This window comes from Dreissena polymorpha, chromosome 4, assembly GCF_020536995.1.
Source record: "Dreissena polymorpha isolate Duluth1 chromosome 4, UMN_Dpol_1.0, whole genome shotgun sequence".
In the NCBI taxonomy this organism is placed as follows: Eukaryota; Metazoa; Mollusca; class Bivalvia; order Myida; family Dreissenidae; genus Dreissena; species Dreissena polymorpha.
Window position 1 is genome coordinate 134,881,318 of NC_068358.1, and position 281,444 is coordinate 135,162,761.

Below are 281,444 nucleotides of genomic sequence, written 5' to 3' on the forward strand. Positions count from 1 at the left end.
AACTATTCTATATTTCTTATATTGATTTGTTTTTTCATCGTCTAGTTCCGTCTTTTGGGCAGGTAGTTTCCCGCCGGTCTGAATTGTTGCTACTGTTTTGTATATTGGCATCTCCTTGCTCTCCTGGGGTTTTATACCCTCAATGGCCGCATGTGTCCTTTCCGTTTTCGCCATTGGCGTTACATCTACTGAAACTAACGAGTATTGACCGGGCGCCGTCGTGCTTTGAGCCGACGCTGATAACATGTGCGGCTGCGGGAGTGGTACCGGTAGTGGGAGCGGTATCATCGGATAGTCCGTTGTCTCAGTCTCCAACGTGTACCTCTCTATGACTCGGGTACCGGTGGCATCGGCGTTTTTCACAGAGGCAGTGGAGATACTCGCGGCGTCGTCGCCGCCGACCGGATATTGCGTCATTTGGCTGTAATTCTGTGCCATCCCGCCGTCAAAGATCCACGCGCCACCCCTAGCGGCTGACTGATACGCAGACTGCGCATGTTCCAGTTGGATGGAATGATCTTGATGTATCGCATTACTAGGCTCTTCCACCATATATTGGGGCCGAAACGAACTTTTACTGTATTCTGTGCCTTTCTTCGGAATGTCAAATTCATACGTCCGTTCGCTCCATTCTTCCTCGTTTTCGGTCAACTCTTGAACATCATCGCCATACATCGCCGATAATATCTCGTGGGCCGTCTTATGGTCGATTCCACTTATTCCCGTAGACTGCAATTTTGAACCCCGTTCCATCACTGGACTATAGGCACCATCGCTAAGACTATCCGAGTTATTCCGACTTGAACTGAAATACGCACTTTCCTGAGTTTCACTCGTTACATCCTCGACGTAAAAAAGTCCACCCTTGGAGTCTCGAACCAAATACACTGTCCCGTTTTCCACGTCATCTGCGTCCAACAAAGGGTAATCTGGCGCAGGGGAAGCCTGGCCGGAAGAAGATTCATCCTCGTCTAGCCTCCGTGTCATGGTCGTTATCACTAAATTACCTCCATTCTGCAACTGCGTTATGTTCTGCGTAATCCCGGGTAATATTTCTTCAGCGTTCTTAGTGTCCATTTTACTTATCGATTCCGCTATCTTGGGGAGTATTTTGGCCAGCTCTTCGTCGGAAATCGCGTTTCCATTTTTATCTTGCAGCAGAATTGACTGAACCGCGTCCCCATGTGCCGTCATTACCTCCCTAGCGTTCTCATCACCGGGAGCCACGGTGCTGGTATGAAACTTTCGCACCGCCCTCGTTTCCGGCCTCTCGGCGCTGCGTTCCCCGGTCTGTAACACAGTCATGTTGCGCCTATTCCCACTCATCCCCTTACCAACTGACAAGTGCAATCCTTTCTTCGCTCTATGCAGTTTCACAGGTAACTTATCACTATTTACGAAATCCGAATACGGCCAAAACCGTAATTTTCCGTTCTCATCTTCAAGCACATGTTGGTAGCCCGGAGTCTGAATAACAACTGATGTGCGAGCATGCGCATCGCTACTAGAATGAGTATTCTTGTTTTCTTCATGTAAATTTTCACATGTTAATTTATCCCCTTTAGGCGTCGGCGTGGAGTGTTGTGCATGCGATATATCTTCAGAATTAACCGCTGAATTCTCAGGTTTGTCCGATAATTTATCTCTTTTTGACGCATCACCATTTACAACACTAGAGATCCGACTAGTTAACGTTTTTGTCGTCATGTCCGTTGGCTGCTTAACGCCTAACGACGTTGGACGGGAACCATTTGTCATCTTCATTCCGCGAACGTCAGTTCCCCACGAAATATTGCGGTCATCATCGCAGTTGACGGACGGATTCAAATGCTTCGATTTCACATCCGAATTACAGTGAAATAACGCTAATTCAGCGTCATTAACTTTTATATCATATACATGTACTTGTCTACTACTTTCATCTAAATGATCACGGTGTTTACGTCTTCGCGCATCGCTACATTTCTTTTCGTAGTTAACCTCTGCACAACGATATGCACTAGTAGATGTATTATTTTCATCGCCGCATGCAGGTTCCGCGTCAGTGGTTTTCAATCCTGTAATCGCACTCAATCCGCATTTAATACGGTTACGTTCCACCTTTGGGAAAAAAGGCGTTTTGACATCGTAGCGAGTATATTCAAATTCGCCCATGCTTTTATTTTGGGCATCATAGGGTGGAGGTAAACTTCTTAAGTATACATTATTGCCGTTTTCATTGTCGTGACTAGATAAATGGCTATGCGAAAATAAAGCTCGATCATTAAATTTAACATCTGATTGGAATGTGCCGTGTGATTTAAATACTGACTCTGTTCCTTGTGTAGCTTTATCTACCTGTAATTTCGTGCAATATACACTTTCACCAGACAATCCCTGCTGGCTACTTCGCCTTGATGTCGTTGATAAGGTTTCCGTAGTCGTTTCCCTTTCATCGCATTCGCTTTCGCCATCTGAAAGTATGTGATTTAGTCGGCAGTATGAGCCGTAAAGATCTCGACTTAAAGACGCTGGATAACGTATATCGAAATCATTGTTGTTTTGTTTGGCAAAACTCAGTTTATCTCGCACTGACCGTTTATAGTTTTGACTATGTTCATTGACTTTAAATGAATGCGGTGTTGAATGCGTCATAATCTCAGATTCAAACTGATTATCGCATACTACATTATCATCTTCTAACGTCCCTGTATCAAATTGTTTGCAAGGCACTCTTTCACACATACTACTGTTATCTGAACAACTACATTCATCGTTTGCGTGTAAACTTTTGTTAGAAGCCATTTCGTCTTTTGGTGGTCCTTGTTCGATTTGACTGTCAATGAAACGTTTATTAATGCGATCTATGATGTTGTACAAAACCCCATTAGTTTTATATGTAATGAAGCGGCTACTGTCCTGTATTTTATCACGCCTTGTCTTATTGTTCATGGTTATCATAGAAGGTGCATTATTTCCATCCCCTGCTTCATTTATTGCTATTATCGATAGTTCTTTCTTTTCGTTGAGTTGATCGTGTTCTGGTCGAGAAACCTCACTGGTTTTAGAATCTGAATCTAATTTAGTAATATCGCATACGGATTGTGTTTCTGCAGTTACCATTTTAGTGTCGTTCTGTTTGAGCGCCTTTTCATCGGTTGCATTAATACGAGCAATTATATCGTACAGTACGCCTTTTCCTCTTATGAGATTTCCTTTCTCATCCTTTTTAGTGTCATGTTCAACAGTTGCCAACTTCCTCTCTGGGAAGTGCCACGATGCTGCCTTTCTGCTTTTATGTGATTCCTTAAGTAATTTCGACTCATTCATTTTGTCAGTTTCATAAGTTATATTTGACACTACTGGATTAGGATGAAGTATGTCACCTGTCAAATGAAACTCGTTGTGTAGTTCTTGGTCTGAGCTAAGATCAGAAGAATTTCCATCAATGCTTTCTGGTATTTCTTCTTCGTCGGTGTGTGTTTGGTTTTCGCAAGCATTTCTATTATTAACCGTTACAGTATCATTTAAAGTTGGTGCCATATGTATCTCATCGAGCAGATATTGACTGGTCTCTTTTACATAGCACTCGGGGCTTTCTTCCATTTCTGTTTGATGCAGGTGCTCCTTGTACAGGTTTAATGCTTGTTCCATAGAATGTTCAGAGTCAGTGTCAGAACCAGATGTTTGTTCAAAATCTACATCATAAGACCCATTATCTTCATCAGCGCTTAAGTCAGAAGACTGTATGCATTTCTCTTGATCTTCATTAAATGAATTCACCCGTTTTAATTGAGACGTATAAATACAACCTGCACCAATGGTGGGATTTTCTTTTGCAAACTTATCTACTTTAGTAAACGGAGTCACTTCGATTTCACCTGTATCTAACCTACCTAGTTTCTTATCCTGTGTAACTTCGAATTTGCCTGTATCTAATGGGTCAATCAGCTGTTTTACCTCAAATTCACCTGTTCCCGAATTATCTACAAGAGGCATTGAGTGTGCAACTCTATCATTCGCATTTGTTATAATTAACCTTTCATTTGGGGTTAGTTTTCCAGTTGCAGGTATATGCGTCCTCATGTCTTCCGATCGTGAAATAACTGGCCTTCGTTGATCTTCTTGAGCTTCAGATTTGTGATCGAATAATGCTGATAATTCATGGACATATCCTCGTTTAACTTTTAACCTTGCAGAGCCGGTCCTGGCAAGGTGTCCAACGTGTATCTTTACTGGTTTAGACCGGTTTTCAGCGTGTTTAATATTTATATCTCTAAATGATATTTCAAGTTGTTCACGTTCATTATATACGTGGGCATTTTTCATAGCACTGCTGTCATCATGATTCGGTTTATTTTCCTGAGTCGGTTCTTCATAAACAGTGTTATTAGGAACCGGAGAGCGTACTTTTTCTATAACATCTTCATCCTTTTCTGCTAAATATCTCCCAAAGATTCTTGGCGATTTCCGAATATCATTTCTTAGTGTAGGTTCTATCTTTGTATCCAGGACGCCGTAATCAAGCGGACTATAAATAACTAATGGTGATTTGACAGTCTTATTTTCCGGGTCACAGCTATTTGGCTTCACCGAACTGTTTCGAAAGGATATAATACCTTGCGTTTGGTGTTTTGATGTAAATTGTTCGCCCTCAGACTTTCTTTTGTCTGGTGCATTACTATCGGAATCTCCAGATGTATACTGTTTAACTGTCAACTCCGTCTTATGACTATCGTAAATGTCCCTACAACTATATGCATCATCGTCGGAGGACAATGATGACGAATCATACGACGACTCAGATTCATCGAGATACATCCCACCAAATATTAAATGTGCTGTCCTCGGAGTCAGCACGTCACAATCTTTGAGTTTCTCACTTTCCTCAACGGTTGACTCTCGTTGGTTCAATTTTAATAAACCAAACGCAGTGTTAGCAGTTGTATTGTTCTCGCAATCCGAGTCCGAATAAGAGTCGCTATATTCATCACTTGCATCCATGTCATCGTCGGAGCGTTCGTTTTCATCTTCTGTCGTTCCTGCTTGGCAAGAATTCATTCTTATTATCGGCGTTAAGTCGTCTGCTGATTTACAATTTTCATTTTTCTGCTTTTCATCAACACCAATTGCGTTTATTTTAAAAAGCTCTTGACTAAAGCCTTTGTAACTATCGTTCAGGCTGCTCTCTAAAGATAAAATGCTAACATCCTTGTCAATATCTCCACTTTCTATGTCTTGATTTATTTTCTTAAGATCCATATCTAATTCACTTACTTGATCACGAAATTGTTCGTTCTTTTGTTTTAAATGCTGAATCTCATCATCGACCTTGCTTATCTCCTCCTCTAAAAATGATAATTTATCAAGAGTCCGTGTATCTGTGTCGGGAATGATGCCCATCTGTGTGCTTTCTTGATTTTCCTTTACGTTCTCCCACGTAGGTGAATCACTATCGATAGTATCACTGGAATCACTCTGTTCATCCCCATCAATTGTCGTATCACTATCTTCTTCTCCAACATCTTCATAAATTGGTTTGTCTGGAAGTCTCCAACCTCCACCGATTCTTGTACCAAACTGAGAAAGGTGAATATTGCCTGTAGATACTGGCGGCGTGCTTAGTCCACCATTCTCATCTGGATCCCATTCTGTACTTCCGGTGGGACTCAACAAGTCATCACCGCTCTCCCATCCATATCCACAGTTATCCTCTGGTATCAATATCACTTTTTTCGCTTGGCACAATTGATAAATTGGCACAGTATGGTCTTTTTCGAGATCAAAGCCTAGGGGCGAAATTAATCGCGTACTTTCCTGTGGAGACTTAACTCTTAAGCTAGATAGATCTATATCCGATCGTGAATAACCCGGCCCCGGGGACATTCTGAACGTACCCAACGGGTCTGGTGATACACATGAAAGGTTGCTACAGTTAGACATCGTGGATGGAGATGGTGATGGCGCTTCTACAACAGGAGAGAGAATGAAACCGTACCTATCTCTCCTATCTGCTAATCGATGAAGATATGTCTCTTGTTTGTCCGTCTCAGTATTAAGCGCTCTAAGAATGGCGTCAAATTCGGATTCAAGATCATCGGAATGTTCAAGTTGCTGTAATACTTTTGCAAACTCTTCGTCTGATTCTGAGCTCGCGCAATCATTTGCGCCTTGCAAAATTGTGTGTGTCTTAGTATTGTATATTCCGTCATAGTCTTCATGTTCACCAAGTGTATTCGTGTCACTGTTATCTTCATCATCTATGTAGGAGTCATTATCATCGTCATCCGAATGACAATCATCAGAATCATCAATGATACATGGTTTGTCGTCAGGACTTGTTGATCTATGTGCGTTTTCAGCACTGTCGGTTACATACTCTGTCCCATTTACTTCATCCTGAACATAGAATTCGCTTTGATCGGTTAGAATGTATTCATCTGTCGGTGGCCAACTGAAAGATCGGAGTGGTGGACCTTGGCTCGGAAGTGGAGGTGGAGTCGTCGCTGGGAAGACGGCCAGTTCCGGTGGAGACGAATCGGGCAATGGCGGTGTTGGGTCGTCGGGCAGTGCTTTAGATTCCTGAGTTGAGCCTAGAGAAGTTACACGTGGCGATGCCGACGCAATCAGATCCGGCAATTCTGATTGAAAGTTAAAGTTATGAGTAGTCTGATGTGAATAACTCTCATGACCATTTGTTTCAAGTGCCATTTCTTGAAGTTTCTTGTAAAGATCAGCATTTATTTTATCATCGTCAGTTCGATTAAATCTTCGCCACTCTGCCTCGCGCTCTTCTGGTGACTTGCGGTTGGTCGCGCTTTCAGAAACATCAAACCCGTGGTCCCACAAAAGATTTGCGCGCGGTGAGGTAAGTGTAGACGAGTCTCCGCTACTTGACCGAGGAATTCCGAATGAGCGAAAGGAGTCTCCGCTACTTGAGCGAGGAGTTCCGAAGGAGCGCGGGGAGTCTCCGCTACTTGACCGAGGAGTTCCGAAGGAGCGCGCGGAGTTCGTTTCCGGTTCAGAGTCGGTATCTGATTCGTATCTGATGGGTTCCACTTTGAGATCTTTGGTGGCTCTTTTGTAGACTTCAATAGTGTCCGACATGCTGAACGCGCGGTAAGAAGTTCATCCCAAAACTATAACAGAAATTACATACAGCATTACTGTAAATAGCAGACACACAGTTAGTAAAGTTGGATAAGCTAAAGTAGTAGTTGTGTAGAACGTATGTAAAATATATAGCCGCAGTAGTACATGATCAAAAAATATGGGCACAAAATTAGTTGTATTCTGCACTTTCCGCTAAACTCTGATTATATTATAAATGGAGTAAAAGTATTAGTATGTTTATATTTATTGCGCCCGCTTGCTGGAATGTTTAAAGGAAAGATCCGTCAAATTACTGATCAATGTGTTTTCGCCTTATATCTGATAGAATGGAGAACGCTAATACGTATCAACGACTTTATACAGTCTCGAAAGTGAAACAATACAATCGGACTTAAAAGATTATTGGTTCATTGCCGTTCAAAGGCATACCGTTTCGGTTGTTTTCATTTCGTTAGTAGGCCATCAAATGTAAACATAACCAAGCGGGCGCATGTCTAGTTGGTAAAGGGCATGTCCAGTAGGAATATGATGTCATTGAAATTTACACCACAACTAAACACAATGTATATACTGTTATCTTTTGAAAACGTTGAATTTTACATAAATTATTTACCGATTCAACATAAAATCGTTCAAATTGCAATAAAGATATAGCACACAAAACAAAAAATAAGTGCTTCTTGCATGTTATATTATTAATCACGCAATAATTATTTACGAGTTCAATAAGTAAAATAAAATGTATATTTTATATTATCTTTAAAAACACACTGAATAACTGTGTAATACTGTGTAATATTATTAATCGTGCATAAAGAAACTAGCATGTATGTCCTTAAGCATTTAGATTAAGCATTTGGTTAATAATTTTATAAACAGGATGTCACTATTTTTCTGATTACTATTTGTATAAAAACTGGACTAGCTAGCATATTTGACGTTAAGAAAATCTCAATATACACGTACTCATTGATGAATATTCGTGATCATGAATAATTAAACATAAAAGAGATTGAATACATTAGCATGTACATGTAAACTGACGGTAACTATTTTATTCTGAACGTCCTGGGTGATTTGCGACTTCAAAATAAAAGGAACGACTAATATATAAAATACCTTATGAATTCCACACGCAACTAGCAAAGACTGAAAATAAAATATCGGTATGAACTATAATATTTTATGTATTTATTTAAGAATTAATGTTTGAGTTACAGATGTCTGTTAGTCAATAGACAACAAAGAAAAGGTGAAAAATAAGAAACGATTCTCCGGAAATGTATCGATTTTTTATGGATTTTTATAAAAATTATTGTAAAATTAACAAGATAGGTATGTATAACAATTCTAAACTTCGGTTCGCACCAATATTTTGCTACTTTATGAGGTGTATTGCAAAGCTATTGTTGGTCGTTGTCTATAGAAGTATCTGCGAGTACCATGGTTGAATAATAAACACCCAAGAGTTGGAAATGACACAAATTGGTTTGTCAATGACTCATGTAAAACAAAGCATATCATGCGGTGAAGAAGGTTTTTGGTCTAAGAGGAATAAAGTTTTAATATTGAACGATATCACGATGCTGTTATCTAAACCGTTCACGTATATAATACACGTATATATTATATTTATGTAACTTTTAAATGTATTACTATTAAAGGTTTAAATAAATGATGACCCTTTAAATGTTAACGCATTTGGACAGTGACGGAACCTTTAGACTTATATTTGTAAGGAATTAATCAAATATTCATTAAAATTTGACAAGTTTTTTGTAAAAATGTTTTATCGTTTAATTTACATGTATCACTCGCGTTCCAACGGGGCAAGAACATCAAGTGTAAATAATATCAAATGAAATTATCTAAACATGTAAGTTTCTTAAAAAGCTCGTAAACTATCAAATGATACAATAAGGCGTGGTATATTTAGTTTATATATTGGTAGATTACTATCCCGCTGTGTATAGTCTATTACAATTATATCATGCCCATTACGTCATATTTGGATCAAACAATGAACTTTCCTTAGCAGCATTACATAAATAAGTATAACATATTTACTTACTTTCACGCAAATCCATGTTAGTCTTCACTAAGAAAAATAACTGTTTTATTAATACGCTGAAGTGAGTAGTTAAATTAGGAACGAAGCGCAATTTCCTGATAAGCGCTTTCAACAAGAACAAAGGCGTGGCGTAACTTGATCCTTAAATTTTGGTGGAGTAGATTTTGTTTACTTTTGTTTTCTGTAATTGGCTTTTGTCCTTAAAAGGTGTCTAGCGTAAAGCGCCCGGTTCATTGATTTGAACTTTTTTGTCATTTTGACGTTAACTGATATGTCTAAACTTGATTAATATTCTTGGAACGCATCGACCATACGGACTCATTTTGAAAATACCATTTCAGAAGTGAATATAATACATATTTCAAATAATGTTTACTGGTCATTTTGTTCTATAATTTTGTCACGATTTACGAAACTTTCAACGTTGTGATTTGTATAAACATTAAGTATCAGGGCTCATTTATAGATATATATAAAGAACGAAGTCATGATAATATAACATACCGGTAATATAACATTACACAGGATCTCTTTCTGTATTCGGTATTACATAATAACAGTCGCTCTAATTAATTAGACGCTGACTATAAACTTCATAAAGTTATTTTAATTCGTTTTACGTCGTGAGTTTTAAACCCGATACAGCTATAACTATGATTGAGTTCGCGTTCGTGCGTTTATCCGAGATCGTCTGGGCTACAACTTCAACATGCATCATGCAATTTGAAATAACTTAAATACACTATTGACCATGTGGACACAACATGTCGCCTGTAGTGTCTGCCTCCTTAGCTTGAAGTTCAATGTAACATGTAAAGATCAATGGTTACATTTTGGCATAGTACAGCTTGTCGGTACTGTAATTTTAATATTCAGCATGACATTTTCAAAGTTACTCACCACAAATGTTTAGCCGATAGTGATGGCTTGTCGGGTACAACACCCGTATTCCGCTCAAAGTTCATGATCACACTTTAAGGTAGGCGGTCAATTGAGGGCACAATGCATCCTGTTATTAGAATTTCTTTATTCAGATGAAAGTTTACAAAGGTTAGTAAAAAATGACCACAAAGCAGAGTCAGCGTGTAACGCGCAAGAAGGTCTAAGTCACACTTAAAGGTCAAAGCCCAACGTATTTATTAATATAATTTGTGTATACTGTAACTTAATCATTCATTAAAGAATTATATCATTACTTGATCCATTTGGTAACGACGTTATGCAAACAAAGCTCGTCCCCCTAACTCAAAAGTCAATGGCCTAATTGATGATTAACTATTACAATCAGAGAATGATGCAACTTTTTAGACTTTAATTGTATCTTTCAACGATGTTTTAAAGCGAGATTATACGATTTTGTCAATTTTTTATTAATTTATATAAAATGTTTAAAAAAACTTATTAAACATATATTTCAATATAAATTAAAATAAAAGTTAAGAAGAACATGTGTCGAAAAATGCGAAATAAGCCAGATATTTAATTCTGAAATCGAAAAAGGCTGTACAGTCGAATTCACCAGCATGTAAATCATGCATGTCCGAGGTGAATTTAAATTTAGTTTAACGGTTCATTTTAAATCTTGCAACGACATCTATTCATACGACACACGAACACTAACTAAAAAGACGAATGCTTCGGTTATTGTAGGAAAATATGTACGAAATATCTTCGTCACAATCGGCTCGGGGCGCTAATTTGTCCTTGCTGCATTTAATAAAATTCGTCTTCAATGTATAATTTTTCTTGCTTATTTTGTGTTATTGTAACATATTTTATCAATATATTACAATTAAGCAAATATAAAAAATCGTGTAATATCGCTGATAAATTGTAATAAAATATATAATTGCAACGGAATGGCGTTTTCGACAACGCGGTTATTACCATAGATATTTTGTATTGTTTTATTTAGGTTTACGGAGCCTTCAAATAATAGTTATATTCAGAAAAAAGGGGGACTTGTTTTGTAAGTTTACTATAGCTCATAACTCAACCGCAACTGTTATAATAGAGTCATGAATGGTACAACATGTAGGTCTCTCATTCGTCGGACCATTGCATTGGTGTGACTAATCATATTCTATAAGTATATGCGTATAGAACGACTTTCATTGCGAAAACTTTTTAGTAAATGATTTTGATCCATTGGTTTTGTACACTTCATCGTGTATACTTTATATCTGAAGTTTTATTTGCGAACTTTTCCTTATAAGGGACTAAAAAGATATCTATTGTATATGTAACATGAGCACGCGACAGTCAATGACTGCCATTACGTGATGAGCATGCAATACGCACACGATATCTATCACGTGCGCACGCATTTTCCAGTAAGTGGCCAAGCGATAACTACACATACGTACGTAAATATTAACTATATATGGATTCTCATTTGAAAGTTATTGATAAATAAATAATAAATATGATTATTATTTATCCATGCTTTGTCTATGTTTTAAGCGTATATGATTTTTTGGGCCGCTTACACTGGACTGCAACTGATTGAGATGAAGCCGCAAAATACACGTATTATTTTTACATCTAAGATGGCGGCGTCCACAAACGATCATTTTTGCGCGAATTTTTAAAACTAAAACATGGGCGATTCAGCGCCGTATTTCAATAATGGGTTTATTATTAAGGTCAATCAAAATGATATGAAAACTTTGTCTGCAAATAAAATTTTATGCGATGAGTCTGGAAGCCTAAAACACATCTCAGTGTTTAGCTGGACTCAGATTCAGAAAGTGAAAGTGAAAGTAGACATTTTGGCTGTGTCAAATGTTATAGAAAAGTTGACTGGTAAACGTATTGTGGTATCATTAGTTTGCGTTGACAGAGAGCAGGCACGTACAACGGGCATAGTGGATTGTTTTATAGTTAATATTAACCCAGCCACTGAGAAGTTTGTCCCATTAAGAAAACTTACCATAAACTGTAGTTTTTTACATGACATTTTTAGTAGTCAAAGTTTGTTACAGCTTGCAGATGGACCATCTGTAGTGTGGTGCAGAAAAAGAAATATACATATTTATAGAAGCATTACACTAGAATCCCTTACTTTGGAACCAACTATTTATTCTCTGGAACCTGACTGCACAGTGTCAAGAATACTCATGACCAAATACTGCCAAAATATGCAGTGTCATTTTATGCTGTTTCAAGTGCAAAAAAGTGAAGACTCAACCATTACTGCATTGAGAACTGTAAGGTTTCTAAGTTTGTGCATACACAAAGAGAATATATGTGAAATGAATTCTTGTTTATTTATACCAGAGGAATATGCAGCCTGTACCTCGTGTGTCTCTGTAAAGTCTTTAGAATTTGACAAAACAGAGTCTGGTGTGAAGAGTGAGATGTTTATTGGGACATCAGAGGGTTTTCTAGTACATTTTAAAGATGGTCAGATTCAGAGATGTGTTCAAGTGTTTGAAAGTGCCATCAGTCTTATACATGTACACAATACTCCATATGGAAACAGTGGACCGTCCAACACCAAACTCCTTGTCTGTACACAGAAGACATACACATTTCTAGATGGCTTATTCAAAGTAAGAAAAAAGTCAAATTCTTATTTAATTTTCTAATCTATGCTTCCTGAAATTTATATAACTTATCCAAATGATGATCGTAGTGGATAAAAATATTTAAATACTGAGCAAAATTTAAAAAAAATCAACTATCAAAAATTGTGAATGTTTCTGTAAAAGAAAATCACATGGCTTGCCATATGTGGCATGTTTCTGTTTTTTTTTACTTTTTGTACTTTTACAGACACACGGTGGAGTGATTGAAGCAAGGCATTCCATTTGGGGAGATTTCCTTCAACAAGGGGAGGATCAGTACCTGTTTCTGAAGGGAGACATTGACGATAAAAACTCCACACTTATCTATGATGTCAATAGGCCACCTAGTGAAAGTATGACTGCACCATGTTGTATATACTTTCTCTATGAAATGCACAAAAACAGTTTTAATTAATTTGTTTTTACAGATTTTCAATGGTTTCTGTATGCTTGTTTCGTAATTTGACAAACACATTTGATGTATATAACAATAATGTCATTGCAAAGGATCAAGGATAAATAATATTGATTATTTCATTGTAATCGAATATTAATGCACTGCTTTGAAATTGAGTTGTATCTACTTACATAGTTTGGAGAATTTGTTCATTTAATGTTTAGTACTTAAAAGTATGAACTGTTTAGTACTTATTATGAAATACCAACAAAATAACATCTAATAATCACAAAAACCTTTCAGACAGTGGCATTTTAAACAAAAAAGAGTGTGACACCAGCCAGATTGTATGTCGAGCATTAAAGAATCGTGTTCAGGTAGGGTCTTTACTCTTTTGCCCCAATTTGATGAATGAATAAATTATTTTTTTGTCTAAAAGTTGAAAACTCTTTATTTTATTATGATATCAGATATTTCTGGTTTTCCATTAATACTTTGTCAAGGGAAAGAAGTGTATATAGACCAGTAAAAACACGTATGTAATGCTAGTGAACAGATGACAGTTATGGTTATAGTTGCTCATAGAAACACTTAATGAGGATTGATTTTCAAAAAGCAAATACAATGCTCTAAATTGCATTTCAAAATCATATGGTCATGTTTGTATGCCTTTTTGGTGTGGAATCAAATAAATTCATGCAACCTTGTTTATATGAATTTGTAAATATATTCCAATTCAGTTGGAACAAAAAGGCTTGTTACTGCTATTTCAGAAGGAGCGCATTTTCAACACAGAAAAATCCCATGAGCTGAAACATCTTCAGAGGTTCATCAGTGACACTTTGGAGAGGCAGTTAGCAATAGCCGAGGGCTTAAACCCCAGAGACAAAGAATCGCAGGTAAAGGTTCATAATACCTACAATCTTATCATTGGTTCATCAGTGACACTTTAGAGAGGCAGTTAGCAATAGCTGAGGGCTTAAACCCTAGAGACAAAGAATCACAGGTAAAGGTTTATAATATATACAATATATTTATTGGTTCATTGGTGACACCCTGTACAGACAGTTAGCAAAAGATGAGGGCTTAAACCCAAGAGACAAAGAATCCTAGGGAAAGGTTCATAATATATATACCATATATTCATTGGTTCATGGTTTACACCCTGTATAGGCAATTAGTAATATCTGAGGGCATTTAGCAGAAGGACAAAGTACCAAAGGTGAATTCTCATGATATACATGATATATACTCATTGGTTCATCAGGGGCAGTTGACAATAGCTCAGGACTGCCTTTACCATAAAGACAAAGTATCATAGAGAAAGGTTCATGGTTTATATGATGTACTTGTTCACCCGTCACTAAACAAAACCAGTAAGCAATAGCTGAGAGAACAAAGTACTGCAGGTAAATGTTCATGATAGATGTCATGTACTTTGTTACTCATGGTAACACCCATCCAGGAAGTAATATAAAGCTTACATACGTCAACCGAACAATGCATAAAAGCAGATTTTAAGCAAATTAAGTATGTTATTAAATTTACAAGTGCATGTGTAAGCTAGTCTGTCCCCGCTTGTCTGGAGTAAAACTTTGTCATTCATTGTGCAATTTTAAAATGATCTGCCACAAGTTGTTAACACCATAAGATGACATGTCATGTGAAACATCTGTATCAAGGGCTTTCCCTGGCTAAAAAAATTATTTAGCCAAATTTGCAGTGCTATGCGGAATTCTTCTAGTTTTTGGCTATTTTAAAGTTTTAATGAAGAAAAAGTTGAAGATAGAATTTTCTTAAGCCAAATAGGTCAATTTGTAGCCATTGGCTAATTTGGCGAATGGCAGAGTAAGCCCCGTGTATCCTTACCTCTAGGTCAAGGTCAAAGTAGAGGTAGACGGTCAAATCAGATATAAAACAGCTTTAACTTTGTCCAAACTTTTACTTTGTCTTACAGCAAACAATCAATTAATCACTTGCAACAATTCACCATGAGGAGACGGTTGGTATTTTTTATGTTAGTCTCCCAACCTCAAATGTCTAGGTCAAAATTTAAGGTCAAGGACCAATTTAAACATATGGTTTGGACTGCATCTTTTTCATTTATTATTCTATTTAAAATTACTTATTACAACTGACCACAATCAGAAGACAGCTTGTAATGTGAAACACCCTTCTCCCTACCTCAAAAGTCCTTGTCACACAAAGGGGTCTTGGATAAAAATTGCCAAAAAGCAGCTTGCCCAGACTGTTACTTCATCATTGAACATGCAATTTTAAATAATTTACCACAAATGTCCACCATTTTAAGAATACATGTTGAATGTTACATCAGTCTCCATGCCTCAAAGGTCAATGTCACACTGAAAGGTCATTGAGTAAATTTGTCCATAAAACTGCTTTTTTTACTTTTACTGTAACATTCATCATGCAATTTTCATATAATTTACCACAAATGTTCAGCATGTAGGAGTGTAATGTGTAATAATTGTCTCAAAGGTCACTTTTAATTTAAAAAACCTGTAAAGTACTGATCAGTGACCGGATGTTGAATGTGTACAAATGTTATGTTTTCCTTGTTTAGAAGAAACAACTATACCAGTTTTCATGATCTTAGGTCAAAGCATTCTCAAGATATCTTGCGGGAACATATTGACTGTAACAAGCCCCTTGATCTTGATCTTTGACTGTTTTTGCCACAAAATCCATGTGTGTCTTCCTTTCCTTCCATGTAAGAATTATACCAACTTGAATGGTTTTAGGCCAGTGTTCTATTAATTTTGAGCAGAAATGAAAGGTTAAATAGATGGACAGATCTACCTATGATAGACTGACAATGAAAAGGAATATATACCTTTTCTTCAAATTGGAGGGTATAATTACACGCACTAATGACAATAAGCTTGTCATGTTGACAGGGATCTAGCTAGTATTATTTTATTGATGTTTTAACCACAACAACTGTTTTTGTGGATTTTTTTTACTTTTCTACAGTTGGAGTTATTGCCCCTTGTTGACAGTGAGGCTACACATAACTGTGATGTGCATGCAAGAGCCATCTCAACTCCAGTGATTCTTCCCCTGAGACATTGGCAGAGGACCTACCAGGGACAGTGGTGTATAGGTCTGGACTTCACGTGCAACACTCAGCAGTTCGTACAAAATTTACTTGTTTAACGAATACCTTATTTTCAAGTTACATTGTCCAAAATACTGATTTCTGATTGGTTTAGCCAAATCATTTGCAAACGGTGTATTTTTTAGCATAAACCCTGCCCATAACCTGTTGTGCTGGACATAGTTTTGTTGTGGTGGACATGGTTTTGTAATGAAAGACATGGTTTTGTAATGAAGGACATGATTGTGTTGTGCAGGGCAGGGTTTAGTTATGTAGGACATGGTTAAGTTTTGCAGGACATGGTTTTCTTGTATAGGGCTTGGTTGTTTAAGCAGGACACAGTTTTGTTGTGCAGGACATGGTTATGTAGTGCAGGACATGGTTTGTTGTGTAAGACATGGTTATGTAGTGCAGGGCATGGTTTGTAGTGCAGACATGGCTTTGTTGTGTAGGACATGGTTTTGTTGTGCAGGACATGGTTATGTAGTGCAGGACATGGTTTGTAGTGCAGACATGGTTTTGTTGTACAGGACATGGTTTTGCTGCGTATGACATGGTTTGTTGTGTAGGACATGATGTTGTAGTGCAGGACATTGTTATGTTGTGCAGGAAATGGTTTTGCTGTGTAGGACATGGTTTGTTGCGTATAGGACATGGTTTGTTATGTAGGACATGATGTTGTAGTACAGGACATGGTTTGTAGTGCAGACATGGTTTTGTTGTGCAGGAAATGGTTTTGTAATAAAGAACATGTTTTTGTTGTGCTGGATATGGATTTGTAGTGCAGGACATGGGTTTGCTACACCTGATATTGTTTTGTCGTATAGGAAATTTGTGTTGCTCTTCATATCTTGGCCATTTGATAGTCATTACTCATACAACATGGCTTGAAATTAAATTGATTTGTTTTGTTTTGAAACAGGTTCATCCTGTCATTATAATAAACTGAACTGAAAATGTATACTTATTTAAAATATTATGTTTTCATTAAATAAGGACACTCAAGATTTGGCTGAATGTCATTCCACTGAAACCAACAAGCCCAGTTGTGATGTCTTCTAGATCTGTGTCAGTCTTGATTGAAGGACAGATAAGGAAGAGACAGCTGTCTGCTTCAGAGAGAGACCTACTTGAAATCGTAGGATTAATTCACAACATACCATTATAATGCCCCCCTTCGAAGAAGAGGGTTTATATTGTTTTGCTGGATGTCGGTCGGTCTGTCTATGGGTCTGTCTGTTGGTAGACAAGTTTGTTTCCGATCAATAACTCGTCAACGAATTGACTGATTGGCTTAATACTTCACATGTGCATTGGCCTTGGACAGTAGATAACCCCCATTCAAATTAGGGTCACTAGGTCAAGGGTCAAGGTCACTGTCACAATAAGTGTGAAAATAATTTCCGATCAATAACTCGTCAACGAATTGACTAATTGGCTTAAAACTTCACCTCATTAACTCATACAAACACCTTAAGTTTAGGATAAATCGTTATATGAATGAATTAAAATAAATATTTACACTAAATAACTTAATATATATTTAATGAATGTCCCAAATAAGATGTTACTGAGTAGAATGCTCATACGCTTTTCATATCCTAAAGAAGGAGCTAAATGTGAATAATATTTTGATCTGTTCATTTTATGGTATAATACATGTAAAGAATTTTTTTATGTCCTGAAAATAGACATCTGGGTTATGGTTAAAAACATAGAGAATATTATGTGAGTTTTGGATAATGATAAAGTTTATCATGCGAGGCTTAGAACCATGGTAGCGCGAGGCTTGCCAAAACTCACATAATATTCTATTTATCCTTTTATTTCTTCTCCTTTTTTTCATTAATAATTATCAAATATTGATTTTTTTTATGATTTTGTTCTTCTGTAGTTGGCAAAAACAGATTGTCCATTTTTTTGATAAAACCGAGTGTGATGTAAAAATAGGGATAGTATAAAGCTAAAGTTAATACGATCGTTGTAATACTATCTATTTTCATCTGGTTATAGGATAAAATGCCTTATCGGACTGAAAATCGATCGGTCTTATTAGTTATAAACAGTTATAATCAGCTTCACAACTAATTCACAAAACTAAATGTTAACTCAGAAACACAAAAACACTAATTGGTGTCTTTCTTACCTTAAGGAGGAAGGCGGTTCAATGGTCTATCAGATATCGTCTCAATTGCTCTCCAGACTCCATATTCTGGTTCTTCACAGGGAATGAACATTACGATACTAATGCTTTTTTTTAAATTAAAATAATTATATAAATTATTGTACGTTTAATTACATGACTGTATTTGACCCTATCCTGTATGTCTAATAGAATACTGCCGTTGCAGTCCTGTTCATGTCACTTTCTTTGCCATTCAAAATATTCCATAGTCCTTTAGCTCGACTTCATACAAAGATTCTTCATTCCAGACAGAGAAAAGTGCAAACCCATCAGGGAGAGTATTCTCAGACAACCCTTCAACTAAGTGTACCATTACATGTGTTCTTGCCATACCTGCCATGGAATTGGACAGAGTGGAATGTAGCCTCGTATTGAACTGGCACGCGATACCCGATTGGACAGAAAGTGAAGGCGCTGAAATAGAGGTGGCCCATCAACCTGCTGACTTTCCAACGAGGATGAAGATTTATACTAAGCCTTGCGGTACTGTTGTCTTGCATGCAACAGATGTCCTTGAAGGAAAATATGAGATAATGGTCATGAAAGGTACAAGCATGGCTGACAATGTCTTGATGGATAATGCGGAAGGTAAATAAATTACATACTTTTGTAATTGTAAAATGTTGTAAACTACACATTTAACCATATTATGAGAATAAATCCTGAATATATTTTAGCAACTATTTGACACATTTTCAATTGCTTTTTTATTAGATTTTAACTGTAATTTTGTTTAAATATCTAGGTCATACAGATACGTATATTCTGGTATTTACTACATTTTGTATGGGACATTCCACATGTTTTAATTCCAATAACGTTCATAATTCTCTTTAGAAACTATTTCACTACATTTAATTAAGTAATCATTGTTTGGGTGATTTTCTGAAACCCTGTTTAACATCATGTTGGTTTATTTTCTTAATCAGCAAATATTCAAGATAGCATAGCGCTTGAAACTGTGCAAATCAGAACAGCTCTGGTGATAAAGGCCTCTATCGGTGTATTCTGTGCCATTGAGTCTATTCTTACTACACGCTGTGGTTTCCTGCACAACCGCCAGCTAGCCTGCTTTGTGTGCACACAGGGGCCTTTGACGGGGAACCAGATTAGGCTAGGGGACAGGAAACAGGCCGAGATCAGGGACCTTGTGCTTTATACACGGTGAGTTCCTGAAAAATGGTGTGTCAGGTTTGCATTAAAGGATTTCATTTTGTCAATACTGTAGTCACATCCTCAACGAATGTGCCAATTTTATGCCCCCCTTCGAAGAAGAGCGGGTATATTGTTTTGCACATGTCGGTCGGTCCGTCCGTCTATCGGTCCGTCCATCAAATGGTTTCCAGATGATAACTCAAGAACGCTTAGGCCTAGGATCATGAAACTTCATGGGAACATTGATCTTGAGTTTTCAGGTCACTAGGTCAAGGTCACAGTGACTCGAAACAGTAAAATGGTTTTTCGGATGATAACTCAAGAATGCTTAGGCCTAGGGTCATGAAACTTCAAAGGAACATTGATCATTACTGGCAGATGATCCCTATTGATTTTCAGGTCACTAGGTCAAAGGTCAAGGTCACAGTGACTCAAAACAGTAAAATGGTTTCCGGATGATAACTCAAGAACGTTTAGGCCTAGGATCTTGAAATTTCATAGGAACATTCATCATGACTGGCAGATGACCCCTATTGATTTTCAGGTCACTTGGTCAAAGGTCAAGGTCACAGTGACTCGAAACAGTAAAATGGTTTTTGGATGATAACTCAAGAACACTTTGGCCTAGGATCATTAAACTTTATAGGCAAATTGATCATGACTGGCAGATAATCCTTATTGATTTTCAGGTCAAAGATCAAGGTCACAGTGACTCGAAACAGTAAAATGGTTTCCGGATGATAACTCAAGAATGCTTAGGCCTAGGATCATAAAACTTCATAGGTACATTGATCATGACTGGCAGATGACCCCTATTGATTTTCCGGTCACTAGGTCAAAGGTCAAGGTCACAGTGACTCGAAACAGTTAATTGGTCTCCGGATGATAAGAACGCTAAGGCCTAGGATCATGAAACTTTATAGGTACATTGATCATGACTGGCAGATGACCTCTATTGATTTTCGGGTTAATAGGTCAAAGGTCAAGGTCACAGTGACTCGAAACAGTAAAATGGTTTCCGGATGATAACTCAATTACGCTCAGGCCTAGAATCATGAAACTTCATAGGAACATTGATCATGACTGACAGATGACCCCTATTGATTTTCAGGTCACTAGGTCAAGGTCACAGTGAATCAAAACAATTGAATGGTCTCCTGATGATAACTCAAGAACGCTTAGGCCTAGGATCATGAAAACTTCATAGGTACGTTGATCATGACTGGCAGATGACCCCTATTGATTTTCAGGTCACAAGGTCAAAAGTCAAGGTCACAGTGACTTGAAACAGATAAATGGTTTTCAGATGATAACTCAAGAATGCTTATGCCTAGGATCATGAAACTTCATTCACACAAAGGCTGCCACTACAACTGACAGCCCATTTGGGGGGCATGCGTGTTTAAAAAACAGCCCATGTTATATTGTCATTATAGTCCTGGTATAAAACTATTCTCTAGCACCCTTATACCTAGAATGCAAGTGTGTTTTATTATTAACAGCAACACATATTTATATAAAATGGAATGATTTACCAGCTGTTTTCTCTGATTACCTTTTTAGTTCTTCTTACATGTCAATCGATATAATTACATGGCAAGAGACATGGAATATTGTTGCCCGTTGAATATTGAATGCATCACACTGTTATTTACAAATGAATAAGTGAGGTAAACATGTAATGATTGAAAATTTGTCTTATGACGATCATTCAAATAGATGGTGTTCTTCGCGGACATAGCAAATAGTCAGATGGTCTATATACATGTATTGTTTTGAAAAAATTGTAAATGAATCATTATATCAGGCACTACACCTGGGAGTTTTGATAAGTAGGAATAAAAGGATCACACCCCCAAATGACCTAGTTCCATTGTAGTTCACTGGGAGATTATGGAAACGCGCTGATTATTTGGTAGTTTGTCAATAGGAATTTTCACAAAAGTAAAATCAGCAAATGTTTTGTTTGACAAAGTCTTAACCTATTTATTTAAGCTGCAGAGCATCTGAAGCCTAAGGCTTATTGTAACCAACTCACTTTGTACCTTAAAGCAATACATGTTGTTTTAGTTTAAGGTGACGAGAACACTTCTAGCGTGGCCTTTGAACCTTTGATCTCTGTGTCACTTGGCGGATCCAGAATAAAATAATCCAACAATTTTAACATTGAGTGTTAATACAATTTGTGCATTGCAGATGCAAGAAAGAAGTTCTTCTGATGATCCATTTTCTATACTCAAAGCTTCCTGATGAAGTGGTCATAGAGTGCGCCCCTGAAAACACTCATGCTAAAAACTCCAAATGCTTGGTGGCTCTTCAAAAAGAGGTGGAGTTTTTGCAAAAAGAGTTGAAAGCAATGATCCCAGAAAATAAACATATGGAATTATCGGATGAAGATGGAGATGATGTAAGAATAGTAGGTGAAAAGTTCAAAAGACAACAAGACAAATGGAAGAGTTTGGACTCCAAAACAATAGATTATTCATCAAATCCTAATTTCCTGACAAAGCTTAATTATTTACGAACTCAGACTGATGCTGCATTTATTGACCTAAAGTAGTGTACTGGTGTATTTTATGTTTATTGTGTTTCCTGCACAGAGTGGGAGGCACAAACTCTTTCAGTGCTGGAACCGAATTTTTAAGGCCTTTGAAAACAGTTTGGATCCAGATGAGACGCCACAGAACATGGCATCTCATCAGGATCCAATCTGTTTGCTATTCTGATAGCATTCCTTGAAAAAAAAAATCGAAGAAAATGCTAATTTTAGAAATTCAGCAGAAGACATTTTAGCAGATGACAAATATCCCAGTATGCAAAGGGCTAAAGGTTGCATTTGTTCGTCCGTACATTCCGAAGCTGGCCTTTTGAACTTCTCTTTATCTTTTTGGTGCATCTTGTTCAAACATTTTATAGTTGAATGACCTGAATGTGCAATGATCATAAAGCAAGGAATTATGGCTTTGAAGAATTTGGGCAAAATTATGGCCCCTTGTCTTTTCTTGCTCTGTGAAACCTGTGGTTTTAACCCCTCTTCAATTAATGAGTAAATCTTACTCAAACTTTCACAGATGAAGAACCTTAATGAGTTGATGATTGCAAATGAAATTTGGCTGCAACAGGTTTTGGCAGAATTATTATTCTGTTTTCTACTGTTATAGAATATGCAATCCAAATTTTGTTTTGTATTTACTCCTCTTTAACTATGTGGTGAATGTCGCTCAAACATTCAGTGTTGAATGACCTTAATGTGTAGATGATCAAAGAGAAAGGAATTTAAATTGCTACATCAGGTTTTTAAATGAAAACTTTTACCAATTCACTTCAAAGAAATAGAACTGACAGTAACATGAACATCTAATTTCACTAATACGATATAAGGACTGCAAAAACTTTACTGTGACCTTGATCTCAAAACAACCAACATGGTTTTTCTAGCGACAAATCCTCCGATATAGTGATTATTTGTGTTAATTTATTTGCTAAATCCCATAATGCATGTATTGGCAATTTATACGGAATATGCACAAAAACCAGGTTCCACTGTCACCTTGACCTTTAAGCAAATGTTGGGTTGCTGCTTGTATGATATTATAATCATTTGTGCATATGTTATTTTAATATTATGCTCAACAATGTCATGGGCTGGGCACAAGCATGTACTTTAAATATATATGCATGTGAAGAATATGCCAAAACTTTAATTATCCACTATGACCTTAACCTATCAATGTGTTTTTACAAGCTACCATGATGCTCATCAAAGTTATTGGATGAACACAAAATGCACTTTTGCTACACATGTATATATAAAAGAATGTGAAAATACTCCCAACTGTCCATTGTGACTTTGACCTTAAAGAAAACAACATTGTTACATTTGACATATTGTCTTAATATGATTATCATTTCAGCCAATTTGTTTTTTCGAAATCTCATCATGCATATCAAAGTGATTGGCATGACATGTCCATATACCTTTACTATTTACATACAAGAAACAAGAAAACAAAGTCTCCACCTTGACCTAGAAGCAAGCTACGTGGTTATTGCAACTGAAACGTTGCCTTGATATGCTGATAATTTTTGCCAATTTGTTGAATTACAAAGCCGGAAACAAAACATCCCAAACAAACTCACACTTGCACAAACATGTCCATCCTTACAAGGGTTACACTAAATGCCCTGCGGCAATTGTGATAGCTGGGCATTAAATTCCATGGGGCCTGAAAAGGGGCGAGAACATCATGTGAAAAATAGTTGTATGGTAAATTGCATTACTTAGAAATGACTCACTAATGCTGTTAATACCAAATTACGCTAGTGCTTATCTTCAAACATTAATTGAGCATATACATGTTTTCCATGAGGTATGTTCCTTATTAAAATAATTTGATATCAATACCAAGTAATACTGTTTTTTGCTCTATAAAATTGTGAAAATCCAATAAAAACACCCCAGGTTTATCTTTATTTCAGAGAACGTTGATAAATGAAAGGAAATAGAAAATAACAGGTTACTACCCTATTATTGTATGATGTATTGTTTGCATAAAGTTCAAACACATGTTGTTACTTTATATGAGCTTTAATTATGATGAGCTTTATATGCTGAAGTCAAAATGAGTCGTGTTCTGAGAAAACTGGGCTTAATACATGTGCGTAAAGTGTCATCCAAGATTAGCCTGTGCAGTCTGCAGGACTTTCGTGTAGAAGAGACTTCCTTTAAACAAAAAATACCATAAACGCAGAAAGTGTCATCCCTAATTAGCCTGTGCGGACTGCACAGGCTAATCTGGGACGACACTTTACGCACATGCATTATGCCCAGTTTTCTCATAACAAGGTTCATATGAGCGTTAATGACGATGAGCTTTATATGCTTAAGTCAAAATAAACTTATTCTGTTCTGTATAATTATAGGTGAGGCTTAGAATATAATAACAGGGAGACTTATAACCGTTACAACCCCTCAGAAATGAATACATGTATGATGTTTGATATGTTAATAATGACGTTAGGAGCATTTGCGCTAAATATTTGTAAAAATGTTTTTATTGCTTTTTGTGTCGAAAATATATTACATCTTAGTATTGAATTGTTTTGTAGAATTTGATTATATTTTACAAAAGATGACTGATATAACAACTTCCTGGTGACATGATAAAAAAAAATGTAGGGCAGCTTCATATCAGGCAGTTTTCAATAAAGTGGGATAAATAATAAAGTAAGGAACATATTTTAAAAAGGGCTGGGCATAAAATAGTAAGTGGGAGTTAGGGCTCCCATTACCATGTCCATTTTTCGCCAAATGCCTAAGTTTTACAAAAATGGGGGACAATACTTTCAAAACAAGTAACGGAAACAGATTATTTAAACAGATTCATTATTTTTTCTCAACAAATGGGATAAATGACTGGACTGCAGACAAGGGCTTTGTGCCTGCATCTCAAACATTTAAACTGGGCAAAAAAGTCAGAAGATCTAGCAAGTTAACCCGTAGCTCCTCCCCTTGGTGGGGTCTATCAGGCACAAATAAATGTATTATCCAATCAGAACGCAGTATTTGCTACACAAGCCCGTGCGCTGCAACTGAAAGTGTGTGGACACATTTAACAAAGCTTACAGAGTATTTTGCTTTAAAGGGACCTTTTCATGTTCTGGTAAATTTACAAAATTAAAAAACAATTGTTTCAGAATCGCAAATTTTTGTCGTAGTTATATATATTTGTGAGAAACAGTAATACTGAACAATAACCATGCTCTAAAATATCCATTATATGCATTTTTTGACGATTTAAAAACCTGAAAATTATAAAAGTGTTGCAATGCAAAACGATTAAATAATTTGAAGAGTTCTGTTGTTTTCAATACTGCAAACATTGTTGCTGATAAAAGTGATATTATGAAGCATTACTTAAATAATTGGCCTTGTCAACAATGAAACTAATTAAATATTATTAGTTAATATGTATGCTAAGGGCTAACTCTAGATTGTAAACTACAATCTTGACAAATCTATTTACTGTATTGATACCAATTTATGTATGTTTTACATTTTTATGGAAAGTCTAAATAAGCATGAATTATATAGTATTCCTTTTGTTTGAATAGTATTTGTTGGTATAGAGCTGAAAAGTACGTAAATGTATTGTATACGTATTAAAGACTATGATTTAAGAATAACTAGAAAATAGCTCTTATGTTTTTTAAGAAGCAACACCAATTTTGTAATGGGTGGCAAAAGAAAATGTTGACCTAGCAAGAGCCCTGGAAGTTGTATGTAGCTGCCATTCTTCTCTTACTAAAGCTCTAATTACGATATTTAGTTCAGTTCCTAATAACTTACAATATTACTTGTATGTATTCCTAGAATATATAATGATTTCTTAAAAGAAAGAACAAAGTGATTAAAAAATATATGCAGCTTTTATTCCAACATATTTTATTATACAATTACATGTATAAGCTCTCTTTTTCCTTATTTTTTGGATGGGGATTTATCAAAATGATAACACAATAATAATAAATTGAATTTGAGCAAATATAAACAACGGTCAACAAATGTTGCACCTACAGCAAAATGTGCCATAGACATTCATACAATCAATTGCTACAAGTTATATTAAACTTACAGCCACTTACGCCATGCACTTCGTAATAAAAAGCATCTAAACAAATCTGCTTCAACGTTATTACACATGGCAACTATCACCAGAAGTATAATTATGTTGAAAAACGGCAACATGCTGGAAACATTGTTGTCCAGGCAAAAATGTGTCTGTATGCCGATTTTAAGATACTGAGTGATGAATGCTAATTATTATAATGAATAAAGTCATGCTTATCCCAGCCACGGGCTCATATTGGCGCCTCCCGTGGCTCTATCAATATTTCATTAAGCCCCACATGACTGGGCTGGGAGGCGGCGTACACAACAGCATTGGCAATGTCCTGGGGGTCCAGCACCCTGCACCTACCACTGCCGTCAAACTGGGCCTTGGCCTGCAGAACAGCGGAAGTTAACACCAGCAGAGTCACAACATCTAAATACAAACAGCCAATAAGTATATTTCACAATTCCTCACCACAATCACATATCTGCCTCGGTTTTTAGATAAAAGTTAGATGTAATAGATTTATGCCCAAAACTAACAGCTTGTGGTTTTAAGAATTCTAAAGGACGTTGCACGCATAACATAATTGCACATTGACTACAATATTTTTGACAACCAGAGGCGGGATCTCAAACTTCATTGTATTGTAAACCCAAAGATTTGACCACAGGTTGTATGAAATCCCTGCAGACAACCCCCTTACCCAAAAAAAACACAGATTGTGATGCATGTCAATTCATAATAATAGTCCTCTGACCTCCAAGTCCGTGGAGTGTGTGATAAGGTCCGTCTTCACGTCTCCTGGCTGAATGCAGGTTACCCTGATTCCCGTCCCAGCCAGTTCCAGTCTCATGGCCTGTGACAATCCCTCCACATAGAACTTGGTACCCGAGTAGACCCCTAGGCCTGCAAATCCCTGCAACGGTGAAATGGGTTCGGTTTGTCATCATGAAAGTAATAACAAATATTCCATAAGTCTGTCATGAGCCAAGCTAGAATGGCGTAGTCAAACTTAAATTGATCCCCTATTTTTAAGAATAGCACAAACACATTTTGTTTATCTGCTTTTTAATAGGCTATGTAATGGCTTGGAAGCTGTTCCTTCAATAAACACACTACAACAATATAAGCTGGTAAATTGTTTGGAAGCAGAATCTTTTAACCATTACCCACTAAAGCAAAGTGAAAATGTCTATGTGTAAACAGCATTAAACCAGAACAGCCTGCTAGTAACTCACAGTCTGTTCAGGATTTATGCTGTTTGCTGCTCATCAGTATCTAAGGTTAAGAAATAAAGACTTTGAAACTTGAATCTAGATCTCTAGTTAGAAAGGTCTTAAATTACATCTAAATTTCTTAGGGACTACAAATAGGTGAAAATACGTATCTAAGTGGAACAGGGTTAAATCTCATCTTAAGTGAAAAATTTCATGAAACATTCCAAATATTATCAGGTTTTAAACACAACAAGCAGAAATTTCCCTCACCCGTCTGCCAGCATCCGATGACATGTTGATGATGTGACCTTTACCCCTTGATACCATCCCACCCAGCACAGCGCCTATACAGTTGGTAAAACCCTACAAACAAACAAACTGTAGGCTTACACGGACAACAACTCTACATAAAAGGGAGAGAAGGGCTATGAAAAATTTTGATCTAAAGGTATGAATATTTGATGATTAATATCGGATTGGAATTCTTTTAGCTGTTTACATTAAACGCAGAATTAAAGTCACAGAAACTTGTCACCTATGCCATTGTGCGTCATACACAAACAACAGAGCTATATTACAAATAAAGATGCAATATTACAGTTAGTTTTACAAGCAAACCTTTGCTCCAAAATCAAATGATCAACTTACAGTACTACCTCATTTACATGATGTTCACAAACAGACTTACAGTGCACTAATACCCACCTTGATGTTGACATCTATCTGTGCGTCCCACTCGTGCTCGTGCAGGTTCTTCATCAGCGTGTAGTACATGACACCGGCATTGTTCACCAGAATGTCCGCGGGTCCCAGGGTGAGCTCTGTGTGACGTACCAGCTCCTTTACCTGGAGAAATATGAGCCTCTTTCTGACAAAACTAGGCTAAATGCATGCGCATAAAGTGTCATACCAGATCAGCTTGTGCAGACTGAAGGCCCTTCAGTGAAGGGACAACACTTTCCGCCTAAATTGGATTTTCTATTAAAAGAGAATTCCTTGAACCAAAAAATGTGATAAAATTGTATTGTAACTAAAACTTGTTCTTAGATGTTTAATAAGACTGGCTCTCCTACCTCCTCCCGGTTTGTGACATCAGTTTTCACGGAGATAGCCACACCATTGTTGCGCACGATCTCCCTCTCAACATCCTGTAGCCTCTCAACATGCCGCGCTGCCAAGGCAACCTTAGCACCAGCCCCAGCAAGCGCCACCGCTATCGCCCTGCCAATACCGCTTGAGGCACCTGTAACTATGGCAACCTTTTCCGCCAGAGCATTACCTGGCATGGAAATAAATACGCTTGTTTTGCATTATTGATAAACGATTGCATTAAGGACACTATATTGATTCAATGTTCATGGAAGATTTAAAAAAAATGTTTATCAAGCTTACCTCTATTGATGTAGTCAGATTAAAAGGTACTAGAGCTATTGCAAAAACACCAGCATACTACTTAATTTGATAATAAGGATTCTCTAGATGCTGTTTGCAAACAAATTTTAGGTTCCATCACATTTGACCTAAAAAAAATTACCTGTTTAACCCCAAATCAATAGGCATCTTTCTTTCCAGCAAAATAAACAGCAAAGTATTTTAATGTTCATGGATAAAAGCATTCCCTTTATATTGTTTGGTAACCAATGTCATGATTCAAACCCCTTTGACCTTGACCTTTGACATGAACACAAACATAAAAGGCCTCTTCCTTGCAATCCAGATAACTACTGGTATACAAATTTGCATGATGGTTGGTCAAAGTGTTATCAAGATTGATACAAATAACAAAAGCCTGTGACCATGACCTTTGACCTTATTACCTCAAAATCAAAATGCATTTTGATGGGTTGGCTTAGTGCCCCTATCTATGATTCAAGTTGTCATTTACAGACATATGTGCACTTAACCCTTTCAGCGCTGGAACCGAATTTTAAAGGCCTTTGCAAACAGTTTGGATCCAGATGAGACGCCACAGAACGTGGCGTCTCATCAGGATCCAAACTGTTTGCTATTCTGATAGTATTCTTTGAAGAAAATGCTAATTTTAGAAATTCAGCAGACGATATTTTAGCAGACGACAAATTTCCCAGCATGCAAAGGGTTAATACTGGTAAACCAGCTTATCCAGGCAAAGTGTGAGTCTGTTCACTGAGGGCCGTGATATGACTGGAGTATTGTGGAACATGCATAAAATAACAAATAAACAAACTTTTCCTTCAATGTAATTTAGACATACCATTTTGCATGATGGTACGTTGAAGGGATCACAAAATATAGAGCAGAAATGAATTTCCAAATAAACAAATGAAAAGAATTTCAAAGTCAGGTTTTGTAATGACTGCCATGACCAGTTACACAACTTCATATCCCCTGACCTACCCATAGTTTAACATTGAAGAGGCACAGACTCACTGGATGAGGGGTCATATATCCCTGTGGAGGTTGAAGCTACACCACTCTGTGTTTTACAGGTACGATCTGATAACGTAAGCACTCTTGTTGAGTTTTGGGAGGCCTTTACATAACCCCTATTTTGATCTTTGGTTAACTTTGTGGATGTTTTACTTTTCCTTGGCCTGTATGAGTTTTAAGCCTCCTTGCTTCAGTACGTGGTTCAGTTATTGTCTATCCTGACATGCCAGCACTCATTGAATGCTGACTTTGAAATAAAGATTGCAATTTACATTTCTAAATAAATTTGAATACAAAAATTTAACTATTAACTTTTTTTTCACTTGTAAGTCACATCTCCACCGCATGAAATGTGTGTTATCATTTTCGAACCACACATTAGTGTAAGTAGATAAAAATTATACTACGACAGTGCACATCATGTGTCCTCGACACATGCCTTATTATAAGTATATTTCTTCACTATGGAAATTTATCGTATGTTAATATTTGATTTCAACACAGTTTTTTTTCCACACATTTAAATCACACTTTCATAGCTGCATCATGTGATAATGGGTCTTATGCGTTTCAGCCAGCGTATCTAAAACCCAACATTTGCGCAGTCTGGTCAGAGACAATGCTGTTCGCTATAAAATCACTCAAAGTGTTATGGTCTCATTATGTATCTCCTGACCAGACTGAGAGATGCACTTGCTGAGTGGGCTATATATATATGATGGGTGCATATGGAATAAGACCCATTTTCGCATGACGGAGGTCATTAAAAATCTTATTGCGAATTGTAAATTGCACATTTTAGCACAATGCTTTTCGATACAAAATTGAATTAAAAAATAGCAAACTTAAAAATAAGGGCAGCCTATCCAGGCGTTCAGGAATGATTTCCAGACGTGCTGACCGAGTACAGCAAACATTTGTGGTTGGATAATTATAGATTTCCTCTTATCGTGACACTATACTATTTCGGCAATGTTTGTTTTCTCATCTTGAAAGCAAAACTGTGATTATTGATAATCAATTATATATTCGCCGGACGAGTGAATAAGTACTGACCCTGAAATTCTGCAAGATGGATGTCGTTTGAACATACAGAGTGTAGTCCTGAATTTCTTATACTGAACAGTGCTACATCCTTTGCACTGAGAACAGACACATTGATGTAGCCAAAGTTCAGAGGTTTTATTTTGAATCAGCCTATATGAAATATTCGAAAATATCGAAAATATTCATGCGTGTCTGTTGGCGTTATGTAAAAGTCATTTAAGGTGAAAAGCTGGGTAAAACAGCTACACCACAAAAAGCGCATTAGTGCCCTTTACCTATGTTAAGGTTAGAGTTGTTGACACCGTGTGAACTGCTAAGGTAACAAGTAATGCATAAACCACAAAGTACGGGTCAACAAGGCTGTCTTTATGACTATCTAATTCGTGAGCAAAAAGTATTGCTCGCAGATTTATTTTTTATTTATTTTCATCAATTATCTTATTGTATATTTTGAATTTGAATATGTTGTCAAAAATCTAAAGTTTTGTACAGGGAATTTTTCATCATGAAATAATATTCTTAGTGAGATATAGGTAGTTGTTATTCCAACAATATTCATTTAATATGATGGGGATTGCAAATTGTCTTTATATTCAGTTCTAATTACAATTTTCATCCTACTTTCTATGCTTTCAGAACGTCCAAAAAGGGCCATGTTGCTGTTATTTTTTCTAAGATATCTCTATAAAATAAATAGGATGATAAAAAATGCACACAAAGCTCGACCCGTGCGTTATAACACACTCTTTATCAATTTGAATGGCGTGTGTTCATTTCAAACTTGCGATTAATTTCGAAAAGTTAGTTGCTTCTTAAATTATGGAATAGCGAGCAACTTTAGTGCTTTCGGCGCTTTGATTAGTGTAGAGTCGAAGGAATTTATTGTGCCTGTGGATTAATATTATTTCAAACTAAGAACAAAGTCCACAGTCAATCTATCACACATTTTTATTTAATTCAAAACCAAACCACATAAGAAAGCGGCGTTTTGCTGCAAACTATATTAAAGATACCTGTTTTTGACATATTCAACGTTTCTCATGACTTTTAATAATCAAAGGGAGACAACCATGTTCACAAATACATTGCACGCAGCTGGCGACTAGTTTATTTTATCGTTTTGTTCGACATGCCAGTCGCCAACAACGGACATTAATCAATTGATATACAGAATAATACATACGCTAGTGATACGTATGATACATATTCTCTGATAGATTTCTTACTTTAAATAAGATAGAATTATGTCATTTTATTCAACCAAAGATGATGGTGCCATAACTTAGTAGATCTATACGAACTTAAAAAAGAAGTCACGCGCCATATAATTATTCAACATCTGTTTCCTTCATACTCAAATGACAGATTCTATATGACCATTTGATAGTTATACAAAATTATTAACGTTTAGTTGAAAACATCATGTAATTATAAACACTATTGATCCCATAAACTTAATTGTTTGCAATGTTTTGAATTGCAAGAAATCGCGTTAAAATCAGACACAGGGTCAGTCTCTTATAGCGGTCCAACAAAGCGTGCATTTTTAGTGGTTTTCTCAACTTTGTTTTGAACCGTCAAAGTAGATGTTGCGTTTTGTTTTGTTATTCCGCATTTTACTACCTCAGGCTCTTGAGAAAAGGAGGAACAATTTTAAGCACATTACTGTATTTATGTAATTGAAGTAAAATATTTTTACCTTTCGAGTCATTGTTCTTACATTTAATCAGACGACGTTTCTGTATGGAAGAATATTGCTGCAAAATTTTAAGCTATCAAAATATAGCCGCGCTTAATTTATACGATTTACGGTCAGCGTTAATTTTCAGTAGCCTAAAGGCGGTAAGTTCATCTCATTTCACTTTCTCAGGTTCACTAACAAGGTATAAGACTAAAAATTAACGATATTCTTAAAGTTATAGGTCTAAATGTTGTGAAATAACTATTAGTGTAACCTGATTTCTAACACTTACTCGATTCGCACCATTTTGCATTAACGCGACTGATTTTAATTTAGCCTTACTTTATGTTAAAAGTAGGAATTATACTTTCTATTATCAATATTTTATATAAATTTATTACTTGAACTGAGGTTTATATATTGGTCCAGGGCAAGCTTTACCGACCTAAGCGGCCAACCAGTACAATGTGCACAGACTTGTCACAAGAAATGACTACAATTCAACTCAGACGAAAATTCAACTCATACGACGATTCAACTCTGACGTTAAGGGGACAAACGACGAAGACAATAATTCACAACCAATCAACGAACACATAATGCGGCCGGTTCTCCGCGAATCTTACGTACCGATTCCAAACTTCGCAGGTCGCCTCTGCAGGACGCCTCTCTCCGCGAGGTATCGGAAGTAGATGCCGAGCAGCGGACCGTCTGTGTACGGGTACTCCAGTCCAAGCTTATCCAGCGAGCTGTGGAAGTTGTCTGCCCGATATGTGCTCAGATTGCCAAAGAACGCCGCATCCCTTGCAATTACATCGCCAGTAGATGCGTTAACAATGTTTTTATTTTCATGACCGAATTTATTTACTTGAAAAAATAATGTATAGGATATTGGTTTTGTTGTTTCAAAGGACCATGAAGAATACCGACGTGTAGTGCATTCCTTTAATACATTCTAATATATATGCCTACTATCAATTTAATTATGTATAACGATGATCTATATGTTAAACTGATTTCACATTGCTTTTTAAGAGGAAGATCTTTGAGCAATAATAACTAGAGCTTTGTCACAGACGTGACGTATACCCCCACGTGCCGCATTGGCACAGACTAGTTTGCATGCTGTCTTCACAAAACAAGAGAATCTTATTTAAGGCGATTTTTACGAATTATTATGCCATTATCATTCATGGCCATTTTTTACCTTTGAACTCTCAGTGTGACCTTGAACTTGGAGAAATCGACATAATTCTTTCGCGCGACACACCGTCCAATGATGGTGAACAATGATTTTAAAATCTCACGATGAACGACATAGTTATGGCCCGGACAAGCTCATTTATGGTCATTTTTTACCTTTGAACTCAAAGTGTGACCTTGACCTTGGATATATCAACATAATTCTTTCGCGCGACACACCGTCATATGATGGTGAACAAATATGCCAAATGATTTTAAAATCTCACAATGAACGACATAGTTATGGCCCAAACAAGCTTATTTATGGCCATTTTTGACCTTTGAACTCAAAGTGTGACCTTGACCTTGGGGATCTCGACCTAATTCTTTCGCGCGACACACTATCGAATGATGGTGATTAAATGTGCTAAATGAGTTTAAAATCTCACAATGAACGACATAGTTATTGCCCGGACAATCTCATGTATGATCATTTTTACCTTTGAACTCAAAGTGTGACCTTGACCTTGAAGATATCGACGTAATTCTTTCGCGCGACACACAGTCCAATGATGGTGAACAAATGTGCCAAATGATTTTAAAATCTCACAACAAATTACAAAGTTATGGCCCGGACAAGCTTATTTATGGCCATTTTTGACCTTTGAACTCAAAATGTCACCTTGACCTTGAATATATCGACGTAATTCTTTCGCGCGACACACCATCCAATTATGGTGAACAAATGTGCCAAATGATTTTAAATCTCACAACAAATGACAAAGTTATGTCCCGGACAAGCTCATTTATGACCATTTTTGACCTTTGAACTCAAAAGTGTGACCTTGACCTTTGAGATATCAACGTTATTTTTTCGCGCGACACACCGTCCAATGATGGTGAACAAATGGGCCAAATGATTTCAAAATCCCACAATGAACAACATAGTTATTTCCCGGACAAGATTTCGGGACAGACCGACCGACCGACAGACAGACAGACCGACAAAGTGACTCCTATATAGCCCCCATTAGCAATGGGAATGGGGGTATAATTATATTAACATTATCTTATTTATCAATGCTTACGCTTCGTGTTATACTAGCTGCGTACTTATTAGTAGCCCTTGACGTGTGTTAAGCACAGACCATAACTTAAAAGTGCCTAGCAAATTAGTTAATTTTTAAATGAAATTATTCACGTGAACCGTTTATTGATCAGTTACGTGGTAATTTTCTCACTTGGCATAAGATTCTACCATCCGTCGCACACTGCTGTCCACTGTATCCGGCCCAAGCGCCTGAAGGACCCTGAATTAAAACACCGAGAGCTCAAACTCTTTTGAGTACAATCATTCTTAAACCGTATTTGAGTTTCATATACATATAAAAAGTTAAGGTGATTGACAAACCATCGACAAATCAATCTTGCTAAAACGCATATGTCTCATTCTGTTGAGTCGTAAAGCAAACGTAATAGAAAATTAGCATAGAAAATGCCTGGCTCCAAAAATGGAAGCTTTAGTAATTAACATTTGAAAAAAATGGATAAAACTATGTTGAAGAAACGTAATTTATCTGTTGGGTAATTCAATATTATAAAATATAACCCATACATCTCCTTCCATGCGTCGAACTTGACAAACTGCAAGGCAAAGCCATGGGCTCGCATCCACTCAAAAACCAGTCTAAAAAATGAGTATGTCATAATAAAACCGCGTATTGTGTGTGTATTATATACGATCGTTTATTTTACCAAAATCGAGCTATCTGCAAAACTCGGCTCGAAACTGGTATTAATATTCTAATTCTATTCTATTCTAATTCTGGTATCTAATAAGTCGAACGAAACGTACATATTTAAGGCAAAACCCTCCGCTGCATACTAATAGGTAGTGATCGTGTTTACGGTAAACCGTGAATTAACAAGACTACTGCCAAGCAATATATGTCCCCTACCGGCTCCATTGTCATTTTTTTTTATTTGTTGCCATGGCAACCAGAATTCTTGACGTAGGAACAAAATTAAAAAACGTGCATAATCTCCATATTGCCATATTTCAAGTTTATGAAAAAATATGAAGAACTTTTAAAGTTATCGCAGGATCCAGAAAAGTGTGACAGACAAACTCACTGACGCACAGAGCGCAAACCATAAGTCCCCTTCGGTGAAACCGGTAGGGGACAATAATCGGTACTTAGGTGAAGTTATGTCTGATTACCAAAATGTCTAAAAATAATCTCTTTTTATTCCGTGTCTAAACAAACATCTATAAAAATATGTATACATATGTGTGTGTATTTATTGATCTTTAGTCTAGAATGAAGATGCTAATAGTCCACCATATTTTGGACGTACTTTGACTGGATGGGTTTATCGTTGACGATATGGAAGGTTTTCCCTATACACAGGGAGGCGTTCTTCGTCATGCTGACTATGAACTGAGCGGCAAAGTCCACGGGGGTCATTTCCATGCCCCACACCACATCCGGTGAGGCGCTGACCTTGACACAAGCCTGCAGCATGAGCAGTGTGAAATCCTGGGGGTTCCAGAAGGCAGCCTCGCGGTCACCGGACATGTTACCTGACATACATCAACAAACGGATAAAGATATATATATATATATATATATATATATATATATATATATATATATATATATATATATATATATATATATATATATATATATATATATATATATATATATATTAAGCCCGTATGTGTACATCAAATGCATTAGTTTGTATTCAATTTAAAATACTAAAACCGTATTCGCTACCAGCTTTTTCGGCAGCCGCGTCTTACAAGTAGCTAGAGTACTTCGTATGACCCGCGTCATGCGACCATTGTTCATAATCATATACGATATGCGGCCAGCATGGCTCAAGACATTCGTGAACATCCGGACATTCTGGCCACGAGCTACCCTGTCCGCTATTGAGTCACGTAAGGTGTCGTTAGCGGACATGGGAGCTTCTGACCTTACTTCGCGATTGCACAGGCTGGTCTGAAGCTACACTGGCCTATATGGCTTATGACCCATTTTCGCATGACGCGATTCGTATGTCTAAATAAAAAGAAACCTGTGCGCCTCTGTTTAGTAAGGGATAGTTACCGAGTCTGTATATCGTGGCGGGTATGCCCCGTTGTGCCGCCCGTCGGATGAGCTGCTCTGCCACCCACTTGCTCTGCGAGTAACCGTCCGTCAGTTCGTCCGCATGCCCTAGAGCGTCGTCTCCCTCGCTACATCCGGTCAGGCCGCCCGGGAATACGGCGTCAGTGCTGCCAGCGAGACAGTTTTGATACTTGATTACATACGGATACTTACCCAAACGTTCGTAATTCAAAAAGTCATTACAAGATGCAAGTTATAACAAGCTTTTAAAAACGAATTTAGTGGTGTTACACCCGACATAATAGATATGAATGAAGAAAACAACAACAACAATGAGTCTGCCTTTGTTAGAACAACACAATCTTTTCCCGCGATCTGACATTAAAACGAAATTAGTTAAAATCCACTTACGGTTATATTCAACAAGAATATGTTTCTGAAAGATAACACATAACACTTTTCTTTACTACTTTTTTTATCAAACAGCAAACATAAGACGCGAAAGAAGTGACTCCCGCGCACACACTGCATACCTAATGTAGTGTATCGGCTTCACTTTGCCTGAGCACGCGAACTTAATTACGTTGGCCGTGCCGTTTACATTTGGACCTTCCAGTGCCTGTAAAATAAATGTGTACCTTGGCGTGCGTTCTATATAATATTGAAAATTTAGCTTAAACATCTGACTTCCGCTGTAAAAAAAATGTAGATTTATGTGCGTTTAGTGTAGTCCCAGATTAGCCTGTGAAGTCGGCACAGATTCATCAGGAACGACACTTTCCGATAGAACTTGATTTTCGCTCAGAAGAAACTCAAAAACGAAAAATGCTTTAAAACGGAAATTGTCGTCCCTGATAAGCCTGTGCAGACTGTACATTCTACTGAGAAGGCACTTTACGCACATGCATAAAGTCCCGTCTCAAAGAGCGAGGCTCATATATACATGTCCGTATTCTGACATCGTTGGGTCAAATGGCGTTCATCAATACATACAGTTAATCATAGAAACAAACTCCCTCACATTCAATTTTGAACAACCGGTAGGGAAGCTTTCTGCTTTATGATACACAATGAAAACGATTCCCAGTGCACTGTAGAGAAACAGAAATAAGGCGACATTCAACAAAAACGATTAATCTTTCTCGGATAAGCAATTACCGTATAAGGGGAGGATTAGTCTTGTCCGTGGTCGGGGCGATGCTTTCCGGACATCGGCTACATAGTTAACCATGTGAACATTGCATTATTTTCTATGCACATTACACGTTCATGTAATTTTTTTAAAGTATATCAAGAGACAACTGCGAGAAAATCCGCGTTCTACGATAGACAATGTTCACTCACATTATAGGGGTAGACCAAGTTGACGCTTGCGGCTGCGTGGATGACGAGGTCGATATCCGAGCACAGGTAGGCGTAATCCTCGTCCGGAAGACCGAGGTTTATCAGGGCTACATCACCTGGATAATCAATTATGTAACTTATACACGTATAAGCCTCGCTCGAAGAAATCTGGGCTTAATGCATTGACGTAAATTTTGGTCCCAGATGAGCATGTGCAGTCCGCACAGGCTTTTCAGGGACGACATATTCCGCCTAAACTGGTTTTTCGATAAAAAGGGGCTTCCTTTTAAAAAAAAAAAAATCCAATAAAACGGAAGCTGTTGTCACATACCTGTTCGAACTAGAAACAGTTTATGATACAAGGTATCATTGAGATAAAATGGTCTACCTTTTTGCATACTAGTATGTTTACATTTCGAAGCTTTATTCCTTTGTTCAGCTATTAAATAGTACATCCATATGCATGGTTAATTTGACACAGTGTAAGTATAGTTGAGATTTATTAAATAGTTTTATCCATGTTCTAACATTTATTTGAGGCAAAGGTAGTAACCGACCCTGACCTTTCATTGCCTTCACTCGCTTCTTGTACAGCTGTTCCATGTTTAGTTGATCCGGCGTTCCAGTCTGTCCCTCGGTTGCTAGGATACCGACGTTCTCCAGGGACCGACGGAGGCGCGTGGCGGGGTCGGCGTCGGGCAGCTCCCGACACAAGCAGAACACGAACATCTGAACGGAGGAATATGGCGGGGAAGATACATTTTACTACATGTTCATGATGCTGGTAGTTCATTTGCAACACCTACATGTACATGTGTTTGTGCCGGCACAAAACAGTGTATGGTAGGCCTATTTTCAGTGAATGTGGAGCGATGCGAAATATGCATTAGCGGTATACATTAATATATAGAAACAACACGTCTAAAATGCAAGTGATTATATGGTTGAGAGTACATGGTGATTGTACATAACATGTAGCTGCTTTACATCACATGTATGCTCAGTCCTCGATGTATGAACTGAAACTAACCTTATAGGTACAATCAAGGAGTTTCCACGTATGTTCACAATAACTTTTACTTGTACATACCATCTTGATTTTTATAGTTACTGATTGGATGGCCTATATCCATAATTTTACTCTTCAACTCTCTACCGAACCTTGGTTTTCCGCAGCAGCTCCTTGAGCAGGAAGGCTCCCAGGAATCCCGTACTTCCTGTCAGAAGCACACGCCCCTTCTCAAACCGCCGTTCGTTGTAGAAGGCGAATATCCGCCAAAAGGCCCGCAACTGCATGTCGATGCTGAAAACAGGTTTAGATAATAAAGCGGGTACGTCTGTAACATGTTCTTCTAAAATACAGTAGTTCTGTTTCAATAAAATGAGCAGCGCTTTGGCAAAACCTGGCTTAATGCATGTGAGGAAAGTATCGTCCCAGAGAAACATGTGCAGATCGTACAGGCTAATAAGGGACAACACTTTCCGCTTATATGGATTTGTTCGTTAAAATCAGTCACTCATACACAAAAGTCAAGTCCAGGCGGAATATGTCGACCCAGATTAGCATGTGCGTCTTAGAACGCGCTGTTGCAGAGTCAAAATATATATTAGAAGTCTTACTTCACCACCATATAGTCGTGTTTGTTAACTTCCGCCAGCAGGTCGACCTTGAACACCGGAAGTTCCGAAACTTCATTAGAGTCTCTGCCGCTCATCCTGGCGTCCACAAGCTTACCGAGTAGAGCTAAGGTGGGATAGGCAAACAGGTCATGAACGCTGAGCTTGAGCTCGAACTGCGAACTCAGCTTGTTTGTGAGCTCTGCAGCGAGGAGTGAGTGCCTGTAATGGACACGTGATCACTATGGCGTGTAGCAAATGAAACAGTTTAAACAATGACAGCACTCAGAGCTCTTAATGTACTGTCCTTATTCGCAAGACTCATGGTCCGGTAACACCCTTATGCAGTGTTATATTTGAAAGTCATGTTGTTCTGAAACTATATTGACTTAATATTTGCTTTAAGTCAATACTACTACAACTACTACTGCCACTGCTACTGCTACTTTTGCTGCTGCTCCTTCTGCTGCTGCTACTGCTACTGCTACTGCTACTGCTACTACTACTACTACTACTACTACTACTACTACTACTACTTAAAATAATAATAATAATTATAACAATAAAAATTATATTAATAATAATTAGAAGAAGAAGAAGAAGAAGAAGAAGAAGAAGAAGAAGAAGACGAAGAAGAAGAACAACGGAGAAGACGACGAATAAGACGAAGAAGATTTATACTCAGTTTACAGCCACGACTTAATAAAACATATAATAGAAAGAGATATAACTTACCCTCCGAGATCAAAAAAACTTTCGTGAATGTCGACATCCTTAATTTTCAGAACGTCGCCCCACACAGTAGCCATAGTTATCTCCGTCGGCGTTGTGGCTCGACCCTCATTGATGACGTCATTCTCATTCCTGACGTCGAAAGGTGGCAGTGCAGCTTTGTCGAGTTTGCCGCTTGCGGGCACCACAGGTATTCTAATAATTGAAATATAACATATTGAGATTCTATTGCGCGTTTGTATTGGTTCTGTGGTTGTTTATTCATCTGTTCAAAATCAAAGATTCAAAACTACCGGTGTTTAACATAAAAGATTCAATATTACCAGTTTCATTTATTTAAACATTTTTCAGTTATTTAATATTTCATTTGTCTACACAATCAATCATTAATAACCGGTACTATGCATTTATTACTATGCAACACAACTTACTTCGAAAGAAAGACTATGTAAGCTGGAATCATGTAGAATGGAAGGCGCTTTTTAAGAGCGTCCCGGACCGACTTCCGGTTAGTTTCATGAGACGGTACGATGTAGGACACAAGGAACTTGTCTTCTCCTTCCGCTCCTTTTACCAGCACTACGCATGCGTGAACCATCGACAATTCCATGAGCGCCGCCTCCACCGCCTGATTAAGTATACCATTATAGTTATGGCTGTGTTTGTGCGTGCGTTTATGTTTACGTGAATGCGCGCGTATTTATATGTACCGGTAGCTCTAAATGTTGTATGGCCTTCAGCGCATGAGGCTGTATTATGCGCTAGGAGCGAGAATCGAACCCGGATTTCCGCGCTTACCTTACAGCCATTACAGTGTTAAACCGTCTCAGGTGTAGATTGTGTAGACATGTTTAAGCAGATTAATGTTTTATCTTCTAATATCTGTTTAACTATCAAACGTTCGCAATATGTTAACGTTGATTCATTGAACATTTTGAGGAGAAAAAAAAAAGCAAATTATTTATAACCTTCGAAATTCTAAGTTCTATGTTTATTTAAACAATATATTACTGACAATTTTTATGATTAAAATGAAAAGCTCAACATAAACAAACAATAATCTCCATCAGGACAACAAATCAAGGATTAAAATTCTTTAAAAAAATCCACCTGAATCTCAATAGAATATCCCCGTATCTTGACCATGGTGTCGCAGCGGCCGCATATCTCCAGACTTCCGTCGGACAGCATGTAACCCCAGTCGCCGCTGCGGTACAGCGTGGGGCCGCACACTTCCGGTACGCTGTCCGGGCGCCGGATAAAGCGCGTTGATTGTATTTCCGGTCTATTTATGTAACCATGTGCTAGCGTTGGGCCGCCAACATAAATCTTAAATGTTGAAATATATGCGCGAAATGTAAGTTTGATTGATTCATTCCGCAAGCTGTTTGGTTATTATATGTTTAATGTAACTAAAAGGTAACACAAACTAGAGTTTAGTTGCATTAATATTATATTTGTTTATTGTTGTCATTATTTCTCAAGTTAATATCCTGCTTGCCACGGTAGAATCAAGTGTTTGTTCACATATATGAAGTTTTTCTTTAGTAAAATACTGTGTTTGTCTTAAAAATGCAGTGATTTTAAGTGTAATAAAGATGTCATTTTTCCTTGGTTTAACTGGGGGTAAAAATCAAGTGTTTGATTAGTAAAACGAAGTGTGTTATAGGTAAACTTTAAGTATTTGAATACTAAAATAAACATGCACCACTCGGTAAGTAAAGCTCTACACAAAAACTGCACTGTATCCATAGCAATCTCCTCTTACCTCCCCAGAGCTACCGACCCCCTGGGGCCGAAAATCGTTGTCCAGGATGACCACCTGCACCCCGGGGATAATCCGCCCAACTGGACAGAACTTCCGGGTCGCAAGAGCGTCCTGTTGAACATTATATAAACATGTCTTGTAATCGTATGAAGCATTGTATTTGTTATCAGTTACATAATTATCATGTACATAAAATAACGTTAGAAGTTTTTTCTCTTAATCAATTATAGACGTACATCTTCATGGCTGTATAAGTTTGATCCAATAGGAATAAATGTCCAATATGACCAACTTATCAAACATATGCGTTGTCGTAGAGTCGACGGAACACAATATCAAACACACGTTTATTTCAGTTTTCATTGCGATTTATTTTGTTAATTTAATTTTAACACAAACGCTTTCCGAAGTCCGTAAACTATTCTTAACAACAAGATATATGCGGCGGCCTAACGGCCCCGCGACAACAAGTAATTGTGACCTATTATGACGTATGCAACGGACAAATATGGACGTGAGTCTGTCATTTACAAGAGATTATACAAGAATTATTGGGCTGCACGTGCTTACTTATGACATGCCTCATTAGTGAAACAAGCAATGGATAATAACCTTATGCAGATGTGTATATCCATTTAGGTAGACACGATATTGAACTTGATTAAAAAGAAACATTAATTAATACTATCTTAAGTTATCTATCTTATGCACTATGTTGTAGTGTATTTGTCCATAAATTTCACGGTATGGAATGTTTTTATGCTTCCAGATCGAAAGATCGGGTGTATATTGTTTTTGGCCTGTCTATCTGTCTGTCATTCATTCATTAATTGTGTGTGTCCCAAAACTTTAACCTTGATTAAAGTTTTATAACTTTTGCAATATTGAAGATAGCAACTTCATATTTTGCATGCGTGTATATCTCACGTAGCTGCACATTTTGAGTGGTGAAAAGTCAAGGTCAAGGTCATCCTTCAAGGTCAAAGGTCAAATATCATTGTATTTTTTCTGTCCTAAAACTTAACCTTCATTAAAGGTTGGTCATAACTTTTTAAATATTGAAGATAGCAACTTGATATTTGGCATGCATGTGTATCTTATGGAGCTGCACATTTTGAGTGGTGAAAGGTCAAGGTCATTCTTCAAGTTCAAAGGTCAAATTTATGGCTTCAAAGCGGCGCAATAGGGGGCATTGTGTTTCTGACAAACTCATCTCTTGTTTTTTTTCAGTTGTTGCCCTTGTTGTCGTAGTTGATGTAACACAATAAGGTTTTATGCAATGAAACTGTAAATCTTCAAGAAATATTGTTTAGATATATCTGATAAAATGGCAGCATTACTTAGTTTTCAGCTTTACGTTATTGTCATATATACCATAATGTCAGCTATACTACACAGTGTAGTCTGCTATACCTTGTTGTAAGCGAAGTACGCGTTTAGATCCTCGCAGCAGACGTCATGACACTCGGAGACGCTGTACAGGTTGAGGAATCGTATCCATGGTAACGTCTCGAGACATCTGCCCATCAGGGAAGTAGTGACCACCTCACCACAAAACACTATAGTCCTGAACACGAAAGTATTAGAAAGATAATAAATTTAGTATTAAATTCATTTTAAGTATTATTCAAATGCATGTTTACCGAGTAAGGATATACATGTACAATTACACGTCCATAGATGCACACTCGTGCGGTCATGCAGACTAATCTAATAACCGGTAACTTCTCAATCGGGCCAACACACCGGAACAACATGGCGAAGTTATCAGACATGATTCATTTTCCGAATACAAAGCGCATGCATACTAAATGAGCGCATGCATACTAAATGAGCGCATGCATACTAAATGAGCGCATACATACTAAATGAGCGCATGCATACTAAATGAGCCACGTCTGGCGAAAATGTGTCTTGAGACATAATTATGCGAACAGCGTAGCTCCAGACCAACCGAGTCCGCTTACGAGCCATTGACTAATAGAGGACAAGGCAGGTTCTGACCAGACTGTACGACTGCCCAGGCTGGTCTGGAGCCACGTTGGGCACATATGGCGTAATGTTAACTTTTGCTTTACGCGACTCGCTTATCTTTTTTTTTTAAAGAATCTTTACTAGAGTACGACCCATCACAGCCTCGTTACAATCTACCTCATTGAGTTCAGTCCTGTTTGGAGGTCAATATCCGGCGTGTTGAGCACCGCCTCAAGGAGAGATGGCGTGAACAGCATCCGGGTGATTTCGTTAGACCGGATGTAGTCACACAGGCGCGTGGGGTCGTAAATCACGTCGCTCGGGATAATGTACATGGGTACACCTGTAGTATGAAAAACGGTTAAGCGCGGATGTAAAACATTATACCCTGGTAATCATGGTTTCTGTGTCTTTTTTTTACAATGCAAACTGCTACTGATTCTTTTTTCGTAAACAGAAAAATGTGTAGTAATGTCTTTATTAAAATATTAACAACACCTAACTTATATGAACATTTTGATTTTTTATTAACACACTGAGAAGTAAACTAATGAAATTTAATTTAAAAAAAAACATGACACTAATTGCAATGTGTCTAGCTTCTAATGATATCCACGGCTAATTCGTTGCAAAAGTTTTTGTTTTGTTTTTAATGTCTTATTTGGTCTTGAATCTTAGGACAAGAAAACAATGATCCTGGAATAAAATCTAGACCGACACTGTGGTGGTACTCAACATCTCGGATCAATGTCTCGCGTATAATAGAAGAGTAATTAAGTTAAGTAGATTTGTGTTTTTCGAGCCCTCAAACCTGCGACATACGGCTCGCGAAGCTACTTCATTACCACTATATCATTAAAAAATGAACAGTTCCACCTTTAGCGAGTGGCCTCAGAAGCTCCCAAACGAAGAAGACGTTACACGCCTCCCTCTCGTTGTCGCCATAGGGATAGTCCTCGTGACGTGCCGTGTAGGAGAACACCGCCCCTCGGTGTGGGCACTTGATCCCTAAATGATGCACGAATTGAATGGGTTAAATATCCAGGAACATGAGCGTTTGTCATTATTTAAAGCAAGGACCGGATGAGCATTCTTTGTGTTACAAATGAACAAAGCTGACTATGAAATTTGAATGTTCAATACTCGAGTTGAACTCAAGGCAGTAATTATTATAGAATTTAAATCTTCCACAAGAATAGCAGTTTATTTATAAAGGCTGGTCTTTCTGTACTAAGCATGTACGTTTCAATTACCCTGGTGTTTGTTTTTCTAAACGTAATAATCAGCAGCAGAAAAAACGCCAATTTATTTACAAGAACATTTGCATTCAAGAAATCATACAGATATTTTTTCCGTTTGTTCATATGTTAAGTGTATTTCATGTTTAAGTATTGTACAGCTTACATACAAAATGAGTAAAGCACAGGACCATACCACGTGGTTGGAAAAAACTTAACTTACCCTTGGGTTTTCCTGTCGTTCCTGATGAGTAGACGACATAGGCCAGACTGTCCATGGTTGGGAAAGGGATGTCGCCCGGGGGTGGGGACACGTCAATGTGCTTCTCCCAGCTCGGAGACATCATCAGCACGTTCTTATACCCTTCAAATAACAGAAAGCCATAATATTAAGGGTTGTTGCAAATTTGACGTAACTGTATTGCTATTTTTTAGGACGTGATAATTGTACTTCTTTAGACGAAATTAAAGAAAATCTTTTTAGCCTAAACATTTTGGAAATCATTAAGTGGGGCACATATATAGTACCTATTTAATTTATGTAGGTGCAAATTAAGCATAATTTTTCAAACATAATGTATTTTTTATAAACGTTATAATTAATAATTAAAAGTTTAAATCTTAAAGGAGCCTTTTCACGTTTTGGTAAATTGACAAAATGAACACACAAAAAATGTTTCAGATTCGCAAATTTTCGTTGAAGTTATGATATTTGTGAGGAAATAGTAATGCTGAACATTTACCATACTCTGAAATATCCATTATATGCTTCTTTTGACGATTTAAAAAACTGAAAATTATAAATCGTTGCAATGCAAAACGATTGAATAATTGGAGAGTTCTGTGTTTGATGTTATATTTTGTGATACTACGACGATTGCTTATATACATTATAAAATTCATCACTAACTGTATGAGCACGGATGGCCGAGTCTAAGCGATATACTTTTATTCCAGGAATCAATGGTTCGAGCCCAGTTGAGGTTTACTTTGTTCTTTCTTTAATTTTATTCTTGTTTTATTTACTGGAGCTTTTTAGATCCAATATTTACATTTATCAATATAACGGATTTAATGACAAATTTCAATACATGCCAAAATCTGTGAAAAGGCCCTTTTAAATATGCATTCCTGTGCTGAACATTACTTTTATTATGTATAAAAACCCGTATATGTATATCAAATGTCCTGACTACTAGTATGTTTTTTTGTTCTTTTTATGTGTCTGAAAAAATTATGAAACAAATTGTTATCGTCAATACCTTATATCTAGAGTATTTATTTAAACATGGTCCGGCATTATATTATTGTTAATATTCAAGGTAGAGAAAGTATGATAAGTTTATCTCACATTTGTTTTGGTCAAATTTAGTTTTATCGTGGTATCCGAAGAATATGAGGACCGAAACGTTCAGTTATCGATAAAAAACGATTAAAAAATATTTAAGGTTGTGAGTGATTTCTACGCCGAATTTTAAAGACATTTCCTTTTAATGATAACGCCGATTCCTACTTAAGCCGTTATATTAATTAGTTTAAAGGATCAACTGGGAACAATTGCGATGGTTAAATGTATTCGCTCATTCAAACAGCGTCGGCGCTAACAGTTTGATATCAACTCTACCGGGAAACAAAACTTCAAGGAAAGTACCTCACTTTCGCAACAATAGTCAAGAGAGACCATCAATAAATCGGTAAGACATTAATAACCAATTCGATAATTGGCATTCAAGCTGATGTCATTATAATTACAAACCTGCGACATTTTTCTGAAGGGTTTCCTCCGTGAGTATAGCGACGGGCTCCGCGTCTTGAAGGATGTCCTGCAGAAGCGCCTCGGGGTAAGAAATATCCAGTGGCATGTACGCTCCGCCGGCCCGCAGGATGCCAAGGTACGCCACGACGTACTCGATGCATTTGTCCATATATATCCCAACGCATGTGTCAGGGCGAACGCCGACGTTTTTCAAATGCGTCGCCAGGGCTTCGCTCTGGCGGTCCAGCTCCCGGAAGTTGAGGGTCCTCCCCGATGCTTCCACGACCGCTATCGCATCTGGAGTGAGGCGCGCCTGGCGACCGAACATCTCGTGCAGGAGGCCATTGGCTTCATAGGTCTCCATCGTGAATGCTTATGTAATAATGGTTCCTTAAAAAAAAAACAGCCCCTCTTTCCCGACTCCTATATACACTCCCGCCGAACTACGTTACAATTAGAGGTGCGTGTGTACGGCGTCATAACTACAACGGTTACAGCGTCTTGGCAGTTATAGACATGCACACGCGTTTACACAGGTATATTCTTTGTTTAAACTTAAACATAAAACAGAATATGGCATTTATTTTTATTTATTAATGTTTCTTTACTCGCTACCTAAGCTATCGAGACACTTTCTAGCGTGAAATCATGATAAAAGAAAGAAGTTCAAGCTCAAAACATAAAAAATCAAATAAATTCGTTGTTTCTGGCTTGCTGTTTGTGTCACGATGATTTCTATCCGATTTTGCAAAAAAGATGTAGCATGTCAACTCCGTGTTCATGTTACGGTATCTTCTCTTACGACTAAGGCATGTTACAGCGTCTTCTTTACAGCGTTACAGCGCCTGCAGGAAGTCAAATTTACAACCATGGAAATTTCGTTCCACAATAGTACCATTTTTGACGTGAGTATGGAGGTCGTCATTGATTGCAACAACAACGGTTACTAATTACCTCAATTACTGTAAAGAATTTAACAGGCATGTAGAAAATATTTCACACATCGAAAGTGGTGAATTCAATAACATATTAAGGTCTTTTAAAAGCAAGACTTCATTTTGGTAATATTTATTTGTATTTCTTTTTGGCGTTTTTTAATCAATCAGTAATACAATTTTTTAAGATTTGGAACATTTATTTTTAGATAAAATAATAGTAAAAATATACAATTAAAAACTGAATTAATCTTAAAATCGCAAATCTATTTATAATTGATTTTTTAAATAAATCAGTACTACACTATTTTACAAGACTTTGAACAGTTGTTAAAGGCATTTATCTAAATAAAATTGAAGATCTTCTATTAATTTAGTCTTTAAATCAACATTTATTATTACTATTATGTTTTTTTTAAATGCATCAAATCGTTAAAAAAATAAGTATTTATTTATTTAAATCGTAAATTTACTTTCAATAAAGTTACATTTTTAATTCAATATACATTTTTGGTTTGGTGCCTATTTTTTTTTAAGTTCAGTGGTAGCTCATTCATGCCCCTAAATTCTTTAATGTAGGCATTGCATTAATTAATCGATTAGAAATTAATCACCAGTTTGCAAATATATGACTGATGTAAGACAATATTAGGTGGAATTTACACCTCAATGTAGGTATACCTATATAAAGATCCATTTTACCGAACCCTCCACAACATTTACTATATAAATACAATTTACCGAACTTGTTATTTACCGAAACCTTTAGTAAACGTCGATACTATACCGTAACCTTAAACATGTTGTAGTAAATACACTGTAACACTCTCTATAAGACGCCGTAACATTTTAACTCATCAAAATTTAGCTCGTTACACTTACATGCAGTTAATTTTGAGACAGATCTTGATAAGAATGATTCCATATCAATTGTTGCTTACGTTTGTTTGCATTTTCATCTGTTTAATGTCAGACTTTGAATTATATTCCAATGATTTTATTAGTTGTCTATACAGGTCTGTAAAACTTCCATTCTATCGATAACATAGGAATAAATTACCTGGCAAGCTGTGAAAGAGGAACACAATATCCGTATTTAAATAAACATTGGCTTACACATACAAAACCTATTAAAAATTACCGTTATTCTCATTTATTTTAACAACGCCCCGTATCGTCATCAAACTGTGGAAAAACGCCGTAACCGTTGTAGTTATGACGCCGTATCGCGTTGTCGTACAGACGCACCTCTCATTGTAACGTAGTTCGGCGGGAGTGATATATTGAATAACTAAAAATTAAGCTCAATTTCCAAACGCTTAAAGTCAAACTTTAAAATTGATATTGTATACGATTTTAAAAGTAAAACCATTGGTCACCTGTAACACCTTTAACAATCAAGCTGATTTTTGTAAGGTACGCCAAATTTAACTGTTAAAGGTATGGATTAATAAAAAACATACACATTATTTTATTATCAATGCGAATTGATTTTCAGTAAATGACAGCTGGTTTCTACACTATGAATGTTTCCAAACAACTGAATCCAGTTCAAATCGACGTTTAGATATATCATATGTATAAGGTCAATTGCCAAAAGTTATTTTAATGATAGACCAGAGCTTTCCCACACACTTACAGGAATGCGTTGGTACAAATAACCCACAATTTCATCGTGCGCATATAACGGCGTAAAGGCTAAAATTATAAGTTTTGAGTTAAATATAACAGCATACTATCTGGGTCATGGTCAATATCGTAGTATAGATATTAGAACCATTTTTATTATTAAAACATTACAGATTATACTTGAGTCTGACGAGAAAGGCTACATAATACTTGACCCATTTATGCCTAGCGTATAGAAAAAAGGCCTTGGCAAACAGCGTATACCCAGATGAGACGCCGCATAATGCGGCGTCTCATCAGGGTCTGCGTTGTTTGCTTAAAGGAATTTCTGTAAGAAATATTCTAAATATAGAAATAAATATACTAGACATCCCTCATTTTTGAAATACATTGATCCAATTTATAAGAATGGGATAGTCTACCAGGCATAAATGGGTTTAACAAATGGGTTTCTGGTATAAAATCCCCAAAAAACTAAGTTTCTTCGTTACACGACTACCTCTAGATTCGAACTCGCACCAATCGTACTTCAACGTCAATTTTGCACCAATACGGTAGGTACTCTTTTAGAAATAACGACTCGATGTAGCGGGCTTCGTGTTTGTAATTTTGGCTAAAAAAACTCCGAAAATTCAATCAGATCCAACAATTTACGAATATTGCAAAAATTAACTAAAGTACGCAAAATAAGTTAACACCAGATTCAGATTCTTAATATAACGTACCTTGACGTCAATTTTATGGAGGTAAATTCCTTACTTATATTAACACGCCATCACTAATAAAATCGAACGATGTAAGTAAATGGCCGAACTTTGGGATGCAGGTCGATGACACTTGTATCTAATCGTTGGTAATTTCGTCACCGAGCGACTGTTCACAGATAACCAAGTTGAGATATATGTGAAAGTGCAATTGTAATGTGGTCCCTCAATCTATCGGATGGAAGATACCCGATACTTGGTAAGCGCAGTGGCATGATAAACTATCCTGGTTAGCGCAGCGCATTGATATTCTTTGCTTACCTGGTTAGCCAATGGTATAAATAGCCAACCTGGTTATCACAGTGATATTCTAAGCAAACCTAGTTATCACAGTGGTATACCTAGCTATCCTGGTTATCACAGTGGTATTCTGAGCTAACCTGGTTAGCCAGTTGTATACCTAGCTATCCTGGTTTTCACAGTGGTATTTTAAGCTATCCTGGTTATCCAGTGGTATACCTAGCTATCCTGGTTATCACAGTGGTATACCTAGCTATCCTGGTTATCACAGTGGTATTCTAAGCTAACCTGGTTAGCCAGTGGTATACCTAGCTATCCTGGTTTTCACAGTGGTATTCTAAGCTAACCTGGTTATCACAGTGGTATACCTAGCTATCCTGGTTATCACAGTGGTATTCTAAGCTATCCTGGTTAGCCAGTGGTATACCTAGCTATCCTGGTTATCATATTGGTATACCTAGCTATCCTGGTTAGCCAGTGGTATACCTAGCTATCCTGGTTTTCACAGTGGTATTCTAAGCTATCCTGGTTAGCCAGTGGTATACCTAGCATTCCTGGTTTTCACAGTGGCATTCTAAGCTATCCTGGTAATCACAGTGGTATTCTAAGCTATCCTGGTTATCACAGTGGTATTCTAAGCTATCCTGGTTAGCCAGTGGTATACCTAGCTATCCTGGTTTTCACAGTAATATACCTAGCTATCCTGGTTATCACAGTGGTATACCTAGCTATCCTGGTTATCACAGTGGTATTCAAAGCTATCCTGGTTAGCCAGTGATATACCTAGCTATCCTGGTTTTCACAGTGGTATTCAAAGCTTTCCTGGTTAGCCAGTGGCATACCTAGCTATCCTGGTTATCACAGTGCTATTCTTAGCTATCCTGGTAATCATATTGGTATACCTAGCTATCCTGGTTATCACAGTGGTATTCTTAGCTATCCTGGTTAGCCAGTGGTATACCTAGCTATCCTGGTTATCACAGTGGTATACCTAGCTATCCTGGTTATCACAGTGGTATTCCAAGCTATCCTGGTTATCACAGTGGTATACCTAGCTATCCTGGTTATCAGAGTGGTATTCTTAGCTATCCTGGTTAGCCAGTGGTATACCTAGCTATCCCGGTTATCATATTGGTATACCTAGCTATCCTGGTAATCACAGTGGTATTCTTAGCTATCCTGATTAGCCAGTGGTATACCTAGCTATCCCGGTTATCATATTGGTATACCTAGCTATCCTGGTTATCACAGTGGTATTCTAAGCTATCCTGATTAGCCAGTGGTATACCTAGCTATCCTGGTTATCACAGTGGTATTCTAAGCTAACCTGATTAGCCAGTGGTATACCTAGCTATACCGGTAATAATATTGGTATACCTAGCTATCCTAGTTATCACAGTGGTATTCTTAGCTATCCTGGTTATCAAGTGGTATACCTAGCTATCCTGGTTATCATATTGGTATACCTAGCTATCCTGGTTATCACAGTGGTATTCTAAGCTATCCTGGTTAGCCAGTGGTATACCTAGCTATCCCGGTTATTATATTGGTATACCTAGCTATCCTGGTTATCACAGTGGTATTCTAAGCTATCCTGGTTAGCTAGTGGTATACCTAGCTATCCCAGTTATAATATTGGTATTCCTAGCTATCCTGGTTATCACAGTGGTATTCTAAGCTATCCTGGTTAGCCAGTGGTATACCTAGCTATCCTGGTTATCACAGTGGTATACCTAGCTATCCTGGTTATCACAGTGGTATTCTAAGCTAACCTGATTAGCCAGTGGTATACCTAGCTATCCCGGTTATCATATTGGTATACCAAGCTATCCTGGTTATCACAGTGGTATTCTAAGCTAACCTGATTAGCCAGTGGTTTACCTAGCTATCCCAGTTATCATATTGGTATACCTAGCTATCCTGGTTATCATATTGGTATACCTAGCTATCCTGGTTATGATATTGGTATACCTAGCTATCCTGGTTATGATATTGGTATACCTAGCTATCCTGGTTATCATATTGGTATACCTAGCTATCCTGGTTATCATATTGGTATACCTAGCTATCCTGGTTATCATATTGGTATACCTAGCTATCCTGGTTATCACAGTGGTATTCTAAGCTAACCTGATTAGCCAGTGGTATACCTAGCTATCCCTGTTATCATATTGGTATACCTAACTATCCTGGTTATCACAGTGGTATTCTAAGCTAACCTGATTAGCCAGTGGTATACCTAGCTATCCCGGTTATCATATTGGTATACCTAGCTATCCTAGTTATCATATTGGTATACCTAGCTATCCTGGTTATGATATTGGTATACCTAGCTATCCTGGTTATCATATTGGTATACCTAGCTATTCTGGTTATCACAGTGGTATTCTAAGCTAACCTGATCAGCCAGTGGTATACCTAGCTATCCCGGTTATCATTTTGGTATACCTAGCTATCCTGGTTATCACAGTGGTATTCTAAGCTAACCTGATTAGCCAGTGGTATACCTAGCTATCCCAGTTATCATATTGGTATACCTAGCTATCCTGGTTATCACAGTGGTATTGGTACACCTAGCTATCCTGGTTATCATATTGGTATTCCTAGCTATCCTGGTTATCACAGTGGTATTCTAAGCTAACCTGATTGACCAGTGGTGTACCTAGCTATCCCGGTTATCATATTGGTATACCTAGCTATCCTGGTTATCATATTGGTATACCTAGCTATCCTGGTTATCACAGTGGTATTCTAAGCTAACCTGATTAGCCAGTGGTATACCTAGCTATCCCGGTTATCATATTGGTATACCTAGCTATCCTGGTTATCCCAGTGGTATTCTAAGCTAACCTGATTATCATATTGGTATACCTAGCTATACTGGTTATCACAGTGGTATTCTAAGCTAACCTGATAATCATATTGGTATACCTAGCTATCCTGGTTATCCCAGTGGTTTTCTAAGCTAACCTGATTATCATATTGGTATACCTAGCTATCCTGGTTATCACAGTGGTATTCTAAGCTAACCTGATTAGCCAGTGGTATACCTAGCTATCCTGGTTATCATTTTGGTATACCTAGCTATCCTGGTTATCACAGTGGTATTCTAAGCTAACCTGATTAGGCAGTGGTATACCTAGCTAACCTGATTAGCCAGTGGTATACCTAGCTAACCTGATTAGCCAGTGGTATACCTAGCTAACCTGATTAGCAAGTGGTATACCTAGCTAACCTGATTAGCCAGTGGTATACCTAGCTATCCTGATTAGCCAGTGGTATACCTAGCTAACCTGATTAGCCAGTGGTATACCTAGCTAACCTGATTAGCCAGTGGTATACCTAGCTATCCTGGTTAGCCAGTGGTATACCTAGCTGTCCTGGTTATCACAGTGGTATTCTAAGCTAACCTGATTAGCCAGTGGTATACCTAGCTATCCTGGTAATCTAATTTTTTGAAGTCAAATATCCAAGTTTCGTACCTGACAAGAGATATAATTGGGACAAATGTTTTAACAAATTTTCATGACAATAAAAGGTAAATGTTGATGATAAAGCCGAGGGAAAGAAGTGGATGAAAACAGCTGTATGTGAGCACACTGTGCTAAGGTGAGCTAAAACTACATAAAATAAACATAAGCTTTTAAAGTAATAAAATGGACACAATGATTGAAAGCACAGTTTAATTTGATTTCTTTATATATTTTTTACTATCACAATAAACTTTAATTTAATACACACACAAACAAATATCTGAAATAGACACTATGAAATCTCATAATCTTTAAAACCACAAACAATACTTATACAATGCTGTGTACACAGATTATTATATTCAATAAAATTAGAACATTAGACACACAAACACTAATAATGTATAAGTATGGAAATAGAGAGAAGAACAAATATAATGTAATGTTTTAGTTTACATAGAAATTAACAAGGAAATATAAAACTCTAATAAACTGCACAATTTAGAAAAAAAAAATACCATTGTGTCTAGGGCAATAGCTCTGAACAATTATATTGTACATTTTCTTGAAATATGAGTACATATATTCAAATAAGTGTGGAACATACATTTATTGCATCAACAAGAACATTTATCATATCATAAAATAAAAAAGCATGTGTATGAATTAATAAGACTAAAATTCATATTGATAAGCCATGAAATGTTGGATTGTGTGTCTATCAATTCAATGTTGAAGGACCCTTTCCTAACCTTAAAACACATGTGCACCCTGTTAACATTGTGAAGTGTTTCAGCTGAACATGCCTAATGATAAATAAACTAACAACAATGAAAGCAAAAAAAAGCTGACTAGAAACAATGTAATTCAATATTGGTTTCAGTCACTTTAGTACATGTAATAACTTCTCAGGATGCATGATTCTTGCATCTGAACGTTTAGGGAACTGATGGCATAAAGAAGGGTAATAAGTAGGTCAATTGGCAGAAACTGTTGTCCCTGATTTAGTGATTAGCAAGAGCCCATTGCACAGGGTAATCCTGAGGGACACTTTGTACACTAATGTCTCATGCAAAAGTAACTAAAATTACATTTATACATTATTTAAACAGGGGTTAGTGGTGTATTGTCTATCAAACAAACTTATTTTATTTTAAAATGGTACAATGAAAGTATATAGGATTCACAGCAACACTTATCAACTGTTAAAACAAATTTCTAGCAAAAAAGTGATTTATGTACAGATATGTGTATAACTTTTTAAAAGACCAAAACCAAATGATAATTGTTTAACATGATCAGTTTTAAGATTACTTTGTGGGTCTTGAGTCTATAAAAAATAACTAATTACTGCTATTTAATTTTGATAATATCAGGTGAGGATAAGCATACACTAACTGTGAGGCTTGCCCAGGCTTTATTTGTATTCATATATATATATATATATATATATATATATATATATATATATTACACCTCAGAGATATTGGTCCTTCTATATCTATATGACCGGTTCCAGTCTGTATAATGCGATAGAGAAACCTAAGAGTATATGGACTGGTCACTATTTTTTGTATATGGACCGTTCTGGGTTACACATCACTAAATTTGCAGAAGCTTTTTATTGAACAGCATTGACACTTTTTCAGCTTTAATAAGAGTAATTTTTTTTTTTAAATAAATGACACGCTTACCTCAATGCCAACGTTAATCTTATGTTTATAACAATAAAGTCGAAACGATATTCGCTTCCATTTTTATTTTTCTGTCCCTTTATCAAAACTTATTTTAAGTCAGACTATTTTATTGTATTCCTATTGAAGTTTAAATTATGTATGATAAACACACAATCCGAAATATGTTTTGCATTTGTTCGATGCATTAAACACATAATTAACTGTTAAAAAAACACCACGTCCGACATATCCCTAACATCCAGAGAATTTAGCTCCAACTGGAATGTTTCGTCAGAGAAACTACGTCACACGATATACGTCATCGTTTGCGCATTCAGTTGCATGAAAAATAAAAGTACGGACAGCCGGTACAACAATGTACAATGATACAGAGGAAACTCTTTGGTGTAATATAAGAAATAGTAAACTCAACTTCGGTCCCAATGGCATTATAGTGACCAGCCAGGCAGCCAAAAACTGTATATGGACCTCAGCCTACGGCTTTGTGGCTGCCTGGCTCGTCTCTATAATGCCATAGGGACCTCATTGAGGTTTACTATTTCTTAAATATATATATTTATTATGTATATATATATATATAAACTTAAGCGCAGTAATCTGTTTTTCTGTTAATCATACACTGACCTCATATTTTAAAGACATCATAAAATATCATCGATAACCCTTTGCGCTTTAAGCTGGCAAAAGAATCGGTTGATAATGATGTGTTTTTCAAGAAGCACCTCAAATTCATTCTTAATTATTAGTAAAATAAATATTTTGCAGTTCAAGTTGCTTTCAATTTCTTAAATAGACAACATCTTGGTATCAAATTGTGTGGTTTTGTTGAAACCAATTCAATTTAATTCTAAGTCAAATTATTAAATTTTAGTTGATAACAAGTAAAATTAAGCACATCTAAACATCAACTGATATTAAAGCCTACTGACCATAAAAGAATGTTTTGGTGTATGTTGCCCCGGATTATGGACCATAAATCGGCACAAACAATCTACAGATATTAAAAGTAAATTTAAACAAGAGGGCCAAGATGGCCTTAGTTCGCTCATCTGAGAGGAGTCAGTTCATTCAATCTTTACCAAACATCAAACTTGACCTAGATATTGTCCAGACAAACATCCTGGTCAAGTTTCATCATTATTGAACCAAAACTCTGGCATATGGAGTGATTTTGTTTTTGTAAGATTTGACCTGGCGGCCTATATTATGAGTTGACCTCCCTTTCCAAACATCAAACTTTGGTTACAATAATAAATATTATGACCAAGATTCATAAATCTGAAACAAAATTGTGACCTCTAGAGTGTTTACAAGGAATTTGTATAATGTAATGAAAATTTGGACAATCTAAGGGCAATAATTATGGCATTATGTGATATATATCAAACCAATCTTTTCACCAAGTTTCATGATGATTGAGCAAAAAATGTGACTTCTAGAGTGTTCACAAGCTTTTATATAAATATAAGAAAACTGCCCCCCCCCCCCGCCGGCCATGTTATTCAACTGACCAGAACCATTTTCAAACTCAACTTTCATATCAAAGAAACAAATTTTCTGACCAAATTTAATGAAAATTGGGCCAAAATGTGACTTCTAGAGTGTTCACATGTTTTCACTTAATACATATAGAGAAAAATGCCCCGACCACTGGCAGCCAAGTTTTTTCACCGATCTGGACCATTTTCGAACTCGTCCGAGATATCAATGAAACCAATGTTTTGACCAACTTTCATGATGATTGGGCAAAAATTGTGACTTCTAGAGTGTTTACAAGGTTTCTCTAAAGCCAAATAAGTAAAACTGCCCCACCCACTGGCGGCCATGTTTTTCAACGGACCAGAACCACTTTTGAACTCAACCAACATATTATTAAGACAAACATTTTTACAAAGTTACATGAAGATTGGGCATAAAATGTGACTTTTACAGTGCTTACAAATTTTTTCTTTGTTTTGACCTAGTGACCTAGTTTTTGACCCGGCAAGGCCCAGTTTTGAACTCGACCGAGATTTCATTGGGACAAAGCTTCTGACCAAGTTTCATGAAGATCGGACAATAAATGTGGCCTCTAAGGTTTTTACGAACAAATGTGGACGGACGGAAAGACCGACGGACAGACAACGGACAAAGACCGGTCACAAAAGCTCACCTGAGCAATCAGGTGAGCTAAAAAGATGATTATAATGCAAACATGTAAGATGGATAACAAAGTTATAAGGTGTTTAAAACATCTACATGATAAATTCCATTTTTGATTGATTTAATAAGAAAATTCTATTAACTTGACCATTATATTGTTTCATGATCCTAGGCGTAAGCTTTCTTGAGTTATCATCCAAAAACCATTTTACTGTGTCAAGTTACCATGACCTTGACCTAGTGACCTGAAAGTCAATACGGGTCATCTGCAAGTCATTATCAATGTACCTATAAAGTTTTATGATCCTAGGCAAAGGCCTTCTTGAGTTATCATCTTGAAACCATTTTTCTAAGTTGAAACACCGTAACCTTGACCTGTGACCTAGTGACCTGAAAATCAATAGGTGTCATCTGCGAGTCATGATCGATGTACCTATGAAGTTTCATCATCCTAGGCATAAGCATTCTTGAGTAAAACAAGTTCACTATTTTGGGTCACCTCAATACTATGAAGTTTCATGATCCTAGGCGTAAGCGTTCTTAAGTTATCATCCGGAAACCCTTTTTTTAAGTTGAGTCACCATGACCTTGACCTTTGACCTAGTGACCTGAAAATCATTAGGGGTCATCTGCAAGTCATGATCAATGTACCTATGAACTTTCATGATCCTAAGCATAAGCGTTCTTGAGTTATCATCTGGAAACCACTTTACTATTTAAGGTCACCTTGACCTTTGACCTAGTGACCTGAAAATCAATAGGGGTCATCTGCAAGTCATGATCAATGTACCTATGAACTTTCATGATCTTAGGCATAAGCGTTCTTGAGCTGTCATCCGGAAACCATTTTACTGTTTCGGGTCACCGTGACCTTGACCTTTGACCTAAAAATCAATAGGGGTCATCTGCTAGTCATGATCAATGTACCTATGAAGTTTCATGATCCTTGGCCTAAGCGTTCTTGACTTATCATTTGGAAACCATCTGGTGGACAGACATACAGACCGACATGAGCAAAACAATATACCCCCTCTTCTTCGAAGGGGGGCATAAAAATGTGACTTCCATAGTGTTCAATCACAAGGTTTGACCGAAACCATTTTTGAACTCAACTCTCGTATCAAAGAAACAAATGTTCTGACCAAATTTCATGAAAATTGGGCCAAAAATGTGACTTCTAGAGTGTTAACATGTTTTCACAATATACATATAGAGAAAAATGCCCCGCCCACTGGCGGCCATGTTTTTTCACCGATCTGGACCATTTTCCAACTCGTCCAAGATATCAATTAAATCAATGTTTTGACCACCTTGCATGATGATTGGGCAAAAATTGTGACTTCTTCTGTGTTTACAAGGTTTCTCTACAGCAAAATAAGGAAAACTGCCCCGCCCACTGGCGGCCATGTTTTTCAACAGACCGGAACCACTTTTGAACTCAATCAAGTTATCATTAAGACAAACATTTTGACAAAGAAACATGAAGATTGAACATAAAATGTGACTTCTACAGTGTTTACAAGGTTTTTCTTTTTTTTGACTTAGTGACCAAGTTTTTGACCCGGCACAACCCAGTTTCGAACTCGGCCGAGATTTTATTGGGGCAAAGCTTCTGACCAAGTTTCATGAAGATGGGACAACAAATGTGGCCTCTATAGTGTTTACGAGCAAATGTTTACGCACAGACAGATGGACGTACGACGAACAAAGACCAGTCAGAAAAGCTCACCTGAGCAATCAGGTGAGCTAAAAACTAATTAAATAACAGGCACACACAAAAATAACTAAGGAGTAAAAAAGGAAAATCAATGCAAATGTGAAGATTTGGAAAAAACTTGTTTGTGTTTATTGAGTCAATTATTTGAATATATCCCAATTAGAAAGAACCGGAATCAGTAAGTTATTAGTAAAAACAGAAGATACCAAATTAGTGATAATGGAGACTTTTCATAAAAAGAAAAAAAAAAATTCCTCCCTCTGGAGATCCAATACAAAGAGAAAATACCTGAGTTTATGGAAAAAATAATACAACAGAATAATGAGCAAATATAAAACCCAGTGAAAATGAAGAAAAAAAAGTTGTTGGCTTCTTATATGCCTTGGTCTGGAGAAAACAACTTTATACACAAGTGGTATCACAGAAACAAATTAATGCATTTGAACAAGACTTAAACATTGTTCAATCCTCCAATAATACTGGTTCTTTATTATATAATTTACTTTTTAGACCACTTGTGTATCATTTACTTTGATCCAGAACAAAATGTATCTTTTTTTATATGAGTAGCAAGCTCCGAATGTCAGATATGCAAGATGAAGATCATTTCTAAAACAAATAATGATGAAGCAAGTGGTGTTGTGGTTAGATTTCTATTTTATTAATAAAGGGACTTGGACCATAAAAATGAGCAGTCCTCTGTGAAAAGGGGTTTAATGCATGTGCTTAAAGTGTTCTCCCAGATAAGCCTGTGCAGTCCACACAGGCTAATTAGGGACTACACTTTCCGCCTAAATTGAATTTTTGCAAAGAAGAGACTTTATGTAAACAAAAAATACCATAAAAGCGGAAAGTGTCGTCCCTGATTAGCCTGTGCGGACTGCACAGGCTAATCTGGGACGACACTTTACGCACATGCATTAAACCCCCTTTTCACAGAGCATGGCTCAATTATTGTATTCAGCATCTTAATACAGTACAGCAAAGACTTCTTTGCCAAAGAACAACTAATGATCATGAAAAGGACAACAATAGTGAACAACTTCAGTGCCTTCAGCGCTTTGATTACATTCACTACTGACCAGGCAAGTCAGTTTCACAACCAACACAGCAAAGTTAAAACATAAAACTCTTGTATCTAAAAACATTTCTTTGTGAAATAAGGTAGTTACATGCGCAACACTTTAACACAGAGCTTATATTGCATCTATTTAAAAAACACAAGTAGATTATTAATATCTCTTCACAAAAATTAGAACTCTGCTTGATACTTCATGAACATTTCCATCTTTCTTATTCATTGAAAAAATAAAATACACATTAATGATGAAATAAATATTATTTATATATGCATTTTACACTTCATCCTAAATATAGCGTCTATATAACATGTTATATACTGGATTTCTAATAAGTATTTATTGTAAGCAAAAAATACTGCTTGATAATACAAGATTCTTAATTATGAACAGACAGAATGACAAGTGCATGTACACAATCTGCTTTATACACAAGGAAGGAAATACAAACTTTCAAATCAAAACATATACCCTTATAAAATAAAATATAATTAGCTTGAGGACAATTTAAACATACCAGCAATTATACATTGTATTAACATTGATTCTTTTAAATCAGGACTTTAAGGGGAGTGTATGAACCACGGACTCTAGATTACACGGAGTGTATATTGACAGGAGATGAATCGAGTATTTGACCCTTACTGTAGTAAATTCAATCTTATGCAAAAAACTATTCATCCGATTTTATTGGTTTGTACGTCATCGTGTTGCTTATTAATTCCTCTTTCAAAAAAATATAACTTTTAGTATATTCCCGTTGTTATTAATGGATTTATAGCGAGTTAAACACAAGAAATACACATTTTATGTTTTACCACCGCGCGTTTTAACGTGTTGTGGCTATCGATTTTTTACAATCAGCGTACAGCGAAGCGCCGAGGTTATACATTATATTTGAAGTATGCAAAGCCGAAAAATATCAAGAGGGTCCGCTATATACGCTGTTTCATCATAAAATTAACACCCTTTCTGTGTTATAATCAAGAGCTGAAATCGTTAATTTATTAAGCTTCAATAATACTTAGCTTTATTAATATGTCTCTAGAACAAAATATTTCAATATATTTCATAAAAAATATAATAATCATGGCAAAGGAAATTCAATGGCCGGTATCTAAACAAAAGCATAATCGCCAAGACCTTAGCATCAGTTCGGTTCGTTAGGACCGCGCGCTACTTTTTTCCGCCTTCATTCCTTACTTGTTTTGATTTTTAAACCATTTTTTTCTCTATCATATACATAATTCTATTCTCCTAAGCAAGATGTTATTTTTAAAACTGAACTCCAAATATAAACGCTACAAATCGGTATTAAGTACGAACATGTCAATCGTAAATCTAGATTCTAAAACTCCAGAACGGTATGATATTTGCAAAAGTTAAAGTTACAACTCGCCGGGCTGCCGAAATCAGAGGAAAAACTTAATATATATTTATTTATCTGAAAACTACGTTACGTAAGCTTTCTAATGATATATAAATTGTCAAAATCGGTCTAGAAATGAAACTATAATTTAACAAAATACGTGAGTGGGTACATCAAATTTATAACCTCGGCGCTTCGATAAAAGATCGATAGTTACGACACGGTCACGTGACTTAGACACAACAAGATATTTGGTGTAACGATCCCGTTTCTTATCCGTGTAATCTAGAGTCCGTCAATATACACTCCGTGGTATGAACTAAACAAAACACTTAAAAAATCTGTTAATCAAACTCTAACAACTTGAAAAATATTCAGCATAATTACTTGTCTTCTTATTTGTACAGCCCCTTTATATGAGAAGCGTTCTTGGAAAACCAGGTGCAACGCTGGTCTGTTATTTGTAATCCCAGTGTAGCCTGCGCAGTAAGTAGAAGCTTATCAAGGATATCACTTTCAACTTGTATTGAATTTTGTTGTTTAAACAAAGTCTCTTCTAAAAGACAATCCAGTGTAGGCTGAGAGTCATCACAGATTCAGCCTTGGACAACTTTGAATGAAGCGTTACCAGAACACAGCCAATATGATAATGTTGAAATACCCCGCACATAAACATTCAAATACTTTATTAAGAATCTATATTTTATTTATGGAAGCCTATAGTAGACACCAATTTATATGTAGGTAAATAAAATACTTTAATTTATAAGTGGATAAACAATAACAATAATATTTATTATAAACAAGAGCTGTGTTTGTGAAACACAATGCCCCCTACTGCTCCACTTTGAAGCCATATATTTGACCTTTGACCTTGAAGGTTGACCTTGACCTTTCACCACTCAAAATGGACAGGCCAAAAACAATACATTCGATCCGGGGGCATGAAAAGGGTGACACTTACTATAATGTTGAATCTGGTTGAAACTAGAATGTATGCAAGTGCATTTAATTTGCAAATACACATGTAACCATTATCTATTTACTAAAAATTTAAATAGTATGTTATCACCATAAATCAAAAACAATACAAAACAAAACATTTGCAAATAAATATTGTTTTCCTAATTTTTTGCGTATACAAGGCCAAACCTACAGGCAAGGCAAGAAGCTTCATATCTTTCCAGGATAAGTTTCTATAGGCAAGTTTCATTAAACTTCTTACTAAGGTATATTTTAAATTATCCATAAAAATATGAAATAAATATAATGCTATAAATCTATTTCAATTGAAATATGAGCCGAGTTATGGAGAAATGAGTGTTATGCCCCAAGCTGCCTGTAAATCTCTAGACCAGCCTGTGCATCCGCACATAATGGTGAGGAGCTATCCTGTCCACTAATGAGAACAGTAAGCCATGCAGTACTTAATGTCGACAGGGGAGTTCCTGACCAGACTGCGCTGCTAAGTCATGAGCTACCCTAGCCCCATATGGAATAAAACCTATTTTTCGCATGACAAGCTCATATGATTAAATAAAAAACACCCAGGTTTTTATTTAAAAATCAATTATTTAAAAATAAATAACATTTAAATAAGCAATTCAAAGTTTTGAGGAATTTAACATCTCTCAAAAGTTCTCTTTTATTTTCTGAAATTTCTTATAACTTTCTTAGTTACAGCACTTAAAAGCTTGCTATATGCAGCATCCTTGTTGGTAAGGGTTGACATCTTAGTGCTATCACTGGCTGGTCAACCTTGATCCATTGAGTATACAATACCCTTTTCAAGTGCACCCAAAACACCGCATTTAAACGTAGGTGCTTGGAACTGCCCCTCTCTCGAACTCCCCATTTATTGACCCTGTGGCTTCTCTTTAGTTGTGTCGTAAACTCTGATAAGTTCCGCCTACAAAAGCAAGAAGATCTCATGTAGAAAAAGGTATTGACTGTATTCATTGTTAAAAATTAAAAAAAAAGCTTCAATCTGGGCTAAATGCATGTTGTGCATTAAATGTGGTCCCAGATTAGCCAGTGGAGTATGCAAAGGTCAATCAGCAGGGTTCCCAGCTTTTTGTATGAACAAAATTCCCCGATTTTTCCCTGATGAAAAAAAATTCCAGGTTCATAATTTCAACCCATTTCTTGTTTTAGACACCCGCAATAAATAGCAGTTGCAGACAATAACACAGTTCACTAAGCTACATATACTACAAAGCCACCATAGCCATGCAGTCTCAGGGATCTATTTTCTGTTTTAATTTTTGGACTTTTCGACACCAGTCGGGAAAGTCTGACCAAACAAAATTCGCTGATTTTTCCCTGATTTAATGAACTTTTCCCAAATTCCCTGACTTTTCCCTGACTGGAAAAAGTGAAAGTCTTTTTCCAGGATTTCCCTGATTTCCAGGTTGGATGGGAACCCTGATCAGGGACAACACTGTCCACTTTTTAGGAATTTTTTGTTCATAGGAAGTCTTGCATACACAAAGATCTAACTCTAATACGACTGTGCAAACTGCACAGGCTTACATAGGACAATGCTTTACCAACATGGATTGGTTTTCCCACAATTTGACTAATATTGAAGGAACTAATGTTTTCATATTTGGTAGATATGCGCAGCATATGAGAAGTGTAAAAACAAAAATCAATAAATCATAGTCTTTTAGTCAGTCACAGCTCTTACAATAAAAACCCAGTCTTCCAAAAGAATCCCATGCATTTCACAAGAGCACCGCCTTGCGGGTGCAGACGGCTCATCTATTTTCTTTTTAAAGGTGAAGGGACTCTCAATTTAAATCACAAAGGAGGGAGAGGTTGAGTGAAGAGGGGTGTATAGTGTGGGGGTGTGGACATTTATTACATTATCTTCCATAAATGCGGAAAAAAAATGCAAAAATAAAATTTCGGGGGGGGGGGGGGGGGGGGGGGGGGGGGGGGAGGGGGGATTCTTAGGTGCGATGGTTGGATGGTATTTCAAAAATAAAATAATAAAAATAAATATTTGTTTTTTAACCGTTTCAAAATTAAATAAAATGGGGGGTGGGTGGGTGGGGTGGGGTGGGGGTATAGTGTGAGGGTGTGGTGGTCATTTTTGAGATGATCTTAAAAAAAAAAAATAGGGGGGGAATTGGGAGGGGGGGAGGGGGATGGTTTTGGTGGAGTCTATTGTGGTATGTCAGGTAAGAGTAGTTTTGTCAAAGTATCAATCAAATCTAATCAGAAATGAAGAAGTTATGGCAATTTTAGCAAAATTTAATCATTTTACCTTGACAGTCAAGGTCATTCAAAGGTCAAGGTAAAATTCAACTTGCCAGGTACAGTAACCTCATGATAGCATGAAAGTATTTGAATTTTGAAAGCAATAGCCTTAATACTTGAGAAATAAAGTGGATCGAAACACAAAATTTAACCATACATTCAAAGTTACTAAGTCAAAAAAGGGCCATAATTCCGTAAAAATGACAACCAGAGTTATGCAACTTGTCCTTTTACTGTCCCCTTATGATAGTTTACGAGTGTTCCATGTATGAAAGCAATATCTATGATACTTTAGGGGTAAAGTGGACCAAAACACAAAACTTAACCGAATTTTCAATTTTCAAAGTATAAAGGGCCCATAATTCTGTCCAAATGCCAGTCAGAGTTACATTACTTTGCCTGCACAGTCCCCGTATGATAGTTAATAAATGTTGCAAGTATGAAAGCAATAGCTTTGATACTGTAGGAATAAAGTGGACCTAAACACAAAACTTAACCAAATTTTCAATTTTCTAAGTATAAAAAGGGCACATAATTCTGTCAAAATGCCAGTCAGAGTTACATAATTTTGCCTTCACAGTCCCCTTATGATAGTTAGTAAGTGTTGCAAGTATGAAAGCTTTGTTAATTAAGGAATAAAATGGACCTAAACACAAAACTTAACCAAAATTTTCAATTTTCTAAGTATAAAAAGGTCACATAATTCTGTCAAAATGCACGCCAGAGTTATCTAACTTTGCCTGCCCAGTCCCCTCATGATAGTAAGTAAGTGTACCAAGTTCGAATGCAATAGCATTGATACTTTCTGAGAAAAGTGGACCTAAACGCAAAACGTGACCGGACGCCGATGCCAAGGTGATGACAATAGCTCATAATTTTTTTTCAAAAAATAGAGGAGCTAAAAAAGGGCATCATTTATTATGGAATATAATGATAATTATTGCACTTACAAGTTTTTGGTTTGAAAGAAATGCAGTTGAATACATTAATCATCCAAAGTGAATGAATCACATGAAATTTCATATGCTATTGGTGCATTCACAGGAGTGTTCTAGCTGGATTGACTCCAAATTTCTGTGCTTTCCGAGAATAACATTTATTAACTCTTATATGATTCTATTGTTAAATCTCAAATTAGCTCTGGTGACCTATATATGCAGAAGTCTGAACGAATTTAACCCTGTCCACTCAGAAGCAAAGTGAAAATGGCTATGTGCAACCAGCATAAAATCAGAACAGCCTGCGAGTATCTTGCAGTCTGGTCATGTTTTATGCTGTTTGCTGCTCATCAGTATCTAAGGGTTGGAAATGAAGCCTTTAAACCTTGAATTTAGAAAGAAAGGTATTTAATTTAATGTAACTTTCTAAGGGACTACAAATACATAACAATGCGTATCTTAAGTGGTAGAGTTAATAAACTTTGAAAGAGGGGCATCTTTACAACGACGTTGGGAGAAAATCTGCCCAACCTTTAAGGAGTATATATCTCTTGAAAAAAGTATAGACAACTGACGCTGGAGAGCCACATACAAAATTTATCATCATGAAATTTCCTGCTTATGTGGTCTTAAAACATTTCTCATCTTAAACCTGGTTTCAACCTATAACATTGTCCAAAAAGAATGCATGTTATAGAAGAGCAAGGCTTGAGCAAATGTTAGCCAGGGCAGATACACCTACCTGGGCAATGGAGCCATGCTCTTCCTGGGAGAAGGCAAAGCCATCTGAAACATGCAAAACAACTTGTTATACAAGTCTGAAACATGGAAAACAACACGTTATACCAGTCTCACTCTGGAAAAAGGGGGCTTAATGCATGTGTGGAAAGTGGTGTCCCTGATTAGCCTGTGCAGTTTGCACAGGCTAATCAGGGACGACACTTTCCACATAAACTGGATTTTAGCTAACAAATGACTTCTATTAAAGGAAAATAAATTAAATGAGGAAAGTATCATCCCTGATTGCTGACTACACAGGCTAATCTGGGACAAAACTTTACGCACAGGCATTAAGACCCCTTTCCTCAGAGTGTGGCTCATATTGATGTTAACGCGGTGGTATGATGTATTATTCAGTAAATGTTAGGCTTAAAAGAAAAGGTACTTTCCTGCCAAACACTTAGTCTGTTGGTAATTGAAATAAAAAGAAAGTCACACTCCAATTAAGTGCAGACATTATTGAAAAGTGAGGACAATTTCTAGAACAAATTGTTACTTATTTATACATTTCAAAACAAATCACAATAAATCAGAACACACTAGTTTTGCTAATTCAGAACAGATTAATAAAGCTATCTAGTCATGGATGTAGCTAGAAGCCTTTTTTTAATATTACATACATTTATTTTTTCCACTTTACTAACATTTACAAGACTATGTTTAAACACAAAACAATAACCATTAAGAACTTGTACAGATCAAAATTAATATGTAATATAAATCTTAACAAATACATGTTCAAGTTGAAAAGCAAACATTAAAATCAATTATATCACATTCTTTTTTACACAAGCTCTGAACAATTAAGTCATTCAAAAGCTTAATAACAGATAAAACAGTCATCTCATACCGGATAAATTTCATCAGAGTAAGTTGGAGGAAAAACAGGAATGATTTCAAGGGTTTGATGGACACCATTGGTAAAGAAATAGCCATATAATCTAAGTATAACATAATAACTATTAGCTATGATGCAATCCTGTAATTTGAAATAGTGCTTTAAATAGTGAAGCTATATGTAACAATTGAAATTATTTGACATAGCTTTATCACCCTTACTTTCTACTCTACAAAGTAATACCCAACAGCCCAAAATATGTCAGCCTTGCTCTGTGAAAAGGGGGTTAAATGTATGTGCATAAAGTTTTGTCCCAGAGTAGCCAGTGCAATTTGCACAGGCTAATCAGGGACGAAACTTTCCGCCTAAACTGGACACTTTACACACATGCATTTAACCCCACTTTCACAGAGCACAGCCCATATTGAACTTTAAAAGTTTTTGATGAAATCTTTTTTTCATACCCAACAACTTTACCTGGTAAAAAATTTGAGCCTTCAACCAACAAAGCTAATATAAATTAAAATGTCACAGTCATGCCTGTTATATCCCTTGCACATGCCCTTTTGTCAGATAAAGGCAGACAAAAACATTCTAATGTCCATTGGCATACACACCTCAATGGTGGAAATAAAGAACTGTAAGGTTTACGACTTATTTATAGTACCGGTAAATATTTTGTTAAGCCTTCTACAATACAGATTTTAAATATAAAAATTGACACTTGTTGTAGAAGCTCTAATTATTAGGATCCCTATGTCCACAGATATTGAATAAATGCAAAAGCTGTTTGTTAAGGAGATACAAACTTAAACTTCAAATCCCATGGGGTATGAAATCAAATGAAAAGGAAATGAAGACATATGTTTATGAAGTTAATTTCTGCCCAACACATATAAAATTAACTGAATGCCAAAACCAAAATTAAACCAACTGGTTACCCCTTTGAATGCTATATCACCACTACATCCTGTGTTAGTGCTAGAAACAATGACAAGTCAGCAATTAGATGATGTTAACAAATCCTTGTTATAACTACAACATAATTATTATACAAAGTACAACACATTCATATATTTATAAACATACTCACTAGTAATGGCAAAGATTGGTGACATGTAGTATAGTTAAATGTGATTGATATATATATATATATATATATATATATATATATAGTAAAATGTCTCTTGCAATAGTGTGTCAATTACTCCATCAAGTTCTGTTAAGTACCTAGGTGCTATAATGGACCAGTGCCTGTCTGGTGAAAAGCAAACTCCAGGTTAAAGTTCCTATACAGAAAAAGTAAGTTATTAACATTGCACACCAGAAAACTCCTTGTCATGTCCCTTATACAGTGCCACTTTGACTATGCCTGCTCCTTTTGGTACCCTGGTCTTATTCAGTCACTTACACATAGGCTTCAAACTACACAAAACATGGTGATTAGGTTTGTTCTGAATATGGATAACAGATCCCATGTTGATCAAGAACAGTTTTCACATTTAGGTTGGCTGCCTTTTTCAAAAAGAGTAGAACATGTCATGTACATAAGGTAACAAATGGCCTTGCGCCAGAGTACATGGGTGAGCATTTTAAGCCAGTGTCTAGCGTGCATAATCGTTGTACTAGGTCCAATATGGTAGCTCAGCCAGAATCTGATCATTTTGCTGAAAATTTTACATTTGTAGATTCTGGTCGTTTTTCCAAACCAAAAGAACTAGAACTTTGTTTGAACAGCACATATTTTATTTATAGGGGGCAGTTCTTTCACCAAAAGCAGGGTGCAGCCATGGGTTCTCTAGTCTCGCCCATCATTGCAAATTTATATATGGAGCACTTTGAGAAGGAGGCCTTAGACACCGCCAAGAACCCACCTTCCCTATGGTTCAGGTATGTGGATGACACGATGACCAAACTTCATGAGTATGATATGGAATTGTCCTCCTCACACTTGAACTCCATAGATGAACACATTAAGTTTACGTCAGAACAGGAGGAAGATGGTTAGATACACTTTTTGGACACTTGTGTTCACGTGAACAACGATGGTTCCACCAAGGTTACTGTTTACCGAAAACCAACACACACCAACCAGTAAACTTCAATTCCAACCACCACTTAGATCACAAACGGTCGGTAGTTAGGTCATTATTCCACTGAGCAGAGAAAATAGTCAGTGAACAACATGACCAAAAGTCAGAAATTGAACACTGCAAAACTACACTTAGGGCCAACGGTTATCCAGAGTGGATGTTTACGATACCCAAGAAGAAAGATAAAACACCATCTGATAAATCCTCCAACAAAAACCAAAAGATCAATATAGGTATGCCATACTTCTGGGGCACGTCAGAAGCTCTGCACAGAACTTTCAAGAAATATGATGTCAACATGTACCATCAACCATATAACTCTATTAAACAACAATTAACTAATGTTAAAGATAAAACAGACAATTTGAAAAAGTGTTGTAGTTTATTACATACAGTGTGAACAATGCAAAAACGATTACATAGGCCAAACAGGAAGATCATTTGTCATAAGACTGAAAGAACATGTAGCCAGATCCAACTCGGCCATATATGAACATTGCTCCAACACAGGACACAAGATCGATCCAAACAACACCAAAATACTAGCATCCGAGGATGTTTCTGTCAAAACATCAGGGATTTAACTAAACCTAACCATTTCAAGGGTGCCATCAACATACACTTTTTACAGTCATTATAGATCTTTATAGTATAATTTTTAGTATGTATTTTATGTTCTTTTAAAAACTGTAATACATTTTTAAGTCTTATGATCATTATGATGCAAGGTTCTCATATTTATTCTCAAACTTTTAGTGTGCTACAAAGTGTGTTTACTACCTTCATATGAAGTGTGATATTTTCCTAAGCAACTTCTGTGATATAATGAACATGTGATAATATTTGTTCAAACTTAATCAGTAATATACTTGATATAATAAACAGTACATATATTTGATACATATAATACATATAAATTATTAAATATCTAATACATGACTGTTTCATGGTTACTACCACCAATATCAAGGACCCCAATGGAAATAAGTGAAAATAATTTTTCTCTTTTTTGTGTTATCCTTGGTATTGTGTGTGCATTCCATGGTTTACTATGTATATTGCTATATATTTTATGTTGTCTGCATTATGTAGTGACTATGTTATGTTCATATTTTTACCAAATAAAATCAATCAATCAATCAATACATTTATGTTATGATTTAATTTTTGGTAAGATCTACAGATGGTTAGTTCGATGTACAAGCCCACAGTTTCATGCATTTCAGACCGAGATGGCATGCATTTCTTGTTGTCAATCAAGCTTGCATTCCTCACCTAGTCCTGGAATACATTTGTCTAGGCAATGGTCGAATTAGTGAATTCGAAGGCTATATGGAAAAATGAAATTTTATTTAAAGTATGAGGTGAACAAAGTGACACAAAGTTTTCCCAACTTGTCACACATGTAAAAGAAGTTATGTTGTAATAACAAGTTGTACTGCATAGATATTGGTTTATCCACTCTAAACAAAAACCAAGCACTCAGGCATTCACATTGGCAAAGATTGTTTATCAACAATGTTGTGAATGTGTGTGTATTTACAAGTTTAAAAGGTCTTTCTACCCCTAAGGCTGGATTATTTTGAGACCAGGTTGTGTCCCAGCACTCCTATATAATTTACAAATGAAAAAATCATAATATCGGGCACAAGTCTTATAGCATAGCTTGAATGTTCATTTTACTGAAAGATTTAATTTAAGTTATGTGGTCTTTTGCTATTGGGGAAACCAACTAAACATAAGTGCACTGATCGGGGAAACCAACCAAACACAATTGCGCTGGTTCGAGAAACCAACCAAACACAAATGCTTTGGTTGAAGAGCAAAGCTGCCTTGTTGAGAAGTGACTTCAGTAGAATGGCAGCAACCTTCTTGTCAAAATGAAATGAGTCATTTTTAAGTATACTTTTCCCTTGCAATGTGACGATGTGAAGGGGGACAATTTGATATACCCCTCCCCCCTCAAAAGGACCGTTCATCAATATTGGTGACATACAATGCAATGATACATTTAACATCCTCCTTGCATTGATTATTTATTAGCAATAATGCTATTTTAAAGGAGGCTTTTTACTCCTAGCTTGCATGGACTTGAGCCATGCTCTGTGAAAAGGGGGTTTAATGCATGTGCATAAAGTGTCCTTCCAGATTAGCCTAGTATGCAGTCTGCACAGGCTAATCAGGGATGACACTTTCCGCCTTAACTAGATTTTCCCTCAGAAGAGACTTTCTTAAATGAAAAATACCATAAAAGCGGCAAGTGTCGTCCCTGATTTTTTAGCCTGTGTGGACTGAACGGGCTAATCGGGGACAACACTTTACGCACATGCATTAAACCCCTTTGCAGAGCACGGCCCAATTATAAATGTCAATAGAGCATGTTATTACCATAAAGTGAGAAGCATTTGCCATTTAAGGATAGTTGATGATAAAGTTAAGAGGCGTTTAATATATTCCCATTAAACTGGAGTTTGATTATTAACCATGGTTTTATTACACAGTGCATGACTTGGGCGTTATCATTATTTAAAGGCATTTTTCATTAATCACTGTACATTGATGAAGCTATCAAGTATCAGTAGGTAGTATTTTTTCAAGTAAACAAATTGCTTCAAAATAGTTCATGAGTATGATTGATTGCAAGCGTCATCACAAACAGCCAAGCAGTAATATTAATTCATCTTGCACACTCAATACATGCTCTGTTAATGTACATAGACAGTTAACCTATGAACAGAGTTATGCAAAAATGTTGTTTTTTTGCCATATGAAGCCAGCGGAGCTCCAGATCAGCCTGCATCTGTGCAGTCTTGTCAGGGGCTACACTTTCAGGTCAGCTCCTGATTATACTGCACAATTGTGTAGGTTGGTCTGGAGCTACGCTGGCTGCATATGACCCATTTTTACATTACCCTTCTCATATGACATAGGTAATAAAAATAGATAAGAAAAACAAAATGTTATGTAAGTTTATTACCACATGTGATATGCTTATTATTTAAGAGGAGGGGGGGGGGGGGGTATTTCTGGCTACATGTATATTATCTTTGAATTGATATTATTCAAATCTACAGGATTTGATGTTCATTAGTAGCCTACCACATGTGATTTTGAGACAGACTGGAATTAGGAATCACAATAAACCTACATATCAATTAATTCAATTTTATACATGATTTTCTGTCTGTAGTTTAACATGTTTATGAACCAAAAATGTTAAATAAATGTAAACACTGTTTGTCTGCAAGTAATGGACACATATGAAACCCCTATAAGTTAATTGTTTTGTTGCTAGGACCTATCAAACGTGATAGTTATAATTAAGAGTGAGTGAAGCAAGTATACTGACGTCTTGAAGAGATCTGGGAGCCACTACGGGATGGGGCTATCACAAAAATGAACATAAACAATAAATGTACAATGATAACAAATGATTGAGACAATTGCATGGCTTGGAGACTTTTAAAAGCTCGTAATTTTTCAAACATTTACTTTATGTACGGAATTAAATGTTCTGTTGCTAATTGCATAGAAAAGAACAGGACAAAAATTGTCAAAACAATGAAGTATCTAGCACCCTAAAATGTGATGTGTTTATCTCATATAAACTATATCAAATATTGCTTTTATGTGATTTTGAAACAAGAAACATTCATGCAATATAAAAAACAATATTTGATAATCCCAATTAATGTACTACATAACATCAATTACTAAGTCATATTTTAAAGTTTGGAATGAGCAAACATTCCAGATTAAATAGATGAAATGTGGTAACTTCATATCACATCCATTCAAGGTGATTACAGTATATTGGATATCAAAATAGAATTGCAAGAAAATGTTTTAAATAAACGTCTTAAACTGTAAAACGATAAATAAATTATGATAAAGCTTCAATACAAGGACAGGCACATTCATAAACTGAAAAAAGTAGCTCACATGGCCTTCTACAACATAACATTTATTTTAAAAGTGTAATTTATTCAAACAATAATGCATACATCTTAAAATAAACTTATCATGCCAATAGGCTATAAATTGTGAATCAATACCAGAAATAAAAACACAAATCACTCTGCAATAAAAGAACTCATAAACCACAAATTTCAACAACAAAGTTTACATCAACAAGCAACAGTTGAGACTTACGTGGCTGATCATGAGGGGGAACTCTGTTCATGGAGCGAGAAAACACGTTGCGCAACAACCTCGCAGTCTCTGTCAACCTTGGAATTATTTTGAGAGAGGGAGAGAGATATTAACATAGTGGTAGCTAGGCAAAAGTTGAACTTTCTGAACAATGGGTTAAGTATGAGATAAATGGGTTATAGACTAATATTTTGAACACAGTTGTCCACGCTTGTTTTTTCAGTACTTTTTGCAAAGAAGAAACAAGATTTTCACAGAAAATATAGGGTCCCATCACAAACTGTAGGGCAAATTGAGAGTGGACTCCTGTTAATTGAGCTGTGTCATGCGAAAATGGGTCTTATGCAATAAGCAATCGCACAGTCTGGTAATGAGCTCTCCGGTCCGATTTGAAGTCACTCAATTGTTTGCGGTCTTATTAGATGAGAGGGTATCTCCTGACCAAACTGCCCAGTTATACAGGCTGGTTTGGAGCTAAATTGGCTTCATATGGCATAAGACCTATTTTCAAATATTGAGGATCAATAAATATCTAAGGGTAATATTGAAAGCCTTGTTAAATATTCAGACTGCACAGCAAAATTAATGGTTTGTTCCTGAGCTTAGGTTTAAATTAAAAACATATGGCACATGTATTTTGCAACAGCAGTATACCAGTAGTTTTATAGAACATGCAGGCTTTTAGATAATCAAATATGCATCCAGAAAGAATTGGTTGAATTTGCCAAATTTTCTTTTTGGCAAAATTGAACTTAGTTCATGCTCAGGTTAAGAATAGAGGAATAATTGTCAAACAAATAACATATGCAGTATGGAAACTGATATAATTGATATAAACATGCCTGAAGTGTCAGTTTATTTTGCCCTAGCCTTAGACAAGCTGCAGGAAACATGTATCAAATAAGTGTCATTTTATTCTATTGTTCACAGGCAATACATACTTTTTCTTTGTTGAGCGTAACACAATTGTAGTTGGGTCCACATGAGCTATTTCTGCCTCTTGTACTTTCTCTTTTAGGGTCTTGCACATCGTGCGTCGCACACTTAAATTACAGATGAAATTAGTGATATTAAAAAGTTTCACACTCAATAATATTGATACCAAGAGCATGTGCAAGATTTAAATCTATAAATATTTAATTTCTACAAGAAAAATTATAATTGAATGTTTGTAATTTAATATTAAACATTAAATATGAATATTATACCTACCAAAACTAACTCACAGGCCAATCTGAGGCAACACATTCTGATTAAAAAAAAAAAATTGTTTTAAGAAATTCTCTTATAAATTTTAAGCAAGTCTAGATCAAAAGTGTTATTCCATTCAGCCTGTGCAAACGGCTAATCTGGAACCACAATTTATTCACATGCATTAAGCCCTGTTTTCCCAGAGATTGGCCCATTTATTACAAGTCTCCAGGTGTGGGTCACTTACACTTTCCATGCGATGTCTCTCAGCAGGCAGGTGAAGGGGATCAGGAGCAGTCCCATCCAGAACACAGAGCACCCCAGCACCATCCGGTCCTGAAATCAGTCAAACACTCTTAAACCGTCCACATTGAAGATATACAGAACACAGAGCACCCAGCACCATCTGGTCCTGAAACCAGTCGAACAACTCTTTAACAGTCCACATTGAAGATATATAGAACTCAGAGCACCCCAGCACCATCCGGTCCTGAAACCAGTAAAACACTCTTAAACAATCCACATGGAGGATATACAGAACACAGAGCACCCCAGCACATCCGGTCCTGAAACCAGTCAAACCAACTCTTAAACAGTCGACATTGAAGATATATAGAACTCAGAGCACCCCAGCACCATCTGGTCCTGAAACCAGTCAACCAACTCTTAAACAGTCCCATGGAGGATATACAGAACACAGAGCAGCCCAGCACCACATCTGGTCCTGAAACCAGTCAAACAACTCTTAAACAGTCCACATGGAGGATATACAGATCACAGAGCACCCCAGCACCATCCGATCCTGAAACCAGTAAAACAACTCTTAAACAGTCCACATTGAAGATATACAGATCACAGAGCACCCCAGCACCATCTGGTCCGAAAACCAGTCAAACAATCTTAAACAGTCCACATGGAAGATATACAGAACACAGAGCACCCAAGTACCATCTGGTCCTGAAACAAGTCAAACACCTCTTAAACAGTCCACATTGAGGATAAACAGAACACAGAGCATCCCAGCACCATGCGGTCCTGAAAGCAGTCAAACAACTCTTAAACAGTTCACATTGAGGATAATCAGAACACAGAGCACCTCAGCACCATCCGGTCCTGAAACCAGTCAAACAACTCTTAAACAGTAAACATTTAGGATCTCTAGGTCAACATAATGTTTTAAACACTTAATTTCAATAATGTGAAAAGTACAAAAATAAACAAAAGGTAATTACTCCTTAAATAGACAAGAAAGAGTTATGATATTTGAGTAATACACAACCAATCAACACGAAGCGACCTAACTAATGAGTTTCAAGTTGATACCTCTTTTAGTTTTTGTGACAAACTCCAGACAAAATTTAAGTACGAAAATTGACTACGGACAATAATTGAAAGAGCCTTACTCTGGCCTTCTTTTTTTTGGATTATAAACAGATTGATGGACTGACGGGCAGTGCTGTAATTATATATCTCTCTTCAGAGGCATACAAACAAACATATTTACAAAATAAACTGTATGGCTTACCATTCCCAGCATTTCTGGTGCCAGGTTTATTTGAGGAAACACATGACTGTACACAATGAGGAACAGGAACCAGCTGACTATACTTCCCCATATTGCCAGGTGGGTTAACTACAACCATAAGAAGATATGTATCATCCTGGACAACAAACTGATATAAAAATGTATTGCACATCACAAAATATGCACCGAAAATTGACAACAAATCTATCTCTGAACACACTTAATAATGTCACAATATGATCACATAAAACATTGATATTATAATTGCTTTATATGACATACTTTAAAACTGTACTATACTGAAGAAAATATTTTTTTTATTTGATTTGTTTATCTGTAAATAAGAATGTTGAGTCAAAGGCATATAAAGCTAATCAAGGAGCTGTTAGTACTAATTAATTTTTAATTCAATAGTTTACTTATGAAGTAAGTGTACTTGAAACAAGGGCTGTTTGTAAAACATGCATGCCCCCCATATGGGCTGTCCGTTGTAGTGGCAGCCATTGTGTGAATACGTTTTTTGTCACTGTGACCTTGACCTTTGACCTAGTGACCTGAAAATCAATAGGGGTCATCTGCGAGTCACGATCAATGTACCTATGAAGTGTCATGATCCTAGGCATAAGCCTTCTTGAGTTATCATCCGAAAATCATTTTACTATTTCGGGTCACCGTGACCTTGACCTTTGACCTAGTGACCTCAAAATCAATAGGGGTCATCTGCGAGTCATGATCAATCTACCTATGAAGTTTCATGATCCTAGGCATATGCGTTCTTGAGTTATCATCCGAAAACCATTTTACTATTTCGGGTCAACGTGACCTTGACCTTTGACCTAGTGACCTCAAAATCAATAGGGGTCATCTGCGAGTCTTGATCAATCTACCCTTGAAGTTTCATGATCCTAGGCGTATGCATTCTTGAGTTATCATCCGGAAACCATTTTACTATTTCGGGTCACCGTGACCTTGACCTTTGACCTAGTGACCTCAAAATCAATAGGGGTCATCTGCAAGTCATGATCAATCTACCCATGAAGTTTCATGATCCTAGGCGTAAGCATTCTTGAGTTATCATCCGGAAACCATTTTACTATTTCCGATCACCGTGACCTTGACCTTTGACCTAGTGACCTCAAAATCAATAGGGGTCATCTGCAAGTCATGATCAATCTACCCATGAAGTTTCATGATGCTAGGCGTATGCGTTCTTGAGTTATCATCCGGAAACCATTTTACTATTTCGGGTCACCGTGACCTTGACCTTTGACCTAGTGATTTCAAAATCAATAGGGGTCATCTGCGAGTCATGATCAATCTACCTATGAAGTTTCATGATCCTAGGCGTATGCGTTCTTGAGTTATCATCCGGAAACCACCTGGTGGACGGACGGACGGACCGACCGACCGACCGACATGAGCAAAGCAATATACCCCCTCTTCTTCGAAGGGGGGCATAAAAACACTGAAAGCAACACAAATTAGTCACAAAAGCGAGAAAGAATAAGCCCTATGCTGCATGTCATAATATGTAATATGATGTTAAACAATGTTTTAGATGAAAGGGGAGTAAAACTTTTGTTATTTTTTACCATTGGAATAAAAGTTTAGGAGAATGCCTGCAAACAATATTGTGTCCATGGACAGACAGACAAATGGACATACACAGTCATGTCCATGGTGATTCCAGTATACCCTAATTAACTTCATTGTGGTACCCGGAGGTGTATGAGAATTGCTGTAAATCCAGAATGGTGTCTGAAACATATTTGTCTTACCCATGTCCAAGCAGTTGTTTCCAGACCAGCTTTTAAACAAACAGTGACTACCACATACTGAAAATACACAAATAAAGTAACAAATGAGCACAAAATAATCTTTATTAAAAAAAATGTTTGTACATCAGTACCAATTTGTACGAAATTGTAAAATGGTTAAATTGCTTATGTTTGGATACACATTTTCATTTCTTTACTTGCATGCTGATGTATAACTATATAATTTATATAGGCTTCTTTAGCCTCTTTCTGGGAATACTTGGCTCAAGACATGTGCAGTTTGCATAGACAGATAATGGGCTACACTTTCCCATTTTGGTTGCGAAGACTTTCCCCAAACAAAAAATTCCATAAAAGCACAAAGTGTTGTCACTGATCAGCCTGTGCAGACTGCACAGGCCAATCTGGGACAACACTTTATACACATGTATTAAGCCAGTTGTCTCCAGAATGAGTCTCATATGATATAAAAGTTTGTTTCTAGATAATTAACATGCTGCAACAATAATCAAGAACTTCTTCCAGAGCTATATGGTATTTACTATTTGTGTTCAATTAAATATTAACATTTAAAAGCAAATGTGACTTACTGTATAAACAAAGTTCCCGTTAAATAAATAACTTCCAACCTTGCCATCGGAAAATGCTATATCTGTAAAAACAAACACATAACAATGAACAAATAAGAACAATTATCATTAAATGATGCAAATTTTGGACAATTGTTTCACAAAAATATTGTATAACTTATGTTCAATATTTGCATTTCTTTTAAACTGTCTTGAAATTTCTGATAAAACAAGCAATATTGGTTGCAAGCAAAGTAAACTCATCAAGTTTATAATCTTGCTTATAATATGCCAACCAGGGCATACACTGAACATCAACTGCATTTTAGTTATTTATATACTGTTTTATTTTATTTTACAAATGAGGTAAACATAAACAGTTTTTTGTAAAACTTGCAATGATGGGTTGAACAAAGGTAACTGTTGCTAACTTGCTATACTAGCCTTGATTTAAAGCCAGCATTGGCATCCAGAAGAGCAATATAGAGTGGTATATGGAGTTTGCAATCCACATCCAGAATACCTGCAATATAGAGTGGTATATGGAATTTGCGATCCACATCAAGAATACCTGCAATATAGAGTGGTATATGGAGTTTGCAATCCACCATCAGAATACCTGCAATATAGAGTGGTATATGTAGTTTGCAATCCAAATCCAGAATACCTGCAATATAGAGTGGTAAATTGAGTTTGCAATCCACATCCAGAATACCTGCAACATAGAGAGGTATATGGAGTTTGTGATCCACATCCAGAATACCTGCAATATAGAATAGTATTGGGAGTTTTGCAATCCACATCCAGAATACCTGCAATATAGAGATATATGGAGTTTGCAATCCACATCCAGAATACCTGCATTATAAAGTAGTATATGGAGTTTGCGATCCACATCCAGAATACCTGCAATATAGAGTAGTATATGAAGTCTGCGATCCACATCCAGAATACCTTCAATATAGAGTGGTATATGGAGTTTGCGATCCACATCAAGAATACCTGCAATATAGAGAGGTGTATGGAGTTTGCGATCTACATCCAGAATACCTGCAATATAGAGAGGTGTATGGAGTTTGCAATCCACATCCAGAATATCTGCAATACAGAGAGGCGTATGGAGTTTGCAATCCACATCAAGAATAGCTGCAATATAGAGTAGTATATGGAGTTTGCGATCCACATCCAGAATACCTGCAACATAGAGTGGTATATGGAGTTTGTGATCCACATCCAGAATACCTGCAATATAGAGTAGTATATGGAGTTTGCAATCTAAATCCAGAATACCTGCAATATAGAGTAGTATATGGAGTTTGCGATCAACATCCAGAATACCTGCAATATAGAGTGGCATATGGAGTGTGCAATCCACATCCAGAATACCTGTAATATAAAGTAGTATATGGAGTTTGCGCTCCACATCCAGAATACCTGCAATATAAAGTAGTATATGGAGTTTGCAATCCACATCCAGAATACCTTCAATATAGAGTGGTATATGGAGTTTGCAATCCACATCAAGAATACCTGCAATATAGAGAGGTGTATGGAGTTTGCGATCCACATCCAGAATACCTGCAATATAGAGATGTATGGAGTTTGCAATCCACATCCAGAATACCTGCAATATAGAAAGGCGTATGGAGTTTGCAATCCACATCAAGAATACCTGCAATATAGAGTGGTATATGGAGTTTGCGATCCACATCCAGAATACCTGCAACATAGAATGGTATATGGAGTTTGTGATCCACATCCAGAATACCTGCAATATAGAGTAGTATATGGAGTTTGCAATCCACATCCAGAATACCTGCAATATAGAGTAGTATATGGAGTTTGCGATCAACATCCAGAATACCTGCAATATAGAGTGGTATATGGAGTGTGCAATCCACATCCAGAATACCTGCAATACAGAGTAGTATATGGAGTTTGCGATCCACATCCAGAATACCTGCAATATAGAGTAGTATATGGAGTTTGCGATCCACATCCAGAATACCTGCAATATAGAGTAGTATATGGAGTTTGTGATCCACATCCAGAATACCTGCAATATAGAATGGTATATGGAGTTTGCGATCCACATCCTGAATACCTGCAATATAGAGAGATGTATGGAGTTTGCAATCCACATTCAGAATACCTGCAATATAGAGTAGTATATGGAGTTTGCAATCCACATCCAGAATACCTGCAATATAGAGTAGTATATGGAGTTTTCGATCAACATCCAGAATACCTGCAATATACAGTGGTATATGGAGTTTGCAATCCAATCCATAATACCTGCAATATAGAGTAGTATATGGAGTTTGCAATCCACATCCAGAATACCTGCAATATAGAGTAGTATATGGAGTTTTTGATCAACATCCAGAATACCTGCAATATACAGTGGTATATGGAGTTTGCAATCCAATCCATAATACCTGCAATATAGAGTGGTATATGGAGTGTGCAATCCACATCCAGAATACCTGCAATACAGAGTAGTATATGGAGTTTGCGATCCACATCCAGAATACCTGCAATATAGAGTAGTATATGGAGTTTGCGATCCACATCCAGAATACCTGCAATATAGAGTAGTATATGGAGTTTGTGATCCACATCCAGAATACCTGCAATATAGAATGGTATATGGAGTTTGCGATCCACATCCTGAATACCTGCAATATAGAGAGATGTATGGAGTTTGCAATCCACATTCAGAATACCTGCAATATAGAGTAGTATATGGAGTTTGCAATCCACATCCAGAATACCTGCAATATAGAGTAGTATATGGAGTTTTCGATCAACATCCAGAATACCTGCAATATACAGTGGTATATGGAGTTTGCAATCCAATCCATAATACCTGCAATATAGAGTAGTATATGGAGTTTGCAATCCACATCCAGAATACCTGCAATATAGAGTAGTATATGGAGTTTTCGATCAACATCCAGAATACCTGCAATATACAGTGGTATATGGAGTTTGCAATCCAATCCATAATACCTGCAATATAGAGTAGTATATGGAGTTTGCAATCCAATCCATAATACCTGCAATATAGAGTAGTATATGGAGTTTGCAATCCACATCCAGAATATAGTGCAATAATTTTATTTAGTTGTACATCACTTTGAAATAAATACAACTTTATATCTTTTAAATCTTTTACCACAAATAATATAAAAAAGTAAAAACATTAAACATATTGCTTCCTTAATATGATATCATTTCAAATGCTGTTGGGTGAAATCATTGTTTATTATCCGTATAGATGGAAATGTACCCAATAACGGAAATGTAATGGTCCATTGCCCTTGGACTTTTATCTGCAAGGTTTTATGACCTTAATCCGTTTGTTAAACACATGAAGTGTCAGCTGATAAGTGAAAACTGGGCCAAAATCTGGTGAAAGAGCATTGTAAAATAGACTTTCTTAAAATTTTGAGCATTAAATTATGAACAAAAAGCAGAATGTCCAAAAATGTTGAGTCAAGAAACAAAACATTTTTGCTAAAGAGGGGGTGACAAAAAACAGAAATTACGGTACAGTTGACACTTGAATCTGAAATATGGGCACTTTTTATAATTATGAATTACAGTATAAACTAATTTTATTTTAATATCATACACAATCAATACACGTTTACTTACTTTAACATTAAATTGTTGAGCATTTTGTGACGACTTATACAACTCTGGAAATTTGATTCTGTTTTCTGCGCTGATGCTCCGGTCAAACAGTCCCATGGCCAGGGGTGGCGCAGCAGTAAAAATCTGGGGGGTCAAGGATGGTAAACATTATTAAGCAAAGGCATATATTACAGTCTCTAATCAGTTCAGTATTATATATATTTCAAATTAACAAAAATCATGCTGAAACAATTCATAAATTAATTGCTATTATCTTGTTTTCTAAGGATATTTGAACTCAAAAAGATGAAGAAAATGTTTAAGATCAAAGTCTTGGCTAGTGATATCAATAAACTATAATTCGACAAGGAACATATTATTTAAACAAGAGGGCCATGATGGCCCTGAATCGCTCACCTGACTAACCAAATACAATCCCAACCCAGATTTCATAAAGATAAACATTCTGACCAAATTTCATAAAGATTAGATGAAAACTGTGACCTCTATTGTCTACACAAGGTTTTTCTATTATTTGACCTAGTGACCTAGTTTTTGACCCCAGGTGACCCATATACAATCCCAACCCAGATTTCATCAAGATAAACATTCTGATCAAAGTCTATAAAGATTGGATGAATGTGACCTCTATTGTCTACACAAGGTTTTTCTATTATTTGACCTATTGACCTAGTTTTTGACCCCAGATGACCCAAATACAATCCCAACCCAGATTTCATCAAGATAAACATTCTGACCAAATTGCATAAAGATTGGATGAAAACTGTGACCTCTATTGTCTATACAAGGTTTTTCTATTACTTGACCTAGTGACCTAGTTTTTGACCTAGTAACCTAGTTTTAGACCCCAGATGACCCAAATACAATCCCAACCCAGATTTCATCAAGATAAACATTCTGACCAAATTTCATAAAGATTGGATGAAAACTGTGACCTCTACTGTGAACACAAGGTTTTTCTATTATTTGACCTAGTTTTTGACCTAGTGACCTAGTTTTTAACCCAAGATGACCCAAATACAATCCCAACCCAGATTTCATCAAGATAAACATTCTGACCAAATTTCATAAAGATTGGATGAAAACTGTGCCCTCTACTGTCTACACAAACAAATTGTTGACGAACACACACACACACACGCACACACAACGGACGCCGGACATCACACGGTCACATAAGCTCACCATGTCACAGTGACAGGTGAGCTAAAAACTTAACTTGAGCTTTGTCACAAACATGACTAAAAATACCCCCCACACACACACACTGATGAGCCATCGGCACAGTAGCATGGCTAAGTTCAAGGGCACATAACTCAGTCATACATGATTCAATGCACAAGAAAAATATGTATTGCAAATCTACACTGCATTCTTATGACATATGTCAAGTTTCAAATCAATAACTTGAGAAATATTGAAGCAGTTTGCTTTACTAACGTAAAACATACTAAGCTCAAGTGCACATTACTCAGAAACACAAGGAGCAAGAAAAAGGTGCGTCATGCATCTACACTTAATGGGGATGATATATAACTATCGGCAGTTTACAGGGCTCAGCCTCCGTTCATATTTGAGGGAGAAGTGACTTCTCCCTCAGCTGAAATAAGGGAGAAGTGAGGCAACTGAAAGGAGAAGTGGTTTCTGTTCAGCCTTTAATAAAAAGTTCAACTCTTCATTTATTGTGTTTCCCTCATTAAACCATACCCATCATCATTAATCAGAACAACTCACTATAGGCAGTTTGGTGGGAAAACATTAACAAATACAAACTAATACACTTAAGTGTTCATGTTGTGATATTATTGTATATAAATGAATTTAATTAATATACTATCGGTCAATATCTGGCGCCAAGTAAATCTCAAAAAGAGGAGAAGTCACTTCTCATTCATTTTATTAGAGGGAGAAGTTCATTTGTCCAGGGTGAAGTTATCTCCCACGTCTCCCTCAAGGCTGAGCCCTGGTTTAAATCAAATCACTTGAGAATGCAGAAGTTGTTTCCTCGACAAACTAACATTTGATAAGAACAGACCAACAAACAAACCAACCGACCGACCAACAGCGTCACTCCAATATACCCATATACCCCGTCTAACTTTTGTTGGGGGGGGGGGGGGGGTTACAACAATAAGTATAAATACATCTTAAAAACATTGTTGCATTTGTACATAAACTATTAGAAAACACAATAAGCTGACATACATCTACTGTCATATTTTCCAGTCAGTAAATTAAACACTATTCCTAATTCCCATCATTTTTTCAAATTTTAAATGCTACAATTATATAAAGAACAAATAAACAGCCAATTTCCTTGTGGAACAAGTATCGTTGGAAACGATGGATGCTCCCCAATGATGCGCTTTGTCAATCTATGTGTTAATAACCACCTAAAAAAATCTATTATTAGCCTTGGTGACCTTGACCCCCATGACCTCAAACCTCATCAAAAGGTAGAGGTCCATGCAAGGTACCTACATGCCAACTATGAAAGAGATCAGTAAAGTAGTGAAGGTCCTATGAGAAACTGTAACAAAAGCGTGACGGAAAATCTATTATTAGCCTCGGTGACCTTGACCTTGAACCCAGTGACCTCAAACCTCATCAAAAGGTAGAGGTCCATGCAAGGTACCTACATGCCAAATATGAAAGAGATCGGTAAAGTATTGAAGGCGCAATGAGAAACGGTAACAAAAGTGTGACGGAAAGAAGTAAGGAAGGAAGGAAGGAAGGACAAACTGGCAACTATATGCTCCGCCGAAATTTTATTAAATAATAATAAAATTGAAGCATGATCACAGCAACAAAAAACAAAATTGAATGGTAAACATCTGCGCATTTATTGAATTCTTACTAAAAATTTATGTTTTGTTCACAAATTACATTCAGCTGAATAAAGGCAGGCAAATTTACAGTCTGGAAAATACGGCACTCTTGTTCATATCATATACTCATGCAAACTACAAAAAGACAAGGTTGAGATAAAAAAGAAGTCAGAGTGGAGGAAAATTCTGTCCACTGATTTTGGACAACAAGATTTGTGCATTACATTGTGACAAACCTCTTGACAGGCTGGTTGGAGCTACACTGGCCACATTTAGCATAAGACCCATTTTCGCTCAAGCTGCTCATTGTCATATAACTTCAATAAATCAATTTAAATGTGTAAGAAAAAGAATTAAATTGTATGTGAGAAAATAAAACATCAATCTTTCTTAGACTGGCAGAATGTTGTTCAAGAATTTTTTATCTTGCCCCTTTACAGATGATCGTAGAATGTCCATGTATATTCATAACATATTGATGTGTGCAATATAAGAATAGTGCATACATATATAGTGTTGTGATTTCTTTAAATGTCACCTACCACATTGTAAAATCCAATTGTCCATCTTTCAAAGAGAATCTGACCAGAAAAGCCATTTTGCAAAGCAAACCAGAACTGAAATGTACAGACATAGGGTGCATTCCAGGCAATTAGCACAATTTCAAAACTAGTCAAGATCCAGTTTGCTTTCAAACCATACTCTAGACATATATATGCATATTTTATTGGTCACAAATTATGTAGTCTTCCACTGTAGGCTATAATTATGGAATTATAATTTCATTTGATCATATGAACAAATGTAAGAAACATGTATCAGAATGGAGTAAAATTATTATGGCCTCAATTATCATAAATCAATTGCTGAAGACAAGAATTGAAAAAAAAATTGCCTGCAGATGCCAACAACTAAAATAGAATAATTTGTGACCAACAATTTTATTTAGTCATAGTATCAACGACATGACAACCATTGACAATATTAATTGCATGCAGTTAAAAGTACAAGTACATAAAGCTAGCATTCCATCACTCACTTCTTAATTTTTGTCAATATCAATATCCCTTTAAACCATTATTATTTGTGCTGCATTTATTTTCATTGCTTTCATTGGTAGACCAATCCATAAATTTAAGCTACTAATGAGAAATTACGTCCTATGTTTGATTAATTTAAGACTTAATTAGTTTTCATTTCATGTGAACTTATCTAATTAGGAAAATTTAATATCATTCAATAGGAACATAACTATATTTAAATTACCCTTTGGAGAACAGGAATAATCTAAGACATGCAACTGAAGTAAATTAACCTTTTAGCTGCTTTTAAGCAATAAGCAATAAGAATCCACAGAGAATATGATGTTCTTCAGCACCAATTATAAAACTAGTGCTGTTGTTTTTTAAATTACAAGACAGATTTAGCTGGTAGATTCTTTAATTGAGCCCTATACATGAAATAAAAAGTCAAGGCATTAACAAAAATCAACAGTTCCAATAATATTAATAGAGATAATATTTAAGAAAAACTTACTTTTTTATGCATTTAATTAAGATTATGTAAGAATGTTTTGGTTATAATGGAAATACATGTATACTTTTCTTTACTCTTAGTAAGAACATACTATTTTAATAACTCCAGCAATTGCATTTACAGAAACTATACCAATTTGCTGTAATCATTGACTGTTTTCTTTGCAGTTTTTAGAATTATATTGATGAGATGTCCATTACAAAGTCTTTGTTTTTAAGTTTAACATATTTAAAGAGTTTAAAAAAATGGGCAGATAAAGAACATAATAAGAATAACAATAATCATTAAAATGCTTATGTATGAAATTCAGGAGAGCAGCTAAAGAGTTACTATACTTCAGACATTCTATCAATTATTGCTTAACATTTGCACAGCAGCAAGAAACAGTTTATGCACACAAGACTGAGGTTTCCAGACATATCAACTGAACGTGGACACATACCACATTGTAAAGCCCAATGGTCCACCTTTCAAACAATATCTGACCTGAAAACCCATTGTTCAGGGCAAACCATAGCTACAAAAGACAACTGTGTGTATAGTATTAAACATGTTTATGTAGAATAAACAACAGGGTTTTGGTCCTGAATAATAAAAAGAAAGGTAAAATCACAAATTTTTTCCAGCAAAAACATATATCTTACCTCAATAACATAATCAAACCACATTTATTGACATAGAACACTAAACAATGTACCCAAAATGACAATTTTCGTCAATACCAGTTTACTACAATGGTCATTAATCATAATGTAAATTTACCAAAATGACCATTAACCTTAATGTCAGTTTACCTAAATGACCATTTACCTTAATGTCAGTTTATCTCAATGTCAGTTTATCCCAATGTCAGTTTATCTCAATGTCAATTAACATAAATGACCATTTACCTCAATGTCAGTTTATCTCAATGTCAGTTTATCTCAATGTCAGTTTATCTCAATGTCAGTTTATCTCAATGTCAATTTATCTCAATGTCAGTTTATCTCAATGTCAGTTTACCTAAATGACCATTTACCTCAATGTCAGTTTTTCCCAATGTCAGTTTATCTCAATGTCAGTTTATCTCAAAGTCAGTTTATCTCAATGTCAGTTTATCTCAATGTCAGTTTATCTCAATGTCAGTTTATCTCAATGTCAGTTTATGTCAATGTCAGTTTACCTCTAAGATCCCATGACAATTCATGCCAATTATTTACCCAATGACATATTACTCATGACAGTTAACCCCAATGACAGATTATCTTACAGGCAATTAATTTAAATATGATAAATGACAACAAACTGTTAATTTGATAGAAATTGCCGAAGTTCATTAATGCCATTAAACAAGTGTCGGCCTAGATGACAGGTAATCCCAACAATAGTTAACTTCAATAAAGGTATATTTCATGGACAATTAGCCTCAAATATACTTCACATTGATGATTGTTAATTTAAATTAAGTTTTCAATTATGATTGTTTATTTCAAGGACTTACCTTGATGTCAGTTGACTATAATCAATTTAATAAAAGTTCACTTTAACAACTAATGATTATTAACCCAAATGAATGACAGTTCACCCAGAATGAGATTTTACCTTAATGACAATGTATCCGTGATGAAAGTTTATCTAACTGCATGACAGACCCTAAGCGTTAGTTTACCTCAATGACATAGAGACAGATGTTCTTGTAGAAGGAGTAAAGGATCAGCTTACAGAGGCGGTTATAGCTCCAGGCACCGTGTACCAGTAGCAGCTTGTTCAGGAACCGGAACTAGATACAAGTGAAAACAGGCTTTAATGCATGTGCCTAAAGTGGTGTCCCAGATAAGCCTGTGCCTTTTTGCTTGTATTGCATTTTTTGTTTAAATGAGGTCTCTTCTTAGATAGTTTTTTCTTTAGGCAAAAAGTGACGTCCCTGATTAGCCTGTGAAGACTACATAGGCTACTCTGGGAGGACACTATACACTGGGAGGACACTATACACTGGGAGGACACTATACTCTGGGAGGACACTATACACTGGGAGGACACTATACACCTCGAGGACACTATACACTGGGAGGACACTATACACTGGGAGGACACTATACACTGGGAGGACACTATACTCTGGGAGGACACTATACTCTGGGAGGACACTATACACTGGGAGGACACTATACTCTGGGAGGACACTATACTCTGGGAGGACACTATACACTGGGAGGACACTATACACTGGGAGGACACTATACACTGGAAGGAAACTATACACTGGGAGGACACTATACACTGGGAGGACACTATACACTGGGAGGACACTATACTCTGGGAGGACACTATACTCTGGGAGGACACTATACACTGGGAGGACATATACACTGGGAGGACACTATACACTGGGAGGACACTATACTCTGGGAGGACACTATACACTGGGAGGACACTATACACTGGGAGGACACTATACACTGGGAGGACACTATACACTGAGAGGACACTATACACTGGGAGGACACTATACACTGGGAGGACACTATACACTGGGAGGAAACTATACACTGGGAGGACACTATACACTGGGAGGACACTATACACTGGGAGGACACTATACTCTGGGAGGACACTATACACTGGGAGGACACTATACACTGGGAGGACACTATACACTGGAAGGAAACTATACACTGGGAGGACACTATACACTGGGAGGACACTATACACTGGGAGGACACTATACACTGGGAGGACACTATACACTGGGAGGACACTATACACTGGGAGGACACTATACTCTGGGAGGACACTATACACTGGGCGGACACTATACACTGGGAGGACACTATACACTGGGAGGACACTATACACTGGGAGGACACTATACACTGGGAGGACACTATACACTGGGCGGACACTATACACTGGGAGGACACTATACACTGGGCGGACACTATACACTGGGAGGACACTATACACTGGGAGGACACTATACACTGGGAGGACACTATACACTGGGAGGACACTATACACTGGGAGGACACTATACACTGGGAGGACACTATACACTGGGAGGACACTATACACTGAGGACACTATATACTGGGAGGACACTATACACTGGGAGGACACTATACACATATGCATTAAATGGGATATACCCAGATCAAGGCTTTAATAAATGTGATATTCACTATTGTTATGTTAAAGTTAATTTATGTTTTTGGATATATACCTATTAACTGTAACAGGCAATTGCATCCATTATATGTGTCCAAAAGTTTTATAAAAAACATTAATTAATGTTTATGCTTCAAATGCGTTACAAACAGCATTTAACCATCATATTTATCAAATTAACAAACAAAATGTAATCTCACCTGAGCTATTGCGTAGTCCGAGGCACAAGCCGCCTGCAATCCCTCCACCCCGCTGATGCCGACGCCGACATCTGCTGCCTGGATCATGCCCACATCGTTAGCGCCGTCACCAATTGCCAGTGTGATGGCCTTGCAGGATTTCTTCACCAGTTCCACTAACTCTGCCTTTTGCAGAGGTGACACTCTGAAATAAGTGGTCCCTTAACTCTTTTAGTGCTGGAACCAAATTTTGAAGGCCTTTGCAAACAGTTTGGATCCAGATGAGACGCCACAGAACGAGGCATCTCATCAGGATCCAAACTGTTTGCTATTCTGATAGTATTCTTTGAAAAAAAAATTGAAGAAAATGCTAATTTTAGAAATTCTGCAGAAAACATTTTAGCCGACGACAAATTTCCCAGAATGCAAAGGGTTTAATTGTTCACAGAATTTGGATGTGTCCAGCATTGTGACAAGACTTCTGTCCAACAGGTTTCATGTTTAAGTCTTACCTGTTTTAAGACACTCATAAATACAATATTCAAATAGGTCGTTTTATAAAGCTGGTCTTTATATGACTTAACATGGTTGGTAGCCAATTTGTTTTCAAATGAAATTGTATTTGGGGGAATCATTACTGCTCAACAAACAAAGAGAGTGGCATAATGCAGGTGGTCTGAACCAAATGTTGGGAACACATACATTGTAATACCTACCTACAGCAAATGACAGCTCTACATGAGATGGCAATATCCAGGAAATCTTGTCGACAGTCACAAGATAGGGCATACTTCAACGTCTGAAGAAACAAATGATAAATCATCAACATTCAGAATGTCCAACTTCATTAGAAAGGCGATGATTCGTGATTTCCTGAAACTGTAGTTAAATCTTGATGACATGATTTTTAAAGTTACTAGTGACTATTTGTTTAAGTGATAAATGTCAATAAGAACATGCAATCTTAGTTAATCAAATGTGAGACAAGATCTCTTGTCACCTGTATTATGATTTCTCTCCTTAAATTACAAATACTGAAAAATTATAAACTTTATAAAGGGCTTTTTTGTAGTTGCCCCAGACCAACCCTTCAATTAAAAGAGTTGAAAGTCAGCTTGTTCAAAAAGAAACTTAAACAAGAGCATCACATAACGGGTGTCAGGCTCGGCTTCCGTGCAGTTTTGAATAAATGAAAGCTTGTCAGATTATTTTTTTAGAGGTCAAAGTGACCTTGACCTTTGACCTAGTGACCCAAAAATGGGTGTGGCATGTAGAACTAATCAAGGTGCAGCTACATATGAAGTTATAGAATTGTAGGTTGAAGCACTTTGAACTTAGAGCCAATGTTCAAAACCTTGACAAAATGTTAAGGTTTTAGCACGATGCGGACGACACAACACGACGATGACGAGCTGGCTATAACAATACCTCCGGTTTTCTCCGAAAACAGCCAAGCTAAAAATCAAGAAAATCTCTCCAATAATAACATAAAAGATATTGCAGGAATGCATAACACTAGGTCTACAACTGCTTACAAAATCTTTATCAACAACATTTTACAATTGCATCAAAAAAACACAAATGATACCACCAACATTGAAAATGAAATAACATTAAACAAACAAATATTAGATGGAATCTATCATACACATCTCAATGGAATAATACTAAGAGCGCGTGCACAGCATGTTGAACACAATGAAAAATATACAAAATACTTCGCAAACATTGAAAAACGTAGAAGTGAACAAAAAACTGTACACAAATTAGTAGTCAATGGCAAAGATATAACAAACAGAACTCAAATACTAGAAGAAAATAAAACCCTTTTTAAAAATACACATCACGCTTTAAATCAAGAAGAAAAACTATTGTGTGACGGATTACTAAATGAATATGAATGTGGATTAGCACTAAAAGAAATGCAAAATAACAAAAGTCCAGGATCTGATGGCATCACCATTGAGTTTTATAAAATATTTTGGAATGATATCAAAACACATCTAATTAAATCACTAAACTATTCATATAATAATGAAAACCTAACTATGCTTCAAAAACAAGGTATAATATCACTCATTCCAAAACCAGGAAAAAACTTAGAATCCTTATCGAACTGGCGCCCAATTAGTTTACTAAACAATGATTATAAAATTGCAACTAAAAGTATAGCAAACAGAATAACAAAAATATTACCAGCAATCATTTCAAAATCTCAATCTGGTTTCATAAAAGGACGTTACATTGGTGAAAACGTTCGTCTTATCCAAGAATGCATAAACTATTTCAACAATTCAAATAATCCTGGTCTAATATTCTTTGCAGACTTCGAAAAGGCATTCGATTCGCTTGATCATTCATTTATGTTCTCTTGCTTAGAAAATATGAACTTTGGTAAAAGTCTCATTCAATGGGTCAAACTATTCTATACCGATATTAACAGTTTAATCATTAACAATGGCTTCTTTTCAAACAGTTTTAACATCGAACGAGGGGTACGACAAGGATGTCCACTTTCATCATCGCTATTTATTATCTGCATCGAGTATCTATCACATCTGACATCAAATCAAATACAGTCCAACCTGCCCGAGCGACCGCCTGTTAATAGCGACCAACAGTCAATAACGACCACACCGATTTCCTCCCGAACGATTTCACTATATATTGAACCTGCGAATAAAGCCCACCTGTGAACAAAGACCAACGACCACCCTTTTACATTCCCAAATCTCCATTTTGATAGCTTACAACGACCACTGCAATCATAAAAATCAACGATTTCGCAACTTTCAAAAAACAAAATGACCGCCAGGACGCTGCGTAGTCACGTGATACACATCTTACCAGTGGACTCGTCGGTTGCTATGGAGATATTGGCAAGTGACAGTTTATTGCACTCGATAGCAGTTGTTTGTTTATTTAACATGCATTGCTAATTGGTAGTCGCCTGCTTCTTTTATGCATTTGACAGTTTGTCAAAAGTGTAAAAATTTGCCTTTGTATTTAAGTGACTCGCGATTAGTGTACTAATAGCCGAAAATATCAAAGACAAATTTGGCGCTTTCATAAACTCATTAAGGAAATTAACAGTTTCATATCATTTACGATGCCTATTAAAGACAAACATTTTAATAGTCATTCTCTTCTTAAATTTCTGTGTAATAAGACGTTCATAGATTATAGAAGAGTAAATTGTCAGTTCAAGTTAACCATCATGGCTTCCAAGCATAAGTTCTTGACGTTGGAAGAACACGTTAAGGTCATTAGTTTGTTAGGTAAAGGACACAGTTGTAGACAAGTGGCTAGTGATCTTGGTGTAGGAAAAACTCAAATTCAGAGCAATTTAAAGCGTTAACATGAGATTATGGACGAATTCGAGGAGAACGTAAACTGTGAAAGTAAACGCCCTAAGCGTAAGTCGGAATCGCGTCAGTGAATGACTTAGTGCATAAGTGGTTTGTTGACGCAAGAGCAAGGCTCTTGCCTGTGTCTGGACCTATGATCCAGGAGAAAGCCTTGAAGTTTGCGTGTGAGTTAGGATATTTGGACTTTAAGGCTAGCAATGGCTGGCTCGAGTCTTTTGTAAAAAGAAACAGCATTGTATTTAAGATTCAGAGTGGTGAGCGGGTTGAAGTCAAGAGTAGTGTCAAGCAGAGTAAAATAAGTGATTTTTTTAAGTGAGTGTTTTGATTTTGTGTGTCTTGAGTGGAGGGGGACGGGGTCGTAGTGCTTATTGTGTTTTGTTGTTTCTACTTGGATGTTTTCAGTCTTATATAAATATCAGATGTCATTTATTGTCCATTATTGTCAACTTTACTGGTTGTGTAGTAGTGATTCATGTATTTCATGTATAAATGTTTGCTATGTTATGTGTATTTTGTACTTTGTTCTTTGTAGAATTACATGTACATGTACGTATACATGTATGTCAATAGTTATTTATACAGTATATGATAAAATAAATAAATAATAAAAACATAAGGGAATAGAAATACAACATGTAATAAATATACAAATGTAAAACAAAACTGTGTATTCAAATCTTTATTTCATTATACATGCATAAGTATTCAAACATTTAAACAATAGAGCACATACATAGATAAGGTACCTGTTAAAAAACTACTCGCAAATTTTGCAAAGTTTCGATCGACCCTGCGAATAAAGACCACCTGTGAACAAAGACCACAACGACCAAATCCCTTGAGTGGTCTTTATTGGCAGGTTGGACTGTAAACACATAAAAGGCATATCACTAGAACCTGACGAAGAAATCAAACAGTCCCTATTTGCTGACGATGCAACTTATTTTTTAAACAACAATTACCATTCTTTCCATAACCTAATAGAATCGCTAACCCTTTACGGAATGACATCGGGTCTGAAACTTAACAAAAGTAAATGTACTGTGCTACGAGTAGGTAAATTAAAACAAAGTAATGTCCAATATAAAAAAGAAATGAAATTTATTTGGACATCCGATGAAGCCAAAACGTTAGGAATTACTTTCACAAATAATGAAAAAGATACAGTTCTTAAAAACATACTACCTAAATTTCAGAATTTCAAAAACTGCTTAAAATCATGGCATCACCGTAAACTTACACTAATCGGAAAAAACACAGTATTGAAAACATTTGCACTTCCTAAATTAATTTATGTATTAACAGTCCTCCCAAATCCACCAAATGCTATTATTAACGATATAAAATCAGCAATACTTAATTTCATATGGGACGGTAAGCCTGATAAAATAAAACGAACTCAGTTAATTTAATCTGTAGAAAATGGAGGTATCCAATTAACGAACATTGACTCATTCTTGAATGCAATCAAATGCAGCTGGGTTAAAAGATACCTAGATAATACCAATACGAGTAAATGGAAATTATTTTATCAGAAAATCCTAAAAAAGTATGGTGACTCCTTACTCTTTGAATGTTACATCAGCAATACTATCTTACATGAAATTGCAAACGAAAACATATTTCTGTCTGATGTTCTATCAGCATGGAGTGATGTCACTCATAACCTAGAAACCCAAACCAGCAGTTAAACTATTCTATGGAACAATAAAGACATAACTTCAATCAATAAGACGTTTTTCTGTTAAGATTGGTTTGAACGAAGCATTAAATATGTCGACCAATTATATGACTACAGAATTAGGGATTTCTACTCTAAATGATATATGCTACAAATACGGAATACCTTCAAATAATTTTCTGAAGTACTACACATTAATCAAAAGCATACCCATACATATTAAATCTGAAATCAATACAAATAATACACCATGTACTCAAACAACATTCGTAGAAAATATACTTGGAAGAAAAAACAAAACAAATAAAATATTTTAAACACTACAAATTAAAAACCCTACAGAAAACTAAAAAACCCAAAACAAATGGCAAGTCCTTTTCGGAGTACATGAACTTAATTGGAAACACATATTTACCATGCCATATAAAGCAACTATTGAAAGCACTCTGAGAAATTTTCAATATAAATACATCCATAGAATTATAGCTACAAATAAATATCTCTTTAAATGCAAATTATCTAACTCAAATCTGTGTGACTTCTGCAGTGAAAACATCGAAACTATAGAAAACCTTTTTTGGGAGTGCAAACACATCCAGCCTATTTGGAATCAATTAACATCTTTTTTTGAACAACAGCAACTAAACGTTAAACTATCTTTCTTAAATGTAAGTTTCGGAATTTACTCATTGAAATCAAAAGACTGTAATAATATTGTGAATTTTATTCTTATAATGATGAAATTGTTTATCTTTAACATGAAATACAAAAAACAAGTACCAAATTTTAATTGTTTTATCCATAGTTTTAAACTTAAAGTCCAGACTGAGAAAGAAATAGCCCTCAGTAATGACACATTACAAATCTTTGAACAAAAATGAAATCGGATTAAATTCTCATGATGTTTGTCCACTTATATACATTTCACTCTAAAATATTTTTGTATATTTTTTTTTTCAATCTTATAAGATCATTGTGAATATATAACAAAACACACAAGTCCAGTATGCTTTCTTCCGGATTTATACAACTCATCATTTTTCATAACTATTCTTCTGTTATTCTTTTCTTTTCTCTTTAAAAAAAAAATACATATTAACATATCTTGTATAACATGTCTGAACTTTATTGCTTTGTACAATCACTATGTTGTATATATACATGTATACATTGTATGTATTATATTGAATAAAAAAACAAACAAAAAAAACAACAACAAAAAAAAAACCAAAAAAACAACATTTTATATTCAATAGTACATAAAAATGTTCAGTGGGGACAAACATGGAGAAAAGAAAACTGAAGTGCAAGACAACTTCTAAAAGCTAAGCACAACAGCTAACTTCAGAAAGGGTACAATTTGTGGTCTGAATTTTTTATAAAGCTCAATTCTGAAAAATATACATCATTAGAAAGAAATGCATAATTGTTCAACAATACATATTGGAAATATTATTGGAAGTATTTCTGTAATATTTGTCTGAAATGATCAATATATTAACCAAGACATCATAACTTAACATTTGAATATCTCATATCATTGCATACAGCAAAACAATATGCTTTATATAAAATAAGACAATAAGATATATACAATATGAGCTTGTTAGGTAAGAAAATTATAAATGCTTAGTGAATAAATATAATTAATGGAATTATGTCTATGGAGACACATTCACTATGATTGTTTGTCACAATGATAATATTTCTGCAAAATCATACCAGTAAAATTCCTTTTTCAGCAAAGAAACATGTAACTTCAAAAGACTGGTCTGGAGCTAAGACCCATTTTTGCATGGTGTGGCTTAAATGCATAGTCATAATATTTTTTAAGTATACCTTTGTAGTGTTTTTAGACTCTATTATACTACGGTAACAATAATGATATGACATAAAGGACACATGGATATATATTGATTAGATGTCAACATTTAGACGGAACACCGTATACACATGACAGATTTGTAGGAACGCAGGATGCCATGTTGCCAAGCTACAGTTACAAAATCCAGACAACGATCATACTTTATATTTGGCTGAATATTTCACATGTTCAATGCCCACTGGGCGATGGTGTTGTTTATGACAGTCACAAGATAGTGCGTGACACAGGCTCTGTGAAAACAAACACATACTGCTGCTGTTGAAGCAACATAAAAGAATGACCTTGCTGTTAGCACAATACAAAATGGTTTTCATATTTTCATAGCGGATTTATATTCTGATATCACAAATCTTCAATTACAAATACAAAATCTTGAAACATTTTCTTAATGAACAAAATAAAAATGAGATCTGGAATAAAATCAACTACAGAAAACAAGAATATTGTCAAGCAATATGGTCCCCTACCGGTGAAAGTCCACCATTGTCAGATTTTTTATTTGTTGTCATAGCAACTAGAATTTTTGAGGTAGGAATAAAATGAAATGACGTGCATAATCTCCATATTGTCATCTATCCATGTTTAAAGTTTCATGAAAAAATATTAAGAACTTTTAAAGTTATCGCAAGATCCAGACAAGTGTGACAGATTGACTGACTGACGGACACACAGAGCGCAAACCATAAGTCCCCTACGGTTTCACCGGTAGGGGACAATAAACGAGACATCAATAAACCAGACTAAACACCTTTCTGAAGTTAGGGTTATTTTTGTGCTAAAGTAAAAACAAAAGTGCACTTTGTGAACAGCTATAGTCCAGCTCATAACAAATGTAGTTCTAAAGTGTTCTATAAGTCAGAAGTCTTGCTATTAATTGTGTATTGCTCAGAAACTGCGGTTAGCAAAATTATTTTCAGAGGTTAACTTAAAATGTATATTAGAAGAAAGCAAGTCGCAGATATTAAAAATAAATTGTATTTAACCAGATCTGAATAGAAACATTATAGGATAAATTAACTATTTTGTTTACATTTTGGCTCAATTGGCAAGGACAAAAACTTTTAAAAAATCAGTCCTAGGAAACTGTTACCACACATTTAACCATTTAAGTCACAGTCCATTAACAATATATATACATTATAATAGGTTAATGCAGATACACAAACTATTTCATGAATTTAATATTTTTATTATCTTTTTTGTGCAGCCTAAATTGATGGGCACTTCAAATGATATTTTATGTCTTTATTCAATGCCGCTTTTGCTATCATATATGTGTATAGTAATTGATTGAGCTGGACTGTTCTAGGTGTGGTGTGAGGACAAACAGACATGTACACTACATCCACATTATATCTAGCACATGAAATACTACTAGTATCTCTATGGCCATAGAATCTTTTCATAGAATAATAAAATACAAAGAACATAATTAACTAGCCCATTAATAATGCTTAAAGGTGCTTATTGATGGTATTTCCTATAAATAAATACAGGAGTACCAAAAGGCATATTCACATTATGCTATGAAGATATTTTTCAAAAAGCAATAAAATATTTATTTTTGAAAAAACCCACAAGACAACCTTTATTTATAGCAATCTTTCAAAACAAAACACTGAATTTGCCATTAATAGACCCCTTTTAAAGTGGGCAAGGTTAACACCAGCCATTTTAAGAACTGAACCCTTTCCTGCTCAGAAGCAAAGCGACATTGGCTATATGCATACAGCATAAATGTAGGACAGCCTGCGTATAACTCACAGTTTGTTCAGGTTGTATGCCGTTTGCCACTCATCAGTATCAAAGGGTTGGAAATAATCCCTTTAAAACTTGAATCTATTTTGAATGGTCTTAAATTTGCTTCAATTTACTAAGGCACTTCAAACACGTAAACTGTATATCTGAGAGGTAAAGGGTTAACCAGACAGGGTACCAGCCATTCTAAGAACTCAACCAGACAGGGTACCTTGCCATCAATGATGAGCGCCACCTCGTTGTCCTTGCGTAGCGACTCTCCAAAATCCTCCACGTGCTTACGTAGCTTCTCACGTGTACCCTGTGCACGCACATAGGTTACATGTCATTAAAATGTGGTTGCATGTTGGTCAATTCGTTACACATGATATAAAGCCTAATATAGCATAACTTAATAGCAAAGGCCAACAAGATGTGTTTGTGAAACACAATGTCCCCCTATATGATGTTTGACATTGTAGGATGACCTTGACCTTGTGAAGGATGACCTTGACCTTTCACCACTCAAAATGTGCAGCTCCATAGAGCTGCAACGATTCGATCCGATTCATCGAAAATCAATTCGAAATGCTTCGATTCGATTACGATACCAAACCTACCAAATTCGATTCGATTCTTTAACATATATACATAAATATACATAGATACGTAAAGCGCGCTGTATTCTGACTATTGATACAGGAAGGTGTAGGTTTTATATTTACCTGTAATTACGACGCGCGCGATTGGTTGCTTATTACTTTAGTCATCCAATCAATAAGCCCGTTACGGTCTACTTTCGGAAAAAGCGTCAAAATGGCTGAACAAGTTGTTGCCGACAAATTAAATTATCAGATGCGCCTAAGAAGCTAAAATCAAAAGTGTGGCAGTATTTTGGGTTTCGGGATGGTAGCCCTACCAATAAAGCAAAGTGTAAACTGTGCTTCATGGATGTGGCGTACACTAAGTCCAGCTCAACCACTAATCTAATTTAATGCAATATGTCAAACGCAAACATAACGTTGATTTAGCAAGACAATGAGGTCGCACAAGTGCAACTACTCAAGTCGCCAGCCAGAAAAGTAGTTCTATTTCTGTTGGAGTTTTGTTAAGTTTATTAGAGAATGTGATTTGTCCTACAGGTAACAGGTGATGCTGTCATGGCACAGTGGTTGACATGCTTATAGCGGTTTTGGGTAAAGATGTAATAGCGATAGTACTACCATTCAACTGATTCCAGATACGTTCTTATGATTATTTATTTATTTTTTATATTATTGTGCAATCAACACAATCTTCTAGTCAGAAGTTTTTATATTAAAATTGAGTCCTCATTTGCTATTATTTTTTATGTGTTTTATTGAAATCACATTTGAACAGAAATGTTAATTTTGAGGCATAAGAGTGAATATATGATACAAATAGGTTTGAAGATGAATCGAATCGAAAAAATCGGTATCGGAGTGTCTGAAATCGAAATCGAATCGAATCGAGCTGTTGGTGAATCGTTGCAGCTCTACAGCTCCATGAGATACACATGCATGCCAACTATCAAGTTGCTATCTTCAATATTGCAAAAGTATTCATAAAATAAGCGATTTGGGCCACATATATTTGACCTCTGACCTTAAAGGATGACCTTGACCTTGACCTTTCACCACTCAAAATGAGCAGCTCCATGAGATGCACATGCATGCCAAATATCAAGTTGCTATCTTCAATATTGCAAAAGTATTCATAAAATGAGCGATTTTGGTCACATATAATTGACCTCTGACCTTGAAGGATGACCTTGACCTTGACCTTTCACCACTCAAAATGTGCAGCTCCATGAGATATACATGCATGCCAAATATCAAGTTGCTATCTTCAATATTGCAAAAGTATTCATAAAATGAGCGATTTTGGCCACATATATTTGACCTCTGACCTTGAAGGATGACCTTGACCTTTCACCACTCAAAATGTGCAGCTTCATGAGATACACATGCATGCCAAATATGAAGTTGCTATCTTCAATATAGCAAAATTTATTGCAAAATGTTAAAGTTGGCGCAAACAGACAGACAGACCAACAGACAGACAGGGCAAAAACAATATGTCCCCCACTACTATAGTGGGGGACATAAAAAGAGCAAATTTAAAATCAAGTACAGATAGGCAAGTGCGGTAATACAGTTCACACATTTGTCAATAGGTTACATATAAATACAATAACAAATTAAGTACTTACAAAATGGGACAAAAAGAGTATTACATATTCATAATCTTGAACATCAAGGCAAGTGATGAAATTACACAGTTTAAATCATATGAATGTCTCCTATTGTGACTATGAGCCGATTTTTGGTGAATGAAGTCAGCTTTCAATCATAAGTGTTTACTACAATACAGATCGGATGTGAAGATAGTGTACAAGTTTCACACTTACATCCAGATTGAATTCATTGACAATAAGCAATGGCATGCCCTCTCTGAGCAGTTTACACGAGTAACCTGCAACAAAACAATCGTGTATTAAGAGGTCAACTCAAAAATATATATTCAGTAAAAATGTCCTTAATAAAATTGTCATCAAACAGGTTTTTAACTTAACTTTAAAATGTGTAGCTATCAAATGAATATTCAAGTAATTGCAGTTGGAGCTATGATTAACCCTTTGCATGCTGGGAAAGTTGTCTTCTGCTTAAATGTCGTCTGCTGAATTTCTGAAATAAGCATTTTCTTCCATTTTTTTCCAAAGAATACTATCAGAATAGCAAACAGTTTGGATCCTCATAAGACGCCACATTCTGTGGCGTCTCATCTGGATCCAAACTGTTTGCAAAGGCCTTTAAAATCTGGTTCCAGCACTCAAAGGGTTAACAATTGCACCGTGAATGTTCAATTTACCCCAACAATTACAACTTACCAATGTTAATTGCAGTCTCTTGTTTATCACCAGTTAGGATCCAGATCTTGATATCTGCCTTTGCCAAGTTAGCAATTGTCTCCGGGACACCCTGTTCATAGAGACGTAAATTGTTGCAAGTGTATCTTTGGTAAAAATTATCAATAAAATCTAATCAACTTTGTATAACATTATATGCAACATATTTATCATGTTCAAGTTCTTTATAAAACTCATTTCTTTGTATAAGGAAAATGACATTTAAGGTAACTGAAAGTAAAATTAAAAATCTATGATAATTTACGTTATTTTAATACATTATTTACTAAAAGTACACTAATCATGTACAAAGGTTGTTTTTCTAATCAAAAACATGTAAACTAAACATATCTGTAGAATTAAAAGTTTAAAAACAAGAGCACCGCATAACAGTGCCACGCTTGGCTGCGAAAGCTTGTCAGAATTTTTTTTTTTAGAGGTCACAGTGACCTTGACCTTTGACCAAGTGACCCTTGGCGTGTAGAACTCATCAAGGTGCATCTACAAATGAAGTTTCAAAGTTGTAGGTGGAAGCACTTTGATTTTAGAGCCTATGTTAAAGTTTTATATTAGAGGTCACAGTGACCTTGACCTTTGACCTAGTGACCCAAAAATATGTGTGGCGTGTAGAACTTATCAAGGTGCATCTACATATGAAGTTTCAAAGTTGTAGGTGGAAGCACTTGGCTTTAGAGCCAATGTTAAGGTTTTAGCACGACGCCTACAACGGACGGCTGACGCCGGACGACGAACTGGCTATAACAATACCTCGGGTTTTCTCCGATAACAGCCGAGCTTATAAGGCATAGTCCACTGTTACTGACAAAGAGGAGATCTGAGTGGTTTGCCTTTATACAGGAGTGCTTTTTCCTAAATGTTGTTAACAAATAAGCCATTATGCAAAAAATTGATCTCATGCCATATATGGCCACTATAGCTCCCGACCTGCCTGTGCAGTCCCACAGTCTGGTCAAGAGCTTGCCTGTCCACTTTAAAGTTACACAAAGTTTCTTGGTCTCATAAGCCCACTGGGTAGCTCCTGACAAGACTGCGTAGATGCGCAGGCTGGGCTGGGGATACTCTGGTCAAATATGCCAAAAGACCCCTTATCCAATGACATGGGTCAAATAAGGATGATCTACATGCTAGGGATCTTTTATCACTGGCATTCCCATGAAAGTTATACCTCCTGTAGTTTGTCTTCAATAGCTGTTGCACCAAGTAGACTTAGGTTCTGAAAAAAACAGATAATACCAATACTAGTGCTCAAAAGAGAAGGTTAGGGGACATGGCTCTTTACTTTAAAAACGGGATTTCATGCGTGGTGACTACTAAAAAGGGCCTTTTAGATTTAATTTAGCAATAATTGATGTTCTGTATTAAATTTCATTACTTCCCACTTATTTCATCTGTTTAATAATTGATATAAGTAGTATCAAGATAAAGCAAGTTTATTTTTCTGTAAAATTAATAAGTTACAATGTTTTATTGGGCAAAAGCAACAACTTAATTTGTAACACTCCCAGTCACACATGATCATGCTTTTCATGGAGAGCAATTTAACCATGATATTAAAGTTTATCAAATACGCCCACATTTTCTACATTTCAACACTAAGTTTTTTTCAAATTTTCTGTATTTAAACACAAAGTTTGCTCATATTATCTGTATTTTAACACAGAATTTGCTCACATTTTCTGTATTTTAACACTAAGTTTGCTCCACATTTTCTGTATTTAAACACAAAGTTTGCTAACATTTTCTGTATTATAACACACAGTTTGCTCACATTTTCTGTATTTTAACACAGAATTTGCTCACATTTTCTGTTTTATAACACTTAGTTTGCTCACATTTTCAATGAGTTCCGCAGCCTCCTCCAGTTTGCGGTCCCTGTTCTGCAAGGATGTACTGGCCTTGTAGTATGTGTGCTTCCATTCCTCGTACACTTCCTCCGTAATGTCAGTCACTGCAATGCACAGGGTACGTAACCCAATGTGTGCAAACTGCTCCAGGTGCTGCAGAGTTATCTCACTGTACTGCTTGCTGGACTCGAGACGCTCGTAGATCACTGTATCCTGAATGGATAGGAATGAGTCCAGCTATGAGATAACGGGACTTAAATCATGTGTGTAAAGTGTTGTCACAGATTAGCCTGTGCAGTCCAAACTCGGATTGGAATGTTTAATAGTTACTGAGTTAGTACATACTGTGTTGACTTAAATGGGATAAGAATGTTCTATAGTTACTGAGAAAGGACAGTGTTTCCTAAATACATATGTTGATACAGTTATTGAGTTAGTAGACTGCTCACCTTAATAAGATAGGAAAATATTACATTTAGTACAGGGCTGTCCTTCATAGAGTAGAAATGAAACACAGTTAGTTCAGTATTGTCCTAAATGAGATAGGAACGTAATACAATTAGTTCAGTATTGTCCTAAATGAGATAGGAATGTAATACAATTAGTTCAGTATTGTCCTAAATGAGATAGGAACGTAATACAATTAGTTTAGAGCTGTCCTTAATGATATAGGAATGTAATGCAATTAGTTTAGTGTTTTTCTAAATGAGCTGGGAACGTAATACAAATAGTTATGTATTGTCCAAACTGAGGAAGGAACATTAACCAAGTAGTTAAGTGTTGTCCTAAAAAAGACAGGAAAGTAATACAATTAGTTTAGTGTCGTCCTAAATAAGATAGGAACGTAAAACAATCAGTTTAGGGCTGTCCTAAATGAGATAAGAACATAAAACAATTAATTAGCTTAGTGTTGTCCTAAATTAGATACGAACGTAATACAATTAGTTTAGTGTTGTCCTCAATGAGATAGAAACGTAATACAATCAGTTTAAAGCTGTCCTAAATAAGATAGGAACGTAATACAATTAGTTTAGTGTCTTCATAAATGAGATAGGAACATAATACAATTAGTTTAGTGTCTTCATAAATGAGATAGGAACATAATACAATAAGTTTAGTGTCTTCATAAATGAGATAGGAACATAATACAATTAGTTTAGTGTCTTCATAAATGAGATAGGAACATAATACAATTAGTTTAGTGTCTTCATGAATGAGATCGGAACATAATACAATAAGTTTAGTGTCTTCATAAATGAGATAGGAACATAAAACAATTAGTTTAGTGTCTTCATAAATGAGATAGGAACATAAAACAATTAGTTTAGTGTCTTCATAAATGAGATAGGAACATAAAACAATTAGTTTAGTGTCTTCATAAATGAGATAGGAACATAATACAATAAGTTTAGTAATATCCTAAATGAGAGGGGAACGTCGTTCAGATATACTTACAGCTCCTTTGCAATACAGCTTTATCTTCCCCTCAGGTGTCCGGACCACCACTGACATGCGTTTCCTGTCGCTAAAATGCACAATCAAATGAACCTCATTGTAAAAAAAAACAACAGGCTTAATGCATGTGCGTAAAGTGTCGTCCCAAATTAGCCTGTGTAGTCTGCACAGACTTATCAAGGAAGACATTTTCAGCTTTTCACCTTAATGTGAATCCTAACAGTCTGTACAATATATGACAATGACATCAGTTAAAAAAGCAATACCAGAAATAATCTAAACATTAATTTATAGCAATTTAATATAAACTTACCTGGTAAATTCTAGAACATTCAGGATTTCATATCTTTCTTGTTTACCAAACTGAAAAAACAGAGAACTGATATTACAAGCTGTTATTGAACTAGTACCTGGTAAATTCTAGAACATTCAGGATTTCATATCTTTCTTGTTTGCCAAACTGAAAAAACAGAGAACTGATATTACAAGCTGTTATTGAACTAATACAAGTTAATTGGCATGCAACAATTACTATCCCTATAATTAATGAATAGTTAATTTTCCCATGATGATACTTGTATCATTATGTTTTATTTGTTGCAGTTGTAACATTAGAAAAAGACTTTATTATAAGCACACTTCTCAATCAATATTACATAAGTAAACACAACAGTACCTCCATAATTCTGGTTTAATAATTAAATACAATAATTTCTGACCACATCAATGGTGACGGCATCAGGTGTCCTAGTGGAGAAGACAAACCCCATTTGCTTGGCACCCTTAACAAGGGCCGCTTCATCTGGAAGGAAAAAGAAACACTTGAATACCAAACGTAAAGGAATAATAAGCAGGTCTGACAGTGAAATACTTAACACTTAATGGGGGTTTCATATAATGCATTGTTCCCATGATTTTGGTGAAGACATGATTGAATTATCATACACATGTTATTGCAATAATGCTAGAATGTTTGTAGCAGTGGGGTGTACACAATCTTTGCAAGTTCTGCATATTTTTTTTTTATAATAAACAAAACAAAAGCATGGAAAGTTCAGTAAGTAGCTATTATTTTGGGGTTTGTATTTACCCAGTTGACACAGTTTTTCATAAGTATTCAACCTCTATTTTTTAATTTATGCTCTTGATATAATGAAAATATTAAATAATAAATAATTGTTCACTTGATTTTCATACATTCACGTCAAATGATCTGAATGGAAATACCAGTCATGTCATGCAAAAATGGGTCTTATGCAATATGTAGCCAGCAAATGTATGCAAAAATGGGTCTTATGCAATATGTAGCCAGCCAATGTCCAGTCAGAAACTACGCTATCCGCTTATGAGATCACCGAATCATGTGTGTGTCTAACATACAGAAAAGCGGACCAGATTGCATGAATGTGTAAGCTGGTCTAGAGCTACAATGGCCACATATAACATATGACCCATTTTCAGGTATCATACAAGGTCAATGCATGAAAACAAGACTTGGAATTGTTGAAACCTGGAGATGACGCCTGGTATGCAATTGTCCCGTCTTCTTTATTCCTCTCTGGCACCACTGTATGACACACCGCCATCAACGTCAAAAACTCCCGAATCTCAGGGGCCGTGCTCTTTAAATAAAAACTATTTGTTGCAAACATGTTTGCCAAAAATGAATTCTTCACTATCCTATGAGCCTTGCTCAGGGAACATGGGACTTAACCCTTTGCATGCTGGGAAATTTGTCGTCTGCTAAAATGTCGTCTGCTGAATTTCTAAAATTAGCATTTTCTTCGATTAAAAAAAAAACTATCAGAATACCAAACAGTTTGGATCCTGATGAGACGCCACGTTCTGTGGCGTCTCATCTGGATCCAAACTGTTTGCAAAGGCCTTCAAAATTCGATTCCAGCACTGGAAGGGTTAAAGCATATGCCTTCAGTGCAGTTCCAGATGAGTCAGCACAGTCCACACACACTTATCAGGGACAACTCTTTACCCTTATATGGTATTTTTCATTTAAAAGAAGTCTTTTCTAAATGAACATCCAGTGTTAGTAAAAAGTGTCATCCCTGATGTGACTGTGCTGACTGCACAGGCTAATCTGGGACAAACCTTTATGCACATTTATAAGCCAAAAGTGTTGTTCCTGATGACACTGTGCAGTCTGCACAGGCTAATCTGGGACAAACCTTTATGCACATTTATTAGCCGAAAGTGTTGTTCCTGATGTGACTGTGCAGACTGCACAGGCTTATCTGGGACAAACCTTTATGCACATTTATTTAGCCCTGTTTTTCTAGAGTGAGGCTCAAGAATTTTAGAGGCAAACTTCTTTAAATAAACCCGGTATCAAGAGTTGTAATGGCAAATTAGGTTGCATATCAGGAAAAAGGCTCTCATATCTTATAAGCTTGGCATATAAAAAAAAATATATTAATATTGAGACAAAAATGTCACAACCTTTACAAATGCCAGGATCAATATAATAAACAGTGCTGTTGCATAGTTTTTTTTGCAATGTTACCTTCAAAAGCATTTCTGTTTCAATCTCACATTTATTGAAAGTTTATTTGCAAGAATTGAATATACATTTCATACAAAATTTACTTTAAAAAAGATATTCATTCTTTTGAATGGAAACAAGTGCAATTTTACTGTTTATGAAAACAATATAACCCCAAATTCTAAATATTTATCAATTGCGCTCCTACTCGCCATCTCTATCAACTCAAAATAAGCTTACTGCATTGCTTTGCAGACATGTTCTATTTAACAGCAAATATAAGTTAATAAATGTAACAAACTTACATGTGATGCTTTCAGATTTGCAATAAGGCTGTCATCTTTAAATGATTCCAGGCTTTCTTCATTATCCCTGAAACCAAGAAAATGCTAAATGCCTAACTGAAACATGTCCATTCCATTGTAAATAATACCTTGACATATGCTCAGCCGACATTAAGACTAGCATGGGACACATTAATGGGTTGATCATTTAAAACGAATGCACGATGAATGGTAAAGTTACAGTCCAGACAAGAATTTTTACTTTCAAAATGGCAAGATGCAGGATGAAGTTACAGTTCAGACAAGAGCTTTATAATAAAATTTGACTTCTGACCTCTATGTCTGTCCTTGACCTCTATGTCTGACCTTGACCTTTCTGGTTGGGAGATGGGTATTACATGCAAAACATACTATAATAATGATGACAGGTCATTAAAATTTAATCATGACTGACAAAGTTACCGTCTGGAAAACACCTGTCTTCGCACACACACACTTGATTACTTGAATCAAATATAGTGGGAGAATGGCCAAATAATTAATTTCACCAATAAGATCAATCTTGACATAAGTTATGTAGAAATTTAGCAACACAATAATCTGCTGTACTTAATTAACCTGTAATACTGCCACCATTGTTTTCTGTTCATATTACATAGTTTTACATGAAGCGTGGAATTTTGTTAAATAATTTGTAATTGATTGTTTAGATCTATGTTTAGTATAACAATAAACATGTCTGTCTTATGAAGCAAAATAGATATATCCTACCACATGACAAGCAGACAAATTGTCAATTTGATTCTTGTTGTGGTAAAACTGGGCTTAATGCATTAGTGTTAAATGTTATCCCAGATTAGAATGTGCAGTCCACACCGGCTAAACAGTGACTACAATTTCGGCCTTAATGGATATACAGTTAGATGTGACTTCCCATAAAACATTTTCCCAATACAAGCGGAAAATGTCGTTGACTGCACAGGCTAATCTGGAACGACCCTTTACGCACATGCATTTAACCCAGTTTTTCCAGAACGAAGCCCAATTTCAATCCGAGTCAATTTACCCGTAAATGATTCCAGCTATTGAACATTTTCTGAAGTTCATCATGTTTCTTGTTAACGTCCCTGTTTTGTCTGAGAAGATGTATTTTATCTATAAATGGAAAAAACACACTGTTATTAGTTTCTTCTTCTTACTGTTGATAGAAATCAGTTCATCTATTTATCAAGCCCAAAGAATGTCCTGCAAATTAGAGAAAACTTATTTTTAAGACATACTGTGAAACCATTTATTTTTGACAGCACAAAATTTCATCATTTTTATAAAAATGACGATTTCGTCAGCACTTAAATCGCCAATTTCTGATTTTGAATTTAAAAAAAATGCGTCAGTCAATATCCGATTTGTATGTAATACATATTCGCGATCAATCGCAGTTGCGAAAAATCGTGGTACGAATGCGGGAACAATCTTGAGAATCACTGCAGGAGGTGGGGCCTGTTTGTCACATGCCAATGAACTAGTCTTTTGTTATCAAGGGACAGTAATATCATCATAACAATGAACGTGTAAATGGCATACATTAAGAGGGTCCATTGGACCCTCTTAATGTATGCCATTCACACGTTCATTGTTATGATTAGCGGACAAGTGGGATCGAATAACCGTTAACGAGTGTTTGTTACAACGAAGCCAATTGCCAATTAGTCTTATTCTATCAAATAGCAAATCAAACTAGTCACTTTTGTTTATTTTCTTGGGTATGTGTTCTAGTTGGTATGATTTTTATTAAAATGCTGTCAATACCGTTTAAAAACTGTTTGTGTTATACGAAAGACGTTCCAGATTGTTTAGTGTTTTTTTTTTCAAATAAAATGCTTTTTTATTCTTATATCAACATTAAAATTATAAACTCTATGTGTGTGTTTGTTCTTAAAAAGTAAACTACCGGTATATAAATCAATAATGTCAATAATTAAAAAATAAATACATTGATACATACAAAATAGTAATAAGTGTGGTTAAACGCAAACAATCAAACAACAAACAGCAATTAAAATATTCTTTATTAATTTGTGATAAATACGCATGTTGATCACACATCGTCATCTTTTCATTTGGTTTATTGTCTTTCATCGGCATTTGCTGCGGGATGGCTAATATGCAACACTCCTGAAAAACACAATGCACCTAATGGGTAATAAAGTTATAAACAATTAGCGCTAATTCATTACCATTCTACATAAACGAAGTCAACGCATTCGATACAGCTGTACTGCACACGCGTTTTAAAGAAGTGTAACGTGTCAGTTAAGTACCTTGTGTAATCAACATCCCTTTGTGTCAAAACCGGATTAATCTTGATTACGAAACAGCAGTGAATGTGTGCATGGATTATGTTGGAATTTAATGCCTAATGTCTACAGTAAAGTTTAAAAATATTGTTCAGCTTAGTGTTTGTTTTTGTATAAACATAGAGCATGATAGTTCGTTAGGATCTTAAATTCGCCGATCGGTCGACTGACGAAATTTATGAAAATTAATGCCTGACGATTAATAATGGTTTCACAGTATTCAATTAATAGATTAAATTGATTTTTTTAAATTGGATTTTTAATTTTCGAAATTTAAATAATCAATACAAGTGTTAATTGATGTTCATTTTTAATACAGCATGATGGCGTCTCATTTGGCAAGTAGCTAAAATCTTTATAAATTTTGAAAATAACACATCTTTAATGATATTCATCAAGACACTGAACCTGTCTGAGTACATCAGTTTTTTTTTCTATCACTGTTTGAATACATTTCAGTGTTTCATACCTGACCAAGCTCTTCATTGAATACATATAAATGTTTCATACCTGACCCAGTTCTTCATTGAGGTTGGAGGTTCGAGCCATGGCAGGCGTCTGAGTCTCATTACAGAACATATCGTTATCCTGCAGTAAGAAAACACAGTCAGCACGGCTACTGGGTTACATGAGCTGCATTCTGTGAAAACCAGGCTTAATGCATGTGCAATAAATGTCATCCCAGATGAGCCTGTGCAGTCCGCAAATGGTTAACCCATTTATGCCTAGCGTCCTGAAAAAAGGACATTGCAAACAGCGTAGACCCAGATAAGACGCCGCATGATGCGGCGTCTCATCTGGGTCTGCGCTGTTTGCTAAAAGGATTTTTAGTAAAAAATATCCTAAATATAGAAATAAGTATACGAGACACCCCTAATTTTGGAAATAAACTGATCCAATTTAGAAGGATGGAAGAGTCTACTAGACATTAATGGGTTAATGACACTTTCCACCTTTACTGGATTTTCACTCAAAAAAGACTTACTGCACAGGCTAATCTTGGAGGACAATTTAGGCAAATGCATGAAGCCCCTTTTCAAAGAACTTTAATAAAATAACTGAAACATTAAACATCTTTAGAGTTAGAGCGCAAAAAAGTAAAACACATACATAAACAAACATAATACATTTCATTATACAGATTGTCAATTCCATCCCTGTGATTTTGTTAACAAACAGTGTCACATATCTGCATATGGCATAATTTTATTTAAAAAAACTGTGTCCGATATTAAATGAATATTTGTAACAATTACAAGGCGTGGCACAGGGACATACAAAATGTATGCTTAAAGTATATACTGTAGACCTTTTATATGGGACCCCAACAGGCAGCTAACATGAGGTCTGCATGCACTAGGTCCCAGAGGGGCATAACTCTAGTCTTGTTTACTCACCCAGTTGATAAAGATGGCCTGTATGAACTTGACCAACTCCAAGGTCACCTGCAGACTAATGGGGATGAGGTTGTTGAACAGGATGATGAAGGTCAGCAAGTTGTAACCAAAGTTACTCGCTGGCAAATCTGATGTTAACGACAAATGGGACGCATAATTACTAGGTATTGGTAAATAAAGGCAGTAAACATAGAATGATCCATAATTTGGAAACATTGCGGTGGCTGGCCAATAAGTAGCAAACTTTGAAATTTTATCATTGGATAATCGTGGGGTCCAACTGATTTCAATGATGTAACTATATATAACTATATATGAAAACACAATATATAGATACATTCACACTGGTCTTTTGAAGATATCTATCCCTCAGTCAAACAAAACTTATTTCACATTATTTCGACAAACCATAATCCATCAAGCCATGGCTAACTTGCATAAGCCAAGACCCACCTGTAAATCCAAGGTACCAGTGAGTATTTTCGTGTTTTTGTGTCCACAACATCTGGGCGAAGGTACAAATCAGTGAGAGCAGCAACAGTATACCAAATAGGAACAGGATCTGAAGCATGAAGACAGCATTAACCCTTTACCACTTAGACTGAAGCATGAAGACAGCATTAACGCTTTACCACTTAGACTGAAGCATGAAGACAGCATTAACCCTTTACCACTTAGACTAAAGCATGAAGACAGCATTAACCCTTTATCACTTAGACTAAAGCATGAAGACAGCATTAACCCTTTACCACTTAGACTAAAGCATGAAGGCAGCATTAACCCTTTACCACTTAGACTAAAGCATGAAGACAGCATTAACCCTTTATCACTTAGACTAAAGCATGTAGACAGCATTAACCCTTTACCACTTAGACTAAAGCATGAAGACAGCATTAATCCTTTACCACTTAGACTAAAGCATGAAGACAGCATTAACCCTTTACCACTTAGACTAAAGCATGAAGACAGCATTAACCCTTTATCACTTAGACTAAAGCATGAAGACAGCATTAACCCTTTATCACTTAGACTAAAGCATGTAGACAGCATTAACCCTTTACCACTTAGACTAAAGCATGAAGACAGCATTAACCCTTTACCACTTAGACTAAAGCATGAAGACAGCATTAACCCTTTATCACTTAGACTAAAGCATGAAGACAGCATTAACCCTTTATTACTTAGACTAAAGCATGTAGACAGCATAAACCCTTTACCACTTAGAAGCGTATTTTGACACATTTGTAGTCTCATAGAAAGCTAAATTTAATTAAAGACCTTTCTTACTAGATTGAAGTTTTAAAGGATTCATTTTCAACCTTTTGATAGAGATTAGCATCAAACAGCATAAAACCTGAACAGACAGCGAGTTACTCCCAGGCTGTTCTGGTTTTATGCTGGTTGCAAAAACCATTTTCACTTGGCTTCTTATTGGGGAAAGGGATGAATAGAAACATAAAACTTAAAAAATCCAGAAAATAGCTCCAATAATTACATAATGAACTAATCAAAGCTGGCATTTCAAGTTGAATTCCTTATATAAAAAGGAAATAGATGTTTTCATTTGGTGAGTATATATCATCCCCATGGACCTGATACTTGTGAGCACTATAAGCATACATTACATTGGCATTATGTGCTACATTGATACTCACTTTTATTTACAAAAAATGTTTAACAAGATAAATTGAGCAGCGCTCAAGGAACACTGGGCTTAATGCATTTGCAAGCAGCATAAATACATATCAAGAGTAGCAGGCTAACCGGGGATTTTTTTTCCACTTTGTAAGGAATTGTTCATGTTCATAAAGCAAAATTGTTAAAAACATTCATTAATTGTGTACATATAGCACGTGTATCTGTGGTATCAGCCCTCTTAATGAATACATATAAATATTTGAAGCAAAAATATTTAAAACACATGATTTATAATATGTCAATCTAGAGTTAAACGTGTGTTCTTGGACATAACAAGAAAAACTGCATGTATGCATTTTTTGACAAAACACTAGCAACACATAGCTCCCTGTAGAAATCTGTATCATGTACAAAGATTCTTATAATATCGGCCCTTCTGACTGGGTGTTACGGCTTGTTACTGTTCAGACATGCTTGTTCTATCAATAGTTTCTCAAGGTTGTTTCTGAAATATTTTTACATTTTTTTCACAAATATGCTGCCTAAAAATTGTTAGATAAACCTAGTTTTCAATCACAAACTAACACAGTTATGTTATGTAATTTAACAAGAGCACCGAATAACGGGTACCACGCTCGGCTGTGAAAGCTTGTCAGAATTTTTTATTTTTTTTTGGAGGTCATAGTGACCTTGACCTTTGTCCTAGTGACCCAAAATGGGTGTGGCGTGTTGAACTCATCAAGGTGCATCTACATATGAAGTTTCAAAGTTGTAAGTGGAAGCACTTTGATTTTAGAGCCAATGTACATGTTTTAGCACGAAGCCGGCGGACGGCTGACGCCGGACGACTAGCAGGCTATGACAATACCTCGGGTTTTCTCCCTTATAAATAAAAGCTTGTCAAAAATTTTTTTTTAGAGGTCACAGTGACCTTGACCTTTGACCTAGAGACCCAAAATTTTTGGGTGTGGCATGTAGAACTCATCAAGGTGAAGCTACATGTGAAGTTTCAAAGTTGTAGGTTGAAGCACTTTAATTTAAGAGCCAATGTTCAAAACCTTAACAAAATGTAAAGGTTTTAGCACGACGCGGACGGTGGATAACAGGCTGGCTATGACAATACCTCGGGTTTTCTCCGAAAACAGACGAGCTAAAAATTAAAGCATCACCCTAGAATAAACATGACCTACTTTCTAATTAAAACAAGAGGGCCAAGATGGCCCTAGTTCGCTCACCTGAGAGGAGTCGGTTCATTCAATCTTTACCAAACGTCAAACTTGACCTAGATATTGTCCAGACAAACATTCTTGCCAAGTTTCATCAGTATTGAACCAAAACTCTGGCATATGGAGAGTTTTTGTTCTTGTCAGATTTTACCTGGTGACCTATATTTTAAGTTGACCTCCCTTACCAAACATCAAACTTTGCTTACAAAAATAAATATTTTGACCAAGATTCATAAAATCTGAAACAAAATTGTGACCTCTATAGTGCTTACAAGGATTTTGTATAATATAATTAAAATTTAGACAATCTAAGGGAAATAATTATGGCATTAATTATGTGATTTTGCTCATTATCAAACTTGACTGAGATCTTTCAGCAACTTTCATAACGAATGCTTGAGAAGTGTGAATGCTAAAGTGTTTACAAACCAAATGTGGACGAACGGACGGCTGACAAAGACCAATTCTAAAACCTCACCTGAGCAATCAGTTGAGCTAAAAAGTGTGTTTCACCGATCTGAGCCATTTTCCAACTTGTCCGAGTAATCAATAAAACCAATGTATTGACTAAGTTTCACGATGATCAGGCAAAAAATGAGACTTCTATAGTGTTCGATCACAAGGTTTCTCTCTAGTCACATAAGGAAAACTGCCCCCCCCCCCCACACGGCGGCCATGTTTTTTGACAGATCGCAACCATTTGCGAACTCATCTGAGATATATATAAAACCAATCATTTCACCAAGTTTCATGATGATTGGGCAAAAAATGTGACTTCTAGAGTGTTCACAAGCTTTTTTTACTTTATAAATATAAGAAAACTGCCCCCCCCCCCCCCCCCCCCCCTGGCAGCCATGTTATTCAACTGACCGGAACCAATTTTTTTCTCAACTCTCGTATCAAGGAAACAAATGTTCTGACCAAATTTCATGAAAATTGGGCCAAAAATGTGACTTCTAGAGTGTTCACATGTTTTCACTATATACATATAAAGAAAAATGCCCCACCCACTGGCAGCCATGTTTTTCACCGATCTGGACCATTTTCGAACTCGTCCGAGATATCAATAAAACCAATGTTTTGTTCAACTTTCATGATGATTAGGCAAAAATTGTGACTTCTAGTGTGTTTACAAGGTTTCTCTATAGCCAAATAAGGAAAACTGCCCCGCCCACTGGTGGCCATGTTTTTCAATGGACCAGAACCACTTTTGAACTTAACCAACATATCATTAAGACAAACATTTTGACAAAGTTTCATGAAGATTGGGCATGAAATGTGACTTCTACAGTGTTTACAAGGTTTTATGGGTTTTTTTACCTAGTGACCAAGTTTTTGACCCGGCATGACCAAGTTTTGAACTCGACCGAGATATCATTGGGACAAAGCTTCTGACCAAGTTTCATAAAGATCGGAAAAGAAATGTGCCCCGTTAGAGTGTTTACGAACAAATGGTTACGGACGGACGACGGATAAAGATCAGTCACAAAAGCTTATCTGGAAACCATTTTACTATTTCGGGTCATCATGACCTTGACCTTTGACCTAGTGACCTGAAAATCAATAGGGGTCATCTACGAGTCATGATCAATGTACCTATGAAGTTTCATGATCCTAGGCCTAAGCTTTCTTGAGTTATCATCCAGAAACCATTTTACTATTTCGAGTCATGACCTTGACCTTTGACCTAGTGACCTAAAAATTGATAGGGGTCATCTACAAGTTATGATCAATGTACCTATGAAGTTTCATGATCCTAGGCCTAAGCGCTCTTGAGTTATCATCCAGAAACCATTTTACTATTTCGGGTCATCGTGACCTTGACCTTTGGCCTAGTGACCTGAAAACCAATAGGGGTTATCTGAGAGTCATGATCAATGTATCTATGAAGTTTCATGATCCTAGGCATAAGCGTTCTTGAGTTATCATCCGGAAACCATTTTACTGCTTTGGGTCACCGTGACCTTGAACTTTGACCTACAGACCTGAAAATCAATATGGGTCATCTGCGAGTCATGATCAATGTATCTATGAAGTTTCATGATCCTAGGCATAAGTGTTCTTGAGTAATCATCCGGAAACTATTTTACTGTTTCGGGTCATTGAGACCTTGACCTTTGACCTAGTGACCTGAAAATCAATAGGGGTTATCTGCAAGTCATGATCAATGTACCTATGAAGTTTCATGATCCTAGGAATAAGCGTTCTTGAGTAATCATCCGGAAACAATTTTACTATTTCAGGTCATCGTGACCTTGACCTTTGAACTAGTGACCTGAAAATCAATAGGGGTAATCTGCGAGACATGATCAATCTACCTATGAAGTTTCATGATCCTTGGCACAAGCGTTCTTGAGTTATCATCTGGAAACCATTTTACTATTTCGGGCATCGTGACCTTGACCTTTGACCTAGTGACCTGAAAATCAATAGGGGTCATCTACGAGTCATGATCAATGTACCTATGAAGTTTCATGATCCTAGGCCTAAGCGTTCTTGAGTTATCATCTAGAAAGCATTTTACTATTTTGAGTCATGACCTTGACCTTTGACCTAGTGACCTGAAAATCAATAGGGGTCATCAACGAGTTATGATCAATGTACCTATGAAGTTTCATGATCCTAGGCCTAAGCGTTCTTGAGTTATCATCCGGAAACCATTTTACTGTTTCGGGTCATCGTGACCATGACCTTTGGCCTAGTGACCTGAAAATCAATAGGGGTTATCTGAGAGTCATGATCAATGTATCTATGAAGTTTCATGATCCTAGGCCTAAGCATTCTTGAGTTATCATCCGGAAACCATTTTACTGCTTTGGGTCACCGTGACCTTGACCTTTGACCTAGTGACCTGAAAATCAATAGGGGTCATCTGCGAGTCATGATCAATGTATCTGTGAAGTTTCATGATCCTAGGCATAAGTGTTCTTGAGTAATCATCCGGAAACCATTATACTATTTCGGGTCATTGTGACCTTGACCTTTGACCTAGTGACCTGAAAATCAATAGGGGTTATCTGTGAGTCATGATCAATGTACCTATGAAGTTTCATGATCCTTGGCATAAGCTCTCTTGAGTTATTATCCTGAAACCATCTGGTGGACGGACGGACCGACATGAGCAAAACAATATACTCCCTCTTCTTCGAAAGGGGGGGGGGGGGGGCAATAATGAGAAAACTGCACCCCTCCCAGCAGCCATGTTATTCAACTGAACGGAACCATTTTTTAACTTGACTCTCGTATCAAGGAAACAAATGTTCTGAGCAAATTTCATGAAAATTGGGCCAAAAATGTGACTTCTACTGTGTTCACATGTTTTCACTATATACATATAGAGAAAAATGCGCCGCCCACTGGCAGCCATGTTTTTTCACCGATCCAGACCATTTTCAAACTGGTCCGAGATATCAATAAAACCAATGTTTTGACCAACTTTCATGATGATTGGGCAAAAAATTGTGACTTCTAGAGTGTTTACAAGTTTTCTCTATAGCCAAATAGGGAAAACTGCCACTATATACATATAGAGAAAAATGCCCCGCCCACTGGGGGCCATGTTTTTACAGCGATCTCGACCATTTTCGAACTCGTCCGAAACATCAAATGAACCAATGTTTTGACCAACTTTCATGATGATTGGGCAAAAATTGTGACTTCTAGTGTGTTTACAAGGTTTCTCTATAGCCAAAAAAGGAAAACTGCCCCACCCACTGGCTATGTTTTTCAACGGATTGGAACCACTTTTGAACTCAAACAAGACATCATTAAGACAAACATTTTGACAAAGTTACATGAAGATTGGGCATGAAATGTGACTTCTACATTGTTTACAAGGTTTTTCTATTTTTTGACCTAGTGACCAAGTTTTTAACCCGGCACAACCCAGTTTCGAACTTGGCCGAGATTTCATTGGGACAAAGCTTCTGACCAAGTTTCATGAAGATGGGACAAGAAATGTGGCCTCTAGAGTATTTACGAGCAAATGTAAATGGACGGACGGACATACGACGGACAAAGACCGGTCACAAAAGCTCACCTGAGCAATCAGGTGAGCTAAAAAATCATTGAACCTAGAATAACAATTAACACATAAATGATACACACAACTACACTGTATTATTATAAAAACATTAATAGTCAAAGGGGAGTAACTACTGTTAAACTTAAATGCAATATTTAGAAGAGTTGTCTCCCATGTTACATGACCTTAATTCATGATTGTTTACAAGCCTTTTTTCACTATATAAATATAAGGAAAACTGCCCCGTCCCCCTGGCAACCATGTTTTTCAACGGACCGGAACCATTTTCGAACTTAACTCACATATCTAGGAAATACAAATTCTTCATAAATTTCATGAAGATTGGACCAAAAATGTGACTTCTAGAGTGTTTACATGTTTTCACTATATACATATAGAGAAAAATGCCCTGTACACTAGTAGCCATGTTTTTTTACAGATCTGGACCATTTTCGAACTCGCTCGAGATATCAATAAAACCAATGTTTTGACCAACTATAATGATGATTGGGCAAAAATTGTGACTTCTAGAGTGTTTACAAGGTTTCTCTATAGCCAAAAAGGAAAACTGCCCCGCCCACTGGCAGCCATGTTTTTCAACGGACCAGAACCACTTTTGAAATCATGAACGTATCATAAAGACAAACATTTTGACAAAGTTACATGAAGATTGGGCATGAAATGTGACTTCTACAGTGTTTACGAGTTTTTTCTTTTTTTTTTACCTAGTGACCTAGTTTTTGACCTGGCACAAACCAGTTTCGAACTCGACCGAGTTTTTATTGGGACAAAGCTTCTGACCAAGTTTCATGAAGATCGGACATTTAATGTGGCCTCTAGAGTGTTTACGAACAAATGTGGACAGACGGACAGACGACGGAAAAAGACTGGTCACAAAAGCTCACCTGAGAAATCAGGTGAGCGAAAAAAATCGGAAATCATGAAAATGATCGTTTGAACGTCAGTAATAAAAAATAAAAGTCCTCAGGTGCAAGCATACACTAAAAGAACAAGAGCTTGTCACAGTAGTGCCAAATCCCCGCCGAAATGTGTTTGCTTGTATGACAACATTTGTTTTAGAGAGTAGAAAAATAATTTGTAAAAACAAATAAAGGGAGATTATTCATTATGCTCCGGACATAAAATTACTTTGAAATTAAATAAAGGGATATAATTCAAACACTAAGGTAGATAGAGTTATGGTTCTTAGTCACTGCACTTCTCCTACTTGCCATCTGTTTAAGTTTGAAGTTTCAAGTAAATCCCTTCAGTAGATTTAGAGTTATGCTCCAGACAAAAATTTACTTTAAAATTATATAAAAGGGGAGAAAATTCAAAACTAAGGTAGAAAGAGTTATGGATCTTGGTCACTGCACTTCTCCTAGTTGCCATATGTTTATATTTCAAGTAAATCCCTTTAGTAGATTTAGAGTTATGCTCCGGACAAAATTTACTTTAAAGTTATATAAAAGGGGAGATAATTCAAAAATTAAGGTAGATAGAGTTTTGGTTCTTAGTCACTGCACTTCTCCTAGTTGCCATCTGTTTATATTTCAAGTTTCAAGTAAAGCCCTTTAGTATATTTAGAGTTGTGCTCCAGACAAAAATTTACTTTAAAGTTATATAAAAGGGGAGATAATTCAAAAACTAAGGTAGATAGAGTTATGGTTCTTGGTCACTACACTTCTCCTAGATGCCATCTATTTATATTCTAAGTTTAAAGTAAATCCATTGAATAGATTTGAAGTTATGCTCCGGACAAAGTTTCAGCCGGACGGACAGAGACGGACAGGACCAATTACTATATCCCCTCCGAATTTTTTTTCGGCGGGGATAAAAATTTGTTCCATACATAATAATAATATTACCTGCATGTTTGTGACTTTCTCAACATTGGAGCGTTTCAGTGGAGCCGAGGTTGAGTTCAACATCAGTTTGCTCTCCGGTCCAGTGTACACAACAATACCTAATAGAAAGATAGAGAGAGCCTCATGGACATTGGATTTGTTCTTGTTGATAAAGAAAGCTAAATTACTGAATATCAAGAGATCCTATTGTATGACATAGAATTAGTTCTTTTGAATAACAATGTAAATTTACACAATGTTGTTTCTATAACATCTACAATCTTTTTATAATCATTACATTTTTAATGTTTTGCATTTCAGTAAATTGATAATTGTAAAATAATCACAATAAACAATATCATTTACATTATTGTTCCTAATCAAAATGCATATGTTAAAGGTAGTGTTAATAAAATTGTAATAAAACAAAATTGGACGAAAAATTTCTTACACCAAAACCTTTTATCATCAACGAAAAAGAAAACTCCAGCAAAAAATAATAAGGATAATCAGGGTATTGGTATATTTTTATAGTTTAGAAACTTTTTAACAACAGCAATTTCAACATCAAGAAACAATGATACTAAAAACAAATCTCCATAAAATCTGCATATTGAACTCTTTTTTTACCAAAAATCCAATTAGTGTTCCTCAGCATGGCACCACGTAATAACAGCTGGTCTGGTCCCAGAGGTATGGCTCTATGAGAAACAGAAATAGTCCATATCAATCTAGCAATGGAAGACTGTAATTGTGATTGCTTAGATGGATGAGTGGCTAAAGCATTACACAACTAATACTAATAAGAATTTTGATTAAAGAACAGGTTTAGCTACTAGGTGCCTTTTGAGCCTTTTTTTCCATAATAATGTTGGTGTATGATCATTAAATAGATGATCTTTCAAAAATAAGAAAAAATAATAATATTTTTTTTAGGGTGGGGGTGGGGGGGTTATGGGGGGGGGGGGGGCGTGGGGGATGGTTTGGGTGGAGTGCATTGTGGTATGTCAGGCAAGTGTTGTTTTGTCAAACTTTAACATAGATTTATCAATAATATGCATATTCTAAGTATGCAAAATACGAAAGCAATATGTCAAGGGACACAGGAAATATTTGGGGTAGTATGCAAACTTTAACATAGATTTATCAATAATATGCATATTCTAAGTATAAAAGGGGCAATAATTCTGTCAAAATGCTTGATACAGTTGTCTTCTCTTGTTTATAGGTTGGGGTCATGATTGTTAACAAGTATGCAAAATATGAAAGCAATATATCAAGCGACACAGGAAATATTTGGGGTAGTACGCAAACTTTAACATAGATATATCAATAATATGCATATTCTAAGTATAAAAGGAGCCATTATTCTGTCAAAATGCTTGATACAGTTGTCTGCTCTTGTTAATAGGTTGGGGTCATGATGGTAAACAAGTATGCTAAATATGAAAGCAATATGTCAAGGGACAATGAAAATAATTGGGGTAGTACACAAACTTTTGCATGCTCACGGAAACGCCAACGGCAACGCCGATGCCGGGGTGAGTAGGATAGCTCCACTATGTATATTTCATATATAATATATTTCATATAGCCCATATTTCACCTTTGACCTTTAAGTACAACCTTGAAATTTCAGATAGGAAAACTGTTGTTACACGCGACACTTAGTCTCAACATTGTGGTCAGGGTCTTCTGCCATATCAACAGAGCAGCCCGCGCATTTGCTTAGTCTAGACAGATTGTATATTGTCCTCTAAGAAGTAACGTGATGTTCTTTTGTCTCTTTAGCAGACAGGGTAGCTCCTGATCAGAATGCGCTTGCTGGTCTGGAGCTTTTCTGGCTGCATATGGCATAAGACCCTTTTTCGCATGAAGCAGTTTGTATATGCTGTTGAGTCGGTGTCAGCAAAGATACAAGAGTTTAAATTGTTGTTGGTGTTACAAAAGTTAAGGCAAAGATTTCTGAAACCATGTTCCAACAACCTCAATTGTTTCAAACTTAGCATAACATGAAGACCAGGGTGGCCAGCAACACTCATTCTTTCCATGTTTCTTGTACAGATGGCATAGAGGAGTTATCACAGAAAATAAAGGGCCCGAGCACAAATTGTAGGGGTCAATAGCTCATTAACTCCTGCTGATTGATATCCTAGCCTCAGGCTTATCAGTTATCCAAGTATCACTACATGCACTCATATTGCCAAATTGGTGCAAAAAGGTACCATGTGACATTGAAATTAGAAGGAACATTGTTCCTTTTTGCACCAATAGGGAAAAATTATGTTATGTATTTACTATCCTATAAATATCCCAGCATCACTATAGGCTGTAAGATATCCTGTGTTTAAGGACCTTTTTATATTAAAGTATCATTAAAAGTCAATGATCAATGACACTGTAAATGCAATATATCGGTAGCACACTCCATTATAACGTGGAATACAAAGGGGTGAAAACTGGCATTGGCTAATCAAAGGGGTGAAAAATAGCATTGACTTATCAGTGTTTCAAGTTCTTATGCTGATACTATGTATGTGCTATCGATCTTTAGCATCATTGACAGCTTTGACAAGTTTAAATCCACACACCTTGAAATGAAGTACATGTTAATCAATACTGGTACATATAGATGCAATTTGAAAGTGCGCAAAACTGTTATTAAATCTATTGCCTAGATGGCAAGTAATTTATTATTTTTCAAACGGTACCGCTTGTAAAACCAAAAGTAAGATTTCTATACATAACCATCCATTTCGACAAACTCGATCATTTTTAATTTTTAAAGTGCAAAACAGACGGATTTCTACCTTGTCACCACCAGATATATTCAAATTGGCATATATAAAATAAAATCTATAGCCTAGTTAGCATGTAATGTATTATTTTTCAAACTTTAAAGCTCTTAAAACTGAAAGTAGGATTTCTAGACGTATAGGTTCATTTCAACAAACGCGATTATTTTTAAGTTTAAAGCCCAAAAAAGATGGATTTCTACCTTGTAACCACCATATATATTCTTATTGGCATAGATAAATTATTTTTCTTATTTAAACTTAAATTAACTATAACAAATAAAGTGTGTGGCTTTAGGGAGGCATGTTTCATTTCATTGTTATTTGTAGACAATATGCATTTAAATATTGTCGGCTAAAATGCAATTTAACACGTAACAGGCAACCCAAATTAAAAAAGTAATCCAAACAATTTAGTTGAATGCAAATGCAGGGTAATTGTTAGCAAAAATTCACTTTCAGTTTCGCTGGATTTTTTTATAGTCCCCTGTAAGCATATTTTTTCATGACTGCGTATGATGTATTAAGACATTGCTTTGTAACGTATCGCATTTCATCTAAATTAAAATTTACAGGTCTATTGGTTGTATAATTAAATCTGAACAGTGCTCAATTAAACCTATGTCCCACAATGTACTGTACACTTTACACCTCTGGAAAATGGTGTATCTTTGTGTTTATGAAATTCTTAAACACATTTATCGCCATAAATGGCCAGAATTATTTTTTTTAGTTGATGTTGTTATTATATTGGATCAAAACAACAACACACCATGGCATTAAATAAGCTAAGAACTTATAATGTGGAGCCATTTATAGTGCTGTCTTGTGGCTTTTACCCCTTCATCTGCATTATATTAAACTTACAGTGTAAACCCCATCATCATAAACAGTCAATAACCAATCAATACCTTAGTATCATTAACAGTCAATAACCAATCAATACCCTAGTATCACTTACAGTCAAAACTCTTTAAATATCCCAGTATAACTGACTGTCAATAATGTTTTTATACCCAAGTATCAGTTTATCATGATTCTTACTGCAGCCTGGCAGGCCGTATGTTGCCCACAAAGTCCAGCAAGTGCCTGTTTGGGGGTTCACACTCTATGTTACCATATAGGGCTGTCAAATCATCTTTGGTCAGCAGCTTCCCTGTCTGCGGTAGACCCTAGGGGAGAATGGAGAGATTAGAAATTATATTTTAGAAACAAGAGATGTGTTCGTCAAAAACACAATGCGCTTTGAGAAAATAAAAATAAAATGACCTTTGACCTTGAAGGATGACCTTGACCTTGAACTTCCACCACTCAAAAAGTGCAGCTTCATGAGATACACATGCATGCCAAATATCAAGTTGCTATCTTCAATATTGAAAAAGTTATGGCCAATGTTCAAGTTTTCGGACAGACAGACGCCATATATTAGACATTTGACCTTGAAGGATGACCTTGACCTTCACCTTTCACCACTCAAAATATGCAGCTCTGTGAGCTGCACATGCATGCCAAATATCAAGTTTCTATCTACAATAATGCAAAAGTTATGGCAAAGGTTAAAGTGTTTTTTTCAGACGGACAGACAGACTGACATACACACATACTGACATACACACATACTGACATACACACATACTGACTGACGGACAGTTCAACACCTATATGCCACCCTACCAGGGGCATAAAAATAAATAATACACGTTGTGATTTAAGGGGATAAAAATATCTCTTACTAGATCCACCAAGTTGTCATTATTTTACAGATAAATTAAAGTTTTAAACTATTGTTAAAGCAATAAAGAAATTTCATAGAAAGGAATCAACTGAAAAAAGAAATTTTCCTAATTTCCCTGAGGATAAATATCTGCTTGATCAAAGCGCCATTGTATTTGTCTAGCATTGCTGCCTAAGAAATAAAACAATGAATATTGTATTGATAAATAATTACTTTATATGGGGGTTATGAAGAGGTTACGGGCCTACATGTTTGTTTTGCCCGTTTGTTCTTGTTTGGGCATGAGAATATTAAGAAATTCAACCAAACTTCAGTTTTTGTGTGATTCTCGTAAACAAATTATCAAAAGAATATTCTTTTATCATGAAAACCGTACAAAAGGAAAAAATCTGTTTCAGACATCTCATAATTATGCAGAATTACTGTTCATATTTTCAGAAAACAATATTAATGGTATTCCAGCAGCTTAAAACATTCTCAAGGGAATATGCCATTATAGATGGGAAATGCAAATATTAGACAAGGAAGACTGTCGACCAGGGCAACCATTCAGACACAAGCACTTCTTTTGAAGTTGAACGAGAAAGGCATTGTTTGATTCAAAAACTATTTTGGGGCATGTTGTGAGAGAACTGCAGGGTCACAAACAAGATTGTAAAGTGAAATCCCTTATTAGCCTGTTCAGTCTGCCAAGGCTGATTAAGGCTAAACCTTACTGCCTTAACAGTATTATCTGGTAGTACATCAGTCTTTTCTATTCAATCAATAATCTCAGGACTCATTGGACTGCCTAGGATTACATGGGACAGCAACTAATGTACGAGCTATAAACCTCTGTTTGCCAACAATACGACAATTTCCTTTTGATTGTATTATTTCCAAGAAGAAGTTAGAACACTGAGCTATGATACAATGCATAATCACATTTTTATCGAAGCCAAAACCTACCTGTCTGATTTTCAAGTTGGTTTCCCCGTCCAGATTGGACGTCTCAATGTAACACATGGCCTGTGGTTCACTAAAACATAAACAGTTTCCCATGTCATTGTATAGAAAAACAACATGCAGTGTATCGTGATGGCAAAAATGTTCATGGTGAAAAACAAGATATTCTTTATATTTGCAAACAAAGAGACTGAAGAAATGTGTTTAATGACCAGCTTTTTCATTTAGAAAAAGTGAAAAATCACACTTAAGAGGACTAATAAATACTTGTTCATGAGCACTTGCATACAACCAGTGGTGTGATTGAGGTGAAGTCCGAGGGGAGGAAAATTCTGTTGACAGATTTTGACTATGCGAATCACATGCAGAACACAATTATAAACCTTAAAACAGACATTTAAATACACACTTTCTTAAACTTCATTACAAGATTTTATGGAAACCTTTTACACTTCCTATTTTACATATTAGATAAGCAAAGTAAACATTATTAACTGTGATAAAAGACAATAAGTGCTCCAGTCCCTGTGAACAATGAAGGCAAGCTTTCAGTTGAGCTCAATGTCTTTACCTTAGAAATATGGCCAACACTTTTTCAGTGTTCAACTAACGACACTTTACCACAGGCTGTGTAGTTCAAGACTTTTTAACATGGAACACTGCCTTACCAGGACAGTCAATCTTCCGTACCCATGCGGATATTGGTATAGCTTTCTGATTTATATTCACTGTTGTTTCTATTCCCATTGGAAATTGTTTTTCAATAATTTTTTTGCGAGACTCCTTCGTTCAATAATCTTTATTATCGCTTCATGTCGCCATTTGCACAAAAATCATGTTTCATGGGCGGCGATATTTCAGGCTGTCTATGAAATATGGCCACAGAATCAGTCGTATACCCAACCCCATTTTCTTTTACAAATGTCCGCAAATCTCAGAAACAACCCCCGAACAACCCAATCCGCTGAAATTCGCAAATCCCCGGAAAAATCACACACCTGACAACAAAATACGAATATTGCTCTATGTCAATGTCTAACATTTCTGTTGTAAAAGCTTTCCAGACTGTAAATTTCTCATTCATCCTGTAATTTTAAAGTGACTTTCCATTTATGTCCCCATCATACCTGGATGATAGAAGGATGAGATCTGCAGGAAAGAACTGTCCATTGACCACCTTCACAATGTCACCAATCACAACCTCCTTCCATTTCACATGCTGAAAATCTCCATTGCGTAACACTGAAAATGTACAAACAGTGCTTAACAAACAGGCCCTAAATTATTCACTTTTCCTTAAAGTGACAGATCAACTGTTTTCTTTCAACAATCTAAAGTATCGTTGTAAAATTAGAATAACAATTCATGACAAAAAGTATTGTGATTACCGTAATTACTCTATGTTTTCGAACACTTAAATTTAATTTTTTTCTTGTCCGAAAACTTAGATACAAAAAATATTCACAAAATACAGGTGTCCAAAACTTAAAGCGAAAATTGAAGTGTCCGAAAATAGCATCAATTGTATCAATCACTACCGGTAATAGCGCACGCTTGTAAAATACCATGCCGTATAGTATAAATTACTTTTATATATGTTTGTACTGCATTTTAAATCATTTTCAATGCTTAATTTATTTGACAGAAAGTTACTACAAGATTGTACTTTGACCAACGAGTTCAAAGATGAGCATGTGATGTACCGATATTCGCTAGTATGAACCTGTAATTAACGCAATAAAAAAAGCAAACTATAAATTCTTTGTTTGATCATTTCCGATAGTTGTTGTCTAACACCTTCCATTGTTCGTAAAACTTGAATAGGGTGCATCACACTTGGAAGCGTTTAGTATTTGTCACAGTTATTTTACTGAGAAGGGGTAGTACCACTGCGGTAGTTATTTAAACTGTTAATTGGCACTACCACTGGTTATTGTCATAACACTTATGCTATCGGGCAAAACCATTGTTTAATACTGGTTTACAAGGTTATTTACCCAATAACACAAAATAATGTAATGGTCCGTTGCCCTCAGGCATGCACCTGCCATGTTTTATGATGTTAATCTGGTTGTAAAACCCCATGATTGAAGTGTCATTAGATATCGAAAACAAGACCGAAATAAAGTAAAGTAGCGCTGTAAAATATACTGTTAGAAAACTTAGAGACATTAATTATGGACGAAAACTCTTGTGTCCGAAAAGAAGGGTGTCGAAAAATAATTATTTTTGCTAAAAAAAGGGGTGTCCGAAAACTAAGAGTGTCCGAAAACATAGAGTAATTACCGTATCTCAAATTTATTTCAATTAGATTTTTTTTGGCAAAAGCACGCTTATGATGGTCTTATTATAACAGACTTTGAAGAAATGTTATATCCAAATAATTATTAAGTATGCTTGCCTTTCTCTAATAGGACACTGATAGTCTCAGTCTGATAGAAATAAAATCTTGGATTATTATAGGGTGATTTTTTAACAGAAGTGTACATATATTTACTAGTGTTATATTTGTACTAGTGTTATCATTTATAAAGTAGGAAGACAAACATTTAATGTAATTTGAATAATATAAGCATACTCCTGGAAAATTAAGTGGACGGTTCAATCAACACACATACCCAGGAATGTTGGAACATGCCTCTTTCTCAGATTCCTCTTGACACATTAATATACTGTTTCACCCTTTCCCCCATAAGAAGCAAAGTGAAAATGGCTTTAACAACCAGCATAAAACCCAAACAGCCTGCAAGTAAATCGCAGTCTTTTCAGGTTTTATGCTGTTTGCTGCTTATCAGTAACTAAGGGTTGGAAATGATGCTCTTAAAACTTGAATTTAGAAAGAAAGGTATTAAATTGAATGTACGGTAACTTTCTAAGGGCCTACTACAAATGCGTAAAAATGTATCAATGTGGGAAAGGAATTTAAACAACAGTAAGTATGTATTTGCGCTGCACACTGGGTAAAGGGTTAAGGACATTTTCTTTATGGACCTGGGTCTAATGGCATGTTAGTCATATTTCATGGATAAGCTTGTCACAAAAACCAATCAAAATCGTTGAGAATAAGCTATAATCACATTGACCTTATCACATTGAAAGGCAATTTACCTAGCACTTTCCTGTTGTTGACTTGGTCATCCGCTTTATGACGTTTCTGAAAGTCACGGAAACACGTTCAATGCCTAATAAAAATCTGTAATCAACACATCAACATGACAACATTGTTATCAAACAGTTCAATAATGCTTTATAGATTTGTTTTAGTTGCATTCAGCTCAATGAATGGTTGATTGATTTCGCAAAGGTTGAGATTGTAGGAGATTGATATTGACATGCAACAATAACATAACAACAAGAAATATAAAGGACTTTGTACTCTTGCCACGTGCAGGAAAGAACATTCCTAAAAAAAATCCTCAAAATACAGTACTAAAGTTTAATACCAGTCTTGTATATCTTGATTTGCATAATTTAAAAGGTGTTAAAACATGAGACCTTCTGGTTCTATAAAAATAGGGAATGTGATTAATGTTGTCAAGAAATTGTTGTTGTTTTATGGGAAAGAACCCTTCCTTGAGTCAATGTTCTACTGTACATGTATTTTAGGCATTTTAAAGGGCAATGTGAACAAGTTGAAGAAAAAAATATTTTTGTTAATGTAATAATCCTTTGTTTTTCTTCTAATGAATTAAATGTAAATATGAGAATGTTAAAGGTATTCAAGATCATCCCTGGGAATCAAGTTATGTAAGCGCACTTATACATACATTTATCTTCAGCTTTTTATCCCCAATGTCAATCATATACTTACATAGTCTTCAATAATTTCCTTCATAGCAGACACTGAGAGAATGAGGAGCAGTGGAACAGCAGTGGTGTAGCGACCAGTAGGGGAAACTTGTGGGATTTGCTGCAATAACAATTGGCCACGTCATACAAACATGTGTCCTATGCCATATGGGGACATTGTAATTCTAGACCAACCTGCACAATAGCGTGGTCTAGTCAGGAGCTTCATTATCCACTCTTTAGTCACACAGGGTTTCATTGTCTCATTATTGGACACGGTAGCTCTTAACCAGACCAGTGCTGGAACCGAATTTTGAAGGCCTTTGCAAAAAGTTTGGATCCAGATGAGACACCACAGAACATGGCATCTCATCAGGATCCAAACTGTTTGCTATTCTGATAGTATTCTTTGAAAAAATTCGAAGAAAATGCTAATTTTAGAAATTCAGCAGATGACATTTTAGAAGACGACAAATTTCCCAGCATGCAAAGGGTTAACCAGACTTTGCAGGTGGGTCTGGAGCTATGCTTGCAGAATTTGAGATCATACCCATTTTTGCACGACCCAGCTCAAATTCAATTATTATTTTGCAGAGTTATAAGACTAAACCAATTGTATCATTGTATCAAAACTGTCTTTCAGCACATCTAGTATCTGTATTTATGATAAATTTAAAATATTCTCTTTTTTATCAAAGAAATAATTAAAAGTCACATAACAATAAATAAGAAATAATTCATAAGGTTTGATGAACGTTTAACATGAAACAAAGGGTTACAAACACATAATTATATCAATAAAAAAAATAAAAAATAAAGCATGTAACTCTTATGAATAAACAATGTTAATAAACAGTCACCTTGCAGATAAACATTTAATTATTTGAGGGTGGACACCTTTAATTCTCTGCGGGTGGGCACATTTAATTTTGTGTGGGGGACACATTTACTACAAGAGGGGACATATTTGAAACTTTGTGGGTGGACACTTAATGCTTCGATGGTGGACACATTTTTATCTCTGTGCGGGGAAACATATTATAGTTTAAGGATGGACACATTGAATGCTTTGAAAGTAGACACATTTAATTCTCTGTTGGAGAACAAATGTACTACTTTGAGGGTAAACATCTTTAATGCTTTGAGGGTGGACACATACAGTTCTCTTTGAGTTGACCCATTTAGTTTTCTAACGATGAAACCATTTGATTATTTGAGGGTCAAAACATTTAAGTCAATGTGATAGAAAACTTAAATCTTCAAGGGTCAACTCATTAAAAATAGAAATAAAACACATTCATTGAATCATAATTGAGATCCGGTGATGTAGATGCATTCTTAATGGTCAAAGATAACATCAATCCAAGTATCAAAGCTTTTTTAGCAAATTTTATTTATATTTAGTACAAATGCGTCAATTTGGGTCAACCAAGACTTTTGACCTTCTGAATAGTTGAAAAGTTCAATGTCAGGTCGAAATGCGGTGAAGGTGATGTGGTTATGTTGAGTGTTTCGGGTCAAAATGCGGTTAGGTGATGTGGTTATGTTGAGAGTGTTTCAGGTCAAAATGCGGTGAGGTGATGTGGTTATGTTGAGAGTGTTTCAGGTCAAAATGCGGTGAGGTGATGTGGTTATGTTGAGTGTTTCAGGTCAAAATGCGTCGAGGTGATGTGGTTATGTCGAGAGTGTTTCAGGTCAAAATGCTGTGAGGTGATGTGGTTATGTCGAGAGTGTTTCAGGTCAAAATGCGGTGAGGTGATGTGGTTATGTTGAGTGTTTCAGGTCAAAGTGCGCTGAGGTGATGTGGTTATGTTGAGAGTGTTTCAGGTCAAAATGCGGTGAGGTGATGTGGTTATGTTGAGAGTGTTTCAGGTCAAAGTGCGGTGAGGTGATGTGGTTATGTTGAGAGTGTTTCAGGTCAAAATGTGGTGAGGTGATGTGGTTATGATGAGAGTGTTTCAGGTCAAAATGCGGTGAGGTGATGTGGTTATGTTGAGAGTGTTTCAGGTCAAAATGTGGTGAGGTGATGTGGTTATGTTGAGAGTGTTTCAGGTCAAAATGCGGTGAGGTGATGTGGTTATGTTGAGTGTTTCAGGTCAAAATGCGGTGAGGTGATGTGGTTATGTTGAGAGTGTTTCAGGTCAAAATGCGTTGAGGTGATGTGGTAATGTTGAGAGTGTTTCAGGACATCATCCATGTAAGCATCAAAACTTTGTATAAGAATTATTGGCTTAAAAAAGTGTCATTTTGGTTAACCTCATAATATACAGAACAAATGGAAAGATGGACGGTGGCATATAAAAAGAACACTATTTTATAGATGAAGAAATATTTCTCCAATTGGCTATTACACTTTCATGATCTATCTTGTATCATATGTCTAGTTTACATAACTAGGAATATTTCACATACCTGTAGAAGAGCTATGAATAGGAAGAATATGTTGGCATAGCGACGGAACTGCTCAAAAAGGAACTTTGGTAGGAACGATATGAAGCTGTACTTGGCAGTGCTAAAGAGGAACAAAGATTAGCATGACATATATATGAGCCTATCTTTGGGATAACTGGGCTTAAAGCATGTGCTGTAAAGCGTTGTCCAAGACTGGGCAGTCTGCACCAGCTATAATCAGGGATGACACTTTCCTCTTTTGTTGTTTCTTTTTTTTAAATGATATCTCTTCTTAGCAATTATGCAGTTTAGGCAGAAAGCTTGGTCCCTGATTAGCTTGTGCAGACTGTAAAGGGAAATTAAACTCAATGAAGGATGAACAAGAATGTGTTTGTCAGAAACACAATGCCCCCTATTGCGCCCCTTTGAAGCCATATATTTGACCTTTGACCTTAAAGGATGACCTTGACCTTTCACCACTCAAAATGTGAAGCTCCATGAGATGCACATGCATGCCAAATATGAAGTTGCTATCTTCAATATTGCAAAAGTTATCGCAAAACTTTAACCAAAGTTAAAGTTTAGGGACAGACTGACAGAGGGACAGAATGACAGACAGACAGGCCAAAAACAATATACCCCTGATCATTTGATCTGGGGGCATAAAAAATACCCCATTGATGGCTCATTTCAAGCAAAAACTGACATTATTCAAACTAATTTATAAAAAAAAAAAATCACAAAAATAACATCTCACACTTAATAGTACACAAGAGGGCCATTATGACCCTAGTTCGCTCACCTGAGAGGAGTCGGTTCATTCAATCTTTACCAAACGTCAAACTTGACCTAGATATTGTCCAGACAAACATCCTGGTCAAGTTTCATCATTATTTAACCAAAACTCTGGCATATGCAGTTTTTTTGTTTTTGTAAGATTTGACCTGGTGACCTACATTTTGAGTTGAACCCCCCCCTTACCAAACATCAAACTTTGCTTACAAAAATAAATATTATGACCAAGATTCATAAAATCTGAAACAAAATTGTGACCTCTAGAGTGTTTACAAGGATTTTGTATAATATAATGAAAATTTGGACAATCTAAGGGCAATAATCATGGCATTAATTATGTGATATATATAAAACCAATCTTTGTACCAAGTTTCATGATGATTGGGCAAAAAATGTGATTTCTAGAGTGTTCAAAAGCTTTTTTTACTATATAAATATAAGAAAACTGCCCCCCGGCAGCCATGTTATTCAACTGACCGGAACCATTTTCAAACTCAACTCTCATATCAAGGAAACAAATGTTCTGACAAAATTTCATGAAAATTTGGCCAAAAATGTGACTTCTAGAGTGTTCACATGTTTCACTATATACATATAGAGAAAAATGCCCCGCCCACTGGCGGCCATGTTTTTTCACCAATCTGGACCATTTTCGAACTCGTCTGAGACATCAATAAAACCAATGTTTTGACCACCTTTGGGAAAAAATTGTGACTTCAAGAGTGTTTACAAGGTTTCTCTATAGCCAAATAAGGAAAACTGCCCCTCCCTGGCAGCCATGTTTTTTAACTGACCGGAACCATTTTCGAACTCAACTCTCACATCAAGGAAACAAATGTTCTGACCAAATTTCATGAAAATTGGGCAAAAAATGTGACTTTTAGAGTGTTCACATGTTTTCACTATATACATATAGAGAAAAATGCCCCGCCCACTGGCGGCCATGTTTTTTCACCAATCTGGATCATTTTCGAACTCATCCAAGATATCAATAAAACCAATGTTTTGTCCAACTTTCATGATGATTGGGCAAAAATTGTGACTTCTAGAGTGTTTACAAGGTTTCTCTATAGCCAAATAAGGAAAACTGCCCCTCCCCCCCTGGCAGCCATGTTATTCAACTGACCAGAACCATTTTCAAACTCAACTCTCATATCATGGAAACAAATGGTCTGACCAAATTTCCTGAAAATTGGGCAAAAAATGTGACTTCTAAAGTGTTCACATTTTTTCACTATATACATAGAGAAAAATGCCCCGCCCACTGGCGGCTTGTTTTTTCACCGATCTGGACCATTTTCAAACTCATCCGAGATATCAATAAAACCAATGTTATGACAAACTTTCATGATGATTGGGCAAAAATTGTGACTTCTAGAGTGTTTACATGGTTTCTCTATAGCCAAATAAGGAAAACTGCCCCGCCCACTGGTGGCCATGTTTTTCAAAGGACTGGAACCACTTTTGAACTCGACCAACACATTATTAAGGCAAACATTTTGACAAAGTTACATGAAGATTGGGAATGAAATGTGACTTCTACAGTGCTTACAAGGTTTTTCTTTTTTTTGACCTAGTGACCTAGTTTTTGACCCAGCATGACCCAGTTTCGAACATGATCGAGATATCATTGGGACAAATCTTCTGACCAAGTTTCATGAAGATCCGACATGAAATGTGGCCTCTAGAGGCAATCAGGTGAGCTAAAAAAACACACTCATAAAGTTTTTGTTTTGATACACAGAGAAATGTTCCTGACCCAAAGCATACAAGTACAATAATGTAATTAACCAAAATTTGCTTTGGTTCAAGCACACATTACTCTGCTAAGAATCTTGTATCAGACAAGTAAATTATGTCTTGGCATTTCTACTTAGCATTAATAACATATATATATTCTATCTGACAGATAAGTTTGTGCCACAAAGTACACATATCCGTGACATACCAACTGCCCAATCAACTGACCAACAATGTGATTCCAGTAATGAGTATAGCCCCCAATAGTTTACGTTGGTATAATAAAACTTTGTATAATTTTGTATTACAAAGTTGTATGTGTATTAGAAAAACTTCACCAAATATCAAGAGGAATAAAACATTACTTTCTTTCTTAGAAGAGTTAAATGTACTAATCATGTGTCGCAAATACTGTTGAAAACATAAAATCTCTAATTCCAGTTTTCATCTCTCTAAAAATACAGTTTTCAACTTGAGGTGAGAGACTTCTATAATTACTCAGCTAACATAAAGGGAAATAAAAGCAAACCTAATACAGAAAGGAGCATCCCAGGAAGATTAATGTTTCACACCACTTACTTAAAGAATTAGCAGCCATCCAGAAAAGGAAATAATCTGGAGAATAGTGACAGCCGCCTGTGAGAAATTGGGGAAGTAAACGTGAAACCAGACCTAATCCAAGACTTCAGAAATGATTTGATACTGAGCTCAGAAGACATTATTTTGAAACGACCAAATATTTGTTAGTGCCTACTACTTAAACATTATTTTCTATTAAATGCCTTGACTGAAGTTGTAAAACAATAGGACAATTGTAAAAGGCACAACCATATTGTTATTTTTGTTTTTTACAAAATTTAATAAAGACCGAGTTATAAATGTCACCAATGAAGTTGTAAAAAGGTTTTTCTGAGATTTGGCCTGATGACACTGCTTTTGGAGGCACATGACACAGACTGATCAGCATAGATATTGTCAATATACATGTAAACATCCCTTAAAAGTTTCATAAGCATTTAGCCATACATGTGATCTTTATAGCAGTAACAAGGAATTTTACAGATTTGACCATGAGCCAAAGTTTTAGTACTCATGTGACCTAGATTCAACACTTGTGCCTTGTAATGTCAAGTAAAAATGTTTGACCAAGTTTTATCAAGATTGAATCATAACTGTGGCTTCAAATAGTGGTAACAACTGTTTTTTATAAGGTTTGACCTAATTACCTAGTTCTTGTATGCATGTGACCCAGTGTCAAAATTAGCCTAGATATTTTTGCGATAACTATTTCATGAAAGGATAATAACGAAAAAGTCATACACATGGTCTCTTTAGCGTCAACAAGGAATGCTAAGATTTGACCAGTTGACCTAATTGTCGGACTCACCTGAACAAGATTCCAACTTATGCCTTAACCCTTTCAGTAAAGGAAACCGAATTTTAAAGGCCTTTGCAAACAGTTTTGATCCAGATGAGACGCCACAGAACGTGGTGTCTCATCAGGATCCAAACTGTTTGCTATTCTGATAGTATTCTTTGAAAAAAATCGAAGAAAATGCTTATATTAGAACTTCAGCAGAAGACAATTTAGCAGACGACAAATTTCCTAGCATGCAAAGGGTTAAGATACTGCCATGATAAACATTCTAACCAAGTTTCAATAAAATGAGTCATAAATATGGCGTCTAATAGTGGTAAACAGTTTTCTCAAAGATTTGGCCAGGTAACCTAGTTTTTGGATTCATTTGACCCAGTTTCACCTTTGGTCCAGATATTGTCAACATTGCCTTTACAGTGGTGAGGAGCTAGAAGTTGACCACACACACACACAATATGTCACACATCAGATATTGTCAACATTGCCTTCACAGTGGTGAGGAGCAAGAAGTTGACCACACACACACACAATATGTCACACATCAGATATTGTCAACATTGCCTTCACAGTGGTGAGGAGCTAGAAGTTGACCACACACACACACAATATGTCACACATGGCACAACAACATATGGTGGACATAGATTGATCACAATAGCTCACCTTGAGCACTTGGCGCTCAGATAAGCTGAATAAACAAAACAACAACACAACAAGTCTTTTGCAATATGATGTTATGTATGCATAAAGGCCTTTTATGTTTCCAACTGCAAACAAGGAACATTAGCCCAAGAATATCTAGTATGCTAAAATTACCATACAGACATACAAAAAAGACATAAAGAGCTTTACTGGAAAGGTTTATATTGCCTAATGAATAAAATAAAAGCTCAGAACTAACAGAAAGTGACATTTCCCAAGGGTTGTATAAATAGCATTAAGCAAAAGTACCATAGAAACGGAAATTAAATTAAAATTTTATAGCATCTAATTTTTTTCTAATTAAACATGTGAGTGTTACACTACATCTGTGAGCATGTAAGCTAAGACCTGAACAAGAGGGCCATGATGGTCCTGAATCGCTCACCTGACTAACCAAATACAATCCCAACTCAGTTTTCATCAAGATAAACATTCTGACCAAAATTCATAAAGATTGGATGAAAACTGTGACCTCTATTGTCTACACATGGTTTTTCTAATATTTGACCTATTGACCTAGTTTCTGACCCAAGGGGACCCAAATACAATCCCAACACAGATTTCATCAAGATAAACATTCTGACCAAAGTTCATGAAGATTGGATGAAAACTGTGACCTCTATTGTCTACACAAGGTTTTTCTAGTATTTGACCTAGTGACCAAGTTGTTGACCCAAGATGACCCAACTACAATCCTAACCCAGATTTCACCAAGATAAACATTCTGACCAAATTTCATAAAGATTGGATGAAAACTAAGACCTCTATTGTCAATACAAGGTTTTTCTATTATTTCACCTAGTGACCTAGTTTTTGACCTAGTGACATAGTTTTTGACCACAGATGACCAGAATACAATCCCTACCCTGATTTTATCAAGATAAACATTCTGACCAAATTTCATAAAGATTGGGTGAAAACTGTGACCTCTACTGCCTAGACAAACAAATTGTTGACAGTTTTTCTATTATTTGACCTAGTGAACTAGTTTTTGACCTCAGATGACCCAAATACAATCCCAGCCCAGATTTCATCAAGATAAACATTCTGATCAAATTTCATAAAGATTGGATGAAAACTGCGACCTCTATTGTCTACACAAGGATTTTCTATTATTTGACCTAGTTTTTGACCTAGTGACCTAGTGTTTGACCCTGGATAACCCAAATACATTCCCAAGCCAGATTTCACCAAGATAAACATTCTGACCAAATTTCATAAAGATTGGATGAAAACTAAGACCTCTATTGTCAATACAAGGTTTTTCTATTATTTCACCTAGTGACCTAGTTTTTGACCTAGTGACATAGTTTTTGACCACAGATGACCAGAATACAATCCCTACCCTGATTTTATCAAGATAAACATTCTGACCAAATTTCATAAAGATTGGGTGAAAACTGTGACCTCTACTGCCTAGACAAACAAATTGTTGACAGTTTTTCTATTATTTGACCTAGTGAACTAGTTTTTGACCTCAGATGACCCAAATACAATCCCAGCCCAGATTTCATCAAGATAAACATTCTGATCAAATTTCATAAAGATTGGATGAAAACTGCGACCTCTATTGTCTACACAAGGATTTTCTATTATTTGACCTAGTTTTTGACCTAGTGACCTAGTGTTTGACCCTGGATAACCCAAATACATTCCCAAGCCAGATTTCATCAAGATAAACATTCTGACCAAATTTCATAAAGATTGGATGAAAACTGCGACCTCTATTGTCTACACAAGGTTTTTCTATTATTTGACCTAGTTTTTAACCTAGTGACCTAGTTTTTGACCCCAGATGACCCAAATACAATCCAAACCCAGATTTCACCAGGATAAACATTCTGACCTAATTTCATAAAGATTGGATGAAAACTGCGACCTCTATTGTTTACACAAGGTTTTTCTATTATTTGACCTATTATGTGACCTAGTTTTTGACCTAGTGACCTAGTTTTTGACCCCAGATGACCTTAATACAATCCCAACTCAGATTTCATCAAGATTAACATTCTGACCAAATTTCATAAAGATTGGATGAAAACTGTGACCTCTACTGTCTACACAAACAAATTGTTGACGGACACACGCACGCACATACAGACGCCGGACATCACATGGTCACGTAAGCTCACCATGTCACTTCGTGACAGGTGAGCTAAAAAACACCAAGAAATTAAGATTGTGTTTTGCAATAAATTTAAGTCAAGCCACTGCTTAAAAAAACAATTTTCCATGTAAAAATCAGTGATTGTGCTTGAACTAAAATAAAGAGCATTACTAGGTTGATGCATTAACCAAATAAAGCTTTTTAAACAATAGAGATTTATGCCGCATATTGTAGTAAGTTTCAGATATGTTATGAATAACATTATATCTGATTGTTCTGTAAAGGAAATTACAGAAGCAAAATGAAAATGGCTATCTACAGTATATGCAACCAGCATAAAACCAGAACAGCCTTCTAGTGACTGGAAGTCTGTTCAGGTTTTATGCTGATTGCTGTTTATCAGTATCTTGGGTTAATAAATGAAGCCATGAACATTTGATTCTAGTAAAAAATGTATTAACTTTTTAGGAGCGACAAATGCGCAAGCCATGAACATTTGATTCTAGTAAAAAATGTATTAAATGTTTTAGGAGCTACAAATGCGCATCTGAATGGTAAATGTAAATGGTCGTTATTAACCAAATGCAAACAATGTACATATTCAATCCGTAAACTGCATCAGGTTTCTGATGGATGTAAACAATTTTTCAGCCTGTTCTTAAGCATTCATAAAAATGCACTGGAAAAGAAGCCTGAATGGAACCACGGCTGTACTAACCATATTTTGTTGGAGCAGAACTTGGCTGCCTGTGTGCTGTTGATGTGGATGATGCGCTCGTTTCCAGGAAGGACGTCTTCTGTTGTGACCGAGCTGACATGACTGGGCATCTGACGGTAATCTGACAACATACACAATCTGATTACATGTCTACTATGCAATCTGACAACAAACACACTGTGATTACATGTCTACTATACAATCTTATAACAACAAGAGCTTTGTCACTGACGTGACGTATACACCCCCCCCATGCCGCATTGACACAGACTATTTTGCATGCTGTCTTCACAAAACAAGAGAATCTAATTTAAGTATTATTATGCCATTATTATTTATGGTCATTTTGACCTTAGCACTCTTGAATTCTTTTGCATGACATGCCGTCCAATGACTGTGAAAAAAATTAATGTACAGAGTCATTTTAAAATCTCACAATGAATGACATAGTCATGGCCTGGACAATCTCATTTAAGGCCATTTTTCACTTCTGAACTCCAAGTGTGACCTTGACCTTGGAGATATTGACAAAATACTTTCGCATGACACATTGTCCAATGATTGTGAACAAATGTACCAAGTTATTTCAAAATCTCACAATGAATGATATAGCTATGGCCCGGACAAGATCATTTATGGCCATTTTTGACCTCTGAACTTACAGTGTGACCTTGACCTTGGAGATATCGATGTAATTATTTTGCGCCACACACCGTCCAATGATGGTGAACAAATGTGCAAGGTGATTTTAAAATCTCACGATGAATGACATAGTTATGGCCCGGACAAGCTCATTTATGGCCATTTTTTACCTTTGAACTCAAAGTGTGACCTTGACCATGGAGATATCGATGTAATTTAGTTTAAAAATTGACCAATAAATAATTTGATTTCCATTTTCATGGACATGACTTTATCACATTTCTTATTACTGGTATACACGTCAGAACAACCACCAAATTGAAAGTTTGTTTTTCTATTAACTGGTTATATAACTTCAAAACAATTGCATGCATCAATATAACTATTATTATCAGCTCTTTACAAGTATATCTAAAGCCACATACCATAAATAACTATATAAGTCCTTAAAAAACCTCATCCATGAATAACTATGGAGCCTCAGCAAAACAAAATGTTGTCATTAAGATCCAAGAACTCAGACACAGCTTTTTGACCTTGACATAATTTAGGCCATACATATTCCATGCTTTCTTATGCATCCAAGGGCAGGTATGTGATCCTTTTTCTGACCGAAAAAAATAACAACACTAAACATTGGACAATGCGGCATATCAAGTTAGTTTTTTTGTGTGCCCAAAACTGACCAAATAAACTAGAGCTTTGTCACAGACATGACGAATACCCCCAAATGCCGCATTGACACATAATATTTTGCATGTTGTCTTCACAAAAAACAGCAGACACCATGCTCAATTTTTAAAATGCACTAAGTGACCCCTTGACCTAGTTATTGACCCAGAAAGGCCCATGTTCTATCTTGGCCTTAAGATCATCTCCATAAAACTTCTGACCAAGTTTGGTGAAGATCGGATGTAAACTACTTGAATTAGAGAGCGGACACCATGCTTAATGTTAAATATCACACTAAGTGACCCCGTGACATAGTTTTAGGCCCGGAATGGCCCATGTTCAAACTTGTCCTAGAGATCATTTAGATAAAACTTGTGACTAAGTTTGGTGAGGATTTGATGAAAACTACTTGAATTACAGAGCGGACAACATGGTGAGGTTTAAAACGCACTAAGATACCCCGTGACCTAGTTTTTGACCCGGCATGACCCAAATTCAAACTTGACCTAGACATCATCTAGATACAACTTCTGACCAAGTTTGGTGAAGATTGGATGAAAACTACTTTAATTAGAGAGCAGACAACATTGTGATATTTTAAACACACTAAGTGACCCCGTGACCTTAATTGTTTTTGACCCGGCATGACCCATATTCAAACTTGCCCTAGACATTATCAAGATACAACTTTTAACCAATTTTGGTGAAGATTGAATAAAAACTACTTGAATTAGAGAGCGAACAACATAGTGAGGTTTAAAACACACTAAGTGACCCCGTGACCTAGTTTTTGACCCGGCATGGCCCATGTTCGAACTTGACCTACACATCATCTAGTTACAACTTCTGACCAAGTGTGGTGAAGATCAGATTTAAACTACTTGAAATAGAGAGTGGACACCATGCTCAATGTGAAAAATGTACTAAGTGACCCTGTGACCTAGTTTTTTATCTTGCATGGCCCATGATCGAACTTGGCCTTCAGATCATCTAGATAAAACTTCTGACCAAGTTTGGTGAAGATCGCATGAAAACTACTTGAATAAGAGAGAGGACACCATGCTGAATGTTAAAAAACACACTAAGTGACCCCTTGACCTAGTTTTTGGCCCGGCAAGGCCCATGTTCGAACTTGGCCTTAAGATCATCTAGATACAACTTCTGACCAAGTTTGGTGAAGATCGGATGAAAACTACTTGAATAAGAGAGCGGACAACATGCTGAATGTTTAAAACGCACTAAGTGACCCCATGACCTAGTTTTTCACCTGGCAAGGCCCATGTTCGAACTTGGCCTAGACATCATGTAGATACAACTTCTGACCAAGTTTGGTGAAGATCAGATGAAAACTACTAAAATAAGAGAGCGAACAACATGTTGAATGTTTTAAATGCACTAAGTGACCCCCTGACCTAGTTTTTGAGCCGGCAAGGCCCATGTTGGAACTTGGCCTAGACATCATTTAGATACAACTTCTGACCAAGTTTGGTGAAGATCGGATGAAAACTACTTGAATTAGAGAGCGGACAACATGCTGAATGTTTAAAACGCACTAAGTGACCCCGTGACCTAGTTTTTGACCCAGCAAGGCCCATGTTTGAACTTGGCCTAGACATCATGTAGATTCAACTTCTGACCAAGTTTGGTAAAGATCGGACAAAAACTACTTTAATTAGAGAGCAGACACTTAATACGGACCGACAGACAGACAGACAGACCGACCAACCGACAAGTTCACTCTTATATACCCCCCTAAACTTTGTTTGTGGGGGTATAATTATAACTAGAATTTCTTTATATTTTGTCTTTAGTAAATGTATTGTGTATGCCTGTTTTTGTATTAACATTAAAAAATGCATAGAATTTGTTTCGGTTTGTTATATTATGGTTTGTAAACACTCATACTTATGATGATGTGTTCAGCTTGGTTCTTGAGTGTTTTTAAGTTTTTTTTAAATAACACTATTACTGGTTCTAGTCATATTACAGATAAAATATGCTTTATTTTAGTTATGTATGTTCATGATGATAAATATTAATAGATAAACACAAAATACCATTGCCATGAATGTTGTAAAGAAAAACAATTAATTGACAAGATGTTTGATTATTGCAGCCATATTGGTTCCTTTCAAACATTCAAGTGGACGCTGAACATGGAATTCAATTTGTATGACCTTACATTAATGTTGCAACCAGACAGCAGTCTTTTGAAAGTCTTAAATGTGCATTTGCTGTCTAGGAAAAGAATAAATAGGGCATTTGTAACCTAACAGCTAACATTATCCTGATCATTTATACTAAAGAAACCATGCTGTAGTAGTTGCACGAATAATTTACAAAGAAAGCATTAACATACCGAACGAACAGCTAAAGCTATGCCCAGAGAAATTATATTTTATATGTATATCACTGTAACGCTGGCACAATACTTTACGCACATGCATTAAGCTCAGTTACCCTAGAGACGGCTCATTTATAATAAATATTGCAATACCAGAAACACATCATCAGCACATTCAAAGCAAAACTAACATTCTTTTAATATTGACAGAACTTAGGAAGCATTGTATCAATGTGCATGACAGCAAGATATTATGGACAGACTTTCTAAGAAGTCAACATTCTACTGCTGCCACATTGGGTAGTGAACTTTGTCATCCCATAAGTTGATCAATACTGACTAAGAGGAATTTTGCAACACTGGACTGTCTTACAACTAAAGAATGTATGAGTGTTAAAGTACAGTCATGTTATTGTAACATTTTTTTTACAATTCATCTACAATTCTATTAATTTGAATTTCAATTGGTGTTGTTAATAATACTGTGTGAAAAAAATGAACATGGATATGTGAACAATAACTATATATAGCCAGATGAATGCCTTGCTGACAATGAGCAAGCTGGAATTGCCCAAATATAGGCATTATAATGTTCAGGGGATGAAATGTTCAATATAAAATTACCAAATATTGTTTAATTTGTCACTAAACTTTACACAATTTAAGTAACTTAATTTTGTTCCTTTAAATATGTTTCTGATTCTTAGAACAAAATGGAAAGAAAATACATGTATATTTAACAATCTCAACATAACCTTTTTTGGTTATGAATCATTTTTTATCATTTTATATCATAATTATATGATCTCAAAGAAAATTTATAATTTCTTATTTTTTAAAGTTAACATTGAGACTGACCAAAAAGCAATTAGACAGTAACATGAAACCTCTGGGTCGGACAAGCTTTTGCATTAAGTATAACCTTTAGAACATTGATGTTATTGACTTGAAGCAAACATGCTACAAAAACATAATCTAGATGTGTGTTATCAGAAATTTAAATAAATACAAGGGCTGTTTGTAAAACATGCATGCCCCCCCATATGGGCTGTCAATTGTAGTGGCAGCCATTGTGAGATTACTTACTATTTCGGGTCACCGTGACCTTGACCTTTGACCTAGTGACCTGAAAATCAATAGGGGTCATCTGCGAGTCATGATCAATGTACCTATGAAGTTTCATGATCCAAGGCATAAGCGTTATTGAGTAATCATCCGGAAACCATTTTACTATTTCGGGTCACTGTGACCTTGACCTTTGATCTAGTGACCTGAAAATCAATAGGGGTTATCTGCGAGTCATGATCAATGTACCTATGAAGTTTCAACATCCTAGGCATAAGCGTTCTTGAGTGATCATCCGGAAACCATTTTACTATTTCGGGTCACCGTGACCTTGACCTTTGACCTGAAAATCAATGGGGATCATCTGCGAGTCATGATCCATGTACCTGTGAAGTTTCATGATCCTAGGCCTAAGCGTTCTTGAGTTATCATCCGGAAACCATCTTGTGGACGGACGGACATACGGACGGACAGACATACGGACGGACCAACATGTGCAAAACAATATACCCCCTCTTCTTCGAAGGGGGGCATAATAATATTATTGACTTGCATCTACGTTCCACATAATGTTTGTTGCAGTCAATTTATTTTTTAACAAGAAAGCAAAAACAATTATGAACTACATTGAATGAACATTTTGTTGTGTCCCAATATAAATGTCAATAATTAAACAATATTGACTGCTGGTGGATGTTTTCCTTGGTCTTGGCAATTAAGTTTTTGTTTACTTGTTATGATAACAAACAGCAATCATAGAAATCAATGAGTAAACAATTGTAATCAATTATACCTGTGTTACTTTAGCATGATTCTTGCTGTCATCCCAATTGTCAGAAATGGCCACAGAATCACAAAAATGGGGAAACAAAGTCACAATCTTGTAACAAAGTGGTCATTTGGTAACACTCGAGTATGATTGTATACTTCATTATAAAAGGTTTGCAGAGCTCCAGATAAGGGCCGTACAGCCGTAAATACGGCTTTTTCATGAAGGTTTACGCATTTATTTTTATAAACTTGACGTACAATTACGACTTTAATATACCTTTTACGCATTTACGAAGACATTCTGGCCGTACCAATACGTCCGCGTCAGCGCGGCGTGATTTGTTGGTCTCTAACCTAACGGCGCTTTTTGTTTAATTAAATTACCGAAAAGTTGTAGACTGGGTTCCGATATTATTGTCTATTCTGTCGCGTGATTTCCAGTAACTTGTAAACCCGTCAAAAACAATATGTCTGCGCGCAAGGGAAGGCCGGCTAACTTGTGGTTTCAAAAAAACACTTTGTTGTCATATAATGGCTACATACGGTCGTCTAACTATCCTGATATTCAATACGTCAACCCAGAAAAAGACATTGTCGCCCCGATATTAAACAATTTGATTGCATCCGTGGCTACTTTGCAACTTTGCAGTTAACTTCTAAAGCAACATTCTTTTGAAATGAGACAGTGACATTAGCGTTCATTTACTTAGCTTACTTGTGTTTTCTTGTCAAGAAAAAATGAAGAAATAGTATTTAGTCATTCGTTTAAATGTGTAGTTTTATTTGTATAATAATGCTAAATATATTAATTATAATTGCTGCAAATGTTTCTGTAAAGTCAGTTATACACCCTTCAATATACATGAACATGGGTAGTACAGTACTACCTGTATTTTTGGATATGGTAGTACAGGTACTTATGGATTTTCAGCGTTACTCCTTTTCTTTCTGTCAGTGGCAGTACCGTTACTAATTTCACAAATCCTTATTTGGAGCTCTGGGTTTGAGAGCAATTCTTCAACTACCTGTCTCACTGAAAGAACACTAAGTTTGAATTGATTTTTTACTTTTAAAAGACACATTTCCAACATTATATCACCTACTATAATTTTTTACATTAAGTTAATTTTGTTTACATCACATTATATTTCATATAAAATACCAAACACATATATTTTTCAAAGAAGTATAAGGGAAACACTTACCCCAAGAATGGGGACAATTTTTACGTCTGGGGGCATATATAAATTTAAAAACAAACTTGTAAGAGGACTAACTTTTTTTTACACAACAAATACCGAACCTTTTTGCGTTGGAACTTCAAGAGATTTTTTTAATGGTCATTATATACAATCACAAGCAAAAAGAGAGAACCAATAGAATGATGTTTAACATCAAATATTAGAGTTTTCATCTTGCAAGTCTATTAAAAGCTTTGCTAACCAACATTTGCAATGGAATAAACAAGTAATTGAAGCACTTTTCTAAATAGTCATCTAAGGGGCATTGGTGCAAAGTATCATTACAAACTGTCAAGGAGTTTAGAACAAAAAGGATTTAACCCTTACTGTGCTGGAACCGAATTTTGAAGGCTTTTGCAAACAGTTTGGATCCAGATGAGACACCACAGAACGTGGCGTCTCATCTGGATCCAAACTGTTTGCTATTCTGATAGTATTCTTTGAAAAAAATCGAAGAAAATGCTAATTTTAGAAATTCAGCAGACGACATTTTAGCAGATGACAAATTAACCAGCATGCAAAGGGTTAAAATATAATGTTAACACAAGTATGTACACACAAACAGATGATCAAAATGGTTACAGGTGAGCTAAAAATCTACATGACCAATGACAAAGTAACCAGTCCCTAAATTTGACCTTGGACCTATAATGTGTGTCTTTGACCATTGAGATGAGAAGGGTGCTATAACCTACACACAGTCTTCTGTGGTGGACATTTGTGGCAAGTTATTTTAAAATTGCATGATGAATGACAATGTTAAGAGTTTGGAAGAGCTTTTTAAAGGGATCTTTTCACGGTTTGGTAAATTGACAAAATTGAAAACAGTTGTTTCAGATTTGCAAATTTTCGGTTTAGTTATGATATTTGTGAGAAAACAGTATTACTGAACATTTGCCTTAGTCTAATATAGCCATTATATGCATCTTTTGACGATTTAAAAACCTAAAAATTATAAAGCGTTGCAATGCGAAATGATTGAATTATTTGGAGAGTTCTGTTGTATAAAAAGGTATAAAATACGCATCTCATGAATGCTTGATAGGATAGCTCAGTTGGCTTATGCGTTTTTACTTCATGATTCCGGGGGTCACTGGTTCGAGCCCTGCTGCGGGCTACTTTTTTTTTCCTTTTTTAAATTTTATTTTTGATTTTTTACTGGAGCTTTTAAAATTTAATGTTTACATTTATCAATATAAAGCATTTAATGACAAACTTCAAAACATACCAAAATCTGTGAAAAGGCCCCTTTAATGACCACATTTGAACTTTGATCTCTTAGTACTTTGATCTTTAGGGTAGGAGGCAGGTGTCACATCATGTAATTATTTCAAAATGTGTGGTAAGTTATTTTTAATTAAATTGATAGTTTAGTCTGGACAAGCTCTAAAGCATACTTACACATACACTTGACAGTTGTGTCTACCATATCAATCTTTTAGCAAGCAGTCTCACCAAAAACAGCAGTCAAATACAACAAAAATCACTTGATACTGATAGATGAATTTGTTTGATTTTTATTAGACAAAGTATTTTTTTCAATTAAATAAACACTGATGAATACTTATAAAGGTTATTTTGAGCTATAACAATAAAAGCTGTATAACCTTACATAATTTATAGAAAGACACACAATTTGACTATGGAAACTATTACAATTCAGATGGTTTCTATGACAATTACTAAAACCATCAAGGAAGATGCCAGACTCAAATGGCATGCAACTATGGCAAATTTCTAATAATACAAAGACAGCTTGGTATGGTCTAATGCACAAGAGCTATTTTACAAGCAGCCATTTCACAATGCACAATACTTATTTTTTCTGTCAATGAACAACATTAAACAGGCAGTTTGGAGTTAGCATTTGCAGGGTATTACTAACATGGGAGAGAACAAGAGTTAGCATTTGCAGGGAATTGTTAACACTGGAGATAACTACAGACTACAGTTAGCATTGCAGTCAATTATTAACATGGGAGATAACTTGCAAAATTACCTGGGCGGCCATCAATTTCATCAGTTCCTTTTGTTTCTAAAAAGGCTTCAACTTCTTGTTTGTCTGTGGCCATGATTTTGGTTTATAGCATGTCCTATAACACAGATGTCACTGTTTTTAGCAATTATTGATACATCTTTACTACACTACTTTTTGGAGAAATCCCCATCACCACACACAGCATTCCCTATGGAAACACAAAATCAGGCTACTCTGCAGTATTACCATCAGGCTACATACAGCAGGATTTTTTATTTCCCAGTATTTTCCACACAGAACATTGTCATATCCCGCAATAGCACAGCACTCTATCAGTGACAATCTAAACCTTATGCCTGCATGAAACATTAGGAATTATTCAGTTCCACTAAGCTGTGACCAATAATTAACTGACTAATGGACGTATTTACATAATCTGAGAAAAATGTATACAAACAATTGTTTAAGCGCCTTTATCATTTTATTTATTTAGGAAGAGAACGTTTTAGAAATGAATGGGTGCAAGACTTTTGAGAAAAACAACATGCAAAGTGTTAAATGTGCCCATATAAAACGCAATGTGCATTTTTTTTTTTAACTGTGATTTTATAAAATAATCAATACAAAAGCTTGCGTTTTTGGTAAATTTTACTTTTATACTGGTAAAAAGCACGTCTTCATTTATAATGCAAAAAAACACAACTAGTCCTTTTATATATATCTCCGAACTGTTCATGTCTTGAAATCAACAAAAAAGCAAAAAACATGGGCAATGTTTTACAATAATGTTAAGTACTTGAACTTAACCACAGCAAAATTCAAGACAATGAAGTTATATACACCATATATGAATGAACTCTATCATGAAAATACATATTTTAACAAGAGCACCGCATAACGGGTGCCACGCTCGGCTGCGGGTGCAGTTGTGAATAAATGAAAGCTTGTCAGATTATATTTTTTTTAGAGGTCACAGTGACCTTGACCTTTGACCTAGTGACCCAAAAATGGGTGTGGCATGTATAACTAATCTAGGTGCAGCTACCTACTAGGTTTCAAAGTTGTAGTTTGAAGCACTTTGATTTTAGAGCCAATGTTCAAAATCATGACAAAATGTAAAGGTTTTAGCACGACGCGGACGACACGACAACGGACACGATGAGCTGGCTATGACCTTGGGTTTTCTCCGAAAACAGCCGAGCTAATAAATTATGTTCCAGTTTCAAAAATGTATTACCAGTACTAATAATTTACCGCTTGGTAAAATAATTTTCATGACAGACATAATTAACCAGTAAAATCCAAACATCACTTTCTTCCAACACACCAAAAAAACCCAATCCACACCAGTTGATGCTAAACATCTAAGAAATGTCACAACACATGTAGGTTCCTATTTCAATACTGGAAAATGCTGTGACACATTCCAGCACAATGCTCAATGACTGCTATACATGTATGTAAAACTGTGACAGACAGTTCAACTTCACTATCAATTATTTATCCATCAAGTCGCATGTAAATCAATCAATACTGACGTGTCAATCACTGGTGTGAAACCTGCCATAAATTACTAGTTTAAAGTCCCCAAGGGTACTGTATAGCACAACCAGAACATGTTCATGTGGAAAGCTAAGACATTGTAGCCCATTACTGGACTTGAATCGAGACCTGACATAAATAACTAGTTTGAAGTCCTTAGGGTTATTGTATAGCCCAACCAGCTTAATTCTGGTCCATTACTGGATTTGAATGGAAAGAGCGATCTTCTGATAACTAATTAAAAGTAGTTACTCAACACCAAAATGGTATGTCGATGCACGGAAATAATATAAGGTACTTACTGTTATTTGACAACAGGTAGCCTCAACCTATTATACTCATAAACCATTTAATTGATCACTAATTGTTATGATTCAATGTATACATTAGCCATTAACTAATTAAACACCACCCTTCAGTGAGCTGATATATTTCCCCAGTATTTATTGTCCTTACATAATAGCCATGTAAAACAATTTATAAAAATTATTTGGTATAGTGCACAAGCCCTTCATTAGAAAAATAGCATGATTTTTAATGAATTGTTCTATGGTATAATGCCTATTTATAGAAGATCTTCGTACATGACAATATATATATAGTGAAATCTAACCAAGGATGCATTTTTTTACATAAGGATTTTATTTCATGACATTATAATAATATGAAAGTATTCAACCAAGGTATAATTATGACAAAAGTAACCACATGAAAACATATGTTCTTAAAGGGACCTTTTCACAGATTTGGCATGTATTGAAGTTTGTCATTAAATGCTTTACATTGATAAATGTAAACATTGGATCTAAAAAGCCCCAGTAAAAACACAATAAAACAAGAGCTGTCTCCATCGGAAGACATAATGAATGCCCCCCTAAAAATGCTTTGTCGAAACCTTAACGCAGATTTTGAAACCTTAACGCAAACCCTAAGTTCAAGTTCAAGGTCAAAGGGGTAAAAAATTGTGTGCATATGAAAAGGCCTTGTCCATATACACATGCACTCCAAATATGAAGGTAACATCTGAAGGGACATAGAAGTTATTAGCATTTTTCGAAACCTAAACGCAAAAGTGTGACGGACAGACAGATGGACAGACAGTGCGACTGCTATATGCCACTCTACCGGGGGCATAAAAATTAAAGAAAGAAAAAAAGTAACCCTAAAATGGGCTCGAACCACTGACCCCTAGAGTTTAATTATAAAACCACTTAGTCTAGGCCATCCATGCTCATACATTAAGCTATGTATTTTATACTTTAAATAAGCAATCCTTGAAGTGTCACAAAATGTAATGACAACAACAGAAATCTCCAAATTATTCAATCCTTTCACGTAGCATGATGATAATTTTCAGGTTTTTAAAATCGTCAAAAAATGCATATAATGGATATTTTAGAGCATGGTAAATGTGCAGTATTACTGTTTCCTCGCAAATATCATAACTACAACGAAAATTTGCAAATCTGAAAGCATTTTTTTTATTTTATCAATTTACCAAAACCTGAAAAGGTCCCTTTAAAAGCAATTATGGGTTGATATTGAACTGGATCCAAAGACATATTAACAATGCTTGACATTTCTGTGAACAGACCACTTTTGCAATTGTTTCAAATGCAAAGCCAGGTGTCCCCAGACACTCATTAAAGTCTAAGGCTGCATAAAGCATGGCTTTCCTATGAAAGTGTCAGGGTAGTGCTGTCTAAACGGCTGCAGCTAAAATGAACAAACCTTGACACATTTTAACACACATGACAAATGTCCAGTGTTATAACTTGTTTGAAGGAAGCTTAAACTATTTCCCAGCTCAAAACACTTGGTAAACAAGAGCAAATAAATCCTGGTTTCAGTAAAGTGTACTGAAAAAGTGCAAAATTTCAAAGCAATATAAAAATCATGAAATATACCATTTGAACAAAATGACCTGTAGCAAGCAAAATATGTATTGTACCATGTTGTTATCCAGTTTATTTGGTGTCTTTATTTCTTGTTAATGTTAAAATGTGGCTATTGTTTAGAAAATGGCATTAACTAATTAATATTTATTAAATATTTTGGGCAGTAAGGGCTCATTTCATTTTGTAGACATGAAGTTTCCTGTATTTGTAAAATCAAGTGCACTCCATGTATCGAAAATTTGTGGATTTTTTTAATAATGCCTAATGTCGTACTTCGGACGTTAACATTTGTTTAATATTTACTTCCAAGGTCAACAAAAATCAATGATCATTTGTGTCTGACAAGTGATTCTGGTTAACAGTATTTTTGCTCGAGGTATTACGGAAAGCACTTACTACTGGTGGCGCACTATACATGTAAAGCTAAAAGGCTTCAACTCATTATTCCTAAAGTGCCAGGAAAACCTGAGATGCAGATGTAGAGCTTGGGTGACAAATCTATTTTTATCAGTCTCTTAGCAATCAATGCCTCAACACAACGTTCGACCTCCCCGTTACTATAGCACTATAGCGAGTGCCGATCAATATTTCATCAGGAACAACTGGGAAATTATACAGTCTGAGCCATATTTAGCCAATAAAAGATTTCATATTTGACTAAGATACATATAGGGTGATTATTTGATAACGTGCTGCTGGCAACTCTCTTTGTTTTTAGGGAGCTAATGGCATAAGTTAATGACCCCATACACTTTCAATTTTATGTCATATGTTCTGGTATAAATGAAATTGACATTCTGTTTTTACAACAATTTTAGTGCGTGATTTTTTACTCATTATTTGGTTTGTTTTTTTACCGTATATTTTGTTTCTTTTGCAATTGGAACAATGGATTCGTTTCATGTTGATTTTTATGTGAGTGGCATTGAATGTATTCACAAGAATACAGAAATACTGAGTGGAGAATTGACAGTAAATTTATAGCTGCACTTTTATTTTTTTATTTTCCTTTAAAAAATATTGCACCAAGTTATTGATGGATAATACCACTGTACCATATTATTTGACTAACCCTAAATAAATACCCGTGATGTCTGATTTGTCAATATTTTAATCAATCTGTAAAGCCCACAAACGACAATTGTGTATCTTTATAATACATTAATGAGCCTTTCTCAAGGAAAACAGGGCTTAATGCATGTGCATAAAAAGTCATACCATACAAGCCTGTGCAGTCTGCACAGGCTAACCAGGGACAACACTTTTCACATTTATAGCTTTTTTGTTTAAAGGAAATCTCTTCACAGTGAAAATCTAGTTTATGCACAAAATGTCCTCCCTGATTAGCTCATCGGGTATAACACATGCATTTAGCCCAGTTTTCCCAGACCAGGGTTCATATTGACCATTTCCTGACAGTGTATGCGCCCCATACATACTACCCACAAAATGTGAGTAGGTTTTGAAATAATGTTGAATTTAGCAAACCATACCCCCCCACCAAAAAAATATAACTAGCAAAACAAAATATGTATTTTAAATGATGGCAAACAAATTATGCATTGTTTGTACATTTTAAGACAACACAATAATTTTGCGTCCATCATTATAACTGCATATTCATTGACATGATACATCACAGTGCTCCAGCTAGGATTTGAAAAGGGCAGGGGGGCTTTTTTGTCAAAAGGGCACTTTGGACACGCAGTATTTTGTCAAAAGGGCACTTTTCAGTGCGCGGGTGTTTCTGGAATGCTTCCTCCAGTCTTGCATATTCATTTATGTTATTAATAATTGTTAGAATATATTGTTCCCATTATTATTTAACAATTTAAATATAATGTCTACAATAAGGAATACATTAAAAAGCAATGTATTGTTATAAGAAGCTTATTAATCATCATTTGTAAAAAAAAAAAAAAAATTAAATAATTTTTTTTAAGGGCAGGGGGGCCCTAGGAGGGGCAGGGTGGAGGTTCAGGAGGGCAGGGGGGGACGCCCTTCGATTTAGGCCTAGCTGGAGCACTGCATCACATACTTTATAGTCACATGAGCTTTCAAGGTCTGTTGCACTAACAACATCTAAATCTAATAATTACGCCTTTTTTTACTAAACATGTTCTTTTTAATATTTTGATGCAAAGTTATACTGTAATTCACTTTTGTTGTCTATGTATATGTAAACTTACACATATGTATGACACTGACAGTTTCAAATTTTAAAATCTTCACTTTAAGTTTAAAATAATTAAATGCCTTAACTTGCTTAACTTAAAAATAGGATTTAAGGAACAGACATAAAACCAGTATAATAATGAGACTATTACTACATAAAAGCATCACCACTGTTTTAATAGACATGCAGGTTTAGTTTATATGTCTGTTTAACACAAAATAACAAAACCGCCAAATTATAACATAGTTTCAAGTTTGTATTGCTTTAAATTTAAATCAAATTTAAATGATAACTAAAAATGGCACGGCAGAGGCCGACGCGTATCCCCATGCCGCATGTTTGATCCAGGGGCGCCCCAGGGTTGGTAATGGGGCCATGCATAGTTGAGATTGACCATATTGTCATAAGAGAGGTTCAGTATCAATTAGAAGTGAATTGGTGTAGAAATGAAGAAATTATAGTAAAAGGCAAATTTGGATGGGCGTGGCCTATGTGGGCGGAGTGCCCCAGGGTTGGTAATGGGGCCATACATAGTTGAGATCGACCATATTGTCATAAGAGAGGTTCAGTATCAATTTGAAGTAAATTGGTTTAGAAATGAGGAAATTAAAGTAAAACTGCAATTTTGGGTGGGCGTGGCCTATGTGAGCGGGGCGCCCAAGGGTTGGTAATGGGGCCATGCATAGTTGAAATTGACTGTATTGTCATAAAAGAGGTTCAGTATCAATTTGAAGTTAATCATTGTAAAAATGAAGAAATTATAGTAAAAGGCAATTTCCGGTGGGCGTGGCCTTTGTGGACGGGGCGCCCCAGGGTTGGTAATGGAGCCATGCATAGTTGAGATTAACCGTATTGTCATAAGAGAGGTTCAGTATCAATTTGAAGTGATTCGGTGTAGGAATGAAGAAATTATAGTAAACGGCAATTTTGGGTGGGTGTGGCCTATGTGGGCGTGGCGCCCCAGGGTTGGTAATGGGGCCATGCATAGCTGAGATTGACCGTATTGTCATAAGAAAGGTTTTGCATCAATTTGAAGTGAATCGGTGTAGAAATGAAGAAATTATAGTAAAACTGCAATTTTGGGTGGGCGTGGCCTATGTGGGCGGGGCGCCCCAGGATTGGTAATGGGGCCATGCATAGTTGAGATTGACAGTATTGTCATAAGAGAGGTTCAGTATCAATTTGAAGTGAATTGGTGTAGAAATGAAGAAGTTATAATGTAAAATAACCTAAAAATGAGTAAAAATCTCTGACCCTGCCCCACCCCAACCCCCATAACTTTTGACCCAGGGGTCAGATCAAAATTCCAAATAGTGCAGGTTCGCACATATGCTCATAGCTACCATGTGTGTAAGTTTCAAGGTTCTAGTGCTTATAGTGTAGGAGGAGATAGTGGCCAGGACGGACAGACAAACAGACAGACAGACGGGCGGCGGAGATAACCACAATATCCCCACGCTTTTCAAAAAGCGTGGGGATAATAATAAATACCCATAAACAAAGAGATGTAGTCACTTATGATATATATTTATATAGATGATGTAAACATTTATATGCATACCTCTATTCGATAGAGTTTTAGCCAGTCTGCTTTCTAAGTGGAGGTCTTTGAGAAGCTCATGTAAACTATGTACGTATTCAAGCGTCAAGTAACGCCGATTGATTAAACGTCATCAAATGGAATGGAGCATGTTCGTTGTGATAATATTACAACTTACTGTCACTATACAGCATGTCTTTGTCTTAAGTGGTATTTTCAATCTACTTTGTTTTGAAATCTGCATGTGTCAAAAAGTTGGAAAATTGTCAATTTGTAAAGAGGACGCTTAAAACTTCTGCCGTAACATTGTATTGTCTATGTGATTTCTTCAAAACATCCAATTATTTGACAAAATATGAACATGTATCCATAAATATTATTTTTAAAGAAAATTTAATCTTAAAATTAAATCGTGATAATCAAATGAAGTTGTTTTAAGAACATAGTCAAGTACCATGTTAGACATTGAGATTTAAATTATACAAAATGCAATTAAAAATAGTTATTGAAGAATTTTAAAATGCCTACATTAAAACAGATTAATTTTATGTCTATTCTAACTAAAACAAGAGGGCCTGAAAGGCCCAAAGTTGCTAACCTGAGATAACAAGATATTATTGGGACAAATCTTCTGACCAAGTTTCACGAACATCAGAAAATAAATGTGGCCTCTAGAGTGATAACAAGGTTTTACTATAGCAATTTAAGGAAAAATGCCCCGCCCCCTGGCAGCCATGTTTTTCAACCAACCGGCATCATTTTTGATCTCTTCCAAGATATTATCGGGATAAATCTTCTGACCAAGTTTCATGAAGATCGGACAGTAAATGTGGCCTCTAGAGTGTTAACAAGATTTTACTATAGCCATATAAGGAAAAATGCCCCGCCCCATGGAAGCCATTTTTTTCAAGCAAACATAATTATTTTCAAACTCATCAAAGATATCATTGAGACCAATCTTCTGACCAAATGTCATGAAGATTGGCCTCTAGAGTGTTAACAAGGTTTTACTATAGCCATATTATATAATAGCCATATAAGGAAAAATCCCCCGCCCCTGGTTGCCATGTTTTTAAAGCAACCAAAACCATTTTCAAATTCATCCAAGATATCATTGGGACAAATCTTCTGACCAAGTTTCATGATGATCGGAAAATAAATGTGACCTATAGGGTGTTAACAAGGTTTTACTATAGCCATATACATGTAAGGAAAATAGCCCCGCCCCCGTGGTGGCCATGTTTTTCAACCAACCGGCATCATTTTTGAACTCGTCCAAGATATTACTGGGATGAATCTTCTGACCGAGTTTCATGAAGATCGGACTATAAATGTGGCCTCTAGAGTGTTAACAAGATTTTACTATAGCCATATATAGCCATATAAGGAAAAATGCCCCGCCCCTTGGCGGCCATGTTTTTCAAGCAAACGTAACCATTTTCGAACTCATCCAAGATATCATTGAAACCAATCTTTTGACCAAATTTCATGAAGATTGGACAATAAATGTGGACTCTAGAGAGTTAACAAGGCAAATGTTGACGCCGCACAACGGACAACGGACAAAAAGTGATCACAAAAGCTCACCATGCGCATGTTGTGCTCAGGTGAGCTAAAAATGCCATGAACAGTGTTTTCTCCTTTAAGTAATTTTCTGCAAAATTAATATTACTACATTAAACTTCGAGAATATTTAACTAGAGTGTAAACAAGGTTTTACTATAGCCATATAAGAAAAAATGCCCCGCCCCCTGGTGGCCATGTTTTTCAACTAACCCAAACCATTTTCAAACTTGTCCAAGATATAATTAGGATGAATCTTCTGACAAAGTTTCATGAAGATCGAACAATTAATGTGGCCTCTAGAGTGTTAACAAGGTTTTACAAAAGCCATATACATGTACACGTATAGCCATATTAGGAAAAATGCCCCGCCCCCTGGTGGCCATGTTTTTCAAGCAACCTGAACCATTTTCATTCATGTCCAAGATATACTTGGGACAAATCTGATGACCAAGTTTCATGATGATCGGACAATAAATGTGGCTTCTATAGGGTGTTAACAAGTTTTACTATAGCTATATAAGGAAAAATGCCCCGCCACCTTGGCTGCCATGCTTTTCAACCAACAGGAACCATTTTCAAACTCATCCAACACATCATTGGGACAAATCTTCTGACCATCTTTCATGAAGATCGGACAATAAATGTGACCTCTAGAGTATTAACATTAGGTTTTACAAAAGCAATATATATATAGCCATATAAGAAAAAATGCCCCGCCCCCTGGTGGCCATGTTTTTAAAGCAACCGGAACCATTTTCGAACTTGTCCAAGATATCATTGGGACAAATCTTCAGACCAAGTTTCATGATGATTGGAACATAAATGTGGCCTCTAGAGTGTTAACAAGGTTTTACTATAGCCATATAAGGAAAAATGCCCCGCCACCTGGCGGCAATGTTTTTCAACCAACTGGCATCATTCGTCCAAGAAATTATTCGGATAAATCTTCTGACCAAGTTTCATTAGGATTGGACAATAAATTATGGCCTCTAGAGTGTTAACAAGTTTTTACTATAGCCATATAAAGCTTTATAAGGAAAAATGACCCGCCCCTTGGCAGCCATGTTTTTCAAGCAAACGTAACCATTTTCAAACTCATCCAGGATATCATTGAGACCAATCTTCTGACCAAATTTCATGAAGATTGGACAATAAATGTGGCCTCTAAAGTGCTAACAAGGTTTTACTATAGCCATTTAAGGAAAAATGCCCCGACCCCTGGCGGCCATGTTTTTCAACCAACTGGCATCAACTTGAACTCATCCAACATATTATTGGGATGAAACTTCTTTCCAAGTTTCATGAAGATCGGACATTAAATGTGGCCTCAAGAGTGTAAACAAGGTTTTACTATAGCCATATATGGAAAAATGCTCCGCCCCTTGGCAGCCATGTTTTTCAAGCAAACATAACTAGGGCTTCCCTTTGACCCGAGCTCCCAGGTTTTGACGCTTGAAAATTACAGAAGACCCCTTTTTGACTCTTGAGAAAATTACGTCATGCATCACATTTGACCCGAGTGAATATACCGACTTGCGTCAACGAGATCAAAAGTTGTTAAGACTAAGTGATAATTGGCTCGGGGCGGAGTATCTCATTTAGTACACGCTAATCGGTAACGCCCGTTTCCAATCATCGAAGCACAAGTCCACCCAGTAGGCGGAGTTTGGTTAATTGAAAAATCTAGTATTGACCAATTAAAACACTGCTGGTTCGATGACGTGTGTATTCACTTTCCATTATATATCATAGCGTTTGTTATCAGCTGTTTGCGGAAAAGACGTGTATTAAACCCACCTAGTTGCAATAATCCAACTCCCAGCTATTGACCCTCTGAGCTGTACGTATGTACTCATAAAAGCTCAGAGCATTTAAGAAGAACTATAAACCCACCAAAACAGAATGGACTCATCCGCGTCAGTTTTAATAATATTCAATATAAAATAATAACATCCATATCCACAGAACACCATAAAGCATATTTTGAGATATTTCCAGAGTATGTCAGAATGTATTTCCAAAGCTGAATGCACCCATCACTGTTTTACTTCACGATTGCTCAGTTCAAAGACGCGCGAAAATTATGCTGGCATATGTACTGTCTTCAACGTCAAATTACACGCTTTGCATCAAAGTTGCTAAAAATAACTATAGAACCGATATAACTGACCTTGTGGCAAAGTGACAATTTTTGCATGAGCAAATTGATTACAAAATACATGTAGGCGTAATAATTGACCGTTTGAGAAGGCATAGAAAACGGCGTGTTTTTCGCACGTCTTCAGTGAAGATGGCACATTAAATAATTACAGGGCGTCGGAATTTTTGATGGGATTAAATACGGAGGCACCTTTATCGGCGAGTAGAAATAATTTCCTTTTATAGTTTACTGATTTATATTGGCTATTGTGTTTAGGTACCACTCGTATGCTGTTTTTTTTGTGATAGCCAGCGAAAATGTTTTTTTTTCACATTTTGTATTTCATTCTTAATTTAATAGCCACACGAAATGGTCAAACAAAGTTATTGGATAAAGTGTAATTGTGCAAAGTGTAATTGTGCTTGTGCATTCGGAAAATGTCGCAGAGAAACCTTTTCGAATTCGGAATCGGTAGTAACTCTGAAAGTGTGTGTAAGACGCCAACGACATTTTTATTAGGACTCTTAGAAGTTTGATTTTGACTCTTGAAAATATGGTTCCAAGAGTCCTTGACTTCTGAGATTTGAGGTCTAAGGAAAGCCCTGATAACCATTTTTGAACTCATACAAGATATCGTTGAGACCAATCTTCTGACCAAATTTCATGAAGATTGGACAATAAATGTGGCCTCTAGAGTGTTCACAAGGTTTTACTATAGCCATATATAGCCATATAAGGAAAAATGCCCGGCCCCTTGGCAGCCACGTTTTTCAAGCAAACGTAACCATTTTCGAACTCATCCAAGAAATCATACAGACCAATCTTCTCCTGGCAGCCATGTTTTTTCACCGATCTGGACCATTTTCGAACTTGTCCGAGATATCAATGCAACCAATGTTTTGACCAAGTTTCATGATGATTGGGCAAAAATTGTGACTTCTAGAGTGTTCGCAAGGTTTCTCTATAGCCATATAAGGAATACTGCCCCGCCCCCTGGCGGCCATGGTTTTTCAACGGACCGGAACCATTTTTGAATCAACTAACATATCATTTAGACAAACATTTTGACAAAGTTACATGAAGATTGGGCATCAAATGTGACTTCTACAGTGTTCACAAGGTTTTTCTTTTTTTTGACCTAGTGACATTGTTTTTGACCATGCTTGACCCAGTTTCGAACTCAGTCGAGGTATCAATGGAACCAATGTTCTGACCAAATTTCATGAAGATCAGACAATAAATGTGGCCTCTAGAGTGTTCACAAGGCAAATGTTGATGGCGCACGACAGACGACAGACAAAAGGCAATCACAAAAGCTCACCATGAGCGCATTGTGCTCAGGTGAGCTAAAAATGTTAACAACATTTGTATTCAGTGTTTTAAATTACTTGAAATCTATTATTTGGTTTGATCAGATCAGTATCCACAGAGTACAGTTATTAGCATATAGAAATTCCATGCCACTTTAAACTAGCAATATTGTATAACTATATGTACATGTAACTATACAATATCATCACTATTATAATGTAATATTTTGTTTGCAGTTGATACTCATGGATTTAAAGATAAAGGCACATCCTTTGCTAAAACATCACAAATAATACATGACCACGAAATATCTTGAGATTATACAGATAAATCACAATGTCGTCCATGTTGATGAATTAATCTGACTTTATACATCTTATATGATAGAGATGGTTAGTTTAAAGTATTTCATATCCAAACAAAACATTTTTTGAATTTATATCCCATGCCTTCTCCTCATTTATATCTATATACACCTAATGAAGTTTCATGTTGAAATCTTATATAGTTTCTGAGAAATAGCTCTAAAAAGTTTGTAACAGACGGACGAACTGACAGACAACACTTAAACTATATCCCTCCACCTCAGGCGAGGAATTATAATAATTTTGAATACGTGGTTTAAATGCAGATGTGGATAGTCCAATGCAATGCCATTAAAATAAATGTATAATGATATGCTTACAGAAAGTTTTTAATGTATATTATAATACATGTGTAAGGCCTATTTCTACTGCTCTTTGAGCCAAAAATGCATATTTCTACCTTATTAAGAGCAAAAAATACAATTTGAAAAACACTTTTGTTGTTGTTTTGTATTAAACAATAAAAGTGCACATTTTATTTCCACATTGATACAGTCAATATTAAGATAGGCATTGCATTTGGATTTTCCTTTTTATTCGTATTGTCAATATTGTTTACAAATGGAGATCACTAGTCTACACTTCCAATAAATTATAATTACCAAACACAAAAACAAATTGTGAGTCAATTTTTAAAATAGAATATCTAAAAGGTTATGGGGAAATATATATATTTTTTAATGTGTTAATGTGTCAGATAAAGGAAGGATTTAAATATTAAGAGGTAAAGATTCATATTTAAACTGTCACAAGATTTATGTGGTGTAGTATTAAATAATGTTTATTAAAATTCACTCAAGATAACTCTGACATGCCAAATGCAGATCTGATTTTGTGTTAGACTAGTAAATATGGTCTGATTTTGTTTTGATCTTCAACAAATATACATAACATAATTATACTAATGGAAGTAAGATATGTAATACAGGGATTTCAACAGACGCAGAATCCTGCGTTTTGACGCGAGCAAATTAAAATGACTTGTTTTTGACGCAACCCTTTTTTCTGCTGTGCGTCATTTTGACGCATCGAAAATTAGACCTGTGCGTCAGTCAGTTAACATATCGAGTTCCATGGTAATAAATCCCGCTGTGCTTCTCATTGAAATTAATGTATCAGAATTTGAAACTCGGTCTATAATCGAGAGAATACCCCGGGCGTTGTTTATCTTATCTCATCTCTTCCAATACACATGTCACCGACTAAATAGTGTGTGCGCACTAACTGGGTAATTAGCAGCGTTGATTACGTGATAATTGATTGACCATCCGATAATTGCAGAGGTTTTTGCAGACTTTGCAGACGGCAAGGTTAAAGAAAGTCGGCAAAAATAAAGAAAAAACTAAATTGATCAAAGGTCTATTTATTACGTAGATCCACTATTCAGTCCAGCGAGTTTTGTCAGTTTGTTAATCTACCAATAATTACGAGTAACACCTATATATCTTATATAAACTGGAATACCAGTTATTTTTTTTTTATACTAACAAGTCATAATACTACACATAAACATTGAGAAAACACATAACTTCGATTATATATAAATTATCCGAGAAGAATTAAATTTCTACCTCATGACTTTCAACATTGTAAATCGCTGACGTATTGTAAATTAAATTATAACCTGCATTTAATTCAAAGCTGGCAATCCAAATTACAAGTAATGGTGATTCAATAATGGAGAAAGCATTAATTGGATTTAACAAACATTTGATAAGGTTTGTTAAACCAGAAAACAAGAATGAAAATTTGGATTATTAAATTTAAACTACTACAGGGAAGGCATTCTTAAGTGTACATATTTCGGACGTGTACAGTATTCGGATAAACAGTAATAGATATACTGGATGTTCCATGCATTTATATTGTGTTTTGTTACAAAAGCTATCATGGGGATGATGATAATATAATGACGATTAATATGTGATGAAAAGGTTCTACCATATATCTTAAATTACTTAAATGTGTTAAAAGACTTAAATGTGTTATGATGAAGTAGATTTTAATGAGCATTTATTGTTTTTACAAATAAACAATATATAGTGATAGAAATAATAAAAGTTGTGAAATGAAAAACTTAATGTGGATATTGTTCGTACAAATTAATTATGTTTTGTCATTATCTTTGTGTACCATTCAGGCCTCGAAGAATCCACTCGACCGCTCGCATATGCGAGTGAAGATGACGGTCGGGCGAGTAGTTTGTTAAATACTCGACCGACCGGGCGAGTGCTGTTTTTCAAGTTGAGAAATATAAATTCAGTTCCAGAACTCCTTCCACATCGATACAAATTGCAAACAATTTTTCGAAAAAAAAGAAAGGTTAAGTACACAAAGAATCTGCACTTTCGTTTTGACAATGAAAAATGACCTCACAGGCACAGTTAAAATAATTATCGAAATCGGCTGCGCTCTTTTCGTAGGTGTAAGTGCTCTAAGCTAATCGATTAAAAGTGAAAAAAAAAACAGTTAAATATCTTGGTCATTCCGTGAAGTATAAAATTTCATTTTAAAGGGGCCTTTTCACAGATTTTGGCATTTTTTTTAACTTATTCATTAAATGCTTTATATTGATAAATGTAAACATTGGATCATAAAAGCTCCAGTAAAAAATCAAGAAAAAAATTAAAAAAAGGAAAAGAACATTGCCCGGAGCAGGTTTCGAACCAGTGACCCCTGGAGTCCTGCCAGAGTCCTGAAGTAAAAACGCTTAAGCCTACTGAGCTATTCCGCCGAGTGCACATTCTTGACGTATTTTATACCTTATATAAGCAATCTTCGTAGTTTCACAAAATTTAACGACAAAAACAGAACTCTCCAAATTTTTCAATCGTTTCGCGTTGCAACGCTTTATAATTTTTAGGTTTTAAAATCGTCAAAAGATGCATATAATGGCTATATTAGAGCATGGTTAATGTTCAGTATTACTGTTTCCTCACAAATATCATAACTAAAACGAAAACTTACGAATCTGAAACAACTTTTTTCAATTTTGTCAATTTACCAATGCGTGAAAAGATCCCTTTAATGTAAATATCAATAAAAAAATAACTGGTTAATTATAATACTTCTTATATGTAATTAAATAAACAGAAAAAATATTATTAATAAACAAAAAGTTAACAAAAAGGTTCTGGTTGATCATAACTTTAAATATAGATATATTTTTTTTTTAAAGGCAGGGCGAGTAAATTAAAGTGAAGGGCGAGTGGATTGTCAGGCCTACTGGCCCTGCAGGGCGAGTGGCTCTGGAAAAATTCTTCAAGGCCTGCCATTAAAAAATGTTGTGTTATGTATCATGGTATTGTTATTTAATAAAGCAGTATAACTTTTTAAGATATTGTGTTACTCTTTGAGCATATGTTTATCAAAAAAACATGAATAATACAGACAAAAACACAATAAACGCGCTTCGAAATTGACCCCAGCATTTTTCAATTTGACTCCTCAAAATTTCAGTCCAGGGCAGGGTTCCCGCTGTCGATCGCCATTGGCGCCAATTGCGACAAAATAAAAAATCTGGCGACAAAATTTCGTAAATGGCGATTTTAAAAAAATCGTCATTTTTCTGCATTTATATTTTCTTAAAATGCCAAAAGACGCTGTGTTTACCAGCCGCTTTACGGCAGTCGTAATATTATAGATTTCCATGATGTAAGCGATACAGCTGTTTTCAATGGAGCGTGGAGCTGACTGCATACTACCGCAAAGTGCCATGTTATGGTGATAATTGCGATTATCTGGAGTGTTGTTGCAAGTTATCTTAATTGGTCGGCAGTTTTATTGCATCAGAGATAAGGCAATATTGAAATATGCCGACTTTGCGCTTAAATGTGAAGTGTTTGTCACAGTGTTCGAAGCAGATTCAAGACCATTAAATTGACAACAATGACAATCAAAAAGGTAAGAATCGATTGTTTTTAGAAAAATCGGGTGTAATTATAGAAAATAGTAAAACATTTTACATGTATTGGTTCTATTTAAACGGTGACATATTTCTGTTTCACTCGTCAAAATGGTAAGTTCAGAGTGTAAAACGACTTTTAAAAAGTGAACATTAGATTCTGCTAATTTTGAGACTCATTCAAAATGCAAACGTTCCCCTCCCTAACATTCACCAGCTAACAAACAAAAACCAAACAAAGACAGTTGTTTATCAGAATTTTATTTCCTTCAATATGATTTCCAACACACAATCTATGCTGTGTGAACTCTTTATATCCTCATCACTTATCAATTCACTCACTACCGAATGTACTGTTTTAAGAAAGGTAAACATAGTTAAGCACATTTATATTATTCATAAACTACACATTAATTGATTATTATTAGTTTAATATTAATATTATATCTCCCTTTTTGTATTTTCAGAATACCATAGAGCTTATGAAGCACCAATACTGCAGCAACATATTCAGGCTGCTAAGAAGGTGTCAATCAACAAGAGTTACAACTGATTGAATGTGCCTTTATTTAATGAACAATTTTAAATGTGTTGTTATTATAAATACTACTGTTATTAAATCAATTCCTTTAACATACTGTAAATGCTAATTTTTTTTGGTATTATAATAACATGATCTTCATTGCCCAAATGTTGCCCCAGTGTGGCGACAACTTTTTTAATTTGGCGAAAGTAAGTGGCGACAACTTTTGAAAGCCCAGAGGGAACCCTGCCAGGGGTCATTGACTCATGGTTTTTAAAATCTATTGAAATCCCTGGTAATAAGACAGGGGTCTAGCTAGGCTAAAAATTTAGGGAGAAGTCCCTTCTCCCAAAAGCCAAAAAAGGGAGAATTGGTAACATCTTTGGGAGAAATGGTACATTTGCGTCATTGATCTAATAGTTGTAAGTATATTTTGCGGCAACGTAAAGGATACATGGTCTCTGTTCAGCGTTCAATCAACTCTTCACTTGTTTTATACAATAAGACATGTTAAGTGTATAAAACATACATTTTTCTTATTTTTCCTCAACAGTTGTATCAAATAAACTTCAATTGTAACAAACCAGAAATGTTCATAATCGTTTTACTTCCTTAGTTACATGAATTTTAAGCAATTCAACATTAAATCAAATTCATATTTTGTTACAAATATTTGTTTTAAATTAAACATTCATTAGAAATCTCATTTTACAGCAGAGATTCCTAATCTGACCTATAAATGAGCCCTATATTTATTGCCAGTGCTAGGTTACCTCTTCCTATTTGATCAATCTTGAGTATTATTTTTTATAACGGGCCATTTAACTTTGCTTAAGCATAGTTATTTGTAGCCAGCCCAAGGCAATTAATCAAGGCATCATCTATGAACAATTTTAAGATGTCTAATAGCTCCCAACTGTTAAGTTGAATGTTCAACTTTGCATGACCTGTAAATGGGGCAACCTATGGCTGAGAATCCTCCTGTGTCCAATACTTAACATCAAATTGATTTTAAGCAGTCAATGTGTGAAACAAACAAATCATTTAAAGGGGGAGAAGTAACTTTGCCTTCATGAAATTAATGTGTGAAATAAATATTCCCTGGGCGAACAAATCGCCCACTTCGCCCACTCGATAGACCCCTGTTTAAAGATGCAAGTTTTGTAATATGACAACAATATGCACACCTGTGTTAGAACAATAATACTTAGTAAATAGAAATTATTTGTGGTAATACATTCATATCAAATTTTTGCAGACTGTAACTTTCTTTTACACACATACCATTTACAGAGATTTTCTCCAAATTTAGATATTGTTCATCACAAATTTCCAACTTTAACCAGGTGGATATGGTGGAAAGAGCGTACAAAAGAATAACAAAGTAAATGAAAAGAAACTATTTCTTGCTTTAATGGTACCATTTGCATGAGTTTGTGCCTTGATAAGCTTTTGCAGCATGAGTGTTCCTTAGACCTTGCAGTGGGAATCAAATTTTGCATCTTAGGACAATAGACAGCGCATTGCAACTCTCAGCAACACTTTGCGTTAGAAAGCTGAGTTAAATTATTGCAACTACGTTTGAACCTTGCATTCCTGGTCCATTTAAACTTACTCCCAGAGCCTTTGATATTTTTTGCTATGGCAGCTCTGGGAGTACATATGCACCCCTTCATAAACACAATCGCAGTTTTGCGCACAGATTTCGTGCGCATCACTAAACAGATGTGGTTTGTTACCAATTAAGGAAAGCAATGAATAAACTTCAAAACACATTTAAATTGATTTAATTGACCTGAATGGCACTCTACGGAAGTTATCCTATGCATGCAACCTAAAAACCATGATGATGTTTCAACCCACTATTCTTGCTGTTATTTCAATTTCAAAATTTGGAACTGCGTAAATGTTCGACACCAGTTCGACATCGTACGCGACTTTTTGTCTGCAACATAACCACGGTTTCCCAATATGGTGGATAGAGCATACAGAAAAAATAACAAAGTAAATCAAAAGGCATTTATAAATTATCTTGCTTTAATGGTACCATTTGCATGAGTATGTGCCTTAAACAGGAAAGACAGTGGCTAGTCATACGGCCCCGTACGGCTAGACAAGAGGCTAGCCATACGGCCCCGTACTGCTAGACAATAGGCTAGCCGTACGGCTCTGTACGTAAAGCCTTTCCTATGGAGATTGTCTAGCCGTACAGCTGTTATAACACATAAATATATTGATTAATTATTGATCTACGTGCAGATTCCGAAAGTTCTAGCCTTTTAACTAGCTTGTATAATCGTCGACACGGAATTTGCAGTCTGGTTTATGTTCCGTAGTGGTCGGAAATCTGATTCGTGCATAGTATATAAAGGGTGTAAACAAGGGAGATTTGAAAATGTTAATTTATTTCGCCAAACAACAATTAAAGCAATCAATAGAAATCACCTTATTACTGATTAACAGCACTGAATGACAGTTCTATACTTAATAAATATAAGCCGTACGGCTAGACAATCTCCATAGGAAAGGCTATAGGCATAGAGCCGTATGGCTAGCCTATTGTCTAGCTGTACGGGGCCGTACAACTAGCCACTGCCAACAGGAAAACATTGATAAGTTTATACAGTATGAGAGTTCCTATGCATTTTCAGTGGTGATCAAATTTTGCACCTTTGGACAAAGGACGGCGATTTGCAACTTTCAGCAACACTTTGGGTTATAAAGCTGAGAGATGGATTATAAGTTGACGTTCTAGCAAATAATTTAATAAACCCTTCCTGTTCCGGGCTTCATACAATCAGAATGTGGATATAAAATCGTTACCGACCTTTACAAAACAACAACATTACAAGTAGATATATTTTCAGTTTCTATTATTAAGCTTATCTTTAATAATTTTTTACCTCTACCGATATCTGTAAAGTCTTGTCCAACAGGTCTAATTTCCATTTTCAAGCATGACAATAAATGATAAATAGTTCCAGTTTCATGTTTATGTGGAGCTTGATTGTCGCACGTCGGATTCAATAGTTAATCGATTAGGTTTGAGTTACGCTTCGTCCCTCCACAATTTCGTATCAATTCATTTTCGTCCCTCGTTTTTATAATTTACTTGGTTATCCCTTAAAGAGACCACACAAACATTAAAAAAAAAACATTTATATTTTTAATTTTGTATTTCATATTTTTGTAGCATATTAATACACCTTTATTTTGTGTACATCAAAGCGTATATGTGCTAAATGCCCTCTGTATATATATATTTAACAGTCAATAACATACAAACTTGGTATAGACATTTGTATAAATAATATGAGGAAACGTTTGTTTAACGAATTTCAAACCATTGGTTTATTACATTCCATCTCAAGTTCGATTCTAGATTTTTTTTATCACTGGATAGATCTGTTTTTTTATCACTGGATAGATCTGCAAGATTTTGGCTTGCCAATAGATGTTATTTATCTTGATTTCGCCAAAGCTTTTGACTGTGGATCTCATTAATTGTTGCTGCTTAAGCTGAAAATAAAACAACATTGTGTGTCAACTTTTCAACTGGGTGAAAGACTTTTAAATAACAGGATACAGTGCTTGCGGATTGGTTCATCCTTTTTTTCATGGACTAATGACTGTTGTAATAGGAATACCTGAGGGAGTGTCATGTTCCAATATTGTTTCTCTGCTTTATCAATGACTTACCTGATGATGTCTCTGGAATTTCTAAAAACTTAACAGAAGATACTTAATTATACTCAAAAGTACCCAACATTAAAGATTGTGAAAAGCTGCAAGTTGATCTTGACAAATTTCGAATAATTGCACTTTGATCGAGGCTTAGGTATATAGTACATGTGAAGCAACTGGATGCATCCATGGGTTCTGTATTTTGACCATTCATCAAGCTCATTGCAACTGTGGGACACATTTGATAAAATTAGCTCTAGAAATTACATGCTGACCATTTATCATGGTTCCTTCGACACAATATTTCACAAGACCAGGTTAAGTTATGGCATGACAAGTCGGCATGGTGACCATTTAAAAAGGTTCCTGAGACACATTTGTCACAAGACCAGATCCTGCTATGGCATGGCAAGTCGGTATGGTGACCATACAAAAATGTTCACTGTGACCCAAGACCAGTTGTAGACAAGACACAGGAAGTCTTAGTGGATGATGACCAAATATCACGGTCACTGTGACACATTACTGCTGCAAATTTGTTAAGCTTTATAACATCTAACTGGCCACAACTCATAAACAGAGGGTTTTATATACCAAAATGTTCGCCAGGGTCTGTAGATTTCAGAACAAGATATCATTTTTCTCGAAAGTGCTGGAGGGCGTAGAAATACAAGATGGCGTCCAAGATGGCCGCCGTTTTATGATTTAATTACTAGTGAAGATGAATTTAATACGTCTATTGAACGCCTATATGTACTGACTTCAATATCTGAAAGAAGTAATCCATTGATATAGGGCTTCTACCAAATAGATCACCAAGGTCACCAAAGGTCAAGGTCAAGGTCATTTCATGGTCAAAATGGAAAAATATACGAAAATTTGAGTATTGACAGATCATTTTCTTTTTTAATTCGATTGCTTTACATTTGTTGTGATTACTAACCTCTTAATCATATAGCCATATGTACAAGCTTCCTTTTAAACCAAAGCAAATGTCTAAAATTGTGTTGGTAACCATGGTAACCAAGACTACATATGCTATGCAGCCATTTTCCTGGTTCATTGAACGTCATTTGGCATACATTATAATCATCAAATTTAACAAGTTTTGCTTTGAATCTTTAATATATAATTCCCATAGCTATTGACGTTTGAATAAAACATCATCAAGGTCATTTAAAGGTCAAGGTCTTTTAAGGTTAAAACAATAATATTTTCTAAATCATGAGCAAATAATAACGGAATTGTATTCTTGGCATTGAAATATTGTACGAAAATGTAGATTTTTAACGCTTTAAGACTGAATAAGACAAATGTAAAAAAACGCCATGCAGTGTTCCATGTATCATATTTATTCAACAATCAATGCACCAGGTATGAGTGCTTGATACAGACTCATAAATGTTATTTACAAATGCTGGTTTTACATTGAATTTACTAAAACAAATGATGCAAATTACAAATTAGGTTTTCAAGTAACAAACATTAAAAAACAACTCCTGTATCATATTCCATATCATGTGCATAAAGTAACTAGTCACTATGTAATCTTTTAACAGTTGTTATTACAAATGAACCATCTGTACATCATATTTATTCAACAATCAATGCACCAGGTATGAGTGCTTGATACACACTCATAAATGTTATTTACAAATGTTGGTTTTACATTGAATTTACTAATACAAATGATGCAAATTACAAATGATGTTTTCAAGTAACAAACATTAAAAAACAACTCCTGTATCATATTCCATATCATGTGCATAAAGTAACTAGTCACTATGTAATCGTTTAACAGTTGTTATTACAAATGCACCATCTGTTTAAAGAGTTACAAAAAAGGAAATATGATCTTACTAAATTCCGATTCATAATCATGTATTTGAAGCATGACATATACAATCATAGTTAAACTAAGTTGAAAATAACTCAGAATTTAACTTAAAAAAATGTATTATTATAATTCACAATAGAACAGAGTTAAACCAATGTCATTAATGGTAACAACTTTGTTATTAAAACCCTTTAAAATTATTGTGCTAGAGTTCATGATTGGTCACTATCTGACGATTCCAATTCTTGACCAAAAATGGATGACAGGGTGTATATATTTGTGCACATTGTATCTTCTGTTTCAATGTCTCCTTCACAATTACAAGCCACTGTACATGGCTGCTTGTTTCTGAAACATGCACATGTTTCAATGCAAATGTTACAATTACAAACCAAATCATTGAGCAACTCTGGAGCTGCTGCCGGTTGGCTCATCATTTTTGGTCTTATTCCAAGCCCATGTGTGTCATATTCATATCCAAACACAAACAATGATGGAATCTGATGCTGTGGTGTCGTAGCATGACGCCATATCCACAGCTGTACTACACACCTCAGGAGATGTAGTGATAGACTATTTTCAGTAGGTGGTAAATTTCTAGGTTGAACAGAACCTTTGGCTTTGAGGCATCTTAACTGATGTAGAGTTTGTCGACTGTTTCCACCATACATATCAGTAACAAATTTGTTACAGGCTAATTTTTGAGGTTCAGTTAACATCAGCTCCAGACCCAAATCATTCAGATGTTGATACTTGTGAGAGTTGTCCATCATCATATTGAATGCTTTGCGTTTGCCCTTTCCATAAAATCCGCTCGTTGTGTCACAACCCGTCAAACAATAAACGGTAAGCAGAATTTTAAGTTGCTCAGTTGTCAATTTCTGGAAAATTGTCTAGACTGTAGAAGCCTTCTGCAATCAGTATGAGTCGTAACTTTACCTGTTGACATGAATACATATGGAGCGCCTATGTTCTGGTAATGGTGCAGCAATAAGACCAGAACGTCAGTGTCAGGTGAATGAATGACAAGAGATGTGGCTCCTCTGTCTGCCTCATATTTGGAGTGCAGGATCATCATTGTATAAGCCTCTTCCTGGTTGGTATTAAGTGCTGAAATTTGAGTGCTAGAATCTGGTGATATTTGAAAACAGTGAAGGTGTTTTCCGCCATTGACGAACAAGGTTTCGTGAGAATTCAGCTCATCACATGCATGTTCTGTAATGTAGCTTGTGTAGTATTCAATAATGCGTTCTTTGTTTGATCCACTGCGCAGGAACATCTTCCAGTCGTTTGGGATGTAAAGTTCTCCTTGAACATGAATATTGCCTGTTTTGTTGTTATTCAGGTCACCCCTTTCTTGTCTTGTTTGAGATTTTATGCTGCCTTCGCTGTATTTATCAAATACTATGTGGATGGCTTAAACATGTGAAGACGATTCACGAGCCTTTCTCAATGCATATGAATGAAATGCAGATGCCATGCTTTTGAAGTTTGCCAGTTCAGATGGTGCTGGTAATATCTGAACAAGCGCCATACCGTCAAATATCACCACCAAAGGATCGCTTGTCATCGTTTGTGATTCAGGTAGCAGTTCTTCTAGTTTTTTCATGAAGTCAGATTTTCTGGTTTTGATCATCTTTCCATCATCCGTAAACATGCTCATGGGAACTGCTGTATTTTCAAAAGCAAAGACGCGCTCAGAAGGAACCTTTTTGTATGTGTTGATTGCCAACAAACACTGAAACATTACTGTACCATTTATAAGTTTAGCCTTTTGCTTCTTATGTGATGGTTTTGAATTCATATCAGACATGGATTTTATCTTGCTTCTTGGCATAGGGCTGTAAAAGTCCTTTTCAGGTGCTTCTGTCCCATCGCTCTTCTCTACAAGTCCTTCGGTAACAAATGATTCAAATAATTCACAGCCTTTGGTCAAACAGTTCTTCATAGATAGCTCTACATCTTCATTGGCATGTGCTCCTGTGGCAAAGTTGATCAATTGCTCAGGGGTTTTAGTAACATCAAATGGGTCTATGAAATTACCATCAAAGATGTTTGTCATTGACATGACAGCTTTGTCATACTGATTTCGTTTGCTGTTACTGTCATTGTTATGTTTTTTATCATCTGGCTTGCTGGTAGCGTGTATGCTGTCATGGAATACTGCAGAGTATCTTGATGATATTGGTCGTGCAAGAAACCAACGTGCAAGGGCATTCTCCCGCAGGGTGAGTCCTACTTTCCCACCTGATCCCTTGAGATCTTTGTTCTGGGTTGCTTCAAGTGCATACTCCAGCCAAACATTATTGAATGTACCAGAAGACAACTTTGCAGTGTAAAAACCTTCAAGAAATCCTTCTTTTACATCTTGGGGAAGCATGTTCATTTGAAGCCATTGGACCGTCATGTACCTCGCATAGGTTGTTCTGTTTGATGCAAACAATAGAGGCATCAGCTGCAATTTGGCATGTTGGTATACTGTCCAGTTTGGAGACCTAGTTGACGCGATCAGTAACTTTAGTGGGGTTGAAACTTTTGCAAGATAGTCATCCCAAAGCGAAAATGTAGATGATAAATTGCGACCCTCTTCCCTGAACTCTTCTAAATACGGCGTCAGGTAGTTTGACAGGGTGTCAACAAATCTGTCCAATGACTCTGCATAGGTGTCAGTAGGCATGCTTCGGAAGTCTGATAGCATCATTCTTACTTCGCTGGCCATATTCTTGTTGTTCTTTGCACACCAGGCGTCAAAGTTGATAAGTAACCGGTTGTACAAAGCTTCGTCAACCAACTTGAATGCTGTAAGTGCTCTATCAAAGTCCTTACCCAACAGAATATTATTTACTGTGGCTGGGGCATATGTACCTGAATCAATAAGCAGCTGCTTAAGACCTGCGTCTCCATACAGATGTCCGATTCCTGCGAAAACAGACATAAGTAGATGCATGCCGCCTTCCACTGGGATCACCCCTTGTAGCTTCTTATCCTGGCTCCAATCTATTTCCAATGCTTTTGTCAATAGTCCCATATCGAACACCACAGGTATATGTGACTGGCCTAGGCTGGTGGCAACTTCTTTGGCCCGAAGCAGTGTTGTATATATTGTGCTGTAGTCTGTGGGTTTTGACATGATGATTGGATTGTATGCTATAGTAGAGGCTTCTGTTTTGTTTTCTTTCCTGATCAATTGTGATGAAAACACACTCCAGTTTGGAATATTTTGCTGATCATCAGATATATCGTCACATAAAATGGAACTGCGCCCGACAGAATATAGCAGCTCTCTCAGTCTGGCAAGTCTTACAATGTTGGACTCTGTAGGTTCTATGTCTTCCAGCTTTACAGGGCGCTCAAAGACTGGTCGTGGTCTTTGTGCAGGTTTACTGTATGGAACAATCCAACAAAGGCCACCACCAGGAAGTGACTGACTGTCAAACGTCCTACTTGTTGATTTCGGAAGACGTGTAATCCTCGTTGACTCGGCTGGCGCACTGCTGACCAAAATGCTTGTCATCGCATGAGTCGTGCTTTTACCATCAACTGTTCGCTCATTAGATCCCAGTTATCAGCAACTGCCACTACCAGATTCCCCCCTTGGTCTCTAGGTAGTATATTGTCTGGGACAATACCACCAGAGTCTGTTACCTTATGTGATGCAATGTTCTGTTGGGCTGCTGATGTCAAGAATAACCGAAGATCTGGATATGAGATGGAATAACCAAGAGAGTACATATCTTCAATCAAATGGCGGCTGCCAAACTCGTTGTAGAGGTGTATCCCTAAGCCCAGGTGTTTAGGGGATGGGTTTGACGTGACAAGTGTAGTAAGGTCACAAGCAACAGCTAGACATCTTGTATTGGTCATCTCAGATGCTTCCTTGTAGCATTTTTTGTCATATAACCAACACACTGTCTTGTAAAGAGGCTCCACAAACTGCTTCTGATTTGACAGTTTCATTTCTTCTGGAGCGTAAAAGAAGTCATGCAATTTAGGATTATTCTCTATAATTCGTCTTCTCAAAATACCCATAGCCTTATGAACTACAGTTTCATCTGTGTCATCCTCTGACTCTGGTAGTTCATCGTATGAACAATCATTGTCATCTTGAATGACCTGTTCTAGCTCCTTTGACTTTCTAACAGCATCATTTATAGTCAGACTAGAAGAACAAACTAAGTCAGGCTTTCCATGCTGATGAATAAAGGATACCTCTGGCCATACTTTTTCTAACAACATTTTCAAATCGGAACTTTTATAAGAGTTTGCATCATTTGAACATCCTTCTGATTCAGCAATTTCAACAAAACGTTTTTTTAATGTAGGAAAGAAGAAAACCTTTTTATCAACAACAATAGAATGCTCAAATTCATTTTTAACTTTCGCAGCTATGATTGTGTATGAAATTGTTTGATTTTTAGTAGTGGCTTTATTAGGTGTCAGCCCGGTAAATGCATAGGTATTACACTGGTAATATTTAGTCAAACAACCTTTTTTTCTATGATATCGAGCCTCGATGGCTACAAGATCACCATTTGGAACACTTGCCAATCTGTCAATAATGGCTACATCATTTATTGCAGTAGCAATATTTAACACTTTGCGATATATAGAGTTAGAGTCTGAAGATATAGAAGTTTCAACTAGCGACCAACTTCTGCTAAAACCTCTTGATGTATTGTCCCTATGACGGCTGCACTTTTCGCCACAAATGAAGCACCATGATTTCCAATCAAAGTTCTCAGTAGTGGACTTCGTCTTAAAAGGTGTTCTTGTATTTTCCTTGTCATCCATTGTTGAGTCAACTTAGGACTATCTGGGCCTAAAAAACAGAAATACATATGAAATCCTTTTCAGAAAAAAAGAGAATTTGAAATGAAATAAATTTTCTACTTCCAATGATCATGTTTGAGAGAAATCATAATATGATATTTATGAATATCATTATAATTGCCATACCAGCATCAAATTATTTGATACATCTAGTTCTATTTTAACTATGAATACATGTTCCTATATAAAAGATCTGTCAGGTATTTAAATTAATGATTTTTTTTAAATATATATTCTTGGCAAAACCTACTAAATTGAATTAAGAATGTAATGTTGTTAAAACTGTAAAATTTAGATATTCATTTATTGTAGTTTATATACCATTTAATTAATTAGACAACATCAATTATCTTCATTTAGATCATCATATTAAATAGAGATGAAATAGTGACCCTTGAATATTATTATCATCATCATTGTTATCATTATTAACATTATTATTATTATCATCAGTATTTTTATTTCTTTTAATGGTAACACTTACTGTTGTATTCATAACGCAGAGAAGGATCACCACATGGTTGTCATATGTCTTCACTACTCTCCTCTGCTTCAAATTTCTGAAGCAAAAAAACTATTTAGTATACACAAAACTCTTTTATAACTTACTGTTAAAATGGATCAACAGAATTAAAATACATACTTTTTTAACTTTGCAGTCATAGTAGATCTGTAAGCTCTCTTTCCAGATGTAGCCATATTTTCTTCTCTGAAGACTGTCATTCACTAGGCTGATGAAGTTCTGTTGTTTTACCTATTAATATATTCCAAACAATAGTTAAGAATAGGCAGAAATTAACATTTCTAAGGCATACAAAATAATTCATCAACAGAAAACATTTTTTTTTCAAATAAGTTAATTAACAAGATAATAAAAGGTGTGAAAAAAAATGTCCGCTTACTAGTACCTATCCGAGTACTACTAAAGTTTTGGAAAAAAAAAATTAGCACCCCTCTTATTTAATAAACAAGACAGTGAAGATTTCAGATAAGGGTTTCAAATTTTCACGAACACTACTTATGCATATATTCAAACGGATTTTAGTAAATATCTGTGATGAATAACATCAATGGCATTGCAGACAAATTTCCTTGTGATGTTTTAACAAATGTTTTATTTATTAAAACCTTTAAGCATATCATGTTGTTATGATTCAAACAATAAATAAACATGTAAAATACTTACCGAATTAGATGTACATGGAAATGCAAACTGTGAAAATAACAAAAAAAGTTTGACATTGATGTCTGCTAATTTTAACTTGTATGGAAAATTTATTTCAAAGGGAAGTAACTCAACACATGTTTAGTAACTAAATTCAACTAATTCTTTATATTATTATAGTTGTCATAGCTTTCAGTGTTGAAAGTTGACTCACTTGATAAAAATGGTATATAATTTCATTAAAATGAATAACGTATTAGTGGTATAAAATAATTATTTAAGTTTTAGTCGATGAATTAACACACTGTATCAAATGAAAGTACAGTTACAAATCACTCCATCAATTAAACTATTATTTAATGATATCTGGATCGTAGTCTTGACCATAAAAGTTTACTTTTTCGTTTGTTTTAAAGGATATTAATATATTTATTGATTTTACCTGATTTTAAATATATTTTAATCAAATTCTTGATAGTTATACATTAAGATATTAGAATTTGCCCCCAAAATTGGAGCATTTTTTGCTGATTTTCAGTAAAATATGCACAAAAATGCATTCCACTACATGGTAATAGGTAAGTAAAGCATTTAAGATACACCACCCTTTCATTTAATGTTGATTAAGAAGGTAGATAGCAATTTTCCCCACATAAAATGGAAGTTGTAATGTATACCGTGAGTAAGACCATTTTGGCGGCCATCTTGGACGCCATCTTGGATTTTGAAGCCCTCCAGCACTTTTCGAAAAAATGAAATCTCATACCATAATCTACAGACCCAGACGAACATTTGCATATATAAAACTCTTTGTTTATGATCAGTGGCCAGTTACTCCCCTAAATAAGCGACTTATGTGTGCCTGTTTGCAGCACTACATGCACCATAGGTCAGAAAACTTGATAAAATAAATATATTGGTCATATTGCTAAGTTTGTTCAATACAAAAACGTGATTGTGCATGTCCCTCTTATGTTTTAGAATTTGCACAGAAAGCAATTTTCTATTTAAAGAGCCTAACCCCTGCCATCCCATGTGCAATTCCATTCGGGGTCCCTATGAAGGGTGTATATACAAGTTTCACTAAAATATAACAATTTTTTCTTAAATGCAAAACCACTTGTACTATTTTTAATTAATTTAACATTGACCCTACCCATGCAATCTACAATGACATGTAAAGTCTTGAAAGGTATCAAATTAGCAATACATGTTGTTTCATGAAAATATCCACACTCATTTTAAAGTTCTTGAGAAATCACAATCTGACACTACCATACACTTGCTCTTTTGCATTGCTCAAGTAAATAACCGTTAACAAAACAGCCAAATATAATAACCAACAACGGCAAAGTTCAATCTAATAACACTTGGTTAACAAAAAAAATACACAAATAAAGAATCAAATTTTATGTAATTTATATATATAAAGTAATAACACAGTAGCATACCTTGTAAAAGTATAATTTCACATTAACATAAATATAGCAACAAATACAATGTACAAAAAAGAAAAATTATCACGCCTTAAACATCTTTAAATATTGTATATTAAATAACTATATATTTAGACTTTCATCATGAAATTTATCATAAACAAATTATCAAGCAAATGCAAAAATTTGTTTATTGTAAAATGACGAAAATGCTAAACAATACAAAAAACTTACCAGTATTTAATAATAGATCAGAATTAGTCTCTAAAATACAAATCACAAATTAAATACTCATATTCAAACAGCTATGTACATTGTATAATGCTTGCCTTAATTTGCCTAACAATTTTGGAAGAAACATTTGTTGTGAAATCTTGCAACAAAGTTCAGACATCAATTATATTTCATTCTTCATTTATAAATGATGTTGACCATTAATTTGCACTAAAATTATTTTTATGTTCAAATAATAAAAAACAAATTTGTAGCGTATTATCACAGCAACAGTAAATGCTATCACACCCCTTCACTTGTCCATTTTGTCCATTTTCCTGTAAGATTTTGCAAACTTTTCTCGCCTCGTTTCCTCCGCATTTCTCTGTGAGATCTCTACTGCCTCCAGACGTTGCTTCAACTCCTTTTGCCGCTCTTTTTCGTCCTCCTCCATCTGAGCCTGCAGTTCTTTACGCCACTGGAATGGAAAACGAATACTGACACATTCTGAAATAATTCTTCTGGTTAATGCTATTCCTGTTGATTCACTACACTTAATAAATCTTCATGTTATAAAGCAATTAACTGGTTTGATATCTGAAGTTTCAACAAAAAACAGATACTGTTACTTTTTAACAACAAAAACAGACACATTCTAAAATAGTACTGTGGGTTTAATGTATAATTTTTTTTTTGCTCAGCAATTGTTTTACCAGTATATCTTTTCTCCAACACTGCTGTAGTAATTGTTGGATGAGTCTGTCGTGTCCACGCTTTTTGAATTACGAAACTCATTGTCAATGAAATCTCATAAGCAGTTGAATGCGTACCTGATCCTCCACAATTCGTCGGAGATCGAAGCTTGTCCTCGTGTTAAACGTGACAGGAGGCTCATACAGGGCCGAGGCAAGCATTATCTCTTCCCTAAAAAGGAAAGAATGAACTTACTTTCCACATGATTTAAAGACATTCAATGGACTTTAACCCATATATGCCTAGTGGACTCTTCCATCATTTAAAATTGGATTAATTTATTTCCAAATTTGAATTAGGGATGTCTAGTATATTTATTTTTATATTTAGAATATTTCTTACAGAATTTCCCATAAGCGAACAGCGCAGACCCTGATGAGACGCCATCTCATCTGGGTCTACGCTGTTTGCCAAGGCCTTTTTTCTAGACGCTAGGCATAAATGGGTTTAGACATTCAATGGACTTAAAATCAATACCTGTTGGTTAATAGTTCATTTAAATGTATAACATGTGCACACGCTCTCATTGGATACCGGTATAAGCAAACACTGTGATGATGTAATTATATCACATGTCAATCAGAGATTTTCATTTCTTTAGTTTAAAACAAACAGACATAAGTATGTGGATGAGATAATAGAATACCAGGTTAGCGTAGAAAACTGATAATTGGCACTGCAAAACATCCTTAACCATTTACTTAACATTTATCCAGTAAAAAGTTAATAAAGTGAGAATTAAAGGGACTTGTTCACATATTTTAGTATTAATAAAATGTCTTTTTTATGAATTAACTTTAAAAAACATGAAATATTTAGAATAGTTTTAAGTATAGCAAGGGAAAAACATATCAATAAAAATGTGTCTGGCCAGGTTTTTGAGCCCAAGACATGTAGTAGCAAAAGCTAACCCAGTCCCACTACACCACACAGGGTTTTAACTAAATTGTCAATCTTTCATTAAAAAAAATCATTAAAAACAATTGTTTTGAAGATTTTGATGGATACTTACCAATGAACAAACATAAATGTTAAATAAAATCTTAGTCAGAAGTGCTATTTTTATTGTTTTAATATAATGCATACATTTGCTTTCTGCATCTATTTTTTGTTTAATGTCTTTTTGTCAAACTTTGAACAAATAAATTGGGTAATGACTGGAAAATATTACTTTTTTAATTGTAAATCAGCAAAAATTCATTTTGTGTCAACAAATCTAATGTAACAAGTAGATAAACTTAAATTTATTATTGAGGAACTAAAATGAATTAATGGATAAGAAACTAAGTTAGTTGACATGACATTTTCATTTATTGTCACCTGGTTGTACATATCACATGTTAATTACAGTCAAATGATTTACTCCTGGATTTCAACGGCATAAGGTTTCTATTTGAAGCCGGATAAACTGCTGTTTACATGAGTTGAGTAGACAAATTTGTGGGGCTTCTTGTATTCTTTGGTGGAAAAACCGACAAAGGGTGCCACAATTGGTCTTAAACAAAGTTCTTCTTTTATGAAAGTCAACACAGTATTGTCAATAAGCCACAAAAGTTTGAACACAATCCATAAACAGATACAGATTTTATTACATAGGGGTCCATACTGATGGATGGATGCACGAGTATATTGCTCACTGACACCCACATTGTGTGGGCATAATATAACTATGTGAACGGGTAAATAAGCCTTGTTCTGGGAAACTGGGCTTAATGCATGTGCATTCTGCACAGAATAATCCCTGACAACACTTTCCCCCTACACTTTCAATAAGAAGAGACCTCTTTAAAACGAAAAATTCCCTGGCTTATCTGGGACAAGCTTATGCACATGCCTTAAGCCCCGTTTTCCCAAAACGCTGCACAAATTAAGACCACTTACTTAAGGGAGGTTCTGGCCTTCACATGTGGCTGCCTAGGTGCCTGGATGGTGGACTCCTGGGAGGCTGTGGTGCCCTTGACAGGAGAGGGCGTGGCCTCCTTGCGCCGGGGTGGGGAGTAGGGGTCCACAGGGGGAGGGAGAGGAGGCAGGTAGATGTTCGCTAGGCCACCTGCGATCTTTGAGCCAAGGGTGAAAGGGCTATTCTGCAAGTGCTTGTTTAGGAACCCTTCTAAATCTGTGTGTACCTAGCAGTATAAATTGTATCATGATTGTACCATTTGTACATTAATAATTATTCAGTAAATATAACAAATGCGACTGTTAACTGTTAATTATTGTACTAAATTTCACCGTAAAATTTAATCTGTCCTCATTTTACATGAAATATTCACCATTAAAATAATTGAAGAGTTTGATTTATTATACAGTTTTCACAAAATCGTTATGATTTTGGAATAAACTGACTCAGACAGACGACACAGAAATGTGTAGACACAATGTGCAGCACCCACCTGTCCAACTTTCAGAGCCTCCAGAACTCGCTCGTCTTTTTCCAGGGAATGTGCACGCAGCAGCACATTCCATGTTGCGTTGCGTATACCCTCCCGGTTCTTGTCGCTCGCCAGGCACCGACAAATCTTTACCATTGACTGAACTGCTCCGTACCGGATTCGCCAGCTCCAGTCATTGGGACCTGGTTTATGGGAAACAAGGCTTTACCCTTTCGGTGCGGGAACAGAATTTAGAAGGCCTGTGCAAACAGTTTGGATCCAGATGAGACGCCACAGAACGTGGCGTCTCATCAGGATCCAAACTGTTTGCTATTTTGATAGTATTATTTGAAAAAAAATCGAAGAAAATGCTAATTTTAGAAATTAAGCAGACAACATTTTAGCAGATGACAAATTTCCCAGCAAGCAAAGGCTTAATGCATGTGTGTAAAGTATTGTCCCAGGCTGCACAGGCTAATCAGGGAAACACTTTCCGTCTAACCTAAATTTTGGGATAATAGGAACTTCAACAACAAGAGATGTGTTTGTCAGAAACACAATACCCCCTATTGCGTCTCTATGAAGCCATACATTTAACCTTTGACATTGAAGGATGAACTTCACCTTTCACCACTCAAAATGTGCTGCTCTATGAGATACACATGCATGCCAAATATCTAGTTGCTATCTTCAATAATGCAAAAGCTATTGCAAAACTTTAACCAAGGTTTAAGTTTTGGGACACACACAATGAATGAATGACTGACTGACTGACTGACTGACTGACTGACTGACTGACTGACTGACTGACTGACTGACTGACTGAAGACTGACTGAAGACTGACTGAAGACAGACAGACAGACAGACAGACAGACAGACAGACAGACAGACAGACAGACAGACAGACAGACAGACAGACAGACAGACAGACAGACAGACAGACAGACAGACAGACAGACAGACAGACAGACAGACAGACAGACAGACAGACAGACAGACAGACAGACAGACAGACAGACAGACAGACAGACAGACAGATCATAAACAATATACCCCTTATCTTTCGATCCGGGGGCATAAAAATTCCAAAAAAGCAGACAATTGTTGTCCCTGATAAGCCTAACAAATCACGTTTTCAAAGACCTAGGCTCAGTGTGAGGAACATGGTTTTAATTCAGGCTTGTCATTAAAGATGACATATGTCCTCAAAGAACTTGCTTGTCATAGAGGTAATCTATAAAAATAACTGACCAAGGAACTTAACACAAATCCTTTTGGGGAATGGGGGGCAAACTTTCTGATCCTGTACAATTTCAGTGATATTTAACAATGTCAGAAATTGTTTGCTTTTATAGTCACAAAGGTTATGTGGAATTACCATATTACATTTTTGATCTATAATAAAAACAAATTCTAGAATTATAAATAAACTTTATAGACACATTGATGCGATTAGGAATAATATTTTCCTATATTTTGACTAGTACAATCAAACTTACCAAGAAATAGCACATTCAAATTATTAAGTCAAAACAGTCAAGCTGAAGTTGTGCAAATGGATGGATGGACTGCATGTAATTTAATTCCAGCTTACCGCCATCTTTGGACTCGGTCATTGCCCTGAAGAATGCTAAGTCCAGTAAGCCTGCGCTGTGCAGAGGGACCATTGACCAGCCGCGCTTGAATGGGTCTGCTATATCTTGGTTCATGCCCATCAGGGCCATCTTCTGTATCTCCGCATTGTTGCCATGGAGACATATGTCGGCAAGGATGTCTGTGTATGTAATGGCTACTTCCCAGTGCCAACCATTAATACCGGGCAGCTCCGGATTCTTAAAATAATATTGTTAATATGAGCCTTGGAAAAATTGGGCTTAATACATGTGTGTTAAGTGTCGTCCCAGATCAGCTGATGCAGGCACATGCTTATCAAGATAGACACTTTCTGCCTAAACTGGAATTTCGTTGCAAAGAGACTTTGGTTAAACTCAAAATTCCGCAAAAGCGGAAAATGTTGTCCCTAATTAGCCAGTGTTGATTGCACAGGCTAATCTGGGTTTGAACATCATTGAGCCCAGTTTTCTCAGATTGCAGCTCATTTAACAAACTAGTGGCACATTTCAACATAAAAAAGAATATGTTTAAAAACTGGTCATTTGGTTGACTTTATGTTGTGGTGTTTGTTTTTTATACTGATTTACACACCTTAGGGAACAGTCTTACACATAAGCAGTCCCTGGAAGTACTATATGTATTCTATGTAAACAAGGACTATTGTGCATACATATAGAGAGCAGAGCGCTTCTATTTTGATAAAGTATCCCAAACAAAATTCAATAACCCTGAAAGTGTGATTTGCCTGAACAGTTTTATAAATATTTTGTAAACAATAGAATTTGCATATTTTTATGTAAACAACCAAACCAACTGCTATTTGAAAACAATTTTTAGAAACATCCTCCACCATTTAAACATGTACAATTTGACTTTTTAATCAAATAAACAAGAAACAAAACCTGAAAGATTTGCTTTAAATAAAAAATGACCTCCAAACAATATGCAGTTTTTATTATAATTTTAAAACATGTTGCTTTGACACAGGAAGCCAGGCTATACCCCCAGGCCTCTTACCACGGTGTTAGTGTAGGTCTGTACTGTGCTGGCCTCAGAAGCCCTTCCACTGGGGAGGGTGGTGCCTGCCTCTGCCTGGTAGCCTGTCCCTGGAGGAAACATACTCTCCCCAGTTCCCACTGTGGTGCGGGAACCCTGGGTACGGGCCCGTCTAGAGGATCAAAATCAAACAAAGTCCTCATGTATGGATTGATTAATCCTTTAACACTCTGAGAGATACCCATGTTGATGCATTTGTAGTCCCTTAAAAAATCAGATTAAATGTAATACCTATCTTACCAGATTCAAGTTTCGAAGGCTTCATCTCCAATCCTAATATACAGATGAAAAGCAAACAGCATGAAACCTTTAAAGAGCCTGGGAGTTACACGTTGTTGTTCTGGTTTTAGGCAAGTTGCAAATAGCCACTTTGGCTTTGAATAGGAAAGGGTTAAATGTAATGGACAATTTAAAGGAAAAGTGTGAGTTAAAATGGCTGAAAAAATATGACATGATGTTCCTGTTACAATCAAACATTTCACATAAAAAAGTCAACCCACTGGCGCCCCTATTTACACAAGTGTACAACTTTTGTACTTTTCAACATGCAATTTACAAAAAATAAAGAAAATCAGGATCAACAATATAATTTGTATCTCTGATGGTGGCTGAACATAACATTTAATTACTTAAAAAACAATTTTAAACCATCATGTAATAATTTTCTGTGTATTTACATCCATTTTTATTCTATTATATGGGCATGTTGTTAAAATGTTCACATACAAACCACAACCCCCTCAGCACCTACCCAGGTGTAGACTTGGGTGTGACCCTCCTCACAGGGGACATCTTCTCCTTTGGGTCTTTAGCGGCATCAACTTTAGGTGCATCAAATGACACCTCTCGTTTTTGCAGGTAACCAGGGTCATTAGCTTCCTTTTCTGTCCCATTTTCCCTTAAAAAATAAATTCTTAGTTGGAGCATTTTTTTTAATGTAAGCATAGGTTTCCAGAATTTTGTTGTATGGAGCAATGGCTTTCAAAATAACCACTGGTGTCTCTTTCTTTTACTGTTGAAAGTAAATCAAGCAAAAGGATTATTTGTTCATGAAGAGAAATTGTTTGTTTGATGTTTTTAAAGGAAATTGTAACTGATCTAGGATATGTTACAATAATAAACAATAGGAGTACGGAAAAAAGATTGCAAAATAATCCAAATTGGATTTCGGAACATTTAGATACTTAATTTCAAATACATTCACATAGTAAAATTGTTGAAAAAAATGTATTTATTGGCATGTAATTGTTAAATATCATTGTTATTGTTATCATCATCAACACTTATAAACATTAGTCAAACTTATTATGATACAATCAGAAGTGCAGTAAGGCAAATAAACAATCAACACTATTTTGCAAGCTACATAAATTATCATATATGCCACTTTTAACAACAACCTATTAAAACATCGGGTTTCAGCAAACGTTTATTGTACAGGTCTTTTACACAAAAGCACTATAATGTACATTTCTTTTATGACTGTTATCGGTTTGTAAAAACATGTGGGTTGGAGTAACACAAACAGCTAAACGTTCAGATAAAATTGGAGTGTCATATAAGATGCAAAAAAAGTAGAGTCACTAATTATGGGTTAAAAGAAGGATGTCAACCAATAATTAATTACCGGTAGTCTAAATTGAAGGAGTCTTAAAATATGCACAGTCTTGTCATGAGCTACCCTGTTGGCTATATATTCCCACAAGGTATAATTGTGTCAGAGGGAAGCTCCTGTGAAAACTGCGCTAATGTCATGCCTGCTTTTCCAAACAACACATTTCAATAAAAACAATAATATGATAGTATGGTAACCATAACACCCACTGTTTCCCTGCTGAGTGAGATTCAGGAGAGGCCTCTGTATCAGTTGTCTTTTTTGAGCTGCCCTCACTATCATCACGCTTAGCATTGGATGAGGCTGGAAATAAAACATAATCAGATCTTATTCAGTATATTTGTTTATTTCAATCCAACTGGAATATTTGATCATTATTGAACAAAAATTTGGAACTGTCACAAATCTCGTAAAGATATGGTAGAATAGGTAAGTTTAATAGAACAGCAATCTCAGTACAGTTCATTGATGTAGGTTACTTTCTAAGAGGATATACTTCTGTTTAATTTATATACAAAACTAAATTAATTGTACACAACAAAGCCTATCAAAATCATAAAGACAAATCATATACTTATACACAACAAAGCCTATCAAAATCATAAAGACAAATCATCTACTTTACTTCAACTTCTAAATGATCCTTGAAAATTACCAGAGAGCTTTTGCTTGTCTGAATCGCTTTCCTCGTCCCGTTCATAGATATCACTAAGCGGTTTGGAGCTGGCCACACTGTGGGTGCTGGCGACCCGCTGCTCAGGCGTTGTCTCCTCACTCTCCATGCTGTAACTCTCTGGAAATGTGAGAAACGGTCGTATGTGAGAAACTGTCATAGGTGAGAAACAGTCATATGTAAAAAACAGTCATATGTGAGAAACTGTCATAGGTGAGAAACAGTCATATGTGAGAAACTGTCATAGGTGAGAAACAGGCATATGTCAGAAACTGTCATAGGTGAGAAACAGTTATATGTGAGAAACTGTCATAGGTGAGAAACATTCATATGTAGGAAAGAGTTATATGTGAGAGACAGTCATATGTGAGAAACTTTAATATCTGATAAAAAATTCACATGTGAGAGACATTTTCATGTGAGGAACAGTAATATGTGATAGTCATGTCAAGAAACTGTAATGTGTGATAAACAATCATATCTGAGAAACAGTCCCATGTTAGAAACAGTCATGTGTGGAAACTGTCATATGTGAGAAACAGTCACATGTAAGAAAAGTCACATGTGTGAAACAGTCATATGTGAGAAACTGCCATTTGAAAAATAGATGACCTTGAGAAATAGATAACCTTGAGAAACATTTTAGGAATAGTTACATGTGAGGTAGTCATATGTGAGCAACATGTGCAGTTTCATGTGAGAAACAGTCATATTTGAGAAACAGTCAAATGTGAGAAACTGTCATCTTTGCGAAACAGTCAAATGTGAGAAACTGTCATCTTTGCAAAAAAGTCACATAAGAAAAACAGTCACATAAGAGAAACAAGTAACATCAGAGAAAAAGTCATGTGCAAGAATAAGTCACATGTAAAAAACAGTCACATGTGAGAAACAGTCAGATAAAAGACACAGTCACATGTAAAAAAATAGATCACACAATCTTTTAATACTTAATTAATTATACAATTCATAAAAGGCATTTATACAGTGAATTTTTGTAATAAATAAAAATATTGCCAGTTCACTTATTACAAGCATTGTATAAAGATCTCATCACGTGAAGAACACAATAATAACAGAAAATGTTGCTGGTTTGTTTTAATCAAGTGGTCAAAAGTGTCAAATAGTTAATTAGCTCTTATAAGAAAAAAAATGTTATTACTTATGTTATTCTTTGCTTTTCACAATTTTAAGAAATCTTCATTTTTTTGAATATGTGACCATGAAGAACATCCACAGCATAATACCTACATATCAAACTCAAAGGTCATATGAGTCATGTTCTGAGAAAACTGAGCATAATGCATGTGTGTAAAGTGTTGTCTCAGATTAGCTTGTGCAGTCGGCACAGGCTTATCAGGGACAACACTTGACACTTTTATGACATTTTTCGTTATAATGAAGTCTCTTCTTAGCAAAAATCTAATTTAGGTGGAAAGTGTCATCCCTGATTAGCCTGTGCAGACTGCACAGGCTAATCAGGGATGACACTTTACGTACATGCATTATGCCCAGTTTTCTCAGAACACGACTCATATAATTAGTTTACATGATCATGTTCATACAAAAATCCAGAAAAACTTCTACTAAGAACTTTTATGCAAGGTGTATATGGATTCCAAAACACACATACATACTACATGTATATAATCTGTAGAACACAAATCCTCCACTCAAAACACTGCACTTCTACTCATACAGATATTTTGCTTCACAGTTCCATGTGACATAGTGCCATGATTTGTGCAACATTTACAAAATGCAGCTATCTATGTTATTTCTCAATGAACTACTACGGTCTATACTATATTCAAGTAAAATACATGTACACACAAATATGTATTTCTCCATAGGATCATACCAAATATTATTTGTCTATTTCTCAGGGGACTTGCTGAAATATCAGAAAATTAAATATATCTTCATTAAACAATTCATGCATGACTATATCAAAATTAAATTTTTACATATGTACATCTTTATTCCATCAGAAAGTCATGCACAGGAAGTTTTAGAGGAGGTGTTTTTCAGAAGGCACCAAGTACCAATTTTACCCAGATTCTGGTCTCACTGAACCTCTGTATGTTCTCACAATCTTGCTTAAGTGAGCCTTGTCATGCGTAAGACAGTATTAAGCTATATGCCATCACCAAAGCTTCGGACCAGCGTGTACATTTGCGCAGTGTTGTCAGTAGCGTCCCTGTCCGTTAATGAGACCATGAAACCTTGACTCCACGGTAACATCTGAACGGACTGAGGAAATACACAAACTGATGAGATGCACTGACTGCATATGGAATAAGGCCCATTTTTGCATTATTTTGGTTAAAAACTTCCATATTTTCGATAAAACCTGCTGATAACATCAACTAATTAAGATAAGACCACATGACATTTATATTTAGTGAAAAAGGCATAGACATTATTTTACAGCTAGTTCGACCATAATCAGGCGTAACAAACCTGATGTGATCTGTTATAATCACACGCCATCATTAAATATTTTCAATAAAGGGTTACAGGTACAAGTTAATATCACCTGCACTATAACTTGTTGAAGCATGTAAGCAGGACAGGGCTCCCCCTGGCTCAAAATTTTTATTGAGATAAATTTACGGTTGACCATAGGATTCTTTACATGCTACCTATTTTACAGGGTTTAAGAAGAAAAAAATAGAGCCACATGGAAATTTTGTTAGCCAAAATTTATAACTTGTAGCAATGGGTTACTTTCGCGCATAGCAGAGCAAGCCTTGCAGAAAAAATCTTGAAACAATGATTGGGCATTGCATCTGCATATCCTGCAATTCCATACAGAAGCTATGCAGCCATGATCCTCATTTTTATGTTTTAACAGCCTAACCATGACAACTGATAAAATAGTGCTTTTAAAACAAGAATATTGCCAAGCAATAAAAGTCCCTTACCAGCTCCACCATTGTCAGAAATTCCACCATTTTCAGAAAATATTATTTTTTGTTGCCATAGCAACCAGAATTTTTGCAGTAGGAACAAAATTAAATGACGTGCATAATGTCCATATTGCCATCTTTCAAGTTTCATGAAAAAATATGTAGAACTTTTAAAGTTATCACAGGATCCAGAAAACCATCATTTTCAGCAGTATTTCTAGTCTATTTGTTGCCATAGCAACCAGAATTTTTGACGTAGGAGCGATATGAAATGACGTGCATAATTTCCATGTTGCCATCTATCCATATTTCAAGTTTCATGAAAAAATATGAAGAACTTTTAAAGTTATCGCAGGATCCAGAAAACCACCATTTTCAGCAGTATTTCTAGTCTATTTGTTGCCATAGCAACCAGAATTTTTAATGTAGGAACAAAATGAAATGGTGTGCATGATGTCCATATTGCCATCTATCCATGCTTCAAGTTTCATGAAAAAATATGAAGAACTTTTAAAGTTATCGCAGGATCCAAAAAAACACCATTTCCAGCAGTATTTCTAGTCTATTTGTTGCCATTACATCCAGAATTTTTTACTTAGGAACAAAATGAAATAACGTGCATAATGTCCATATTGCCATATATCCATGTTTCAAGTTTCATGAAAAAATATTAAGAACTTTAAAAGTTATCGCAGGATCCAGAAAAGTGTGACAGACTCACAGACTAAAGGACACACAGAGCGCAAACCATAAGTCCCCTCTGGTGAAACCGGTAGGGGACTAAAAAGCAAAACAAATGAAACAAGACTATTGCCAAGCAATATAGTCCCCTATCGGCTCCACCATTGTCAGAAATTCCACCATTGTCAGATTTTTTTTATTTGTTGCCCTACCAACCAGAATTTTTGACGTAGGAACAAAATGAAATGACGTGCATAATATCCATATTGACATCTATCCATGTTTTAAGTTTCATGAAAAAATATTAAGAACTTTTTAAGTTACAGAGGATCCAGAAACCCTTATTTTCAGCAGTATTTCTAGTCTATTTGTTGCCATAGTTACCAGAATTTTTGATGTAGGAACAAAATGAAATGACGTGCATAATGTCCATATTGCCATCTATCCATGTTTCAAGTTTCATGAAAAAATATTCAGAACTTTTAAAGTTATTGCAGGATCCAAAAAAGTGTGACTGACCGACAGACAGACAGACAGACAAAGTGCAAACCGTAAGTCCCCTCTGGTGAAACCGGTAGGGGACAATAATCATGTTTGTACATTTTGTAAAAGATAATTTAGATAAGAGGCTTAATTTCATAAAACAAAATTAAATTCAAAATCTTAAACATTGTTTATAAATTGTGCCATTAGGAAAATTTGAAAACGTGTAAAACAATGTGCAAAATGAAACCATTTCATTCTAATGCTGAAAATAGTGCCAACTTGTCACAACATAAGCCAGTTAAAAGGTCTGTGTACAATTTATCTATGAAGGACCTATTAATTTTTAGTGGAAGTAAAGTTGATAACAATACACATGGTAAAGCTGTGAAACCAGGTCTTCAACATTTAATTTATTTATATAAAATACAGTGAAACCATTATTATTCGTCCGACATTAATTTTCGCCTTTTTCGTCCTTCGACCGATGGACGAATTCAAGATCCGGACAAACAATCATGTCCCATATTTGAAACAAATAAGACTGAATTACCGTAGGCATGAGGCACTTAAATCCAGCGTAATCCACGCATATACACAGGGCTCGAAATTAACACTCGCACACTCGCAAAATGGGAGAAAAAAAAGATAAGGTAAGTTATAAGCCACTAGTGTTTTTTGCAAATAAAGAAATAGTGAAAAAAAACGAGTTATATTGCTTAATGCGTTCGACGGCGTGAACACTAAACCGTAGGTCAATTTTTTGAACATCCGAATACCCATATGCAGAAGCGCGCACCTTATTTGTTGACTGGTATACTTAAAATACAGATACACAGATGGTATTGATAAAAAGAACATGAAACAGTCGACTATTCACACTCAAGTTAACTCCGGTTTTGACACAAAGGGGTGTTCATTATACAGTGTACTGACAACTGACATTTCCTGTAAAATGCGAATGCAATAAGGCTGTATCGAATGGGTCAACTTGTTTAGGTCTAATAGTGTTGATTAGCCCTAATTGTTAACAACTTTATTATCCATTGTGTGTATTGTGTTTTTCAGGGGTGTTGCAGATTATACAGCCTACACGCGGCGAATCCGGATTAAAGACAATACTATTTAACGCAATTAAAATATGACGATGTGTGATCAACACCTGACTGAAATATATTCTGCGCTTTGTTACAAATTAATAAAGAACATTTTGATTTGTGTTTAGTTGTTTGGTTTTAACTGCATCTACTATTTTTGTACATATACATTAAAAACCCGTACCTTTGGTTTTTTTACGATTTTTTCGCAACCGCGTATTACATGTATTACAAACAAATCGGAGGTTTTTTTTTTTTTCCAAAACCAGAAATGGACGAATTTAAGAACAGACGAAATAGTCATTTTTATGAAAAGGGCGAAATTTTGTGCCGACGAAAAAAAATGGTTTCACAGTAGTTGTGGAAATCTCAAGTAAGGTCTGCAGGTAAGCTACCTTGACACAAAATGTCATTGCAATACCACTGTCTAATCCAGCTATTTTAGCTGAAATAGATTTTATATTTTAGGTAACAGCAACCTTGACCTTGCTTTGACTGACTGGCCCAAAAATGCAATGTCAATTTAGGTCTGTATTTTGTAAGCAACCAAGTAAAATAATTTCCGCACAATGCCCCCATAACACTTGAATTATTGATTGAAAAATGTCTCTCTAGTTAGAGCAACAATGACCTTCAGATCTGAATCTGAATTCAATTCTAGGTATGTATGTAAGCTACTTACACGCACAATTTTAGTAAAATACTTCCATACAAACTCATTGGTTTAAGTAGAAATGTAGCGATCTCTTAATTATTCAAGGGCTATAATTCAGAAGTGCTTGATGCAATACGGTTGGTCTTCAAAATTTGCCAAGATATTATGTCCATAGACATATGCAATAATAATAATTATCATAATAATAATAATGCTTTCATGATTATCAGATTTGAACTGTTGTAGTAATTGAGAAGATGTTGTTCTTTAACGCCAGCCTGATCAAGCACAGGTGTTCCTATATTAAGCCCAGTGTTTTTTAAAAACAGGGGAAAACAAAATTAGATGGGCTTTTCCTGTTTGTAAGATTAAGTGAAGATTTAAATGTATTGATAGTGGTGCATTTGTATACCCACCAGGTAAACTCTTCTTTAATGGTTGTTCTATAAAGTAACAATACTTCTATTATTAGTTCACATTTTATGATATTAATTTTGAAATATCTATGAAATAAAGTAAAATAATACACAATACATATATTTTTTTTACAATTGATATCTTCAAATAACTTAAGTCCAGCTTTATGAGTGATTATTTCACATTTTATGACTATTTTAATGTAAAAGTCAATATAAGGTTGTCACTTCTGTTACACAGTTAGAATTGTTATCATACTCAAGGATAATTTTTATTTGAGCCTCGTTGTGAGAAAATGGGGCTTAATGCATGTGCAAAAAGAGTTATCCAAAATTAGACAAAACATTCCGTACAGGCTAAACAGGGATGACACTTTCCGCCTTAAACCAAAATTTGTAGTAAGCCCACTTTTTCCAGAACCAAGCTATTTTTTAAGCAGAATTGAAAATTCAGCAATTTATTAACGTGGTTTGGATAATTACCCGAGCTTTCAGATCGACTGGTTTCTTGCGAGGTCTGGACCTCCTCCTGGGGTCTGTTACCGCAGGCCAGACTATGCAGGGCTCGCATTGCCATCAGACTGGACTTGGACGCCTCGGCCAGGATCTGTAGCGCCACCATGCTGTCCACCCTGCAAGTGTTATGTTGACAAACATCGAGGCATGTTGAGTGAAAAACATGTGAAACCCATACATGTGTACAGGAGTACAAAGTCATCCTTAAGTAGGCAGTGCAGTCTGTTATAGACATACTCAGGACTTTTCAAAAACATTTAAGAAGAAAACAAGGGCTGTTTGTAAAACATGCATGCCCCCCATATGGGCTGTCCGTTGTACTGGCAGCCATTGTGTGAATACGACTTTTGTCACTGTGACCTTGACCTTTGACCAAATGACCTGAAAATCAATAGGGTTCATCTGCAAGTCACGATCAATGTACCTATGAAGTGTAATGATCCTAGGCAAAAGCGTTCTTCAGTTATCATCAGAATATCATTTTACTATTTCGAGTCACCGTGACCTTGACCTTTGACCTTGTGACCTCAAAATCAATAGGGGTCATCTGCGAGTCATGATCAATCTACCTATGAAGTTTCATGATCCTAGGCATATGCGTTCTTGAGTTATCATCCGAAAATCATTTCACTATTTCGGGTCGCCGTGACCTTGACCTTTGACCTAGTGACCTGAAAATCAATAAGGGTCATCTGCGAGTCATGATCAATCTACCTATAAAGTTTCATGATCCTAGGCACATGCGTTCTTGAATTATCATCCGAAAATCATTTTACTATTTCGGGTCACCGTGACCTTGACCTTTGACCTAGTGACCTCAAAATCAATAGGAGTGTGCGAGATATGATCAATCTACCCATGAAGTTTCATGATCCGAGGCGTATGCGTTCTTGAGTTATCATCCGGAAACCATTTTACTATTTCGGGTTACCGTGACCTTGACCTTTGACCTAATGACCTCAAAATCAATAGGGGTCATCTGCGAGTCATGATCAATCTACCCATGAAGTTTCATGATCCTAGGCGTATGCGTTCTTGAGTTATCATCCGGAAACCATTTTACTATTTCGGATCACCGTGACCTTGACCTTTGACCTAGTGACCTCAAAATCAATAGGTGTAATCTGCAAGTCATGATCAATGTACCTATGAAGTTTCATGATCCTAGGCCCAAGCGTTCTTGAGTTATCGTCTGACAACCACCTGGTGGACGGACGGACGGATGGACCGACCTACCGACCGACCGACCGACATGAGCAAAGCAATATACCCCCTCTTCTTCGAAGGGGGGCATAAATATATGTAGGGGTAGGGGAGGTGGATGCTAATCAAGCTGACATGGTTAAAAGCCAATCAATATCAAATACCATATATGATGTATCTTTTATTTGGTTAACAAAATCATGGATTTTTATTTGACTTTGAAAAACAATCTGTATGGGTGGGGGAGATGGTTTTTTAATCAAGCTCACATGTTTAAAAGCCAGTCAAAATCAAATACTATATCTACTATATTTATGTATAATGAAATCATGGATTTTCATTTAAAATAGCTTGAAGCTTGATCCCCAGGGGATTGATTATGATTTAATATTTGCAATTATTTGATATTAAGGCATGACAGGCCCTCTAAATTATTTGAGCAGTAAAATGCGTAGGGAAGGGTTTCCTATAGATGAGAGGTTGCTATTTGTCTCATGAGCATGTAATTCAAGGCTTTCCTGCAATTCAACTGATTACCCTTTACCACTTAGATACATATTTTTATGCACTTGTTGTATCTTGGAAAATTACATTTAATTTAAGACCTTTCTTACTAAAGTTTAAAAGGCTTCATCTCAAACCTTAAGATACTCATGAGCAGCAAACAGTATAGAACCTAAGCAGACTGTGAGTTACTCGGAGGCAGTTCTGGTTTTATGCTGTTTGCACGTAGCCATTTTTACTTTGCTACTGAGTGGGAAAGAGTTAAAGTTGTAATTTGATGATTGTATCAATGAGCCTCAAGCTGACAAACTGGGCTTCATGCATGTGCTTAAAGTGTCATCCAATTAAGCCTGTGCAGTTCACACAGTTTAATCAGGGACATCATTTTATGTCCGGGTTTTCATTAAGAAGATGATTTCTTTTAAGCAAAATATTCCATTAAAGCAGAAACTGTCATCCCTGATTAGCCTGTGTGGACTGCACTGGCTTAACTCGGTTGACACTTTATGTACATGCAATAACCCCAGTTTTCCCAGATTTAGGATCCAACTAGAGCTTTGTCATAGACGTGACGAATATTCCCACATGCTGCATTGACACAGAATATTTTGCATATTCTTCACAAAAACAGCGGACACCATGCTCAATGTTTAAAACGCACTAAGTGACCCCGTGACCTAGTTTTTGACCCGGCATGGCCCATGTTTGAACTTGACCTAGACATCATCTAGATACAACTTCTGACCAAGTGTGGTTAAGAGCGGATAAAAACTACTTGAATTAGAGAGCGGACACCATGCTGCATGTGTAAAACAAACTAAGTGACCCAGTGACCTAGTTTTTTATCTGGCATGGCCCATGTTCAAACTTGGTCTAGACATCATCTAGATATAACTTTTGACCAAGTTTGGTGAAAATCTGATGAAAACTACTTGAATTAGAGAGCGGGCACCATGCTCAATGTTTAAAACGCACTAAGTGACGCCGTGACCTAGTTTTTGACCCGGCATGAACCATATTCGAACTTGACATCATCTAGATACATGATCTGACCAAGTTTGGTGAAGATCAGATGAAAACAACTTCAATAAGAGTGCGAACCATTAATACGGACCCAATGACAGACAGTCCCACAGACAGAACGACCGACAGACTGACAGACAGACAAGCTCACTCCTATATATCCCCCTAAACTTCGTTTGTGGGGGTATAATAAACCCCAAACATACCATGACTCATTGACGAGACCCATCCCACAATGACTGAGCGCATTGAGTGCCTCTTTGAGGCCACCACTGAGATGATTGGTGCATCTCCACACATCCAGGGCGTGCCACAGGGTCGGGCTGAGGTCATGGATGCTGCTACTCAGGGCCACACTGTGCGACGAGTGGTCCTTGGAGTGTTGGGTACGTAGGGCGGTGGAAGCGCTTTTCTGGAAATAAAAGGGTAGGTTTTATGTGTAAGTTGTAGGAAAACAGTTTTTTAACTGGATTTGAGAGTTGTAACAGGTTCTCTTAAAATGAACTGAAAGAAACTAGTAGTAGAATTGTTTACAAGAGGGCCTGAAAGGCCCAAAGTCGCTCACCTGAGATTCAAAGGAACTGACCTGTTCTGTGCAGCCCAAGATGTCATTAGAACAATATGTTCTTACCAACTTTCATGACTAGTGAACAACCTGGCAGCCACGTTTTTCAACAGACCAAAACCATTTCATACACATCCAAGATATCATTTAAACAAATATACTGACAAAGTTTCATGAAGATTCGTAAGTCCATATAAGGAAAAATGCCCTGCCCAAGGGTGGCCATGTTTTTCAAGCAACTGGAACCACTTTTGAACTTGTCCAAAATATCATTGGGACAAATCCTCTGACAAAGTTTTATGATGATCGTACAATAAATATGGCTTCTAGAGTGTTAACAAGGTTTAACTATAGCTATATAAGGAAAAATGCCACACCCCCTTGGGGGCCATGTTTTTGCACCAACAGGAACCATTTTCAAACTCATCCAAGATATCATTGGGACAAATCATCAGACCAAGTTTCATGATGATCTGACAATAAATTTGGCCTCTAGAGTGTTAACAAGGTTTTACTAAAGCTTGATATAAAGCCATATTAGGAAAAATGCCCCGCCCCCTGGTGGTCATGTTTTTTATGCAACCAAAACCATTTTGGAACTCATCCAGAATATCATTAGGACAAATCATCTGACCAAGTTTCATGAAGATCGGAAAATGAATGTGGCCTCTAGAGTGTATACAAGGTTTTACTACATGTATAGCCATATAAGGAAAAATGCCGCGACCCCTGGCAGCCTTGTTTTTCAACCAACCAGCATCATTTTTGAACTTGTCCAAGATATTATTAGGGTGAATCATCTGACCAAGTTTCATGAAGATCAGACAATAAATGTGGCCTCTAGAGTGTTAACAAGATTTTACTATAGCCATATATAGCCATATAAGGAAAAATGCCCGCCCCTTGGCAGCCATGTTTTTCAAGCAAACGTAACCATTTTCGAACTCATCCAAGATATCATTAAGACCAATCTTCTATCCAAATTTCATGAAGATTGGACAATAAATGTGGCCTCTAGAGTGTTCACAAGGTTTTACTATTAAAGGATATAGGAAATATTTGGGGAAGTACGCAAAGTTTAACATAGATTTATCAATAATATGCATATTCTAAGTATTAAAGGGGCAATAATTCTGTCAAAATGCTTGATACAGTTGTATGCTCTTGTTTATAGGTAAGGGTCATGATGGTAAACGAGTATGCAAAATATGAAAGCAATATGTCAAGGGACAATGAAAATAATTGGGGTAGTACGAAAACTTTAACATTTGCACGGAAACGGCAACGACGCCAGGGTGAGTAGGATAGCTCCACTATATATATTTCATACATAATAGTCGAGCTAAAAATTGCAATAAAATTATCCCATTTTTTTTTAAAATAGAAAAAATGCAACACATCACAATACTTGCTATTATCAATAAAAAGAAAAACAAAACAAGAGCACTGCATAGCGGATGCCACGCTCTGCTACGGGTGCAGTTTTTAATAAATGAAAGCTTGTCAGAATTTTTCTTTTTTTTAAGAGGTCACAATGACCTTGACCTAGAAACCCCAAAATGGGTGTAGCATGTAGAACTCATCAAAGTGCATCTACATATGAAGTTTTAATGTTGTAGATGAAGGCACTTTGATTTTAGAGCCAATGTCAAGGTTTAAGCACGACGCTGACGGTGGACGTCTGAGGACGAGCTGGCTATGACAATACCTCGGGTTTTTTCTGAAAACGCAGAGCTAAAAAATATATTATTTTTCATAATTGAGAGCCTTGTTTTGAGAAACTTTGCAAAATGCATGTGCATACATTGTCATCAAAGATTGGCCTGTGCAGTCTGCACAGCCTAGCATCAGCATCAGGGATTTCACTTTCCACATAATTTGATTTTCTTAAAGAAGATACTTCTTTGAAACAAAAATTCCACAAAAGCGGGAAGTGTCATCCCTGATTAGCCTGTGCAGACTGCACATGACACACATGAATTAACCCAGATTTCCCAGAGCGCTCCTCAAATATTTTGCTAATAAAGCTTCATACAGCACTGGGCCTGCTGAGCGCAGACTTGGTGACATTGTCCCCCTCCTTGATCTCCCCGGGCTCCAACTGAGCGTCCGACATGATGATCTTGCCCACGTTGATGATGAACCGGATGGACAGAAGGGCGTTCGGGTAGGGACTGTACGCCTCTTGGCATTCCTGCAGCCCTGAAATGGGTTTTAAACTGATAAACATAATCCTAGTAATATAACACATGTTGGTTTTATAGCTACTTCTTGCTATTAAATACAACAAACGTTTTGGATTGTAACTCACTTATTTGAAATGCTAAAACTGCCTTTTGTTGAACAAGACTGATATGTTACGTTAAGTTGACATTCTCTTGGGTTAAGTTTACACGTTAGTACAAAAATTTGTAACAAATACATGCGGATTCTGGACAAAAAAGGTATACCTTTTATAGTGCCCATGAGTTCTTGTTTCCATCACTCTACCTAAAAAACTTGGGCTACTTACCTTTATTTCAATATTATCAATAAAGTTTATTTCTTCTATATAAAACGTAAAAAAAGCACAAACCTATACAATTTTCAGTCAGACAATCATTTTTTGTATGAATGGTGACGTAACAGTTCGTGTCCAATGTTACATCTTGAATTCAGATCTCAAACTGTTTTTACATAACTTCTATAGCGTCTACAAATGATTTGATACGAACAACGATGAGGTTGAAATGCTGTGATGACGAATCAATGCCGTTTTATTTCAACACGAATATTTTAAAATTTTGTATAAAATCATGTTTGCCAAGTGGTATCCAATCTGTTACATCATTGACTTTTAACTAATATAAATTGTCTGTTTTTGCAAAATGCTGTAACTTTTTTTTTCCAATTTATTAAAGCATAGGACTTTCCACAAACTCATCACTAAACTAAAATTTTGTGGTAAACACACTAGCTTAAAATTTACAAAATGTTGGACATCAAGCTATTTATGATGTAACCAAAAAGTGCTGGACCGAAAAACCGGGCTCATATAATAAATGTGTTCACTGTTTTTCATGCTTCCATGTTCAGTGTGTTGATGATGATTTCTTTCATGGCACAAATATATACCATTTAAATTGAGTGCAAAAGTTGGAGGGTAGGATCAAACATCCTTCCATGAGCTTATACCCCAACAAAAGTGATCAGTATCCTGCAATCTCCTTATGGAAAGCATTTATCACATTTTTTAGATCTCAATCACTTGTGTCCTAGTGCCAGAGAAAGAAATGCTATCATATGAATTACTTATACTAGTTTAATGATGTTTATTGTATCAAACCAAATAAAATTCAAGTTAATAACTCTTGTTTCATGTTCATATACAATCAAGACATACAATCTTAATGCCAGAGCAACTTGCCATGTCAATAGTATGGTACATAGTATTACCATCAACCAGGGCAACTTGCCATGTCAATAGTATGGTACATAGTATTACCATCAAGTTGCCATGTCAATAGTATGGTACATAGTATTACCATCAAGATATGTGAACATACCGTCGAGATAAGTGAACAGTCTGTTCTTGAACTCAGTGTGACCGGCTAGCTGACCTGCCATGTGGTAGTAAAACAGTCGCGAGAACACCAGCTGGCCCATCTGTATAGAGAACACAGTATATTACAGCTATATTTTCTATAAGCGTGATTATATATGCCACGCTCTGGAAAAACTGGGCTTTAAGCGAGTGTGTAAAGTTTTGTCCAAGATGAGCTTGTGTAGACCACCCTAATCTGGGAGGACACTATCTGCCTGGGAGGACACTATCTGCCTAGACTGGGAGGACACTATCTGCCTAGACTGGGAGGACACTATCTGCCTAGACTGGGAGGACACTATCTGCCTAGACTGGGAGGACACTATCTGCCTAGACTGGAAGGACACTATCTGCCTGGGAGGACACTATCTGCCTAGACTGGGAGGACACTATCTGCCTGGGAGGACACTATCTGCCTTGACTGGGAGGACACTATCTGCCTGGACTGGGAGGACACTATCTGCCTAGACTGGCACTATCTGCCTGGACTGGGAGGACACTATCTGCCTAGACTGGGAGGACACTATCTGCCTAGACTGGGAGGACACTATCTGCCTTAACTGGATTTTGTTTACAAGAGAATTCCTTACACGAAATATTCAATGAAAGCAGACATTGTTGTCCCTGATAATCGTGGACGTATATGCATTAAGCCTTGTTTTCCCAGAGTGGGGGTATATAGACATCTTTATTAAGCCTAACTAAGCAATATTTGTTTCAGTGATCATAACAAAATGTTGTGAAAATTACTCACGTCAGAAATTATGAAAAATTAGCATTTTTGACGATTTTGAAATTTCCGATACATGAGAATTAAGTAGTTCATATTGTTCAAGGACAATACTACATATTTATATTCTGTTATTTCAAGACGTATTAAGAAGTGTGCCAGTATTTTAATTAAAATGTCATTTATAATAAACATTATTTAAATATAAATATGCTACTGGTGACCTTGAGGAGTTTGATTTCTCCAGTTCGCAGGTATGGCTGGTGTACAGCCTCCGTTCTCAGCCAGTACAGCATGGTCTCCGCCAGGTAGAACAGCGCAGGGATGTGGTGCTTGTCAAAGGGAGACTGGTCTAGTGAGATGGTCAACACATCCAGACATTCTGGAGGTTAATCATAAACATGTTTGATAGGCATCTTATAGTATTAAATATTCCATTGAATAATTACACACACTTGTATTTCATATCCTAAAAGAAGTTAATTGCCAAACAATAAGCACCTCATACTCACACTTAATTCTTCCTTAAAATAAAACAAGTAGATGACATAAAAGGTGTAGATAAAGCAATTTTAGTGTACCTATAATTCCTTCACTTAAGCAGCTTTTCTTTTTTAGTTAAGTTAAAATTTAAATCAAATGCTGCATTCAATAGACGCAGATGCCCTTGGTGGAAGCTTTCTCAGTATGGTTCATTTATTGGTCAACTTGAATATGTCTAAGCCCACAATTTTGTTTATGTCAAGGTTGAAGTGAGATCAGATCATGTGAATGTGTTTAGTTATGAATGAAAGTAAAGTATTAATTATATTGAGCTAATGAAATTTGAATTACCAAGAAGTCTGTAGGTCAAGGCCAAAATAGTGGTTAGGTGATTGGAGTGTGTTCATAAGTGTTCAAAGACCTTAAAGGGGCTTTTTCAAGTTTGGGTAAATGGACAAAATAAAAAAAAAATTGTTTCACATTTGCAAATTTTCGTTTTAGTTATGGTATTTGTGAGGAAACAGTTATACTGAACATTTACCATGTTCTAAAATAGCCATTATATGCATCTTTTGACGATTTAAAAACCCGAAAATTATAAAGCGTTGCAACGCAAAACGAATTAATAATTTGGAGAGTTCTGTTGTTGTCGTTATATTTTGTGAAACTATGAGGATTGCTTATATAAGGTATAAAATACATTGGGCATTGTATTCTGAAGAATGGCAGAGTGGTCTAAATGGTAGACTTTTTACTCCAGGACTCCAGGGGTCAGTGGTTCGAGCCCTGCTGAGGGTTATCTTTTTTTATTTATTTTTTTTATTTTTTACTGGAGCTTTTTGCATCCAATGTTTACATTTATCAATATAAAGCATTCAATGACAAACTTCAAAAGACGCCAAAATCTGTGAAAAGGCCCCTTTAAAAAAGATGGTTATGTCTAGGTCAAAATTAGGTCAGATAATGTGCGTGCATTAATTGTATTATCCACGCAAGACTTACAGCTTTGAAGTTTGTATTTTTTATGTGTTAAAAAATGAATCATTTTGGATGAACCAATAACGTTGACCTTTTCTATTAGTGTGAGTCAGAAAGTAGGCTAATGCCAAGGTCAAAATGAGGTCAAGTGATGTAGTTGTGTTGATAGTGTTCAAAGATATCAACCTTGCACGTATCAAAGCTTCTCAAGAAGCATTATAATTATTGATTTTATACTGAACATGTCATTTTGGATTAACCTTTAACAGATAACTGGACAAAAAAACAACATCAGGGCAATTGCTATAGGCCTTCCCTTCTGCCATTAGCAGATGCAGCCTGGGTCTAAAAAAATTGCACCAAAATAACCAAGTGATAAAGTACTCATAATGTATAACTAACTATATATTGCTCAAAAGGTTTCATAACTATAGTTGTAATACTTTTGGAGTTACAGCGCCACAAAAATTTGACAAATGGACAAACAAGGCAATGTCATTATGTTCCCCCACCCACTTCTTAAGAGGCGAATAGCAATTTACCACTGATTAAGCTACACACAAAGTCACACACTAATCTTTTATGCACACATGCAACTATTCTGCTCCCATTTGAATAAAATAAACTTGATATACAAGATAAACTTTCCATGTAGGAAGTATGTTTATACTACCTTCCTGAATTTTGCCTCTGCACTGAGCCAGTTGCGCAAGGTCTGTCCATGCCATTGGAAGATTGACATGTTTTCCTGTCCCTCCATCACGTAAACCAGCCCGCCGCTATAAAAAAAAACAGCATTATCCATGAAAACACATGCGAAACGTTATTTCAATTAGTTTTCCGAAACACATATTTATATATTAGTGTTAAGATGGGCTTAAATATCCCCATTTTGATGCTGTAAAACATTGAGAGACACACTATAAATACAGCATTTTAAACATTCCAATATATCCTGTTTATAATGTCACTTTCGGTACCATGTTGATATGTGACATGTAATGATACACATTATACATTTATTTACTTTAAGACATACAAAATAACTAACTTCACTGTAATTTCAATATTTATATTGATAATTTACAAATATCAGTCTAAATAAGTAATAAAAGAAACAACAAGTTCTCAAGACCTTTGCAAAGCATTAGAATGTTTTTTTTAGCAAGTTATAATTATCCAAGTACCACTTTCCTTTAAAAAGAGTTCAGATAATTCTTAGTTCCAAATAAATGGTGAGACCTTGGCTCTTTCTAACATTTTCTGTGCTGTTTGCTCCAGTTGTTCAGCTTTCTCAATCATCTTGTTAACCTTGGGTTCCTCTTGTTCCCCGGTACCTCTTGCTGACCGTATATTCTCGTCATAAAACTTGGCATTGTTATACTCCTGTACAAAGTCTTCCGACACTTCTAAGGGGTTTCTGCAAACAGCAGCAAAATGCTGACATTTTAAAGACAAACTAACATAAAACAAGCTCATAACAAAATGCTGGATATAACCATATGTAGCAGGGTTTGGTATCAGGAGAACTTATACTGCCTTGCTATATGAGCTAGCTTTTATAGCGACACAGTAGTTTCTGTCTGATTTGGAGGTCCCGGGATCAATCCTCAGTATGGTAGGGGATTTTTCTGGCTGGGTTACATTGACGCCCAACGTAAAAAAACAACATGTGTGTCAGACGTCCCAAGGATGTCATGGCAATAGGAAATTCGTATAAGAATTTCACAATTTGAGGGGGTTATATAGCAGAGTTCAGTTTTAGGAGAACTTATAGTGCCTTACTCTATGAGCTAGCTTTTATAGAGATGTGGTAGAGTCTGAGTTTCTGTCTGATTTGAAACCGGAAGGTCCCGGGTTCCATCCGCCTTATGTTTGGGGATTTTTCTGGCTGGGTTACACATATATTTAACAATTTACAAATTACAAGCTCGGTCATTCAACATTACAGAATAATTATTTAGAGTGAGTCACATGAAACATGAAGTATAAGTCACACACATGATACTAATATAATATCATAAGTCAATTAAATATGAAAATGTAATTTGTCAATATTGATTGTTCTTTATGGAATCATACCTAGTAGGAACCTGAACCTTTTGGCTTTTCAAAGTTTGGACATATGATTGCTTCAGCAAACGCTCCTGAAGTTCCAGACGTTGAGTATGGGAAATAATCCCAAACTTGTGAACGATTGGAATCTTTGTGATCGGCATTTTGCCAATCAGTAATTGTAGTTTTGTCTATCCTGGCATTCTTTGTATGGCTTAAATAAAAACAACACAATGTCACCGTGACATAAAAATAGGTTCCAACTTTTTCCAGTTTGTAACAGACCTATAAAATGCAATACAATATAAATATGTATTTTATAGGTCTTTGAGTTTGTTTATAACATTTAACTTAAGTCTAGGTTAGAGGACATGAATTTTGGTATGGATATCACGTTCATTTTTATGTTTGATCTATCCAAATATTTTATTGAGATAAATAACTTATGAAATAAACAAAAAATACCGTTTCTTCTCCCAATTACTTCAGAGGAAATGTAAGCCTCATAAAGTCATATTAAGCCAAATTTAAGGGGTGAAAAATACTGGATACGAATATGTTACTTCTCAAAAGTCGTTTTAACGAATGCAACACAGAGATATGGTCTTATGTAAATAATGAAGTCTTAATGTCTTAACGTAAATTATACATTAATAGAAGGTTTAACATCTTGGACCTTTAAATTACACAAGTATTTGGTAAAATAAAATGTGCAACTAGTTACCATAGTTCTGTGTAAACTACGCATGCGCATTCAAATGAGAAAAAGGTCAGACGGTGTCGATGTAAACATCAACCCAAAGCATGACCTCCGCTAGATCGAGGGTATTGTATTATTTGTTTAAATAAAATCATTTGTTATAAGCACCTGTATGCAAAATATTAACGTCACGACTTATAAGTGCATGATGAAATCGTATGATCACTTTAAACATCTAAATAATACAAAGTAAAACATAAAGGTTATATTCAACTATGTTGGGTTACACTGCATTATCTTGATGCACACACAAAATGATGTTTTTTGTGTAGAAACATATCATTATGTTTATTCTTTATGTATTATATTATGGTTGCATTTTTAGACCTTCTCCTTTGTTGCATGTAGAAACTTTCAAAAGCCTTGCTCCCTTTAACACTTTTATCTGGCACTGACAGAGCACCTGTCAATAATATCCGCAAGGGGAGTTAGACAGTATAGATTGAGAGACAGAGAAAGAAACAGAGACAGAGAGAGAGGGAGGGGGAGGGAGAGAGAGAGAGAGGGAGGGAGGGAGGGAGGGAGGGAGGGAGAGACAGACAGAGATGGAGTGAGATTAGACAGACAGACTGACCGGCAGGCAAGCAGACAGACAGACAGACAGACAGATACTGTGATGTGCTAGCTTCAAATTGAAAAGATCTTAGTAGCATTTTAAATATTGAAGGGCAATTATATACTTACTTATTTTATGTGTATATTACACAAACTTGCAACCAAAATTCATGATACAAAGCATGAAACTTATTAGAGACATGATTATGGTATAGAATTTCCCATAACCATACCCGAATGTGCTACAGTAAGACTTGAAATGAGGCTGTCTGCAACATCAACAACAATAACATATCTACATGGTATAACAGCAACATCCCTTCTCATGTGGGGCAGGCCATGGTGGGAAAATATGCGCAAGGCTCTCCTGTAACAATTGCATAAATATGGCCACCAAAGTCCAATATTCTGCACAAGCAGCCTTACAATTAAATTTAGTTTAAAGTGTAATTTCTTTGAAATGTATGCATCTTAGCTTTGAGTAATGCCTTGATGGATGTATCAGACAACACCTGTGCCAGTATGTTTTGAAAATTTGGTTGATCCAGGAGTTATTTGCAATTTCTGCAAGTATATTATTTTCCTTGTCTTAAATTCGTAATTGAAGGTTTCCAAAATGTATATATTTTTATTTTATTTTTTTAATAAATTGCAATATTTAGGTCATATCTGTGTCCATCTCCATAAGTTTAGCCAAAGCAAATATAATATTGAAATTGCTTATACTATCAAATTTAAATTATTTGTTTGCCAAAAAACAGCAGCACAAATTTTAGTCAAAACATTATTATTTTCCCATTACAATTATTCCGAACCCTATTCACAAAATGGTGAAAAAACACTTACATACCGTCTGAAATATGTTTTTCAGGTTTTATCAATTTACAAAAAGCTCCATCAGACAAGAAAGGTGGTTTTTAATGAGGATGAAACTGCTTTGAACAGTAAGAATAATTTTACTTTATTCTAGCTTGTAACTGTGTGTATCTTTTGTTACTGAGTTTCCTACTAGTAAGACCCAAGTGTTGTTTTTTCATTCAAATTTGGGGCCAGTATACAGCCCCGTTTTCAATTTAAAAAAGCATATATTTTTCTCAAATGGGACCTAAAGAAGCCCAATCGAAGCTTTCCAAAACAAATAAAAAACTTTTTGCGTTCATCTCCCATCCAGCTGTATCCGTTGAACAGCCTGATACTGAAATATAATACTGAAAACACATTTATTCTAATTTTTGAAGCATTTGTTAGCAAATAAGGAACAACACTAATTTCCCAGTTTTAGTCAAAACATCATGATTTTTTGCCAACCCAAAGGTATCTGATCCCATTCCCAAAATGGTGTAAAAAACCACTGCCATAAGTCTGCCCCTCAGAACTGGAATCTGCGGTAACTCAAAAAGTACCTAAGCTAGATTGATAAAACTTGATTTGTTGATAGAGCGTCATATAGGGAATATGGGCACTATTTTAGATTTTTCATCTTACCAAAATTGTGATTTCTCTGGTTAAAGGGACTGTCCAGCAGTAAAAAGCGTCGTTCGACGCGAATCAATATTTTGGCGGACTACGAGGATTGCTTATTTAACTAAAAAAAAACTCCGCACTTGACGTTAGCGTGGATGGTCGAGTGGTTAAGTCGGGAGATATTTTACTCCAAAACTCCATGACTCTAGCGGTCAGTGGTTCGTGCCCTGTGGAGGTTAACGTTTTTTCTTCTTTTTTTAAATTGTATTCTTATTTTTATGCCCCCCTTCGAAGAAGAGGGGGTATATTGCTTTGCTCATGTCGGTCGGTCTGTCGGTCGGTCGGTCGGTCCACCAGGTGGTTTCCAGATGATAACTCAAGAACGCTTGGGCCTAGAATCATGAAACTTCATAGGTAGATTGATAATGACTGGCAGATGACCCCTATTGATTTTCAGGTCACTAGGTCAAAGGTCAAGGTCAAGGTGACTCGAAATAGTAAAATGGTTTCCGGATGATAACTCAAGAACGCTTATGCCTAGGATCATGAAACTTGATAGGTAGATTGATAATGACTCACAGATGACCCCTATAGATTTTCAGGTCACAAGGTCAGAGGTCAAGGTCACAGTGACCCGAAATAGTAAAATGGTTTCCGGATGATGACTCAATGACGCTTATGCCTTGGATCATGAAACTTGATAGGTAGATTGATCATGACTCGCAGTTGACCCCTATTGATTTTCAGGTCACTATATCAAAGGTCAAGGTCACAATGACCCGAAATAATAAAATGGTTTCCGGATGATAACTCAAGAACGCTTATGGCTACGATCATGAAACGTCATAGGTACATTGATCATGACTCGCAGATGACCCCTATTGATTTTCAGGTCACTAGGTCAAAGGTCAAGGTCATGGTGACCCGAAATAGTAAAATGGTTTCCAGATGATAACTCAAGAACGCTTATGCCTAGGATCATGAAACTTCATAGGTACATTGATCATGACTCGCAGATGACCCCTATTGATTTTGAGGTTACTAGGTCAAAGGTCAAGGTCATGGTGACCCGAAATAGTAAAATGGTTTCCGGATGATAACTCAAGAAAGCTTATGCCTAGGATCATGAAACTTCATAGGTACATTGATCATGATTCACAGATGACCCCTATTGATTTTCAGGTCTCTAGGTCAAAGGTAAAGGTCACGGTGACCCGAAATAGTAACATGGTTTCCGGAGGATAACTGAAGAACGCTTATGCCTAGGATCATGAAACTTGATAGGTAGATTGATCAGGACTCACAGATGACCCCTATTGATTTTCAGGTCACTAGGTCAAAGGTCAAGGTTACAGTGACAAAAACATATTCACACAATTGCTGTCACTACAACGTAGAGCCCATATGGGGGGCATGCATGTTTTACAAACAGCCCTTGTTTACTGGAGATTTTTTGTTCAAATGTTTAAATTTATCAATATAAAGCATTTAAAGCAGTTAATGACAAGATTTAATACATGCCAAAATCTGTTGGACAGTCCCTTTAAAGAAATAGGTGAAAAAATGTCAGAAAAATCTGGACACTGCAATATTTTAGAAAGCACTTACTAGCTAGATTAATCAAACACTGCATGTGGATAGAGGCCCCCAATGGAATAAGCACATTATTTCATTTTTTCCTCATTCAAAACATTTGATTGCTATGAAAACATAAGGAAGTTAAAACTGAAATCTGTATCCTATTCAAACTAGAGCTTTGTCACAGACGTGACGTATACCCCCACGTGCCGCATTGACACAGACTATTTTGCATGCTGTCTTCACAAATCAAGGGAATCAAATTTATGGCCATTTTTAACAATTATAATGCCATTATCATTTATGGCCATTTCGACCTTTGAACTGTTGAATTTTTTTTTCTTTTGAACTCCAAGTGTGACCTAGACCTTTGGAGTTATCAACATAATTCTTTCGCATGAAACATCGTCCAATGATTGTGAACAAATGTACCAGGTATTTTTAAAATTTCACAATAAATGACATAGTTATGGCCCGGACAAGATCATTTATGGCCATTTTTAGCTAGTCTATTTTTTGAAAAAAAATTATGAGCTATTGTCATCACCTTGGCGTTGGCGTCGGCGTCTGCATTGGCATTCGGTAAAGTTTTGCGTTTAGGTCCACTTTTCTCATAAAGTATCGGTGCTATTGCATACAAACTTGGTACACTTACTTACTATCATGAGGGGACTAGGTAGGCACAGTAAGATAACTCTGGCGTGCATTTTGACAGAATTATGTGCCCTTTTTATACTTAGAAGATTGACAATTTTGGTTAAGTTTTGTGTTTAGGTCCGTTTTATTCCTTTAGTATCAAAGCTATTGCTTTCATACTTTCAACACTTACTAACTATCATAAGGGGACCTTGCAGGCAAAGTTATGTAACTCTGACTGGCATTTTGACAGAATTTATACTTAGAAAATTGAAAATTTGGTTAAGTTTTCTGTTTTGGTCCACTTTACCCCTAAAGTATTGTTATGCCCCAGGTTAATATGAATAGTAAAAGTACCAAAGTAGATTGTCCTTTTGATATCTAATCTTTATCTAGGGTCATGTACAGGTTATTATAATAAGAATAAGCAAATCAGCACAATTTTCATATAGCAATACCTGGTTTAGTTATAATTTCAATAACTGTTTGTGTTTCCAGATACAGTGTCCATCCACATTAATTGTTACTTGTAATATCTTCTTCATTTATGCTTATTTTATAACTTCTTTTAAGCAACTTCATACTTATGGTTTCATAGTTTTAACTGGATTGTTTGTAAGTCCAAATTTCCTTAGAAATATCTATTTTTTAGGTAAATAATTCTTTTAAAGCAGTTGCATTTATTGACAGTCATTGTAGCAATGTTTTCTTTGTAAAGAGTTATAAGGGGAGGTAACTTAAGTAAGTACCTGTCTTGTGATGTCATACGTACTATGATGTCATATTTAAGAAATAATTGACGGGTAACCGTTGGTTATTGCGGTAATAACCAACGGTATGGAGTTCCGATGCGTAGGAATTAAACCACGAGGGCGTAGGAATATGGACGAATGACAAACTGACTTGCGACATGCGCTCAACAGTATCATAGATATTGCTTTCATACTTGGAACACTCGCAAACTATCATAAGGGGACAGTAAAGGACAAGTTGCATAACTCTGGTTGTCATTTTTACGTAATTATGGCCCTTTTTTGACTTAGTAACTTTAAATATATGTTTAAATTTTGTGTTTAGATCCAATTAACTTCTAAAGTATCAAGGCTATTGCTTTCAAACTTCAAATACTTTCATGCTATCATGAGGGTACTGTACCTGGCAAGTTGAATTTTACCTTAACCTTTCAATGACCTTGACTCTCAAGGTCAAATTATTAAAATTTGCTAAAATTGCCATAACTTCTTTATTTATGATTAGATTTGATTGATACTTTGACAACACAACTCTTACTTGACATACCACAATAGACTCCACCCAAACCATCCCCCACGCCCCATCCCAAATCCCCCCCCATTTTTTTTAAAGATCATCTTATAAATGACCATCACACCCTCACACTATACCCCCCCACCCCCCCCCCAATTTTTTTTTTTTAAACTTGGTTAAAAAACACAAATATTTATCTTTATTTTTTTATTTTTGAAAAACCGTCCAAGAATCCTCCCCCCCATTTTTTTAAATATATTTTTTTGTGTTTTTTGGAAGATAATGTAATAAATGACCACACCCCCACACTATACACCCCACTCCACCCCTCCCTCCTTTGTGATTGAAATTGAGATAGGTCCCTTCACCTTTAAAAAGAAAAATAGATGAGCGGTCTGCACCTGCAAGGCAGTGCTCTTGTTGACCTTTGAACTCACAGTGTGACCTTGACGTTGCAGATATCAACATAATTCTTTCGTGCCACACACTGTCCAATGATGGTGAACAAATATGCCAAATGATTTTAAAATCTCACAATGAACGACTTAGTTATGGCCCGGAGAAGCTCATTTATGGCCATTTTTACCTTTGAACTCAAAGTGTGACCTTGACCTTGGAGATATCGATGTAATTCTTTCACGCGACACACTGTCCCATGATGGTGAACAAATTTGCCAAATGATTTTTAAATCTCACAATAAATGATAAAGTTATGGCCCGGACACGCATTTGACCCTTGAACTCTTAGTGTGACCTTGACCTTGGAGATATCGACATACTTTTTTCATGCAACACACCGTCCCATGATGGTGAACAAATGTACCAAGTTATTTAAAATCTTATGATAAATGACATAGTTATGTTCCGGACAAACTTTTGGCCCGGCATGACCCATAATCAAACTTGAGCTATTCATCATCAAGATACAACTTGTGACCAAGTTTGGTGAAGATTGGGTGAAATTTCGGGACAGACACACAGACCGACAGACAGACAAAGTGACTCCTATATAGCCCCCATTACCAATGGTAATGGGGGTATAAAAAGATTAATTGAACTTGGCTGATAAAGTACCACATAGTGAATATGCAATTCCTTTTCATTCAACAATGTGATCTCTATGATTATAAAATAAAACTTAAAATATGAGCTCATGAAGTAGTACTGAAAGCTGTAATTTAGGCTTGATTCTTCTTTGTCGGCTGGGTACTACTTAAATGTACCCTGGTTACACTTAAGTATACTTACATGTACCCTGGGTACGGTAAATATACAAAAGCGTACCCATGAATTTTAACGCTAAATCAGTCATTGTTGGCTTAAAAAAAAAATTAATTATGTTCTTATATATGTCAATTGTCTGTTAAATGGCCTCTATATTTTCAAAACTCATACTCAAAATGATGTTGATGCAGTTTTTTAAAAGAGAAGTTTTGTTTCAGATAAACAATATCGTTTTATGGTAATCAGTAGCGCGCTTGACAACATCAGATTTTGGTAGGGAATACAACTGATGTATTTTCTAATCATTATCTATAAGAAAATATTCTTAAACATTTTGTATCATTATTTTTAGCTGGGCTGATTTGGGAGAAAAACCGAGGTATTGTCATAGCCAGCTCGTTATGTCGTGTCCGTCATCGTGTCTTCTGCTGTCCGCGTTGTGCTTAAACCTTGACATTTAGTCAAAGTTTTGAACATTGGCTCTAAAATCAAAGTGCTTCAACCTACAACTTTGAAACTTCATATGTAGCTTCACCTTGATTAGTTCTACATGCCACACCCATTTTTGGGTCACTAGGTCCGAGGTCAATTTCACTGTGACCTCTAAAAAAAAAATACTTACAAGCTTTCATTCATTCAAAACTGCACCTGCAGCCGAGTGTGGCACCCGTTATGCGGTGCTCTTGTTGTATTAAACAAGCCTTGGAATCAGCAATATTGTTTTTCAGTTGTGCGTGCCAAAATTAATGATGAGTTCAAGAAGAACAAGACTGTCGAGGATGATTTAGATATTGAAAAGGTATAATCCACTTTAAACTCATTAATGTGATAGACCTTTACGTACATTTGTAAATAGTGTCTCACTATTGCTTTTAAACCAGTGAATGTTTACATTAAATTCAGAAGTTGAATTTTGGCTACTTTACATTGACACAGAAGCTTATGTGTTAACATCATCACAAAAAATCACAATTGGAATAAATCTGATATCCATTTTCTCAGTTTTATCAGTGCAAACATATTGTGTTAACTTCAATGAGTCTATTTTATAAATTACACTCGTTCATTCTTATCGGAGTTTCACAAGTACCTGATCAGGACAAGACAACAGCTTATGAACCTCATTCATTAATGTCTTTGAAAATGTTATAAACAGCCTGTTTGGTTAAACTATAATTTAACTTGTATTATAAACAATGATTTTTTACTCATATTAAAAGCAATAAAAGCCTACAAGAATTATTCCCTTGTTATGAAGTAAATGTGGGTTTAACCCTTTCCCACTTAGACTGTTAGTGAAATTGGCTATGTGCAAACAGCTTTAAACCAGAACAGACTGCGAGTAACTGGCAGTCTGTTCAGGTTTTATGCTGTTTGCTGCTCATCAGAATCTAAGGGTTGGAACTGAAGCCTTTGAAACTTGGCTCTAATGAGAAAGACCTTTAATTAAATTCAACTTTCTTAGGGACTACAAATGCGTCAAAATACGTATCTTAGTGGTAACGGTTTAAACCATGGACATATGTCTGTTGATGAAGTAAAGGTCGGGTTAAACCATGGACATTTGTCTGTTGATGAAGTAAAGGTGGGTTTAAACCATGGCCATATGTCTGCTGATGAAGAAAAAGTGGTTTTAAACCATGGACATATGTCTGTTGGTGAGTTTCACTATCCCAGTATCTGTCTGTCCCTAGACACAAAATTGTCTTAAGGCATTTTACTACCTGTTTCAATGTGCATCATTCAAACTTGCAGGATTTGTTTCTCATTATACAGAGTTGTGCATGTGTGATTTGTATAATGTTAGAAATTACTAAATTAAGACATTTTATTACATCATGACTATTAATATACACTATTAGCAGATTATTTGTTCTTATACCACATGGTCCACAGGTGTTGACCGGTACTAGGCGTCTACAGCGTTGTTTTCTAATTATGTCACTGGAATAAAAATTTACCTTACCCTGGGGGGTTATAAGGTCAATATACACTTACAAAGTTAATTAAGTGAAACAAATCATTTCATCTAAACTTAAATGTCAGACGTATGCAGGAACGTTTTTTAGTCCTCTAGAATTATTTTGTTCATGCCTCTTGGGTCATTGACTCATTATCTGTACCAGCCCAGAGGTCACAATAGAGTTAAATATCAAATTTCTTTGATTTTTATGCCCCCCTTCGAAGAAGAGGGGGTATATTGCTTTGCTCATGTCGGTCTGTCGGTCGGTCTGTCGGTCGGTCGGTCCGTCCACCAGGTGGTTGTCAGACGATAACTCAAGAACGCTTGGGCCTAGGATCATGAAACTTCATAGGTACATTGATCATGACTCGCAGATGACCCCTATTGATTTTGAGGTCACTAGGTCAAAGGTCAAGGTCACGGTGACCCGAAATAGTAAAATGGTTTCCGGTTGATAACTCAAGAACGTTTAGGCCTAGGATCATGAAACTTGATAGGTAGATTGATCATGACTCGCAGATAACCCCTATTGATTTTCAGGTCACTAGGTCAAAGGTCAAGGTCACAGTGACCCGAAATAGTAAAATGGTTTCCGGATGATAACTCAAGAACGCTTAGGCCTAGGATCATGAAACTTGATAGGTACATTGATCAGGACTCGCAGATGACCCCTATTGATTTTGAGGTCACTAGGTCAAAGGTCAAGGTCACAGTGACCCGAAATAGTAAAATGGTTTCCGGATGATAACTCAAGAACGCTTAGGCCTAGGATCATGAAACTTGATAGGTAGATTGATCATGACTCGCAGATGACCCCTATTGATTTTCAGGTCACTAGGTCAAAGGTCAAGGTCACGATGACCCGAAATAGTAAAATGGTTTCCGGATGATAACTGAAGAAGGCTTATTCCTAGGATCATGAAACTTGATAGGTAGAATGATCATGACTCGCAGATGACCCCTATTGATTTTCAGGTCACTAGGTCAAAGGTCAAGGTCACGGTGACCCGAAATAGTAAAATGGTGTCCGGATGATAACTCAAGAATGCTTATGGCTAGGATCATGAAACTTCATAGGTACATTGATCATGACTGGCAGATGACCCCTATTGATTTTCAGGTCACTAGGTCAAAGGTAAAGGTCACAGTGACAAAAACATATTCACACAATGGCTCTCACTACAACGGAGAGCCCATATGGGGGGCATGCATGTTTTACAAACAGCCCTTGTTTCTAGAATCCACAGTTTACTATCTGGTGTATTACATTATGTAAATTAAAGTTACTGTGCAAAGTTTTTTACCATAATATTGTGGTAAAAGCGCTTGCTTTGTTTATCTTACAACACATTATGACTTGTGGTACAAGGTGGTATTCTTTGTCACTATTGTCTCAAGCTCTCCTTTTGGCTAGTTATTTCTATATCACTTTCAGTTGATAAAGGCTGCACAAGAAATAGAGACAGAGCTGCGAACAAAGGTGGTACAGGCGAAGTATGACCCAAAGTCTGGAAACTATAGTAAGTGGAAGACAGGGGACAATTTCTATAAAGTTTATTTGCTGTATTGGTTTTGGGCATTTTTAGCTCACCTGAGGTGACCTACATCAATTTGTGTGTGTCAAGGATACATCTGTCAATTTTTTCTCTAAACAACATCTCCTGCTGAACCATTCAGCATACAAAACATGAATGCTCCTTGGTGGTCCTCTATAAAAAAAATCAAATGATTCTGCATATTTGATTTATTAGGTCACATGACCCTTTTAATGTTTCCCCCACTATAGTGGGGGACATATTGTTTTTGCCCTGTCTGTTGGTCTGTACGTTGGTCTGTTGGTTTTGTCAAACTATAACATTTGCCATAACTTTTGCAATATTGAAGATAGCAACTTCATATTTGGCATGCATGTGTATCTCATGGAGCTGCACATTTTGAGTGGTGGAAGGTCAAGGTCATCATTCAAGGTCAAAGGTAAAAAAAAGTCAAAGCGGCGCAGAAGGGGACATAGTGTTTCTGACAAACACATTTCTTGTTTTTAATTTAAATTTGTCTCAAAACCACATGGCCCAAAGTCATAATATTTTGCATGCAATATCCTATGTATACCTCTACAAGGTTTGTGTAAAGTTTGCCCTGGCCTCTGCCTTTCATTCAAACAACATTTCCTCTGCTGGGCAGATTTAAACAAAATTTCAGAGGAATGATCTTTGGGTGACCCTTTTTTGAAGTTGTTCAAATTCTCCAGTTAGCAGCGCATATAATTATGGGTCACCAGAGCTTAAAATATTTTCTTTTAATTAAAACATAAATTCTCTCTGAAACAGCAAACTGATTTTATGTTTGGTGTTTACTGTTGTGAAGTGGTTCTCTGCTAAGTTCAAATCATGCCCCTGGCGGCGCCTGGCTTCTATACTGGTCACGCCCCTCTAGGTTTCACATTTTTTATGACTATCAGCAAAATTACTTTAAAAAAGTTTCTTGTCTGAAAAGACTATGCTCATAGGAGTTTTATTTGGATCCATTTTAAGTTTGTTCAAATAATGCTTCTGAGGTTAAAATTGGCCACATCTGTGTGGTCGTGTTAAATGTTTTTAATTAGACTTTCATAGCAAGGTATGTTCAAATAATGCCACTGTCTTCACAAGTAGATAATACCAGGGGCCTTGAGTATTTAATCACTGATCTACATTTTCATAGGTGAGCATTTAAGGTTCTTCAAGATCCTCTAATTCAAGTTTATTGTCTATAATGTTCAAACATCTGATTTATTTATAGAAAGGATTGCAGAAATGAAATACATTTGTAATCTATAATATTACATGCTATGGACATTGGCATTGAATTTATTAATTTATAAATACAATGTATACTGGTAATGGTAAAGAGTAATTTTTCTGACATTTATGTGAATTAATGAACAGTATGTGTTCTTCTTATTGGAATATATAAACACTAACACAATCTAGATTTCTGAAACAGCATTTCACACATTTTATTAGCTCACCTGAGCACAATGTGCTCATGGTGAGCTTTTGTGATCGCCTTTTGTCCGTCTTCCGTCGTGCGGCGTCAACGTTTGCCTTGTTAACACTCTAGAGGCCATATTTATTGTCCAATCATTTGGTCAGAAGATTGGTCTCAATGATATCTTGGAGGAGTTCAAAAATAGTTACATTTGCTTGAAAAAGATGGCTGCTAAGGGGAATGGCATTTTTCCTTATATGGCTATACATGTAGTAAAACCTTGTTAACACTCTAGAGGCCACATTTATTGTCAAACCTTCATGAAATTTGGTCAGAAGATTGGTCACAATGATATCTTGGATGAGTTTGAAAATGGTTACGTTTGCTTGAAAAACATGACTGCCAAGGGGCGGGGCATTTTTCCTTATATGGCTACTATATACGGCTATAGTAAAACCTTGTTAACACTCTAGAGGCCACATTTTTTGTTCGATCTTCATGAAACTTTGTTAGAAGATTCATCCTAATTATATCTTGGCTAAGTTTGAAAATGGTTTGGGTTGGTTGAAAAACATGGCCAATAGGGGGCAGGGCATTTTTCCTTATATGGCTATAGTAAAACCTTGTTTACACTCTAGTTAAATATTCTCGAAGTTTAATGTAGTAATATTTATTTCCCAGAAAATTACTTAAGGGAGAAAAACTGTTCATAGCTTGAATTGTTTGAATTCCAATCATGAATGCACACTTAATTAATCGAACTGACCCTTATCAGCTGCCTGAGCACAAATCAATGCACATCTTTGAGAGAACCTTGTTGTTCTATTTTAAGATCAGCAACTTGATACCTTATTGTGCTATTTCTTTGAAGTGTGGCACCATAGATAAGAGAAGATATAACTTTTGAGGCACACAGTTTATTGATGAGGTCTGAGTTTGTATGTGTGATTATCAAAGATTTGTGTTTTAAAACGGATTTATTGATTTTTTTACTGGAAATATAAATGCAAGGTGAGTTTAAAAATAGTTCATGTTTGTTTAAAAACAAGGTTCTCAGGGGGGTGGTAGTTTTTTTGTATGTCTACAGTTGTTTATAGTGAAATATTGTGAATACTTTTAGTCACATTTTTAGTTCAATCTGAATGACACTCACTGATTCTGAATGACACTTGCTGAGTACAAATGTTGTAATCATATCCTGATTTAGTTTACTCAATTAGTTTTAATAAGATCATCTTCAAACATGGTGACAATCTGTATGAGCATATTTTTTACTCATTGTGAGCTTTTGTGATCACCTTTTGTCAATTGTCTGTCTTCCATTGCGCTTCATGAATATTTGCCTTGTCAACACTGTAGAGGCCACATTTATTTTAGGATCTTCATGAAACTTTGTCAGAAGATTTGTCCCAATGATATCTTGGATGAGTTTAAAAATGGTTCAGGTCTGTTTAAAAACATGGCCGCCCGGGGGCCATTTGTTGTTCATTTTTCATGAAACTTTATTAGAACATTTGTTCCATTGATATCTTGGGCTGCAATGAACAGGTCAATTTTTTATTTCAGGTGAGTGGCTTTGGGCCTTTCAGGCCCTCTTGTTTTGTATTAAATACTTGTGCAATAGCGTTTGACAGACCAGTGTTTGTTTCAGAAAATTGAATGAATATGCTTTATAAATTTGCTAAACAAATTTTGAATATTCAATATCTCAATTTTCTCACATTATTTTATTTCCCATTTGTTGAATCAAGTGCAATTTAATTTTTAACAAAACACATAAATAGACAGAGATGGATTTTATTTTTTCACTTTTTGTATATTTTACTTTCAGATAAAAATGCGAGATATAATTTTAATATTTTTGTTGAACATGCTTTATTTGACAAAATACACCAAAATATCATGTTTTCAGGGGTCTAGTTAGGCTCAACATTTAGGGACAAGTCACTTGTCCCTAAAGCCAAAATAGGGAGAAATGATAACATCTTTGGAAGAAATGGTACATTTGCGTCATAGATCTTAGATTTAAGTATATTTTGCAGCAACTTAAAGGATAAGTGGTTTCTGTTCAGCGTTCAATCATCTCTTCACTTGTTTTATACAATATGACATGTTAAGTGTATAAAACCTACATTTTTATTATTTCTCATTGATTGTTGATAATGATGGTACTTTTAATTTTTATTTTTTTTCCTGAACAGGTGTATCAAATAAACTTAAATTGTAACAAACCAGTAATGTTCAGAATCTTTTCACTTCGGTGTTAATTTTAAGCAATTCAACATTAAATCAAATTCATATTTTGTTAAAAATATTTGTTTTAAATTAAAAAATCATTAAAAATCTTATTTTACAGCAGAGCTTAGTTATTTGTAGCCAGCACAAGGCAATTAATCAAGGCATCATCTATAAAAAAAAATCAAGAAGTCTAAAAGCTCCAGACTGTTCGTTTGAATGTTCAACTTTGCATGACCTGTAAATGGGGCAACTTATGGCTGAGAATCCTCCTGTGTCCTTTCTCCATATCAAATTGATTTTAATCAGTCAATGTCTGGCAAAAAGTAAATCATTTAAAGGGGGAGATGTTACTTCGCCTTCATGAAATTAATGTGCGAAATTAATATTCCCTGGGCGAACAAATCGCTCACTACGTCCACTAGCAAGACCCCTGGTTTTTAAGGCCAATGTAATTTTTTTATCTATAAAAAGCAACAGAAGGTTCATTTGGTTCATAAAAAGATAATGAGTGTTTTTTTATCACCATTCAAGAGGCAAAAGTAACTAAGGACACTGAAATGACGGACACCAAGAACCGCCCGACTGTCCTACCCCGGAGCAACCGAAAAAACAGGAAGTGTGGGGAAGACCCTGAGAAAACTTGACCCCCAGTGACTGTAGCGCCAACTGTGTTACCTAAACAATAAAATGAGGCTGGGCACAAAATCCTTTAATAATTTGGAAGGATACGATTCATGGGTAAAGGTGTTGTAAAGATGAATGTGACATACTTGTGGTACTGGTTGGAAATATATTGGAAGAATAATGCAAGTTTAAAGTTTTGGTGAATGAATATCTTATTTGAGATACATATTGGCATACTTGTTGACAATATTTAGGAAGTAATCGAACTGTATACAGTCTATTGTACAGGAATATTTATGTAATATGCAGTGTTCATTAATACCCCTGTTTGTTGCATTGGAAAATTTATTAACTGCATTAATTAGATGTCTAAAAATCATATAAATTGTATTCAAATTATTGTTCTTAGATATCTGAAATAAGAAACTTAAAATCTAAGTGTGTGTACCTTTATTTAGTCTGCTTAACAGTTTGATGCAAATACTTACAATTAATAAGGACGCCGCCCATGCTACAAAAAGACCCGGTGACCGTGTGATCATCGGCGGGTTGCCAGCCCGATGAGCGGAAAAATACGTCGTCCCTGGTCGGACGGTGATCAGTTTATATTCGTTACTGAGGTATTAAACTGTGTCACTCATCGGACGGCGGACGGCTCTTACTTATCCAGTCTTCCTGATGTATTGAGGTTGGATACATCGGCTGGCGACCGGATTATACCTCAGTCACAAATAAACACCGATCATCGTCTGATCAGCGGCTGACGTATTTTTCCGTTCATCGGGCTGGCGACCGGCCGATGATCGCACAGAAATCGGGCCAATTTGTAGCATCGGGCAGCTTCCGGATTAATTTTAAGTCTCACTAAAAAATTTACCCGACGTCGGGCCCGGGAAGGAATCGAGTTGAGATCGGAACAAGATCGGACGATCAACGCACGGGTATTTCCCGGCGATCGCCCGACATCGGATTTATTATCAACCGCCATAGGCGGAGGGATATTGTTTTGGCGTTGTCCGTCCGTCTTTCCGTCCGTCCGTCCGGAGCCATATTTTGGAAGTGCTTGGGCGGATTTCATTGAAACTTGGTATGAATATATATATGGATAAACGGATTATGCACGCCAAATGGCATTGTACACCATCTGATAATAACAGAGTTATGGCCCTTTGTATCTTGAAAAAATGCTTTTTTAGTGTCAAATATAACACTTTTGTGTCCAGAAGCATATTGGCGGGGGATATCAATTCAACGAATTTGCTTGTTGAACGGGTATCGGCAAAAGTAAAGGTATTTCCCAGAGGCATATACAACGGCCGGCGACCGTCTGATATCCGGAGGGCCTCCGCCACGATGCCCGAGGGACGCCAGACGATGCTCGTTATGATACACGTACAATGAGTCTGATGTCGGGCGCACGCCGGGCTATAACCGTTCGTTGATTGTCCGATCTTTTTTCGATCTCAACTCGATTTCTTCCCAGGCTCAATGTCGGGTAAAACAAACTGTGATATCAAAAATTAATCAGGACGCCGCCCGATGCTACAAAATGACCCGATGTGCGTGCGATCATCGACCGGCGCCAGCTCGATGAGCGGGAAAATAAACGTCGGCCGCTGATCGGTGTCTATTTGTGACTGAGGTTTTTAACTTTGTCACTCATTGGACAGCGGATGGCTCCGACGCGTCCAATCTTCCCGATGCCTGGAGATCGGACACATCGGCCGGCATCCGGATTTTTTTTTACTTAGGCATTATCTGTGACTGAGGAATTAGATTAATATATCTTAGTTATAAATGCAAGTTGATGTTCAATGATAGAAGGCGATGAAAAGAAGAAGGTTCCATATCTATAATCGGAATAGAAAAGAACTACGAGACATTTATTCCTATTAATTTTGCTGTCCTTTCACGAAAAGCTCATGTTATGATAAGGCTATTGCATTATTGTTGGAATTAGTGTATATGAGCTACATATAAGTAATGCCATTAGTTTATTAGTCCTAAAATAAATAGCTGTGTTCTCATTATTAATGCAAGAACATCGAATGCAAGGACATTAAATTGCTTAAATGCCTATGGTTTTGCATCGTAATTAACAGTGCCCGCAGGGCGACATTGACCTATATATCACGTGCAAAACGACTTAAATTTACCCGGAGTTGTATTTTATGAGTGACCATAGCATACTTTCCGTATGTCTTGGATTGTCCGTATTCGTGGGTTGTATTTCATAGGTAAATTTTGAATGACCATGAATGACAAAAGCGTTTACAAATTGCACTGAAAAACAAACATTTAGTAGTTCGTATTCATAAGCCTCCGAATAGCATCTAATGTTCGTAGGGGAGGGGGGGGGGGGGGAGGGTGTCTAGACTGATCAATTAAGCCAATAACCCATGCACTCAGGCGATCGCTAAGTCAGGTTGGACTGGATCGCGGCCGTTAATCACTGGCACCACCTCTTTCTGAGATGCATTAATAAACGAGCTAATGGAACTTCCGAGGTGGCGCTAAGGACCAAAAGTTTTTTTTAAATACTAGTGCATGGCAAAATTAACAATGTAAGTAGGTTTAATACGCTTGTTCAAAATAGTTGGCATGAGTTTGAAAAATCGGGTAGCGTAGCGCAATGCAGGGCAGATTAATCCATTCGCGAACATGAACTACAGATACATACAATCACACCCCATTTTGAAACGTGAGGACCCTTACAAGTTGTAGCGTAATTACACATTGTTCGTGGAGAACACACAGTAACAAACAAAGTTCATTTCTGTTTTCATCGTGATTTATTTCTGTTGAATATTCTCTAATACAACGCTTGCTAATGTTCGTGAAATACAATCTAACAGCGCGGCGGCCAATATGGCCGCCACGTCAAGAAAGCGTGACTGCTCTACTCGATTGTCAAACTAGGACTCTAGACTGTCCTTCTTATAACAAAGCACAGCATTTTATTCCAAGGTACATGAACATAAAATTTAGATATTTCCTATCTCATTCTTGATTGGTTGACTGTACTTTTCCCTTGATCCACTAAACCCCACCCTTGAATAACTCGTGTTGATTGGATGGATGCTCATGCATCTATTACACGTCACAGCAGAAAAGTGCAATACACAGTTATCACGTTTGACCAATATGTTCGTGATGAACATGTGCAGATAATAACCTTTGGGAACAGGAGATCTCATTTCATTAAGCATACTCGATCATATAACCAGAGGTTCTCTATGGACAAACCACATTGGTAATATGAAACCTAACACTTCTATAATCAATTATGTAAACCCCGATACACATTCAATCCCAATTTGTATCCGTTATGTACCTTGGGAAATTAGAATTACACTTATATACTCAATTATTTAAATTTCATTATATATCATAGCTGAATTGGGAATTGTTATGTCTGTTATGTATTGGTTTGAAGTAATGTTGACCTACGAGCCAAATTGTTAATCAAGAACTAAGACAAATCAACAGATGTTCCCGATAATTGAAGTACAATAGAGAAATGAAACCATACTTCCATAATAAATTTTTCAAATTTCATCCTTACATTGCATATACATATTATTAAAATATCTTCTTATTAATTTCCATCATAAGAATAAACAATATGCATATACCGTTATGTCACAAAGTTGTGACCTTTTAGTGTTTTTTTATAAAGAAAATCGTTTTCTGCCTGTGAGACGAGCAAATATCCATCCAATAAAATTGCCAACAATATAATGATGCATCTTTTTATCGATACAGTCAAGCGTTGACCGTAATTCGTACTTTTAGTAGTATCAACGTCAACCTGAAATAATGAACAAGCCGAGTGCGTTTGCTTGCACGCATACGGCGGTAATAACCGTCACAAACTCCAATTAACTTGGTGTTCGTCGGAGCTGAAAACTTCTAAATACAGTGCGGATAACACTTGTGTATGCTCTGTTTAAAATACAGAGTTTGTCTAGCAGTTAATAGATCTAGTATATTGTTGCAAGATTGGAACTGTGTCCTTTAACACCCCCGGAAACCCGATATGCTGTGAAAAGTTGGATGTGCTTGGAAAAGTTGCCGATAGATTTCGCTGAATTTTGGTAGGGTAAGTAAATCCAGTTCTATAATTGTTTAAAGGCATTTTTGAATTAAACTTTATTTTGGTATATATATATACCCCCCTTTTTGCCTCTGCTCGTATTATTAATCGGCATCTTTGTTATATTTAGTTGTTTATCAAAACAGATTCCTTAAAATGTATTGGTACTTGATTTATTTCAACACAACTTTTTTCATTTTCATTGTGTCACGTGACTTGCTATTACTGTTTATGTACATATATGTATGTTTACATCAGCCTATGGCCTACTGATTCTGAAATAAAATCTTCGTATATGCAAAGGTGGTATAACCATGTCAGGGGTGGCGAAATCAAATGTCCGAGTTGCCCGAGTCGTACATTTGCGTGCCTGGGCAACTGATTTTTTTCAATTCAGTTGTCCGTGGACAACAAGTTTTTTAAAAGTTGGGTCCAGGTATACAAAAAAATATATTATATTAAAGCCGTAATTAAGTTTTACAAAACCGGATGTTGACAAGTGATTACATCGTCAGTGCTATTTGCGGAGCAATCAAGCTAAAATACGAGCACTCTCCTGCGCAGTGATCTCCCTTATTCTATAAGAGACCAGGAGCATGCCGCATTTTAAACATTCAGCCCAACTGTTAGACAGTGTACAGACTGGTTTCTATATTTTTACAATCAGAGGGAAATAAAAAGTATTAAAGTAAGATAATCAAAACACGGTCTACCTTGTTATTTAAGGCGACTTTAATTGTAAAAATGGAACATTTAGTTTTTTTAAATCTTCAACAACGAAGCAGAAACCCAAAGCTTTGAGCAGTCCACCTCCCAAAAAAACTAAGAAAGATCATGATAAAAAATATGATCTAAGTAAACGCACCAGAACTTTTCAAGAAACTTGGCTCACAGATTTTCAATGGTTACCAGGTGATGATAATCTAACTACCAGTAGCGGCGCAGAGCCTCAGTCTGATGAGGTCGACATATTGAACTAGTTTAATTTGTTAAGATTACGATGTCATGTTAAAAACATGTTTTAATAACACTAGCTTTGCAAGATTTAGTTTTAGAAAGTCTTTATATTGTTTATAATATACTGCTATCATGAATGTACTATTGAAATACAACTATAAACAAAACTAGCAAATCATATTCATTTTGGTATATTCCACATTGTTTTTTATTTATTAATAAATACTTTTATAATTTATATAAACATTAACGGACAAGTGTAGTTCAGCAACGGACAAGTCAAATTTCCTAAATGGTTGTCCGTGGACAAGTATAGTTTTTTGAGATTTCGCCACCCCTGATCATGTATGTTAAAAAAATCCTGGTTTTTATTATTCAGGATTTATTGAAATATGGCTATTTAAAGTCGACGATCCAGGGATTTGCCTTATATTTAGCACTTTATTTACAAATTTCTTTAAAGGTATACTAGTGAAAAAGTTTTTGCACCGACAATAATATCAACCAATGTCCCCGAGTAACATATCCGCCTGGTATTGGTGGAAAAATTCGACTTAACATTCAACATGCTGATGAAAAAATGATATGACCTGGTGCAGTTCAAAAGATGTCAAGATATGACAGGAGTGCAGTTCGTTTATAAACTTAAAAGCTCACTATTATAGCTGATTTATGCGATTTACATGCTTGTTCCTTGCACTGAGACCTTTCATACTTACTATTTGGTTACTGTTTGAAATAATTGTGGAGTAAATGATACTCTTACTAAGAAACCTACAAGTATATTTTAACCCCATAAGTTTTTTAAACGGAATGAACCTCATTGTGTCAAGTTGACAGAAAACCGGACATAAACAACCCCCTACTGTAGCTCTGGTATGTACGGACAGACAATGTCAGAGACAGACACAGAGGAGAGAAGCAGAGTGAGAGAGATTAACGACATGTATGCGAGAGCCGTTAGTTAATAATCTACCTTTAGTTGGTTACGCCACTTGCAAACAAACTGTATGTCGTACTTAAAGTGATATTAAAGGCATTTTTCACTGTTGAATTGAGCTGAAAAGAATTAAAGGGATCTTTTCACGGTTTGGTAAATTGACAAAATTGAAAAAAGTTGTTTCAGATTCGCAAATTTTCGGTTAAGTTATGATATTTGTGAGGAAACAGTATTACTGAACATTTGCCATTGTCTAATATAGCCATTATATGCATCTTTTGACGATTTAAAAACCTAAAAATTATAAAGCGTTGCAACTCGAAACGATTGAAAAATTTGGAGAGTTTTGTTGTTGTCGTTTAAATTTTTGAAACTACGAAGATTGCTTATATAAAGTATAAAATACGCATGTTATGTATGCTTGGCAGGATAGCTCAGTTGTCTAAATCATTTTACTTCAGGATCCCGAGGGTCACTGGTTCGAGTCCTACTGCGGGCTACCTTTTTTTCCTTTTTTAAATTTTATTTTTGATATTTTACTGGAGCTTTTAAAGTTTAATGTTTGCATTTATCAATATAAAGCATTGAATGACAAACTTCAAAACATGCCAAAATCTGTGAAAAGGCCCCTTTAACTGGTCAAAAGAGTTAGTTTAAATGTGGTAACTGACAAAGTATCTGAAACTCATCTTGCTACCAGTTGTTTATAAAAAATATACATTATATTCGATATTTTACATGACTCACCCAGTCCTCTAAGCCGAAATGATCCGTTAACAAAAAAAATTCTTTGTTTCGTATGAACGAATCTGCACTAAAACTAAATGTAATTTCACATCGTACATCGAATCTTGACGATTTCTCTCACTATGCGTTTTACGCTTAAATGGAAAGAACGTCCTAGTTTTAAATGTTATAATTTGCTGAAATCTGGCTGAATATATTCCTTCAAGGCTTGGGGGCTTCAGCAGATGAGAGCTGCGTGTTATCTTTGCAAATACACATAAGAAGAAGACGTGAATTGGGTTTTGAAAATAAATGTTAACATTTTGCATATATCATAACCAAAAAGAACGAAAAGACACAGACATTGACACACGTGAATTGTCGGGGATGTTTGCAAAGCTGTCAACTTTAAGCCGTGTATCATAGATCCAAATTTAGTTCAGATTTATTAAAGTCTATTCATATTTGGAACTATAGGCAGAAAATATTATTATAAATGTTTAGAATGCCTAACTGACGTATAATTTTACCTGTTTGAATCAATGGCTTTACATTTACAATGATTTTCAAACAATAAAAAAGCTACAAATAAGCTGCAAATTAACTAATCTTCAGAACGGATGTTACTATGAAACCTCAAAGTTAAATGAAAATAATCTAAAATGCATCAGAGTGGGCATACATCTGCTGTAATAGTGAGCTTTAAAGCTTATCAACGAACTCCTGTCATATTATCTATGGGTGATAAGTTGGTTCTTTTTTCCTAGTTCCTTATTCCTTATTCGAATAAGGAATAAGGAACTGTTCCTTATTTACGCGTAACATATGTGTAATAGGGTTTTAAAAGATCAATAATGCAAACATTTCTGAAGTAAATCAAAACAAAATAACTCGGAATACATTTACTTTATGTATTACGTTACATATTCATGTTTTTTCTTCGCGCTTGCATAGGATTTCTTGTCTAAACCGAACCGATATTTTTTAATTCGAATACTAACTTAAACATGTTTGTTTTTATTTATAATCCAGTTTCTTATTCGAGGCTGAATAAGGAAAAAGGAACCAGTTCCTTATTCCTTATTCAAGCCGAATAAGGAACTGGCATTTTCTTACTTGAACATCAATGAAACTGATCCAAAATTAACCACATATAAATGAACATATTATTTATATATTGGTTGTATATGTAAAATTCTAATTGCCATACATTTCTACTAAGTTTTAAGTGATGATTATATAGTTCCTTATTCAGTGTGAATAAGGAACTGGTTCCTTATTCCTTATTCAAATCGAATAAGGACCTGGAATTTTATTTCTATAAATTTTTAGTCAAAATGAACCAACGAGACGAATAACTCAACGAAAATTATTGTTAATGTGTGTCGGGTGTAACAAATATTAATTGCAGTGCATTTCTACTTTGTTTTATTTAATAATAACATAGTTCCTTATTCGGTTTGAATAAGGGATAAGGAACTGGTTCCTTATTCCTGATTCAAATCGAATAAGGAACTGGAATGTTCATACTAAACAAAATATTAAAATGAACCCAAAGGTTGGTTATCAAAAACATTAATTGCAGCACATCTCCATTAAGTTTCATTAAATGATAACATAGTTCCTTATTCAGATTGAAACGGGAATAAGGAACTGGTTCCTTATTCCTTATTCAAATCGAATAAGGAACTGCAATTTTCCTACTAAATAAACCATTAAAATGAACCAAACACACCAATAAATCAATGAAAATCATTTTTAATGTAGGTTGGTTATTAAAAAATTATTTATTTGAAGTACAACTCTAATAAGTTTCATTTAATAATAACATAGTTCCTTGTTCGTATTGAAAAAGGAATAAGGAACTGGTTGACGCATTGAAATCTTTTTGCATCCTTAATAATCATATCCCCCTGTAACTGTATAGGTATAAAAACGGAATGGAATAGCTAAATCATTACTGGTATTCAGCTATCGGAAAGTCTTCTCTAGAAGTAAGAGTTAGAAAAAACTTCAAGAACTGTATCAGACATAAACTCAAAAATCTTACATTTAAAATAGCCAATATTAACGAAAATATTGGTGTGCTATTCTAGAATGATCTGAATTTAAATATCCGAAATTATAGTTTCTGAATAAGGAATTGGCGTATAGTTAGTTCCTTATTCGGAAGCCTGTATTTCGGAAAATCACTTTCGGATATGTTATATTTAAGATGTAGTGTGGGTTATTTAAGCATGATTATGTTATATGGACGTATTCTGTCACATTTTTTATATTCTATGTCACTATACACGCCGAAAACAAGTATTATGAAGAGGATAATAAGGAAATGGTATTGACTTTATCAAACACAAATTAAAATTAACCAAATAAAATAAAATGTCGATGAAAATCATGGTTTAAGTTAAAAGTAAAAAATATTTATCGCAATATATTTCTACCTAGAATTAATTTATAATAACACAGTTCCTTATTCAGTGCTAACTGGTTCCCTATTCCTATTCAAATCGAATAAGGAACTGGCTTTTTCATACTAAACAAACTATTACAATGAACCAAAGAGACCAATAAATCAATGAAAATCATTGTAAATTTAGGTTGGGTATCAAAATAATAATTGCAGTACATCACTACTATGTTTCATTTAATGATAACCTTGTTCCTTATTCAGATTGAAAAAGGAATAAGGAATTGATTCCTTACTTATTCCTTATTCAATCAAATAAGGAACTGGCATTTTCATACTTAACAAACTATTAAAATAAACCAAAGAGACCAATTAATCAATGACAATCATTGTTCATGTAGGTTGGGTATAAAAAAACATTAATTGCAGTACATCTCTACTATGTTTCATTTAATTATAACATAGTTCCTTATTCGGATTGAAAAAGGAATACGGAACTGGTTCCGTATTCCTTATTCAACTCGAATAAGAAACTGGCATTTTCATACTTAACAAACTATTAAAATGAACCAAAGAGACATGAAAACAATCAGTATGAAGACGATAATAAGGAAATGGTATGGCCTTACTAAAAAAAAGAACACTAAATGTCAATGAAAATCATGTTATGTGTTGGGTCGTAGTCAAAAATATGAATTACAATATATTTCTACCTAGTTTTATTAAATAATTACACCTTATTCAGTGTGAATAACGAACTGGTTCCTTATTCCATATTCAAATCGAATAAGGAACTGCCCTTTTTTTACACACACGCACACCTAGAGTTGGATAAAAATTTCTCTTTTGCTTCATGCATTTCTCCTTTATTTACTGCACCGAATTGCACTCTTCTTCTTTATTCAGTTTTGCACTCCTATTTTTTTAATCTCGCTCCCTCGACTTAGTAAGTCGTGACCACAACATAGCTAACTCGTTCCCACGAGTTAGTAAGTCGTTCCCTCGACTAAGTATGTAATGGGGACAAGATAGAAAAAAGAGGTGTGCAATTCATTTAAAGATCAAATAAACAAGGAGGAGTGAATTTCACATCTGTTCTACAGTAGAATTAGGTACTGGCTTTAAAAAAAATGTGTAATTAACTGTATTAACCCTTTGAATGTTAATTAATATCTCTTGTTTGTGCAGACCAACGATATATTAGGGGACCATTAGACATATTAAGGACAACGTTGCCGTCAGTAAGACATGATTGGCTCACCATCAAGGCGAGACTGCACCGTAAGCAGCGACCCGGGTGCCTCTATTAAACTGGAAAGTTTCATTAAAAAATGCGTAAACAATCCGTAATTTAGTGTTTGCATTTAAACACATGTTCTATCACAGGAAACGCGTGTTCCCGATCGTGGATGCAAACGGTATGTACGGCAACTGGCGCGATAAAAGGTCACGGGAAGCGAAGACATCGCGCTATTCTATTTGATTACCAGGCCTACCGGTATTTTTCCAAAGTTATAGCAACTGTTTACTTGTGCATTGTTTAGTAGCAACAAAAACGGGAATTGGGTTATCATTTTAATAAACAAAGTAGAACTGTACGGCAATAAGTATTTTTTTAATCAAACTTACATATACCATGATTAACATTGACATTCATTAAGGTTGGGTTACTGCATTTAATTTTGATTATGAAAAGGCCAGTCTCTTGCTATCGTCTTCATAATACTTATTTATCAGAACAGAACAGAACAGATAGTTTATTTGCGACTTAAGCATATACAGCTCATCGTCAAAAACAATAAATCAATCATAAATACATATACGTACACATGCGTCAAACTAACAACAAATGTTTATGCATTTTTACACATAGATGATTTTTGTGAGAATGCAATATGAAAGAGAAAGAGAAGGCTCTTAATTGTTAAACAAAGTTAAGTAAATGATTATGATCCGTTAGTGATTGAGCAAAAATAAAATATAGACATTATGCAGTTATAAATTATTTACAAAATCACAATTTTGGGGAAAAAACTATTCTCTCATAAGACTATAAATTTTCGGCTCTAAGTTTAAATGCTTTTATACAATCAAAGCGCTGAAGGCACTGAAGATGTTCGCTATTGCATAATTTAACACGCAATTCATTTTTGAAAATCAATCGCAAGTTTGAAATGAACACACGCCATTCAACTTTATAAAGTGTGTGTCATAGCGCACGGGTCGAGTTTTGTGTGCACTTTTTATCATCCTTATTATTTCATAGAAATAACTAAGACAAAATAAAAACAACATGCTTTTTGGAAGTTCTGAAAGCATAGAAATTATGATGAAAATGGTAATGAGAACTTATTATAAAGAAAATTTGCAGTCACCATCATATAAAAGGAATATTTTTTCTAATAGCAAATGACTATCTCACCAAGAATATAAATTCATAATGAAAGTTCCGTGAACAAAACTTTTGATTTTTGACACCATATACAAATTCAAAATATACAATAATCTTCGTATCTTGTATATGGAGGAATAAAAGTATATAAACATTGCTGTTTATGCTTTACTTGTTACCCGAGCAGTTCACACGGTGTCAACAACGCTAACATAAACATAGGTATAGAGCACTAATGCGCTTTTAGGCGTAGCTGTTTCAGTTTTCATCTTAGTGACTTTTACATAACGCCAACAGACACGCATGAATATTTTCGAAAATTTAATAAGCTGATTCGAGATACAACCTCTGAATTTTTGCTACATCACTGCGTATGTGCTCAATTCAAAGGATGTAGCACTGTTCAGTGTAAGGAATTCCGGACTACTCTCTGTATGCTCAAACGACACAAATTGTGGCCCTGTTACAATTACGCGTTACAATCCATCTCGCAGAATTTCACTTTCGCCTCCAAGATGAGAAAACAATCATTAGCGAAATAGTATAGTGTCGCGATAAGATAAAATCGTTTAATGATCATACCACAATGTTTGCCGTACTTGGTCAGCACGTCTGGAAATCATTGCTTAATGTGTGGATAGGCTGCCATTATTAACAAGTTTGCTATTTTCAATTCAATTTTGTATCAAAAAGCATTGTTCTTAAATGTGGCATTTTCAATTCGCAATGAGATTGGTAATGACCCTCGTCATGCGAAAATGGGTCTTATTCCATATGTGCCCATCATATAAATAGCCCACTCAGCTATCCCTCCTTCTGGTAAGGAGAAACATAACATATTGAGTGATTTTAAAGCGAACAGCATCGCCTATGGCCTGACTGCGCAAAAGCACAGGTAAGGTTTAACAAAAGCTTGCCGAAACGCATAAGACCCATTTTCGCATGACGGCGCTATTGACGTGTGATTTAAATGTGTCGAAAGAAAACTGCGTTTAAATCAAATATAAACATACGATATATTTCGATAGTGAAGAAAGATACTCATAACAAGGCATATGAGGACACATATTAAGTGCTCTCCCGTAGTATATTTTTTATTTACTCACACTAATGTGTGGTTTGACAATGCTAACACACATTTCATGCGGTGAATATGCAGCTTACAAGTGAAAATCACAACACAATAGTTTAACTTTTGTTTAATTGTATTTAATTATTTAGAAAAGTAAATTGCTAACTTTATTTTAAAGTCAGCGTATACGCCGACTACATTTTGAAAAGACATTTATTGTTATAAATATATTTAATATAATATATTAAGTTGTTTTCGGTTTTAGCGATTAAAAAGCATTTTCGAGGTTGCCTATAGTATGCCTGTAGTAATTGATGAACTCATATCCAACTGTCTAAGTATTGAGAACTGTGAATATAAACAAGCTTAACCTTCTACTCACCTTCTACTATTGCATTCGTATTATTATTATAAATTGTTTGTTATATTCGGGTTTAGCAATTATGAAACTTTTTTTGTCTATCGTATCGCTGAAGTTATTGTTGAACTTATGTTCAACGTTTTATAAATTGAGAATATAAATAAGCGTCAACTTTTTCCCGAATCTCTCAATTTACGACCTGTAATACGTCATTGAGTTGTATGCGAGAGCGTAACCTTTTGCGTTGTTATAACCCGTAAACTTTCCTTTGTTTATCGCCAGGCACCTCTATTAATAGCCTCATATCATGAATGCCAAAACACCCGCGAAAAAGAACCACGTGACCAAATAGGACGCAAAACGCAAATACCATGCGACTACGACTTTTATTATGTAAGAACGCTCCGCAATTCCTTTGAAGCCGGAGCCTTGTGATTGCTATTACGCAAATAATTGACCGCTAACTGAAGAAAGCAAAGGAAACGCAGCACCTAATTGACCCATTCCTTCTATGTGCGAAGGCAGATTGAATTTTAATTATGTATGGGTTGCCTATTATAACACACATTATAATGCGGTAAATACGAAACTAACAAGTAAAAAAACACTATAAATAAACTTTTGTTTTGAATTAAGTTATTTAGAAAACAAAATTCCAAACCTTATTTCAAAACAGCAAGACTACATTTTTTAGAGAATATTATTGTTATATTTAAATGTTTTTTAACAGTTTCAGCGATAATGAAACATTTTTTTATGTTGTCTATCGTATCCCTGTAATAATTGTTGAACTCGTGGTCAACGTATTATTAATTGAGACCTGTGAATATAAACAAGCGTAACCTTATACTACTGCGTTATTCTCACACGGACTCCCCTTTGTTTATCGCCAGCCTCAGATTTATGAATGAGCTGAGCGAAAATACTACGTCACGCACACGCAGCAGAAAGTGGACTATTTTAATCATTCATAAACAATCTCCTCCGCGACACGTACAATACGATCATTGTTTATTGATTCTTTTCTATAAAACGCCGTTCGAAAATATTGAATGTAACACGATATTAATATAATGTTTCCATTTGTGAATACACATAATTGGAGAACTCAAACCTCTTGCATAAATTATACAACTCTTTCTTGCGGGGATACGCAAGCGGGTATTGGGTTAATCATACCTAGGCCGTATCGACCTGAATTTCACATCAAGCACTTTAGACGGTCGCTAAAGCGACCATCTTAAAATTAGCTAGACGTATCAATACAGATTTTCTAGTCTCATTCAACAATTGTACAAATTTAAACATACTTGGTCTTCTTTTGTAAAAAACAGGTATACATGTATTTCTAATATTATCATATAAAGGACATATAAGAACAAAATGGTACTCATCTTCAATTTCATTCATTGAACAAAATGTACATGTTCTTTCATTTCTTTGAATATTTTGGTGCCTACCAGTTTCTATAAATAGAACATGGGAAGATAATCTCAATTTTGCGATTATGTTTCTAAATTTCGAATTTTCAATTTTGTCTAAATAAATAGATCTTTCAAACATGGGTTTCAATTCTTTGTACAAATATAGTGATGGAGAGTCATTTACATCAATTCGCCATTTTGAAATAAACAAATCTTTTAATCTATTGCGGAACATTATAATAAAGCTGTTAACATTAACCGATTCTGGATATAACCATACGTCATTAAAACCTGACTCTTGCAAGAGTTTCCGAACGTTTGATATCCATGACTTGGAGTGAGGATTATCACATGATTCTTTAAATTGTTTACGAATAATATTACTTAAAATACAGTTAGAAGATTTTTCGTTGAACAATTTTAAGAAATATTTAACTACTCGCAAATATCGACATATATACATCGGGTATCTCCCTACTTCGGCATACAAAGCATTTGAATTAGTAGAAGCTTTAACACTTAAAAGCCATTTACAGAATTTGCGTTGGACACGCTCAATATTTTCGGCTTTAGTAAACCCCCATACCTCGCTTCCATAATTTAGAATCGAGGCAACATATGCATCAAACAGATTTAACATTATTTTAACAGATACATTCAATGATTTTGTAACAGTAAATAATGCGTTCATCGCTCTAAGCGCTTTGGCTGATAAAGTATTTGTGGCTTGTATAAACGAGCCGCTGCTTGAAACTACTATTCCTAGATAATTAAAATTGTTCACGATTTCAATTGGATTATTATTGTACACCCATCTATAGCCTTTTTTTAATCTGCCTTTATGAAAAATAACAATTTTTGTTTTTTCGACATTCACCGTTATATTCCACTTCGTGCAATACTCAAACAAATTGTTCAAGGATGATTGTAAACCCTCAGATGATTCTGAGATTAGTACTGCGTCGTCGGCGAATAATACAAGATAAATGGATAATTGATCAATTGTAATGCCCGCATTTATATCAGCTTGTAAGTGCAACTCAATGTCATTTAAGAATAATGAAAACATTATTGGCGAACATATTTCTCCCTGTAATAACCCGATGTCGGATTCAAATAAATCGGAAATACTATTAACATGTTTGACACCTAATTTAATCTTGTTATACAAAGAGCGAAAAACGGACAGGAGTTTGCCATCGATACCGGACCTAATGAGCTTAAACCAGAGATGCATACGATCCGTTAAGTCATATGCCTTTAAATAATCGACAAAGCAGCAAAACAGTTTTTGTTTATTATTGATATGACTTTCAATCAATGATTGAAGGACAAATAATGCGTCGACCGTACTATAACCCGGTTTGAATCCGAACTGTGCGTCAGTTAAAATGTCATTAGCTGTAGCCCAATTTTGTAAGCGTTCATTGAGTATACTCGTGAATAACTTAGCAAAACAACTCACAAGGGTTATACCTCTATAATTGTTGGGTATTGAAGGATCGCCTTTTTTTATTTATCGCAAAATATACTATACAATAGAAATGTTAAAGAACATTTCCATAGAACATAATCAAGCTTAAATAACCCACACTACATCTTAAATAGAACATATCTGAAAGTGAGTGTCCGAAATCCTGGCTACTATAAGGAACTAACTTTTCGCCAATTCCTTATTCAGAGACCATAATTTCAGATACAGTATTTAAAGTCGGATCATTCTAGAATAGCGAAGCTATTTATTTGTTATTATTGGCTATTTTTAATGTAAGATTTTTTAAAATTTATATCTCTGGGACAGTTGTTGAAGTTTTTTCTGTCCCTAACTTCTGTAGAATACTATCCGATAGCTGAATATAAGTCATGTTTTAGCTATCTCATTCCGTTCTTATACATAAACAGTTACAAAGGGATATGATTAAAGATGCAAAGCGATTTCAATTCGGCAACATGAAAGCAATACTGCAACAGAAGCAGCGGTCTGGGTTCCTCAAGTAGATTTTAAAGTTTAATCGAGTTGCTTAAATATTTTATTTTATAATTCAAACGCATGCGCGCATACTAGCTGTAAAAGTGTGTTTTCTTCATAGATTTGTTTAAGTACGAAAACGCGTTTTCTAACTCATTCAGACCAACGGTATATCCGGCAACCTTTAACCTCAGAATACGACTATTGACTGTGGGGTCTACGAAACGGTGATGGCTTCTTTGAAAAACAGTCCCTCGCCGATCTTATCGTAACAGTTCCGACTTTATTCGTACCGAATGCTCATGGAATATTTCAGATAGCGTTCTCGTCAGTGCGACGTCACTGACGTCACCATAAAGGCGAGACTGCACCGGAATCAGCGACTCACAGGCCTCTGAAGAGTTTCATTGAGATTCCTCGGTATTTTGTTTTCTTATTAAAAAAACAAATGCTTATACCAGCTTTACTTGAGTGCTTATATTTAAATATATTTTCTATCTCCGAAAACGCGTCTTCATCTTGGATGCCAACGGTACATCCGGCGATCTTCAACATTGCCACCAGATTAAAGGTCGTGATAAACGAGAAATTGTGCTGGTCTTGGTGGTAACCAGTTCTTTTTGTTCCGAAGATGGCACCTGGTTACTTTATTCCACAAAAAAACTGGTTATCATGACACAAAAAACTATTTAGAAATGTACTACAATTCATATTTGTAATACCCAACCTACATTTAAAATGATTTTCATTGATATAGTGGTCTCTTTGGTTTATTTTAATAATTAGTTAAGTATGAAAATGCCATTTCCTTATTCTATTTGAATAAGGAATAAGGAACCAGTTCCTTATACCTTTTTCAATCCGAATAAGGAACTAGGTTATCATTTAATGAAACTTATTAGAGATGTACTGCAATTAATGATTTTTATACCCAACCTACATTAGCAATGATTTCCATTGATTTGCTGGTCTCTTTGGTTCATTTTAATAGTTTGTTGTATGAACATGCCAGTTCCTTATTCGATTTGACTAAGGAATAAGGAACCAGTTCCCTATTCCTTTTTCAATCCGAATAAGGAACTAGGTTATGATTAAATAAAACATAGTAGAGATGTACTGCAATTTATGGTTTTGATACCCAACCTAAAATTACAATGATTTTCATTGATTTATTGGTCTCTTTGGTTCATTTTAATAGTTTGTTTAGTATTAAAAAGCAAGTTCCTGATGCGATTTGAATAAGGTATAAGGAACCAGTTCCTTATTCCTTTTTCGCACTGAATTAGGAACAGTGTAATTACTAAACAATACTAGGTCGAAACATATTGCATTATATATTTTTAACTTCGAACCTACATAAACCATGATTTTCATCGACATTCAATATTATATGGTTAATTTCAATTTATGTTTGAGTAAGGCAATATCATTTCCTTATTATCGTCTTCATAATACTTGTTTTCAGCGTGTATCGTCACATAGAATATAAAAAGGAATCTGATAGAATACGTCCATATAAAATTTTCAAGCTTAAATAACCCACACACCATCTAAAATATAACATATTCGAAAGTTATCGTCCGAAATACAGGCATCCGAATAAGGAACTAACTTAACGCCAAATTCCTTTTTCAGAGGCCATAATTTCTGAAACTTTAATTTGGATCATTTTAGAATAGCAAAGCTTTATATTCATTATTATTGGCGATTGTTTATGTAAGATTTGTTACTAATATCTCTGGTACAGTTCTTGAAGTCTTATCTGACCCTGAACTTTGGTCAAGACTATATAATAGCTAAAAACTAAACATGTTTTAGATATCTTGTTCCATTTTGATACGAAAGCTGTTATGAAGGGATATGATTAAGAATGCAAGATAATTTTAACACGTCTCCATAAAAGAAAGACTGCATCGGAAGCAGCGGTCAAAGTGCCTCTATAAGACTGAAAAGTTTCAGCGAAATGCCTCAATATTTTATTTATTTTATTTTATAATTGAAACGAAAAAGCGCGCATCCTAGCTGTAAAAGTGTATGTTTTTTTCCGATATTTTAGTGCGAATACGCGTTTCTCGCTCATGCAGACCGACGGTACATTCGGCGACTTTCAACCTCGGCACAAGATGAATGCAAATGTTCCGGTGTTCCGGACAGAGTTGTCATCACTGCGACGTCACTGATGTCACAATAAAGCGAGACTGCACCGGAAGCAGCGGCCACGGTGCCTCTATTAAACTGGAAGGTTTCATCGAAATTCCGCTGTATTTTGTTGCTGCTGTTGTTTTTTTTTTTCAATTAAAAACCAAAATTACATAGCTGTAATTAGGTGGTTTTGATTCAATAGATTTTCTATACCCAAAAGCGCGTTTCCTCGCTCTAGGATGCCTACGTTACATCCGACGTCCTTCAAGATTGGCGCACGATTAAAAGCCATGAAATCCGACAAAATGGCACTGTTCTCGGTGGTTATAAGTGATACCTTTAGATATTGCAACTGGTTACGCTTTCCTTATTCAGCCGCGAAAACGGCACTAGGTTATCATTACACAAGAACACTAAAAAGAAATTTACTGTAATAAATACATTGTTTTATGCCTTACCTAAATATACAATAATTTTCCTTGATTTTTGCGTCTCTTAATTCATATTATTATATTTGTTAAATAAGAACATACCAGTTCCTTATTCGATTTGCATAAGGAATAAGGAACCAGTCCCTTATTCTTTATTCAAACTGAATAAGGAACTGGATAGTCATCACTTAAAACTTAATAGAAATGTTTTGCAATTAGAAGTTTACATATACAACCAATATATAAATAATATGTCCATTTATATGTGGTTAATATTGGATTAATTTCATTGATGTTTAAGTAAGACAATGCCAGTTCCTTATTCGATTTGAATAAGGAATAAGCAGCCAGTTCCTTATTCCTTTTTCAATCCGAATAAGGAACTAGGTTATGATTAAATGAAACATAGAAGACATGTACTGCACTCAGTTCCTTATTCCTTATTCGCACTGAATAAGGAACTGTGTTATTGTTAAATAATACTAGGTAGAAATATATTGCAATAAATATTTTTAACTTCGAACCGACATAAACCATGATTTTCATCGACATTTTATATAATTTGGTAAATTTTAATTTATGTTGAGAAAGGCAATATCATTTCCTCGTGCTTAAATAACCCACACTACATCTTAAATATAACATATCCGAAAGTGATTTTCCGAAATACAGGCTTCCGAATAAGGAATTAACTTTACGCCAATTCCTTATTCAGAGGCCATAATTTCGGATATTTAAATTCGGATCATTCTAGAATAGCACAGCTATATATTCGTTATTACTGGCTATTTTTAATGTAAGATTTTTTTTTTCAATTTATATGTCTGATACAGTTCTTGAAGATTTTTCTGACCCTTACTTTTAGAGAAAACTTTCCGATAGCTGAATACCAGTCATGATTTAGCTATCCCAGTCCTTTCTTATATGTATACAGTTACAAGGGAATATGATTAAGGATGCAAAGCGTTTTTAGCCAACCTGATTGCTCAGGTAAGCTTTTGTAACCGATCTTTGTCCGTCGTCCGTCCGTCCTTCCACATTTGTTCGTAAACACTCTAGAGGCCACATTTATTGTCCGATCTTCATGAAACTTGGTTAGAAGCTTTGTCCCAATGAAATCTCGGTCGAGTTCGAAACTGGGTCGTGTCGGGTCAAAAACTAGGTCACTAAGTAAAAAAAACAACAAAAACTTGTAAACACTGTAGAAGTCACATTTCATGCCCAATCTTCATGTAACTTTGTCAAAATGTTTGTCTTAATTATATGTGAGTTGAGTTTAAAAGTGGCTCCTGTCCGTTGAATAACATGGCCGCCAGTGGGCGGGGCAGTTTTCCTTATTTGGCTCTTGTAAAAAACCTTGAGAAACCTTGTAAACACTCTTGAAGTCACAATTTTTGCCCAATCATCATGAAAGTTGGTCAAAACATTGGTTTTATTGATTCTCGGACGAGTTCGAAAATGGTCCAGATCGGTGAAAAAACATGGCCGCCAGTGGGCGGGGCATTTTTGTCTATAGGCATATAGTGAAAACATGTGAACACTCTAGAAGTCACATTTTTGGCCCAATTTTCATGAAATTTGGTCAGAACATTTGTTTCCTTGATATGAGAGTTGGGTTTGAAAACGATTCCGGTCAGTTGAATAACATGGCTGCCGGGGGGGGGGGGGGGCAGTTTTCTTTTATTTTTATAGTAAATAAAGCTTGTGAACACTCTAGAAGTCACATTTTTTGCCCAATCATCTTGAAACTTGGTGAAAAGATTGGTTTTATATATATCTCAGATGAGTTCGCAAATGGTCCCGATCGGTCAAAAACATGGCTGCCAGGGGGGTGACAGTTCTCCTTATGTGACTAGAGAGAAACCTTGTGATAGAACACTATAGAAGTCACATTTTTTGCGTAATCATCGCGAAACTTAGTCAATACATTGGTTTTATTGATTTCTCGGACAAGTTGGAAAATGGCTCAGATCTCACCTGATTGCTCAGGTGAGGTTTTAGGATTGGTCTTTGTCCGCCGTCTGCCCGTCCACATATGGTTTGTAAAAACTCTTTCATTCACATTTCTCAAGCATTCTTTATCAAAGTTGCTGAAAGATCTCAGTCAAGTTTGATAATGAGCAAAATCACATTATTAATGCCATAATCATTGCCCTTAGGTTGTCAAAATTTTCATTATATTATACAAAATCCTTGTAAACACTATAGAGGTCACAATTTTGTTTCAGATTTTATGAATCTTGGTCATAATATTTATTTTTGTAAGAAAAGTTTGAGTTTGGTAAGGGGGGTTAACTCAAAATATAGGTCATCAGGTCCAATCTTACAAAACAAAAACACTACATACGCCAGAGTTTTGGTTCAATAATGATGAAACTTGACCAGGATGTTTGTCTGGACAATATCTAGGTCAAGTTTGACGTTTGGTAAAGATTGAATTAACCGACTCCTTTCAGGTGAGCGAACTAGGGCCATCTTGGCCCTCTTGTTAATACCCAACCTACATTAAAAATGATTTTCATTGATTTATTGGTCTCCTTGGTTCATTTTAATAGTTTGTTTAGTGGGAAAATGCCAGTTCCTTATTCGATTTGAATAAGGAATAAGGAACCAGTTCCTTATTCATGTTTCAATCCGAATAATGAACTATGTTATCATTTAATGAAATTTAATAGAGATGTGCTGCAATTAATGTTTTTTGATACCCAACCTACATTTACAATGATGTTCATTGATTTATTGCTCCCTTTTGTTCATTTTAATATTTTGTTGAGTATGAAAATTCCAGTTCCTTATTCGATTTGAATCAGGAGTAAGGAACCAGTTCCTTATTCCTTATTCAAACCGAATAAGGAACTATGTTATTATTAAACAAAGTAGAAGGTCCTTAATTAACACTGAATAAAGAACTGGATAATCATCACTTAAAACTTAGTAGAAATGTATTGCAATTAGAATTTTACATATACAACCAATATATAAATGATATGTTTATTTATATGTGGTTAATTTTGGATCAATTTCATTGATGTTTAAGTAAGAAAACGCCAGTTCCTTATTCGGCTTGAGGAATAATGAACTGGTTCCTTTTTTTCTTATTCAGCCTCGAATAAGGAACTGGATTATAAATAAAAGCAAACATGTTTAAATGTACAAGATTGATTTTTTTATCACATACATGTAAAATAATAGTATATGCTTTAGGTTTTGTTAATGTGAAGTTAGTATTCGAATTAGAAAATATCGGTTAGGTTTAAACAAGAAATTCTATGCAAGCACGAAGAAGAAACATGAATGTGTAACGAAATACATACAGTAAATGTATTCGAGTTATTTTGTTTTGATTTACTTCAGAAATGTTTGCATTATTGTTCTTTTAAACCCTATAACACAAATGTAACGCGTGAATAGGGAATAAGGAACAGTTCCTTATTCCTTATTCGAATAAGGAATAAGGAACTAGGAAAAAGGAACCAACTTATCACCCATGTCATATCTTGACATCTTTTGAACTGCACCAGGTCATATCATTTTTACATCAACATGTTAAATGTAAAGTCGATTTTTTCCACCAATACGATTTTTTTTAAGAAACCCTGGCGGATATGTTACTCGGGGACATTGGTTGAGCTAATTGTCGGTGCAAAAACTTTTCCACTTGCATACCTTTAAAGAAATTTGTAAATAAAGTGCTAAATATGGGACAAATCCCTGGATCGTCGACTTTAAATAGCCATATTTCAATAAATCCTGAATAATAGTAACCAGGATTTTAGTAACATACAAGGTAATACCTCCTTTGCATATACCAAATTATATTTTAACTCAAAAATGCCTTTAAACAATTATAGAACTGGATTTACTTACCTTACCAAAATTCAGCGAAATCTATCGGCAATTTTTCCAAGCACATCCAACTTTTCACAGCATATCGGGTTTCCGGGGGTGTTTAAGTTGAAATGTATGTTACTAGTTCCAACAAAGGCCCTACATTTGTGTGGAAATTCTGAAGTTAGATAGGGAACACAATACATAAATATTTTTGAACGTATACACTTTTTGTATGTTTACTACTGTTTCGAATAAATAGTATGGCGTATGAGACGGTGCGGTATGTTCCTGTGCCGTGTGAGACTTGCTATTCAAAGTACTAGAAGGCGCCTCGAGTGTTCTACATACCTTACAATCGACATCGGATTTATTTGCTGAACTAAATGAGCTATTTGCAGGGAAAACCGGGCTTAATGCATGTGCGTATAGAGTCGTCACAAATAAGCCCGTGAAGGGACGACACTTTCCGCTTTACTGGGATTTTTCGTTTTAAGGAAAATCTTCTAAACGAAAATCCAGTCAATGTGGAATATGTAGCCGCTTAGCCATGCGGGACTTAAAGCTTATGCTTTAAAAAATATTCACGTGCACATGCATTCTTGTTATAATTGTATACCTTTAAAACTCGTTTCTTTAAGGTACTTATAGTCGCAGCAAATGTCGCAATTATTATGAATCGAACGAATATCAAATTGCAGTTAGAGACTTTTGTTTTCTTATATCTGTCAGCTTATAAAAGTGTCCGACGAAAATATTTATAAAACTTTATGTGCTGACATTGAATATTATGGTCAACATTTCCTACCACAGATAAGATACTTTACAGGCTTTCTACATGGCTATGCCCGTTAAGCTCTGTTTACGTTGAAGGTTCGTGTTTGTTGTAGAACGTTTACAGATACTGTAGAAAGTTTACATATTGAAGAACCATTAATAGCTGTTGTACAAAACCTCCTTTTGATTATATAAACAGATGGACCGATCAGTTTCATAAAAATTCATACCAGGTCGTGATTTGCATGTAGGATTACGGAATGTATAGACGATTTTCGGAGGTTAGATTTCATTTATTTCTTACTAGGGTTCATTCTTAAATGAAACTTAATTGTGATGGCCAATACTAAGACTGTATTTAAAGTGATTGCTTTACAATTAGTGTTTTGTACGTACCTGTAATAATACTGGATTACAGCATATGCTTACGGACTAAAATAGGGACTATCTTGAATTTTTAACAGATATGCCTTATAAATGGACTTGTTCAAAGATTTAGCTCTTGTTTCTTAGTTCGTCGTTTATAGCTTTAAGATTATAAATATTAACATCAGAACTAACAAGCTCCACTATAAAACAAGAAAACCATTTTTGAAACAATAAATAGAAAGAAAAAACCTGTACGCCCTCCATGTCTCAGCAGCCTGACCTCTGGATTAAAAAGCTTTGGCATAAACCACATGGCCATCCACCGTAATTACGATATATTTGTTATTATTTGTATTATTAATTCACGTTTTCTTTCAAAATATTAAAAAAAACAGACAAACTGTTTTACGCTTTTACCGCTTCAAAAGCTCAATATCTAAAGTTAATTACTCAGGAACATACATTTATTTTCCGTATGTGTTACGTAATTGGTGTTATTTCGCTCACTGATGTACATTGCTTTTTTATCTGTGTCTAATAGTTTTAAAAGGCCCTTTTGACAATCTGTGAACAGGTCCCTATAATTTTTCACTTTATACATGGTAAATTATTTGTATCGTATCATATATTCAAACTGTTTTATCGCCCATTTTAATAGTACTGCATATAGAATTCAGTTTTCAGTTTGACGTTATTGTTATTGTTTTTTAATCAAGAAAGTATATTAATCATTCTGTTTAATTATATTGCTTATAATTTATCAAATCTTACATAAGTATTATCAGATTACCCGGAAGTGTTACACGATGACTACCATCTAGTAACACGATGGCTACCATCTAGTATAACAGAAACTCGAAGTACCTAGTAACTGTGCATATGCAAGTTTGCTGCACGATGTTCAACATTAAGGTTCATTAGTCTGTGTGTGTGCGTTAAATAAACCAAAACATGAACATGTTGAAACACTTTTATTCTTCGTAAGTCTGTTTGCATTTGTTCTTTTACAAAGCTGCGTTCAGTTAAGCCCGCAAGCGTGTCTAAAACAGAATATCATCACCGAACTGGCAAACCACCCTTTCGGAATATTTTTATATTTGAATAATTTCCCTACATGTATATCAAACTAGAAATAATTAATAATTCTGCTCCATTGACGGGTTAAAAAGTTGTGTGTCGCAAGTCAATGACACTTGATGATTGACGTTGTATTATTATACGGTATTATAAAGTGCAGTGAACATAGGATTACAGGTTTGTTATAATTGCAATTGTGCGTACACTCGTCACTGAAAGTCTGGTGACTGCTAATAATTTTAGTGTCAAGTTGGTTCATTGGTTCATTAAATGTCTTTCTCATGAGGAATATATATTTGAGAAAAGTAACCCAACTAGCTAAGCTAACGTTCCAAGCCTGAAAGTTTGTAACTTATGTCGTAAACACATTCTGAAATAACTATGTTTAAACTAAATGTGTGTGCATCACAAAAGTAAGAGCTGAAATGTCATAGATATCCACTTTGGTATCATTTATAGCGCTGATAACCTTTAATAATTTCATATACATGTAGTTATGTATTTCGGGTTTAACAAGTGGGCAAGGGCGTGTTTTCCTGTACATATTTAAATAACACAGACTAACATAAAATGGTTAAAGTCATGTTGTATTCCGGTTGTTTTTTATTTGAGTCGCATCATGCAAAATGGGTCGTATGACATATGCGTAGCGCCGAACTAGCCAGGCTGTTGACCGTCGTAATAAGACGTACAAACATACCTTGATGTTCCGAACGTAACCCAATTCATTTGTCGACGCTGCCTTCGCTTGTTTTTCGAAAATATAACAAAATTCATCAATTATATGAAAAACTAAAGAATTCAACGGCATATACTGGGTTGTTCTTGCATTGAAGTCCCTAAATTCAATACGTATTTATTGAAGTGGCATACGCTTGATACATGAAAATCGAAACCCTTTTCCCATAGAGATTGCGATTTAGAAGGCGTTTAATATCGCAAGCAAAGAAACTAAAGAAACTATAGCTGGTGAAAAATCTTGTTCTTATCTTCTTCTTAAAATGTAAAACACCAACTATAATTATACAATTATAATATGTGAGGTTACCGCCTTGGAACGGTTAAAGCAAAAAAATGGGGTTTAAGCCGGCTTAAGGGCTTTCCAAACCACAAAGTAACCCCTGAATTTATCAAAAACCAAGCTCGCATCTAAAACGATCTCAATCAAATTTACCTTTACAGACAGAAAATGGAAATATGACTACCAAACGTGTTATTTGAATCAAATACTGCACCAAAATGTAAGTGTACTAGTGTCGTACGTATCAGTGTTTTTTAACGATTAGGGTATACGTTTTTAAGTTTATTCGTATAAAATGAAATATGATCCATCTATAAATGATGCATCTACAGAATATTGTCAAACAAAACTCGGTGTAAGAAACTTTGTATTAAAAAAAAGTGCATTCATTTTTACACAACACGGAATGACAATAAAACCAGTCAGAAATTGGCATGCGTAAGTTGTTTATGTTATTGCCGGTAATTTTGCATATTGTAAATCAAATTTTTAACGGTTTTGCGTTTGATCGGCGAAATGTGAATTTCTGGCCACCAGAATGTAAACTAAAACAAGCAATTGATAAGACGCACGCATTGTTGAGAAATGGATTGTTTAGTTGTCTGTGACCACAATTTCCTGGTCAAATTCTATCCGCTTTACCTGCCCATCGTACATTAAGCATGAATGATGTCTAAGGTGTACTCCTTTACATGTAATCGTATCGAAATTAGAAATAGACCAGCTAATATTCACCAAAACAAATGTAATTGTTTTCAGTGGACCGAAATACATGGACATGGTACCATTAAAACTGAAGTAATAATGTTATACATGCACTTCATGCATTCGAAGATTTTATGATGATCTCGAGACTGCCAGACCGGCATACGTTGCGTGTTCATGATCTTTGTCACGAATGCCATTATCCGTCATAGGAAGTATCGCCCTTTCTATTTCCGATGTGGAATTGAACAGCAGAGCTCTACATTTGTCGGAGAAGTACCGCATGTAAGAAATGTTTCATGGCTAATCATGAATGCAATGACGCTATTGCCGCGTGGCTTTCCCAAGTGCATAACACCTAGTAAAAGGCGTTTACAAAATAACTAACCCAAAGGTTTCCATCTCGTGCCTTAGAAAACATTCTGGCCAGGTGGTTGACATGAATGCGTGTTTGTAGAGGAAAAGTTTAATTCACAAATAAATAGTGTGCTTATAAGCGCTTATCTTTTTAGATTCTACCACGTTTTGTGTGTCTTGACAGTTATACGCAGTTCCAGATTTAGTATTATCCGGAAAAACGACCGACATTTTAGCGCATGTTAATGTGATTATTTTTGACATATTAAACATGTATTTGTTTGGAAACATGCGAAGAAATTTGGAGAAAAAAATCCGATTTATCGTTATTGATCTGTCAATACATGCACACGTATACTTCGAGTTCTACTTTAAGAATTTTTATTTTAGCTCGATTTCATCGAACAGTTATATACGAGTAAGTTTTATCGGACGACTAAGATTGATCCCGATGGTGTTTAAGAGTCGTTTAAGACCAACACGTGTTTATTTATCGATAAATTAATATAATACTATTAAAGGAATTCTTTTCTAACATGATTTGATACACGTTTGCAATTGACATGATGACTACATGTCATGAATTACCTATGCTCACGCATGGCACTTTTGTCTGTGTTGTTTTTTGAAAAGGTTTGCCATACTATTTTCTGTTTTATATGAAGTTCAGCGAATTGCATATTGAAATAAATTATTTCGTGTTTAAATGATAAAAAAGAGGGACACTTGCATAAATATGGTCGAGTCGACAATAGATGAAATTCCCAAATAGCGAAACTGAATAATGGTTGATTAATATTTTTACGATAACAAATGATTTCATTGTTTCAACCTATCACTCGAGCATGAAAAGAATGCATGGGCGATACAATAATTCTTCAACAATGCTCTGAATTCTTAAACGCTTAAATGATATATTCAAGCATTCAATCAATCTCCACGCAGAGTTATCGCACAAACAACCTCTCCATCACAAGAAAATCCTACCAGATTTGGTACGATTTTTTGTTTTGTTTAAGTATAATACTATGAAATGTAGTATAATTTTCTTTTATATTTTGAAAACAGCGTATAAGTAAAGGTTCATAATAAAAAATAAATTACATATATTAAAAAAGTAAAAATAACGACGGTAAAATTATTGTTCCACGTGGCTCAGCTATAATCACGTGGTTGGGTATGAAGGCAAGGATTTGATCCAGCTATGTTGGAACCTTATTCCACTCAAATCTTTGCGCGCAGGTTGGCATTCAATCGTTAACAACGAGGTGCATATGTCTCGTGGGCAATAAAATAATGTTTCAACAATGCTCTGTATCCATAAACACTTGAATGATAGATTCATGCATGCAATTGTAAACCACGATGTGCAAATGTCTCGTGGGCCATAAAATAATGTTTCAACAATGCTCTGTATCCATAAACACTTGCATGATAGACGCCAGAGCAGCAGTTTAAGGAGAGCATCAATGCGTTAATCGAATATTGTCTTTAAGTATAATCAATATAGAATCGATAACATCAATTTGTTCATCAGCAGAGTTGATGTATTGTATGAAATTGCTGTAAAATCAGAAGTTGTCACAACATTGATTTGAACCGTCTAAGTACAGTGGGTATTGCGTTTTATTTTGCTGTTTAGCATTTGGCTACACATGCCGGTTGAATATTTTAAGTGTTTTATGTGGAAGAAGTCAAACCTTAAAAAAATCGGTATTTTTATCACATTTTATTATATTTATTCAACTTCAAACTAATATCTTGCATCGTATATCAATTAATCTAGTAAGAATTGAATGCGGATGTTGTCAGAGTTTGTTTATGTTTTTTTTTATATTTCCATTACTGTGTGTTATTTACTCATACTGATAGTTATAGTGTAATTAAGTGCATGGTCGCAAAATGAGTTGTGTTCATAATTCACGAATGCTAATAATGTTGATTCTATTATTATGTAAAATTGTTTTGGAAAAAAAAACTTTCGAATTTGATTTAATTGATTTTTTGCACGCATGAATAATGTAAGACAATTTTTTATCACCTGACCTTTGTGTACATTGAGTTCACTTGTTTCTATATTTGGGAAGACGTTTTGGTAATTAGGAAAATTGCTGTCAATAGTTCAGCTAATTTGTCATTTTATTACCGCGCAATGTAGTTACTGTTACGTTATTGGCGACCTTCGTATATTCTTACGCACCTTTATATTGTGTATGTTCAGCAGTATTGACATAATTATACGCGTATGCATTTTTACGAAAGTATGCATCTGGAAGCCAACTATTCGAACGAAGATACGTTGCCGCTCTGTCTTTAAAGGTTATGAAAAGGAATGAAGAACACACTTTTGCCGATCTACAATGATATGTCAGTGTACTACTAGTATGATGACGGGAGTTATTCTTGCACACTAACCGAAATACAAGTGTACCTGGAAATGTATGCATGTTGTGTGCATGTAATTCTGACGCAGATAGTTCACTAGCAATAAATCCGACATGATTAATACTACGGTCATGTTTGCCGTTATGAAGTTATTTGCTTGTTTTTAGCTCACCTGAGCACAACGTGCTCATGGTGAGCTTTTGTGATCGCCTTTTGTCCGTCGTCCGTCGTGCGTTGTCCGTTGTCCGTTGTGCGGCGTCAACATTTGCCTCGTTAACTCTTTAGAGGCCACATTTATTGTCCAATCTTGATGAAATATAGTCAGAAGATTTGTCTTAATGATATCTTGGATGAGTTCGAAAACGGTTACGTTTGCTTGAAAAACATGGCCACCAAGGGGCATGGCATTTCTCCTTATATGGATATATGAGGCTATAGTAAAATCTTGTTAGCACTCTAGAGGCCACATTTATAGTCCGATCTTCATGAAACTTGGTTAGAAGATTCATACCAATAATATCTTGGACGAGTTCAAAAATGATGCCGGTTGGTTGAAAAACATGGCCACCAAGGGGGCGGGGCTATTTTCCTTATATGGCTATTGTAAAACCTTGTTACCACTCTAGAGGTCACATTTATTTTCTGATCATCATGAATCTTGGTCAGAAGATTTGTCCCAATGATATCTTGGATGAGTTTGAAAATGGTTTTGGTTGCTTTAGGGGCGGGGCGTTTTTCCTTATATGGCTTTATCTGGCTAAAGTAAAACCTTGTTAACACTCTAGAGGCCACATTTATTGTCCAATCTTCATGAAATTTGGTCAGAAGATTGGTCTTAATGATATCCTGGATGAGTTTGAAAATAATTATGTTTGCTTGAAAAAAATGGCTTCCAAGGGGGGGCATTTTTCCTTATATGGCTATAGTAAAATCTTGTTAACACTCTAGAGGCCACATTTACTGTCCGATCTTCATGAAACTTGGCCAGAAGATCCATCCCGATAATATCTTGGACGAGTTCAACAATGATGCCGGTTGGTTGAAAAACATGGCTGCCAGGGGGCGGGGCATTTTCCTTATATGGCTATAGTAACCTTTTGAAACCTACCTTTTGGTAAAGTAGTCATAAATCAGATATAGCACCGACAATACCAGTCATAGGTCTCAAGATAAATTGAGTTGTCGTTTAAGTATTCAATTGTAGGCTCTTTCTCCGTCTTAGAAATGATAACATGAATTCAGGGGTGGTAACATTAAATATTTTTATATAAAATTATCTTATTGTTACATACCCATTATAACCCGATTGAGATGTTGCATTTTACAGAATATAGCGATGTATATAATAGTTAAAACACTCTGAGGCTTTATAACGTTAAGTATTTAAATGCATCAGCAATCAAATTTGATTAGTTGAAAAGTATTTTTACATTTTTAAATAATTTAACTTGTGTGCTTCACATATATTTCTAAAACGTGTCATTATCTTGCATAGATTATGTGTGTTATATTGGCGAAAACAATGCACGCACAAAGACTAGGTGTCGACCTTTGATATTGTTTTGAGACATAGACCTAAGACCTACCTGACGGGTTCTTGCGCGTGACACCCCGTATTATTATGCTGACCACGTTTTGCCAAGTGATTTTGAAATCTATTTATGCTGGAAAACGAATTTCTCCGCGTTAACTTCGATGTTTATGAATTTCACCTTTGCCCTTGGATTGTATACTGACCTTAGGATTAGTGACCTGGCTTTTGCGCGTCACATTCCATCTGATTGTGATAACATATGGCAGGAAAGTTATATGAAAAGCCATCAGTGCTGTTAAAAATACTTTAATCTCAGCTTTGAACCTGTATTGTGAACTTGACCTTCGACTGACCCTCTCATCTTGCTGATCAATTATGCCAAGTTATTTATAAATCCACCCGTGTTGGAGAAAGAAAGCAATATCCTAAAGGTGACATTTGCCATTGAATTTAGACCTTAAACCATATGACCTGTTCCTGTGCGCGACAGTCTGTGTCATTATGCTACCCTGTAGCTATGTGACATTAGCCTTGGGGCTATGGATGAAAATCAATCGATTATGTTAAAAATATCTAACTCTGACCTTTACCTTGAAATGTTGCCCTTGCCTTTGTCTTAAATACCTGATACTTGTTCGCGACACACAATCTTATAATACCGCCCACTTATGTCAAGTTATTTGCTACATTAATGCTCCGGAAGCAGTGTCAAGTGCAAATTTCGTAAATTTGACATTTGAACTTGAATTGAGACCTTGACATTAGATCTATGGACCGGGTTATTGCGGGACACTTCGTCTTATCATTGTAATACATTATGGCAAGTTTTTAAAAAGTAAGTCCGTTCCGAGACAAACTTTTGGTCCAGACAAATATTTCACGCCGCCCGCCCGATGCACAATTGTTTTTTTTTTATACATTAAAACCGTTTTTTTATTAAAGCAATACAAACTTCTCCTCTTGGAGATCTCATTAAATACTGCGGAACATTTAAAATGTATTTATAGTTTTACATACAATTGTTTATGTCATGCATATGTGTATTCTCTAGTATAAGAATATGCAAAACATACTTTTCAAATAATTAGGTAATTAGAAAGAAACCAACTGAACAGTGAGTATTTCGCAGTTTGATATGAAGTATTTTAAATTTATAGTATTCAATAATTGTTCGCTATATATACTATTTATCGTGAACAATACATCTACTCATTGTTTTACATGAAACTAAAACATCGCACGCAATATTATTATAAGGATCAAGTAAAATGCTTTTAAATTATACGACACTTAACACAAGTTAATCATCATTTTTTAAACGCAGGTTCACAAGAGATACACGCCCACTTATTAGATTATACTCGTTTTAATGAGGACAAATGTCAAATGATGATACTTTTAGACTCTGAAAATACTGCCGATACACTTAAAGACTTTGAAAATACTGTCGATAAGCTTTTAGACTGCGAAAATACATGTCGATACAGTATTTGTTCACGGTTGTACTCATTAAACTTGTACTAAGTCCCATGCTGATGTTGTAAACTTATTTATAAGATCGCTGTTATACCCCCAATACACCGACTCCGTTCGAAATACGTTCTGAAAAATGTGACTAAACGGGCTCGATCTGTGTGAGAACGGAGTGATCGTAGTAGCAACGTGTTACGAACTGTCTTCGAACTTTGTGGACGCCCTGGAACGGGGGTGAACGGGAGAGGTGTTTCATAACTTTGAGCCTACTCAAAATTTTCTTCCGATCATCACGTTCTACAATTAAACGTAGTAACAACGTACTGGAAACGGAATGGACGTACTAAGAACGGATAGGTCGTATTAAGGTCGAGTTAGGAACGTGCCAGAACGTAGTGCGATCGGACCGAAATTACCTGTACGATGCCACACGGATCGAGTCCGTTTCTGGTCCGTCCAATCCGTTCTCAGACAGACCGACCCCGTTTGCACTACGTCTCAAGTACGATCTTGTTTCGTGAAAATAAATAGAAACTAAAAGATAAGTTCTTACAACGTTTGCAACACGTTCTACGAGTTCTCAGTACGTTCTTAGTACGTTGTACTCGTTTTAAGGAGTTCGCAGTAGGTTCCAAGTACGTTGTACTCGTTTTATGCAGTCGTTACAACGTTCAAACCGTAAATACAATACGTTCAGACAATGTGCATATAAACAGAGGTCGTTGTCTCAAAATTCATCATTTGTGATATTAAGTTGAAACATGGACAATCTTGGAGCTCTTAATTTTGTAAATGTTGGTCGTGCAATTTATGCTAGAAGCAGAGCAGCAATATACTGTTTTGTTGGGCCGAGCAAGAAGGCGGAGACGACACAGAACTTGTTGGGTGAGAAATCTGGCGGAATTATTTCTTGGAGGCATTACAAATGTACAACTGGTCGGCTCAAAGCGTGAAACATAAATGAGAACTGGAAGGAACGTAGTCAGTTTTATAATCGCCGTGCAGAAAATGGCTGCAAAAATGTCCTAAACGTACTAAGAACGTAGTAGGACGGAGTAAAAACTGCCTTTGAACGGGTTACCACTGCACAACGAATAAAGAAGAACTGCGTACGAACGTAATCGAACTGGCTGAGGATGGGCTCGGTCTGACTGGAAACGGTATACCAGCGGGGACAATGGGGAAATTGACCCGATTTGAACTGGATAAAGACGGGCTGGCAACGGGATAGGAACGAGCTGCACGTAGCGCGAACTGTGTATGCACGTCATTTAGTCATATTGCAGATTTTTTCTGACCAAAACTACACGTTCAAGCAAGTTCACATCCCGTTCTGCATTTTCTTCACAACCTGGTCGAACTGTCTAAGAACGTGCTTGGTGTATGGGGCCCTTAAGGTTGTTGTCGTATAGTGAACACTATTTCGTGATGCCTCTGTTTTTTGTGGTATATAACATACTTCCATACTAGGTCTTCTTTAAAAAAAATATTTATGTGAATGATATAGCTGCCGTGGTAAACAAAACATTTTGCTTTATGCTGAGGATACTTGCAAGTTTGGTAACAGGTAAACGCAAACGGAATTTCGTCCACTCTTCCAGTTCCTCTGCATTGCTGTCCGGTGTACGAAACGGCTTATTGGGTCCCTCTGCATTATAAACCTTGATATTGACTGTCAGAGTTTGCTACATACCTGAACATCGACTTCAGCTTTATGAGCTGAACTAAATAAGCCGATAACAGGGCAAACAGGGCTTTATGCCTGCGCGTAAAGAATCTTCCCAAATTGGTATGTGCAGCTAAGGCGTTTCTTGAAAGCCATATAACTCGCAGTGCAAGTCGCAATTATTATAAAACGAATGACCATCAAATCACAGTTAGATACTTTTGTTTGCTTCTTTATATCAGCTTAATAAAAGAGTGCGACGAAAATACCTTTAAAACTTTATGTGCTAACAATAAATAAATATTTTGGTCAACATTTTTAACACCCATGCGTTTATTTGTTTTCTGTCTATTACAAGCTTATCCCCGTTTAGCGTTTGTTTACACTGAAAACGCCTATTGCAGAAAGTTGATATATTTTGTGGACATTTTACATATTGAAGAACTATTAAAGTCTGTTGTATAAAACCTTCTTTTGTTTATTCAAACACTTTGGCAGATCAGTTTCATTATAATTCACACCGTGGTTTACACGTTTTAATTCTGTATCTAAAGAAGATTTACAGTGTTAGTGGGTTGGAATTCAGCCATTCTTTTAAGTATGCGTAATTCGTAAATAAATCTTAATTGTAATTTGAACTACTTTCACATTATTGTCGTGGTTACATTTATTTACAGTTAGTGTTTCAATACCGGTCATACAGGAAAGGAGCATATGCATACAGACTTACATTGAGCTTTCTTGACATCTAATCAGATATTAAGGGAAGTCTTAACAGATTTAAGCATTTTTGAATGTCGTTATTTAATGCTTTAACATTTAAAAACTTTAGTATCGCAGCTAAACAGAGTCAGTACAAAACAAATAACATAACATAAGAAACAAAAAAGAACAAACACATGGGTGTAAATAAAACGAAGCAATCAAATAGACGCACCCACTGGATGGTTAAGCTGTCCGTTGTGCAATTTCATGACCCTATTAGTTCCGCCCTGACCATCGTACATTTATATTATAATGTTGATTTCTAGGAAAATCACCGAAGGTGTCTTTATTTAAATAAAGTCGTATGGTAATAAGGAAATGGCCCGTTGATGTTCATCAAAGCGAGCGTTGATATTTTCAGTGGACCGATATACATGGATATTGTACCATGAAAACTGGAGTAGTATCTTAATACTTCGGTGACAAAGAGGTGACATTCACTCCTCTTTTTCCTATCTCATTCCCTAGACAAACTTACTCGAGTGAACGACTAACTAACTTTTGGAAACTAGTTAGCTATGTCGTTGGAACTATCAAAAGTGGTGTCCCTCAAGGTTCTATTTTAGGTCCTCTCTTGTTTCTTATTTATATAAATGAAATTTGGTTATTTCAAAACCAATCAGACATAGACTTGTATGCTGATGACTCGACAATATATGCTACACGGGCCAATCCTTCAGAATTTCAAACTTACTTACAAAATGATATTTATTCCATACAAAAATGGTGCACCCTCAATAACATGATGATAAACCCTAATAAATCAAAATGCATGCTTATTGGCTCAAAACAAAAAATTAAAAATATCAACCTTGATCTGCAAAAAGATAATAATGCTATTGAAATGTCACTAGCCATAACATTTTAGGACTTTATACTATACTGACAAACATCTACAATGGAAAGTAAACATTGATAAAACATGCTCTTAAATAAGCAGTTAAAGATATCAAATTATCTCACTTTTGATATGAAGAAATTATTTCATAATTCATATATACTAACCTGCTTCGATTACTGTTGTACGATCTGGGGCAACGCTAATAAAACCAATTTAACAAAAGTGAATATTTTACAAAAACGCGCAGTGAAAGTCATTCTACAAAAGCCAAATAGAACACCATCCAAAGAATTGGTTTTTACAGCTTAATTGGCGCTCGTTTAATAATAGACGTAAATACCACACGGTAATCTTGATATATAAATGTGTCAGCAATCAGACTCCAGAATATTTACATAATATTATAACCTTTTCTCGAAATCACAAATATAACTTAAGATCTGCCACCCATAACAATTTTGTTTTTAGCAAAGCGAATACAAGTTATAAGAAACGAGCTTTTTCATACCATAGCATGGATATTTGGAACAGCATACAAACTGGAATAAGAATGGCATGCTCTATCTCTGCTTTTAAAAGGCAATATAAAGCACATTTATTTTCTAAACAATAATATGTCATGTGTTTTTTTTAATCAATGATATTTCATGTGTGCCTGCCTAAAAGGCAAAATATGTGTTATGTATTGGTGTAAGAAAATATTGTTTGGATGTTTTATTTATTATATACCTATTTATGTATGTTATTTTAAGAAGGCCACATTGCAAAAAGTATTGATTCATCTGCATAATATGTATAATGTGTCATTGTCTTTATGTGTAACCTTCTGTAAATAAAGCTTTTGTTATTATTATTATTATTATTATTATTATTATTATTATTATTACTTACCAAGTCACGGGAACGAGGTAGAAAAAGAGGAATGCAAAACTAAATAAAAGAGAAGTGCAATGAAAAAAGAGCGATGCAGTAAATAATGTTCGATTTATCGATATTTACAAATAATTCGTTGTTATTGGATTTAATTATGTTTGGAGTTTAACTTGCTACGAATTACATGTCACTAGATCTAGTCTACATTCTACACTTGTGTCTATACATTTGTGGATGAATTAATCGTAGCTGAATCTTAGTACATTGCTTGATTTTTAATTTATGCGAAATAAGTTGAAAAAGCTATAAAAACACTACTGCTTATCCTGTAGATGTGTCCATGTTTTTGTTAGCACCACCTCGGAAGTAGGAGTTGCCCGTTTACTAATGTATCTAAAAAAGCGTTTGCGCCAGTGAGTACCGGTCGTGAGAACGTACATTGCAAACGTCACTGAAACTATTCCATAAGGTGTTTATGTGGGTTCAGTTCTTTTCTGTATTGTGTACTATAAACACCCATACTTATATTTATAGTGTAAGTGGTGAAAAATGAGTTCTGTTTCAAATGCATACATGCTTATTATGTTGATTCTTTAATTACCTGTCAAACGTGAATTGTTAAGGAAAAAACACCAAATACTTACGTGTTTAATATCTTTATTGTTTTTTGTTTTCACCTATGTACAGAGTAACACAATGCTTTATCACGGACCATGACTTTTCTGTACAGGCAGGTGTTTCTTTAATGGAGAAACGTTTTAGAATTTGGAAAAATAGCGTTCCGCTTTTTGGCGACATGATTCTATCAAATATATCAAAAAATTTCCTCCACAAAATGATGTGTTGGCTCATACATGTCTGCGAACCTTTATTTGTTATATGTATGTTTAGCGGTATTTAAATAATTTTACGTGCGTACCTTTTTACGGAACTATCCATCTTGATACCAACTATTCGAACGAGGTTGCAGTCTACAGTTTTTCTTGAAAGTCACCAGGCCGACAACCACTGGTCTGCAAAACATCCTGAAAACAAGGCCTTCAGTCACAACCTGAAAATAAATTCAGACAATATTCAGTGCAGCTCATCAACAGCTGAAAATAAAGCACAAAACAATGCAGAAAATGCTCTTTAAATTGATATCTGGGGTAAAATAGACCTTTTCGGGCGTCGCGGAACTTGCCCGTAAAAAAACCATTTTTGATTTATCCGGCAATCACATCAATCGTTCCGGGTAACAATACGCACTCAGTCAACAACATGCTTTGCACTATCACAGCAAATGCTTTCAAACTGAGCCAAACAAAATGGGTCATTACCATTGAACTTTTTGCACTGCTAACTTATTTAAACCCACCGTTGAAATCTGTCAAATGTCGACTGCTCCATGCATGAAGTACATGTGTTTACATCTCACTCAGCATTTTGTTGTTATTGACTAAAATTCAGGTAACTTAGTTTCTTATTACTGAAAACAAGTGAACTTAATGGGATATTGACAATTTATACTTACATTGCAGCTTCTGGAGTCAAAAAACAATTTTGTTTAGGCCGTACACCTCAAATTTAGGAAATTGTCCGGGGCCAATGCGCAAATAGTGCTAAACAACTGTAGACTGCCTCCGAAGGTACGTTGCCACTGTGCCTTCAAAGGTTATGAAAAGGAATATAGAACACACTTTAGCCGATCTACAATAATATGCCACTGTACTTCTATTATAAGGACGAGATTTATTCTTGCACACATACTGAATACAAGCGTACTTGGCAATACATGCATGTTGTTTGCATGTACTTCTGACGCAGATAATTCACTAGCAATTAATCTGACTTGATTAATACTACGGTCAAGTGATAGCGATCTCTCGTTTTAAATACGTTTACTGGAAATAATGGTGTAATTACTGTCTGAACATTTTTACAATTAAATTATGTCTTCTTCTCTGTTTAGTTTAAGCCCATATGTCATCGGTCTCACGATGTATTGAGTTATCCTTTATGAGTTCCAATTGTAGGTATTTTTTACTTTGAAATGTCGTTAATAAATCGATAGCCATAATACCCCGATGATCTGTTGCATTGAATTGAGTTTTAACGATATATATATATATATGAGTTTAACCCATTTATGCCTAGTGGACTCTCTCATATCTAAATTGGATCAATTTATTTCCAAAATTAGGGATGTCTAATATATTTATTTCTATATTTAGAATATTTCTTACAGAAATCCCTTTAAGCAAACAGCGCAGATCCGTCTCATCCGGGTCTACGCTTTTTGCAAAGGCCTTTTTTCTAGACGCTAGGCATAAATGGGTAAAGCAATTAAGCGCCGTTTTTTTTCATGTTGTGCATTTAACAGATTGTCAATCTCATTTCATTATACGATTATTTTTTTAATTATTGCAATCGTTTCTTGCGCGCGAAACTCCGTCTCACCATGTTGAAAGTACCTTAATTTGACATTTGACCTTGACTTGTGACCTTGATCTTGGACATACAGGTTATACTGATCTTTAGTGGTGAGCTATGTTAAAATCCATCATTCCATGATATTGAAAAAAGAACATTGACCTTTTACCTTTAACTTAGGTTCTTTCTCGCGGCAATCCATCTCAAAATTATTATCACTTATGTGTACATCCTTCCATTCTGGACAAAGTTAAAAGTAGAAATTACACCAATTCTTACTTTAATTGTAACATGGACCTTGAAACTAAGAGCCTTGTGTTTGCGTGAGACACCCCGTCTTATCATGGTGATCCCATAAGTATTTTAAAATCAATCCATTTTGGAAAAAGTTATGCTCTGGACAAATGCATGTATTTCCCGCCGCCCGCTCGCACGACCGCACACCTTCCCGCCCGCTCCCCCGCCCACTCCCCCGCCCACTCCGCCGCCCGCTCCCCGTTCGGATTTTGATGTTTTATAATGCAGAGTTTTTTTAAAACCAATTAAAAATAATAATCTTGGGACGGCGGGTAATTTTATAAAATCCATGCATAATTTCGCGTACAATCAGTTATGTCATGTATTTGTGTATTATCTACTATGAAAATATTCAAATCCTGTTTTTTTCAACATATAAATCAAAAGAATCCAAATGAACAATAAATAATTTCATTTGTATATGACATTGAATAGTTTAAATTAAAAGTATGCAAAAATTATATGTACGCGGTATATAGTATAAATCGTGCAAAAATACCACTACCCGCAATATACTTTACATACAATCGGAATCTTAGTTAACCGTTCAATTTTATATGGTTTGATGTTAACTGCTGCCCAATCATTCCAATTATTCAATGAAATTATATTTGATATGAACTGCTAAATAATACTACAAATTATTCAATTTAATAATTTTGGAGATTTTTGTTAAACAAATCTTCCAATTGTACACTTAAGTATGGTTTGATAATTACTGCGATGTGTTCCTGTCATATTTTCGCATTTATTTTAAAACATTTACATTTATGACTGCACTATTGATTCACTGGTATTTGAATGAATAGTTTTATATATTAATGTGAGAATGTGCATTTGGGCTTGATTTTCGAAACAGTCATGCCTACTGACACCGTAAAATGCAACATCGATTATATGACATTCATGTAAGAGTTCCATCCTATTTATCTGAGTGCTCCAAGTCATTGGTTTAGTTTTACCGAGATACCGTTTACGTCGCATTATTCTTGTCTGAATGCATGACTTTTTCGATACACGCTTCTTTATTTGCACTCATTCTTTTTTTAAAGAACAGTTGTATCACACTTGTTTGCATGCGCTCTCTATTACTTTGTATCCGCCCCACCCGTAATAATGCGTCGTATTTGATTCGGCCTTGTTTGTGAAAGGCCTATAAACGTACAACACTATAGCTAGAAAGGCAACGGTTTTAGATATCTCGTTTATATGAAGTTAGCGAGAATTCTGCACGGGACGCTCTATACAAGCTGTCATAGTTTCCAGTCCCCATTCGATATTTAATATCGATGTAGCTATTGCCAGTCGGACCCGTGGCTCAGATAGTTTTGACGTATCTATCTAAACATACGTGAGCGTATGTGATCTGTCCGCTTTTGAGGAATCAGGATAATATTAAGATATAATGATATGGATTTACCCCAGGTGCAAGAACAGGTATAATGATAATAGTATTTATAGTACATGTATAAATTTGGTTTAGTGAAGGTTAATTAATGTTTTTGGTTCGAATAAACACGTTTCTATGTTTATTTGTACACACATAAACGTGAAACATTTCAAACGTTTTGTTGTAAGACTGGGATGAATAATAAATCAGTTAGTAAAATACTTGCTATCTGAATCGGAAATAATACGCATACAATTATATTCTGGTAAAAATGGCGTTTTGTGTTTACTTTGTTTGTTTTGTGAGTAGTGTTGATGGTGTTCACTCATTGATTTTAAGGACAGTATATATTATTCCTAAGTGACTAATGCTTTCACGATGGTACAAAACAATGGTCCATTATTTTTACTTTAGCAATGAGCAAAGGTGATAATGATTCGCAATAATTTGTGCAAGTAACAGTTTTTTTAATGATAAGACACTGAATGCAGTCACCAATTAGGTTTTAGTCGAAGGTTCTCAAGATAACTTGTCTTGCCCACTTATCACATTATATTCGCTTTAATTAGTACAATGCCCAAATGTTTGGGATTATACTTTTTTCAAAAGGCTTTCGATTCAGTCAATGGCGGTATTTTACTTAAAAAACTTTGCCCCATCGTTAGACTGTTTCATGGTTGCATTATAATTTATCAGATAGCCGTCAGAGTGTTGTCGTATCTGGCACAATTTGATTTTAGGCTTGTGTCAAAATAATTATGTTGTGTTATACAGGGTTTGTATTCTATGTCCTCTTTTGTTTTCAATTTATGTGGATGATATGGATGCCGTTGTAAACAAAACATGTTGCCTTTTGCTAAGATTACTGGCATTTTGGTAACTGGTAAAGCACATCAGAAATTCCGTCGACTCTTTCATGTGACCTTGAAGGTTATTAACAAGTTTACAATCAACTTTCCGTACACCTTGAACACACGGAATCATTATTATTTGGTTCAGACACAAACTTGTATCGAATTAAATGTAACGTGATGTAATAATGTGAAGGCTTCTTTGTGAACACGTGAAGTGGACAGTTTTTATATAAACCAACTTATTACCCATACTATTTTTTGGTTCGTATTGAATCTCGCTTTACTTGGATTGATAGCATCTACAGGCGATTTCGCTTAATATATTGTCACGTAAGTAACCACTTAGAATGTTTTTTTTTCAGTCGATGTACTTGATATTCCTCACATATGAGATTTACATAATGGAGTAATTTTTAAATTAAACTTAAGTGTTTAATACCGTTTCCTTATGCAATCATACCGTAAAGAACATTTTATAGTTAATTCCAATTATACGATGCAACATTCGATGTTTAATGAATACCACCACTGCAGTTGTGTGAATATTGAACGATCGAACTTTAAAACATTTGCTGCGGATAAATAGTGATGTATAGCAGTTGGTTGAAATGCTTTTCATTAATCGTAGAACGCTGTACCATACACTTTTTGATGAAAATTTATTGACATTAATAAAATTCTAAATATGCTATGATTATATACAACTTTTAGCCAGAATTTAGCTTCTCTGTTTTTGCATGAGACACGTGAAAAAGAGAGTCAAAGACATCATGAAAATCAAGAACTCGAGTTTAAACGGTATTTAAGCATGCTATACATTATGTAACGTTACTGAACATGTGCCGGTGCACATAGGCATTAAGGCATTACGTTTAAAAAATTGAGTTCATGTGTATCTATGATTTACGAGTCAGAGATACCTTAATCAAGATAAATGGCGGATAAACCGACGTATGCAACTCGCCTTGCACGGTCTGTTCCACAAGCCCATGTCCACAGAGACATGTCATCTCGCAGATACATGTAACCGTGCATACACATTGCTGTTCGACGGGAAAGTTACCATAACCGCTATGTGAGACCTTAAAGTCCTTCAAGTTGCATATAACTGATTATCCCACTTCTTTTCTACATACAGCTAACATCACCATAAAAACGCAGGTTATTTATTTTTCATGAACTTAGCGATAAGGTTATTAATGCAAATGTCCATGAAAGGTCTTACGTGAATGGCAGTCCAAAGTTTTGTTCAAGGGCGCATCATTGGGGAACAAGTTGATCACTATGCTAGAACATTGCGTCTCACAAATATTGAATTCATATTTGATATTTTTGTTCAATCGCCTTTGAAACGTACGTTTATTTGCTTCTCAAAAATGTTGATACTTGATCATGAAGGATTGCTATGCAGTTATTACATATATTAAGGTTAAATTAAATAATCGCTTGAGAAATGTGGAAGTTCTTCTTAAGTACAGTGCTCTCATTACAAAAGGAGCACAATAATTATAATTCAGACATACACATTTACCTATGGACTTTCAAACAAATCGACATAGTAACTCATGTTTGGGAATACAAATCAGTATTTCATGCTACTGCCACATATATATCAAGCTTTCAAGAAAGAAAAATCCTTATCATGAGATAATAACTTACCGGTCATTATGAGCATAAGATACGAAGCTGTGATCAAAATATTCTACTTTATGTTAATAATATACGAAGTTTGGCGATGTGGACCACAAAACCACGAACAATTTACAAAAGCTGATTAAATGCACACACATTTATTTAGGTTTCTTATAAAATTGAGAGAGAAATCTGTGATCGATTAATAAATAACCCTCGAGCTGTTAATTTCTACCCCACTTACCCATTCAACACTTCATGCTATGTTAAGGAGAAACGGTGCTGGTCCCCTCACTAGTCCAATATCTGCACGTTTGTCTGTCGATTCCGAGTGCGATATACAACTATTCAACATACACAAACATAATACCTGGAAGGCATTCACTAAGCTCACAAGGCAAAATATTATGTTCATGGATCACTGGAAGCAAATACTTTTATAATTGAAATTTCTGTATGAAGTCCACAAAACTGATATGGTTATGCAAAATGTTAAAAAATTGTATACCGTGGGGTACCTCTATTGAATCCTGCTTGCTACTTTTAGACTATTGAACAGGTTTTTTCAGTCCATATAGTTGGTATGTTGCTTAACACGTTGAGAACAGTGTTACTAATGCAATTGCTCACATTATAATTGTGCGCGTCAGTTCGTTAAACCTTTTAATGCACTTGGATTACAACAGCCTCACGCCATTCGTTTGGAAACCCGAAACCCGTTTAAAAATGCCCAATGCCACCTTAAACGTTTGGATACATTTATTTCTTGAATATGCCCACAAACTGATCATGGTTGTATGTAAATAAGTCTTCGAAGTTTTCACTGAATATCAAATCGTTATAAATGGCGGAGAACATCATTAACGGTATTGACGTGATACAGTTGTTTAGTTTTATGATTTCAATGAATTACAAGATTACAAGTTTCTTACTTAAGGAGCTTAGATACGACGGCCCCATATAATTTAGCTGCTTTAAACTCCGGTTCAAAGAACGCGTCCGTGATTTCATTGTCGGATTTCGCTACATTTTAATAGTCAACCTTGTTTTTTTTTGGCATTTAGAATGGATTTTCCTGATGTTTAGGTGTTGCGGTTTATACAAATGTCTGCGTCATGTTACCTTTTGTAAATATAGTTATTAAAAAGTATAACATCAACATTAGACATGTGCAACAGATGTGTACGCAATGTATCTTCTCATATTTCCTCGTTGAACAGCTTCGGATATAAAATTATGTTATTATTATTATGTTATCCGTGATTATACTTTATACAAATATATCCGAATAGGACTCGTTCGTGATGCATTAACAAAACCGCAAAAATTAATAATAAGGCTTTTTAAACCCAAACGCTTGAAATTACTTTCTAAATTGTTAAATAGTCTAATTTTTGCGTGATAGTGACACAAGCTAGATCATGTTGTTTTCATTTGTACTTTGAACGGAGCCATGAGTTGTACAGGAGAACTTCGATCTAAACAAATGCTTTATATATTTGACACTTAAATGGACACTCTGCCAAAGACGAAACATGTTTGCTCCATGATGTCCAACACTTAAGTCAATAAGTCTATGAGTGGACGTATGCTTAACTTTAGCAAGTGAATTACAATGAAGGCATGCATTTGTTTGGTTTGTGAAATACATTTCTAACCTGCACTATAGTTGCAGACTGTTACGTCCCGCCCATGTTTGTCAGACATAGAAAATAATCATGACAATTCATCATCATCAACATTCCCATGACCGGTCTTGGAAAACCTTCGCCAATCAGGTATGTTGTGGTCTGCTGGAAGTAGCAAATCCGTAAGGAGGAACGTCCACTCTTTCACATATGGACGATAAGAACTTTAATGATACCATCTGTGTGATGTTTTAATATTTCACTAGATGTTAATACAAGTACTTATGACTAATTATATAATGGGCATTATGATCCAGACCAAATATTATTACATGTGCATGAATCACATTGTCTACGGCCTCCGAAATTCTCGGCAACATATATATAGTGTATTGAAAATATACCCATTGGCCATGCTATATGCGTTATTATGCGGATTTTGAATGTGTTATTATCCTAATGGATAAGTGGATCCTTTAGCTATCTTTGCAATTTCTTGGTAATTTCTAATCCCAACATGCCAATTATAACAAATGATGTCTAGCTAAATCCTCGAAGGCACGAGCGTGTGAATGGACTCGTATGGAAATGAAGGACTGAGCCGCCGATATTTTAAAAGCGCGTAGGTTATCGTTTTCAGTACAACTGCAACAGTATCATCTGATATATAATGTATGCATACCAGCATACCATGTCTTTCTCAAGACATTTAGTCGGTATTTGTCACATAATATGGTTTTGATCACGAAAACCTTGCAATCGAATGCCACGCCGTTCGTTCTATTTCCGGGATTAGTGTCAGCTATGTAATTGGAAGCGTGCCGCTCTTAAGACATTATTGGGCTACTCGCGCATTTACTGACGTCATGACCTCTTTGACGTATTCGTGCTGTTCTTTATGACAAAGGCGTTTTTTCGATTACCGGCGGGAATTGTAGGCATCTAATGCAATCGAAAGAATTCTGATATTTGTAATGAAAATCGTGTTGTAATAGAAAACGATAATTCCATAAATATGTGCTTCACTCATCGACGAATATCTTTCCCAATTGAATGCGCCGTTTACCAGCGGTATGAGGCAGTGACGTTGACATTTATTTATTGTAGGCATTGTATGCGATCATGCTGTACGTTACATTTATTTGCGTTCATGCAATCTCTGCAATAGTTAAAAAAACAAGGGCGGTGTCTCCCTTTACGTTGCACAGTATTTAACGCATAACCAACTAATTTTGTTTTCTTTCGGGAAACATATATTTGATTTTCTTTAGTTTGTATTCTAAATATATACAAACTAACCTCTAAAATATATACACAACTTATTTTTGTCGAAAATGTTATACAATCGCAAATTCTACATATTTTTATTTAGGCAACGGCGTTTGGAATGCGTTTAATGGTGCTATACTTCACTTCCTGACCAGTTGTTGTATGAAGAGTGGTTTCATATTATGAGTATTCTGGTCATTTGCATAATGGACTAATACCGCATGTTTGATACTGTCCACTCTGTGCAAATGCTTAATTGAATATGTTTGAATTTCACACTTTCACACTACGACAACTTGCCCCAAGTGACCAGCCCGGGAGTGTGTGAAGTCTGGTCAGGAGCTACCCAGTCCGCTATTTAGACCAAAAATCCTTGCGTGACTTCATAGCACCAAGGGTGTTCCGCTACCCACTGAGCAACTGCTCGAATGGAATATGGTTTGATGTTGAGTACGGCAAACTCTTGCTCAACTGCTGTTTGGAAATTGTATTGTAGTTTACTATCCGTACAATATCAATGTATTTTGCCATTGTTTCTTTATTAAAGCAAACAACCATGTGAGTAAAACAGATTTTAATCTCGGGGGTATCGACATCTATTACCAATCTGCAAATGCTATTTGCAGTATTATCGTTGATGTTTCGTTTGCGGCGATTAAATACAAGAAACTTTAATAAATATAACTGCACTTTTGGTTGTTACTTGCTGTAAACTTCAACAGATATATATTACAGTATGATGTTTTCGTATAAGTTTATTTTAAACACCAAATTTTGCACATTTATTTACTGATTAAACACAGATTCTTGGGTTACGTGTTGTTTGTTCGTAAATAATTGGGAAAACGTGCATATATTGACTGAAATTGGATTATTAAAGCATGCAAACCGGTCATTGATTTTCAAAACAGATTATGATGCATTCCTTTGGTTCCGCGTAACTATTTGATCGACCAATACTGTACGTTTGCTTCACATTTATTTGTCTCCCGATTTATATAGCACCTCTTGAATACTTGTAGTTTGTACGTATGTTTTTACTGCATTGCATGTTATTGTGGGCGCCCACATTGTTTGTGTGCGTGGATCACTACATGCAACGTACGTCTTAAATTGCATACTTTGTGTACAATTTGATCAAACCTGTTTGGATACACTGTACTTGTTTGTTTTCGTCGCGCGCGTTATAAGGTCTGGCAATAGATCCAGCATCGTGTGCGGAAAGTGCATAAACCTCTGAAACTGCTTTGAATATATATACTGGGACATCGTATTAAGAGACCTCATTTATATGAAATTCGCGTTTATTCTCTAAGGGACGCACTGTCTTTACGGTTTTTAATAGATTCAAGTCCCATTCGGTATGTAATAGCTGTATAACTATTGACCGTTGGATCTGCGGATATGATAGTGTCCTGTCTATGTATGCAAGCAGTGTAAAACAGTGTATCATCAGTGCTTCATCTACATATAAGGTATCAGAATATCATCGAAATCTAATGATATGGATTTACCCCAGGTGCAAGAAAATGTATGATAATTATATATCATAAAATATAAGATTCAATACAATTTTGGTTTGGCTATAACATGTTTATAAAAAAAATATCATATGTTTGATATGCAGCCGAACTTTATCTCATGTCGTAGATGTATTATTATACGAATGGATAAAGCCAAAAGCATGCACTGCTGATTATGCGAATATATAAACTAAGTGTATGTTTTCCATAATTAATTTCGCGTAAACGTTTTATTAATACATTGATGACTAATAATTTTAAGAAAGTTCAAATGAATTAAACGTAATTTATAAAGAAACACAATGAACACTAAAGATCGTTATTAAAGCTCAATAACTCTTTGAGCCTAATCAGTGGCTTTTGATCAGGTGTGTGATATTTTTATGTACACATATTATAGTGGCTTTGCCACTTGTACTGTAATAAACAAAAGTATGATTGAACGTTTGAAACCCAGTATAGTAAGATTCCTATATGTTAGCTCGTCAGCAATAATGGCATAGCAGCGTATAAATTACATACGGCACACATAAGGCGGATATGACATTAAAACTTTCATTTTATTACCTGCGATCACTGTCTTGGATCGTTCCCTTGTGTTGTTTTTTTAAGAACCGACGATAAAAATACACAATATTGGTTTACCCATTTATATTTTAAAAAAATGCACACATACATAGAGTTGTAGGATTGAAACAATGGGTGTTTGTAGGACACCTTTCCTTCGTGAATACAACTTTAAAAATTATTAATATGACTGTAATTTTAATCTTACCTTCACAAAATGAGCAACGCTGTTTGTATTACGTACATATCACCATCGGCATAAATAGAACATACCAAAAAGTTTACCTTACGATACTGGTATTCATATAGTTATGACGGTCAATAAAAGTTTGACATTTTACGGTCGTTGTTCGCGGTTGATACACAGCAAACTGATAAGCGTCGATGAATGATGTATTCATTGTTGCAATGAGTGTAGAGAGGATCAGCGAGAGCAACATCTTATCTCAAATGGTATTTGTACGATGATATCATGACATACCTCTATATATCAAGTAATTATTATGTTGATGAAATAATTAACGTGTGGCAGATAAAAAAAACAAGTGATTTAATTAAATCATTTGTTTAGCTTTTAAATTACCTACATTTATTTACATAAAATTGTTTTCTTTAACTCTTGCGTTTATAATTAACGAAGATTCTAACACGGCACGTGACTTGTTTTCTATAGACAAAGAAGGAAATCAAGCGTGGGTTATTCTGCAATAACTTATGGGCGGAGCTTATACACTGAAAGCACGCGCTGTAGCTAAACAAAACATGCCGATACATTTTCCACCAGCGTAATAATCCGGTATTTTATGAATGAAAGTCACGTGACAAAATACTACGCTATGAACAGAATTGCGTAAACTTGACCCAATTTCCCACGGTGTTCGTCTTCTGCTTCGATACTGAAATGGCTGAAGTTCGAATCGGAGTTGTTGTCTTGTAGATTCAACACTCTTGCGTTAATTTAAAGAGTACAATGAAAACATGTTAGTTTACGCAAGTTGTTGTTCTGAGTTAACCAAACGTGAGAAATGAAATGGGTTTTTTTCCATCCAGTTTGGCTGTTATTGAGGGCGGAGATCTGATCGACAGAACAGCCGAAAGCTATTTTTATGGGCGGAGCTTCACATAAAATAGTATGCAAGAAAAATAAGATACTTTCTATAAATCTTTAGTAAAAATCGTGTTAGAATCGAAATAATTCGTGTACGTTATAGTTTGTGGTCGAATAACCCACGGCCGGAAGTTTAGATGCGTGGTTTCAAATCACTCGTGCTTCGCACTCGTGATTTAATCCCTACGCATCTAAACTTCCGGCCGTGGGTTATTCGACAACAAACTATAACGTACACGAATTATTTCTTAAATATCTTTTGAATGTGATAAAAACGCTGTTTAAAGACCGAAACACATTGTACATTTATTAATGTTACAAGAACATCAAAAATCGATTAATAAATGATGTGCGCATAGATCGCTAGCTTAAGCCGTCATTTATCTCTAATTTATTTCGTATGGGACACATGCAGGCAATCAAATAGATAATGATCAATATGTTTTTTTTAATGCCAAAAAAAAAGTAACGTTATTTCATAAATTCTCAATGACTCTTACGAGAGAGAGAGAAAAAGATAAATGTGATGCAATTTTTACATCAATATGTTTCAAATAAGGCAGATACATGTAAGATAAACTTTGACACCTGTAACTTAATAAAGATAAACGGTGGAAAAACGCTGCGTGCCTTTCAAGTTGTCAAGCACGGGATGAATAAGAGAAGAGCAAATCAATGTTTCTGGAGTGTTATTGCAGCTCGCATAATAATCACAATTACTATGCACGTTTCTTTAGCAATTTCCAGGACACTAAGATTTCAGCACGTTGTTATGCTGATTTTGCATGATACAGTTTTCCCAATCGTTTTCCTTAATTAGGATGGATTTTAGGTTTAATCAAATTCTTAAGATGTACTTGCATTTTTGTTTTCAATTTTGAATCTTTGTGAAATCCATTTAAGTTTTTAATTGCAAAATATATAAACACATTTACATGTAACAAATGGCTGTAAATATTTAAAGAGGCCTTTTCACATTTTGGTAAATTGACAAAATTACAAAAAGTTGTTTCAGATTTGCAAAATTTCGTTTTAGTTATGATACATGTATTTGTGAGGAAACAGTAATACTGAAAATTTACCATGCTCTAAAATATAAATTATATGCATCTTTTGACGATTTAAAAACCTGAAAATTATAAAGCGTTGCAATGCGAAACGATTGAATAATTTGGAGAGTTCTGTTGTTATATTTTGTGATACTACAAGGATTGCTGATATAAAATATAAATAACAACACCACTCATTGTAGGAGCACGGATGGTCGAGTGGTCTGAGCGATAACCTTTGTCTTTCTTTAATTTTACTCTCCAAATTATTCAATCGTTTCGCGTTTAGTATTATAACTACAACGAACATTTGTGAATCTGAAACAATTTTTTTTCAATTTTGTCATTTTACCAATAAGTGAAAAGGCCCCATTTGAAAGGGGAAATTTCGTAAAAAAACAACTTAAGTTATCGTTCGCAGTTACGACATCACCTGTGTCAGTTCCACGAGTTATGGGTGACTCACTCGTACAAGGTCTAATTGGTTTTGAAACTACGTCAGAACGTAAAACAGAGAACCGACACATTTGTGGTTTTGTTTGACGTACTTTCAAAATTTCATCCTTTCGATGAAAATGTATGACTAATATACATGTGATGCCCCGTGGGAATAATTATGTTCTTCCTTAGATTATGTTTGAATCACTTGCACGTGCATAATTGTGCAAGTGATTGATTGCGTTTGCACATCGAGGAAATGAAGTGTAGGTTTACCTTGAGCAATTTATCTCATTGTACGTCATTAAACATCTAAATAACAACATGTGAGCTTTTAACCAGATATGAGACAAATATAAACGTTTGTAGAAGTCGTGAATTATTTGTGTTGGTAACATCTCTCATGAAGACTGTTGAAATAGAAATGTGCGTACACCTTCGACCATATTTTATATTTAAAATACATTCCTTGCGTAAATGTGTATGACGCGAGAGATCACATTAAAGAACGGACCTACATAAATGAATAGTTGTCTTGAATACAGATACGATATAAATAACTTCAAGATAAGTTACAATAGTATTTGTGAGTGCGGTTTTTCGGTAATTTATTGCAACATTTGATTGCATTCTTTAAGGTTCTTGAAGTTATTCCGTGATGTTACAAACACAATATATATGTAGCGTACAAAAGAATAACAAAGTAAATAAAAAGCAATACTTTTTTGCTTAAATGGTTTTATTTGTATGAGTTTGTGCTTTAGAAAGGTAAACGTTGATAAGTTTTTGCAGTATCGGTGTTTCTTAGCATTTGCAGTGGTGATCACATTTTGCACATTTGAACATTTGGACAATAGACGGTCCATTGCAACTCTCAGCAACCCTTTCGGTTGTAAAGCTGAGAGCCAGGTGTATACACACAAAAAAAACTGCCAGCGTTTCAGTATGAGCATTGACCTTGCTAGAAGTGGTGTTCCGTCACGTAACTTAATTGAAGAAACTTGTTCACAGCTTGGAAAAATGGCGATCATCACAAAAAAGTGACAAAATTAAAAAACACACGAATACATTGAGTTAAAACAAGCGATTTAACACTCCTGTCAAAGAAAATGTTGAAAATGTGTCAAGCTAACCCCTGTTTACATGTTTGCGTTAAGCGGTCTAATGTGCCAAATACAGACATGTAGGATTTAAAGACTTAATATAATTTAAACATTTTGATAACATGAAACATTATTAACTGCAAGTTAGTGCAGTTTACTATACTTATATAATACATATTTTATATTAAGAAATAAAAACGAGCCCAATAGTTATATATGCCTTCCATGTCGACGGAAAATACTAATGATTTTTTTTTTACATATAACCGATTTATACTTTACTATTTGTGGATCTAATAAGCCTATGTTCACCCATTACCCGAATGTTTCCAACACTATTCAAAACAGTTATCAGTTTGGCATTCGGCTTTTTATAAAAATAACAAATATATCCCTAAATATAAAAATATAAATTAAATAATAACGTATTAAAACGGCGTTCGGTATTGTTGTATTATTTCACTATATGTCAAAACTAGTACATACAATTAATTATTGAAAGGGTATTTATGTTCATTTAAACCGTGTTTCATACAAACAGAAAGATGGTGTATATATAAGGTATTGTGTTATAGACAAAGGACACACAAACAACAAAACCCGGAAAAATATACATTAGGAATCAGCATAAAAACTCAATATAATAACATGTGAAAAAACAACATATTGTCTACGGCCTCCCATTTTATCAGCAAAATGCGAATTGCAGGCCATCAGGGTATACATTAAACCAACAGCTATCAAAACCAATGCATCCATTTGACATGCTGTATGCGTTACTTTACGGATTTGAATGTGTTATTATCTTCGTGGACGTGGATCCTTTAGGTCTCTTGGACATTTCTTGGCATAATTCTATCCCAACATGCCCATTAAATGATGTCTAACAAAATCCCCGAAGGAACGAGCGTTTGAATAGACTCGAATGAAAATGAGAGACGGAGCAGCCGATATCTGAAAATCGCGTAGGTTATCGTTTTCAGCAAAACTGAAGCATAACATTCAGCATATAATTAATGCTTGCCAGCATACCATGTCCTTCACAAGACATTTAGTCGGCATATTTAGTCGATGTATTTCACATTATATGGTTTTGATCACGAACACTTTCTTGCAGTCACGTGCCGTATCGTTCGTTCTATTTCCGGGATTCAGTGTCAGTTATTTTGTTGGAAGCGCGCCGCTCTCACGACATTATTGGGCTTCATTATTTTACTGACTTCATTAAGTTTGTTTTCGTGCTGTTCTTTAAGTCCAATTCTTAATTTCTGGCGGGGATAGTTCTCATCAAATGCAAGCGAAGGATTCAGATGTTTGCAATGAATTCGTGTTGTTATAGAAAACGATAATATCATAAATGTGTGCTTCACTCATCGACGCATATCTTACCCCATTTTCCGCGCCTTATACACAGAGGTCTAAGGCAGTGACGTGGCCATTAATTTACTGAAGGCATTTTATGCGATCTTGTTGTACGTTACATTTATTTGCGTTCATGCAATCTATGCAATAGTTAAAAAACAAGAGCGGTGTCTCCCTATACGTTGCAGAATATTTAACACATAACCAACTAATATTGTTTTTGAAAATAATATATTTTCTTTATTATGTATTCTAAATATTAACATACTAACCTCTAAAATATATGCATAACTTTTTTTTGAAAATGATATACACTCGTAAATTCTACAGATATTTGGTATTCAGACAATGACGTTTGGAATGAATTTTAATGGTGCTTGACTTCACTTCCTGACCAGTTGTTGTACGAAGAACGGTTTCATATTTACGTTTGATTACTCTGGGCATTTGCAAAAATAATAATAATGGAATAAGTTTGAAAATGTTCACACTTTGCAAATGCTCAATGGAATATGGTTTGAACTTAACACTTTCACACTTTGACCAATTGCACAATGTGGCCAGCCCGGGCGTGTGTGAAGTCTGGTAAGGAGCTACCCCGTCCGCTAATGAGATCACGAAAAAATTCCTTGACTTAATAGCATAGCCAGGGTAGTTCCTGACTAGGCTGCGTTAATGAGCTCGCTGGTATGGAGCTACGCTTGCCACATATGGAATGAGACTCACTTTTGCATTTTGTTTTACGTATTCTGCTACTGCTCGAATGGAATATGGTTTGATGTAAAGTACGGCAAACTCTTGATCAACTGCTCTATGAAATTGTATTTGAGTGAACTTTCGGATCAATATCAATGTATTTTACCATTTTTCTTTATTAATGGTAAACGAACACATTATTTGAAATCAGGGTGCAGGATCACGTGACTTTTTTGGGGTTTTCCAATTAAACGTTATTGGATGTAACGCACCGGTAAGAGTTGCCTTTTTCCAAATAACTTTTTAAAACCATTTTTCTTACGAATTCTAACTAGTGCATAAAAGACACATTTTTATGCTGCTTATGGAAATGTGAAATACATCAGAATTACTTTATTTGATAAGCATGTGTTCTTGTTAAAAAAAATCCATGTATACTGCATGTATATGCGTAACGCAGGTTGAAATTTTGTCACCGATTTCAGAGGTATGCAAGGATTTATTCTTATACCTTAAGATATCGGCAGAAACTGCAAGAAAAACTGTCTTTTATGCACTAAAGATTTTCGCAAATGTATGTAAATAACTTAAGTTATGTGCAATAATAAAGTTCTAAACGGTGTGTTTGCATTCTGTCTAGCCCGTGTGTAACCCCCTGAAAACCCCGTTGATTCTGCCCTCAAAATTTACAAAGCAGCGTATAAATTAAAAATAAGGCGCTGTATAGGCGGATATGCCACTTCTACTTTCAATGTATCACCTGCGATCACTGCATTGGGTCGTTTATCCATTTATATAACAAATTCACGCGTATATAGAGTTGTAAGATTGAAACAATATGTGTGCAAGTAGGACTACTTTCCTTCATCAATACAGCTTAAACATATTCAAATGACTGTCTTTTCAATCTTACTTTAACAAAATGAGCAACGTTGTTTGAATAACGTACGTATCACCATCGGTGTAAACAGTACACTCGAAATAGTTTACCTAACGATTTGGGTATTGATATAATTAGGACGGTCAATAAAAGTTTGACATTTTACGGTCGTTGTTCGCGGTTGATACACAGCAAATTGATAAGCGTCAATGAATTTATTCTTTGTTGCAATGAGTGTAGAGAGGATCAACGAAACACCATCTTATCTCAAATGGTATGTGTACGATGATATCATGACATACCTCTATATATCAAGTAATTATTATGTTCATGAAATAATTAATATGTAGCGGATAAAAGAAAGACAAATGATTTAGTTAAAGCATGTATTCAGCTTTTAAATTACCTACATTTATTTACATATAACTGTTTTCTTTAACTCTCACGTTTATAATTAACGACGAATATCTTTTGAATGTGATTAAAACGCTGTTTATAGACTGAAACACATTCATTAATGTTGCAAGAACATAAAAAATCGATAAATAAATGGTGTGCGCATACATCGCCAGATTAAGCCGCCATTTATCTCTTATATATGTCGTATGTGACACATGCAGCACAATCAAATAGATAATGATCAATATGTTTTTATACATGAATAAAAAGTAACGTTATTTAATAAATTCTCAATGACTCTTACGAGAGAGAGAAAACGATAAATGTAATGCAATGTTTACATCAATATGTTTCAAGTAAGGCAGGTAAGATAAAATTTGACACCTGTTACTTAATAAAGATAAACGGCGGTAAAACGCTGCGTGCCTTTCAAGTTGTCAAGCAATTCAATGTTTCTAGAGTGTTAGTGCAGCTCGCATATTAATCATACTAAGTATGCACGTTTCTTGAGCAATTTCCAGCACACTCCGATTTCAGCATGTTGTTATGCTGATTTTGCGTCATTCAGTTTTCCCAATCATTTCCCTTAATTAGGATGGATTTAAGTGTTAATAAAATCCTTAGGAAATACTTGCAAAATGATTGTTTTTCAATTGTGAGTTTTTGTGAAATCCATTAGCTTTAAATTGCAAAATTTATTAACACGGAATATCGAGATATCATTTTTACATGCATCAAATCGCTGTAAATATTTAAAGGAGCCTTTTCATGTTTTGGTATATTGACAAAATTATAAAAGATGTTTCAGATTCGCAAATTTTCGTTTTAGTTATGATATTTGTGAGGAAAGAGTTATACTGACCATTAACCATGCTCTAAAGTAGCCTTTACATGCAACTTTTGACGATTTAAAAACCTGAAAATTATAAAACGATTATGAAACGATTGAATAATTTGGAGAGTTCTTTTGGCGTGACAATATTTGGTAAAACTACGAGGACTGATTATATAAAGTATAAAATACAGCCATCATTGTATGAGTTCGGATGGCCGAGTGTTCTATGTGGTAGACTCTTCCTCCAGGACTCCCGTGGTCACTGGTTCGAGCCCTGTTGAGGTTTACTTTTTTCGTCTTTTTTAAATTTTATTATTGTTTTTTACTGGAGCTTTTTAGATCCAGTGTTTACATTTATCAATATAAAGCATTTAATGACAAACTTTAATACATGCCAAAATCTGTGAAAAGGCCCCTCTAAAAAGTATATTGATAATTATTTAACCAGTGGTAGATTCGTTTACGATTGCAAGGATTTCACTGACTCTGTTGATTGCAAAACAATTCCAAAACCTTTTAAAAACGAATAGAATAAAAACCTGTCGGGAAATATACATATTCAGCATCTTTAAAGAATGCGTCCATTATTTCGTTCTCGGCTGTAACCACTCTTTGTTTGTTCAACATATGTTGCGTAACAGTAAGAACGTATCTTATTCAGATAATATTGATAATTGGTGTTTCATTTAACTAAATATTGCATATGTATTATGTATTTATCTAAAATAATATTAACAACATCAGCTTTGTGAAACATATACGCGCGCTATATATCTTCTCACATTTCTACAATCAATCGCTACTAATATGTTCTTGTTATTAACGGGGTATCCGTGATTATACGATACATATATAAGCGATCGTGGTGCATGGACATTATTTGGCAAAAAAAGTTTGGCAAATTATGAAAATTAACAAAAATCTGGAGATTCGAAAACGAATGTATGTTCGAACGAGACAAATATAACAAATGACTAAAATGTTATTAAAATACAAAAATGCTATAAAAATACAAACAGTATATTAGTTTATTGGTATATATTAATCGAAATTGGGAAATAAATATAGCATTTCTAACATTTTTCTTCGATAATTAAGCAAGAACGTGCATCACCGACATAACATTAAACGACCATCCAACGTTGAAAGCCTGCGAGCGAGGTGAAGTCGTAGCACATTAGCTTTTACTTCGAGAGGCCCCTGGTTCGAATCCAATGGAATACACATTTTTTTAAATAGATTTTCGTTGTTATTATAATGAAGTATGTAAACAAATTCCTTTTTAATGTACAAGTAAAGATAAAAATATAAATAGTTTAAAACATCCTCTGAAAACCTTAACGAGTTTATTTTGCTTACCTGGTGATGTTTTTTCGGTATAGTATGAGGTAAATAACGAAGCGCGCAAATTGCGTTTTTTTTTAAATATGTTAATCAATTTAATGTAGCCAAAATGTTTGTAATAAATGTAATATTAAAAAAATATATGCCTTTTGGCCATTGGCAATCGTCAAATGATCCATCGCTGTGAAAACAGGGATGTTATGGACTAACGGTTTAAAGGTCCGCGAAATCTAAAAGGAAAACGTATCTGACTAATTTTCAAACGAAGTAATGACAGCATACGTACGCAAATCACTGTTCATTGACGTTTTCTTAGTATTTTAAAGGGACCTTTTCACAGATTTTGGCATGTATTGAAGCTTGTCATCAAATGCTTTATATTGATAAATGTAACCATTTTATAAAGAAAGCACTAGTAAAAAAAAAAACCAGAATAAAATTAAAGGAAGAAAAAAAGTGACCCCTCAACTGGGCTCGAACCACTGACCCCTGGAGTAAAAGTTTATCGCTTAGACCACTCGACCATCCTTGCTCATACAATGTGTGATGTTGTTATTTATACTTTATAATCAGCAATCCTCGTAGTATCACAAAATATTACGACAACAACAGAACTCTCCAAATTATTCAATCGTTTCGCGTTGCAACGCTTTATAATTTTCAGGTTTTTGAATCGTCAAAAGATGCATATAATTTATAGTTTATAGCATTGTAAAAGTTCAGTATTACTTTTTCCTCACAAATATTATAACAACAACGAAAATTTTCGAATATGAAACTTTTTTTCAATTGTGTCAATGTATCAATAAGTGAAAAGGACCCTTTAAATAGGGAAATATCGTACAAAACAACTTTAGCTATCGTTCGCAGTTTCGACATCACCTGTGTCAGTTCCACGAGTTATGGATGACTCACTCGTACAAGGTCTAATTGGTTTTGAAACTACGTCAGAACGTAAAACAGTGAGCCGATTGTGTAGCCCACTGGCACATTTGTGGTTTTGTTTTACGTTCTTTCAAATTTTCATCCTTTCGATGAAAATGTTTGACTAATATATATGTGATGCCCCGTGGGAATAATTATGTTCTTTTTATGATGATGTTTAAATCACGTGTACGTGCATAATCGTGTAAGTCATTGATCGCGTTTGGACATCCAGGAAATGAAATGTAGGTTTACTTTCAGCAATTGTCTCCTTGTACGTCATAGAACATCTAAATAACAACATGTGAGCTTTTGAACCAGAAATAAGACAACCATAAACGTTTGTAGAAGTCGTACATTATTTGTGTTGGTAACATCTCTCATGAAGACTGTTGAAATAGAAATGTGCGAACACCATCGACCATATGTTACATTTAAAATACATTCCTTACGTAAATGTGTATGACGCAAGAGTTCACATTAAAAAAAAACGGATCTAGAAAAATAAATAGTTGTCTTGAATACAGATACGACACGAAATAACTTCAAGTATTTGTGTGTGCGGTTTTACCGGTAATTGATTGCAACATTTGATTGCATTCTTTAAGGTTCTTGACGTTATTTCGCGATGTTACAAACACAATATATATTGTAGCGTACAAAAGAATAACAAAGTAAATAAAAAGCAATTATTTCTTGCTTTTATTGTTACACTTGTATGAGTTTGTGCTTTAGAAAGGTAAACGTTGATACGTTGATTAGTTTTTGCAGCATCGGTGTTTTTTAGCCTTTGCAGTGGTGATCAAATTTTGCACTTTTGGACAATAGACGGCCCATTGCAACTCTCAGCAACCCTTTCGGTTGTAAAGCTGAGAGCTGAATTATTTCAACTACTAACCAGACTGCGCTGATGCGCATTCTGGTCTCTGCGCTTGTTTAGGTCATTACTGTCAAACAGTCTATGAGTTTACATATACTTAAATATACCCATTGAATCACTATGTGGTCATGCATTTGTTGGTTTTCGGTATAATGTTTCAGCTGCGGACTTTTATTTCCAAATGTCTTTTGGGAACAAGAAATAATGGTGACCTAAGGTTTGACTATTTCGTTTATGTATTATTAGCTAGTATTAAGATACTTTTAAATGGTGGTAGAATAGTTCAATTAATGTGTGTGAAGTTATTGCGTATTATCTCAGTGGATTTTAATGCCTTTCTGCCTATTATTGTGCGTGAGGTGCATCAATATACGTGTTATAACTTATAAATAAAACTTATCATACTCTAGGTAGGTCAACGAATGCCTATGTATACACAAACAAAACTGCCAGAGTTTCAGTATGAGCATTGACCTTGCTAGAACTGGAATCAACATACATACTCAATGCAAAAACATGTGAACACATAACAAATTGTCTACGGCCTCTCATTTTATCAGCACAATGCGAATAGCATGCCATCAGGGTATACATTAAACCAACCGCTATCAAAACCAATATCCCCATTTAACAAGTTGTATGTTTTTGGAATTGGATCCCTAAGATATCTTGGCAATTTATTATTATAATTCTATCCCAAAATGGCCATTATAACAAAATTTATGATGTCTAGAAAAATCCCCGAAGGCAACAGCGTTTGAATGGACTCTTATAGTAATGACGGATAGACAATCCAATAACTGAAAAGCGAATAGGTTATTGTTTTCAGCAAAACTGTAGCAGTATCATTCACCATAGAATGTATTAAGGCCAGCATACCTTGTCTTTCAGGAGACTTTTAGTTGGTGTATTGCACATTATATGGTTTTGATCACGAATACCTTCTTGCAGTCAGATGCCCTATCGTTCGTTCTATTTCCAGGATTCAGTGTCAGCTATTTTGTTGGAAGCGCGCATTTACTGACTTCATTAACCGTTTTCGTGCTTTTATGTTAAGGCATATTCTGGACTACTGGCGGGGATGGTAGTCATCACAGTTAAGCGAAAGCATTCGTATGTTTGCATTAAAATAATTTTGTAAAAGTAAACGATGATTTCATAAGTATGTGCTTCACTCGTCGACGCATATCTTATGCGCTATATTCACAGCGGTCTGACGTAGTGACGTTGATATTTATTTATTGTAGGTATTGTATACGATCATCCTGATCGTTACATTTATTTGCGTTCATGAAATCTATGCAATAGATTTAAAAGTAGAGCGGTGTTTTTTTCTAAACATTGCACATTATTAACGTATTACCCACTAATGTAGTTTTCTTTCGGGAAACATATATTTCCTTTAGTGTGTATTCTAAATATATACATACTAACCTCTAAAATATATACACAACTTATTTTTTTGAAAATGTTATAAACTCGTAAATTCTACAGATATATGTTATTCAGGCAATGGCGTTTGGAATGCATTTAATGGTCACTTCCTGACCAGTTGTTGTATGAAGAACGGTTTCATATTTACTTTTGATTATTCTGGTCATTTGCAAAATGGAATATAGTCGCATGTTTGATAGTGTCCACTCTGTGCAAATGCTCAATGGAATAATGTTTTAATTTAACACTTTGACATTATGACCAATTGCCCAATGTGGCCAGCCCGGGCGTGTATGAAGTCTGGTTAGCAGCTACCCCGTCCGCTATTGAGAACACGGCAAATTGCGAGACTTCATATCATAGCCGGGGTAGTTCCTGGCCAGGCCGCGTGAATAAGCACGCTGGTATGTAGCTACGCTTACCGCTTATGGAATAAGACCCAGTTTTTTTATTTTGTTTTACGTGTTCTGCTACCCACTGAGCCACTGCTCGAACGGATATGGTTTGATGTAAAGTTCGGCAAACTCTTGCTCAACTGCTCTTTGAAATTGTATTTGAGTTAACTATCCGTAAAATATCAATGCATTTTACCATTTTTCTTTATTGAAGCAAACAAACATTTGAGTAAAACAGATTGAAATCTCGATTGT

At 35.7% G+C, this 281,444-nt stretch overlaps 7 protein-coding genes across 20 annotated transcripts in view; 2 read left to right on the top strand and 5 right to left on the bottom strand.

Moving 5' to 3' along the window:
- LOC127876687 (uncharacterized) overlaps positions 1 to 1,974 on the bottom strand; it is a 12,499-nt gene extending 10,525 nt beyond the window's left edge. Inside the window, exon 1 of the mRNA XM_052422090.1 lies at positions 1 to 1,974. This exon is cut by the window's left edge and continues 760 nt beyond it. Within this exon, the coding sequence (XP_052278050.1) occupies positions 1 to 1,764 (1,764 nt within the window). The 5' untranslated portion in view covers positions 1,765 to 1,974.
- A 9,745-nt stretch (positions 1,975 to 11,719) lies between these two features.
- On the top strand, positions 11,720 to 26,348 carry LOC127876690 (uncharacterized). The gene is made up of 9 exons (XM_052422095.1): positions 11,720 to 12,717; positions 12,941 to 13,085; positions 13,433 to 13,506; positions 13,903 to 14,028; positions 16,124 to 16,281; positions 17,244 to 17,385; positions 18,681 to 19,020; positions 19,362 to 19,596; positions 21,784 to 26,348. The coding sequence occupies exons 1-9, from the start codon at positions 11,764 to 11,766 to the stop codon at positions 22,145 to 22,147; spliced, it is 2,538 nt and encodes an 845-aa protein (XP_052278055.1). The 5' UTR covers positions 11,720 to 11,763; the 3' UTR covers positions 22,148 to 26,348.
- LOC127876685 (uncharacterized) lies at positions 26,003 to 50,733 on the bottom strand. Of its 3 annotated transcripts, none has more exons than XM_052422076.1 (25): positions 50,578 to 50,733; positions 47,289 to 47,678; positions 45,756 to 45,896; positions 45,171 to 45,302; positions 44,472 to 44,637; positions 43,734 to 43,887; positions 42,321 to 42,431; positions 41,663 to 41,881; positions 40,984 to 41,180; positions 40,556 to 40,747; positions 39,824 to 40,042; positions 39,365 to 39,506; positions 38,767 to 38,932; positions 38,204 to 38,319; positions 37,393 to 37,478; positions 36,860 to 37,026; positions 36,099 to 36,324; positions 35,356 to 35,427; positions 34,982 to 35,050; positions 33,189 to 33,361; positions 28,495 to 28,700; positions 28,127 to 28,267; positions 27,692 to 27,784; positions 26,962 to 27,120; positions 26,003 to 26,592 (listed from the first exon to the last, which is right to left on the bottom strand). In XM_052422076.1, the coding sequence occupies exons 2-25, from the start codon at positions 47,650 to 47,652 to the stop codon at positions 26,449 to 26,451; spliced, it is 3,855 nt and encodes a 1,284-aa protein (XP_052278036.1). In that variant the 5' UTR covers positions 47,653 to 47,678; positions 50,578 to 50,733; the 3' UTR covers positions 26,003 to 26,448. The 3 variants fall into 3 exon arrangements, with proteins under 3 accessions (XP_052278036.1, XP_052278037.1, XP_052278039.1); XM_052422077.1 differs by having other exon boundaries at positions 47,289 to 47,660; positions 50,578 to 50,721; XM_052422079.1 differs by having other exon boundaries at positions 50,612 to 50,630.
- Positions 50,734 to 59,998: 9,265 nt separating this feature from the next.
- Positions 59,999 to 170,672, bottom strand: LOC127876686 (phospholipid-transporting ATPase IA-like). Of its 10 annotated transcripts, none has more exons than XR_008048028.1 (40): positions 168,675 to 168,917; positions 148,828 to 148,921; positions 140,094 to 140,214; positions 132,675 to 132,774; positions 130,285 to 130,383; positions 129,582 to 129,627; positions 127,601 to 127,715; positions 126,477 to 126,546; positions 124,838 to 124,965; positions 121,629 to 121,699; positions 121,020 to 121,117; positions 112,717 to 112,825; positions 112,264 to 112,391; positions 111,377 to 111,454; positions 109,576 to 109,664; positions 108,531 to 108,597; positions 107,239 to 107,350; positions 106,448 to 106,530; positions 106,042 to 106,091; positions 105,729 to 105,798; positions 104,262 to 104,486; positions 103,595 to 103,642; positions 102,391 to 102,481; positions 101,911 to 101,975; positions 99,712 to 99,801; positions 91,525 to 91,607; positions 90,830 to 91,013; positions 89,134 to 89,244; positions 86,492 to 86,566; positions 83,122 to 83,244; positions 79,906 to 79,984; positions 79,483 to 79,544; positions 78,893 to 78,949; positions 77,115 to 77,222; positions 75,837 to 75,925; positions 75,340 to 75,441; positions 74,399 to 74,475; positions 69,095 to 69,134; positions 67,278 to 67,321; positions 59,999 to 64,242 (listed from the first exon to the last, which is right to left on the bottom strand). XR_008048028.1 is itself a non-coding variant. In XM_052422081.1 (40 exons), the coding sequence occupies exons 2-40, from the start codon at positions 148,898 to 148,900 to the stop codon at positions 64,189 to 64,191; spliced, it is 3,510 nt and encodes a 1,169-aa protein (XP_052278041.1). In that variant the 5' UTR covers positions 148,901 to 148,921; positions 168,675 to 168,918; the 3' UTR covers positions 59,999 to 64,188. The 10 variants fall into 10 exon arrangements, 9 of the variants coding, with proteins under 9 accessions (XP_052278041.1, XP_052278040.1, XP_052278044.1 ...); XM_052422081.1 differs by lacking the exons at positions 69,095 to 69,134; positions 86,492 to 86,566 and adding exons at positions 73,596 to 73,631; positions 87,928 to 88,002 and having other exon boundaries at positions 168,675 to 168,918; XM_052422080.1 differs by lacking the exon at positions 69,095 to 69,134 and adding an exon at positions 73,596 to 73,631.
- A 114-nt stretch (positions 170,673 to 170,786) lies between these two features.
- On the bottom strand, positions 170,787 to 176,954 carry LOC127876693 (uncharacterized). Its single transcript, XM_052422098.1, has 3 exons — positions 176,766 to 176,954; positions 176,607 to 176,682; positions 170,787 to 176,111 (listed from the first exon to the last, which is right to left on the bottom strand). Exon 3 carries the CDS (start codon positions 174,804 to 174,806, stop codon positions 172,710 to 172,712), a length of 2,097 nt encoding a protein of 698 aa, XP_052278058.1. The 5' UTR covers positions 174,807 to 176,111; positions 176,607 to 176,682; positions 176,766 to 176,954; the 3' UTR covers positions 170,787 to 172,709.
- A 1,735-nt stretch (positions 176,955 to 178,689) lies between these two features.
- Positions 178,690 to 205,764, bottom strand: LOC127876689 (uncharacterized). 3 transcript variants are annotated; one of them, XM_052422092.1, is made up of 19 exons: positions 205,629 to 205,764; positions 204,932 to 205,118; positions 204,092 to 204,269; positions 203,523 to 203,628; positions 201,613 to 201,770; positions 200,621 to 200,720; positions 199,111 to 199,277; positions 196,717 to 196,922; positions 193,748 to 193,896; positions 193,265 to 193,291; positions 187,003 to 187,140; positions 186,557 to 186,650; positions 185,484 to 185,630; positions 184,694 to 184,844; positions 183,657 to 183,894; positions 182,083 to 182,264; positions 181,571 to 181,815; positions 179,767 to 179,860; positions 178,690 to 179,414 (listed from the first exon to the last, which is right to left on the bottom strand). In XM_052422092.1, exons 2-19 carry the CDS (start codon positions 205,066 to 205,068, stop codon positions 179,250 to 179,252), a joined length of 2,682 nt encoding a protein of 893 aa, XP_052278052.1. In that variant the 5' UTR covers positions 205,069 to 205,118; positions 205,629 to 205,764; the 3' UTR covers positions 178,690 to 179,249. The 3 variants fall into 3 exon arrangements, with proteins under 3 accessions (XP_052278052.1, XP_052278053.1, XP_052278054.1); XM_052422093.1 differs by lacking the exon at positions 205,629 to 205,764 and adding an exon at positions 205,370 to 205,565; XM_052422094.1 differs by lacking the exon at positions 193,265 to 193,291.
- Positions 205,648 to 220,617, top strand: LOC127876702 (complex III assembly factor LYRM7-like). The gene is made up of 5 exons (XM_052422112.1): positions 205,648 to 205,729; positions 207,091 to 207,163; positions 213,116 to 213,186; positions 215,786 to 215,870; positions 220,087 to 220,617. Exons 1-5 carry the CDS (start codon positions 205,709 to 205,711, stop codon positions 220,197 to 220,199), a joined length of 363 nt encoding a protein of 120 aa, XP_052278072.1. The 5' UTR covers positions 205,648 to 205,708; the 3' UTR covers positions 220,200 to 220,617.
- Positions 220,618 to 281,444: the final 60,827 nt, after the last annotated feature.

Coding starts and splice junctions, on each gene's coding strand:
- LOC127876693 (XM_052422098.1), bottom strand. CDS start 174,806: ATGACAAGCATTTTGGTCAGCAGTGCGCCAGCCGAGTCAACGAGGATT.
- LOC127876690 (XM_052422095.1), top strand. CDS start 11,764: ATGGGCGATTCAGCGCCGTATTTCAATAATGGGTTTATTATTAAGGTC. Junction 14,029..16,123: donor CCAGAGACAAAGAATCGCAG/GTAAAGGTTCAT, acceptor ACTTTTCTACAG/TTGGAGTTATTGCCCCTTGT. Junction 16,282..17,243: donor TTCACGTGCAACACTCAGCA/GTTCGTACAAAA, acceptor TCATTAAATAAG/GACACTCAAGATTTGGCTGA.
- LOC127876685 (XM_052422076.1), bottom strand. CDS start 47,652: ATGGAGACCTATGAAGCCAATGGCCTCCTGCACGAGATGTTCGGTCGC. Junction 39,507..39,823: donor CACGACTATATGGTGGTGAA/GTAAGACTTCTA, acceptor ACCTGTTTTCAG/CATCGACATGCAGTTGCGGG. Junction 33,362..34,981: donor ATGGTAGAATCTTATGCCAA/GTGAGAAAATTA, acceptor TGTAATTGCAAG/GGATGCGGCGTTCTTTGGCA.
- LOC127876689 (XM_052422092.1), bottom strand. CDS start 205,068: ATGCCGATCACAAAGATTCCAATCGTTCACAAGTTTGGGATTATTTCC. Junction 199,278..200,620: donor ACTGTTCACTTATCTCGACG/GTATGTTCACAT, acceptor AACCCATTTCAG/GGCTGCAGGAATGCCAAGAG. Junction 184,845..185,483: donor ACACCCAAGTCTACACCTGG/GTAGGTGCTGAG, acceptor TTGATCCTCTAG/ACGGGCCCGTACCCAGGGTT.
- LOC127876686 (XM_052422081.1), bottom strand. CDS start 148,900: ATGGCCACAGACAAACAAGAAGTTGAAGCCTTTTTAGAAACAAAAGGA. Junction 140,215..148,827: donor TGAAATTGATGGCCGCCCAG/GTAATTTTGCAA, acceptor GTATGTTGTCAG/ATTACCGTCAGATGCCCAGT. Junction 67,322..73,595: donor CTCCCAGATCTCTTCAAGAC/GTCAGTATACTT, acceptor TGCATGTTTCAG/ATGGCTTTGCCTTCTCCCAG.
- LOC127876702 (XM_052422112.1), top strand. CDS start 205,709: ATGACCTCCGCTAGATCGAGG. Junction 205,730..207,090: donor TGACCTCCGCTAGATCGAGG/GTATTGTATTAT, acceptor TATGTTTTTCAG/GTTTTATCAATTTACAAAAA. Junction 215,871..220,086: donor CCCAAAGTCTGGAAACTATA/GTAAGTGGAAGA, acceptor TCACCATTCAAG/AGGCAAAAGTAACTAAGGAC.